The following is a 288358-nucleotide window of genomic DNA, read 5'->3' on the forward strand; positions in this document are numbered from 1 at the left end:
GTTTAACGATAAAACCTTTCAAACTATTTCAAACTCTTCAGGACAGGCTTTGTCAAGCCAACATAAAGTTTGTACTCAAACTTTATTATCTAGTTTTAACTACTATGGCGTTGGGCAAAAGGTTCGGACTAGCTATGAAACTGTACATTGTTTAATTTTCATCCTTTTTGTTTAAAATGGTTGAAATTAAGCTACAATAAATAAAACGATGCATTACTAGTTACAAACAAAAGATAAAGCCATGCCCAGCAATTCACACAACAGAAGATACATTTATCAGCTTTGATGTTTTGTCAATTCATTGGCTCACTTGTTGTAACATAAAATACGCAAATTTTGGCGATTATGTAGGTGCCTATGAGTATTTTTGATAAATGAATGCATTTACAGTAGCCTAGTACAATTCGTTCACGATCGTGAATTGTTTGTGTAGCTGTGTGTTTTGTGTAACTCACGTAGAGTTTGAGATATGAAGCTTGTCATCCAGTCCAGTTTAGATCCAGTCACTGTCTTCAAACGGACGTGCTACCATCATTTTTGTAAAACCCAGTGCTCTACACTCATTTACAAACAAAACAAAACTTGCTAATGTGTTCAACTTCACACGGGGCTGCGCAGACCGTTTTGCGTATGACACCGAGGTAACACGAGAGCAAGTGGAAAGCACCGTATTTAGTGCGTTCAAATCGCTCTTGCGGTACTTGGATGTAATGAGCCGATTGGTGTGCGCAATTCACCATGACGATTTGAATTTGAAGAAAAAACTCATGCCTCGGCTGGACAGGCTTTAATGCTATCACGAGAACAGAACCTGCTTCAAACCACGTGTTCCGTCCGGTGTCTGTTTTATTTACTTGCCAAATTGCACTCACAATTGACGCTTGTACGATTTAATTTTGAACCATTCACTCTGTCATTCATGCAAAAGAGTTTATATCTGCTTATAACTAGGTTACAAGGTAAAAAAAAAACACTGGTAATGTCCTTGGCGCCCTGTAATTTGTTGACACATGGACCAAATGGTACAAAGCAATTCAAGGTTAAAGCAACATTTATCAAAATACCCAAGCTAGATTCTGCCCAGTGTCTCCTTAAAAAGAACAAGGACATAATCATTAATGGAGATCTGAGAGAAATAATTAAGCCTGGTGCAAATGTCAAAATCACTTTTATTATCTGGTGATTGAATAGAATCAACTAATAAAAGTCCAGGAGGATGAAGATTATCGGAGATGCTCCCACAGTAAAGACAACATATTTTTCACCACTCTTGTCATTTTTAATAATGTCACTTTTTATTAACCCTTAATTTAGCACTAAAACCCCACCAAAACCAATTTGCTTGCGTTTATAATAACATAATCCATTATACTGATAATCAGATTATATCGGTCTGTATGTAAAACCAGGTTTGGTGTTTAATAATATGATGACTGTGGAACAATGCAATAGATCATGCTGTCCTATGTTTGCAAGTAATTGTTTGTGAGATCAGGATGAGATGCTGAATGGCCATGTTCCACTGCTGTCTGCCAAATGTTTTCAAATATGAAGAGATTTCTGTGCAGACAAACACGAGTGAGTTACTCTGGAGATGTTAATCACTTCACAATTCCGCATTTGCATGGTTTGAAGTGATTAGAGTGCAATTGACTGGAATTATAGTGGACAAATGTGATAATAAAAGCTAACTGGAGCTGTGAAAACCCAATACTAATTCAAGCAGATTGTTAGAAGAAATTGGTCCTCGGGCATTCAGCACACAAGTCAATAACTACAAGTTAACAGGCATTTTAAAAACCAAACACAAACATGTAAACAGCATATAATCTTTGGTGGATTAAACTTTATTACTTTTAACTAACTGGTTTGCCAACTCCAATCGGGAATGGGGTTATTTGGAGATGCACCAGAAGGCCTTCGAAGACTATTATAAAGTTAACCTTTCAGCTGTCTTTCTGAGATTAGAAAGATCTTAACAGGTTGATTCATTCAGTGTTTGGAGCATGTTTCCATTGGCTTTCCGTGTGGGGTTATTTTGAGGGGCTTGTGTTGTCAGCTGTTGTCCTGATTCCTGTTGGACCCTCCACGTTCCTCTCTTTCACTCTGCTACAACTCTGGACTGGTTGTCTCATTGTCCTCCTTTTCCATTTGAACTGAACAAACGCTTGTTGGGTAAGTCTTGAGCTTTAATATATTGTAACTGTATATGATTTTGAGCTGAAGGTCACTCGGGCGTGTATGAAATACATCAGCGTTTGCTGGTTTTATATTGTTTGTACATTTAGATTATTCTGATGTAGTACACTTACAAATAATTAAAGAAAATCCCAACTCCAATGCAGTTGTTGTGTCAAATGAACTTTAAAATAAGTTCCTAACCTTGTACCGAGACAAACAACGCATTTCCCAGTGTTTTAAGTTACAGTATATACGGTGTTTTGCATTACAACTTTATCTTTGCCTGATGTCTAGATGGTTATTGATGTTTTAGACCAGCCGCATCTTTGTTTTTTCCACTTTGCGTAAAACTGCCACCATTGACATCAGAGGCTACGTGGCAAGAATAAGAAATAGCTTGTCCATATTTAGAGGGTCCAAAAATAGCATGTTGCTTCAGAACAGGTGCCATGTTGCTCTGCTACTAAAGGAGGAGGGGTGGTGATAAAATAAGGAGGGGTTGATACAAGAGCACAGGCTATAATTTTAACCACATAAGCAACCGTGGCAATAGAGCTGGGACATAAACAACCTCTGGAATCTCTGCGTTCATTCCACATGAAATCAGCTGTGTGTGGAGCTGAAAGGCTTCAGGCCTGTCGGCTATCTGTGACACATCAGATTTAGAGGCTCAGTGAGACAGTGCCACTGTGATTTGTGCTATTTTCTCTGTGTTCCCTCCCCCAACCTTGTGTCACACGCCTCTCTTCAGATGTCCACCCAGGGTTTCTCCAGATCTTCTTCTTGCCTGGTGAATGCGAGATGCGTTCATAGTTTTACTTGAGATATTTTCATTTATTCATCCTCATGTAAATAAAACAACTGTATTTGACTTGTATGTGGAACACAAAAGAAGACATTTTGAGAAATGTCTCAGTGGTTTTATGTCCGTACAATGGAAGTCAATGAGGGCCAATGTTGTTTACCAACATTCTTCAAACTATCTTCTTCTGTGTTCTGCAGAAGAAAGAAAGTCATACAGATTTGGAATCACATGAGGGTAAATGAGACAATAATTTATTTTAATTCTAAAGTTATTATGAATTCATTTTAACTCTTTAAATTGATGGTTTACTTTAATGAGTTGAATATGGACAGACAGAGACGGATGGATGACACCACATGTCTTTCCAGTTAGAACTGATTCTCAGAATGTCTGGAAATATTTCTTTTTCAAGGTTATTTTTCCATAATTCATGTTTTCTGCCTGAGGCAAAGACAGTAATCAAAATGAAACACACTCCAATTTCCCACACATTTGAATTTACATTTCTTAAAAACAACATCCTGCATTTAAAACATAAAGTCTCTCTTTTTACGCAAACACACTGGCCACAAGCCATCCATCTTCAATTTAGTGGCTAATTTTAGGGAGTCATATCAAACCTCTCTTCAAGTAATGCATAATCATTTCTCATTAATTTCAACAGTCTCATTTCAGCATCAAGTTAAGATTGTAATCAAGGAATTGGCTGTTCTACCGCTGCCTATCAATCACATGGAGCACTTTTATGATTTTTTTCAGCAGATGATGGAGGGCACTGACCAGACCACCAATGAACAAGTCAATGGCACAGAGGAGATGCCAGCGGACCCCATGGAGGACTTCAGCAGGCAGCTAGAGGATATTATCAACACATATGGCTCGGCATCAAGCCTGATGCAAGAGCAGATCTCCATCCTGGAAAGTGAGGAAAGGAGAGAGGAAGCGAAGGCAGATGAAACAACCACCCCCAAAGAGCCAGGTGGAGCCGGTCCAGAGGAGCAAAAAGATGATTCAAAACTGATCAAGGGCCTTGGTGAGGATTCTGTCTCTCTTTGGTCATGCAAGTGAAGTTTAGTGTAGTTTAGTAAAATTAAAGGCCTGGTTTATGTATATCAGTACTGGTTTGTTGTTGGTCTGAACCAGTTTTGCTGAAAAAAAGAACCCTCTAGAAACACCAGCATTAGAATCCAAAACCCCACATACACTCCCGTTCAAAAGTTTTGAAATGGTTGACTGAAATGTTTAGGTTAATGTTTGAAATTACTTTTGTAGACAAAAACACAGCCGTGTAAAAAATTAAGAGACCATTTCAAAGAGACCATTTCCATTTTTTCTGAATTTACTGTTTATAGGTATATGTTTAGGTAAATTATTATTTTTGTTTTATTCTGTGAATACAAGTTCAAACAAAATTATTGTTTCTATTTACATTTATTTACAGAAAATGAAAACCGGAGAAATCGGTCAAAATAACAGAAAATATGCTCAGTATTTTTTTTCTCAAATAAACAAGTTCATATTCACTTTTTAGCAATACAAAAGGTCATATCTATAATATATATATATATATACAGTATATGTATTAAGTTAAAATTATTTTTAATGTGATAACTTCAATTTTATTTGAAATGAATGACTTGGACCAATTATTGAAGAAAAACCAAAAGCAGCCATTAAGAAAGAGCCCATAATTCCTTCACATTTTGTATGCTTTTAGTGACAAGATCATTTCTATACTGTAGATAAAATTGTGTTTTAGTTTTGAGGGGTTTACTGTTAGTCTAAAATGTGTAAAAATATATAAAGAATTGTTTTTCACAGCTTTTGAACGATAGAGTATTTAGCTTTTTATTTAAGAAATTGGTTTATAGAGATAAAATACATATAATAGACATGTTAGTATAACAATATTTTTAAAAAGTATAAAAAACAGTTTAGACACATACTAAGAAAATGTAAAGCTTAAATGCAAAGTAAGTAGCTTTGGATGAAAGCATCTGCCAAATGTATAAATGTAAGTAATTTGGTTTTTGTAGTAATAATAAGTAGTAATTTCCTGCTAATAGTAAAATCACCATTAAAATGTAGACAGCTATATGCTTGACACAAGAGACAGTTCTCTGTCACAAGAGCAGGACGAGTGTCACAAATGTGCAAGTTTATCCACACAAATATCTTTTTGCTCTCCCAACTGTTTCACCGTAGTAAGCGCTATCGCTCTGTGATTTTACAGCTCCTGCAGTTGATTTATTTTGAAGCTTGCATGTAAGAACACTCCCTTGTGGCCTCCTCATCTTCTTTATCTCTCCGTTCTCTGATGTGAATTGAAAACGCTTTTCTCGCAGGTAAAGAGGCCACGTCTTTATTGCAAAGCCTGAACAAGCTCAGCTCACCAGAAGAGAAAGTGGAAATGGTGTTGAAGAAATACACCGAGCTGGTGAGTATCCAGACCCACGAGAGATTGTTCTCTGAACGCTTGTTACCGGCGGCAACAACAATGCATGGAAGGCAGTTAGGAGGAAACAAATAGAACACAAAACGGATTGCCACGGGGGGGAAAATAAATAAAAGAACGCCTGGTGTGATGTTAGGAGTGGCTTCGCTTATGTTGTTCTGACCTAAATATTCAGTGCCCAAGGCTGAATAACTGAGTCTGAACATAAGGCCATATGCCACACATGAAAGCCACAACATTCTCTCTAATATCAGCGCACACAGATAATGACTCTAACATGCAGAGGAAAGTATTACAGAAGACTTACAAGCAATTTACCCCATTCCAACAAAAATAGATATTCATTATTGCAAAATAAACCCCTTCAGGATGATACAAGACCCCATTTGATTTTTGTAATGATGATCGGCCAAACGTACGTAGTTCTGTTGAGCCCCATCGTTCAATATCCTCCTCTAAACAGCTTTCCTGTGGCTCAGTGGTTAGAGCATGGCACTAGCAATGCCAAGGTCATGGGTTCGAACCCAGGGGATTGCACGTAGTCTGGTACAAATGTTTAGCACAATGCAATGTAAGTCGCTTTGGATAAAAGCATCTGCCAAATGCGTAAATATAAACAACATGACAGACATTATCTTAAGCAGCCAGCTGTGTTTTATGCGGTGTAACATACGAATGACATCTGTGTGTGTTTTGTGAATACGGGGCAGGTGGAGAAACACAGGAGAGAGAAGCAGCAGCTGGAGAAGAGACAGGGTCTTTTGGTCAAGCAGAGAGACCAGATCCAATTCGAGCACAGTCGTGCCATCCTGGCCCGAACCAAGCTGGAGATGCTCTGTAGAGAACTTCATAAACATAACAAAACAGTGAAGGTGAGTACTTTTTACTGACAAAGAGCATCGAGTTGTGAAAATGACATGAAATGTCATTCTCAACACCTTTAACTACAGACTTACAGAGTTTTTTTAATGTTTTAGGAAGCCACAAAAATGTTCTTTCTCTTACTGAATGGACTCTTTTTGTACTAATTACATTTACATGTTGACAGCATTGAAATTATTTATTATTTATTAAATATAAATAATTCATATATTTTAAATTAGTTATTATTTAAATGTATTGTTAAAATCATTTCTCTCTATTTAGGCCTACTGAATGGACTCTTTGTATGAATTATATTTACATGTTGACAGTGAAGATATAGTGTATATACTGTATATATACTGTATATATATATATATATATATATATATACATGCTTTTTTACTTTTTTGCATTTATATTTTTATATTTTTTTAAACATATATTTTCATTTGTTTTATGTTTTCTATCACTTAACATATTAGTTTAGAAAAACAGTTTTTTAGTTCAAATACTAGGAAGAGAGATAAATCTGCTTAAACGTGGATGGCAATGTCAGTAAACAAAGAAAATTTCTGTTATATTCCTGCCAAAATGGCTCAAAACAATTCAGAGTTCAAGCTTCATATCTGGCTGTTCTTTAATTGCTTTAAACATCGGTTGCTATTTTGCCACATCAGGTCTCTAAGGGTTAAGTGCTTAAATTGCATGGCAACCTCTTGTGTGACATGTTAGCGAGAGTCTGACTTGTTTTCCAGAAGTCTTGTTGCCCCTGTCAGCATTTAGATAGCTGAGATTGAGTCGACTCAACTTCCTCTCTTTGAGCCCAGTGGGACGTTACAGCGGTGGCTCTGTGTCTCTGCCTCAATGAGACACTGAATCTTCAGACTCAAAGCGCTCTTGACAGGTCACTATGACAAGAGAGATAGTGTTCCTCAGCCCCAGTGGCATTTGCTCTTCTTTTATAAATCAAAAGTCAAAGAGAATGTCTCACAGGCTCAAATCACTGCAGGGGTCACACTCTTCTGTTCTACCTTTCTATTGATGCTTCGCAGTGACTAAACATCTACTAGAAGGTGAACTGCCTCCAGGCCTGGAAGGGGCTGTACCCACACCCTAGCTATAAATTGCTTAAATTGTCTGACTGTAGTATGTTAAGTTGTACTATTAGAAACAGATGCAAATATGGTTTAGACAAAGTTGGATCAAAGCAAAGATGAATGCTTTAAAGGATTTTGAAAATGAAATAAATTGTTTTTTATTTATTTGACTCATTACCCATATATACTTCAAATTGATACCATGCTTTCCTTTACAAAAATAAGTAAACTTTTAAGGTATAAGTAAAGTTCAAGTATATTTCACCAAACACCAAAATATGGTTCATATAGCACTAAAAGTGGTTCCCCTACATGATTACTAGCCAAGAACCACTTTTAGTGCTATATAGCACCATTTTTTATAGTGTGTTAGTATGTGTTAGTAGTATTGTAGTTGTAAGTAATACACTTGTAAGTGTACTTCAAGTGTTTTGTTTCATTGGTACTTGAGACTAAATTGGGCCACTTTTTATTTATAAAAAGTATAATTATAATTGACTGCACTATAGCTAGTATCATTAAAGTAGGTATTACCCAGGTAAAAATGTGCACACTTTATTGAAGTAGCCTACACTTCCATAAGGCACTAAAAGCGCTCTATCATCACACATTAATGTTGTACTAAATATTGTACTTCTATTCGTAGTGTTTCAAAATAGCACAGTTAAGTACACTTAGATCTTAAGTTTATCTTAATATGTACTAAAAACACATTTATAGTGCACTTGTTTCACCTGGCTAGGTCTACTTGTAAGTTTTCTTTAATGTCATACTTATAGTTTATATAATATACAGTATATATATATAATATATATTTATATATTAATTTACGTATACTACTATGTTCCTATTTAGGCATTTAGATGTAAATGTTTTCAATATTTTTCATAAAAAGTACACTGAAAGTATACTTTCTTATTTTTAGAAGCATACTACTTGAATAAACTCCAATTTCACTTTACGTTTGACACTTCCATCAGCATCCAGACACACATCTATTAAGTGTTTGTTGTCTATGTGGTGAGCTTTCTAATTACTTGTGTGTAGACCTCTCCTCTGGGCGTAGGACGTATTAAGTTCTTGTTGTAATATCAACCCTGCATGTCCTTAAGAGTTGATGATATTGCTCCCAAGAGGCCGAATTTGGCCTTGCTCCCTGTCCAATCAATTTTATTCAAGTATTATAAAAGCCATTAATGAACAGGTCAGAGCAGAACATCTACACTCTGCGTGTAAGAGCATCTCAGCCATGAGGACAGTAAATTAGATTTAATCTTGTCTTTAGAGTGGGGTCACTTCTCTCGTGTGTATGTGTCTGCGATTCGCCTCCCCGTTGAAGTTGCCTAGCTGAGTTTAACAGCTCCGCTACTCCCAGGTGAGAGCTTGAGATTTACTCCATGTGTAAACACAGCCAAGCAAACAGATTTGCCTCTTGAGAGGACTGTTCCACGCTTGAATTCCCGATCATTAGCTGAGTCAGGGAGCTTGGGTCTCTGGAACGGGAGCTCGTGTTGAACGCACACATGGAACCTCAGGCCTGATTAACATTCGCCCGTCCATGAGAAGCTGAAGAAAGATGATATTGTTGTTTATCTCATGCCACTAATGGAGAGGACATCAAGCATGAGATTTCATTAATATCATCTGATTATTAGCTCACGAACCAGCTTTCATTTCTAACACAATCTCATGGCAATTCGTAACTAGGAGTTGTCTAATTTATTTAATCTCATTCCTTTTTCAAAAGGTTAATTGAATGTTTTTGTACATTACACTTTCTACGAATTCATACAAAATAGCTACAGTATATTCACATGAGATCATATATTATATGGCTGTGTATTTAAAGCCAAGCACATAATGCAAGACTGAGATTCTTACACTTTTGTCTGTGATTCATCTGAAATATAATCCCAACGCTTTAAAAATAAATTTATTTAATTGTGTTATAAGTTTGCATCTTTTAAACAAAAAAGTTCAGTCTGTCTTTATGTTCTTCTCAAAAATATGCTTAACATTTCACGTGACAGTGTACTTGTCTTAAACGGACAGAAAAAAATTGAATTCAATCTTTTGCTCGATATGTATTTAATGTACAACTTTGTATAATATACAGTATATATTGTTTATTATGTATACATAATAATGTATAAATAATAAACAATGAATAAGTTCACTTAAAGAAAACTTTCAAGTATACATGCAGCATGCAAACTACTAAACTGTTTACTGAGAGTTTACATAAACTAATAATGTTCTAGGATACCTATGAATTCACTTGTAGTATTGCAGTACAAACAAAAACTAGTTGTGTACTCAAAGTTTACTACTTTTACACTTAAAGTACTTTTATAAGCTAAACATTAGGACAATTTAGTCACTGAAATAGTGCACTTACTAGTATACTATACTTACTAGCATACAATGATATTACTAGACTTACTATATAAAATATACCTAAATATATATATTTGACATTTTCTTAAGTATATGAACTTAGGGAAGATCGTAGTATTTTGAGGCACACTTTGACTGGTTGTGAGTTACAATAAATTTCCAATTTCAAAAAGCTAAGGAAGTGAGTGCCCAAAAAGCAAATAGTGCGTATGTCACCCAACTGCTGCTTTTTCCATAGGTTCTTAATTTTTGTCTCCTGTTGCAAATCAGTCCAAGCCATTCCTCAGTTTTGTTTGATGACATGCTCGGTCCTGTAAGTGAACACTTGGTCTGAATGATTTCCTTCTTGACCTGCAGTTAACACAGCTGTTTTTGACATGCTTCTGTTCAAGCCTTGCCTACAACACATCCGGATGTAATTCCCTCTCCCCCTTAATAATTTCCTGTCACTCTCTGCTATCTGTAAAACAAAAAGGCAACTGTCCTGTCTCATACTTTGATGACCGCAGAGCCGAGCCAAACGCAGTCTCAAGACATACGCTCACTTCTAATCACAGCCGTCCATCTCACACACTGACTTTCTACCAGATCTTGATTGCTTTCATCACTTAAGGCAACATCTTTTTTCTCTGATTTCCCACCTCTCTCTCTCTCTCTCTCTCTCTCTCCGTTCAGGAGGAGAGTCTGCAAAGGCTGCGGGAGGATGAGATGAAGCGGAGGGAGATCACTGCTCATTTCCAGAGCACACTAGTGGACATTCAGGCTCAGATCGAGCAGCACAGCAGCCGTAACAACAAGCTGTGTCATGAGAACAGCGAGCTGGGCAGCAAACTCAAGACCCTTGTAGAACAGTATGAGAGAAGAGAAAAGGTACACACAGAAATGAAAACACTGCTAACTCCATGAAAACGAAATTGACGCTTTTGGCCTTTTAGTATGAATATGGATAAACTAGTGCTCTAAAACACTTGACAAAATTTACATTTAGAAGATTTAAAGCATTTAAAAACATAGCAGTTAAAACTCGCACCAATGCGGATCAACCATTTGTACACTGTTTAAAAATAAAGGTGCTTAAAAGGTTCTTCACAGCGATGCCATAGAAGAACCATTTTTGGTTCCACAAAGAACCATTTAGTCAAAGATCTTTAAAGAACCACCTCTTTCTTGCCTTTTTATGATCTGAAGAACCTTTTTTTTGCCACGAAGACCGTTCTTTATGTAACCATTTAGACATCGTGAAGAACCTTTATTTTTAAGAGTGTATATGACATCATTCTGCACTCATCAAATTGCAGTTTGCAAGGTAAATAAACACTAATGCTGCATTCCAGACAAATCGGATTTCGTATATTTCCCACCTCGAACCCGGAAATGAACGTCTGGAACATTGAACATCCGACCTCCGAACTCAGGACAAATACTCAATCCCGACCTCATGAAGACGCACTTCCAAGATGCTTGATTAGAAAAAAAAACCTTTCAAGTATTTTCACAAAACGAATTGTCTCTTCTGTAAGTTTTATTAATAAATTCTAATAATATCGTTTTGGCGCTGTTTAATGGGCCGTGACGTGTGATTGACTGTAGTCACGATGCACACGTTTGCAGTATAAAACAGTCTAATAAATGGACTCCTTTCAATGTCAGTATCCTATTTAACATCTGTCACGCTGATTCAGCCACACATCAAATTAAAGCTGTTCCCCAAAACACAGTCAAGACATTTAGGTAACAGTAGCTGTGGATTAAGTGACTGTAATAAGGTTGACAAATGTCTATTCTCTATTTTCTAAAAAACTGAATCCAAACGTATTTTAATTAGTCATTACTTTTGCTTGTAAGGTGCTTTTTGCAACTGAGTAAACGCCGCAATCACTCATAGCCTATATTCAACATTTGGTGCACATCTGAAGGGAGGCAGTTCGTGTCTGCTAGAGCTGTAATTTCACCACGCGCGTTAGAGACAAACTGCACGCTCACACATTCTAACCTGCTATAGACACCGCCAAAGATACTTGTGTCTTTTTATTTGACTCAGTGATTCACGCCCCGTTCAACAGGGAATCTTGCGCCTTATATAACTCTCTCGTGTATGCTGTATCTAATCACACGAGGATCGACCGGTGGAATGACAGGCCTGATGCGAGGGAAGTGAAGCTCAATCCGTCATGCTGATGGGTGCCACTGCTCGCACACAGCTGTGTGGTGGGCTAAAACAGACCGCATCTTTCAGCAAGAATTTAAATGACTTTATGTGTCAAAATGAAGCGCGGGTCTCTACTGCCCTCTGCTGTCAAATGCGGTATAACTGCGGAAGGAGGTCTGTTGCGTTACATGTGATTGAAGTCAATTAAGTCAATCGCAAAAACATGTTGAAATAAAGAAAAGTTAGGTGTGTTGACTGATGCACATAAAGCTTTATTTAGTTTGATAAATGAAACTTTTTATGAAGTGTTATTTACATGGTTTACTTGAACGACAGGCCCACAATATACTGTACGTACAATTCTTTATTACTTTTCTCATTTCAAGATAAAGATTTGGCTGACCTAAAAGACATTTGAAGAAGTTGCATGAGTTCAATGTACATACTGTAGGTTTTTAAAACACGATCCCAAGCGTCAATTTCGGAGCCAGATGTCAGAAAAATGCCCCCAAAAACATCATAAAAAATGCACCATGACTGTATTTGTTGCTAAATAAACCGTTATGAAAAATACCTCGTATAAATCAAAGTGTATGATACGATATTGCTCCGTTAAGTCTAAGTCTGTGTGTTTCATTTAGAGTTTAGAGAAGATCTTCAACCACAGAGATCTACAGCAGAAAGTGTCTGATGCCAAGCTGGAAGAAGCAAAAATGCTGCTTAAGGAAGCAGAAGAGAAGCACAAGAGAGAGAAGGAATATGTAAGACACACTATTATAAGATTCTGGCTCTTCAGATATGCCTCGTGTAAACTGAAGGGCTGACAAATGCATTTGCATGTCCTTATACTGAATACTCCTTTACAAACTTGAGTCCGAAATGAACGCGTCAAGAGCTAAATCCATGACAGGCTTTTGAGAATTACACTTCTTACTTGCCAGTGGAAGGTAACGTTAAAGCAATTTATAAAATTGATAGTCAGTCATGCCCTGGTGTAAGTGACTTGTGTGCATTCAAACTGAACAGTCTACTTAAGTAAACATATCGTGACTCGCTCCTCTCCACATCACCCTTTACTTAAGTGGAAAATTTGCCATTCAGAGTTGATCTAGTGTGCCCAAGCATCACAATATGATAAACTAAAGGACATAATGTCTATATTTTAGTGACAGGAGCACAATGACCTGCTTTATATGTAACAAAATATGCATGTGCAAACAGATAATATGATAATTAATCCAGCAGTCATAAAGACAAAAATATAGTATACATATAATATATATATACTGTATATATATTACATTCATAATATGTTCATTTTAAGGTAAAAAGTTAATTTTGGACTCTGTTTACTGCAGTGTTAACATCTCACCATTTATGTTGTTAGTTGCTTAAAGAGACAATTGAACAAACAAAGAAATGCTACACTATGAGGGAGCAGGAGTTACAGATGAAGAAACAGGTAAAGACGAGTTTCGGGACTCTCTCATCTGGTTGTGTGTGTGTCTTGTGTTTAACCAGTTACTCACTCAGGCTGCAGAATGGAAACTTCAGGCTAAAGAGCTGAAAGAACAGCACACTGTCATGCAGGCTCAGGTGAATATCTACTGCTGTGGCCCACAATCCCATTTGTTATGCTCTCCAGCTCTGGCATCTATCGCAATGTCCAGTTGAGCTCCTTACAAACCCCATAAATCTTAAAAAAATCTTAAAGCATAGATATATACATAGACAGATAGAGAGACAGACGGGAATAACTTTGAAATATGTTCAGATTCGATTTAGATCGAGAGAATAGAAAAAAGGCAGATGTGAATGCAGAAGAAAAATGAATGCAGGAGCATCTCACTGTGTCTGAATCTACACAAAGATGCTGATGCTCTTTACATTGGATTTGACAGTAAGGTAATTACAGTAACAGCTATATGAAGACTTCCTTCCCCTCAGCACATCACAGACAGAAAGATATTATGCTGTTAAATTATTATAGTGTCTAGTGCTGCTATTCTAAAACAATGGGTGACATAGAGTTATTGCAGAAAGGACTCATTTGTTGTAAAGCTTTGAGGTGCATTTGCCTTGACTAATTAATACAACACAAACTGAAGTTGAATCGTTGATTATTGCTTTACTCTAATTTTAAATGACACACAATAACCAGTCTACTTGAAACACAATATTAAAATCCAATTTGGACTCTTAGACAAACTGAGATTTGTTAAATTCTAGACTGGTTCATGACGTTATCTGGTGTGGTGTGGAATATAACAACAAGATAACCGAGTGAATGGAAGACAGAGGTGAAGGTATAAACATGACTGTGCATGTTATTTGTTTTTTGATGCATTTCTGATTGTTATTCTAACCTTTATTTTTGTAGATTGTGTTGTACTCCCAAAAGTTTGAGGAGTTTCAGGGGACACTGTCGAAGAGCAATGAGATTTACTGTACTTTCAAACAGGAAATGGAAAAGGTATGTTAAATATGCACTTTAATTTAAAAAAAATCATATACGCATACTGTATGTGTGTGTGTGTATACACAGCAAAAACGCCAGTGTTGACGTGTAACATATTTAACACTGGCGATTTTTGCTGTGTATAATTGTTTTATTTTTAGCTATTATTTGTGCCTCAATTTAAACTAAACAAAATTTAAAATGGTACCTCAGCAATAATTTTAATAAATAATAATGATTTCAAATAATATTTAAATTAACAGAAATGTTTTAATAGGTTTAGTATACTTAAACTACACTGAACAAAATTATAAACGCAACACTTTTGTTTTTGCCCCCATTTTTCTAAGAAATCTAAGACTTTTTCTATGTACACAAAAGGCCTATTTCTCTCAAATATTGTTCACAAATCTGTCTAAATCTGTGTTAGTGAGCATTTCTCCTTTGCCGAGATAATCCATCCACCTCACAGGTGTGACATATCAAGATGCTGATTAGACAGCATGATTATTGCACAGGTGTGCCTTAGGCTGGCCACAAAAAAGGCCACTCTAAAATGTGCAGTTTTATCACACAGCACAATGCCACAGATGTCGCAAGTTTTGAGGGAGCGTACAATTGGAATGCTGACTGCAGGAATGTCCACCAGAGCTGTTGCCTGTGAGTTGAATGTTCATTTCCCTACCAAGCCGTCTCCAAAGGCGTTTCAGAGAATTTGGCAGTACATCCAACCGGTATCATAATCGCAGACCACGTGTATCCACTCCATCCCAGGACCTCCACATCCAGCATCTTCACCTCCAAGATCGTCTGAGACCAGCCACCCGGACAGCTGCTGCAACAATCGGTTTGCATAACCAAAGAATTTCTGCACAAACTGTCAGAAACCGTCTCAGGGAAGCTCATCTGCATGCTCGTCGTCCTCATCGGGGTCTCGACCTGACTGCAGTTCGTCATCGTAACCGACTTGAGTGGGCAAATGCTCACATTCGATGGCGTCTGGCAGGTGTTCTCTTCACGGATGAATCCCAGTTTTTACTGTACAGGGCAGATGGCAGACAGCGTGTATGGCATCGTGTGGGTGAGCCATAACCATAACCCTAACCCAGCCATTGAAGAGGCTACGGTATTCCACAGGCTACAATCAACAACCTGATCAACTCTATGCGAAGGAGATGTGTTGCACTGCATGAGGCAAATAGTGGTCACACCAGATACTGACTGGTTTTCGGATCCCCGGACCCCCCCCAATACAGTAAAACTGCACATTTTAGAGTGGCCTTTTATTGTTGCCAGCCTAAGGCACACCTGTGCAATAATCAGTCTAATCAGCATCTTGATATGCCACATCTATGAGGTGGATGGATTATCTCAGCAAAGGAGAAGTGCTCACTAACACAGATTTAGACAGATTTGTGAACAATATTTGAGAGAAATAGGACTTTTGTGTACATAGAAAAAGTCTTAGATCTTTGAGTTCAGCTCATGAAAAATGGGGCCAAAAACAAAAGTGTTGCGTTTATAATTTTGTTCAGTGTATATACTACAATGTATATTAAACTAGTTTATAGTAAACAATATACTACTATATACAATATACAATAACCTTGATTGGCTGTACACGTAATTTATTTTTATTATATTAAACTGACTATTAGTCGAATCTCAAATAGACTAATAAAGACTAATAGACTAATAAAAAATCCTAAATTATTTAATGTAAAAACATGCTACCATGATTGACTTGCTATGACATTTGTTTTACAATGCAAGTCGTATAATCAACAAATGATACAATCGCAAAAAGTGCTCATGACTATTTTTATTGGAATAGATGACAAAGAAGATGAAGAAACTGGAGAAGGAGTCAAATATATGGAAGACACGGTTTGAAAGCTGCAACAAAGCTCTTGTTGAAATGATAGATGAGGTCATTTCTAACTTCTGCACACAAACTTATGTGCATTTGACTATTAGCACATGCTAACTGCTTTCTAACTGCTTACTCCAAACAGAGATCAGAAAAGGCTAAAGAGTTTGAATTCTTCACTGTGAAGATCGACCGCCTGGAGACTTTGTGCCGAGCCCTGCAGGATGAGAGAAAAATCCTGTACACTAAGATTAAAGAGATCCGTCTCCCAGACAAAGCAGCCTTATCACCGCTGGAGGACATGCCACAGGTGGATGAGCTCGCTCCACAGCTCACTCCTAGCCCTGTACTGACCGCAGAGATGGAGAAACTGCGAGAACAGCAGATCCGCCTTCAGGAGTTGGCCGCTTCTTTGGTGAAACCCATAAAAGATGATGTTGAGGAATCAGATAGTGAGGAAGAGGAGGCGTCCGAATTTGCACTAAAGATCCCAGCTATTCCTGAAGACACCCAACCTGAGCCCACCAAACAAGAAGAGAAACCAGAATCTGTTGTTGTCACTGAAGAAAAGCCATTACCCCCAAATCTTGAACCAAGCAAACCTGAAACAGAACCCAAACCTCCTCAAAAACCTCTTCAACCCGAAATAATAGAACAACAAACAGGAAAACAAGAGTCAACCAAACAGGAACCAAAACAAGAAGTGACAAAAGTAGAAGCGATTAAACAAGAAACTTGTGAGTCTGAACCAGCCAAAGCTGAAAAGGAAGCCAAAGCTCCTCAAGAACCTCTTCAACCAGAATTCACAGAACCACAGACAGAAAAACAAGAGTCAACCCAAGAGGAACCAAAACAAGAAGACGTCGCAAAAGTAGAAGTTGTTAAACAAGAACCATCAGAGTCTGAACCGGCCAAACCTCAAACAGAATCTAAACCTTCTCCTCGAGAACCTCTTCAAGCAGAATTCACAGAACCACAGACAGAAAAACAAGAGTCAACCCAAGAGGAACCAAAACAAGAAGACGTCGCAAAAGTAGAAGTTGTTAAACAAGAACCATCAGAGTCTGAACCGGCCAAACCTCAAACAGAATCTAAACCTTCTCCTCGAGAACCTCTTCAAGCAGAAATCACAGAACCACAGACAGAAAAACAAGAGTCAACCCAAGAGGAACCAAAACAAGAAGACGTCGCAAAAGTAGAAGTTGTTAAACAAGAACCATCAGAGTCTGAACCGGCCAAACCTCAAACAGAATCTAAACCTTCTCCTCGAGAACCTCTTCAAGCAGAAATCACAGAACCACAGCCAGAAAAACAAGAGTCAGCCAAAGAGGAAACAAAACAAGAAGACTTGACAAAAGTAGAAGCAACCAAACAAGATACATCCGAATTACAACCTACTGAGCTTGTTGTAAAAAAAGAGGGAATACGTGAGGAAAAAAATGCTGAAGATGTTAAATCTGAGTTCCCTGAAACAGAGGCAAATGAGGAGAATGTCCAGAAAGAACACGTTGCATCAGACGGAGCCAAGGCACAGGCAGCAAAACCTAAAGCCCCAAAATCCCAAGAAGCCAAATCAAAAACCAGCAAACCCCAGCCTAAAAAACAAGGTTCTTCCAAGAAGAAAGGTTCGGCTAAGGGTGGGAATAAAAGCTAAGCGAAACATACGTGCATTACCATATCACATTCTCTATAGTTTGTTTTTAGTGTCTTGCTGTTCATGAGTTACAGGCTACATAAAAACTAAGCCAAACATAAGTGCATATCACATTTTCTCTATATTTTTTTTAGATGAGTTTGTTTTTAGTGTCTTGCTGTTCATGAGTTACAGGTTACATATATGACCGATTGGTCATAAGCTACTTTTCTTTATGAAAGTTTACATTAAGGATGGTCTTATGGTCTAGCATTGGATAACTTTCAGAATGTAACACGCTTTGTTTTTCAACTCGTAATACTTTTCCTCACCCTTTAATAAACATCTGTTGACAATTCTAAGTGTTGTTCACAAACCTAGTCCTGGTGCTCCCTAATATTGCTTTTAATGTGAGGCATTTTGTGACAAAAAATGTAGTTACATACTTGATTTTTTATGGAGAAAATCATTGTCAGGCCATTTTCATAAGAAAGAAAAATCACAGATGGGACCTCTTAAATAGCCGAGTTATTTCTCCTACATACCAGTATGATTAAATGGAAATCAAATGGAAACTTGCTTAAGTCTCCTGCGTCTCAGATGTATTTCCTGAGAAAAAGAATAGATCATAAATCTCAAAAATGTCTATTAGAATTTCAGAAGGGATCTTAATGTCACAAACTGAACTCAGATTTGTCAAATCTGCTATCAAAAGTTAATGAAGTTATTGAAGATTTATATATTAACAAATTCAGATGATTTAATTTTTCAGATTATTTATACACCTCTTATGTATTTTAGCAATTTATTTTATTTTTATTTCTACTATAAGCAGGTTTAGGAGAAACATCAAGTACGTGCAACATTAATAGTGGTAAACATTTAGTTTCACCATCATAGATAACTGCCCATCATAACTCCTATTGCACATCATGATTTTTACCCAAGCAGTAGTTTCCATGGTAACAGCCTAAAAAGGCAAGCAGCTTTCATGCATGTGCTGTTCGGTACCATTCAATGTCTTTACCTGCAGGATGAAAATTTATTGACCTGTATTTATATATAAATGTATTTATATCCTGTTCTGCTTTCAAAATTGAGTCACAGAGCACGTAAGTTCACAGGCTTTGCACACAGTCTAACAATATTTTCGTTCAATCACATCACAAATCCTTGTAAGAAAAGATGACCTATCTTATCACACAAATTTGCATATGCATACACAAACACATTCTGTTAGAACACTTTGTTGAAAATGTGAGATTCAGATTATAGTCATATGAGATTCAGTTATACCTGCTGGCAGTCTCAGCTTTTAAAAACATATGAATTTATGTCAGAAGTTGCAGGTTGTGGTTATATGTACATGGGTGTATGAGTTAAGTCAGCAGGTGTGTACTTGGCTAAACCTTTAACCTTAAGCATAAATCAAAGAGCCATTAAAGAAGTAAACATTCATAAATTAGTCAAAAGAACATTAAAAATAAGTTCATTTAGGGGTGATTCACATTTCGTGTCTAAAACCGCGGGGAAAACGCGAGCCTCGCCGCTTTCTCTAGTCAAATGACCAGCGGTGCTGGACGTGAAATGTGAATCACCCCTTAATTGACTACGTTTACATGCGCATCAATAATGCAATTATTTCCAATAATCAGAGTAAGGACTTAATTCGCAGTAACATGTTTACATGACATGAGAACACCTCTTTGCTCCCGTTTACTTGGAAGTTTTATTAGTCTGATTATTTGCTATAATACAGAGCACAAAATGCTCTCGCAGATACAGTAGGTGTGTGTTCCTGGCTATCGTTTTAACATAATCGCGTGAATCGTGTCAACTGAAAAACACTGTTATGTGGACATATTTTATGATCACGTTCGTGCTGTTTCTGAATGAAGGTAAGGAGCAGAGACTGCGTACATCAAGTTGTGTTGACGGTTAAACTTCAGACTGTCATGTTTACCATGAATTTGCCCTTAAGGTGCATGACAGAAGCATGCGCACCTTTGATCAGAGCAGTATAAATGCGGTTAAGGTGTTTACATGCCTTCGTATTGCAATTAAAACCAGCGCATATGTTACTTCGATTATGCTTATTGTGATTATGAGCTTAATCCCATTATTTAGATCGAAGGATTGTGTTTACATGAGGGAAAGTGTAATCGCAGTATTGCCAAAATCCTATTATAATCACATTATGAGGGTGCTTGTAAATGTAGATTCTATATGGTTATTGCTTCTGTAGAAGCGTCAAGGGTTTGACAGATTTTCCTTCTTGAAGGTTATTACATTGTAGGTCTTTTTTATGACTTCATGTGGTCAAATGGCCGTAACGGTAAAAATACAGACCAGCAGATCTGACCTATTTATATTATATATTATAGGGACACCATTATTATACACTATTTTACATATTTGTTGTGGACACATGCAAGCGTGGATTAACGCACAGGCTTGCCTAGGCTGCAGCCTAGGGGCCCCACCTGTTTAGGGGCCTCTGATTGGATTCTTTATTTTGAATTTACTTCAGCGCGAATAAAAAAATAGTCCCTCATTGGCCCATAAGAAATATAACAAAAAATAAGCCGGTGATTGGATAGATGTTACATTTGGGTCACATCTGTCCAATCAGCTGCTGGTGAAATCATGTCAATCATTTTCATTTATGTCACTACTATTGCTAGACGGCATAGCGGCAAAATGTCTGAAAGTACAATAGTGGAGCACAAAAATGTAAAATACAAAGGTTAAAAGAACGTGACTAAGATAGCAGCAGGAGGACTGGCAGCTGGCATTAGCTAACATCGGCGCTGCGGTTGAAACAACTGCAGAGCAGTGGCGGATCTAGGATTTTTTAAAAGCAGGGGCCACATTGGGTCCACAATTTACAGAGATTGGCCAAGTATAGTGCGCAATTCTTTTTCATTTTTCAATTGCTGCTGGCACTACAAGATTTCCGAACAAAACACTGGAGAGGAGTTAGAGAATGATGCAGGTTTATTAATGATAAACAACAGAGATGAGTACAGGTCAGTAAGCCAACACAAACGTTTTATATACAGTACTTGTAAACATACTTTTGGTATGACCAAATACTATAAGGTTTTAAGTGTCAGACTATCCGTCCCTGAACTATTTTACTTCTCTGAACTGTTAACTAATATGTGAATCCTATATTTAATCTAACTGCTAAACAAATAAGGTAAATTTAGATTATAAACTAGTGTATTGTAGCTGCAGGGCTCAACGTTAAGGATTTTTCAACTGGCCCAGGCAGTGATTCAAATGTTTACTTGCTCTGCCAACATTTTCACTGGCCCTGCCACAAAAAATAAATAGTTGTTGTTATCGTTGTTTTTGACCCATTGTGTTATCTTGTATTCTAATTAGCAAACTTATATGACACCAAAATTCAGTGGTGTAACTTTGTTTTGAAAAGTGGTTGGGACAGAGATGACAAAAACAATACTTTAATAAATAGTTTCTGTAATAACTGGGAATATTTATCATAATAGTGGTCCATTAGCTACTCTGCTTTTCGACACCAGCTCTCAAAGTAGGCCTATGTAGTTCCCAAACTGTCATTTGGGGAAGGTCACTTGGCTGTTTCAGTTCATTACACTTAAAAACAGTTTATTCCTATGACTAAAAATGTCACTTGTTCATTGGTTTACGCGTTTTTGAGCTTGGACACTGGATGCACAAGCAAGCACCGCGAGTGCGGGTGATGCACACATTTTTATACTGGCTGCGTTTCTGGAGTCGTGGCTCTTTGTCTTCCGCAAATATAACTTACGAGTTAAAAACATTGCTTTGTTTAGATAAAGATAAAGTCAAATGCAATAATCAAAATGCAAAATAATATTTTCAGATAAACGAATGCATATTCTTCACTGTGTTGTTACATATAAAAATGAATTAACTTAACTGACTGTTTTCCAGGATACAAGTCGGGTATTTTGACACTTCTGTATGTAACGTTATTTGTCCCTTCAAGCACAAGAAGACACGTAAAGAAAGAAAGAGAGAGGTCTGATCGAGCAAGTCACAAATCCGTCAACTGTGTCGAGTGTCTTCCACACTGGCTATCGGGCAGTCGCGTGAGCCCTGAGCTGGCCGCCTTTCTAACGTTAGACAAGAGAAGTTAAGTGACAGCAACCATCATATGCTTTTTTACATTAAAGTGTTTAGGTATTTACCGTTAAGGGGACGACGACTGTGAAAACATAAGCACTAAGCAGCTGTATGCAGAAATTGTCATGGACGAAATAAGCGCATGCAATTTACATATAAACGCGACCGGAGATGACAGAAAAACATACTGAAGCAGCGGTTTTTATTTCTGCTTTGACAGCCGCGACGCGTCCGAACACAAGTGTGTGTTAATGGCAAGCTCACACTACGTGATTTTTGGCTGGATTTTGCTGTCGCGGACAGATTTCCAAGGTCTGCCACAAAACCTCCGGATTGCGATCAAATCGGTGCTCGTTTCGGTCGCCGAAGCTGGTTAAGTATAAGCAGGTGTGCAACATGATCTGGACCTGTCTCGAGCTATCCCAGACGCTACGATATTTTCAAACATGTTTTATATTATCGCCTAGTGATCTCGTTGTGTGCGCAATTGAACGACCACGTGAAACTAATCCAGCCAATCACAGTGCAGATGATATAAACGAAGGAAAGAAGATGAAATTAAACGTATTTTCGCTGATGGTCGGGACCGCCTCTTCACCGAATGTTTTGTGGTGTGTGCACATCGTCAGCGGTGTGTTGTGTAGTATGCGCGCAGCTATGACAAGACGACGACAGATGAGAAGGAACTTTGTTGTGTAGTGTAAGCGCCATAGCAATTCAAGTTTGTCTCACAGTCCCATAGTGTCAGCTCGGCTTAAGCGCCATAGCAATTCAAGTTGTCTCACAGTCCCGTAGTGTCAACTCGGCTTTACAGAGCTTTCTGCTGCTTGCAAACAGACTATTTATCAGGACTATTTTTAAATCTGGAAATATCGTATTACCATTCATTTGCCGCTCTGATTCCACTCGCAACGCGCAAAACAATGCAGGCTCACTCTTGCTCAAATCCAAGGAAAATTACCAACGCAATCATTTCTTACAAGTGTTTTAATGAAGTAAATACATTGTAATCGGCTAAAGCGCATGCGCAGGGTTCGGTACCCTGGTGCGCACCTGAGTTTGCGTGACAGCTTTTACATTAGCGGCTTTTCATGCAAACCGTGCTCCGTTCCGAACTAAACTGCAAGCGTGAAAGGCACCTGAAAGCCACCTAAGGGGGGCCTAACCAAAGAGCAGCCTAGGGGACCCTGACCACCTTAATCCGCCCCTGGACACATGGATCATGTTATGCTGATCAAGTCATTAGCCTTAATTCTCAATTCCTATAATTCACATTACTTTTTTTGTCTTCCAATGTGTTTTCCACATGTGAGCACTGCTTGATTGATCGAATGCACCGTTTCATCTTCAATAAAGGTGTTCATTGAGAACTGCTATTTGATATGTAAAACCGGAATTATGTAGACAGCCCCTGAGCAGAATAGGATTGAATAAAGGACGTTTTGGATCAAAAAGATGACAGTATGAAAAGGAATCCTTTTATATATTTTATTGTTTTCTTAGTTTTTGTACAAAAGAGCAAATTTGGCATACAGAGATACATTCACTTGTCACAGTATTGTTGTTGCTTTATTTGAAACGCAAGCTTAGACATTTCAAGGATGGCGTTAGAATAGTCACAAAGCACACCCTCTTTCTCTTTATAAAAGTTGACGTCATAACGTCACGTTTTCTTTGATTCTTTCTAATTCGTCCTAAACAGAACTAAACCCACACAAAGTTTCAACGAGAGCCCAAAATAAGTAATTCTATGAATAGAAAAAATAAACAGAGAAAAGTACTAGCATGCAATTGCAACTTTTGTCAATAAGCTTCGAGGACTTTAAAGGAGGAGAATGGCTTTACAAAGTGATAGTCCAGATTGCCACAGTGTGGACACTGCTGCACATTGCTGTACTCAGAGAAATACTGCATGCCTATGCGTACATCTATGACCGGTTTCCCACAATGCTTGCAGTTTAGCCGGGCCTGAGCAGACAGAGAGAGCAGTTGTCCATTTAAAACAGAGAAACTCGATTTTAAGTCTGTAACTTAAGTGTCTTATGTATATTGATGAAGTAAAAACTTTACAAAAATGCATATTGTATTTAAGAATATAAATACAGTATATAAACATGCAGTTTTATAAAAATGTGAACAACACACATTCACCAGTCTTTATATGCAAACACAAACAAATGCATTACCTGGCAGCACGGGGACGCGGCCAGTATGTCGTATGTGTACATCGTGCCCAGCTGGTGCCAGCTTCCATCCCACCTGGACTTGCACTTGATACACACAATTTTGTGCACTCCTTCAAGGCAGTCCACACAGATGGCATAAAGGTGCATCAGCCTCCCTTTTGAACATGAACAGAAAACACTTTAAAACGGCAATCAGACGCTAATGAATGAAAATATATTCTATTAGGGAATTAATGATATCTCATGATCAAAGCATTATTATCACTCACAGACGTCTAGCTGCTTCATTACATGAAGACGGGCAGTGAATTCAAAATCGGCTCAAAGCTATTTTTGTACTTTTCTTACCCCTTATGCCAGAACTAGAAATGGAAAAGATTTAGCTGTTCTTGCTATTTTATCTGCAATGTTCCAAAACATAAATTCCTTTCTAATCTTGACCAAAGAGCCAGACCTAGTGACAATAACAGTGTGAAGTGATACCAAAACAAAGCAGTAACTGACACTGTGATATTCATATTTAATGTTATTAAATGTAAATGTTAAGTAATATTATCACACATTTCTGGTGAAATACCAAATAAGCAGGATGATGTCACAATGTTATGGTTTCACTACATGATTATCGTGGCCAAAAAAACTCACAATAACATATTTATCCCAATATCTGTGGAAACGTTTTTTAAAATGAATAAATAAATTATTTCTTTATTTCATTTTTATTTGATGTTTAATACATATTTTTGTCTTTTTACTCAAAATACCACCGTGGCTCTTAAGGGAAAACAGGGTGCTGAATTATTTGTGACATTACCGTATGTGTATTGAACAAAACTGATCATTGAAATTATCAGTACAATACTGAAATATTGTGACACCCCTATATCAAGTATTTCAAAACTTTTTAGAACATTTCCAAAATGACAACATACAGCCGCGGGAAAAAAAAGTAGAGACCATTTCAAAATTATTTTCAGTTTTTTTGAAGTGCGTTTGGGTAAAATGTTCATTCTGTGAACTACTTACAATATTTCTCCCAAATTTCAAATAAATATGTTTGTTTTTATTTGCAGAAAATGAAAACAGGATAAACAGGTCAAAATTACAGAAAAGAGGCTCTTTATTTTTTCAGACCTCAAATACTGCGAGGGAAAATAAGTTCATATTCACTTTTATGCAATACAACAGTTCAAATTATTTTTATGTGATAACTTTGATTTCTATCATAGTTTTCATGCGTCTTGCCATGCTGTCAGTCAATCTTTCACATTGCTGTTGGATGACTTTATGTCACTCCTGAGGTTTGTTTTTGTTGAAATTCAACAGACACTGAAGTGGAATGGCCACAGTACATCTAGAATTGCTGATTAAATAAAAATTTGGAATGGTCTCTTAAGTTGTATTTTTATACTTTCATATTCTCCTTTTCCTATGAAACAGGCCCACTGGAGTGTGAATGATTGATTCCCTCACCTTGTAAATGGCATGGCACGTCATACTCAATCTCATCATGGCGTGACGGGCTCAGGAATAACGTTCCATCCACCAAAGGAAACTGCTCAAAGATGGGCAGAGTGTGATGGCAAAGGGCACAGTTCACAACATTCCTGTGACTCGCGCTGAGAGCAGACAGAATGAACTTCCTGAGATCCTCTCCCTGCCCGGCTTGGGCATCGTCCTCCATCCGCACGTGGTAGGTGTTAAGCTTATGGCGAGGAATGTGCGTGAGCAGCTCGGAGAGATCCAGCCTCCGCAGGAACTGCACAGGGTTGTCTCCTGGAGAGAGCCGAGGCAGGCACACGCCAGCAGCTCCTTGCTCCAGATGAGCCCCGCGTGCCACCACACCTCCGGGCAGCAGGTGCTTTCTGTGGCCCTCCATGTGAACGGCATTCTTCAGAAACTCTCCAAGATGTCTCGAGCTGCGCGGACCGCCGAGAGACTGGGGTGAAAAGGAGAATCCGGATGGAGGTGACTGAGCAGGGGATTCGCAAGGGGAGCGGAGACCGTGGGAAACCCCGCTACCCATGTTGGGAGGAAGCCCATGGCCTTTCTCCTGAGCTAGCTGCCAATCTGCCGATTGTCTGCGAGAAAGCTCCTGACTGGAGCCACGGTGAGCCAGTTTATGGTTTCCCGGTGATTTCCCTTTCTTGGGCTCATCGGGTGCTTCGGTCCCACCCACGGCCCCCCCACAAGCACCCCCAGTGGCACCGAGACTGAGCTTCCCGCTCCCTTTCTCCGGCATCTTTTTCTTGCGCTCGTCCTGCATGCGCTTCACCTGGTACCAGTCCGTGTCTTTTTTCAGGTGACCTTGGCCGCAGCGGCAGGAGCAGAAGCGGAATGCCAGATCGTAGCCTTTTTTGGTCCACATGTTCTGTCGGCATTGCTTCTCGTTCCAGCTGCGTGCCCGGCCGATGCAGTTAAACTGCACTAGGATGCTGCTCTCCCACTCGTAGAAACACTGCAGGTGCATCCAGTTGCCGTAGGGGCAGAGTTCACTATTGCACACGACCCGCTGGTAGTCGTCCTTCTCAAGGTCAATGGGACGACCCAGACTGCACAATAAAGGGGTGGCACATGGGGCCTCTGGCAAACACAATGAAGATTGAGCTTGTTACAGTGTTCAAGTCCAAATTTTGTAATACCTTACAATATGTAGTCAAGTTTGGTACTTATGTGATGTTCGAGACAAAAATATGATATATTATATATATTATAAAGAGAAAACAAACTTACCAAAATGTAACTTTTTTAGACAATGTGATTCTGACACCTTACTCTATTTAAAAGAATGTATGAATAATGAGTGAATTTATGATTGTAAAGAAGTAAACTGCAACCTAATAAAATAAAAAAAGCTATTTTTAGACAATGTAAGTTAGATACCTTTTATGCATAAAGGTCACTATACAGTAAACAGCTACGGTATCTCTTCAAACAAAAGTAAATGGGATGCTATTTTACATGTAATGTGTACAAAAGTTATTGTTTTACATTCCCTACGATCAATAAACAAACTAAAAAAATACATATGTATATATATATACATATATATGATCTTGACTGAGGTTGTCATACATTCATCAATGGGTAAAATGAATAAATGCATGAATGAAAAAACATTTTTTTGCAAATAAACTGCAACATAAATACAAATCGAATAAACCGAACCTTAGCAAAACGTAACTATTAATAGACGATGTGCTTCAGTTACCTTGCTGTAATTGACAAACTGTTCAATGTAAATGCATCACTGTGCTATTCATGACAACACTGTGGGTGAGATTCCCACTCAGCAAGGACAAAATATTATGCAACACTTAAATGAATGAAATGTGTTTGCATGGGAGTGTGACAGAAACACATCTGCATTAATGTGTGTGTGAATCATATATACATTATCATACATGTGCATTATTCATTGCCACTCAAATGCATTACTTGTAAAACCTTAAACACACACTAAATATTTAAGTGCACGTCATTATATCACTGTAAATATGGACAAAACGTACATTATTTGGTCAGGGTTGACAAGATATCAAATTCACAAGTCAAAGGCCTACACAGCCACCTTACAGTTCAGGGCGCTTAAGACGATGCATGAGTGAACTGAACTATCTCCAGACACTGTCGCAACAGCTTCCCTTCTCACTACAAGAATGATGGTTATGATGAGGATGATGGCACGCGCGCGAAACAAGTTGCAGCAAGTGGGCAACATAAGGAACTTCAGGTATAAAAGTCGCGTTAATGCAACTCGGGACGCAACGTTTAACGACACATTTACTGTTCCAATCTTACCGCTTCTGTTGTCGCTCGGCGGACCCGCCGTGGCCCCGGTCAACACCGCAGCAGTTCCACTCGTGACGACGACGGCGGCGACGGCGGCGGCGGCCGCGGCCGCGGCGGCTCCATTTTCTTGTTCATCTCCGCTACTGTTCGTGCGTTTATTTCTCTTCCCCTTGTTGCTCTTCTGGTTGGGCATAATGGAGCGCTCAGTGTGAATGCGGTCTGTCAACGACCACCGAGCGTTTCCGCAGATATCATATCGATGTTGTTTGACGAATGCAATGCGAACGGTAATGTACAGGTGATGCAGATGTTACGGTTCGACCGTCATCACCCTCCGGATCGTGCATGCAATCTTGACAGCATAGGTACACCATGAAGAAGGCGTGTCCCTCTCTTGTTTTGATTCCTGCTCTGGAGAGAGAATGGTCAGGCGCTGTATTCTTCTGACTCCGCCTCCTTCTCTGATCCGAAGCTCAGGGTTATTAATAGAACAGACTTAGAAGAGGGTGTCCCGAGCAATATTGAACCCACTGCTGTAATTATCGAAGACTTTTAAATGTTTTGCCAGAAATAGAAAACAGAAATAGCAAAGCTTTATGCGGCAAACATTTCATTGTATTCTACCAAGACGGCAAAGATTGATTTAATGTTGAATACTCGTTAAACTGGTTAAACTCAACATTGATTCATTAAATCCATTTTCTTTGCTATCCGGAAAAAGATCAAAGTTTTTTTCTCAGCATTTTGTCGTATGTACTCTTTTAAATAAAGTTTTCTTTAAAATAGAGTATAATCTGTTTGTTTCCATTTTGCATAAGTCTAAGGTAAATATAAATAAGCCTTGTGAAAATCACTGGTTTAAATGTAAAAAAAAGACTGAATTATAAATGATATATATAAATTACAATGTTAAAAAAGCCTACTTTTTTTTGTCTTGAAGTACTCGGTAGTGTTCATTGATTTTAAAGATAGCATCTTAAATCCGGTTCAGTTTTTGTGTGCCAGCGTTTATTGTGCTTTTAAATAAACTGTTTCCAGTCATTTTTTAAATGCACAATTACAAAACATAAATCAAAGCTCAGATTGAAACACAAAATGGAAAACAAACATGTAAACATTTGATGCTCTTCTCACAAAAAGAACATTAAAATGGTTTCATAGCTTTTTCTACAGTCAGCAATATGTGATTTTTATGACCCAGTATAAACGAACTCCCATATTTATTGCGTAATACTATATTTTGTTTAGGTTCTCCCTGAGCTTCGGTGAGTTTTGTGTGACATTTCTAACATCAGCTAGAAAGTCTGAAAAAGACAATTTTACACTGCAAAGACGGAATCATTTTATTTTTAAACACATCATTAGACGTTGCTCCCTGTTTAACCGTTTTTGTTTCATAAAAACCTTTATAATATTTATTTATAATATAATATTTAATATATGAGATTATAATTGGCACAAATAACTTGGCAAATTAAGAAAGGGTTTTGCAAACACACTACTTCATGATTACTGTTGAAAGGCACCAATTATGTCATGGAAACATGACAAACGTGACAACGTGAAAGGCATAATCTTTATAGCTATAATTAGACATCAATATATAATTTAATTGAGACTTTACAATCGGCATTTACTGGCTGCACATTTTCATTTCCATTAGATTGAAAACAATGTCCTAAATGAATTCATCCAAAGTCCCAGAAAGGTATAAACATGACCATGCACCTACAAATGTTGTAATGTAATGTTTTAATGATATAGCTATTCAGCTGTACGTGATTAAACAGGGAAGATTGCAACGTTCTTAAAACTGTCGTGCAAATCACTCCCCTGAGAGAAAAAAAAACTGGTGTATAAAAATATTCCAATGCAGTTTACAAAAATCTTACATTCTCATGTATATTTCCTTATCAAAATGTAGATTGCTTTCACTGAAGCAGTGACATCTGAAAAAGACTTTGAAAAAGACAGTCAAATTCAATCCTGCAGTAACATGACATCCACATTATCATGAACTCCTTGCAGTAAAAGCTCCCCTTCAAATGTGATGATCTTCTTTCGCTTAGCCGCTTTCAATGTTCCGACCAGAGCTTCAAAGAGGTTGGCACACTGGTCATCATTAAACAAGACTCCAAATTTGACGCTGATCTTCCCATCTGCATCTGTATGACAGAAAGAGTGGTCAGAGTCAGCAAAAAATTATAAAATGCATGAACAACCTTGAAACTCTCTGGTTAAGCAACTTAGATGTCACAGCAGCAATGCTAGCAAAAAAGTAAAAACCCAATTAAAAGAGACTGAAAAGGTCTAAAGATTTTATAAATGAACAGAACGGCTCCTATAACTCCACAAGTCCTTATTTAAAGACACGTAAGGAGATGTCAGTATTAGAAAATGATGCGTTTATTTAACCCTTTGGTATCACACGAGTATATCTTTAAATAGGTCTAAAAATGATGTAGATCAAGCTACCAACCTGTTCCTGTAACTCAGTTGGTAGAGCATTGCACAAATGTCATGGGTTTGAATCCCACGAAACACAGATACTGATAAATAACGTTGCACAATTTGGATGTTTCTGTAAAATGCAAAAATGTAAAGCAAAACTTACTTTTGTTGCCCAGTCGACGAATCTCATCAACAAGCAGACTAACTTCATGTTCCACATTCATTTTGTCACTAAAAGCATACATGCATTTCAAGGTTAATGTCATAAAGACCTTGTGTACGTTCTTGCATGTTGCCATAATTGGTCCATAACAGCACATTTGGGTTTATTCAAATTTATGGCAAATCGTGCAATTTTAGGGTTTTCATTGTGCTATTCACATTTTTACACTGTAACTGGAGGAAAAAATAATAGTTTATTTATAATATACTTCGCACTCTTGCATTACAACAATGAACAATGCACACTTAGGTGAAATAACTTAACACTGAGATTTAGACATTTTGAATATACACTTGTCTCATTATTTAGCGCCCTCTATGGAGGAGTAGAGAACTGTAACGCCGCACCCTACCGGCTTACTGCAGATGCTGACCATTTATGGGCTATAAATACTTATCGTGTTGAACTTTGCTTAAAAACTAATACGTGTGACCAACATTATTAATACAAGACAGGTCAGAAGATCGTGGTTGAATAATACTTCAGTACGGTTAATAAACAAGCACGGTTTTCACGGAGCACGAGGGTTTTCGTTAGCTCAAGCAACGCGGAAGTGCAAATCCTAACACCGAACGTGAAGTAAATGAGTGAAAATAGTTTTGAATCATATTGTGAATCATACGACCATGACATACACCATGTTATGTTAACAGAATACGTTCATATAAATTAATAGTCTAAACAAACGAACACTATTTTGTGCATAAAATCCATTTAAACCGGATTATACAAATTCTGGATTACTATTCCATAACTCAATTGATAATAAACATTCTCTAATATAAGGATAAATAATAAGGAGCATAAACCATTTAAATGCAGTTTAATTATCCAGAGCAAACATACCTCTGTGATGCTTTTGTGCCGCCGCTTGTAGACTGAAAAAGAAATACCAGATAGGTGGCTTTGTATGTGACGTCACAGTGAACGGCACCATGAAGATTATCCTTTTTACAAAGTTTGCCTATTCATATAATTATTGAAATAGTTTATCTTTGCGAAAAACATTTATATAAAATGAGCACAATTTTGACTAAAGCGGGATTCCAGAGAAAATGCTATGCTTCTGCTAAACTTTGCTAGCATTTCCTTGCCGCCAGGTGGCAGTAAATACCAATTTATTCTCACATATTACTATAGTGCTACACAAAAAAACGTTTGTGGCTTTCGAATAGTTAATCACTGGAGTTAAACAAACACGAAATGTGAACGTGGGATATTAACAGTAGTTCTGAGACCTGTCGAAACCTGACCATCATGCGCATGTGTAAAAAATGACTATCCAATCAGCTGTAGATCAGCAGTCCTAAGTGTGCCGTCAACGTCCCTATCGGTTGGGAAGTGTAGTTCTGCATGTCGACCGGCTTCTTTTGTAGTCAAAACGTGCTACGTAATGCAGGGACCAACCGTATCGTCACATTAAAGGTCGTTGTCCTTTTGAGCAATGTCAACGTTTAACAAAGCATGACTCCGGACTTGTGGTTCCTAGAGAAAACTGAACACACGCTGTTGTGTTACATCTTGCATTTATTATTTTAATATCTACATATCGGTTTGTGTGAAACAGAAGACACAATGGCTCCTTTACAGGAAAACTCGCATTGGCCCCGAGTATCAAAGTTCACTCTGTCTGCATGTGCTGCAACTGTTGCAGAATTAGGTAGCTACGCGTGTCTTTTCTAGTTATTCATGTTGTACGTTCGTTTTAAATATGCATACGCTATTTTAATTAACATAATATTAATTATCATAATATAATCATAATATTACTTTGCAAATAATGTCATACTGTTTTTTAATATCTGTGTGTGTTTTGTACCTTTGTTTTAGTAACGTATCCCCTGGACCTTACCAAAACCAGGCTTCAGATACAGGGTGAAGGTGGTACCCACCAGAATGGTGGCAGTATGCATACTCGAACCAAATACAGAGGCATGCTAAGCACAGCTGTGGGTATAGTGCGTGAAGAGGGGCCCTTCAAATTATGGCAGGGGGTCACACCAGCTATCTATAGGCATATAGGTAAAAAATCTTTATGAGCTTGACAACACAAACTAACCACAAATCAAAATGAACAATCCTGTAAGCTACTCGGCATCAAACTGACATGCATATAAATGCACTAGTTTTCACTCTTCTGACCTCTAATGTCAATTTAGTTTATTCTGGAGGGAGAATGTTGGCCTATGAACAACTGAGGGAGTCTGTTTTGGGAAGGTCTGAAGATGGAAGCTTTCCATTTTGGTGAGAGAAACGTCTGATATTTGAAACAGGAATCATTATACATTTATGCATTTGGCAGATGCTTTTATCCAAAGCGATAGCATTGTAGCATCCTCGTGATCCATTTAGCATCCGAAGCATTATAGATCGGATCAGCATGCGTTCTGTGATATCCATAGGAAAGCAGTGATTGGCAGTATGATATCAGGTGCCTTGGGCCAGTTCATTGCTAGTCCGACAGATCTAGTGAAGGTTCAGATGCAAATGGAGGGCATGCGTCGACTAGAAGGGAAGCCTCCAAGGTGAGTCACGGTCTTGTTTTAAAAGCTGTCACATTATGTGGCTACTTGCTTTGAATATATGGCTCATTTAACAAACAGAGTACGTGGGGTCTACCATGCTTTTACGAAGATTGTTACAGAAGGAGGAATAAGGGGCCTTTGGGCTGGATGGGTGCCCAATGTTCAGAGAGCTGCTCTGGTTAATTTAGGAGGTATGAATGAAAGTAGTTTAGAGATGGAAATCTGTTGACAGCTGCACTTTTGTAATGTGTCTAGAATGTTTTATTTCATATTCACAGACCTGATGACCTATGATACTGTAAAGCATTTTCTACTGAGCAACACATCCATACAGGACAACATGCTTTGTCATGGATTGTCAAGGTGAAATTCTATTCTCCATTACTCTATTATTGTAATCAAAACAACCATATTATAATTTACCTTTTTTTGTGGAATATTCTGTATAGCATATGCTCTGGATTGGTTGCAGCAACTATGGGAACACCAGCCGATGTTGTAAAAACTCGAGTAATGAATCAGCCACGGGATTTAAATGGAAGGTTAGTTATTTGTTGTGCATTGTATGTTTAAGCTGACATTATTTACATTAAATTATGCAGAATTATTTGTTACTGTAAAATAATTTTACAATCCTTTCATACAGGGGTCTTATTTACAAGTCTTCTATGGACTGTCTGGTTCAATCAGTGAGAGGAGAAGGTTTTTTATCGCTTTATAAAGGATTTCTACCGACCTGGTTTAGAATGGTAATATGATTTCACATATAATATGAGTTTAATATTTATGGTCTATTCTAACACTCTTTTTATTTTCAGGCTCCCTGGTCTTTAACCTTCTGGCTAACATTTGAGCAAATGAGACGAGCAATGGGCTTGAGCTCGTTTTAATGAATGTAACAGTTGAGTAAGAAAAACTAATGTTGGACCAAAACTCAGTATTGTTTTACTTAACCTCAGAACTAAATATTTCTGTCTACTTAGGACTGTGTGAATTCACAGGCACACATTCAAGGACACAAGTAAAAACAGGAACAAAAATGTTAATTGTCATTTTATATCAATACATATTGGAGAAAATAAAACAGCATGTGTACTATGCCAAGCCTTAATTAGGATTAAAGAAAATAAAAGCGGAACTGTTTGTCTTAGATGCTTCTCTTTTCATTTAATACTTTTTATTGAATGTTTATGTAGAATGCACTGATCTAGAGGTATGTTTTATGGATAGTAAACTATAACATTGTATCCATGTAGCTGCTTTTGTAGCTATAACATTTTTACAAATGCTGATTTTTTTTCTGAACTGCACAACTTTCTTTGAACCCTTTAAAAAGAATATTCAAAAAATGTGCACACACGTAGTCCAAACACTAGAGGTCGTCTTGTCCCCGTACCTCACAGGAGCGTAAACAAGATCCCATTGACAACGTCATTTCCTATCTAGGGACTTTCACGTGTAGTAAAATGGCAACGCCGAGTGGCAGCACCTCCAGGCGTTTAGTGCAATATGTTATCGTACGATCAGACCTGATCCACGCTTTATCGTGGCCTTTAGGGGCCGTTATAACTCAAGCTTGTCATGCAGCCACTGCAGCAATTCATTTAAACTACAACGACCCTGATACTCAGGATTATCTGGCAGAACTGGACACCATGCACAAAGTGGTGTTGCAGGTTAGTACCGCGAATCCGTAGATGTAACGTACTGTATATAGACGCCGCATTGGCCGCCGAATCGTATGTCAACGGCGCCGCCATATTGGAAAGGGCAATCGCCCGCGGGCTTTGGGTTTTCTGCATGAAGAGAAAAATAACGTCTATATTTCTGGACCGATTTCAATGGTTTGTGATGTACGTGTAGTAAAAAAAAGTTCTATGAATTTACTTAGAAATGGGTTGGACAAAAATGTAAACGCATATCTTTTCACCCAAAAACGCAGCTCTATTTTTCACTTGTTTATAAGGCGGTCTTACGCCAAATTCGAGACGCTGTAGATGGCAACTTCCCGGTTCAAATGTCGTACTTTCGATCTCCGAGTTGTCTCGAACGCAAAATTTCCTTCCCCAATATGGCGGCACCGTTGACATCGCAGAAAGGAGCCAAATGCGTATCGCCATATATCCTAGTAGTGTTTAATTATTACAAACACCTAAAGTCAATGATCCAATTACATTCTTTTAATTGGTTTAATTAGGGTGACCATATGATCCATTTCTCCCGGACGCGTCCTTGCCAGGATTCGGGTGCGTCTTCCGGGAGTCTCATTTGTCGACCGCATACGTCATCGAGGTTCTCCCATTTCAGTAAAAAAATCATAAAATTAACATTTAACATCGTTTAAGACGTATAATCATTGCAGTCATTCTTACCTTGAAATGTAACGGCTGCCTTTATAAAATAAAACCTGAAATAATAAACCTCGATGACGTATGCGGTCGACAAATGCGACTTTTAGTTTAATGCAGTGCTAAAACTGAGATACGTGTGCTCCTACATCAATGTTTAACGTTTACATTTTCTTTTTCAACAGGCACCAGACGAGGCGTCCCTCACCACCCTTTCAAATACTTTGTGCGAAAAATCCATAGCGCATAAACTATGGATGGAGCAGCCGGAGAATATTCCCACGTGCTTGGCTTTGAAGCCTTATCCTAAAGATACTGTTCAGCCCTTTCTGAAAAAGTTCAAACTTTTCAAATAATAAAACTTAAGTCCTGCGTGTATGACACAGCCCAGAAAGAGACTTGTCTGCATATTGTCACGTGGCAAGAAGAATGAACATTACATGGTGTATGAGTGGACATTTACATTTGTATCAAGTGCAATTTCAGCAGTGTGTATAAAGAGAATGTGGAAAGGCCATGCTTGATTTTTCTTTACATTTTGTCTCCATAAAACAAATTTGTTCTCTTTATGTGTAAGAATGATAATTAGTTAAGTAGTACATCAGAAGTGATTAAAATATTAATGTATTGATATCTGCATGGAGGCTAAATCTTGTGTCTGCAAGAACCCTTTATGGAACTACTGCTGATACGGTCTCACATTTTGCCATTTATGACTTAATAAATGAACGATTTTTACTAAGTGCTGCTGAAGCATGTGGACTGAATTTGTGAATCCAAGATAAAGGTCTATCACTATTTTCACTGTGGGCAAATGTAGATAAAGATGGCACTGGCAGTCCTTTTTAACATGGTGCTTTATTGCAATGTGTTGCATTCTCACATTCATGGATGTTATAGATTTGTTAGTCAAAGCATAATTTCCTTCAAGGTATATATCTTCACCTTGGAAAAGCAACAAATGGGGCCATATGCACGAGGTGTAAAGTGAATGTTCTCGTCTGTCTGAGTGTACGTGTGTAATATATGTGTGTAAACTTCAAATCTCAGTTTGAGCAGCCACATAATTCCATGAAATGGACAAGAAAAAATAAGACTGATTCAGTAGATGCTAAACACAGTTTTGCAGCCCGCAGGACAATCCCACAGGTGCTGGACCCAGCATGTGACTGATTGTCTACAACGTCCTAAGAAAGGTAGGATTCTCCAGATAAACCTGGATATAGAGAAAATGAAACAAAAAAGAAAAACATGATAAAACATGCACAAGTCTCCCAGATACATCTTCATTCATAATGTCCCACACAGCTCCAAAGATACCTCTTAAGAAAAAGATTCACAAGTATTATACAAAACTGGACAAAATGTATATATCTATATATATTTATTTATATTAATTTACAGGTAACAAGTGGAACCTTGCCTTGAAGGAACAAGTGCCGTTTTACATCACACATGACTGACTTCCCTTCACCAACACAACCAATATCGGTACATTAATAAGGCAGCGCTTACAATATGCGAAAATCTCAGGTAAACAGTAGCTACTATATAGGATAGCATGTAGAGATGAAATCTGAATGACGAGGAGAGTGTGTGGTGGTCACTACGCAGGATTTACTACTACGACTACAATGAGGAAATGCAGATTGTACGAGTTTGCATAAATGGTTGATAGCACTTGGCACCGTGTGCAGGGCCCGAAACCCAAGCCCTCGATACATTAAAACGCTGATGGTAGTGCGAGTTAAATGAGGAATGTATTGAAAAGATAGAGCCAGGAGGTCCGAACATTGACTAGAAGGACGGGGCAAGGGGAGGTGGAGCACCTGAAGAAGATAGGCATAGTTAGATCTACGGTTCTGCAGCAGAAAAAACAGCCATGTAGCAAAAGCTCAGCTACCCTGCTCCTTTAATGGGAACCAATGATGATACAGCCAAGTTCTTCCTGAAGAACCTGAGACGTTTTTTCTTTTCATTTTTCTAAGAAAGCGAAATGGCAAAATACATTCGGGGGGTATTCGTTTTGTTTTAGCTTCGATTTTAAGACGGTACTTTGTAATGGCATCTTTCCTTGCGATTCGTGTATAAAGTGCAAAACTAGATTGTATTCCTTGCAAGTTCCTGGTAGATTTGAGTAAAAAAGTCATGTAAAATACAGCAAAAGTCTTACAAAGGTCAGTATAAGAAAATCCTTGTAAACAAGAAAACGTTCATCGAACCATGAGGAGCATTCCTCTATGCAGAAAATATATACAAGAGGCACCTCAAATTTGGTATAAAGAATCCAGCTAAAGAAAGTCAAATATCCAAGTATAGTTGCATCAGTATGATTTTTTAGCCCGAGTAGCTCAAAACCACTTGTTTGAACTACAAATTTTGTATATCCTTGAGTAAAAAAAAACGAGAGATCATTGTAAGCATGCATCGCTTGTACACTGCGGTCAAACTCAAAGTAACAATCAGTTTAGAGTTGTGTCAGTTTGAAAACAAAAGCCAAATGCTTTTTATTTACCCTTAAGGTGCATAGCTAGCTGTTAGAGATTTCTCTTCCTGAAAACAGTGTCTAGAGTTCCTCCCGAGGAGGCATTTGCATGTTTGGTAATTTGGTAGAAACGGGGGGAAAGATAATTCACTACCGAACGGCTTTTCTAGAGAATCGGTCAAACTAGCTAGGGGAATCGTGTGAAAAATATATATAAAATGAAACCAAAACTCAAATGGTAGTGTTCTAAACGTGACAGGGTATGAGACGCCTATTCAGGCAAAACTAAATGCTACATTTGTTTTGTCCAATTGCATGAACCTTGCATATGATATGAATCTTTTAGTATCTTGAAGCTTTGGTCATCATTTCGTTCTTGTCTCAAGAGCGTTTACACATGGCGAAACTACAACAGGCAGTTGACGAAACCCCACCGGCGCTGTTCCCAAACCAAGGTTCCACTTTGTCAGAGCTGTTTAAACTTTGACAACAGAGAAATTAAATAATATGGCCTTTTTTAAATTAACCCGTACAAAAGCCAGTCCATGCTGCTTCTCCCTCAGCAAAGTCACATTCAGCAGTCGCTAAACCATTCTTACATATAGAGCAATCTCAACACCCAAAGGAAAAGTTGCAGGTATTCAATAAAAAGAAAGAAATCAAATCAAAATTTGTCTGTTTCCATTTTAAACACCAGATATACAGTATTAATCACACACATACACGCTTTCGGACAGCCATACACATCTCAAAAAACTGAACGAAAGAAAAACAAAAAATGGAAGCAAGTACTTATTACCACAAACTCGGAGCACTACATTTTGTTGATTCTGAACAGATACATATTCACATTTATCTGTTATATACACAATACTTTGATAAACCAGGTTTTGAGTAGTTCTATTGTACCTCCATGTCGTGTACTGACTGTGAGAGCCGTTATAACAGAGAAACAAAACGAAAACATTAATAGGCGTGGTTCGCTAGTTTGGTATATTTGGCATAAACACAGAAACTCCATGACAGGTAGGGTTCATTAAATGGATAAAAAATTAATCTGACCCACTGCGTAAAAAAAAAGGATTTCTAAAAGCCAACCATTTTATCTATACAGGAATGCCTGTTCCGTGAAGAGGAGGGCAGAAAGGCATGTTACAAATGTCCAAACACTGAAAATGACTGTTCTCGTATGTGTTACGCATTATTCAATTCATCTCGCTTTTTGTAACGTCTTTATACATTTATATATAGCAAACAGTGGCTCGATCTCATCAGTACACACTGCCGGCTGAAAAAATGGATGAATGAGAATCTGCTTTATGAAACGTTTTTTTCTTTCGTAAGGACAGTCTGGGCTGGTGTGGTATTGGAGAAGTAGAGCCATTCTTTGTATACAGAGAACACACACAAAGACACGGCACTTAAACTCCACAACGTGAGTAACGTACAGAAGAACACTGTCAAAAGCAGAATGAAAATACGTGAAGAGAGCTTTTCCAGTGGCTAGAGAAATTCGATTGGTATTTCAATTTTGTTGCACGATTCGTGAGATGCAATTTTCTTCAATGTTTTTTTAGAACGGGCTTGACAATTGTCAATAAATTAGCATAAATTAAAAACAAAAAAGAGGTTTTCCAATTATCGTTAATATATTTTACGTTAAGGAAAACTAGCTTTATTTCACCTCTTCATGTTATTGCATGTTATGAGGTTTGTGTTTTAAAAAATCTTATTTTTTCTTACAGAGGGGTCAACTACTACTCAAATGAGCGAAGAAAAATACTGATGAACAGTGTCTGACTGGGCAACAGTAGTCTCATGAGCAGTCAAAGAGCTGGAGAATGCAGCCGATGGTGCGAAAGTTGCACACCGCAGAATCGGGACCGAGCATCTGTGGTTTTCAGGAGCAACCTTGAAACACTCGACTGAATTGAAAATCAATGTACAATATACATTTTTGCGCCTGTGTACAATGCAAAATAACGTTTGTAACATTTACTTGGGCTGTTCAAAGCATTTTCGATAACTAACATCAATCGTAAAAATCATGATATATAAGCTTAAGAGCACGCAATACCCCCGGATAATATTGTGCCGTGTTCTGTGCACACGGCTTTTTGATTTGAAAGATTAAATCTTAAAATAAAAAAGGAAAAACAAAACTGATTCTCAAAGCTATTAAAAAAAGGAGAACTGGTTTTGAAACCCAATGCTTTCAAAACGTGAATTGCCTGTAATTTGATGAGGTTTTGTTTTAAAGGAAATAACAAAGTGTGGGTTTGTCTCAACTTTGTCCGTTTCTGCTGTACAATAATACCAACCTGAACACCACATAGCCGCAAAACAACACTGATAGGCTGAGTTGACCCCTAAGTGGCTCGTATTCACAGCTGCTGGGGGGAAATGTGTAGGACATTAAAAAATGTGTCTGCCGTTTCAAAACAGTCTTGCCCGGAAAGCCCGCGGCATACAAATGTGTACTACAGAGCAGTCTCCCATCCTGGCGATGCTTGTTCTGAAAACAACAACAGACAATAAAAAAAAAAACAAAGAGGTGGGAAATTTTTCCCATCATCAGGCACTGCTGAGAAGAGCCTACCAGTCACAGATCCAGCTGGAACTGAGCAATACCGTGAACATAGCAACACCATGGCAACAGCCCGCCCCAGTTTCCCAATCCGAGCTCAGCTGTTGCGCCGCTCTCCAAGAAGCACTGCAACGTTGGCCTGACTGACAGGACGTTTAGCCGGCTGAAGCAGCAGGTCCTTGTACAGACTTGGCAAATACTTGGAACGTGATATTTTCTCCTTTCAGGAAGCAGACTTTACAAAAGGTGCCCGGGAATGAGCGCTCCGTCGAACGGGTGTGAATCCTCATGAGCCTGGGCCTGGATGCCAACCCTGCAGATATACTGTATAGAAACCAAAGGTGAAGAATAAAAATCTCTACATGTGGAAACGGTCCTCTGGCAGGTGTTGGGTGGGTCACTCAGTCAGGAGCTGCTGGAGGAGGCTCTTCTGCTGAGACTGGGCCGTGGGGGTCCCGCTCGGGCCTTTCTGGGACCCCATGGGCCCCGTCTGGTTCAGGTAGGAGTCGCTGCCCACCAGGTTTACCGTGCACTGGACGTCGGCAAACACCTGAACCTGCTGTACCTGAGAAAAGGGGAATGTCAAGCATTAAGTTAGGTTCACAACCCTCATGTTGTTCTTCTGTGGAACACAAAAGGAGAAGCTAGCAGAATGCGAACACTTATTTTTCTTCAATACAATAAAGTAGACGAGTCTGAAAATAGCACCAAAAACTCATCTTGGGTTCAACAAAAGAAAGAATGCAGGGTTTAAAATGCTTTTCTTGGAGTACATAAGCCTTACTTAATCTCAATAAATAATACAGAGACCATCTTACCTGATCATTACACATTGCAGTGACGTTGCCAAGGTTGGTGTTGCCCATGCCTACAGATGGTCCAATAGGAGGTAGAGAGCTCACCGCTCCTGATCCTCCAGCCATTGAAACGGTGATACTCATGTTGTTATACACGCCTTGCTGCCCAAAGCTTTGAGAGGCAGGCTGACCCGCCTGGCTATACATACTGACACACAAAACAGACAGATCAAACGATGTTTGATACATTCACAACAGGAGATTGAAACAAACTGGTTTAAATGAAAATGAATGCACACACAAACAATTGCAAGAATCATATTTGGTGACATAACAGAATTTCCCCAAAACTCATTTGTGATTCGTTACACTTAATATCACCTCAAACCATTTTAAATATCAACTACCTGTTGTTGCCCATTGCCCCTTGTTGCCAGTTCTTCATGTCGGGTGACTGATAACCAGGTGGAGGCTGCGCTGGCTGGAGCAAAGGACTCAGGGAGGTGGAGTTCTGGGGTGAAAGTAGGGGGCTGGTTGGACTGAGCTCAGGAGCAAAGGATGGATCTCCTTGCTGGATCATGCCTGCGAGAGAAAAGATCATGAGTTAAGATCGAGCAAGTGAAGTTATGATTTTGTTAGTGGCCAGATAATCATGCGAGACATACCAGGACCCCCGAACTGCTGGAAAAGCCCCTGCTGAACAGAAGTGTTCAGAGGGCTTCCGAACTGCCCTTGAATGCCTCCCATAATGCCTTGGTTTCCCATGCCTCCTCTGGTGGACAGCTTGGGGTCCAGAGGTCCCCCTAAGGGGCTAAAGTGGCTCGGGGAGGTAGGGGTGTTTCCAGGCACGGCATTGTAGCCTGGAGGATAGCCGAACTGCTGCTGCGGTAGAGGTTGAGTCTGCTGCTGCAGGGGACCTTTGGGAACCCGCTGCGCTCCCAGAAGTCCAGCGTTCATGCCCTGCCTCATCAGCATGACTTTCTGCTGCAAAAGCTGCCGCTGGCGGTGCTGGAAACTGTACAGTTCTCGCTGCCGCTGGGCCATCATCTGAGCGTTAAGCGGAGGCTGACGGAGAGATGAGTAATAATTGATAAAAATTATAAAATTGTATCTAAAGTATTAGACATTTGTTTTCTACATAAATGTTTTTTGTGTGTGTAATCAACAGTAGTTTTCTTTTATAATATATGTTTTTTTAATAAACTGATGATGTTGTTGGTAGTTTTATTTCATTTCTTTCTTTATTTAATTAATTAATTTACTTATTTTTATTTAATTATTATCTATTATACAAAAAAATCAATCAAATCAGTCAAACGCACCCTAATAAAATGCATTTATGATCAGTCTCTGTGAATGAGACACTAACCTGAGAGGGCATCTGAGGCTCCTGCTGCTGCTGCTGCTGCATGCCCTGACGCATCCCCATGGCAACGTTCCCCCCCTGTGGGAACTGGCCCATGGCGGTGAGTCTGTTTTGGAGCTGATAGAGAAAAGAGATACGGGCAATAGATCACCACTAAACAAGTGCAACTAATCACTCATCTGCTCGGCAGCTGCAGCTGACAAAAGACTAAGTTAGTTCCGCAGCATGTTATTTCAAAGGGCAAATTAAAAGCGTTTACCCGATCGGTTACACAAAGCGACAAAATCCCAGAGGAGGATTTAGAGGTTGTGAGATCACATTTATTATTATGCAGTGAATTGTATGCTATCTACCTGCTGTGGACCTTGCAAACGTTGCTGGAGCTGTAGCCTCAGCTGGTTGGGAGGCAGTCGCAGCTGGTTGGGCACACCGGGAGTTCGGTTCATGCCGGGTCGTGCCGTCATGCCCGCGTTGCCTGGGAACGGCATTCTTGGGGCCCCGAAGCTCATGACTCCCTGTGCCGTGCCCATGTCTGCAGGAAACTGCGAGGGTGAGGAGAACTGGGAGGGGTAGCTGGGGAGCTTGGGATCCACGGGTACAGGGTTTGCGAGCTGAGGCAGAGTAAAGGCCTGGGTGACTGGTTCGAGGCATCCGCTCTGTAGATGAGGCAGTGAAGCAGTCAGCCTTTGGGTTTCTAGTTGGTTCGCTATGACACCCCTACTTGTGTTGCATGTGTTATGCTCAACTTCCAAGGCTGGAATTGCATTTGATCTGTTTGTCTGATTGTGCATGTAACACTTACTTGAACAAGCTTGTCGATGCCCAGCGCTCGATCCAACTCAGCCAACTCGCTCTCATCAGTGCGGCTCAAGAAAGAGACCAGCTGCTCCAGCAGTGCCTTCTCATCATTACGACCCTCAGGGGTGGTGGGAGGACACAGCATTTCATCCAGCGGACATGGAACACACTGTCTGCTCAGAGTAGACAAAAATGATTTGCATTAAAATGACCTTTAACAATGACAATTGACAGACAACATTCAGAAAAACACTCACTCTTGAGGAGATGACAGAGGGGCTTGCATCTGGTTGCCCATGCTGCTATCAAAGGCCATAGGGTCAACCAGGGACAAGGGCCGGAACTGCTGAGAATCAGGAAGCTCCAGCTTGGCCAAACCTAAATCTACAAACAAAGTGACGCATGTTAACTCCTGTTAGCTCTCTTGTTTATTGTTATCAAAGGCTGACATGGATTCACCTGTGTTGGTACTGAAAGAGTTGAGGCTGGTTGGATTGGAAAAGGGACTACTGCTCTCCTTGGATGGCTGAAATGGGTCTGTCTGCCCAAGATCCGTAACCTGGACCTGACTCTGTGCCTGGTTCGGCGTGGAGGGGTCACAGAACTCAAAAGATGACTGACTTGTGAGATTGGAGCCATCTGGAAAAGTTGCTATTGAGAATTTGAAGTTATTGATTTTACTGTTCGTTGGTATTTAAGAAATGTGTTCTCGCAGTAAGATGGACCTCACCTTGGTTCGATGTCCCCGCCGACTCTCTCTCCACGCTCAGCCCGATGGAAAGGTCATCTTCGTTGGGCTGGATAAGCGCTGGCTCCTCTGTGGATTTACCTCCTGCCGAGCTTCTCAGAGAGGGCAACAGCTGGTTCAAAGTATCCAAATCGGTACTGGGAAACTGCTACTCGTGTAAACACACAAAGTGGTGGAGTGGAAATGAGAGCAAAGGTCACAGAGATCAAAAGGCACACCAGAGCATGAGCAAGACAAAGTTCAAGCATGATTGTCTCAAATCAGCACAGGGGTTTAACAATTTAAGAACAAAGGAATAGAGTGAACACATGTGCTGGGTGTGAAAAGGGGATCCTAAGAATAGCCCCCCCAAATAATTGGCTAATATTAAGTCCAAAAAATACAGTGCAAACAATTAATAAATAAGGGCGGATGTAAATACCGGGCTTTGCCTGTCGCTGGATTTCGGCGAGCATGTTGTTGCAGGAGTCGCTGCGTTGGTTGCGCCAGCTGCACAGGGCACGTTATCTCTGCTCCCTTTCTTCTCCAACTTCACCTTGACCGTCTGAAGGCTGAGCGCAGATGGAGGTGGCAAGTCCTCCAGGTCCTTTTCATCTGTATCCAACAAGAAACGAAGCAGCTGGTGGTCCTGCGGCTCTTTCCCGGCTCCAACCCTCGCCACCAAGGCCGAGTTTGGACTTGTGGGTGGTTCCTTCTTGATCTCGGGCTCCTTGGCCACGTCTGTGGGGCTGCTGTCCTGGAGCAGGCGATGAAGGATCTTGTGTCGCTCAGTCAGGCTGCTGTGGGAGGCCGGGCACTGAGCCGCAGGACGGGGCTGGGAGTCGTGTTCGGCCGTGCTTGGGTTGGCGTCCAAGAGCTGGTTAAGTTTGGGGTTGCCCACCGCAGAACTCTTAGGCTCGTCGGCTTCTGGGGGTTTGGCAGGGGGCTGACGTGCCGGAGAGCTACTGGGGGTTGAAGTCTGTCTAGGGTGGAGAGGAGAGGGCAGAGAGAAACCGGATCCGTCGCCGCCGGACTGCTGCCTGGTCAGACTGCCAGCAGGCGAGTGGATGCCGGGTGCTGTGGGTGAAAAAGGGTGGCCGGACACACGGGGACTGCTGGCCAGGCCCGGACTTCCCCGTGGAGGTCGAGGTGACATGAATGAGGTAGGGGTGGCAGTAAGAGGGCTGCCTAGTGGAGACGGGCTGCTGACCTGCTGAGAGGGCTTGACACGGCTGGGCGTCAGGTAACCCGGCGGAGTGGGCGTGGGGGGTCCAGGAGTGGCACAGGTGCCGTTGATGTTGTTGAGATGGAGGCTGAGGTCACTGGAGGGCTGTAGGGCAGGTGAACGGGAGGGAGGAGCAGCAGGAGACGGAAGGCTGGGGGTAGTGTTTTCCTGAGAGCTAGCAGTGTTGTGTTCCCTAAAAAAACATAAACTGTCAGAAACCAAATCTCTGAGAATCAAAGCTGTCTGCTGATTTGAGGTTGATGGATATATATTTTTAACAAATCTAGTTGTGTTAACAGTAAGGAATGTATGCTTGGCTCATAAAAAAATTAAGAGGTTTCAAAGTTCAAATTCATAGTCTAAGATGATTCCAGTCTATTGACTGGACTGCAAATTTGTGGTGTGATACCTGTCTATAGTGTGAATGCCCATGATGAAGGGCTGTACATCTGGGTTTGAGGGGCAGCAGAATTTGCAGCGCGTCTGCGCACTGAGGGGCGTCCCATCACTGAGTGTGAAATGGTACAGAGGGCTGACGGCCATGCCGTGAGTCATCACTGTTGAGACAAAAAAAGTTCATATGAATTCTCTTCACATTTATAATTAAAATAAACTAAATCTAAGCAATGATAGCAACTAAAAAGGCAAGGTGCTCACCCTCATGAAGCAGCTTCTTGGCATGGGAGGGCTCATTGCCCTGAGGCTGGAAGAATCCGTAGATGCACTTCCTGACCAGGTCCTCCCAGCCTGGTCGCCCTGTGGCCCTCAGAGCACTTGTCTCAATAGAGATGATTTTCCCTGCACACACCCCCACGGGGAAAGACCATTAGGTTTTTATCAACAGCACTTACAGCTGAAGAGGAAGCTTTTCAAAGTCCAGATCTGACAACAATCGTTCAAGCGCTTCCATGTACAAGAATAGAAAAGGTTTCAGTTTCATTCGGCATGTTTGTTATTGTGCTCCAACTGTTCTTCTGTTCTTAGCTGATAAGAGGCGACACCCTGCGTGATCGGTGCGACACCAAAGCTGCATAATCTCTCAGTTCTACTAGTTAGTATTCAGTGAAACCTACATAAAAAACTTAGTGAAACCTGTAAATTCTGTCATCAGTTTCAGCAATGTTGGAATAGTTTTTGTAATAGTGTGTAATCCACTTTATGGACATATTTTATTTTAATACATTTGTGACCCTGGACCACAAAACCAGTCATAAGCAGCACAGGTATATTTGTAGCAATAGCCAACAATACTTTGGTATAGGTCAAAATTATCTAATTTTCTTTTATGTCAAAAATCATTAGGATTTTAATAAAGATTGTGCTCCATGAAGATATTTTGTAAATTTCCTAATGTAAATATATCAAAACTTTATTTTTGTGAGTGGATGCAGCAAAATCGCGAACAAAAATGGACAGAAACACGCCTACAAATTTCACTCGTTGCTGCCTGCTCTTTGGGAATTACCCACTCAAATTTGGTATCTCAATATCTAGTTGAGTTAGTGTCACCATATGTTCCTGCACGGACTCTCAGATCTAGCAATGATAACTTGCTTGTTGTGCCCAAGTATAAACTCTCTACGGTGGGTGGCAGAGCCTTCTGTATTATAGGCCCTAAGCTATGGAATAAGCTGCCCCATAATGTTCGTGCCGCCTCCTCTCTCCAGACCTTTAAGTCTCAACTTAAAACTTATCTATTTACTCTGTTCTCTAAATAACTCTTCTAACTCTATGCTTCCCCTTTCATCAACTTTCACCATATGATTGCGAGACCTTTTATTGTTAATTAACTGTAGTTTCTTGTTGTCAACACTTGTTTGCATGATTGTTCCCTCTGATTGTTTGGTGTATTATGTCTGCCAATTGCTTGTATTACTTTGTAAAGTGACCTTGGGTTCTTGAAAGGCGCTATAAAAAATAAACATATTATTGTTATTATTATTATCTATGTAAAGCTTTTTTTTTCCGAATTTCCGCTTTCGGGTTCATCTCCTCTTCACAATGTCATTACCAAGCCAATAGAGAGCATTCATTTATTTATTTATTTATTTATTTCCCTTCATTAGTAATATGTGCAATGGAAAGCTTATTTATTCAGCTTGATGACATTTTAGTTTCTGATTTAGTATGTGTAGTTAGTCAAGAAAAAACAGAACAAAGTTCAGATTTACAACTAAACAAGCATTAACAGAAAACCCTATTGTGGGAAACATTTAATTAGCTTAAAGTTTAAGGAAATCATAAAGGGCGAAAAAAGCTAGATTGGAACAAACACAAGGTGTCTCATGGGCATAAAACTGCTTGGCCCACTATAACATCTGTCCAGAGCAACAGGTCTTACCAGTTGAGACTGGAACATGTGTAAACTACCTGTAGGGTCCTGCTTGGTGATGAAGGTCTCTGGACTAACAGGGATCTGAGGTGGACGGGGCATTCGACATGCTATACAGATCAAGCAGCTCTGTAGGTCTGTGGACAACAAACACCATAATGTGGTTTAGAGTGTACCTATGAATAACACGCCTTAATAACTCTTGCGTCCAATCAGCATTTAAATTTTGTTCATTTAACATTTAAAAAAAGTTAAATATTTATGTGGTTATAAAGTGAGTGTGTGTGGTCTCACCCTCGCCCTCCTCCTGTACTATTTTGGGCTGTGAAACCGTGAAGCACTGCATGAGCTCGTATTGCTGTCGGGCCTCCTGGTTCTCCGCGTCCACCTCATCCGGAGGCCTTTTCAGCAACCTGCAGTTAAACGTGTGGCTGTTCCTCCGGCCTTGTTCCTGAGGCCACGGCACACCGTTTACTAAAAACACACACGTACGTACACAAGGTAAGACCACCGGGTGTGCAACAAACACAGAGCATTTCAAACCAGTCACTTAGGAAATTTGGAACAGCTTTTATCTGTCTGCTTTCCCAGTGACCTTCCTCACGGAAGGACTCACCAAGGCTCTTGGGCAGCAGGTTACGAACAAACTCGTTGTGATCTCCCACATGAAGGATGCTATAGACGCTGGAGGTCATCAGCTCTTCCTGGGTGTAGCCCAGATAACTGGTGACGTTCTCAGACACAAACACGACGCGACCCTCACGGTTCACCACGAAAAAGAAACCATCCAGGGCCTTGAGGAACGGACAGGAAACAGCGGCGTGGAAGACAAGACAAGAAGATAATACATGAAGCATACAGCAAAAAGGGGGTGATTTGAGCAAAAGCGCCTGAGGGCCGCAGTTCCTGTTTTCTGGAAGTGGGCCAGCCTCAGATATGAACAGAACAGAAATACAGTTCTAAAGAAACACTATGAAGTCATACCACATCTAGGGCTGTCACGATTATGAAATTTGACTGACGATTAATTGTCTAATAAATCATTGAAATTTTGACGATTAATTGTCTGTTCTAAAGAAACACTATGAAGTCATACCACATCTAGGGCTGTCACGATTATGAAATTTGACTGACGATTAATTGTCTAATAAATCATTGAAATTTTGACGATTAATTGTCTGTTTCAGGTGTTTGACGATTATGACGATTAATTGTCTGTTTTTGAGCTTTGACATTTAATTCTCATACATTTTTGATTTAGCGATTGAAACGACCATATTGTTCTGAATACAAGACTATGTTTTTTTCTTGAAAATACATCGGAAAAAATTGGGTCATCATATATTCAAGGTTTAGGCTTTTACCTGGCAATAATACAACCGCCAAATACTTGTAAATTAAGTAAATTGATCAGGTGTGAATTGAAGCCACCATTAAAATGCTATCAGTGATAGAAAAGCTTCTAGTCTGTTTTTTCTCACTTGCAAGACTACAATAAAACTTTACTTGTGTGTTAATGAAATTTTGGTAGACTGGTTTTCACACTGAGATTTGCTTAAATAATATTACATTGTACTGCAGGTAATTTGTATATGTTTTAGTTTTTTTAAGTGATTGTGTTGTGGTGGTACATTTTACAAGTATTACCATGCTTTAGTAACAATATGTGACCCTGGACAACAAAACCAGTTTTATGAGTCAATTTTTTGAAATTGAGATTTTTACATAATCTGAAATCTGAATAATTAAGCTTTCTAATGATGTATGGGTTGTCAGGATCGGACAATATCTGGCCGAGATACAATGGTTTAAAACTGGAATCTGAGGATGCAAAAAAAATCTAAATATTGAGAAAATTGCCTTTGAAGTTGCTAATCAGAGGCACTGTAACAGGCCATCCACTCATAAAAATAAAGTTTGTATATATTTAGGGTAGAAAATTTACAAAATATCTTCATGGAACATGATCTTTACTTAATATCCTAATGATTTTTGGCATAAAAGAAAAATCGATAATTTTGACCCATGCAATGTATTTTTGTCTTTTTCTAAAAATGTTCCCGTGCTACTTAAGACTGGTTTTGTGATCCAGGGTCACATATATACACTAAAATATGCAATATGCAGATAAACTACAGCTCCCCCTAGTGTCTTCTATAGAGATGTGCAATAACTGCGATGATCTGAACCCATCGCGATGAGGTCAAACAATCCCGATGAGATGATTATTTAATAATTGTGACAGCCCTAACCACATCAATACAGTGTTTTTCTCAAGATAAACACACCTCCAAAAGGAGGGGCCTGAGGGCCTCCTTCTCCACCATACCCTGACTGCTTGACGATATGTCACTCTTCTGCACCTCATCTTCTGGAGACATTAGAGCTGCTTTCTCTGTGAACACATTAAAGACATCACTTTGAAATCCCAATGGACTGTCACAATATCAACATTTCATAAATCGCTACAAGCGAAATTTTACAATATTTTATAGACGGATTTAGCGGCAACAACATAAACAAACGTTATGTTGCCCAAACAAAACTTCCGGTAGATCTCCTCAAAGAATCTATAACAGTTGAGTAGTTTTAATTCAACTTAATACAATTAATATACAATACAAATGCATAATATAAATTGTCAACAGTTATGCAGGGATAATGCGATGATGTACTGTATTGTGTGCTCATGTGGTATTAAAAGATGAGTGGTTTTCTTAACAATATTGTGATTCGATCAGTATCGACACCATAATACTCATTGGCAGAGACCATGAATCTGAGCCTGGATTACGTGTACTTGTTTGTAGCCATGTGAAACACACACATCATCTCGCTATTGTCCTTCTTCCTCTCCTGGACTGGGTGGATGAAAGCTACGCAGCGCAGGCATCTCCAAGACTAATGCGAGTAAAGTGGTACTTTTGGATGGAAGCCAAGTGCAATAAGTGCACCGAGTGCTCTCAAGAAGCACGAGTCGCAATTCGGTCACTCCCGTTGGCAGTTCGACTCAAAGACCTAACATAACGTATCAATGATTATTCTGCAGCCAAACTACTTAACCTTCCTTTTCCTCTTGAGATCAAAGCATCTGAAGGACCGCATGAGAACAACCGCTCAGTCCGACGGCTGGAAAGAAGAGAGGACGAGTCTGTTTGTTTTGGGTTGGATTCTAAGTGAAGATTTCTTGAAGCGAAGGCTAAATTTAGATCAGAGCTTGAGCACTATGCATGCACCCTATTTACATACAGTACATAATAGCAGCGTAGTGGAGAAACTTTTGCAGGACGGCATGAATCCGTTCAGTCGCATTCTGAACTTTGGAGCGCGAGTTTAAAAGGAGGTCAGTGTGAAGGGAGGGGACAGGAGCTGCTGGACGTTACGGAGAGTCAGTCCAGAAACACATTCTATGCTAGTGGACAAACACAGACGGGAATGCTTAGTCAATGTATTTCAAGCGAGCTGTCCTGTCCTGTTATGCTTAATTTGTCCTTGGGTTACTGTGGTGGAAGCAAACCTCAATGCTCAAGACAGCAAAAGGGTTACCTTTAAATGCACCCTGCTCATCTAGATTTGTTCAAACTGTTGAACTGTAGTTGACCTTAAGGGAAAACAGATTGAAGAGGAAAGCTAAAGACTTTCTTCTGTGGTGCATAAAAGATATTTTGATAAATGTCTCTGTGGTTTTATGTCCATACAATGGAAGTCAATGGGGACCAAAATATCTTCTTTTGTGCTCTGTCTTAGAAAGAAAGTCATACAGGTTTGGAATGAGTACATACTAAAACTATTTTCACTCTGGGATGAACACTCCCCTTAAAGTTCCAGTTTATGAAATTTAGCGGCATCTAATGGTGAGGTTGCGAATTGCAACCTCCGGCTCACTCGACCCCTACCCCCTCTCTTTTGAAGCACTACGGTGGCTCACACAGGACTAAGATGTCGTCGCTACTTTGCCGAAGGAGAAAACGTATTAATGAAACGCGCTCTGAAGAGCAGCTTGTCTGTTTAGGGCTACTGTAGAAACAACATGGCGAATTCCATGCAAGGGGACCTGCGGTGTACGTAGATAGAAATAAATTATTCTAAGGTAATAAAAACATAACGCTCCATTATGTAAGGTCTTTATACACCTCTGAAGACATAGTTATGTATATTATATTGCGTTTCCGTGAATAGATCCTCCAAAAAATTACACACAGCACCTTTAAGCTGTACAATATCCCGTACTCCATTACTTTTTCATGAGATGAGGTCAACAGGTTCTAGGATGTCATCAGAGATCACATGTTCCCACCCACAATCCTCATTTAAAACTCAATGGTGAGCTCTGATGGATAGCCCTTATGTCTCTTAGTCTGTCTCCCCGACAACCAATAACACTGTTATGAGGACTGTTCTGACACCACTCCCAGCTTAAACAAAGCCAGTTGCCATGACAGCAGCGTTACCCTGGCAGAGATGCAGGAGGTGATACCTGATACGATAACCTAAGGGCTTCAATCGGAGTGATATAAGTGCTTTATTCGTTTGGCGTGTGACACACTCATCCACAGACAGCTGGCCTACACACAGAGATTTGCCAGAACACTCTCCTACTCCTCTTCTCCTCCAGGGAAAATATAAGAGATGATAACATAATTTTCATGGTTTTAATGAAAAGAGCAAATGAACTAGAATTCATGTATTATTAGGGCATAGTTGTGCTGAGACAAGCACTATTAATATAAACCGATAAAATTAAAAATTGACATTGAAGGTGAGACCAGAGATCAAAATACTACAGAGACTTGCGGGCTCTTTCAGGCCAGCAAGTCACCACATAGCAAGCATCTGAAACACCTTAGCAACCACATCCCGCATAGCAACAGACTAACCAACAACACCCTATCTTCAGGCTTTGCAGCACCACTCAGATTCTTTATAAAATGTAAGTAATACAGAGTCTGCATCCATTCATTCTGTTCATTCTTTCCTCTTTTATAATTAGGGATGCACAGATTTTTGGCCAATAACGATAACTGATCATTCTTTAACATTGAAAGCCGATAACCTATGAATATATGAATATAAAATTCCCTAAGACTGAAACAAAAGGCAAAAAGTGGACAACTGCTTTTATTTAAAAACATTGACTGTAAAACAGGTAACCATTAGTTCTCTTTTTTTCCCCTGAAAATCATGTACCAAGCCTACTTTACACTGTTAACGATTCTTTAACCTTCAAACTTTTCTGGTATATTTTTTATTTAATAAACAATTTCTAGATGTTCTTCCAGAGCAACCCCCCAAAAAATGTCTTAATAGCCACATATCTAACAGGTCTCAAGACAAAAAGCAAATTCAAACAATGTGCTTTTGTTCCTATAATTTACACATTCATAAATACTGTTTCTACATACTGTACATCAACAATGTTTTGCTAATAGCAGTAAGTGAATGATCACGACAGAACGATAATCCTGTACTGTATTTTAACTGTGAGCAGTGTGCAGCCGATACCGATATGGCCGATAATTTATCGTGCATCCCTATATCCCTTTTATAATCATTAAAGTGAACAAATCATTATCAATTATACAAAGTCCTCAAGCTTAATACACCAAACAATTTCACTGAGGCATTCTGACCAAACAGAGCTAATGGCTGTCGGTTTTCCTGACCTTTGTCATCCGAGGTGCTCGGACTTCATTTCTCAGGTTTCAAACTGAATCGGATTTGATTTTTTCAAGTGCATTTGCGGAGGGACTGGAATGTTAATGAAGTGCACTGCTTTATGAGAGCATGGCTGAAATGTAAAAAATGTCTTTGATGTATCCTTCATTAAAGTGAAGGGGACATTTCCTCTTTGTGTCCTCATTCAATCAACTAACAGACACATAGATAGCGGTCACCCTTTACAATATCCACGCACTAACAGGACTGATTCTACAAAAGATGTATTTCCAAATGAAATGAATATTGAAAAGTGAAAAGAATACTGAATGAGAAAAATGGAGAACAGAGATTTTTTGCACAAATGAATAGTTCACCACAAAAAATGCGCTAACAAAGTAAAAAAGGTCCATTTTGATCTCACATTTATACGATTGACTGACACAATGTTATCTCAGAACACTTAAAGGAGAAGTTCACCCCGAAAAGAAAATTCTGTCATCATTTACTCGGTTTACGACGGTTTTCTGTTTCCAACATTCTTCAAAATATCTTCTTTTGTGTATTGCAAATGAAAGAAAGCCATGCAGGTTTGAAATGACGAGAGGATGAGTAAATGATGACAGAATTTTAATTTTGAGGTGAACTATCCCTTTAAGCGAAAACAACGCTTTGCACTGTATTAACTATAAACCCATGTATCGTTTAAATAAATTGTCTCTACTTAATATGTAAAGATAAAAGGAAGTATTTTAACATGTGCAATCTAATCTCAAATATTCCTGATGATTGTAATCCTTGGTAGAGTCATAAGTGACTCATCAGGTCACAGTCCAGGTAAACACATGATGCAGGTGCACATCTGTCATGTTCGACTCAACACTAGAGGACGGGTGGCGAGCTCCTTTTTTCTTTCGCGCAGGGAGAGAGGGGAAGCTGAGGCCTACGAGAGGCCCTCTCTTGCACAAGGTCAGGGGGCAGGACGGCCCAGCCATTGGCTGCTCTCTCGCACGCCCCTGCGGCCCCCCTTTCCCTTGGGCCGAGAGCTCGGAACGAAAACACGAGGGTCTGCGCTCTGGGTGACAAACCTTAGAACGAAAACAAGCGAAAGATTGAGATGACCCGAAATATTGACACAGGACAGAAACATTTGTTTGTCAAACTAACCCACAGCAGCTTTTAAACAATATTCTATATGTATGTATACAACTCTATTTGTAGTGCACCATATCAAAGGTTATGATAAAAAAAGCATTTCACAATTTCACAAGTACATTTAAGGCAGTATTATGCTTTAAAAGGTTTTGGTAAAAATATATTTGCGTAAAAAATCGTTTTAAAAATGTATTTAATGCATGTATTGTGGCAATTCCAGTCTAGTGTGTGTTGAATTTCAACAGAAATAAACCTCAGGAAAGACATAAAGTCACCCAGCAGCAATGTGAAAGACAGAAATGCAAAGACGCATGAACGTTGTGAAATAAATCAGGCTTATTTCATCATATATTAATTTTTGAACTGATCCTTAAATGTATGTAAAAACAGCATCATCCTGTGCTCACCTATACAATACAATTTAACCTATTTCCCAGAGACAAACTTTCTAATAATAATCACTTATTCCCTCCACAGCACATGCAGTTGTGCCAGATATAGCGCAGAGGTTCCAGCAACTATCTGTCAAGTGCCATTTTAAAGGATTATGGTGTATACATTACACATCAGAGACAGCTTTAAATGTGTGTGCAAGCCAGCGCTTGTCCACCTAATACACACAGCCCACAGCTATCTGCAACACACAAACGCGTTTTTAGATCTTCAGATAAACCTTCTCTAGTGGTTTGTATTTGCCTAAGTGATATTGACTCTTCCGGGGGCTCTTTAATTTACCATGCCAACGAAACTATTTTTCATGGCTGTAAATCATGAGCTGACATGTTTACCAGTGTCAAAATGACAAATGACCCAGGACATGTTCTGAATGACTTCCAAGGGTGAGATAACAGGAGATCTGAAGTTGGATGACATGCTTTGTTTCCTGTTCAATTAATTTGCAAGTTTCTCAAATTCGATTATTTGAAGAAGTGATTTTATTTCCATTGATTCAAAAAGAGCTTCTATGGGGAAATAAGTACATTCCTAAAGCAAATGTAAATATTGGCAAGGTTTGTGAACTGCTTACACAAATTAAATTAATACTACATTGGTGTTGCTTTAAGGTCAACAATAAATAACTTCCTAACAAATAAAACTATCAATGATAAGGAAAGGAGCCTGGCTCATAAGGACTTTACTCAACTTCTCACCGGTTGTTCTTTGAACCTTTAACCATCGAGCAGAATTGCCATTAAAAATAGACCAGAGAACTTCAGTCAGAGAACTAAACCTGTTCTGGTAAATTGGTTAAAAACAACAGGTTTACGTATGCATCTTAAGAACTTGGCATAAACATTATTTTTATATTGCTTGGAAAGTGAGGATGTATATTAATATGAAATCAATTCAACTAAATCAGAGATAAAAAAGGTAAAAATAACACGTGAATATTTTATATGACTGCATGATGTATGGTATTTACGCAGGTAGTGATTTTTACATTGTGACTCCGCCTGTGAAAACCCAACTAAAGTCATTTTTGTGATTTTATGTTTTTTACATACAATCATCCTACATAATGTAAAGAACATTCAGTGATATAACCTTGATATCTTAAATACTGACTGAGTAATGCCATGTCAAATATTAAAATCACAGTGAAATTAATTATTGAAATAAAACTTCGATGCTCGTGATCTCATAATAAGATTTTGCCATTTTAGCCTGCTTTTCACAGACATGGTCACTTCTTTTAAACACGAATCACCATATATTGCCAAAGTGCTTTAATAGGCTGCAAACTGCAAGTCGCCCTTTAAATATGACATTACATAATAAACTATAATTTATTCATCATATCATTTAGGCTCACAACACATGACTGCACAGTGCACACACATCCAAAATAACTGGCTTACATGAACGGCTCATCAAAAAAAGAACATCGCATCATCAGTTACGCACCATAGTGTGTTTCCATGTTCTTTACACACAATCGCTTTATTTTTATGACAAAAGGAATCAAACTATTACTTTATTATCTGCTTGCCACATTTGTATAAATTATAAAGCATCTTGTCGCAGCGTGCCTTCAACATAATGTGTTCTTATCATTTTATGGCTTTTCCCAAGAGCTCTGACCAGTTACTGATTAAAACCAACCAAAGAGGCGAGCAAATAATGACATCCTTTGGGCGCCCCAAAAATATCCCAGTAAAAGCTCTGCGCCACCAATTTAGAAGCTCTTAAAAAACGAGTGACAACAGAACCATCCAGTTCTCACCGCTGTGATTTACAACCACACTGAAACCTTTTATGTGTGTTTCACATTTCATTTTCACTCTTGTTACCCTGATTTATCCTGAATGAAAACAAGAGTTAAGCCAATGACCTCAGAGATGTGAACGAACCGACCAACTAAATCAGGGATGTCAACAAGCAAACCAAATGCTAAATACAGCGAAACTCTTGCGGACGCTTGAACTCCAGCGCATATGTAGTGTTGATTTCCTGATTGCTGTTAAACGAAAGAAAAAAATAGTGTGCATTTATTAGGGGGCTCACCTTGCTCACGCCGTTTGATTTGCTGGATCTGATCCACGGTGCTTTTTATGATGTGGCATTTGTCTGGCTTCACGTTCAGGCTGGCGATGTCGCTCATGTTGGCAGACAGAAGCTCGGCCAGTTCGTCGATGTAGCGGCATTCCAGCTCACGCCGTCGCTTCTCCACACTGCCACACAAGTATCTGGTTATTGCAAAGTACAGTGAAGGATAATCTGTTTGCATTAATCTTAAGCACTGTGCTTACGTACATGAAAAAACAAACATTTATTTATGTGGATTTATATAACAATCCACATAATTCATGATGCTCAGAGCGTGCTGTGATCACAAACAGCCCCTGTAACAAACAGAACCACGTCCTCAGTGTTTCGCCACCTGATAGAGGGAGTTGAAGGAATTCTGGGTGCCAGGAGTCTATAGATGCACACAAGGACATGATGTGGGTGGCCTGAAAGCAGCCATTTAAACATAGATGTATCATTGTATAGCTAATAAGGGCTGAGCCGGGCACGGTCCTTGCGTTGCTGTATACGCTAGCGGGCATTTCTCTAATGTTGCGCATGGGTTATCAAGCTGAGAGAAGGCGCGGAAAGAGAGAAAGGCTAAAAACAAGAGAGATTGGGGGGCTGTGGTAAAATAATGCTAGATATCAATGGAATGTGAAGGCCTCAGATCAGGGCTCATTTATCATTGGGTTGAAAACAAAAGATTTGAGACGTCGAGGTGAAAAAGTGCCGTAATCGAAGGCGGAGAGCGTGGAAAAACGTGAAAGAAAGCAATTCAAAAGATTTGAGAAAAATGCAAGGATTCTAAAGCGGCCCAGTAAGAGCGTTTCATCAGGCCATGTTTATCCTTGAGCATTCCCTGCGCTATTGGCTAACATATACAGAGCGCGGGGGTGTCGCAGGCGAGCATGCTGCGCACATGTTGCGCACATGTGACCAAACGCTGCTGCACACGCATGTGTTAGGACTGAGAAAAGCACTTATCGGTTTGAAATTGTGTCGCTCCCGGGTGAGCGAGTGCGTGTACAAGTGACTTGCAAGTGCGTGCACATGTTACCGTGTGTGCGTGGGGAGAAGAGAGAGGAAAAGTAGGTCAGTGCTTTGCCGAGGCTATGCGCATACGCGCTGTGTACACGGGTCAGGGCGCTGCGTGGGGTTGCTGTAGAAACAGGCGGTTACATTAGCCCCGCCAAGGCCCTATGGAAGAGTATCACTCATCCAGACAGACCAGTTCTGCTTTAGCCGACCCTTACACAGCCACAAGGAAACCTTCGAAAATACCTCGCTGGCCTGCACTGTTACACCGAGACCTCAAAACAGCACAATGGCTCGCCCAGAAGTCAATGCTAAGGTGTCAATCGCGAAGGCAATATGTCAATGCTAGCTGATGCAATGCTAGTTGATATTCATTGAGATGTTTTCTTTTAGTTGGCACTTTTACAAATACGTATACGTAAGCATATGAAAATATTCTGTCACCATTTAAAAATAAAACCTGATATTTCTTAGTGACATATTTACCACTTCAAACACGCATACCTGTTATAATTGAAAATTTCTCCTATTCATGGCTATTTGTTGAAAAAATAACTGGGCTCTTGGACAGTAACTTGAAACGTGAATTATTACGTCACCTTGGACCGGAGGTGTCACATGGAGAGCCCTTCCTCTTCCGTGGCTCTGGGGTGTGGGGGTCAAGGGCATTGTCCCCTGCAGCACTCATTTTGACCATACGCACACCTGCAAAACAGGGAAAGTCACGAGTCAGCCATTGGAGTCAAATGAGCCATTTCACTAAATCAAATAAAATCCATTCTTGCATGCCAATAAAGGTTAAGTCATTCAGCCAAGTGTAAATAATAGAACTGAGTCAGTAATCTTATGGAAACCGGCCAACGACAGACTTTACCGTTTCACATAAACTTGCTTTGATAATATCATCCAACAAAAAACCTCAGGTGCCGCTTCTGATTGCCAGGTTCAAGTTAAAAGAACTGATTTGGTACAACCAGAAAACCAGTTTTATAACAGGCAACATCTTGCTGTAAACGGCATGACATGCAACATACTGTATCTTCATGTGATGGAGTGTAACAGATAGATGAGTGCATATCGGGCATGGCCTGAGGTGACAGCTCATTCCCGCTAGCATGCACATAATCAGTGGCTCCTTGCGTGGGGATCGTAAATCTGCTGTAAAGGGGTTTGCTAATTGAAAGCCTGCTTTGATTTGTGATGACGTCCACCATGAGATCAGATCTAGCTCCTGCTGTGAACACCTAGAGGGGCAATATCTGAAATCGCCTTCTGTGACGATAATGTGCGGGTAACGGCTATTCTTGTGACACCGGGAATTCATATTTTTCAAACACGCACATTCTTGTAATGAAGAGATCTTAAACAGGGTTTCTGTTGTTCTGGATGCTTCTCAAGAACTTTATTGCCTCGAATGAAGTGTCTTAAAAAGAAACCAAAAATGCAAACACTTTTCTCCAATATTTATATTTTTTTGTTCTAGATTATTTACTACTATTACAATGCCAATATTGTTAATATTGCATTTCTGTCAATAGATCCTCCAAAAATGACAAATTGAACCTTAATGCAAAATTAATGCAAAAAAAAACCTTTATCTTTTGATTTCGTGGTTAGTTATGCCATTTCCAGACCATTTTAGTATGTTAAACCTCTGATGACATAAGCCAAACAAAAATAAGTGGCTTAAATTAATAACAGAGTACGGTAGAAAATGCTATAAAGCCATGAAAGCCAATTTTCAAGTCCTGTTTACTTGAGCAAACGCACAATGTTCCCTACTAGCATCAGGTGTCCTCAGTTGGAGTATGTTACCATAGAAACAGGACTCGATGAAGCTCTGCATAAGGGAATCCTAAAGCACACACAGCATTTGATACAGATGCACACATACCGCTGAACAAAACCACTGGGGGTATTCAGAAACATTACACCGTTCACTTACCCATGTACAAACCCTTCATGAAATAAAAAATAGTTCCTGTCAATGTAGGATAAAGTCTTCATTCTAGCTATGAAAGTGGTTTTACTGCAATGCACAGGGTGGAAATATAAACTTGTTGAACTCACAGAAATGGCACACCAACATTTTGTGCAAACCATGCCAGCTCGTGATGTTCAATCAAATGCTATGTTATAAAAAGCTTTAAGTTAATCTATCCTCAGCTGAAAAGAATTCAAAGATGCAACATTTGAATATTTACGGCCACTGGAGCAAACTGGGACAAAAGGCCTTGCTCAAAAACACAAAGGTTACAGGTCAAGAATCATGAACTGGAGATTCGAACCTGCATATTTCAGGTTCCCAGCACTCCATAACTTGGTTGCTTCAACATCACGCTTTGAACCACTAGAACTGAACATCTCAGACCAGCTCCAACTGAGAGAACATCTGCGACTAAATAGGCAAAACACTTCCTGTTAATTCCTTCAGGTGAAGAGGATCATACGCCATATCTCATGTTCTATTTCTCCACTCGGGAAGGCCGTCACACAGACCGCCGCTTGGTTCCTCGGGCGTAGTCTGCTTTGATCTGCAGGCCCTGAACAGACTGCTATTGTGGGTCTGCTGAAAACCTCCAGTGGCCCCTAATCCCTGGCAGCTCCATTTTCAGCAAAATTACCTCAAACAAGCCTATTTAAGTTGAAAAACTACAAAAATCAGGCTGGTTCTAACATTTAAAGCCATGAAACTGCTATTTTAGGTTAGCCAGCAAAGCATGACGAGATTTTCTTGTCCTACCAGCTTTGCTGATGACACATCACTGCTAAAACATCTAATGAAAGTTGTACCTATACTTAAAGGATTAACATAAATGTTCTCAATCTATAACACTCTCACCATTACGCCCTGGGGGAAATTATTATATTAATGTTGTGTGTGTCATCAAAACAGCTTTTCAAACTCTCTCATTACCAAACTGTTTTTGAAATTCTTGAAACAAGTTTAACTAAAGTACTATTGAGTTTGCTACCCTTTTTTCGAGGCCCCTGAGCCTTCACGTCAATCTTCAGGAGAATGTGAAACATGACCGTGCATGCGAACGTGCAAAATAGTTAAAAAATAAGGCTGGATCTTTCGAAAAATTCCACCGGGGCATAATGACTCCAATTTGCGTGTGACCCTTACTGTAATTATCAACAGCTTGCTTCAATATGCTCAGTCAAAAAACAGCCCACAGGTAACGAAGCTCCCTGCACTCAGACTTGACAATAACCAGCCACCCTGCTCGGGTTCCACGAGCCCTCAGCATCGGCTAAACCAACAGTAAAACTTATACACAAACGCTTTCAGAGCCTCAGTCAAAGCTCTTATGAACGGTGCAATCCACAGGTCACAGGTCGGAGATATTATGTATACCATCAACTTGAAATGTTTCCATGAATACCTCAATGGTCTTCCGTCTATAGGGTGCCCTATTTGTAGAAAATGTGCAATTCAGAAATGCAGTTTCTGTCTACTGTCATTGCAAAAATACGCCTTTTTAAATGAGCCAGCTATATGAAATGAGTGTTTCTAGATTGCTAAACTAATGGAAAGCCTCGTCAAATTATCATTGGCGGAATACCACATTAAAGAAATATCCGCTGCATGCAGGCAGATGTCCTAAATTTTCAAAGGACTGATTTCTATTAAAGAGTCTAAAGTATATACATTTTACTTTCGATGAAGAAGTCTCTTTTATTTTCTGCTGCCCGCTGCAGCTCAAATGTCTTGCTAGATAAGAAACATTTGGCCATGTCCAATCAGATTTTAGATGCTGTGTGTATAGCGTGCTTTAAAGGAATAGTTCACTTTCAAAACGAAAATTCTGTCATCATTTACATTTTGTCATTTTAAACGTGTGTGATTTTCTTTCTTCTGCAAAACAAAAAAAGAAGATATTTAGAAAAGTGTTGGTAACCAAAAACCGTTGAACCCCATTGACTTCTATTGTATGGACACAAAACCAATGCAAGTCAATAGGGATCAACGGTTTTCTGTTCCCAACATTTTTCAAAATATCTTGTTTCGTGTGCTGCAGAAGAAAGTCATACAGGTTTGAAATGACAGGAGGGCGTGTAAATAATGACAGATTTTGAAAGTGAACTATCCCTTTAATCACCAAGCTGTATAATAGACTGCCTATTGGACAGTTGGGTCTCGTTTTAGCTTTCAATCAGTTTTTAGTTACATTATACGTGAAAGCTGTCGCTCATAGCTAATATCTAATACAAAAGTATTTTTAATGAATCTTAAATGAAATCTATTTAAAAGCACAGGAAAAAAGAAGGCACGTAGCATACTTTTTTACTGCCAAGAGGCAAGAAAACCAACAAATCAGACATCATGTGACACTAATGTCTAAGCAATTTCTTTTCATTTACATTAATCTTTCATCTCTGCACTGATAGTCAATAGAAGAGTCAGATAACTTGACACAACTTGACACTTAGCAGAAATGATCAGACGTCAGTGCTCTTCACGATTTCTAAACATACATACAGTACATAGCAAAAAAATTATTTAGTCTTGAGGTCTGTACAAGCATTAAAACACCAACAAAATGAAAAAAAATGGATTGTATGCAGCTATCAGCAATGCACATATTAATAATCAATGTAAAATAAATGAATAACATCATTTTTGAAAACTTGCTATCTTATTCAGCAGGTGGAACATGTGTGTGCTTGTGTGTGTCTTGCTCTTTATATCAAGGGTGAGATTTTCCCCTGGCGCCGAACAGGTACCTGTGCGGGCTGGCTGCTCACCTGATTATGGGAAGTCCTGAGTGGGCATGAACGCTTGACGTGGATCATGTCATTGTGGTACTCCACCAACCATCATCATCATCAGGCCTTTCACGAAAACTCTCAGCTACTTTTGCTACTTTTGAATTCAGACCAAACTGTGTCTCTTTCTACTAACATACAAATGCAAAATATAAAAAAATTATAACAAAGCTCGCTTTGGCTAAACCTGGTGAACCCATTCCATATTAACATGTAACGTTCTCATCACATTTCCTAAAGCAGACAAACAAGCTATGGAAGCACTGAGAAGCCTGCGATCTCCTCACATGCTCGGCACACACACACTCCCACACACGTGCATGCACACACACTACCTAAAGGTAAACAACCTGCTTAAGGGAGAAAATAGGTGGGAGGGATATTCCTTCTCACGCACCCGAGGCAGAGCTCAGCTGTCACCTATGAAGTTGGCCAACTCAGCCTGTCCGGTGAAAGAACGGTCCACGACAGTTGCGCTAACCCCTCTGTCAGCACGGGCTGCGGCCGCGTGTCCCGCCATTTCCCAGGATACGGGGCTCCTTCTCGCCGAGAGCTACGCTAATCACCTCGCGCGCAGACGAAGCTGCAACGCATGTCGCTGGGGGAAAGGGACAGACCACCGAGAGCTAGGGTAGAGGGGTATTGTTTACACACTCGTATCAGCACTCAAACTAGGCAAACAAAACAAAATCGCTCTCATCAAATGAGCTAAGAGAGGATGGATGGACAACAAAGTGGAGAGGATCTCACACAAAAGGCCAGCGTGGATGGAGGAGCGTGCAAGTTTCAAAACAGATGAATTCCACGCCTGACTGCACACACTCGCCCCCCTGCGCCTCTCAATGGTTTGCTCCATGAGAAGCCTTGGAGTCACTGTTGCCGTCTACCTCCCCATAGCAATCCAGCACAGGAAAGAAAATACAGCCCTCGCTGAAAACGTGAAGTCAGTGTGATGCTGTAGCAGTCGTGACTCATTCTTTGACAGCGTGCCAGTGAATTGAATATTTCCAGAGAATCGTGATTTTTCTTACTGCGGCGAAATAAGACTAAATCCAAACAACAAATCTGACCAGACAAACCTTGTGACATGATAATATATTGACATCTGGACAATAGGGTTATGTAATAGCAATTGTTGTTTATAGCTTTTTCTGAATTTGGTGGAATACTAGGAATGGCGATCAATCTTGTTTCCAAAAATGTAACTAAACAGTCTCCGCATCGCACAATTATGTATATTTTCTCTTTAAATACTGTATATTCATACCATTGTCACAGCAACCAGGTACACTCAAGTTACCAAACTGATACTTCCCTCCCTAACCTCCACACCCAAGAGTTTCTTCACCATTCTTCCACAAGCCCTCCTTGTAAATCAGGCTCAGCTAACGTCCGATAAACCTGCCCTCTTTTGATAAACCGGTGGCGCGTCAGATGATACAACGTGGAGAGGTCAATTAAGGATAATCTGAGCGGTTTCGAATTTTCACACACCCTTGGATCTACATGCATTTTCTGCTATCCGCTGCCAAGGCAAATGTGAGTGTCTGTGTTACACCTGTGTTGATGACTAATCGGACAGAACTCCTGGCTTAGTATCATGGTAATGGACGAGACTGGTCATACCTACAGCCGGTTTCATGGGGTGGACATATTGCTTGATGTATTCATTGTTCATGCCCTGTTTTCAGGCCTTTAATTAAGCACAACATTTTTTTGTGTAACTCAGCAAGGCTCATGTAGCCCTTCGAACAGTACAGATAAGCTATAGTACACTGTAAAAAAAAACAATTTCACAGTTTTTTTTACAGATTTTCACTTAAAAAAAAAAACGGTCAAAAACCGTTAAATTACAGAAAGACAGCAAATTTACAAGAAAAAAATGAGAGGGAAAGTCATGTAATTTTTCATTTTTTACCGGTATTTTTACTTTAGAGAGGCAGATTCTCAAATGCTCAAAATACAGCAATAGCGTGGATACACGTCACAATAAGGAAAAAAAGCACCTTTTGTTTCACGACGACTATAACCTTTCAGTTACAAGCCTGGAACTCAAAACACTACTTATATAACCTATAAATATACAGTGAATGATAGAACCAGTAAAACACACCATTCAGTGTAACTTGACAGTAGCATTCACCTTTGCCGACCCCAGCATCTTAGTCTTACAAAGGAACTGACGCAACCACACAAAATTGTAAGGTAAATGAAACATCTTTCAAGTACTTCTTAAAAAAGTAAAATTTTTCATTCTGCATGTTCACAGTTAATTTGACTCTCATCTGCGCATAAATACACAAACGTTATTGCCCGACATTGTACTGTTGACATAAAAAAGATCACGGGTTCCATAACACGAAACACATGTCAAAGAAAAGCCCATAATTATGGAGAAAATTGGTGGGAGAGCTTAAGAATGCAGGAGCATTAAGACGAAACTTGACGTCCATGTTTCAGAATAAGGAAGAAAAGCAGGTGTCTGATCCCTGTACAATCATGCCTAAAATAAAACAGGCGTGCTCACGGAACTATCATATAAAGGAAATAACTGGCTTTCCTCCAAACTGAACTGAGAAGCCATTAGAGTCTTTGACTAATTCATGCAAGTCAGTGATTGCCCTCATAGTAAGGGGGAGGGAGGTCTGTCGATTCAACTGGTTTCCAAGCAACTCTGTGATTAACATGAGCATTTTTCCAGACATTAGGAAATGGAGCAAATTACATTTTACAGTACGTGGGGTTTTGCTTTCAATTACTGTTCGTGCGAATGGCCTGAACGATAACTGTGAGGTGAAATAAAATTTGACAGCGTTTACCTACAGTACAGTACTGTGCTAATGTCCTGTTATTCACAAAACTGGAAGAAAATGATGCATTTATGCATGTCTGATCAATGGGCACCACTGAATTAAGCATATCTGCCCGTTTGTAGACTTAAGTAATTTTTTTGTTTATCTCTATTAACAGCTGAATAGCTATTCAATGTGGCGTCCGTTTATTGGAGGGTTCAAATACTATAACTAATTTTTAACAAAAACCTGATGTCCAAAGGAAGAAAAACAGGCTTGAAAGTAAAAAAAATACATAATCCAAGATTATTTTACATTTACATTTAGTCATTTAGCAGACGCTTTTATCCAAAGTGACTTACAAATGAGGTAAACAATGGAAGCAATTGGAACAACATAAGGACAATAAAAAGCATAAGTGCAATAAAACTGGTCTCACAAAGCCTACCATTTCAAGTGAGAATGAGAGTTTCATAACAGATAAAAGAGATTATGTAACAAACACACAAAAATAAAATTACACTAATAATCAAACTATCCAAGTTTAAGTGTAAAAAATGTAACTGCACAATAAAACATTACATGCGGATGCAGTGTGGACAAAATCAGGCTTCCCGTTACCATGACAACAGTAAGGTCTGCTGAGCTACCACGACACATCTAGTCTAAGCAAAAGCAGAAAAAAGTACGATCCATTTCGATCCAGGGTAAAAATGAGTATGATTCTGAAAACACTCCTATATTTTAGGCATATTTTTATTTTACATTACATATTCTTAAAAATCTTTAGCAAAATTTAAGTAAACTGTCCATTATAAAGATTATAAAATATAGCCGCAGAAAACATGAAGAACCCATTTCAAAATTATTTTCTGTTTTTCTGAATTTACTATTTATAGGTGTATGTAGGTAAAATTTACATTTTTGCTCCATTCTGTGAACTACTAACACTATTTCCCCCAAATTGCAAATCAAAATATTGTGTCTGTTTGCACAAAATAAAAATAAAAAAGGTAGAAAATAACAAAAAAGATGCTCTGTATTTTTTTCAGATCTCAAATACTGCAAAGAAAACAGGTTAATATTTACTTTTTAGCAATACAACAGTAAGATTTGTACATGTATTTAGAAAAAGTTCAAATATCATTTTTATGCAATAACCTCGATTTCGATATTATCAGTTTTTATGTGTTTTGTCATGCTGTCAGTCTTTCAAATTGCTGTTGGATGACTTTGTCATTCCTGAGGTTTGATTTTGTTGAAATTCAACAGAGACTGGAATGGTCTAGAAACACCGATTAAATGAAAATGTGGATTTTCCTGCGGCTGTAGAACAATGAGTGTTCTTCACTTTCACATGAATAGTCTTTATTTCTCTTCCACTCGTCATGTGGTTGCTACACGCAAATTTAATAATACAAATATTATTTATATAAATAATATATATTTCTCAACCACCGCGGTCGATTTGTCTATTACCACCGCGGTGGTAAAAAACTGCCACCGTCACAGCCCTAGTTGTGATGCTACTAAATTAGCTACATTCTCAGTAGCTTTTCAGAAAACAGTGTAGCGTTTCCAGTGACAAGCTGTTTGTTCCCTTATTTAAATACTTGAAATTGTTAAATACTTGAAATTGAAATATGAAATCTGAAATAAATGAGGATGAAACATCCGTCAATGTTTAACGCGCAAATCCATCAGTGAAACGGCACCCTACAACATATAAAACATTTAAATAAACATCAGTAAATAATGAAAACTTGATGAATGATATAAGAAAGCTAAATACTAAATAAAAAAGCTCTTGTTGCAGTAACTTCAGTCAGTGGCGTATTAACCCTTACAGTCCTTAACAATTCCATTTGAAACAAACTGTTTAAACCTACATTGGCTTTCCTATTCAGATTGCCATAAAAACTTGACTTTTTCCGACTCGTTGACTTGAAACTTACTTGTTGACATTGTCCAGATTAAAATGTGTACAGCTGCACTAAATGCGCTTTCAGAAGATGTGCACAGGAGCGCAAATGAATAGATGTCTCTCCGCAACCGTGGCAAAACCTGCTCGCGCTCCGACACTAAGCAGCGGGTCATAGCCAGTTTTGATTTTACGTATCTGTTCATTTCACAAAAAGATCCATTGCAAAACCCGCAGAATAACCTGGGTTTTGCTGTGCAGGTCCACGCTCGAACGCACCAACGGAAACGGATGCCAATAATTTCTGTTAATTTAAAATCTTTTAAATAAAACCATCCACAACTGAAAGGCTACAACTAGCAATCGTTATCGTAACTCTCATATTTATTACACCTATATTTGTCAGAGTGACGTGCACTACCGCCGGTGGCAGTTCGCCACCGTCATGGCACTTTACCACCGCGGTGGTGCGGTTGTCATGGCCACCGTCACAGCCCTAATCACAACTTCTAGTTAATTACTCTCCAACACTGTAATATTTATGTAAACACTTCCTTCCATAAAACTCTAGTCAAACCATCTCTGTGTTGTTTATTACCTTTGTAATGCAGTTAGGACCTTTACTGTAACCAGTGATGGGAATAACGGCGTTATAAATAAACTGCGTTAGTTTTTTCAGTAACGAGTAATCAAAAGAATTACTGTTTCTCCCGTTACAACACCGTTACCGTTACAGACAGTAAAATGCACCGTTACTATAATTAAGCTTACTGAAGCAGTTTTCATCCGAGTAGGCTCTCCCAGCCGAAGGACCTGCAAAGTTTTTTTCTCTGGTGTGTGTGTGTGTGGGACACATAACTGATGATGATTGGCTTAGGTGGGGTAAATTTCCATCGTTTGCCAACCAGAGGCAGAGTAGAGCGGGTGTTCACACACAAGCACAGTCGCACACACCAACGGCAATACCTAGGAGTCAGAGAGCAATGGCAACAGCAACAAGTTCAAATGTAGCTTTAGCAAACTGGAAATATAAGCACTACTTTCCCTCGAAGAAAGATGCTCCATGTCGGTGGCAAGTAATTCTAATCTAATGAAGCACCTCACATTGTCACATGCCGCCACAAAATTACTAGCTGAGACCTTGTCCATACGTGTTCCTTTGAAAACAGAGTTTTCATTTTTAAAAAGCTCTTCGCTCTATTCACACTGAAACGTGCTGAAAATGTATACATCCATGTACTACGAATTAGATAAACGTATGAAACTTCAACCTGTGTCATTTCTTTCAGGCGTTTGTTTACTTTCTGCCTTATTATGTCACGGAAATGTGAAGCAAAGGCACAGAGACTTTTTTAAATGGATGGAATGAGGTGAAAATGCTGAGAAGAATGGATTAGATTAAATGCTGCTGCGGGTAAACACAAAACTATAGTTTCCAAAACGAAAGTGAAACTATCCTTCCGTTCTGCTGTCAAACAATTACTATGAGTAATTAAATATTCCGTCGCCTAAAACGCAATCTGAAGTATGCACAAACTAACATTATATCATTCTGCAACCGCTATCATTCTGGAAAGCAGTCAAAATATTGAGAGCACTTCTTTTTAAAATGTTTACTCTTGTTAGATAATACGAAAAATGAGTAGTACAGTATGTCTAGCTGTTGTGAAGATGTGTTCCAGTTTTACCATTTTAATTTGCACTACAAAGAGTTTTTGATATTTTTATTGTTATTTATTTTATAGTTCATGTCTTAAGGAACATTATTCAGTTTAAGACTTATTTGTTGACCAGTTGTGGTCTGTGCAATAAATATTAAAAGCTCTAAACCATCTATTGTGTTTTATTGTTCCAGTATTGCAATGATATTATTTACAATAATAATATATTAATATATAAAATATGTCTCTCACTTTGTCCCACAGCAACATTAAAATAATGTAGATTAGAGTAAAATGTTTTATAAAAATTATGTATTCTATTTAGTTTCCGTTTCATTCATTTTAAACATTTAATATTGGGGGCATCCAAGTTATTTGACATATTTGAACATTTTTTAAAAGGTAACGCAATAGTTACATTCCCTGGTAATTCGTTACTTTTATAAGGATGTAACTCAGTTACTATTTGTGAGGAATAACTAGTAACTGACTGTAACAGATTCTGCTGTTGGCAGACCTAATTATTTCAATTCAAGCTTCCGTGTTATGAGCAGTTTAACGGGGTGTACAGAGAGCCTGATCGGGCTGACTTACTTGATCTAGGGCTCCAGAGGGATGCTCATTGAGAGGAGCACAATGGCTGTGGTCCACTGGGTTTATGAGACGAGCGAGACCTCAAAGAGAGTGGGCTACGGCGCCACACCCTCTCTGTCATGGAGGCCCATCCCACCGGGGGAGGCAGCAGAAAGCGGACACCTGTTGTAACCTGTGAATGAATTAAAGTGTTGTGTTAGGATTTTCAGAAAAAATTCAGCAATAAAAAAAAAAGAGTAGAAAGAAAAATGTTTCTGGTTCTGTACGTCAACTTTATTTCCAGCTGTTAAGCTGGAAGTTTCATCTGTCATAAATGTCTACTTGGAATTTTGTGCAGAGGAACTGTTGTTTTACGCACTGTCATCCATAAAACACACACACAAAAGTCAACAACATACAAGTCAGTGTTTCCCCTATCATTACGTTAGGGGCACGCCCCGCCCCTCCAACGGCACCTCCCGTCCCCCTTGAAGGTCAAGTTAATTTTTTATGTAGCGTTAGATCACAAGAGAAGTCATTTAAGGTTACCTTTCCTATATAACATGTCATACCTTGCTCACGTACTAAACAAACTAAATAGCATTATGTTATTTATCTTATTTACATGGCGACATGTCATTTCTGTTTCTACGTGGAAACAGCTACATTGTGAATCATGTTTTAATTGGAAAGAATATTTAGACTCAGTTCTAGTATGAATGGCATGGAAAGGCTGTTAGTAACTTTGTAAGTACTCCTGCTCATGATATATTTATTTCAGTTGTTACATTTTGTTGTCAGTAGTTTTTTTAAATATTAAAATAGACCACTGGGACTTCGCTTCAGCACCAGAGCCTACAACACATTTTCTCAGTTACCAGACCTTCTATGTTTCCTACAGACTGTGGCTATCAGAATATAAAGTAAATGGCCTGATAAAACATTAGATTGATTGATTTAACATTATTTATTTGAAAAAGTATTGTCCGGACCTCCGCCACAAAAAGAAATATAGAGACCGCCGCCCCCCTCCAAAGCCGTAAATCTAGGGGAACACTGCAAGTGAATATGAAAATATGTAACACACTGAAGCGGTCTAGACATTGATGCTTATGCACGCAAAATCGTTTTCTGCATTGCCATAGCAACAAGGCACAACGCATTTAGTAATAAGCCACACAAAAAGAGCTTGCAGGGTTTGGTCAAATGTTTTTCAATTGCGCACCAATGCCATCCTTTGTGACTTTAACACAGGTTTTGATGGTTTACAAAGTGGGTAAATACAGTATTTCCTGCCCATGCAAAGGCAGAAGATGCTATGTCTGTCATTGTTAATGCAAGGCTACAGAAATGCAGGGAATGTCATAAGAAAGCCTCAAAACTAGCAGGGTAAGTACAAGTGAAATGGTGGATTTGACAGTTCTGATGACTGCAGGCAGATAATAATTTTAGTGCTTACCCACACTGACCACACTGACTGATATTTTCTATCTCAACAGAATTGGTCACATTTCTGTTCTGTTTTTAACAATTCTGTTGATTTGAATACACGAGGGAGCATTTACATTAAAGAACAGATGCTTATTGAAGGAAACTCTATGACTGTGGTCCACTGCTTTTATAGGATGGGAACTATGGCCAGTGGTACTTTGAGAAACAGGAGGAAACAGACACTTAATGCAATCTGTGGATGAAGCAAACCACTTCAAAAATTACACTAAACTGATGGGGTTGACAGCTATATCTCACAAATACATTTGTGCTCGGTTTTCTTCAACCATTGTGTGGGAAAACAGACAGTCCAGCCCCAAACTCACACCATTGGTTGTTAATGTTGTTCAAACAAACAGCTCAATGTTTTGATGATGCCACGGAGTCAAACATGTTGACACTTTTCAGCTGAATGAATAACTGTGAATGAATGAAGGTAACCTGCACTGTCCCAGGCCGAATGAGTTTTGAAACTGGCTTCAGGCAAACAGCTGAGTGGGATTTAGGAGTGATCGAATCTAATCATTTTCATACAAAGAGAAGATAAAAGCAAAGTTTTAGTGCTGCTTTAATGAAGAACCATTTCCTTCACCTCTACAGATGTGAGACTCGGGGGGAGACGGCATTGATGGTTTGATTGAATAGGTGCGTGAATGAATTCCAGATTATAGCGCTAGCACACAATTAAAATTTAACACTTGAGATGGGCCTTTGTTGTGATTCCAGACCACTACTCCCTCAGACAATACAGATTCTAATGGGGCTCTTAAAACATTCAAAGGCTAATGAATGCTTTGTCCATTACCTTGGACCACAACTGTTTTAGTTGTCAAGCCTGAAGTGTGATTAGATACACAAGCCATAAATAAGCAGAATGTTTACCCAACAGAAAAAAGTCTAGACTTAAAGCCTATATACTGTATACTGTACAGATGTTTGTGTATAAGAGGTAAATTTCCATCAGGTCAGTTCTGGTCCTTGATTTTGATTGGTTGAGCCGAGTTCTAAGCCGTTATAAAATACCCCGATTTATAACGGCTTTACACTATCACTTTATTTACATTATTTGATGAAACCTTGCTACGCATATGGAATAACCATTTTCTACAAGCAATAACCCACGAAGCAGTGGGTTACAGTGCATTTTATAACAGCTAAGGGGGTTTTAGGCACGACGCGCTGTTATAAAATGCACTGTAACCCACTGCTTCTTGGGGCTTATTGCTTTATTGCAACATGGCAAACTCCTAAAACCGTTCAATAGCACATAACAGGGACAGAGACAGGTGTTTGAAAATGACGAAGCAAATGCTATCTTTGGAAGAATCTCAAAAACAGAAAACATGTGGCTTTAAAAAACCTAAATATCTATGTCTAGAGCAAAGGAAGGAATGATACAGGAAAAGTATGTAAACACAGTCTGTTAATGCGGCCACAAAAATTCCAACAAAGCTTTCATTACTCAGTGAAGTACTATTATGATCAAGTTTGTGACTCCGTATTAGACAAAAAAAAGATCAACAGTAGATCCTTATTATTTAATTTAGTAAATATAAGTAAACAAGCTTTCAAGACAAAAGTAACCGTTTTTTCCACGCAACGGAAGTGAATAGGGACTGAGTTTGTCCATCACTATCATTCCGGCTAACATCTGTTTTTGTGTTACACTGCAGAAAGGAAGTTCTACGAGTTTGGAACAACATAAGGGTGTGTAAATAATGGGAAAAGATTCATATTTGGGTGAACTATTTCTTTAACATCTGTGTATAGACTGAAACTACTTTCAGGGAACACTCAAAAATTCAAAACACTAACCTCTGGAGAAAAATTCAAGAACAGAAGCAGATTTTACTAAATGTTTCCATGTGTACGCTCTGTTGATGAAAGAAGAGAGCTATTGAAATGGCCTACATGGACATAAACTTTGAGAATCCAGGGGTGTTGTGATGACTTCAGAAAAAAACAAAATTACAGTTTTTTTAAAAGACTGCTTTTATTATATTTGGTATGATCAATTCATATTATCCTTTTCAGCTACAGCAGTAGAAAACTTCTGTTCTTGTCAAATGTAGGGATGCACCAAATGTTCGGCAACCAAAAATTCGTGAATTTCACGAACAAGTGAAATGGCCGAATACATTTTACCGAACATGACGGGTGATATGATCAAGCAGCAAACAGCAGAGAGAGAGAGAGAGAGAGAGAGAGAGAGGTAGGGAGAGGGAGAGGGCTTTATCAATGCAACAAACGCGTCACCAGTGTGTGGAGCATTTTAAAGCACGGATCTTGCCGTGCTGGAGTAAATTTCTGAATAAAAACGTCTTTACCGGTTGGTAACTTGTGTACTCCAGTCTGGAGAGGGCGGTCTGACAGTAGCCCCGCTGCTCGTGACATCCTTTGACATCATACAGTGGCCACGTGTACTCAGTTCCCTGTACTAAACAACTTATCAAAGTATGTTCTGTACATCCCGGTCACGAGTGCACCTTCTGAGAGAACAATCAGCTTTTGTGGGCGGAGTTTGTAGGAGAGACGTGAACTGATATGATTGTCAGTCAAAATTGCTTGCATGGACGTTTTTTTTCTTTAAATCATTTTGCAGTGTAGCCTATAATAATCCAACAGTTTTATTTCATATTTTTAGTTTATAATGTTGAATGACACTTTTTAATGAAGTGTTCTGTTGTAGGGGTGCAGAGTACAGTACATTCTTTCAGCAGTCATGAAGGGAGATGGCTCATTTTTTTGTTTTAATTTAGCCTACTGGTTTTGCTTAATTTTATTTTAAATTGTATTGTATTATATTGAAAAGCAAGACAAAATATAAAAAGCACATTTTGACCATTCAGTTTGTCAAAAGTCACGATACTTCAGGTCCAAGTCGGTACCTAAAAATTAAAAAGTTGGCGGTACCTAATTTTCATAAAACCCAGTAGCACCGACGTACCGGGTCAATCGGGTACTGATGCTCTGTCTGACAGGTTGTCAGTCGGAAACTTTTTATAGACGCAGTAAGACTTGATGAGTGTCTCCGATCCACAAGAGATGCACACAGTTCAGATAAAAGTCATATTACGAATAAAGAGTTTTTTGGTGAAAGAAGGAAAGATCTGGATTTATTTGAACAAGTTCAAGCGATAAGTTTCATATTCTGTTAGCGTTTAGTATGTCATTTATCTCGCCGTCAATCTGTAATAAATCATCAATAAATGCATCTAATCTGAATGAGACACAGTCATTTGATGCATGGTTATCGACTTCATTGGCTAAATGCTGTATCTCTCTAGCTAATTGTGCACCCGCCGTAGTTACTTAACGTTATACACGAAGCAAACGATCAGTGAGTGACGTGACGTTAGTCCAAAACAAGTCGAGAGTAATCGATCAAACGCTTCAATCTACGCTGAACCAATAGTAGGCAAGACCAACCCATCTAATTATCATACAAGAATAAATTCAAGAATAAATAAATAAAAGTGGAAATAAATACATGCGATAATAAATAAATATAAAAATAAATAAATGTATAAATAAATAAATGTAAAAATAAAAGGAAATGATAAATAAAATAATCTAAAAATAAAAAAATGGACAAAAAATAAATCAATTTAAAAAATGAAAAGAAAAGTTAAAGCTAAGATCAGTAATAGCTAAAACGAATTATTTTGTTTTATCAAACCATTCATTCCTTTATTTATTTTCATATTACATTTATTCGTTTATATATTTATTTATTTATACATTTATTTATTTATAATTTTTGCAGGTTTAGTCCTCCATAAAGCTGAAGTTAGTTGTTTACCTTTGAAATTATTCTTTCTATTTTTATTCATGTTTCTTATTTATACATTTGTATTAGGCCTATATTGCATTTTGAATGGAATATGGCAATGGAATGTACTAAATGGGTTTAGTTTTCACAGATATTAATGTATGCAATTTCAGCAATAAATGTTAATTTTTCTAAAAAGGAAACAAATTAGTTGTTCGTTTTAAGAGACCTGTCTTATAAAAAGTACTTATTATTCGAATACCCGATTAATCGATGGAAAAATCTGTAGAATACTCGATTACTAAAATAATCGATAGCTGCAGCCCTAAATACAAAGCAGTAGCACTAGGAAGGCATTTTCACAACAGGTATCTGAAAACACAACATGCCAAGAGGCACATGGATTCCAGGCTTGAAGCAAAATTTTACTATTCTGAGTCAATTCAAGCCTAAACAATTTAACATAACCCGATTCAATTATTAATACTGTAAATACAGTACTTACGGACCCATATGATCAGGAGGATTGTTGATTAAAGATGTTTCTCTGCTGGTCGCTAATAATCTCTGGAGCTTTCTTACCAAACCAATGTTTATGCCTGACATGGCACACAAATTACAAATGTGCCACACCACTTTTTCACTTTTTGACTAATTTATATGTATTAGTGAAATGTATCCTTTTTTAACAAACAGGGCCTTGTCTTTTTCTGTGCATATTGTTGATTTAATTATGAATCACAACAATTGCATGACAGGTTAAAATTCTCCTAAAAACATTTGAAGTCATAAGAAAAAAAAATCATTAAATCACAGGATAATTTAATTTGATTCAGAAAGAATTATGCATCCAAAATTAAAATTGGACTATTATGACCTCTCAATTCAAATTCATTTTAGGACAAACCAGTGACCTTCTTACTCCCCAAACTGATACAGCTGCACAAATCTTTTTTTAAAAGCTGATAAATGACAGCTGATAAATTTCAATGTGAGAGAGCAGAAAGGGCTGTCCAAAATTGCAAGGTTAACAGGAGATGGTGTATCAGGCGTGGAGAAACTGATGTTTCACTCACACTAAGCTTGTTACAATATCCTGTACTTCTGAACTTTAGGGGTGAGACTGGCCCTCCCACCTTTGCTATCTGTAAATACAACCCCTGAGGCAAGGAAAGTAGTTAGCAGATCCTACACTCGCAGTAACTGTTGCCCAAACGTCTAGGCAAATTGGAAACTGACTTTGACCATCTCTGGCTCCGGCTCTCATTGAAAAATAACCCTCGGTTGTTGCTAAGGCCAAGCATGATCTGATAAGAAGTGGGACACTGAGCCCTGGGTTCCCTCTCTCTCTTCTGAGCAGAGAGGGTGTCTGTTAGCTGGCTTGAGCAGAATTTCTTTCCTGTCTCTCTCGCTTGTTCATTTGCTGCTAGCTCACTCTGGCGCGCTCTCCCTACCCCCACACATTCTCACAGGCTGCTGCACAAGCTTTTTTCTAGCGAGATGTAGGTCAGCTCTCTGAACGACTGGGAAGGCACAGCTGAGAGCTGCTCTGTGCGCTGCGGCAGAGAGACACTCGCGAGGACACAAACGGCGACAGCGCAATGCACTTTATCGTTTACTTTTAGTCACGCCGTATTTGAGATTTGCGTAAGGATCTTTAACACTTGTTAAGTTGAAATATAAACAAAATATTAAATGATTTTATTAACTTTATTTAAAAAAGTGGCATAGACGGGGAGCAGCGTCATAACTTCAATTTGATGCCTATGCATTTTTACATGTAACATTCAATTTGATGATTTTTTGGGGTAAAAAATAAAGCATCTATAAAATTCATTTTCTTGAATTTTTAGGGAAAAAGAAAGCATCTATAAATGTATTAGCTTAATTTTAATAAACCACCACCGCCAAACTCAGCGTTTCCCATACATTCACTTGGGCGGACTTTATGGCCGTCCTTTACTATATTTGGCGTCACATTTTTTTTATTCATCCGTGCTAATGACTGTATCTGTGATCGAACAACTAGTGGATAAACAGCGCTTATACGCGTCTTCTCTCCTTCCTGACTTGTTTGGTGTGAGTCAGAGCATGTGAGCGAAGCGTTAATATTTCTCGCGGATCGGAGAGCGCCAAATTCCGCTCCGCTCGCTCGCTCAATATACGTTCAGTCGCTCGCTCAGACCTCTTGGTGATTTACTTGTTTGCTGCTGGATTATTGTCCCATGTACACCGCATGAGCCTGAAGCCTGCAAATAAATAGCACAACGGCAACGGCATGCGCGTCAACTACAAACCAAACCAAATGCGCGTCCATTTGCGGAGGTGCGCGGGCGACAAGAAGTTTGATACAGGCTCATTTCAGTTAAAAAAAACATTATAACATTTATATTTATTTCTCTTAAGAAGACATTGTGTCACTTACTCAATGTGACTGTTGCTTTTCTGAAATAAAACCTGAATAAACTTCGATGTCATATGCTGCCGAGGCAGACAAATGTGATCTCCGGAGGACGCATGCAGCCTTCGAAGACGCAGCTACTTTGTCCAAGTTTCTTAAAGTACATTCTAAAATGCTGTAACGATTGAGGTTAGACGTTTTAAGACCGCATTTCCCCTTGTTTTGGTCTTTTTCTTTAGAGCCAGTTTCTTTTATTAACCTCAGTAATAATAAAAGGTGTTCTATAGTGCATTTCATCTTTTGTGCGTTTATTTTGAATGTTGCACTATGGCAGCTATATGTTCACGGAAATAAAGTAACGAAAATCAAATATACTTTAGCAGTTATTATACAGTTATTTTAGGCACTCTTTAAATAAAAAATGACAAAAAATATTGGCTGTAATGTCACAGAATGTCGGACTGAAACATAACTGCTCCTTTTCAGCCTACTACTTAAACTGAGACATTTATTCAAGAAGTTTATTATAAGCTGAAAACAATTAGATTTACTAGACACATTTTATGTGAGAGCGGAATCTGATTTGGTTTACCGGTGAGCGTAATATGAGCGGAGCGTTTGGTTGGTTCGTGAGCGACTGAGCGACTAAGCGAAGCGCACAGTCAAGGGCTCGGCATAGTCCAGGCGAATTGCGCTTTCGTTCTGCGTTTGGGGGTAAAACGAAGCTCGAAAACGTTGAGAGACGGTATAGCGTTTTCGAACAATCCAACAACCCTTTGTTCCTGGAGGCGGGGTTTGCATGACGTATGCAAATAGCCTCTGCGCACGTGACCACACAAACAACACACCCACCTATTACGTAATGGCCATGGACCAATGGTGGCTCGAGGGTGTTTACCGGCCAACACGAACTTTCCCGGAGATTCTGTATGGTTTGCTGCGGCGAACTAGTGAAACGAATTGTCGTTTGGACCAGATTTTGTTCGAAATCAGGTCACAGACGGTCGTTTTTCGATTTCGAATGTAGTATGCCGAGCCCTTCATTGAGCAAAATATTGAGCGGAGCGCTCACATGCTCTGGTGTGAGTGGAGCGTGCGCGTCCTCCTCTTCCGTGTTCGCGTGCGCGTCCTCCTCTTCCGTGTTCGCATGCACTCTCTTCCGATGAGCTCCATCTGTGTGCGCGAGCCCTCGGCCTCTCGTATTTAACTGTCACTTGCATTTAAAATCAAAGAAGCGTTCGTAATACAGCAACACATTGTGGAGAAAGGGCAAACAGCATATAGCCGCTCTTTAATGTAGATGTACTGTATTGTGATTTTGTCCTATGATGTTGCGTTTATAAATCAGGATTTTAGCAGCGGACAAAGTGACTGCTGGTGGCATCCCGTTGTAAAATACAGTATAATGTGACAGATTAGAGAGTAGAAGAAAAACAAGCGCTAACACGACGTGATGACGTCACAAACATGCTAATTAGTTCGTGACGTCACCAGCGCCACAAGTCTGTCAAAATCCTATGGGAAACACTGTAACTGAATATCAAGCAATGTATTCAACTGGTTATGACTAAGCAGCAATAACGACAAACAACTTCCACGGCAGATTATTGTGCACACCTATCAATTAATTTCAATCAATTAAACTTACACATCTTTTAACAACTTCATGAATTCGCACGCTTTGCATATTTACAAAATTATTAAAGCACTTTCCATACAAATGCAGGAAAAATATAAACGCATACGTGATCAAATGATCAGCTACATTCATTATTAAAATAAGAAATTCAACAACTTTTTGTGTTAGTGCTTTCAGCAAAAGTTTAAATCTAATTATTTTCAAACTCGTCAAATTATAAGCCATGCAACTAACACCGACTTTTTAAATCAATGCACTTCGATTGCAGATCTGCTTGCGTCAAGTCACATGAGTGACGCTGCCAAACCTGAGATCATTCATCATACTGAATCCCAATGAAATGATAAACCTTCTATTCCACTGATGCAGTAAAACAATGAATAACATAACCAAACATCCAACCAAAACGTCCTTTTAATAATGTGCGGAAAGATATTTCACCAAGAAAGCACTGCGTGCAAAGGTTAGTTATTGATTCAAAACAATAACTATGCGCACGGGGCACTTAATGCTGCACATGCCTTTTTCCTGACTGGATCATCCTCGCCAGATGATCTCCTCCTCACATGTAACACCAACAAATATGCATAAAACACACAACGTTATGCATTCGAGTTACCTGTTCAGTGCGTTCGTCTCCAACAGATGCTCGTTGAACTTTAGGATGGTGTTTGCTGGCTAATGCTGCCAGATGGAACGATTAGTTATGCATTCAGTCAGATGCAAATATGTCTACAAGCCCGGTGCCCACGACCGAGCTTGAATTGAGGCGTTAAAACGAAAATAGCGCAGTTCATCTTTGTATGACACAATAATTCCGTTAATGCGGTGTTGTGATGGCTGTTGAATCTTCCAGTTGAGTGCAGGCTAAGCTAACGAGGTTAGCGGGCTAATTTCGGAAGCTATTTTAAATCCAGGGCGCTATTATTTCTCCGTTAAACTCCGGGTGTTTGTCGCTGCAAATGCACTCAGTTAACGCTTGGGTGATTGTTTATTCCTTTGCGGTGCAGCTGTCATCCTAGTCAAATGGTCATTTGTGTGTTTAATTCTCGCGTTGATCTCTCCCCACCGCCATTTTCATCCTCGAGCTACACAAACAAACATGAGGATCGCTCACGTCACACAGAAGGTGCGCGACTGTGCTGATCTGTATGGCATGGCCGAGACCGCTGCGTAGCGACACATGATTTGAAGATCTGATTGGTTGCGCAGGTTTGTGTAAATTGACGGGTTTCGTAGTGCACGAACGTACAATAACGGGGTCCATTTAGACCGCGGCTACTCACGGGGGCCCGCAAGGGTATGCGAATGAACAGTCAGTAACATTCAACCTTTGGGCTTTACAAAATATTTTACTGCTGATATTATCCCTCTTTATTTTTCATAAGCATAATGCTTACATTTTATATACGTTTGTCCAGCACAGCATTATTAGGCAGTTTACATAGTGACAAATTGTTTTATTTAGGCTACCCACGTGAACGGGGAATGGGAGAAAAGTCGCTTCAGCCCCGGCACCAGATATGAGATGTGGGCCAAGTGATTTAACTAAATATATTTTTTTTGCCCCAAACTATTTACTATAAACGAATCATTTACAGAATAACTGTTTAGTTTTTTAATTATTCTTACGTCTAGTATTAATATTGTATATTTTATTTTTACATTCTTACGTATATATTTAGCTTACATGTTTTTTACATTTATTTTACAATTTAGTAACTTTAGATTTGATGAAAACATAAAAAAAGAGCTATCCATATCACTATAATATTCACAGCATTAACTTTCTGCTCATTTTAGAGAATTCTGTCACAAACTCATCCATGTCCATGTGTTATTGCTTTTTCATGAGCTAAAAGTACAAGTTTTTTTCATCATGAACGGGCGTAATAATTATTCAGGGTGTCATTTGGGGTGCGGGTCGGGAAATAATAGGCCTGAGTCACTTGCTGCGTCCAAACTCGCATACTATGACAGTACGTACTGGATTTGATTAAGTACCTACCAATCGGCCGTTAAACAGTACGTTCTATATAGTATGAGTGGGAGTAGTATGAATACATTTCGGACATACTGCATCCGCCATGTTTAATGGTCATGTGACCCATATGCTCTTTGAACTATTACGTACCCATATAGCACAGGTACATCTGTAAGATGTCTGCTAAAGATCTGGAGATCTGGAAAACATCTGCTGTGTAAAAACATCTGCTAAACATCTTAGAAAGAGCTGTTGTACATCCATTCTAAATCATACACATCTTACAGACATCTAGAGGTCTATATGACATCTGACAGCAGACGTTTCAGAGATGTAGGGCAGATAAGCACCCAGATGAAAATGCAGACATCAAAATGTCTGCCTGCCAGATATCAGGGTATAAACAACATCCTTTACATGGGCGCAGAAAAAAACAATTTAGTCACGAGAAATTCATTTATTAGCACTTACATACAGAGTTGCGGGACCACATCTACAGTGAAGATGTGGATCTTATTTTTTTCACCAAGATGGCGCCGAGTATGGCTGCTGCTTGTACAGAAATGTTTATTGTGTATAGGTGTACAGAAAAACGTATATTGTAAACTGTTGTACTTTTTTTGTAACTTGGAATCTACAATTCTGTCTCATATCTGTCATACTGCCATGTTGGTCGGAGCTGCACCCAAGTTTTTCAGTTGCACTTGTGTATGGTTGAGTGACAATAAAGGGGATTTGATTACATTAAAAATGGATGTCCGCCTTAAAGTTTTCCGCTATATTTATTTGATTTACTTTTGAAATTTGACCGTTGCTCATCTCCCGTGGCATCATGGGATAGAGAAGTGTCCATCCATCCACGGCTCTCACTAAATCCTTGGTGTTTCAAGTCTTACAAAACCTTTACCCTAAACCACACCCTAACCTTAACCTTACTCTAACCATCTAAACTACCTATGATTGTTAAAATGGCCGAAAAACACGGTTGCGTGATGACGTCAGACTCGAAACACTAAGGGTTTAGTGAGAGCCATCCATCCACACTCACGAATCTCGCGGAAGTACTGGACCATCCGGGTATTTCTCGCCTACTGTTTTTTTGCATTCTGAGGTTTCGGACATACTATTCATGACTCATACTCATTTTCACATACTATATAGTATGGAAGCAAGCGATTACGCAGCAACTGTTTATGAGAGGTTGGGTCCGACATGTGGAACAAGTTATAAATGAACATACATTTGACTTTGATAATCTACTTTATCTCACATAAAGATTTACCAGACACAACAAAAAACATCAAAGATTGTCTTTAATTTTATTATGCTGTACTACTGTGAATCCATATAAATTTCAGGAATCAGATTCAAGTTTTTAGTTAGCATTGAGTAGTTCTTGTCTTCATTCTGTATTTATCAAATAAAAAAGGCAAGACGCGACATGGGTTTGACAGCTGGTGTGTCATCTTCACTGACACCCTTGATATATAATTCATGAAATGTCAATGCAAAATGAAACAAGACCAGGAATCAGAAAATAGGCTACTGCATTCACCACTGCTGGAATGCAAAATAAATTTCTTAAAATTCTTGGTTTGAGCGGTCATCATTCTATAAGAATTCTTTAAGTCTAGGAAAAAGTGCAGTAGGCTACACAAATAACTACAAAAACACTAGGAAGCAGAGTAGACAAGCGAGATGAGTATAACTAAACGCTTAAGAAAAAATCCAAATACCATGCCTGACTTGGATATGCATAAAAATGAGTTTTCCTTCGAAAATCTTCATAATTATTATCATAATATTACTTAATTTTTGCAGTATGTGTGCACATTACATTGTCACATGGTGGTGAACGTGAGTCAAAAACCAGAATTGCGATAAACACTCCAAAGCGATAGGTGGCAGTATTACTTCAATAAAGACGAATGAAACGTGATATGTGTGCGACAGGACATCGTCACAGCAAACGCGATGGCTGAACCTGGGTACGTATTTGACTATTTAGACCAATCTAAAACCATCTACAGTGAATATCATAACATATTTAGCGTATTTTCTATTTATTTTAATCGGTGCAATGTTGGTAATTTATTAGTGCAATTATTTTAGAGATTGATGCCGTTTTAAAAAAAAAGTCGCGAGCTTGTTTCACATGGGGCGAATGTTTAGCTGAGTCCATGATCATAATCGTAATATAGTCCGTTTTGATACAAGACGGACTCAGTTTTCATTGTTAAATACAAGTTCAAATTGAAGATTTTGGTTCAGGTTAAAGGTGTCGCATTCACGCATATTGGTTGCTGTTGTAATGATGTAGCAGCAGCAGGTCTATTAGTCGAAACAGAATGTTATCTAGAACAGTTGACACTGGCTTATAAACCTCATGTTGAAGTTGTTGTAAGCATAAAGTGATGAAAAATGACGACCATTTAGCAAGATGTAAACCAGCACTACCCAGGAGCACTTTTTATTTCAATGTGTGTATAAGTTTTAAAGATGTTTGTTTAATATTTTAATTGCTTTTTTCTAACATTCGTATAGTGTTCTGTGCTTCTCGACCCGTGTTGTTTACATCTTGCAAAATGGTCTGTCTTGCCTTCATATCACTTTAAGAAATAAGCATTTACATTTTTTTAAAGGACTACTTTTAATCATTTGCATAAGTGGTACAAAGGTTGTGTGTTCTATTCCTAGGGATCATATGTACTGGTAATAAATATATTGATTGTAAGTCACTTTGGATAAAACTTTCTGCAAATTCATAAATGTACTGATTTCAAGGCAAAGCATCTTTAATTTTCAGTCTGTATTAGCTCAAGATGTTGCATTAAAATACCACAAAACCACTAGCACAGTGTTACATTTTGTTCACTTGTGTTCTTGCGTTATCCCAAATATTTCCAACGATGTATAAATCCAGATAAATTAACAATTGCTTCATTGCATCACCTATCAATGCTGTCATATCGCTGTTATCCTCATATTCTGCTTTACAGCTGGGCAATTCCAACATTATGGACGTGACATTTTGCGTTATGGACGTGACATAAAAATGCTCAGAGAATGAATTTGTTACGAATATATTGAACCATCTGTTTATATTTTACTGAACCCTTGTTGATAGAGTCTAAACATCAAAAAATATGAGTCTATGAAAAAAAAATTCTATTTAAAAAAAGGGAAATAAACATGCGTTATGGATGTGACAAAAAAAGGACGCGTTTTTTGGGAGACGATAAACTTTGTAGGATTTCTGTCAAAGAAAAAGCGCAATCCTGAAGCAATAATACCCAATGAATGGAGAAGGGATGCCCCTTTATAGAACATAAAATAGTTATTTTATATTAATCTTCATGTGTCCATTTATGAGGAATATGTAGCGTTATGGATGTGACAATCCTGAAAATGGCACTTACCTGACTATGAAAAACCATGCACTAAAAATAAAACAAATGCTTTACAAATTTGAAGAGAGATCTCACATGGGTATTTGAACCACCAAATGTTAAAATCTGTGCTGTTACCACAGTAAAAACTGCTGGTAAACACTTCATTTTTTGTGGTTAGGTTGACATTTTCACGGAATTGCCCAGCTGTAGAAACCACTCAAAACAGTGAGCTCGTTTCTTATTTGTGTGTCCTCATTTCCTTTCCTAATGTCCTTAGCTCCACACCCTTAGGATGCAGGTGAAGGGTACGCCTGTTTATCCTTGCTCATGACTCAGGAAGCCTCCTTTATTTGTGTGGTGCAATTAGACACATATGATGTTTTTCAAAGTGGCTCGATTGGTTTATTCGATTAAAATAAATGATCAAACATGAACATTATAAAGCTTTATTTCACAAAGTAATCCATGAGCATTTGTGAGTCATTTTCTTCTTCTGTGGAGATGAAGATAACTTCCTCATTCCACGCGCCTTCATAGTGTCATCAAGCATTATTGTTTTGAAAATGCAATCTCTGTGCCTCCGATCTTTTATCTTTATCAGTAATTTGTTAATGAAATGAATTCAAATGATATGACTATTTCTTACTGATTATCTTTGTCATCTGTTTAGAACTGGGAGAGTAATCAAGCTTGTTCCTGAGAACCTTCTCAAGAAACGCAAAGCCTATCAGGCCATCAAAGCAAATCAAGCTAAACTTGCATTACAGCAGAAAAGAAAAGTAAGAATTTATTCCATGAAATATGCTTCTGTTAATAGTAAAATTAATATAAAAAATGTTCCAATACAAGACTGACATTGTCTTAAATTTTAAAGGTACAAAAGGGAATTCCAGTAAAGTTTAAGCGCTTGGAAGAGTTTCTGAAAAACAGCAAAAAGTGCCAGCGAGATGAGACTCGACTCGCAAGGCTACAAAAACGACCTCCGCCTGCCATGCCACCAGCTAAGCATAAACTGGCATTTGCTGTCCGCATCAAAGAGTAAGGTCTACTTTTGCACTGTTCATATTGAAATGCAGCTTTGTTTTATATTATGTATAGTTGACTTATTTTAGGGCTGCAGCTATCGAATCTTTTACTAATAGAGTATTCTACTGATTTTCCATCGATTAATCGGTTATTCGGATAAGAAGTACTTTTTCTTTATTAAAAAGCAATACTAAATATACAAGAGAAAATAAGACGGGTCTCTTAAAATGAGTAAAACAACTAATTTGTTTCCTTTTTAGAACAATTAAAGTTTTTATTGCTGAAATTGCATACATTAATATCTGAAAACTAAACCCATTTAGTACATTCCATTGCCATATTAAATTCAAAATGCAATATAATACAAATATATAAATAAGAAACATGAATAAAAATAGAAAGAATAATTTCAAAGGTAAACAACTAACGCCAGCTTATGCATGATGCATTTAGTTTATATAAACTAGTTTGTTTCTTTTTTACTATTAAATAGTAATATATAGCCTATGACTTTTATTTTGGCAGGTTGTCGGAAAACGCTTATTTTTTAATAAGCCCCCTTCATTTTATTCACATTTTGTTATGCTGCTGCCTTATCTTAAACTACTTTAAATGATTATTTGTTTACATTAATCTACACTCCATGCACAATAATGACAAAACAAAAAACTGATTTTTGACAGCTTTGCAAATTTATTAAAAATAAAAAACAAAAATAAGTACATTGCATAAGTATTCATACCCTTTTCTGGGACACTTGAAATTTAGCTCAGAAGCATTAGTTTTGCTTGTTGATGTTTATACACTTCGAGTGGAGTTAACCTGTGCCAAATTCAATTGAATAAGTATGATTTGGAGCGGCACATACCTCTCTATAAAGGGTGCAACAGCTGAAAATGCATATCAAAGTAAAAACCAAGACATGAGGTCAAAAGAACTGCCAGTAGAGCTTTGAGACAGGATTGTATCAAGGCACAGATCTGGGGAAGACTTCTGAAAAAAATCTGCTGTATTGAAGGTTCACAGAAGCATGTAGCCTCCATTTATCCTCAATGAAAGAGGTTTGGAACCACCAGATCTCTTACTTGAGCTGACCTCCTGTCCAAACTGAGCCATCGATGGAGAAGGGTCTTGGTTAGAGCGGTGACCAAGAAGCTGATGATTACTCTGGTTGAGCTCCATGATCATATATGGAGATGGGAGAAACTTACAGAAGGACAAACATCACTGCAACACTCCACCAATCTGGGCTTTATGGCTTAGTGGCCAGACTCAAACCTTTGCTCAGTGAAGACACATGGAAACTTGAAATATGCAAAAACGTACTTCAACGAATCTTTCAAACTGTCAGAAACAAGATATTCTGGTCTGATGAATCTCAGATTCATGCATCATGTCTGGAGAAAAACAAGCACTGCTCAACACCTGTACAATACCGTCTTAACAGTAAAGTGTAGTGGAAACAGCATCATGATGTGGGGGTGTTTTTCAGCTTCAGGGACTGTACACAAAATACGGAGATAATGATCATGAAAACCTAGCCCAGAACATTCAGAACCTCGGACAGGGCAGAAGGTTCATTCTCCAACATGACAATGATCCTAAGCACACAACTAAAACAATGCAAGAGTGGCTTATGGACAACTCTGTCTATGTCCTTGAGTGGCCCAGCTAGTGCTTGAACCCAACTGAACATCTCTGTAGAAACCTGAAAATGTCTGTCTACTGATGATCTCCATCCAACCTGACAAGTGTTTGAGAGGATCTGAGGAGAAGAATGACAGAAAATTGCCAAATGCAGATGTGTAAAGCTTTTCACATCATACCCAAACAGATTTGAGTCTGTAAAGGCGCTATAACCATTTTCTGAGTTGAGGGTATGAATACTTAATGCAATGTACTTAATTTTGTTTTTTATTTTTAATAAATTTGCAAAGCTGTCAAAAATCAGTTTTTTGTTTTGTCATTATTGTGCATGGAGTGTAGATTAATGTAAAAAAATTAATCATTTAAAGTAGCTTAAGATAAGGCAGCAGCATAACAAAATGTGAATAAAATGAAGGGGGATGAATACTTTTGCAAGCCACTGTATGTCTGTTTCTTCACTCAAACAATGACATGTTTGTGAAATAAACTCTCAGAGCAACTCTGGAGGTGAAGTTCATGTCCTCATTCAGCGCAGACAAATTTATGAGCATCACACATGTAGCACGTTAAACTGTGCAGTTCATTCACGCAGACACGCAGAACAGACAGATGGCATGTGTAAATAACAGGATTCGGCATCCACAAGTCCGCATCTAGTTTGATGGACTCAATGCAGCCGGAAAACAATTATTAGACTAAAACTAAGTAAACTAGCAGTTCACCATTTCAATAAGCTATCACTTATTTATCACCATGAGACATACGCGTGAGCGTGTGAACGGACTAAAATGCGTGAGTTTAGCGGGTTGTGCGTCAGTAATAACGGTCCGTGGGGAAACGCAGTGCTCCATGTGTATTGTAGTTAAATGGATTAAACAAAGCTTCGAGGCAACAAAATTTGCCTCTAATTTTTTTGTATTTGAATTAGGAATCGTTTCAGCCCTAACTTATTTAAATTGGCATATAGTGTCACCCACTTGAAGGTTTTAGGAGGGTTTAATCTTTGCTTATGGTTCTTTTAGGATCAAAGGTATTAGCCCCAAAGTGAGGGAGGTCATTCAGATGCTGAGGTTGAGGAAAATCTTCAGTGGAACGTTTGTCAAAGTCAACAAGACGTCTATAAAAATGCTTAAGACTGTGGAGCCCTATGTTGCGTGGGGGTGAGAGATTTTCATCTGTTTGCATTGTATTTAATTACTATTCAGTCATTATTCATTTGTTCACTTCTACTTTCATTTTTAATCAACTAATAGGTTTCCCAACTTGAAATCTGTCCGGGAGCTCATACTGAAAAGGGGACAGGGAAAGATTAATAAGAAAAAAGTTCCTCTTACCGACAATACACTTATTGAGAAGCATCTGGGTAAGTATCATAAATGACCATGGTAAATGGGCTGTGTCTTGAAAACGCAGATCTTTAGTTTTTGGACATGGCATAAAGAAATTGTGATAAATTTCCATGTCAGTGAAGTTATATAGACTGAATGTTTTTTTTTCCTCAGGCCAGTATGGGATCATCTGTTTGGAGGACCTTATTCATGAACTTTACTGTGCTGAAAAGAACTTCAGGGTTGTAAATAACTTCTTGTGGCCATTTAATCTGTCAGTACCTCGACATGCTGCTAGAGACCAAGTTGGCTTAATGAAAGATGTTGGGAACCCTGGACCCAGAGCTGAAGACATAAACACAGTTATCAGAAAACTTAACTGATCTAATAAAACTCTTGGTTTGGACTCCTTTTCGATGCTTCTCTTTGGAAAATCCTTTCGGGTTTATGCTGGACTGTTGTGGTGTTTACTCTACCAGGATTAGGGCTGTGTTGTCAAAATACTTTAACCAAAAGGAGTCTTTCTCTGTGCTGTTTTAACTGAATGCTCAGTTGAAGCATAGGTTTCCTTCAAAAGAAATTACATGTTCAAATGTAATTAGTCAATATTTACTATGTTGTTCAATATTTTTATTAAAGAATGAAAATTCCAAATGTGTTTGTTTTTTATATACATGAATAAAAATTAATTATTTGTAATAAAATTGATAATGTACCATACATGTGTCTTAGTCCTATGGTGTGACAGCAAAATTTAGAACTGTTAACATTTTACGTTGTTTTTATAATATAAAGAGGCATAATAGAGATTTATCTTTGTTAATTTTCTCAACATTTTTGCGTGATGCTACAGGAGACATTTATGGTAGATTTGTATTATTTACAGTATAAAATAGTAAGATAAGAGAATTACCTTTCAAGTAATTTCAATATTCTAGATTTTTATACATATGTTTAAGAATCAATAAACGGCTGTAAAATTTAGTTTATACTTGCGCCTTCTACGTCGTTTTTTTGTGTATAAAATGTACTATATAAAAGCACAAGATTGCATAAACTTAGCAGATCAGTCAAATAGAAAAAACGATTAAGCAAAATTGAGCAGCGCTTGAGTTACGAAGAAGCGTGGTGACGTTTGAGCGTGACGTCAGAAGCACATGTGAACTGTGAATCGATTATCCATTAGGAAGACAACCTTTACTGACTTGTCAAGGAGAGAAGAGGAGGGGTGGTCTGAACTGTAGCGACAGGCTAAAGCTTTCATCATTTATTATTCATCGGATGAACTCAGACCAAGGTAAGGTAAGGTAAGGTAATGATGGCAGAAAATATGAATGACAAGGTCGCCTAAAACACATCGCGCGCTTGTAGCATACACTGCTTCGTTGAGTATTTCAACAACAACATTATTTAAATCGCATGCTAGACACATTCGTTGTAAGTATTATCCTGTACATTATACTGTATATGGCATCGCTTGGTTATAGACAGTGTAGACTTGCAGTTTCCAGCATAGCTTGTTGTTCGTGACGTGTTAATGTTACCCTTTTTACATCAGCAAAGACTGCAGCCTTTGCGCACGACAAATTTACGCCGTCACCCACGATGCCACCAGCGTGTACACGCACTCTGTTTGCTTTTAAACAAAAACTGTGTCCGTCATTAATGTAACTTAAGTATAGTTTTATGATACAGTGATTCAAGCATGTAGCTTATCACGAGGACAAAGCGCGTGGATTGTGACATTGACGGTAACGTACGTTAATGGTGTGTGTTTTTTCCTTTACAAAACGCACCGTTTTCGTTGCCTTCCGACGTGTCGTGCACGTCAAAGGCTGAATTCATTTAGAAAAACTGTAATGTTAAAGATTTGCAGTCATCGCATGAGGAAAATGTCACGGTGTCACGACAGAAATACAACACGTGGGACCTGCCAACATCGACTCTTTCCATGTGCCTTTTTTATTAAGTGTATTATTTGTCTAGACACTAGATAGAAATGTAAACCATAGTTGCATCTTGCTTAATGCGAAGTAAAGCAACTTTAATGTGTTTATCGATCATAGGTTGAACATTTGCAACAGTATTGATGTGTCTGACAGAACATCGTGATTGCTCTGCTCTCATTATTTCGCTATTGTAAACTGGTCATGTGGGAATATGCCAATGTATCTTTGTATTGTTTACATTTTTAACACGTTATTCCATAAATCAGTTTTAAATTGGCCTAAAAGATTTTTGAATGGTCAGTATTTCGTTGGATAGAGAAGTTTAGGAAGCAGATTTTGTTTACTCATCACAACTGTATACCAAGGCTTGGTCATTGACACATGAACTGTTGTCAAGAACTTCGGAGGAATATTATACTGTTGTTGTTTTTCTTTTGCAATGACTTTGTACACGTTTTAGATATGGTAGGTGTATTTAAACATCTTATTCATAGTAATTTCTTTCTCCCTCCTTGTCCTCTTTTAATTGTAATCAAATTATGAGCATTTGGCCTTAAATACATTAAAATAAATAGCTTTTTGCATGCAGCAATTAATTGCATGCTGTATTTGCCATACAGTAAGTTTGATATTTTAAGTAGCATAACAGCTTTCCATGAAGGTGATTCACCGTGATTCAAGATAAAACATGTTCTTTTTGATGTCTTGTTTTATTTCCTGTTTGTATTTCAACTATTGTCTATATTCTGAGATGGCAATTACAATAACGGCTTTCTATGAAGGTGATTCACTACCAGCACTACAATTCAAATTGAAACGTGTTTTTTTATGACATCTATAGTCTGAGATTATCAGAGTGTCCTGACATTCTGTTCTAACATGCAAAATCGTCTTTTGCCTTTGTATGGAAACCAAATGAAAAGCCCTTTATTTATTGCTTTAAAAAAGATGACTGACAGTTGTTTCTTATGACACTACAATTGTGTTTTTATAATGTTGTCATAAGTCTCATAATAATGAGACCGTTGGTCAATGTCTGGAGCTGATATTTACTATTTCAATTGCAAATATTAGTGTACAATATATTAAACCGTGTTCTGATAGTGGTGACGGTTAATGACCCAGAAGCTTTGTTTAATGTTTTTTTTGGTTTGATCATAGAGGCGAAGGAAAATCAAACAGACGTTTTGCGGTGCCTTAATCCCACCGTTTGATCATCAAAAGCCTTGTGATAGCGGATCTACGTATGTCCCTGTTTGGTGCCCTGGATCTGGCATGGATTTTGTATAGATGTATAGAAATTAGATGCCAAAGCTATTTTGCGGTTAAACGCTACTCCAGTACGATAGAAAATAATCTGGACAGTCGATCCTTTCTCACAGCAGCTAGCACATCGGGTGTCCTTGTGTTATTCTTCATTGTTCTGCAGATAAGAACCTGTCTGTCCTTCTCTCACATGCAAAATTAGAGAGATTAAATTGGTAAGAACACGGGAGCAATATAGATAGAAACATTCCCCTTACCCAAACATCTCATGTACGGTGTTGTTATCTGAGTTGGACCTTCTAGGCCACAGAGTCTTAAGCCGATGTTCTTTATCTTGCACACGTGGAGTGTACTCGAGAGCTTTTTATGTGCTTCTACAAATAATCAGTTTGCTTACACAAGATTTGTAAGTGGTAAAAACAATTGCAATTGCCTATCAAAGCCAGGTTCAGCTTTCAGTGAAAATGGTATACTACCTTACCTTAAATGTATTTTGGATAGAAGTGTCTGCCAGCGGCATAAATTGTTAATTGAAATGCAAATCTAAAAGCATAATATAAGGGTTGGTATTATTTTCATCATTGCCTTCGTATGAAAACATGGTTCAGATTCCAGGAGATTTAAGAAGTCTTGGTAGATTGTTTAAAGTACTTCCCACCTGCTGTTGGTGTTATGTAGAAGGTAGAAACTTGCTGTTCCACGGTGCTTAATAATATTTTGGAACTCGTCCATGTTCTCTCAAGGCTGAAGACCTTTGGAACATTTAGGCAGTAAAGTTGAAAAAGATATGAGAGAAGACTTATTAAAACTGTACAAACTAAAATCAAAAGCCATCAGTTTTCATTTTAACTACGCATTATAAATGGCATTTTAAGTGAAAAGTTCAAATAATTTTTTATATTATTTACAATGAAATCTTTTTTTTCTTCATATTTTTAATGTCACACTTGTGTTTACATTTGATAAGCACACAATCCTAAAGATTTCTTTGTCAAATTTGTTTGTTTTCATTTGTTTAAATCCTCATTTCCAGGTTAAAATAAATACATATGTTTTCAATGTGGTCTCAAACATTTCGACCTCAACTCTATGTGAAAGCAAATCCTTACACAAGTTCCACTGAAATGTGACAGACATGAGTGTGGGTTGTATACAGCATGTGTTGTTCCACAGGACAGGGCAGTATTGTAGTGTACTAATTGACATATATTGGATGTTGTAGTTAGTAAATGAGTCACATTTTTAGAAAGTCTAGTGTTAACGGCAGCCAAGTCAGCAACAAGAAAGTTGAGTATGATGTGTGACCTTTTACCCATTTCACAGCGTGGTTACTTGCTAAAAAAACCATGAAGATTAAATTAAAGGCTGAAAAAGTTCATGATGAAAATGTTTCTTTGATTGATCAGCTCTGAGCTCTTGACAAAAGCGTTTACATTTATAAATGGATAAAGCTTTTATTCAAAGTGACATGCAGTGCATTTGAGATTTTATGAGCATGAACGGTTTTCTGCGAATCAAACCCCTGTTCTACCTGTTGAGATGTGGGAACAACGTTCAAGCATGACATTAATTTGTGGACCAACACAGATGAGAATTTCTGAAGTGTTACTGTGTTTATTTAATTAGTGCTTAAATTTACTTGAAGATGTTTTCCTGTTTTATTCTAAATGACTAAATACTACATTCACCTATTTATATATACATTTATACAGTGTCAAAAAAATTCAGACAACTTCAACTCAAAATCTTCAAGTTAAATTAAAGTTCTGGAAATGTGAGGATTTTCACAAGCGATAATTGACCATTGTGCCAATTAAAATGAGTCACTAGAAAGTTGAGTGGAGGTCTATATGTATGTTTATATTATAACAATAAATTACATGCAGTCATACTTCAATAATGCATCAAAACATGACTTTAAGCTTACTATTTTATGGATGTCCTCCTTTTATCACGACTTATCACATAATTCTCATGAATCATCTCCACAATGATACAATGTTAGACCAGAAGCTGATGAACAATATTAAATTATGTCAGATTTCTCACAATCACATGAATGCTTGTGTGCACATGAATGTTAAATAAGAATAAAGTTATTTTTTATCACTTATAAGTGTGTTAGTGAATTATAATGTGTTCGTAAATACCGAATGGACTGTGCTAGATTTATGAAGCGGATGTGTTATAAAAAACTTGAGATGGTATGTACTGTCATAAATCAATACTATACTAAAAACATTTGTTCTTTCTTTACATTTTACATTCATACTTATACTGGCTTATAGTAAAAGCTCTTGCTCAATTTTACAGATGAATGCCAGAAACGGAACGGTGAGAACAAACTACATATAGCTTTAAAAACATATTTATCTATCATGGCTAGATAATGGCATGGCACAAAGGTGAATTGTGAGCTACAGTGTTATAGAAGATTTCCTGGGAATCTTGACTTGTACTTTCGTCTGTTTGTCACACAAAAGTTCTTTGAAGTATATTAGATTAACATTTCACTGCAAGTTGTATATGTCTTCAATGTTCATGTGACACATAAAAGTAAAATCTTGAAATCCTTTAGCAATGCATTTTTGTAAATGTTTCTGCATTTGCAAAACATTCATCACTCATTTAGAAAATGTGTAATCGGTAAACCTTTTAAAACGTTTGCGTTTTGCTCTTTTAAAAATGAATAATTTGCTGCTCTCTCCACCAGGTCCTCGTGATGACCCTACAGTGACCCTCAGCTGATCATCAAGGGGCCACACCTCTCGCCGTGCTCCCCGCACACATCTCAGCTGCATCATGGGGGACATAGTCCAGATGCACTTCGGCACGGTGGATTATGTGATTTTCGCTTCGCTGCTGGTGGCCTCCACAGGAATCGGGCTTTATTACGCCTTCTCAGGGGGTCGCCAGAGGACCACGCAAGAGTTCCTGCTAGCTGATCGCAGCATGAGCTGCCTGCCGGTGTCACTGTCGCTGCTGGCCACTTTTCAGTCTGCGGTGGCCATCCTGGGTGCCCCGTCTGAGATTTACACGCATGGCACGCAGTACTGGTTCCTGGGCTGCTCGTACTTCCTGGGTCTGCTTATCCCAGCACACATCTTCATACCAGTGTTCTATAGACTCCGCCTCAGTAGTGCCTATGAGGTACCACACTACATCTTAGCTCAGTTTTTTTTTTTGTAAATGTTTACTTTGTTGGGGAATTTACTAGTGGTGAGCAATATGGGTTACTCAGTAGCTGAAGCCAAAATAATATGCAATTTGAGCCAGGCTGTTTGTTGATATAGGATTTAAAAGGATAGTTCACCCCCCCCCAAAACATGTTTAATCCAAGATTTAATTCAAAATGTATGTGTATGACTCTTCTGTGAAACACAAAAGAAGCTATTCTGAGAAATGTCTCAGTGGTTTTGTGTTCATACAATGGAAGTATGGGGGTTTGGTTACCAACATTTTCAAAATACCTTCTTTTGTGTTCTGCAGAAGAAAGAAAGTCATACAGGTTTGAAATGACATGAAGGTTAGTAAATAATACAATATTTTTGGGTGCACTGTAAACAAACATTATCCATTACTTAAAACAACAGAGTCATACTGTAGAATAGAATAGGTCCTTTTCACAATGACGTTACTTCCACCTTTTCGCAAAGCAGTGTATCATAACATCTGTCTTGCAACAAACAAGAAGAAGAAGAAGAAGAACTTCCGTTTGCCATCGCGCTGGAATTTAACAACAGTGGAAAAAAAACTGACAGAACACGTATTCAAGTACTTATCCTAGCACCTTTGCTAACACAAAAAGAAAACAAAACACTTACCTTCATAATCAAACAGGTACTGTTCAACGAAGAATTTGTATCCTTTCTCTAGCTTTGATCTTGTCGTAGGTGAAAATTTGTCTGCAAGACGTTGTACATCATCTAGTCGTATTGGTGGCAGATGTGCAAGGGACTTGGTAAACTCCATTCTGAGGCGCTAGCGGAAGAAAACTTCTTGAGTTTTACTGGCGGTTGGCAAACCAGCTTATAGGTGCTTTACCGCCACCTTATGAACTGGAGTGCTAGCGGAAATAACAATAAACTGCTTCGCGGCAGAACGGAAGATGCGTGACGTCATGTGAAAAGGGCGTATTGGTTTAAAATATGATCAACTTTGGCCATATGTACTAAATGCATTCTTTTCCTCTTTTTGTTTGACAGTATCTGGAGCTTCGTTTTAGTAAAAGTGTTCGGATATGTGGCACCGTGACCTTCATCTTTCAGATGGTAACTTTGGGTTGGGTGCCATGGGTGGGAGAGACGATTAAATTCTTTTGTTATGTCAAATCAACAGCTCAAGTTCTGCATTTAATTAATTGGGGGTTTTTTGCTTCAAGGTTTAATGTTACACACTACCATCAGTTACTGGAGTGTTATTGAAAAGTTGGCTTGATTCAGATTAACAGTAAACTAGTAGACTTGCAGTTAGGTTTCCAACTGTTAAATGTTTGCATTTGATGTATTTTGCGCAGGTGATCTACATGGGAGTTGTTCTGTATGCTCCAGCGCTTGCACTCAATGCCGGTAAATAAATTTATGGTGTTCGTAAATGTATGTACATTTCATATACTAGCATGTCACTGTACATCTGAGTTATTTATTTGTCTATATATTGGCACTTGAATAGAGAAAAAATGGATGTATAGATTTCATAAAGTTTCTCTGTATTTCTGTGGTTGCAGTCACTGGTTTTGATCTTTGGGGGGCAGTGCTGGCGATGGGATTGGTGTGCACGCTTTATACAACACTAGTAAGCAAAATACATCAGTTTTTAAGCTCAATTTACTTAAAAGTATCCAGTCTTTAAAACTTATCTTTGTAATTTTACTCTATACCTGTTTCTCTGTTTCAGGGTGGTTTGAAAGCAGTCATCTGGACAGATGTGTTTCAGACGATCGTGATGTTTGCAGGGCAGCTGGCAGTGATCGTGGTGGGCACTCAACAGGCAGGTGGCATCGCTGAAGTGTGGAGAAAAGCACAAAATGGCAGTCGCATCTCAGGGCTGAAGTAAGTGATTGTTAAGATTTAGACTTTTGTGAATTAAAGAAACAGTTCACCCAAAAATATAAATTCTGTCATCATTTAATCACCCTCAGGTTGTCCGAATTCTGGATAAATTTCTTTGTTCTGATGAACACAGAGAAAGATATTTGGAAGAATGCTTGTAACCAAACAGTTCTTGGCCACCATTGACTACCATAGTAGGAAAAATGACAATGGTAGTGAAAAGTGTCGCAGAACTGTTTGCTTTCCCACATTCTTCAAAATATCTTCTTTTGTGTTCAACAGAACAAATACATTTATAAAGCAATTTTTCCTACTATGGTAGTCAATGGTGGCCAAGAACTGTTTGGTGGCCAAGAACTGTATTCTTCCAAATATCTTTGAGGGTGAAGGTGAAAACATGAAGTCAAAATCATTTTTCATTTTTAGGTGAACTGTTCCTTTAAGTGTAAAAGATGCTATAGACTACTAATGTATTGTTTATTGTTCATATTACAATGCTAAGATCATTATATCGATTGCATTTTTACATTAATTTGTCTTCGTTTCCCATGGCAGCCTCAATCCTGACCCTTTAGAGAGACACACATTCTGGACTCTAGGAGTAGGGGGCGTTTTCCTCATGCTGGCCCTGTATGGAGTGAATCAGGCCCAGGTCCAGAGATACCTCAGCTCCCGCACAGAGAAAGAGGCCATCATGTGAGAACCCCCGAGCACATTCAACACTTAATGCTTGAGTCAATAAAGTCTGAAACTTTACTCTGAAATGTAGTTGTTTCTGCTGTGTTGTATAATATGACTGCAACAATACTCCCCCCGGGGACATGTGTTTATTTATCATCTGTATTTTGATGATTAAGATGTTTTTCACAAGTGTTTCGGGGTTGATTGTTTTCCAGGTCCTGCTATGTTGTGTTTCCATGCCAACAGATCGTGCTCACGTTGGGCTGTTTAATGGGTCTGGTTATGTACGCGCGCTATGGGGAGGAGAGCCCTCTGGATCAAGGCTACGTCACAACTAATGACCAGGTCTGACTGAGAAATTTACATTTGGTGCTTATCTACATTTTTATTTTTAAAGGGATAGTTCACCCAAAAATGAAATTCTGTCATGAATTACTCAACCTCAAGTTGTATACATTTCTTTGTTCTGTTAAACACATAGAAAGATATTAAGAAAAATGTTAGCAACTAAGATTTTTTGGGGCACCATTGACCACAATAGTAGGGGAAATGACAATGGTAGTCAAAGGTGCCCCAGAACTGTTTGTTTTCCCAAATTCTTCAAAATATCTTTATTGTGTTCAACATAAAAAATGATACAATAACTATGGCAGTCAATGGTGACCCAAAAATCTCAGTTGCTAACATTCTTCCGAAGCTTTTTTAGGTTATGTTTCTTTTGATTCTAAATTTGTTTTGTGTTAAAAGTATTATATCTTCTGTCGTACCCTTTATGGCTTAGTAGTAAGTAGTAAGGTACGAGATGCTGTGCTGTATTGTGTATAAGTCAAATGTGAAGAGCGTGACAACACGGCTAGTAGACACAGCTATTGACAATCATAATCAAGGGTTTTATAAGTGTCAATTTCTTGAAGATTTGTCATGTTAAAAAATGTAAACCACTGATGAAATCTGTGTTTATTATTTTCTTATTGCAGATGGTGCTGTACTTTGTGATGGATGTGCTGAGAGATCTTCCTGGTTTGCCAGGACTGTTTGTCGCCTGCCTGTTCAGTGGAGCTCTCAGGTAACAACCACCAACAGTAAATGTGAAACGAACGTTTAGTCTTAAAAACGTCCCCGTTAAAATAGTTTATTTATTTTAATGGTGTCCGCTCTACCTTATAGCACAATCTCATCTGCCTTCAACTCACTGGCAACGGTTACCATGGAGGACCTGATCAAACCTCACGTTCCAGCCATGACTGAGGCCCGTGCCACCATGTTATCAAAAATTTTGGGTAACCTGTTTAAACAGTAACGCAAGAAAGAACACTTTTGTTCTGAATATTAGCACTTCTGTGATATAGTTTTTGTTGTCTTTTTCTTTTCCCACAGCTCTTGGCTATGGGCTTGTGTGTCTTGCTATGGCGTACATCGCTTCTTTAATGGGCTCTGTGCTGCAGGTGAGAAGAAAGGTCCACAATGGAGTATCAGATATATAATAATAAGCATAATGTCATGTTGTTCTAAATGTATCAAATGTCACATGTTCATTCTGTCTATCTGTACCTCCTCCAGGCAGCACTCAGTATATTTGGGATGGTGGGGGGACCTCTTCTCGGGGTTTTCTGTCTTGGGATGTTTTTTCCATGTGCCAATTCAACCGTAAGTGAAACAATATTCGAACAAAACATCACATTGATATGTTTATTTCTTATTAGTCAGTGTCTTTTAATGCAATAGAGTGAAGTAGAGGATTTCATGTGCTGTTTTCAGGGTGCTCTGGTTGGGCTGGCCACCGGGCTGGTCATGGCTTTCTGGATCGGCATTGGAAGCTTCCTTTCACGAATGTCCACATCTGTAGCGCCTGTGATAAATGGTACTGTCATTCCTGACATGGGAAACATTACAACTGCTGTTATGACGACACTCATCACAGCTAAACCTAGGTTTGTTTAGTAAAATGATCAAATTAAATTGGTAACAACTTACAATAGGGTTGTATTTGTTAACATTACTTAATGCTTTAGCTAAGATGAACTACTGATAAACAAAACTAAAAGCATTTATTCATCTTTGTTCTATTTTCAGCATTTAATACATTTTAAAATGTAATATTAACATTTGTTAATGGACCATGAACTAACATGAATAATTTTATTGACATTAACAAAGATTAATACAAGCTGAAAGCAATATTGCTTATTGTTAGTTCATGTTAGTGCATTTACTAATGCTAACAAATGAAGAGTTTATTTGCAAAAACAGATTTTTTTTTAATTGAGCATTCCAATTCATATCAATCGAACTGCAGTTGGGTTGTTTTGATTAAGTAATGATACCTAAAAAATAGAACTAACTAAAACACAATAAAATTATAAAATAATACAAATAATAATAAAAAAAGGAGTCATCTGTTTTTGCAAATAAACTCTTCAAATAAAACATTATTGTAGTGGTATAATTATAATAATATACAGTAATATTGTACATTTGGAAATATGAGTTACACTTAAATGTAAGTATTTTATGGCATTAGATATATAATATATGTATATTTTTGTCGGAACAAACATGCAAGTGCTTAGATTTTGTTAAACATGATATATAGGAAGGCAGTAAACACATTAAAAAAGCACATACAAGTCAGAAAGTGTATAAAATACATCATTTTTTATCATTTGAAAGTGTTTTGTTCATTTGCTGTGTTTTTGTCTGAACAGGCCCTCTGGTGTTCAAGCTCTGTACTCATTATCATACATGTGGTACAGTGCTCATAATTCTGCCACTGTTGTGGTGGTGGGACTATTGGTCAGCTTTCTCACAGGTAAAGTGTGTTTCTCGACACAAATGATCAAATCATATCTGTTTCTCAATGATATGCTCTGTTGTTGGGACTAAAATCTGAAGATTTATTTGCAGCAAGCTTTGACGTTGAGAACGCTGCTGTTGTGCATTTGTCTTGTGTCATGTGTCTGTGAATTGATCTAAAAGTCTAGATCAGGTCTCACTGTAAGGTCTCACATCAGGTCCCTGGAAGGAGAAACAGTTAAACCCAGGCACAATTTACCCTGTATTGGGCAATCTGCTGTTCTTTCTGCCCCAGCGCTACAAAGAGAAGCTCTGCTGTGTTACGCCACTGGAGAACAAGGTACGCTTACCTTTAAAATGAATAATAATACCATACAGTTCACTTATGCCTTACCGTGATTTTGACTGGATAATGAAACCCAAAACCTGTGATTATCGACATTGTATTAATTCTATACATATCGTAAACTATTGCTCTCTCTCTCTCTCTCTCTCTCTCTCTCTCTCTCTCTCTCTCTCTCTCTCTCTCTCTCTCTCTCTCTCTCTCTCTCTCTCTCTCTCTCCACCAAATGACAAAATAAACAAAACATGTTTAACAAGGTGAAATCATCCATTATGAGTTATTCAGTTTTCTTTTAAACAATTCGTTTTTATTATAAACTGTTGTCTATATCTTTGCTTTAGTCTAAAGGCCTGGACCAACAGCCTTACCAGATGGCACAGAAAGAGAACAATGGTGTTGCCCATACTAAAGACGAAGACAAGCTCAGGGAGGAGGAGGAGGACAAACAGGCTTCCATACAACCTACATGCAACATTGTCCATACAGTGCAGGAAACGGCCTTGTAACAACATCACATCAAAGTACAAAAGAGCCATTGGGGAAATAGAATTACGGTATGCGTTGTGAGGTCATTAAAAGGCCCCTCTGCAATATTGGTACACTGTGCCCCAAACTGCCAACAATAGCGGTGATTAGATGTTTTTATGGTACTTTATGGTGTCACTAGTCTGTGTCATAGGTTAAACTGATCTTTTGAAACTAGTTTACATGGCCTTAATTTAATCTCACGATAATGATAAACGCACATGCACAAATCAAAACAAGCACTCCGGAAGTGGTGTTTGGGATGGTAACTGCAAGACAGACCACGGTTTGCACAATTCCTCAAACTTTGACAGACGGCTGTCGCTTAATGTTAGTGCCATTTCGCCATGTTTGGGGTCTTTCTATCCCCAAAATTTGTTTTTTTTTTCCTATAGTTGGTAACCGCTAGCCATTAGATTGAAATAATGCACTGCGTTTTAAAAACTGGATAGCTGTCCACATCTCAGAAAGTGTTTTATTTAAGATCAAATATGAATTGAATTGAATTAGAAAACAGTCTTGTAAATGTAATTTATGGTGTAGAATGTTCAATGGAAGTTATAATATCGTTTTTATATTTGATACAGGCCTTAGATATACAGCAGATCTAAAGATGCTTGTTCTAGTATCAAGAATAGAATTGAGACTTCTTCAAAAGCTACTGAGCGTAACAATCTGTATGAAACGTTTTAGTTGTGTTTTTTTGCCTACGAATTGATTCGGTTGCACTGGTTTCTTGTCATTTTGTTTGATTTGTTCCGTTTCTTGATGTTAGAGAAATTATTTGCTCTCTAGTCAAAATTCAGACCTCAGTCTATGCCATACCATTTGTAGACGCTATAGACATTTGTGGGATTGTGCCTGCGAATGAAATGAAAGCTTTTTCTGATCATCTCAATCCCTTAGGCACAGATAGTATTTTAATTTGTTTGGCTTAACAATATGCCTTGTTTGTTGTCCTGCATTCTCTTCTTGTCAGTGCTTCATGTTCGTCCGGTGACATTTTAGTTTTGCATTTTTCTGCATTGAAATTCAGTGATGTGATATTAACAATACTGTTCATCATGTGGGGAATGGGAAGAGGCCGTTCACACAGCCAACGGGTTTACATACACCTCCTCAATTTTGGTCATTGTTACATGAGCTAGATAGGGGTGAAGCATGAGAGCAGCGAAATATAAATATTGATGACTCATGTTGCACTATACAGATTTTTGTCCAATCACAAGCATTCTAGAATAGAGATGTCCCTCCCCTTAATAACAGCTGCAACTGAATAGCAAATAGCACATATGGTGTGATGTCAGTCGAAGTCTATTGGCTATTCTTTTCCACACTATTTGACAAGGCTTTGCAATAATGATGAAAAATGCGATATATGATGGTTAGCTTAATAATGCGATACGATAAAACTTCTGACAATAAAAAGCCTGTAAATTCAATTTAACCTATATAAAAAAATTTAAGCGGAAAATAATACAACCAACATAAACGTTTCACATTATTTCTAATTATTGATCATCTTCCACACACCAGGCACAGTCACTCTGCTTCAACTTGAAACATTGTTAAACTTGTTCTTTTAATTTAGTTAATGCAAACTATTGCAATATGCACATTTGAGATCATTTCGATATGTTGTGCGGTCCTACTCTTTGGTATGGAAACGTCGCCTTTCAATAGGATACATTTCAACACAAGGCAGAGAACTAACACAACAACTGTTTTTGAAATCAAGAACATATCCGGTGTGAGCGGCCCCAGTCATTTGAAGCACACTCTACATTTCATGTGTTTTATGTCTTTCGATGTACAGTATATTGTCTGGGATGAAATTACTATGAGAGCAATTTTGAGACTATCAGCATTAGATGAAAACTGGACATTTGTTGGCCTAGTAGGTCTGAAAGACAAAAAAGCCTTTTTAACGTATATTAAATTCTCATTTACAGTCATTCTGTAGTTTCTTAAACAAGACGACACTAATTCCTAGTCATACCAATTTGGTTTATTGATGCAAGTCTTGCAATAGATTTCTTTAATGAAAATGCAAGAAATAACACTTTCAGCTTTGATTTTGGTTACTTGACCATTCCAGTCACCAAGGGTCCAACACAATGACTCTGTTATTGTCAAATGTGATCATTTCTCATTAGCTCTGTTCTCATGGATATGTAGTATTGTTTTACCATCATTACTGTCATGTGTCTTATGCAGATTGTATGTCATACCAGAAATGACTTGAATTATGCGTGCCAGTCATTCAAACACAGTAATGCGCAGTATTGCACATTTATATGTCACACCAAGAAATTATACAAAATGTGAGGTTCTACAGGTCTTTAAAACCAGGATTAAGAACCACTGCCATGATAGAGCACATAGGGTTACAGCCTAAATATTTAATCTGTGTAGTGTGTTTAATTTCTCTCTGGAGAGTTTTGTCCCCTGCGGGTGACGAAAGAAGGAACTCTATTGCCACATTGTAAACCTACGTAAAAACTGACAAAAGTGCTGTGGCACAAAAGACCTAAGCAGGGTGAAACCGTTATCAATGGGCTATATGCATGCGTGACTTCTGTGCTTCACAGGAAGAACCCTAGGCAGTTTCTGGTTGGGGAGACTTAAAGCAGAGAGAAATAGAAAAACGAGAAAATAGTTAATTTACTGGATGCTGTACATGCGGCACACAGCAGTGGTGTATAGAAGTGCTGTTCTACCATATTTGAAATGATACTTTCATAAGTTAACATTTTGTTGTAACATTAAAATACGGTAGAACGCCACTTCAATATACCACTGCCGTGTGCCGCAATGTACAGCATGTGCTAAATTGAACAATTTTCTAATTGCTCCATTTCTCTCTGCTTTAAGTCTCCCCAACCGGAAACTGCCTAGGGTTCTTCCTGTGAAAGGGTGGACGTCACGCATGCATAGAGCCCATTGTGCTGTCCTACAATCTTACCAAACTGTGTGAACCTGAGAGTTCTGTGAGCTTCACTGTGAAAATTGTTTTCTATGATATTTTTTTTTTAAATACTCATTTTATATGAAGAGAATACATAGCTCGTACAACCAAAATAAATATTTTGACACATAATATTTATCTTTATATAAATATTATGAGAATATTTATTTTTTTATCAAAGTTTTATTTGACCAAATATGCATTCCAAATATACCACAAGCAATGGAGTCTGACCAGCTTCATTGCTTTGGTCGTGCCTTCGCTGTGTCTCTTTATTTGATTGGTTTGCGAAAGTTCTCACCAAGAGCTTTCCACTGTGTGAAGAGAGGCAGTTGTATTGGCCTGCTGAGCGTCTATAGCGATGATGTGTATAAATGAATGCAGAATAGAGGAAGAGATGTTCCTAACCACACTACTGGGCATTACGTGTAATCCTGAACACACATTATTCCTCTCGATATATTGTTTGTAATAAGAAATAAAGATACAGTTGTCTTGATAGAAATAAAAATGTCTTCCCGACTGTCTTTTGTGCTTTTCTAATGCTATTCAATTCAATTTTATTTATATAGAGCTTTTCACAATGTGCATTGGTCCAAAGCAGCTTTAAGGAGAAAAACAGAAAAACACATAAAAGGTGTTTATAGAACAAGCAAGATCATTCTGGTAAATAATATCTAATAAATGCAGTCTCTCGGTGAGCAAGCCCACAATACCATGTGGCGAGGAACACAAACTCCAATGATAAACAAATGGAGAAAAAAAACCTCGGGAGAAACCAGTGTCAGCCGGGAGGGCCAGATCTCCTCTGACGTGTCACAGCTTCACTCAGTTACTTTGATGAAAATGAGTAAATGTTTATGAAGAATAGGGAGGGCTTATTAATGCTATAAATGTTGCGATTCACTAAGTAAACTAAAGATGGTGTACCAGTTTCTTTAGTAAAGGATAGACGAATTCTTATTGTTTTATAGTCATATTGTTTAATATTAGAAAAACGGAATATAATCTGCTGTGGTCCCGTACACTCAGATGTCAAAATATATCAAAAGTGTCCTAATCAAATTGACAGTAAAACAAAAAAAGTCACAATAGCAAACACAAAATTGTGTTGGTACATCTATTGAATTTGTAGCATTTTAATAGTACTATTACCCAAGAATGAAAATAAAATAATACAGTTGTTTATTAAAGTACGATTTTATATCATGGTCACTCTTTAAATGCAAGTATAAGTGTTTGACCAATGTGAATAAGTGCACATGTATAAAATCTGTACATCCTCATTCTCTTGTTCGTTTCTCCACAATCTTCACAAAGTTCTGAATATCCTCTGCCAGTAACTGCGGCTCCTCCATAGCACCAAAGTGTCCACCGCGTGCCATGGGAGTGTACGTCTTGAGGTTAGGATATTTCTTTGTGACCCATAATTTAGGGGTGTGCATGACCTCGTTGGGAAAAGAGGCCACGCCTGCCGGAACATAAACTGGAATTCTATTGTTTAAAATAAAGCCAAAACGTGTCTTAAAAACTAGACATGAATATAGTTTTTGTTATGATGGTACATTCTGAGTATTTTAGTTGTAATTTTAAATGTAATAAATCCATGGTTTTGAGACTAGCATAGAAAAAACTACAGTTTCAAATAATGTTTATTAAAGTCTGTAGTTCTCTTACTTTGCATGGGGCTGGTTAAGACCTTTAGCGAAATTCTCCTTGTAGAAACGCATAGAGGATATAATAGACCTTGAGGTCCAGTAGATCATCACATTGGTCAGTAAATCATCAAGAGAAAACTTCCTGTTGAATAATCAATTATTATTTTACCAAACTTATATTACGCAACAATACTGGTAAACTGTGATATTACTACCTCTCCAGTCCACCATCCTCAAGGTTCTTAAATTCAGGATCGGTCCAAGTTGAAAACTTCTCCAAAATGTAAGCAGCCAAACCAACAGGAGAGTCATTCAATCCACGTCCTGTGCAACACAGTCAGACTTTAAATTAAATATTGACCAACATTTCCATTTGACAGATTCGCATGTGGTATTTTTGAACATAATGGAGAGTGGATATTAACAATAACTCCATTTTTAAGTTTATTTGCAAAGAACACATTGTGTTTCTCACCCACAGTGTCTGGTTTAGTGGATTGTATGTGCATATATCCCGTTTCCTTCACGGCGTCCACCACGAGCTTCTGCATACAGGGGAAGAGGCGTTTCACATCGTGTTCAGTAAAGCCGAATAGTTTAGGAAACCGTCGACCGAGAAGTAAAGACAACACCATTGGAAGGCCTGGTTGATCAGGTGGTGCAAAGTTAACATGGAGGCCTTTTACTGTGCTGAGGAGAAAGAAGGTCAACAACAAAAGTTCTTATTAAATACATTTTATTTCTGATCAACACTTTGATTCTCATATTGCACACTGTGAATGTTGGGTTTGGGAACATAAAGATATGTTATATTTTTAATATATTTGACCATAATATTATTCAACAGTGGTTTTCTACCGTATTTTAAAGGGGTCAAATGACAAGGCTAAAACAATGTAATGCAATGTGTATACACGATTTAAGCTTCAAAAACGCTGTATTTTTTCCAAAACATCACGTTCCAAAGCAATTGTACTGGCAGGTACGTCCACCTTACTTGCGTATACATTTGGGCGGTCTTAGTCGACTCATACCACGAACTGACGTGGATTTGTGGGGGTGTGGTTACACGAGGTGTTTCAGGCAGGTCTGGGTGAGCATTCGCTTTTAGATAGAATGCATCTTTTGTTCCGACACTTTAATTTTTGCAATTTTACGTGTCTAATACATGCATGGGCAACTTATAACACACCAAAGACAACGAAAAAGCACGTTTTCGTGCCATATGACCATTTAATGCATAAGGGAAACTATTCATACTTGTGTTCAAGTTGTGCCATATTAGTAGTGATAAGCCAACCCCAGTCTCCTCCCTGAACATAGAACTCATTGAAACCAAGTCGCTTCATCAGTTTACTGAATATGTGTGCCGCACATACGGAGTCAAAACCTGTACAAAACACATCATGATCATCAAAACATTATAAATAACATAAATATTTCATAAAATCAAAATGCACTGTAACACAACAATATAAACTTGACCTTTCTTATGAGGGGCCTCAGAGAAACCATATCCAGGTATGGAGGGACATATGACTTCAAATGCTATGTCATCAGGACGGGGTGGCTCTGTGAGCAGGGGGATTATACCGTAAAATTCATAGAAGGAGCCTGGCCATCCATGTACCATCATCAGCGGCACGGCACAGGTTCCCTCTGGCAGGTTCTTGGGTTTCACGTGGACATAGTGAATATCAATTCCTTGTATCAAAAATGACAAAAAAAGTGAAAAATGTATGTTACGCAAATATACTTCTTACTACAGTTTTGTACTCACCATCCAATTTAGTTTTGAAATGAGGATATCGATTCAGTTTGTCCACTTGTTTCCTCCAATCGAAATCATTCCTCCAATAAGACACAACCTTCTCAAGATATCTGGAGTTGAAACCATAGTGGAACTGACTCTCTTCAAGAGAAGGAAAGGTGCGGGTCTGATCTAGTCTTCGATGCAGGTCCTAAAGGAATTGGGATTTTTTATTCTTATGAAGACATCGAGTTAAAGGAACATCTTTTCGAAGCGTCAAAGATACAGTCAGGATGATACATCACACAGCCATGTCTAAAATGATACGATTTACCTCGATCTCTACTGAAGTTGTCTCAATTTTAAAAGGCCGAATGCTGTCATCTTCAGGTCCTTGAGGACTAGATCCCTCACCCCACCAGTCATCCTGTGCTTTTAGGACACTATTTTTCTTATTCAGAAACAGCAGAGCAACCACTGCCCCAAGCACTAATGCCACCACCAATTCTATGTACATAGCGGAGGGTCCTGGAATAAAGCAAATAAACATTTATCCCTAAAAACAAACACTTGTTGTTAAGTGTCTTGCTTAGTTTATACTTTGCAGGGATTGAATCTACGCCCTTTTAGTTATCTGCCCAGGGTTTGAATGCATGTTTGGAATATGGAGCAAAGATCTAATGTTGCGCAACATTCCCAGCACTGGGATTAGTGTGGAACTGCACGACAAAGCTTTTCTCTGTCTAGCCCTTATTACACTGTAAACGCCATTGAATAAGAATCTCTTGTGCTGTCCTGTTATAATGAATGTACATAATGCTTTATATACGTAAAAAACATGAATGAATGACCCCATTTGAACATGGACTACTTAGTCAAAGAATATAAAAAAAACCTTATAAACATATGAATCTGAATTCAAAACAACTAACGTTAATGTTACGAAACACACCATTGCATTATGCATACAGAACGTTATTTCAATAGAAAAAAACTTTTGAGTAGCCTAAAAAGAAACACATGCAAAACATTTATTTCACGCTATGAATAGTCTTAATGATTTACTTTGTTAAAACTGTAAAACGACCAAAAAATTGTTGCATAATCTGTCATTTTATAATCAGAAAATATCGCATTAGAAAATGACAACACAACAGAATAACAAAGTTTTGGTGTAATCTGACGGTAATTAACAAACAAACTCGGGCAAAAGTGTAAAAACTACGTTAAAACATAAACACGAAACAAGATCGCTTACCTCGAGAAGCATGAGAGAAATGATGTTAACGCTTAGCGCTAATAAAACGCAGAAATATAGCAGTGCATCATGGGAGATGTAGTCACGCGCACGCGTCACGTTCACCATGGAAATCACAGTGAAAACTACACATTAATTATAAATCATAAAAAAGAGGTCCGTCTTAAACAGCTTTAATATTTATCAATACTATTTAAATGTATTTATATATACGAGAGATAAATCGAGTAGTTGTTAAAATATTTAATATTGCATTTATGGTGGATTAAATTAAAGTGGGGATATTATGTGAGTGGGTCATTACGTCAGAGTCATTTCAAAACACACTTATTCACTAGCCTTTTTAAACCAAGCAGAATCTTGACTTTTAAATACAGTCAACAAACATCAACACATCATCTCCATGTGTTAAACTGAAGATAAACTTTGTGTTTAGTTAAGTTAAAATGAAGAGTTTGGTTCCAAAAAGAGATAACTCAAAAATCATGTTTTTTTTATTGTGCATTCCAATTAATATCAATCAAATTGCGGTTGGTTTGTTTTGATTTAAGCCATAACACAAAAACACAGCTAACTAACACGATAAACCACAATAAAAACATAACATAATAAAAAATTATTTTTGATTAAAAAAAATTAAACAGTTATCTGATTTTGCACCAAACTCTTCAAACGCTTTTGTTGTTTTGATCTTAAATAACTGGGGAATTGTCTACCGGAGGACTGTTTTCCTTAAACAAGGTTAACTACATATATATTGTCATTATCAAGACATTAAAAATTCAGATAAAAAATAACATTTTAAAAGCATTCGTTAAAGGCTCCGAGAACTTTATGGAACAAAAAAACCATTTATTTAGAGTTACTGTACATCTTGCATTGACATACAAACTTTAGGTTGAGCTTTCATTATAATCTGCTTTGAAGAAATTAAAAGGTCTCTTTTCAAAATGCCATGATATCAATGCAAACAAAACTTTTTTTCTCCAAACATGAAATAATAGTCATTGCAAATAAAATAATACTAAAATAACTGTAGAGCAATTTCTATTTGATCCGACCTCATCATGAACACAAATATCAGAAGCATGTGGGAAGTCCCTGGAGCCTGCTCTTTCCAAAGTGTGTCATCTTGGGTCAACAGTCAATAAACTTCAACCAAACTTCTCCTTTTACTTGTTGATCTGCGAGTCTTAAAAATGTTAAGCCTTCAGATTGTGTCAAAAACAACTGTTCAACATTGAAATGTCCATGGATCGATTCAGTCTGTTTCCATAGCTCCACTGTGAGATTCTTTGGAGACCATTAATCTCATCAATTTCCCATGCAGTTTCTCAATCTTCTTCACATCTTGGGCCTGGTCGGTCTTGTACTGTAAAGACTGAAATAAAACACACACACGTATGCATAACATGATCTGTAAAATGAAAAAAGAGGAGGAACAAAAAGAGCTTAAACTTACCACAGCATCATCTGTCACTTTCATACAGAGATTTCCGTCGCAGTGCCGATATTTTAGTACCACTCTGACCTGGAAAAACATTGATATCATTACAGACACATCAGAAGCTAAATCATAAGCTTTGAAGATCTCAGGTCTAAATAAATACATGTTCAATTGCTTAGTACAAACGACTAACAGCTTTGTGCATTATGTTATTCCAGTACAGATGAAGCTTACACGGTTGTCTCTGTTTTTTATCTCTGCCTACGTTGCATTTAAATAAGTAACATCACCAACATTTTACAACCATTTTACACACTTACACAACGCCGTTTGTTCAACGCCGATCATTTCAACACAACTTTAATGACAGAAAGGTGCTATGATACTATAAAACCAGTTAACATGACGTGTGTTTGTAGCCTAAATTACCTTCATCGGGTCCGTCAAATATAATTTTTCAGCCGCCCGGGCAAACTCTTCCCATGTCCGAAAATAAGGCATATTTCAGTAAATGCTAAACAAAATAAATGGTTTAATAAATCGAAATAACTTTAGCGTAGTACCAACATACAGCTGTTTGAAGCTAAATCCAGGTGGCCTAAAGTGTCCACCATTAATCGAAAGAAAACCTACGCTGATTGGCCGCGATGTGCACGGACCAATGGGAAACGTGCATACTGCTGCGTAGACATTAGCCAGCGTTTATGATCCTTCCGCCCCCTGGTGTCAAAAATAGTGAACAGCCGCCACACTGACAGTCCAATGGAGTTAATACGTAACTGCAACCTTTATGGGGTGGTTTCCCAGACAGAGATTATCTTAAATCAGGACTAGGCCTTAGTTTAATCAGGACATTTAAGTCGTTTTAGCATACACGATTTACTAAAAACATCACTTGTGTGCATTTTGAGACAACACAAAAGCAACTATGTATTTTAAGATATGGCAGTGCAAGTTGTTTTCGGTTCGGACAGCTCTAGCATTTATTTTAGTCTAGGACTAAATCCCTGTCCGGGAAACCCGCCCCTATATGTTTGTTTATGTAGTACATGTGGAATTTATGGTGAACAATTCACTAAAGATAGTGGTGGATGAATGTTGTTATTGTCTTTTTGTTTTTAATCATAAATCATAATAAAGGATTGAAAAAAAAACGTGACTGCAACGGTTTAAAAAAATATAATCTCGACAACTATATATGAGTGATACAAGTGACAGTGTATTGCAATAAGCGCAGTAGCCTGTACAAATAAATGTATCTAAATTGTTTAAATGTTTCTAGCATTATAAAAAGTACTCTTAATATTCCAAACCCGCCTTTGAATGCTTCATGCGATATACATTAACTTCAATAAATGCAACAGGATGCCTAATCACTTTACTCGTTATGAATACATTCAATTATTCAAGATGGCGCCGCGGATGGCTGCCTCGGTTTGGAGTGCTCTAGTACTTATGTCTTTTTTGTTTGTTTTTCCTGTTTTAAGATTATATTGTATTGTATTGTCATTGTGTTGAATGTCTGTACTAGAAGCTTCCAACACCAAAGAAAATTCCTTGTGTGTGCAAGCACACTTGGCAATAAAGCTCTTCTGATTCTGATTCTGATTCTGATTCTGATATTTTGTTAAAATTGACATTGCGGTGGTATCAAATTGTACCAGAAGGTGGCAGTGTAGTGTATCTATCTATCTTGCGTGGGGGCGTGGTCAGTGAGTTTGTGCGTCTCTTACGTGTTGACGTATGCCAGTAAAGCTCTGCGTCTGTTCCGTGGCTGGCTGTAGAAGGGGATCCCAGCGGCACATTGCCGCTATTGGAGGCTTAGGCTCTGGAAGACCAAACAGAAAAATATCATTCTTACTTACATTTTTTTTTGCGGTAGTATCTGCACACAGCGGTGCAATGCGGTAGGCAATGTAGACCGAGTTATTTTTTATTTACTTTGATTTTTATTTTTTTACTTTGCGGGATAGAAACTCTGGTCCTGCGACGTTTCATTCATAGCTTTCGTGACTTTGGTCAAGCGCGAACTTCACAAACTCTCTGACATTTTATTACACCATAGAGGTGAATTCACCATGAGGTAAGAAACGTCAAGTTTAATCTCAATGCACTGACGTTCAAGACCGTGATGTATATGTGCTCTTTTGGTTGGAATATGTATGTTGTGCGTGCACTGTTTGCGCACTGCTTATAAATAATTCAATAAGGGAACAATTGATGTTGATGTAGATGCAACTAGGTATGTAAAGACAAAGCTTTGAAGTAATTCAGTTGCTTCTTCAATTACGTAATGAAAATTATAGATTAGGATAATGTGTTCTCTGCTGTCTGCATACTACCACTACATGGTAAATCACATAGAGGTGTGAGAAAAAAACGCACATATTTGTATGTATTATATGTGCTAAGTGTAAGTGGGCAGTTGTGCAATGCAGCATGGAAGCGAGCTCAGGAGACGCTGTTTATTTAGGTTGCATGCAATGAGCATAATTATGCCCACATGCTTGAGATAATATGAAGATGACATTGCCTGTTCCAATAAGTCGACTTTTGGCTCCTCTTTGTCCATTCCCTCACGAAAATTAACCATGGTTTAACTATACAAACATCTTCTTTTAGTAAAATAACTACAAATATACTATGTCCTCACCACAGTACCACAGTTAATGACGTGTAATAAACTATGGCAATACAAATGGTCTCCTGATAATGGTCTGCGACACCCCAACATGTAAATTATGTCATCATTTACTCACCCTCTTGTCATTTCAAACCTGTTTGACTTTCTTTCCTTGACAAACACACAAAAATATATATTTTGAAGAATGGTGTTAACTGGCACCCATTGACTTGCAATGGTTTTGTGTCCATACAATAGAAGTGAATGGGTGCCGCCGCTGTTCGGTTAACAACATTCTTCAAAATATCTCATTTTGTGTTGTGCAGAAGAAAGTCATACAGGTTTGAAATGAGTAAACGATGATGATGGTACTATCCCTTTCAGAAAAACCATGGTTAACTTCCCTAAGAGTTTTACTGTATATAAGGTCTGTATAAATCTGTGGAAATGTCTTCGTTTTGTTATTATTTTATGTTTTGTTTGTTATAATATATGAACCTACATACTATAATATACTATTCCGTAGTCTTATAGGCTATTCACAATAAACCGACTGATAAAGAATTTAAGTTTGTGATTAAATAATGTTTGCGTGTCTGGTGAGAGCATGTGTTAAACTCCCCATTCCTTGCTTTTATTATCAGAACAATTGAGTGTTTCCTCACACATGAAGACACATGGCGAGAGAGTCAGCTGTTGGCGGTCTTTAGTCTTTTAGAGTTTGGATTATGTGGCTACATAACTTTCCTCCGGGGAACAAATGCAGCTTGCATCCTGTCTTAGATTAATCTCTTCTGTATTGCTTGGCCCACATTACCATTACGTAGTAAAACACCTCAGATGTATGTGGGTTGCCTCCTGTGTCAAAAACAGGATTGTCTCACGCCTGGGAGGGCGATTGAGCGGAGGCTAGTGTTCATGTTTGTTAGTCGTAACAGGTGTGGTTTGTGGGATTTTTAGAAGCAGACTGCTGTCTTACTCATCAGGAGCATGTGTCGGGAAGTGTCAAGCTTTAAACTGTGTGGCGCGACCCGACGTCTTTATGAACAAAGGGCATTGTTTAACTTTTTTTATTTTCTGTACTTTTTATATTTAAAGGGGTCATATGGCGCGAATACGTGTTTTTCTGTGTCTTTGGTGTGTTATAAGTTGCCCATGCATGTATTAGACACGTAAAATTGCAAAAAATGTAAGTGTCGGAACAAAAGATGCATTCTATCTAAAAGCGAATGCTCACCCAGACCTGCCTGAAACGCCTCATGTATTCACACCCTCACAAATCTACGTCAGTTCGTGGTATGATTTGACTAAGACCGCACAAATGTATTCCCAAGTAAGGTACCTGTCAGTACAATTGCTTTGGAACCTGATGTTCCAAATATGGTAGGAGGCGTTACATTTCCATCACAAGCTTGCAGTATTCGACCAATCACTACGCACTGTTTCACTGGCCAATCATAGCACACCACGCTTTTCAGAGCGATGAGCTTTGTAAAAAATCTCACACACGCGGTTTCTGCCAATCTCATATTAATCTTGAGTACCTATAGAGTAGCATTGCATACTTCGTATCTTCGAAGAGTATTTAGTTTGATCACATTTATAAAAGATAGATACAGCTGTACGATTATTTCCGAAAGCATACGGCGTGTGCGGGGGGGAGGGGTGGGGAGGGGCTGAACTAAAGCACGTGCGCACACATTGCCAAACAAACATGGACATCAGTTTCTCACCGCATGCGGTTCATGTCCGGCATCTTTTAGCTCTGGGACGGCTCCATATATCAGTTTCAAACGATCTCCAAATCCAGCGTTATATCCACCGTTTATATAACATTCATCACCCAAATGCAGTGAACAAACAAACACCTGAACTTCGTGAACGTATGCTCTCTCTCTCTCTCCTGCACCCAAGTGAAAGTGACGTCTGCGCATGCTCCTTCTCCTGCTCTCCTTGCTGCCACGTGGGCGTGCTTTTCCAGGAGAATCGTCCAATGAGGGACTAAGAAAAATTGTTACGAAACAGTTTTATATGTTCGAAAAAAACTTTCCGAAACCTGTACGATCGCTGTGGGAGTGTATCGAGCACAGAAATACTACGTAATACACCCAACTCGTTTTATGACAAGTTGACCATGTTAAGCATGAGAAGACAGCACGTTTAACATTGTTAAGAAGTCAGAATGCATGACACACCGTTGCACCACCCCTTTAAAATATCTCCTTTTTTGTTCTGTAGAAGAAAGTCATACAAGAAGGGGAGTAAATGATGAGAGAATTTTCATTTTTGGGTGAACTATCCCTTCAAGAAAGGTCTCGAGTCCCTTTAGAATATTCTTGCCTAATTAGAACATCATAATATGTGAGCACAGTCTTATTGAAGAAGACATCTTTCTCCATTTTTCTTTCTATAATTACTTTCTTTTGGTAGCGATACTGAATATACCTCATCTGCCCCCCCCATCAATTTCTCTCTATTATACCCTGTCACCCATTATATTTTCTATTTCTTCTCATTTAAATGCAGAGCTCTATGGAAAAGTTCAGTGCCTTAGATTCATCCTGTTCATTGTGCTCCTCGCTGCAGACCTTGTGTCTTTTCTGGAAGAATTTAGATAATGTGAAGCAATCAAGAATTTAATGCATTTAATCATAGTGGATTACCACTGGTTTTGACTTTTTAAAGGGGTAGTTCACCCAAAAATCGAAAAATCTGCCATTGATTATGCAACCTCCTAGCAACCCTGGCTGACAAACTGATGAATGAGTTGTTTTGGACACATGAAACATTTTAACAGAAGCACAGTGGCTAAGCTGTAGTAAGTGTATTCACTTTCATTGTATGGAGAAAAAGCCGTTTGGATAATGTTGATGGTCATTTTTTGTTGGATGCAAAAAAGTCTTATTGGTCTAAAATGGCATAATAGTGAACCGATGTCGTTTTTGTTATATAAAAATTTCACATTACTTGCGTCATCAACACTACTTCACCCATTTATTTTTGCATGTCAGGTCGCAGTAATAGCACAATTACAGGCCAAAATAAACAGATGATTGATGGTAATTTCCTCCTAACACTACAGTGTCGCATAATGCTGCTCAGTAAGACATCAGGAATAGTCAATGCCTCATGCTTTTAGTTAGCAGTCACCTTGAAATTGAAATTGCTCTCAGGGTGCGCAGCAAATGAGGCTGTGAGGCACATCATCAAAGATTGTTGAACAGAAATTGCTCTTGCTTTGAGCCAGACAGATGAGCATTGGATCAGGTATTGTTAAAGTCATTGTATAGCTCAACTGACATTGATCTCACCTAACTTCTAAGTAGTTTCTGACTCTGCAAGGGAAAAGTTTGTTAGGTACAGAACCGTTTTTTCTCAGATTCATTCACTTCTAGTGTCCATTTCTTTTTTCTGTGGATGATCACACACATGCCATTGTGTCTTTGCTGCAGTGAGAAGTTTTGAAAGAACAGATGCAGAGTGATTTCTCCTCTCAAATGCTTTATGGGCACTTTAAGACCAATAAACCTTTAAACGGAGTGTTTAAAATAAGCTTGGCATGAGCAGAATAGGTTTGATAGTATCTTAGAAACTAAACTTGATCTGTTGTAGCCTACATTTTCATGGCTAATTCCCTGTTGTTTATGCTTTTTGCTGACTTTGCCCCATGTGGGTTTTTTTAAGTGTTGAGAGGTGGCAGAAACTATCTATCTGCCATATGGTTACATGGTTTTGTTTACTTACACTGGTTTTATAGCCTTTATGTTTTCATTACTCATGATGCAATGGTCACGGTGGGCACCTGTTAGTCGTCAATGTAAGCCACTGCGTTTACATCAAGGGGAATTTTTTTGTTTCTTATTTAGTCCATCGTTTTTGTCATTCTCTGCTATGTATATCCCGCACTTTGAATGTGAAATTTGAATGAATGGCATCAAATGATTTGGAAAACGTTTGGATTGAAATGAAGGTATCATGAGACCAGTTGGGAAGGGAGATGTCTTATGCTAGTTTTGTCGTACTTGTGTGTTTGAATATGGCATTACTTGATGTTTGATGTTGGGTATGTCAAGTCTGCTAGATCGTTTAACAGGAAAATTGTAGGAACGAGGCGTAAATAGTGAGTATGGTTGGTCGTATGTGGTCTTGCTCAGAAACGTAATGCAATATGCATGGACGCCTTAGGGCTCACACGCACTTCCAAGAGCTACTCAATGAAAAGAACAATACCGCAATTTTCCATCATGCATTAAGTCGTGTTGGTTAAATTGCAATCAATCTCCAGGCAGTATTAAACAGATCGAGCTGGAAAAATGATGTAGGGCACGTTGAGCTCTTTGACTTCAGGCAATGACACGATGTGTAAAAATGGACCTATCCAACACTTAATCATTCATTCGAAAAAGTTCTCACCTTTAAACAAAGGGTAGCCTAGGACATAATAGACTCTAGAGGTAAAGGAAATCGGCATTCAATAGAGCACCTTAGAGAACCATCCCTTCATTTTTCGACGTCTCCTTATATTGCTCTGATGGTTTCTGTCTGCATCCCTATCTACAACCACAAAAGCTGTTCTGCACCCGAGATGAATCTGCCTCTGCGCTTAGATTGTTCTTCAGATGAACATTTGTTCTCCTCTGAGTTCAACCAACCAGCATGATTCCCCAATATTTGCATTCCGTCCAGAAGCCGCAGTTTTCCGGCGGGCCGATGCTGAGGCTGTTTTGCTTTGAACAGATACGCATCTGAATTAAAGATGAGATGTTTCGTGTCTGTGGGCACGTTCAGTTCAGAAATCTGGCCAGCATTCCTCATCCCATTTTCAAAATGGCAGAACAACAGCAAGCGAGATGATTTGTTTTTGTCGTCCCACAGCATCATATCCACCATGCCGGTGTGTTTCTAAAGCAGACCCCTAATAGCCGAAACTGCAGTTTGACAGGCGATGTCTCTTTAGACTGCTGTCAGTACAAACAAATCCTTTCTGAGGTGAAGTTTGGTTTTGGAAGAAGCTTAAGGGGCAGCGCGTGACGCTTCCGTCTTGCGCGGAGGAGGACACGGATAATTACTCTAATGTGTGGCGTGCTGAAACAGCTGTGAGTGTTATCACAACACAGAATTCTGATGAGTTGGCACAGTTGTACAACTATGCCAAAGACGACGGTAATATGGTAATAGTTTTTATTAGCCTGAGAAGTCCTTAATACGGCAAACCCTTTAACCCTGAAATTAAAAATAAGTATCACCATCCACAACTTCCTAGTGTTGTGCTGTCAAGTTTTGTCATTAAAAATAAAATGTTAAAGCATATTGTACTCCTATAGTTGTGTATGGTGGCAATTGAGGTTTGATCTATTAATGCTAATGTACTAATATGAACATTTATCCCAAATTGCACATTGGATAAACGCACAAAAAGTTGAGCGGCCATCACTCTGCATTCCCAGCGGACGAGCCCCCAATGCCCTACATATTGTAGTGTCCAGCCATTGTGATTGAAACATCTCCCTTTTGTGTGTGCAACAATGGAGCTAGACCCTGAAACCAAATTGTTAGACACTAGCTGCAAAGCCTTCTCTTGCTTCCCCAGTTTACTCAGACTGAACTTCTGGATTCTCCGTTTTAATAAAAAAGTAAAAACGGCAAGAACTGGTATAAGCTCAGATCAAATTCATGTGGAGGGGTAGATTTAAAGTAAAGGTGCAAGAGAGTTGGATGAGACTATAATATCCCCTTCTGGCATTTTATAAAAAAGAAAATATGGATTAAGTTGAATTTCTCTCTCTTTATGTACAGAATGATTCTATATTTCCTTTTAAATCCATGCATAGATTTCGTTTTTTATATATTGTATTTGATTGTTTCAATAATGTGAGCTTGTTCCAGAAATAAGGGGATAGTTTGAGTCTTTCCCTCTTTGCCCTATTATCAATATCCGATTGAACGTCAAGACATATCAGTGTTCCTCATATGCCGTGGCAAAAAAGCTTCACATCCTCCTTCGGCCTGGATGCTGTGCGGCATCTCCGTGTTGTCTTGCGGTGTGAGCAGAGCCCTAATCCAGCTGCACGATTGAGCCCAGCAGCCCGCCTGCCTTCTGCCCACCTCAAGCTGTGCCATTGACATCAGACTAACCAAGAGAACATCTCTAATACAAAAACATCACGACATCCTAATCAGACTTGTGTGTTCACTGCGTCGCTAGGTACTGGTAGATCATCTGAGCAATGAGCGCGTTTACATGCACAGTCTTACGCCGATTATGCTTAATAAGCTGATATACAGGTGCTGGTCATATAATTAGAATATCATCAAAAAGTTGATTTATTTCACTAATTCCATTCAAAAATTGAAACTTGTATATTATATTCATTCATACACACACACTGATATATTTCAAATGTTTATTTCTTTTAATTTGATGATTATAACTGACAACTAATGAAAACCCCAAATTCAGTATCTCAGAAAATTAGACCAATACAAAGAAAGGATTTTTAGAAATCTTGGCCAACTGAAAAGTATGAAGATGAAAAGTATGAGCATGTACAGCACTCAATACTTAGTTGGGGCTCCTTTTGCCTGAATTACTGCAGCAATGCGGCGTGGCATGGAGTCGATCAGTCTGTGGCACTGCTCAGGTGTTATGAGAGCCCAGGTTGCTCTGATAGTGGCCTTCAGCTCTTCTGCATTGTTGGGTCTGGCATATCGCATCTTCCTCTTCACAATACCCCATAGATTTTCTATGGGGTTAAGGTCAGGCGAGTTTGCTGGCCAATTAAGAACAGGGATACCATGGTCCTTAAACCAGGTACTGGTAGCTTTGGCACTGTGTGCAGGTGCCAAGTCCTGTTGGAAAATGAAATCTGCATCTCCATAAAGTTGGTCAGCAGCAGGAAGCATATAGCGGAGGGCGGACGTGAAGCTGAGAAAAGGTTTGCACTAAAAGCTCTAAATCTCGTTTAGGTTGGCACTGTAGATGCGTCCGAGTTAATGTTTAGTTTCACTTTCGTTTTATTTAATTCGTTTGTTAAGTATTCGTTGATAGTCAATAATGCGTTACACCACACATTTAGTTTGGCTAAAAGTATTTATTTAAACATTCGTTAGATGTTATGGCGCGTGCGCAAATGTTTAGTATGATTTCTTGCTTGTTATAAGGCAGATGAACGGAGCGTCCCGTGCGCAGCTCGCGCCCACATGTGCTCTCATAGCGACACAGGCGCGCACAGCACTGCTGCCTGTTTACATACGGTAAACTTGCAGTTTGTATTACGTTATTTTAAATACGTTTATGAGCGTATAAAAGCATGGATTATTTAATTAGATTCTTTTACCCATTTTTCTGTTCTCTTTCTGTAGCGCGAGTCATAGACAGATTCAGTGTAGTTGCTGTGAGAAGAGAAGGTTCACACAGTTCAAGAGAGAGTGATTGACAGCGTGATGCGATGATATGTTTCCACCCAACAATAGAATATATACAGTTTTAGGTATGACATGATGTGTTTATTGAGCTTTAGTTCATTTAACTTTTCTTTACTACAACCTTTTGAAGTCGAATCTCACTATTACATTTTATATTTACAAAAACACTGTAGGTATATTTTAGGAGCTGTTTGATTTGGGGTAAGTTTTACTTTTTGATAATATTTGTTTTTCTGAGGGTCTAGACTACATGCAGCTACTATCACTTGACGCAAAAAACAGCGGTGGATGACATTATGGATATATCGTCATTTTTATCGTTATCGCAAGAAATACCAGGAATTATCGTGATAAAGTTTTAGGGCCATATCGCCCATCCCTAATGCACATTTCATTTTCCAACAGGACTTGGCACCTGCACACAGTGCCAAAGCTACCAGTACCTGGTTTAAGGACCATGGTATCCCTGTTCTTAATTGGCCAGCAAACAGCTTGGTCAGCTGTGTTTTGCCAAATTTGTGTGTGTGTTGGCTTCTCTTATGTAATATCTATATACGGATATCTATCAATGTAATGTAAAAGGCCATGTTTTATTCTCTATATTTATACATTTCATTTTCTATATATCTATTTTATAAATTTTTTGATGTTAAAAGGGGTTTGATTGGATTTTTACAGAATTGTTTTTTTTTTCCGTCTTTAAATTAGAGATGGGTATCGTTACGATTTTAACGGTATTACTAGGGATGGGCGATATGGCCCTAAAACTCTATCACGGTAATTCCTCGTATTTGTTGCGATAACGATAAAAATGACGATATATCCATAACGCCATCCACCGCTGGTTTTTTGCGTCAAGTGATGTGCATGTAGTCTAGACCCTCAGAAAAACAAATATTATAAAAAAGTAAAACTTACCCCAAATCAAACAGCTCCTAAAATATACCTACAGTATTTTTGTAAATATAACATATAATGTGAGATTCGACTTCAAAAGGTTGTAGTAAAGAAAAGTTAAATGAACTAAAGCTCAATAAACACATCATGTCATACCTAAAACTGTATATATTCTATTGTTGGGCGGAAACGATCGATCGCATCACGCTGTCAATCACTCTCTCTTGAACTGTGTGAACCTTCTCTTCTCACAGCAACATACACTGAATCTGTCTATGACTCGCGCTACAGAAAGAGAACAGAAAAATGCGGATAAAAGAAATCTAATTAAATAATCCATGCTTTTATACGCTCATAAACGTATTTAAAATAAAGTAATACAAACTCGCATTTGTACTGTATGTAAACAGGCAGCAGTGCTGTGCGCGCTGTGTCGCTATGGAAGCACATGTGGGCGCGAGCTGCGCACGGGACGCTCCGTTCATCCTGCAAGAAATCATATTAAACAATTTGCGCACGTGCGCATAACATCTAACGAATGTTTAAATAAATACTTTTAGCCAAACTAAATGTTGTGGTGTAACGTATTATGACCATCGACGAATACTTAACAAACGAATTAAATAAAACGAAAGTGAAACTAAACATTAACTCGGATGCATCTACAGTGCCAACCTAAACGAGATTTAGAGCTTTTAGTGCAAACTCTTTCTCAGCTTCACGTCCGCCCTCCGCTATACCCGTTTTCGCTTCACATATGAGCTGTGAATGGGTCTCACAAATAAATACGTTGTCAACTAGAATTTATCGTTTATATCGCGGGAAGACTAATTCCTATCGTGTGGGGAATTTCTACCGGTATATCGCAAACGATATAATATTGCCCATCCCTAGGTATTACTACTCTAAACTATTGTTGAGAACTATTTGCCCCGGGGCCCGTTTAATACCGGGTTTTGGTACCCATCCCTACTTTAAATATACATTTGACAACACATATTTGTTTCCAAACTACACAATTTCCCAGTTTTCTAGCCCTTGTTACCCATTTCAGGTTGTAATTCGTGATTTCTCTGCGGTGTATGTGCAGAACAGGTGGTCTCTGTGTTGACCCATCTGTCTGAGAGAGAGAGCAGCTGCCCTGTAGCCAGCGTGTTTTTCTTTCTGTTTTGCTTGTAGTCAGTGGGTTATGTTACCTTGCTGCTGGCACTAGGATTTCTGACCTCTTTCCTCTTTATTATTTCAGGGTGTGGGTGTGTGCTGGGATTAGTGGGACAAATTCTGCAATCTGCACCTGCCTTTTCTGCTAACAGAGGGGCCTTTTTTCTGTAAGCTCCGCCCCTTCAAGGTGCAGTTTGTGAGGAGCTGTGTTTGCAAATGTTTTTTGCATTGTGCTTTTTGTTAAGAATAACGCCTTCTAAATTGTTCTGCTGTAATGCAGCATATATTTTTATTGTAAATTAAAATAGAGGCATAATTTGTTTATCTTTTCTTTTTTGCTGAATTAAGTGTTTGCGTTGACTTGCATTGTGTCAGCATTGAAGGTTGTGAAACAGCTGACAAGGCTTCAGCTGTCTGTTTTTTGTCTGTCTTTGTGTCAATCCCAAACACACTTGTGCCAGTGGGTGTAACAGGTGAGAGTCCGTCAACAGCAAACAACAAACTTCCCTTTCATGAGACTGTTAATATCACAATGTTCTCACACCTGTCAGACCCTGAGAGAGGGCTAATACAGCTAACATGATTTTGAGGACAGACGTGTAGAACGGTATCTGAGAATTGAGCCTATAGCACCTTTGGGAAGCGCTGGCGAAAGCATGAGATGAAATTTCATAAATATCTTAATAAATGGATAGCTAGAAAGCGTCGGGTCTGCACAGCTCTCTATAATGCAAGTGTAGGATTCTATTAACACTCTCTGAAGATTTAGTTGAAACAGAAATGGTCATTTTGTTGCATTACAATTACTTCAGTTTTGGAAGAAGTGTAATACCCGCACTTTGAATAAAAGTATCGATTTCTTTCAAAAAACAACTTAGTTGCTTAGTTAGTGTTTCCAAACTTTACAGTAGTGCATTTGTCTGTGATGCTGGTCCTCAGGGAACTGCCTAGAGGACAATGCAGTACCTCTTGGCAGCACATTAAACATTCTGAAAAGTTTCATTGAGGCATCCAGCCTGACAGCGATTTGCTTTCAGAATATTAACCAGCCCTCCCTCTTCTTTCAGAAGTCCCCTTCTAGTCTCTCCCCCACCGGCCACGTGTTAAAAGGGTCTCCAGAGTGTTTTTGTGGCATGTGGAGTGAATTTGTGAAGAATTTCTTCTGCCTCTCTCTTTTTCTCTCATTTGATCAATGTTCTCCCCTCATCCGCCGGGGAATGTGGTGCTTGACGCGAAGCAGAGGAAGAGCAGCTCTGAATTAACACAATACAAAGTGGCCATTACTCTTGTTTATTAAACTGCTTATTTACCTGCATTAAATGTCCAGTGTCATTTTTTTGGAGGATCTATTGACAGAAATGCAATATAATATACATAACAATTTCTTCAGAGGTGTATAAAGACCTTACCATGTCGCTTCGAAAAAATCGGTCTGTGCTAAGAATAAATTTAATAGTGTTGCACACATGTGATACAGTTTGGCAGGTGCATTAGACAGAGCTTCGGGTTTGTGTAAAGTGCGTTTGTCCTTGTGCTTGTTTGTGTGTGAGGTTAACTAATGGCGCACCACTATTTATTTTCGTTTTTATTTATTTTTTGCTAACTTAAAACTTGTTTTCCGGCTGCATCGAGTCCATTGATCTAGATCCCTATGATCTGTGCGATGTGGGAAAACATGGAAGGAATCACGAAAGTGGAATTCTACTATTTAAACATGTCCTCTGCTTGTTCTGTGTGTGTATAAGTGAAGGAGTTGCATACACAACATGTTAATAAGCGTGACACTTGTGGATTTGTCTGTATCTTGCTATACGAGGACATGAACACATGAACTTCATCCACAGAGTAGTTCTACATTTTTTTTATGAGCATTTCACTGTTTCAGTGAAGCTACAAAACACACTGAAACTTAAGCGTCTTCACGACGACCCGCCAAAATAAAAGTATGCTTGCTTTGAAATGGATGATAAAAGAATTAACTTGTACTAAATTTATACACTAGTAAACACTGTAGTATACTTAAATATTTACGCTTCAAGCTTCAAATATACTATAGTACACACAATCATTTTTCTGCAGTTTAATGTAGTAAATATTATAGTGGACAATATTATGGACAAAATGCATTTACTACTGTATAGTAAAGCATTGAAAATATAGAACTCAGAAAAATTCAAAAGGAAAAAACGAATTTGGGGAAAACTAAAAATTATGTGGCCCTTATTTATCCATTTGTATAATGTCCTTGTTCAGTCACCTGTCTATTGATGTGATGACCTCCACTTGTGTTTTTTTTTATGATGATAACAGATGTATACTTGTGCTACAACTGTTTAGCCTGTGCTACAAAACTATAAACCTCTGTAGCACCGGTGTTATAAAAAAAGTTAACGTACAGCCCTACATAATGAAGCGTCGTGTTTTTTACCTTAGAATGAGCTATTTCTATCTACATACACCGCGGGTCGCCTTACAGAATTCACCATGTTGTTTCTACAGTAGCCCTAAATGGACAAACTGCTCTACAGCGCTTATTTCGTAAATACGTCATCTTCTTCGGCAAAGAAGCGAAAACGTGACGACATCTTAGTCCTGTGTTGGCCATCGTAGTGCTTCGAAAGGGAGCGGTGGAGTGAGCCGTTGGTTGCAATTCGCAACCTCACTGCTAGATGCCGCTAAATTGACAACGGAATTCTGCTGCTGTACAATAAATTAATGCAAATTCTGACTTCATATCTCATGTAGTGGATCAGTACATTTGTAATTTGGTCTGGAAAAAGTTGTGCACTACAAGCATTGAGGAAGTTAAGAAGTACATTAAATTAAGATGAGTGAGATCAGATTTCCATTTCCAGTAACATATAGAAGATTAAGACTCTTTAAGAAGCATGTGATGAAGTAAGATGTCTACATTTATTTCAAATTATTTCAACATCAGTTACACACTTCAGCGAACCAATAGCTTGTGTGTTCCACTAAGGATTTTCTTTTTGGACGGCTTGAAAATGCTCAAGCTGTAGTCCTGCTGAATATCCACCACCCAAAGCTGACTCTTTGGCCGGCCTGACTTTAAGAGCCGTGCCGTGCACAGCATGATTAACTACAGCTTGCCCATTAAAGCCTCAGTATTGTTGAATGGTTACTTTTCCCCTCTGCACTGCAAAGTGTACTCTATATAATAGCCCAACCATGATGGTGAAGTACATTTCATTGTAGTGTTTTTTGTTTTGATCAAATTCCTACACGTGGCTGAACATTCATTAGATGAGTCAATAGATTGCAGCATTAGCGGCCTGCTTTTTAAGCAGCTTTAGATCTGTAAGTATTTACAAAAATCATTAGTTGTGATTCATGGTTTAGAACAATAAATTACAAACTAAAGAATTTGGGTGTAAGACTGCGTGCTTGGTTCACTTATTTATATCCTTGTCATTGTTTACTCGCCCTATGTTGTTCCAAACCTGTATGACTTCCTTTTCTACTTTATAGCACAAAAGATCATTTAATGAATATCCCGATTCAGTGCAATGGTTTTATTTCTCACTTTAACAACCAACGGTGTCAGCAAGAAAGTATGTAGGCTACAGCTCGCTGATTTATGTACCTTAAACAGGTACAGCTTTCCTGTAGCTCAGTGGTTAGAGAATGGTGCTAACAATGCCAACGTCATGGGTTCGATCCCAGGGGATTGCACATATTCAGAGACAATGTATAGGGCAATGTGTATAGTATAATACAATGCAAGTCACTTTGGATAAAGCGTCTGCCAAATGCATAAATGGAAATGGAAACAGGTTTAGGTGGAAAATACAAAATAATATTTAAACATGTAATCCTCTATCGCTATCTATATCTAAATTACAACAAATTACACACGTTGAAGTTAAAAGAGCAATGTGGAGATTTTAGCGGCATCTAGTGGTGCGGTTGCGAATTGCAACCAATGGCTCACTCCGCCCCTCCCTTTCGAAGCTCTACGGTGGCTGACACAGAACTAAGATGTCGTCACGTTTTCACTTATTTGCCGAAGGAGATAACACGGTTACAAAACACGCTCTGTAGAGCAGTTTGTTCATTTAGGGATACTGCACCCGGGAGCTTAGGGCACAGTTTTCAAGACTTACAGTATATTTTATCTATTTACTGATTTTTGTTTGTTTTTACCAAAAACAGTTACATTTAACAACTTTAATCGATTTCACACTAATTTTATGCCAACTGCTAGGGCTGTCAAGATTATGAAATTTGGCTGACGATTAATTGTCTAATAAATCATTGCGATTATGACGATTAATTGTCTGTTTTGGGGGCTTTGGCGATTATGATGATTAATTGTCTGTTTAAAAGCTTTTACATTTAATTCTCATACATTTTTTATTCAGCTTTGAAACGACCATATTGTTCTCAATATAAGACAGTTTTTTTCTTGAAAATACATAGAAAAAATTGGGTCATCATAAATATAAGGTTTAGGCTTTTACCTGTCAATAATACAACCGCCAAATACTTGTAAATTAAGTAAATTGATCAGGAGTGAATTGAAGCCACCATTAAAAAGCTTCTAGTCAGTTTTTTTTCTCACTTGCAAGACTACAATAAAGTTTTACTTCTATGTTAATTAAATTTTGGTAGACTGGTTTTCACACTGATATTAGATTAAATAATATTAAATTGTACTGCAGGTTATTTTTATGGTATATGCTTTAGTTTTTTTAAAGTGATTGTGTTGTGGTGGTACATTTTACAAGTACTACCATGCTTTAGTTACAATATATACACTAAAATATGCAGATGCACTACAGCTCCCCCTAGTGTCTTCTATAGAGATGTGCAGTAATTGCGATGATCTGAAACCATCGCGATGAGGTCAAACAATCGCGATGAGATGATTATTTAATCATCGTGACAGCCCTACCAACTGCTATAATGTGAATCGAGTCATCTTGAGTCGACACCAAGTTGTTAACAACAGAGATGCTGATTTATGCACAGGGAGGCTATAATGCAGTTTGCATATATCCCTTGGGACTCCTGCATAAGGCCAGGCTAGGGTCACACAGCCGAACATGGCTTGTATTTGTAAGATACATAGTCAGCGGGGCTATAGAAAATACAACTGCTTTAGGATCAGTTAGTATTAAGGCTGAAGTATAGTTCCCTTTTTATGCGTAAACGAGGGACAGCGTACAGTGCGTGTGACACAAATTTCGTCGGAAAACTATGCGCGCAACCGTAATTTTGTTACCTCGCATACAAGGTGGTACGCACAGGTTGCGCATGTGCATTGCATTTCTTGCAGTAATTAGTTTAACCCCCAGGTGGAAACTGTGTCCTGGGAGCATCGATTCAAGGTAGTAGAAGAAAACCTGACCCCTGTAGGTTGCTCGCGTATACGTAAAAAAAAGAAGTATGCCACGGGCTTTACTGTCAAAGTGTGCCTTAGATGACAATCTATCTTAGTATGTTTTCTAAAGTCTGCCTCTAAAGGAAAAAATTGTTTCATGTAACTTTAATGTTAAACGCAGATATATTCAATTTCTTTTTCACACTTTGCTTAAGGGTCCAGTCAGTTAAATCTAGTGGCAAGGTTGCGAATTGCAACCAACCGCTGACTGCACCCCTCCCATTCGAAACACTACTGCGGCTGTCAGAACATGGTGAATTATATGCAAGGGGACCCGCGGTGTATGTAGATAAAAATAGCTCATTCTAAGGTAATAAAAACATAACGCTTCATTTTGTAAACTCTTTATACACCTCTGAAGACATAGTGATGTATATTATATTGCATTTTTGTCAATAGATCCTCCAAAAAATTACAAAATCACTAAGGAGAAATCGATGATATAACCATGTAACTCGAACAACTCCATCTTTCACGTCCTTGAGTTTGTTCTGAAACTTTAAAGAGTTTGAAAAAAATATATATTTTTCTCAGTTTTTTCTCTCAGTTGCTTCATTGTTTTCCGCATAGTTGAAGCGTGGCGCTCTGTGCTGCGTGTGTGCCGAGCATCAGACCTCGGGCCCCATGACTGATAGTCTGAGGAGATGGAAAGTATGCACTGCAGTTGTGTTTTTCTGAGGAGACATTTCAGCTCGTGCTGATGTGCTCCACAAGTCCGGCTGCTCGGAGTTCCAGCTGTAAGTGGAACGTCAGGTCACAGTCTCCCGAGTTATTTGTTATGAGTGAAAAATGGAGAGCAGGGGGTTAAAGCAGCTAAAGGAGGGCATGACTCATCACATACTGATTGCCATGTTTGGTGCAGGAGAGGCTTTCACTCACCTCCATGTGGACTTCATTACCTCAGAAAGAGAGAGAACTGAGGAAAATAACTCACTGGATTTAGATGGGTTTTATTGAGAGCATAATTTTAGGTTGCCCAAGCGATTATTTTTAGCCAGATGTATTTTTGTTCTAGTTGTAACTTCCACATATTTCTTGAGTGTTTTTGTCACTTGTTTATCATTTTTTGCTAGTCTAATGTTCACCATTGCAATGTGATTTATGCAACAGTAAAGCTAAAGTGCTCTCGTCCAATCAGATTTGAGGACCGGGACCCACTGTCCTACAATGTATTTTAAATTCTCTGGATTTAGTAAATTGTGATCTGAATCTTTTAGCCCATGATGCCATCCAAGCTTAAGTGTTCTGACTCCTTACTTAATTTGATGTGTTTTGTTCCTTGGGAATTGAACCCACAACCTTTGCGCTGGTAAAACAATGCTAAAAAATGCTGGGTTATTTTCAACCCACCATTAGGTCAACATGGTACCAAACCCAGCCTTTGGGTTAAATTAACCCAGAAAATGGTTTGTTTGACCCAATAATAGATTAAAACCCAGCAATTTGGGCTGAAACATTTAATATATGTCTGTGCACTGTGCATGTTAATTTTGTATTATAAACATACACATACCTGCATATATTGAAGAAAAAAAAAAATATATATATTATATTTAATTTCAATTGGTAAATATAAATAAATACATATAAATATTTCATAAATGTATGTATGTGTGTATGTTTTTGTGTTTGTAAATACGTCTTTGTCATTATATAAATAAATATGCACAGTACACAGACATATATTATGTAAACATAATGGATGTGATTAATCGCAATTAATCGTTTGACATCTCTAGATAAAATGACTGAAAATAACTTCAAATTGGTATGCATGAACAATAACAAAATATCAACATTGATGACTCTGTGTATTTAGTCTGTACTCTTCCATTGTGTGTAAAATGTAGAGTATTTGATGATATATGAACAATAAACAGATGATCACAGCCTTGTAGATATTCAGTGTACAATCCTATAGACCTTCTGGTTTCCTATTGGGAAACGTACGTAATCCTGCGGATGCTTTTATGTACAATGTTAAAGAATTGACTAACCTCAGAGATGTATCAGTTGTGTGGTCAAGAACAATCAATGTGCTCGTGTGTACTGAATCGATCGATATTGCAGCCCGAGTTAATTGGATGAGTAGCTCCTCTAAGGTCAATCTAATAGGCAGAAGCCATTATGACTTCAAATGGCTCTTCATGGTCCTTTTCAAGGGTCTTGGGGGTATTTATAAGACACCATCAGTTTGTTTAGTAACATAAGGGAGCACATTGGTTTTTCACAATCCCATTTAGCAATAAAATTCATGTTGCTTATTCTTAAAGCTGATGTTTCAATTAAAAAACATACAAGGTAGATAGATGCATTTAAATCCAAGAACAATTTTGACTGCAATGATAGATGCATAGTGCTACTGTGAAAAGTTATACTTAGATTTTTAGCTGTTGTTACTCAGCACTCTACAAGCCATCTGTCCTTGCCGATTATTAGTTTTGTCTTGATCAGATTTCAGGTTTTCCAATAACGATTGCCTCATCCTCCTCGTTTCCATAACCAACTCATCCCTCCATCCTTTCTGTTAGACCTCATTCTTGTTTCATGACTTTTGTCCGAACGTTTTCTACATGATATTAAAAGATTTAGGGATTATGGTCTCAGAGTCACTGAAGCGGTATATCCAGCTTTTGCCTGTTGAAATCTGCTGCTAAGCTGAGTGACAGCGCCAAGGCCGGCATTTTTTTGTTGACCGGGTCAGCAGGAGAAACTATACAACAGTTGAGAAATGAGGTGTGTTTCTCCATCAATAAGGTGCCAGTGCCTAAAGTTTCCAAAAATGTGGTAAAGATGTTTTCAAAACCACTGTGAAGTCACAATTTTTCATTTGAAGTATATTCACCTGATATGCTTTAGTAACAAACTGGATGACTGGAAGGCAAAAGTGCACATTAAACCATTGACTACTTGGCTTTTACAGAGATCAGAATGCTGATGGCCGGAGATCTTGGTCGTATATCCTGAGAAGCTGGGCATGTTTCTCACTAGTCAGCATTTTGTCAACAACTAACAGAAGTTTGGCAGCGAGAGCGATGCAGCTCGCTGTGTATTTTTTTCTCGGCACATCAGGATTACATTCTATTTGTTTTCTGTCAGGGACTGAATGGTTCATGTTCAGAAATAGTGCTCTGATAGATTTTTTTGCTTGAAACAATGGCACTAAATGTCACCTGCGGTCGGTTGATTGTCACATTCAGAGCGTTGGTTGAGACTTGTTTGGCAACATTTACAAGCACAAAGAAGAAAAACTGCATTTCATGGCATGATGTACCTTCACGTTGTTGTGACAACACCCCGTTGCTAGCAGAACACTTCCCGATCCCGCCGCAGAATTTTCATTTTGAGAATCCATACTGAACTGGGCGAGATTCACGATCGCTTTGATTTATTGTATCGCTTCGAAGTTCTTCAGTGACAACACACAGACTTTCTGTTTTCCAGCGTTTGGTGGCTACCGTGGCATTTCACCCAAGCTTCACTTATTCACAAAAACCCACCAGTGTTCCAGACCAGAATTGGAGAAACTGGTTTGGCTGTTCTTTAAAATATTTTCACCAAAGCCCAGATAGTGTGGGAACAGCAACTTTTTGTTTTCTAATCTCCCAAGTCCAACGGCCCCATCTCTTCAGGGAGACGTACGGGGCCAAGTCACCATAGAGACCAGTTCAACAAACGTCTAGGATGAAAGGTTAGCTGGAGGGATGCAGGATTGTCTGTATTTTAAGGGATCTTGTTAATAGCGGCCCTCTGTTTGCATCTCGCCTCGCAGTTTGGTTTCGGTGGCCTGTTCCTTCTCTTTCAAGGATAAGATTTCACCGCAGCGCCTCTCTCCATGGTAACTTTAGAAAAGCCTCCACAGAGCAAAGGACTGCTTGTCTGCCAGTTACATTACTGCAACTTGTATTGAAGTTGCTAACCAGAGTGGAAATAGACTTTAACTTTAAGTCTTTAACCTCTTGTTTATCTCCAATTGGAACATTGGGGAGCAGAGGCGACTGTAAGGTTGTTTCAGAGGTGAATACAGAACTCAGAAGGTCTAAACTTGACCTTTACAGGGATCTATTATTGATGATGGAAAAATGAGTCACTGGTTTAAATGTATAATTTGCATCTCCAAACTGTCAACTCATTTTTACCCTTATGTCATTTTAATGCTGTTGTTTTCCCCAAGGAACACAATCTTTGTTTATATATTCATAAGACAGAGAATCACAGAGATCTCTTTAATATCTCGATCAATCCTCTTAAACTTCAATGAGATTAAATGGAAACGGAAACGTTTATTTAAGTCTCGTGTGTCTCAGATATTTTTACTGACGAAAAAGATCCACAAATCTCACAAACGTCTCCATTAGAGTTTAGAATGGCCAAGTTTCTGATCAAAAGTCATTGTTATTGAATATTTCAAAATAAACTCAAGCATTTCTCCTCAGTTACCCAAATTTATATTATCGTTCATGTGTCTACTCTACATAAATCTAAATTAAATCCCAAGCAATTTTTGGAGAAACGTCTGAGACTAAACTGATACTTGGAGCAATGTGGAGATTTTAGTGGTGAGGTTGTGAATTAAAACCAACGGATCACTCCACCGCTCACCCCTCCCTTTCGAAGGACTACGGCACTACTATTACAGGACAAAGATGTCACGTTTTCGCTTCTTTACCGAAGCAGGTACATTTTTTTTACGAAACGCGCTCTGAAGAGCAGTTTGTCCGTTTAGGGCTACTGTAGAAACAACATGGCGAATTTCATGTAAAGGGACCCGCGGTGTATGTAAATAGAAATGGCTCATTCTAAGGTAATAAAAACATAACTCTTCATTATGTAAGGTCTTTATACACCTCTGAAGACATACAGTAGTTATGTATATTATATTGCATTTCTGTCAATAGATCCTCCAAAAAATTACACATTGGACCTTTAAATAAAACACAATGGAGCTCCATCAAATCTGTTGAGCTATGAAAGAGCAGCCTCTGAGCAATAAAAACTGCTCTCTGAAGTTATATATACAGGATAGTATTGTTTCTTTTGGAGCTTAATATTTACTTTTGAACATCTCAAACTATCATTGTGAATGATGGTGAATTGTTTTTATTAGCTTTTTTCTGAACAGTATTCCTTTGATAGCTTTCCTATGAAAACTGGCTGCCATGTTGTATATCAAAGCATTCTGTTAGCATCATTGCATTCCGCTCTAATAAAGCTTTCCCGTCAAAGCCTTTGAATCGTACCCCAATGTGCCATTCATAATTGCTTTTAAGCAGCAGCTTGCCTTTTATGCTTAGTATATCATCTATGTGACTTGGATTGAACAGACTGTAGATGAACTGTCACTGCTCCACTGCCCCAGTTGGGAAACGAGTGAAAGATGTGAGACCAGAAGAAGAACATTTGAAGAGAGCTGATGTCATGACGCCTTTCAGTCAGCAGGTTTATTTCGGGGGACATTCTTTAGGGGGCTGCCCAGCCGGCCTGATTTAGCTTTGAGGGAGGGGTCCTAGCAGACGAAACTCATCTCTCGGCCTTGTCTCTGGGTCTGGCTTACAGGACACTTTAGACTCCGAGGAGAGTCTGAAGAAGAACAGTACACGGGGTCCTCACGGGCAGAGAATTACAACACGCAGCGATGACACATGACGTGTGAGTATGAGGCGAGAAAGCGGCCGGTGAGCGCTAGGTGACTTATAGAGGATTTCTTGTAAATAAATGCTAGATATTTCTGTTTCACGAGCAGACGGAAGAGTAATTGAGCTTGATGGCTAATATTGGTGTTGCCTGAAGTCGGGGTAAAAATAGTAAACGGTTAACCGTATCCTCTGGCTTCTGTTGCGTGGGTTATAAACTTAAAAGGGGCATGAGGTAGTCAATATTCAAATGTTACTTGAACCACCTTGTGATAAAATTAGTTTGAAGTAGACGCCCCAAATAGGGAGTATTTATCACAGGGTGTTAAAGTTACAGTAGACCATACAGTATAGACAGTTTTGTGTTGTGTTGTAAAGGTACAGGTCTAATAAAGTGGGCTTAACTTGACCCATAATAGTTTCTCATCCGGTATCATGAGTAGCGTTTTTTTTCTCGCGGTTCAGTTCAGATCAGTCGATTGTTTTTGTGCTTTTTCCCACAACGCCTGGGTTTGATGTTTTTGCTGAATAACCATGTGGTTGTATTCCTAACAGATGGGGGGTGATGTGGCTTTTTTCTTTTTAGACTTTATATAAATGAGCTTCGTGGTGTAGTAAGAGACAGGATTTATGCAGTCTATACTGGAACCCTACTTAGAACCACAACCCATTGATAAATTATAATCCTGCTTTATATTTTTCTGCAATTCTTATTTTATAAAACAAAGAACGGTTTGCATTTTTTTGTAACTGCTTTAAATTGTATGTATTTGTGATGGATTGGGATAAGCATACGAATTAACTCATTTGACACGACTTGTTTTCGATGTCCAGTATTGACAGTCGCCTGTGTTAAAGTGGTTTCTGTAAGACAAGTCCTGCAGGTCTTACAGTTTACAAGTGCCATAACAATGAGGTAGTTCTGCTAAACCGTTTGCCCCATGTGTATTTTAGGAACACCGTCGTGAAAGTGTGTTGTTTATTCTGTCAGACATCTTTGGTTTCCAGGTTTCATTTTTCACATAGTTTATTCCTGGAAGAAATGTATGTATAGTCTTGCGTTGACTTCAGAGTTAGTAGTAGACACAAGAATCTGTTTTGCTTGTGCAGTTATGATAAATGTTAGTTTTATTCCACAATGAGAAAAGACACATTTTACATTGTCACTACATAAGAATTTGAATGTCTAGCTAAAGGTTCCAGATGGTTTTGATAAGTTTACAAAATGTTTTCTTTTAGGGATGCACTGATACCATTTTTAAAAAAACAAGTATTTTTTTCCTGGTACTCGCTGATACCGATGCCTGTACCTGTTTTTTTGTGAGGTGGCAATTTTCCAAGCACAATGCACTGAAACTAATAAATAGAATAGCTTCTTTATTACAAACAACTCCGCCTAAAAAACATTTATGAAAAAATATGTATGTGCTTGTCACAAACTTTCAAAGCACAAATCTCAGTCAGTTCTGTCAGGTATGTCACGTGAAGTATTGGTTTTTGGTATCGGTGTATCTTTTCGAGTACGAGTACATAAGCTTGGTATTGGGCCCGATACCGATACTGGTATCCTTGCATCCCTAGTAATAGTATTTTTGCTTGCTAATGTAATGATAAAAAATGTGGCAGGGCTGCACGATAATTTATCGCGATACCACTAAATCCTATTGAAATCAAGCTGGCTGCGATATGCAATGTGTCGATATTTTTTTAATGCATAGCTTGTCCGTGAAGCACGTCTCTGGGATCAGTAGGAAATGCTGCTCGATCTAAAAGCAGTGCGAGTTTGAGTCGCTTGTAATGTGCATTTGAAAAAGCAACACCCGTCAAACATGATCATTATAAATATACTTTATTATCATAAAAATACCGCATGAGGCTTGAGTAACAGTGATAAAAATTCTAGAACATGTTAAGGTCTTCTGCAGTGCCTATTTGGAGTTTCCGCACGAGAGCGCCCTCTGGCTTTCAGATGCAGCAGCATTTTCCCGTACTTCACTCAAAAGCTTTGCATAAATCACGTGATATTTATCGTCGGTTAATCGCGACAGCCCTAAAATGTGGTATTCTATGTTAATATGGAGATCTTCATTTACAATATATAAAACTTCACAAACTTTAGTTTAAAAATATTTAGAATTTTATGAATGGAGATATTAGTGATCTGTTGGCTACTCATTAGGGATGCACCGCTACCATTTTTTAAAGACAGAGTACGAGTACCGATATTTTTTTTCTGGTACTCGCCGATACCAATGCCTGTACCTTTTCACAACACAGTGAGAGTAATAGAAACAGAATAGCTTCATAATTACAAACAATTCCACTTTACACATATTATGAAAAAAATAATTATTTTTTGTGCTTGTCACAAACTTTCAAAGCAGATTTCACAACAAATTATAGTCAGTTCCGTCACATGAAGTGTCGGTCTTTGGTGTCGGTGCATCCCTATTCATCCATCAATCCTAGATAACTTTTTCAAATCAGCTGTTATACATAATATTTTAGTTTCATTTATTTGCAAACAGAAGGTCAATCACACTTTAAATAATTGAACATTTCTTGTAAAATTATTATTTGTGCTCACATGTTGTAATGTGTGCATGCTTTTTTTTGGGAAACTCCACTTTGGCTTTGTGATTATTATATAACATAATTCAGCTGCATTTAATTTAAAATTTTAACTTGAATCCACATGAAAAAGCTGTTTTTGAAAAAGCTGATTTGACGAGTCATTATAATTCGTTGAGCTGATTTAAGTGATTGCAGAATAACGTGACCTAGGCTGGTATGTTTGTGATGTTGTTGCTCCACAGGGATGTGTGTGTTTGTGTGTGTTGCAGTAGATCATCAGCATTGCTTTTCTGATCCTGGTTGCTTTAATCCAATCTCACTCTATCCCTCGGCATAGCTGACGTCCCAGCTCGTTCGCCTGAAATACTACCTCAGTTAACATCTCGACTCACGACCCGTCATACTATTATAAGGATGCTGATGCCGTAGCCTCGTACACATGATGAAACCTGCTGCGTTAGAGGACAAATTGGTGCAGTTGTTTGTTCCCTCTCTTACAGTTATGTCACGGATGTGATGTGGTACTGATCTAGGGATTTATCTGCTTGTCTGATTCTGAGTGTGAAGAGGACACAAGGGCCCTGTGGCCCTCGGATGTCTTTTTTGAACATTTGAAGGGCACATGCTTCGTTCTTTCGTCCTTTGAAGCGATAAAGAACCGGTTCTTGTTTAGAACCGCATCCTTTTTTAAAAATGTTTTTAAAGCCATAATGGTATGATTAGAATGACATTTGCTTTCATTTACTGTTCTAGAATGTTTGCATTCTTTCACTATTGCCTGTAAGAACTGGTAGCTTTAAAGTCATGAAAAAATGCTTTAGTCCGTAGTTAAATGGCGTTGAATCAACTGAATGTTACTTCACAGAAATGTAAAGTGGAATATGTTTTAATGGTGGCTGGTGTTTTAATGCCAATTCATTTTTGATGCGTAACATTGAGTAAAAAATGTTTTTCACGTGACATTGAGATGGTTAAAGTGTTGCATGATATCCTACTTGGAGCCAGACACTAGCAGTCAGTCAGTCTATCTCTCCTGTCACATGTTTTAGAATATAGCAGCATGCTGGGAGGTTGTTACTAGGGGCAAGAAAGAGTGCTTGCATGCATAAAGGTAAAGCTATTTTCATGCTTTTGGATTTTGAGCAGCTCGGGATAAGATCACAAATATAGGTTGATTGTGGCATAACTGTGGTGCATGATGCATTCAGTAAAGAATCCTAATTAAATGTCAGTTTATGTTGATATATTATTCACATTATTCATTACTCAGTACATTCTCAAATAAACATACGAAGCTGATTATGGGGCAATTTACTTTAAAGTGTTTATATTAAAACTTTACTACAATATGAATTCTCACAATTTACTCACACTTGTGCCATCTCAGATGTCTATGACTAAGTTGAACATAAACAAACAATGGTATTTTAAAATAACGTTTTGTTTTCTTCTTATTGGATTCAACATGGTAAAGCTTCAAGACACTGTCAAAAGAATGAAATTTTACACAATTCTCCTGTTATTTTTTTACACATTTTTCACGTCATTTTTATGAGATTTTGCTGTGTATTTAACAGATTTTTCACATATTTTTGATATACGGTAAAAAGCATCAAATTACAGAAAAAGACTGCAACTTTACAAGAAAACGGGAAAAATATGTAGTCTTATGGCAAAAAAAGTTATTTATGGTATATTTATGGCACCCCAACTGCCTGAATTATTTTTACAGTCTATTTTTGAAATGCAATAAAAGCCGGCAAATTACAGAAGACCGCACAGTTACAAGGAAAACAACGAAAACCATGTAATTTTACAGGAAAAAAGTTGCCTGAAAATTTCAGTTTTCTGTTATTCCATTTTTTTTTACAGCGAAGCAAATACATCCATCTTTAAAGTAATCCAAATGAATCTATTGGGTTAGTATGTCTTTTGAAACGAGAGCATTTGTGAGAGAAAACGTTTACTATTTTTAGCTTATGCTGTATTTATTTACATTTAGTCATTTAGCAGACGCTTTTATCCAAAGCGACTTCAGGGAGAAATAAAGCAATATGTCATACAGGAGCAATAGTACAACAGGTGCTTATACCAAGTTACTAGTTTCCACAAAAGCCAATGCGTATCGTTTATATTGTTAAATAACCATAGCAACATGGAGATAAGTTAAAATGGTGGCAAAATTATTATTTTTAATCATTTAATTTAATGTTGAATCTCATTGGTCCTCACACCTCACGACCAGTTGTCATATGCAAGTTCCAAAACATGAAATGCAAGAACCAATGTGATTTGAAATCGAAATGAATTAAATTATCAAAAGTACGATTGTATGTCTGTGTTTAACTAAAGAAAGGAAGTTATATACATTTGGTATGGCATGAAGATGAGTAAAATATAAAAGAATTTTCATAATTAAGTAATAATAATTTAGCGGCATCTAGTGGTGAGGTTGCGAATTGCCTTAACGCAATTCGTTCTGTGGAGCAGTTTGCGTTTAGGCTAAGGAACAACATGGCGAATTCCTTGTAAGAAGGCCCGCGGTGTATAAAAATAGCTGTCTAAGGTAATAAAAGCATAACACATCATTATGTAAGGTCTTTATACACTTCTGAACACATAGTTTAGGCATGATGACAAAATTTCCAAACACCCCTAAACTCAAAATAGATCACATGACTAGACAGAGCTGAAAATTCCCTTTACGACGACACCTGAATTGTGAAAATCAGTTGAGGATTGCGAAAGTTATGATATTTAAAATAACGGGGAATATATGAAAATAGTATACATTAACTACAATAGAAGTCATGTGACCGAAAATGCTTATTCACGCATTTTTGCTTGCAACTTCCTCATTTTATCAGATATTTGCATGAAATTTGAATAGAAGGTAGAATTTTGTTAGTTCTTTCAAATGAAATCATGAAAATTTACTGTTTTAGCTGGAATGGGCTAAATAGAACGAGTTAAATACAGACGATGTTTTTTTTTTTAGAACGACGCCTGCAGTACATTCGCTAATCTACCCGCCACAAATGTGACTACATAATTTCCGCGATTTAGTAAAATACCTTCTCCTCTATGGATTTCGATGGAATTTCGTCAGTACCAAGATAAAAGCTATGTATTTATGTCCACCTACCTTTCAGTAGTGTCCAAAGCTTAGATGAAGCTCGCGGACCGGTTGAAAGCCACGCAAATCTTCCGAAAGTCGCGGTGACCTGAAATCACCTTAGGGCTGAAATCCCGAAGTGTCCAACGCTGCAGGGGTTTGCACTCGATGTAGTTACCGTCGTATTCAGGAAAAACATACTCCCACCAGGCGGCCAGGAGTAGATATTGAATGACACACACATTTTAGTACTACGCAGTTTGGAACACATTGTTGAGACAGAATGTTCGCCGCGAGTGGTTGCTATGTCATCATACCTACATAGTTATGTATATTATATTGCATTTCTGTCAATAGATCCTCCCTTTTAATACAGCTCCCGCACATGAACCTTTAAACTTCATTTTCATCCCCCAGTGTAACTTTGTGTGAGAAGAACCATATGGTGATGTATGTTTTTATAAAAAAAATGTTTTTAAAGAAATGTCAAAAGACAAGCCCAGGCTGGCTCTGCAGCCGTTGTGCCACCACCTGCAAAGGCATGAATCTTGAAATGGCAGTGCCAGACCTCCTGGGGGACATGTGGTTTATAAACAGAGGTGTTGCTTGTATCCTCCCATACACCATGTGTTCTGCTGATGCCGGGCATGAGGTTTCACACTCTCAGCTTGACCCGACTGCACCACCCACTCACGGGAACCCGGTGCTCCCAGGTGGCTCTTCTCGTGCCCGAGATGTTGGAAACGCTGCACGCCAGCTCCAGTTTACGTGAGATTCGAAAGGTCCACGTTTGTTGTTGGTGGCGTAGTAGCGTAGAGATCTCAGATGCAGAGTAGCTAATTGATTCGTATTTGTTCTCTGAACGTGAGAGTCTGCTGTGACTGTGGTTGACTTGCACATTTCCTAAAGTGCGATAACACTCATCCACTGAAGAAATGAAATGGAAAAAAAGTTATGATTTTATATTCCAGCCCAATAGTTTGTGAAAATTTCGAGCCTGGTGCACAGACAGTGTGTCAGATCTTCGTATTCATACTGTAGGTGAAACTGGGGCAAGTTGTCACAGTTCTTACTTCTTTGTGTTTATTGTTAAAAAAGCTTTTCAATATTTTCACTATTTTAACCTAGAGAAAGAATTGTTAATTGAAGATGCAGATGTTGATCTTTTTGTAAATGGAAGGATTAATAGTGCGTTGTCATTCTAACTGGGGTAAATTGCCACAATACCAAACAGCTACTTGGTCTTTCCAACAGTTTAAACACTAAAATAATTATTATGTACTATTAATTCAAGAAACATCAAAAATAATATAAAAGATAAATAAAATGGAGAGACCATTGGGTAAGGATGCTATAGGACCTGTGCCAACTAGCCCAAGTCTGCCCTATATCATTTTGCAGCGCTAAAGCAAATAATCAGATTTGTATTGATTCCTCTTGCTGTCATCTCGCCCCCATAAATGAATGAGTTGGGTGGGTCCTTGACCAATGGTGCCCTTGTCAGCGCCCGAGTGATTAATTTCTGATTTTACAGGCCGCAAGCTTACAGCGTGACTGTGCATTATGATCGGCGTCTGCACAGTGAACCCCACCCTCAAAAAGACATGGCCCTTATCCTGCACCTGACCTGTCACTCACACCCATCTGTTCCTGTGAAAAGAGGCCAGACAATTGCAAACCACAAGATCTCCAGCCAAGCTCTTCTCTGCCATCCAGCAAACCACATGATCCCACGGTGCATCTGTCACATGTTTCCTCGGTTTCATTTTGCTGATTGAGAATCATGCTTTAAAAATCTGATTTAATTGCTTGATGGCTCTGTTTTATGATGAAGAGGATGGCGTACACCGCACGGCAATATTGTGTAGATTGATTGCTGATTTTAATGGCTCCAAGCAATTGGTAAGGAAGTAAAAAGTGGCACTGGGGAAAAATCCATTCGGCGATGCATTGCAATTCTGTCTTGATTGATTCTGGATCGATCCACAACAGGAATTTTTTGATTTATTATTATTCAGCGATCTTTATTTATCTCTATCTAATTCTGTTTATAGATAAAGCTTATGCTGGACAAATTATAACTGATAAATACAGCAAATGTGCACAAAAACATGTGCAAGACACCCTCGTGTCATTTCACTTAAGTTATTTTTAAAAATGTTGGATAACAAACGGTGGCGGTAGGTCTACCCATTGACTTCCAGTGCTCTTGTGTCTATACAATAGATGTGAATGGGTACCGCCATTGTTCGGTTACCAACATTCTTCAAAATATCTCCTTTTGTGTTACGCAGAAGAAAGTAAATCATACAGGTTTAAAGCGATTAAACCAGTTTTTGGGTGAACTACTATCCCTTTAATATCCAATGACCAGTAATATGTTCTTCATCATCTTAAAGGTCACCCAAACATGAACATTCTTGAATCATTAACTCACCCATGTGTTATTTTAAACCTGTATGATTACCTTTCTTTTGCAAAACACAAAAGTATATTATAATATATATATATACAGTATATATACCCATTCACTTCTATTGCATGGACACAAAACCAATGAAGACGAAGAAATTGAGAAATGTCTCTGTGGTTTTGTGTTCATTTAAAAAAAGGTAAGTGTTGTTTGGTTACCTACATTATTTAAAATATCTTCTTTTGTTTTCTGGAAAAGAAAGAACCAATTACCATTTGTATTATTAGCACAATTTGACTCCAAATATTATGATTTACATTATGACGCATGAGTATAATATCTAAACAAACGTATCAATTCGGTAATTCAGTCACGTCATAAAGGCATTGTTCATTCTGTATCAATTATTGCATTAAGTACTTTGCGTGTTATTCGTTTGAATGTTTACCACAGATGACTGCCCGCACATGCTGCTTCAAAACAAAGCTTAGCCAGTGAAAATAAATCACCATTGAAACAGAGCTGTACACAATAAAGAGAGAGAGAGAGAGAGAGAGAGAGAGAGAGAGAGGGTGTGGGTAGGAAAGATAGGGCGAGTGAGGGAGAAAGAGAGCGAGCCAGAGAGTCAGGGCGGGAAAAGCCTGTTTAGCTGAGCGGTATTAACACGGCGTAGCAATTTCATCTTCCCAACAACCGCGAGCGCTCAAATGCCTGTTGCCAGGTTACCGTCCAGCACTGTGAAGCGCGGCATCGCGTACGGCATGGCGAAGAGCCGCTGACTCGCGCCCGTCTCTGAGTAATGAATAACCGATGCATTCACAACCGGGGGAACGCGATGAATAGGCGAGTGTGATCGCGATCGAGTCCGCAGCGTTGTCGCTGGAGCCGGGGGAAGCCATGCAGCTTCAGTCTGCAGCGCAGTGCAAGGTGTCCGGCTTCATACTGAATGAAAGATGCGCCCTGTCTTCAAAAATGGAAGTGCACCGGTACGTAGGCACGCTCGGGATTTACGGATCTGTTTTTGATATGAGCAACTGTTGAATATTGTAATAAAAGCATCTATTTGAATGCGTCCTTAATGGACCTTATATTGCAAAACGCATTGTTAGAAGCGTGCACAGAAATTGCGTAAGGGCTGGAAAATGGCATCATTTTGATTCACATTGGTTTAATTTCTGCATCATTGCTGGTTGTCTGTGTTTGGGATGATGGCTTTAATAAAACCGTTATCGGTCGTGATTGTGCAGAATGTGAGCTTCTTTAGGAAGTGTGGTGGGAAATGTTTACAGTTTTATTTACTTTTATAGCTCCCTGTGGAATGGATGCAAGATACACAAATTGGCCTATAAAAGGTTTGGCAAGCCAGCAACATTTGTGTACAGCAAATTCAGCCATCAAACATTGATAGGTAGCTATCCCCCTTGTGCTAATCTTGTCATACAAACCAAATTTGACTGGGCTTCCCATCATTTTGTTTTCTTCAGCATCCTTGACAGTGTATTTTCTAATATAAATGTTTTCAAACGCATTAAAAGGTATTTGGGGACATTTTGTTTCTCCATGAATAGGGTGTTGTTTTTTAAACCATGCTGCCACTCGCAGCCATGACTAACTTATCTCTTGTGACGTTTTTAGTGGGAACCTCCGTGCATGCAAAAGGTGGCGGATGGTTGTGGTTGGTGCGAGAACGGCAGCGTGTCGGATGCTTCCATAAAGTGCTCGATGGAGAAAAAACAGGTCGCTTTCAGCACTCACCTGTCGCTTTCTTGACAGCCCAACACCTTGTAAAAACAGCAAATTGCATTGCTTGTGTAAACACGGTGTTACCATCACACCTGCTTTTTTGAATGCTTTAGGTCATAGGGTGTTGCTAGTGTAGAGAAGAGCTGGTGCTGTTTAATGGGTTTAGGGTATGTTGCTAGATTGTCTTAACGCTTCTTAGTTAACCTAAAGCTGATTTGTTTTGACAACACTCCATTTACACCAGCTTAAATGCACACTAAAGCATTTTTTTTAGTTTCAGTGTTTATTGTTCTTTCTTGTTTTTCTCATTTGAGTATTATGTGCTAGATTTAATGACTAGCCTGTATGTTTGTTTACATTTATAGGTCAACAGTTTTCCCATTGACCATAAATTTGAATAAACTACGAAAGTAGTTTTGTTAGCTAAAGTTGTTTATCGTTTTATTAGTGCCATTTATTGAGCCATTCTTAAGATTTAGAAGGGTTTAGGTTATGTTTACATCACAACAATGTACTACAGAATGCATGATGTTTTCACAAATTAGCATTTTTGTAGTTTACACTAGCATAGAGAAAAGCATAGCTAAGCTAACATAATTGTTATATTCAGTTTGCATTCTCAGCTCCCTAAAATGTAAAGGAACGGAAAAAATGTAAATTCCACCTTAGTTTGAGAGAGCTTGAGGTTTCCATGATGCTGTCAAACGTCACAGTGATTGTCAAATTTTTAATTTTGTTTGTTGTAAATTAAAGTCCCTATTCTCCTCACAGCTCATAATCATCTTTAATGTCCTGCATGTAAAGCTGTGTGGATTTCACACTCCCTTTTTTTAAAGATGGCATATGGCAGCTGTCAAGTGTATTTAGCGTTTCAATATTTTGGCTGTTATGTGTTTCAGTGATCAGTAAACATATAAAACTCCTGAAGGAAAAATCTTAAATTTGTGCAAAAATATATATAGTTATATAATTATATAGTATATAGTTTTAGCAGCAACAACATGAACATTATGTGGCCCTAACTTAACTTCCGGTAGACATCCGCAAAGAATCTGTAATTGTTGAGTAGTTTTAAATGTATGTATTACAATTATTATACAATAAAATATTAATATTAATTTAAATTAAATTGAAAATAAATTGCTGTATTATAACTAAGGGCCAGTGCGTGCATCCGATGAAACCGTCTATAGAATGGTATTTACAAAAGGCAATAAGAATGTATATTTTAAACTTCAAAGCATGTGTCTTGGCCTAAATGGAAAAGTTGCAATTACAAAGCTATGAGCACTCTGCTCATATTGGCCTCTGTCCTTTTTAAGCATGTTCTTGTCCTCTTGCCAGTGGCTTAAAAGCAGACTTGTCTCACAAATAGCTGCCCATGCAGAGGATGTGATCACCGGGGCTGTTTATGCAGCGATGATGTCTCCCATTGTCCTGCAAAGCGTGGCATGAATGAATCTGTACCGGCATCCACCAGAACGAACGTTCTGCGTGACTCATGGTTGTGAGTGTATTTTTAAGCCAGTTTTTGCAGTTTCTGTGGAGGTGGTGAGATGCTGGCAGCACAGGGGCTCTCCATATCAGCTGTGGAAGGAAACGGTTGCCGCTGATTGCTGCAATGACTGGCATCATGATAGTAAGGATGCCAAGGTTTAACGGTGAGCGGGTATTAATGCATTCAAGTCCGTTTAGTGTTTTGGTGTAGCATACACGTGTACAATCGACCCTCAAATTATTTAATCAAATCGGGGAATGGACTCATAGATTTCTTATCAGTTTGTATATGCGAGGCGATCGTGCGCTCAGAGCACAGTGTTGTACAGGAAGACAAAGGGCGAGCACAAGAGAAGCCTGGATGTCTTTTTTTTCGCCTTCATACAGAATCTTTTTTCCCAGTGTTGTGTAGGAGCTACGCATAAAACCCACCCACGTACAAGTGTTGCTAAGGTGATGGCTTTAATTCCTCAGCCTATAAAAAGACCAAAAGAGAGCAAAAAAACCTAACGAAGGATTGTGACTTTTGAGAATGTCTCTTATGAGTATCACTACGGAGTGTTAGGGCTTTACAATGCAAGCACATGTGAGAATGAGAGATTGCGCATGCTTATGTTGTAGCCGTTTGGTAGCGACATGTTAAGTTTGACAGAATACATGATGACAAATATACACCTTAACATGGAGGAAATGAAATGCACAGTTAAACAGATAAAGTATGAATGTTAAGGAAAGCAAGCAGAGTGCAAAAATAATTTTGTGCTTCAAATTACATGAATGAAAAATGGCATATAGCTACTTTATGTAGGGAACTGTAAATTTTATAGCAACCTAAATACACATTCAGAAATGTAAATGTTTTTTTATTTGCCTGATTCAGCAAATTTGCAGGTTGCAGGTTGGAAAAGCAATTAAACTATAGTTTATAAGGAAGACTTCTTGATATCTTTATCTTATTTTCTAGTTCAAGGATCTGAGGCTGAAGAAAGGAAAGTAATAAAATCTATGCTTGTATATGAAAGACGTTTGTAAGACGGGAAAAGTTCAGTTAAAGGTGCTGTGTGTCATTTTTTGAAGGATCTACTGACAAAAATGATATATAATATACATAACTATGTCTTCAGAGGTGTATAAAGACCTAACATAATGAAGCGTTATGTTTTTATTACCTTAGAATGAGCTATTTCTATCTACATACACGGCGGGTCCCCTTTTATGGAATTCGCCATGTTGTTTCTACAGTAGCCCTAAACGGACAAACTGCTCTACAGAGAGCGTTTCGTAAATACGTTATCTTCGACAAAGAAGCTAAAATGTGACGACTTCTTTGTCCTGTGTCAGCCTCCGTAGTGCTTCCAGAGGAGGGGTGGAATGAGCCATTGGTTGCAATTTGCAACCTCACCGCTAGATGCCACTAAATTTCATACACCTTTAAGTGGTAAAGTAAGATTTTATTCACCTATTAAAAAAAAAACATATCTTTTTTGTAAATTCTTGACAAGAACATGTTCAATGTGCTTCATTCTTTAACGTTTTCTATTTTCCTCAACAGGTATTGTCTAAAACTTTTGAAAACTTGTTATAGCACTTCTTGAGTCCCTGCGATGAATTGGTCTGTTTTCTTCACTGTTTTAGGTCGCTTTGTATAAAAACAGGCTAAATGTAATATAAATGTACTTTAAAATAGCCCCTTGGACAAAACATGTTTGTAGTTAATGCACGTTTAGAAAGTTCTCACCTCTGATGACTACTTCCTGTTTAATGCTCTAGCTCGTAAACATCTAAATTTTATAATAGATTCTAATCTTAGTCATAGTCTTATAGTTAACAGTTTTATAATTAAATCCCCCGGTTCATTCAGCGATTCTTGGTGCGATTCTTGGTTGGTTATTAGTCCCTGTATGCTGGTTTTACCTTGTGGCTGTGAGACGTTCTGCATCTCGCAGTGGGAGTCAGAGCCTATTTCCAGCTCGCTGTAACACCTCCGCCATGCCGTGGACCCTCGGGCTTCCTGCAAGCAGTCAGTTCTCAGCCTGAGCCATGGCTATTACATGAGCACGGGTTTAAAATAGCTTCTGTCTGCTTTCTCTCACGCACCTGTGGCTAGTTGAGTAGGTAAAAAGCAGCAGGAAGGTTATTTTAAGACGCTGTAGCCCTAAAAGGGGATTTTTAGGATCTTTTAAATTGAGATGTTTACACCTCAGGTGTAGTTGCTATGGTTTAGGTTGCCATTTGGTTTGTTTATTTATTTTGCCATTTAAAGGGATAGTGCACCCGAAACGGGAAATTCTGTCATCATTCACTCACCATTTTGTCATTTCAAACATGTATGGCTTTCTTCTGCAGAACAGGAAAGAAGATATTTTGAAGAATGTTGGCAACCGATTGTTGGTAAACTTATCACTTTAAGAATGAAATGTTTTTTAGATTCCATCTATGCAAGCTATTCCTAGACTGATTTCCTTAAAAAGTGTAAATGCTGCGGCTTTAGTGAATGAGGGCGGTGCTATCTGATAGTTTTGACCAATGGCAAACCGGGAATGTCTGGAGATTGGTTTTGAGGTTGAGGTTGTTTTTGCATGTCCCTTTGGTGATGCTAGTGCTGCAGAAAGTATACACTTATGTAGACAAGATTTGTCTTATTCATATAAAAACTGGTACGATATCAAACGATTTACAGTGTAATCTGTGTGCTTTGCCCTTGAAGATCTTTGATTTATCCGTTTGAGAAGTTGCAGTTCTACAAATGCAAAGATTGTACAGTCATGTGAAAAAACAAAGAACCCTGGCTGGGCTAGTCTAACTTTGTGTTAGTGTTTGTATTATGCTGCGTTTCTCTATTTTTTCCCTGACTTTCCTCAAGACCTTGACAATACATGAGGAATCCTTAGGTCTCTTTGCAGGATTGTTTTAGATCTTTTTGTGGTCCTGGGGCCAGTTATCTGCTTGACTTTCGAGGACGTCTGAATCCTCGTTGTTTGCTGGAGTCTCATTGGATTTGCGATACGACTTTGAGGTAGCAGCTTGTGAGAGTTAGTGTTGGACAATTTGAGCCGTGTAAACAAACAGTGTTAAAGAGCGAGAGTGCCTGTGTTACTCTTGTTGACATACATGATTCATGTCAGCCCTTCATAGCAAGGTACAAATGGTTTATAACTCACAAGCAGGGTTGGGCTTTTAATATTACACGTAAGAAGTAAAATATAGTTGAAAGAAATGTATTTAGATTTGCAGTTTTACTAAGCATTCACGTTCAACATATTGGCCATTATAATTTTGACCCTGACACATTGTCAACATGCAGAATCCACATCTGTGTTTATGGATGCAATGGCAATGTCATCTTACTTGTGTAGTTTATTTGTGAATGAGTCTGTTACACAGGCGAAGACAATGAAGCTGTCATCAAGGACGTTCGTTTGAGTCATGCAGAAGGTTGATGGTGATTTCTCCTGATGTTGCAGGCACTGGGTTACATAATCAGATCCTGTTTTACCATGCTCTTCCCCAGAGCGCTTTCTCTCGTGTCACTGCAGCCTCAGCACGAAGCGCTCTGATGCATTTTTTTGGCTATGGGATGTTAATACGACAAGGAATTGAGAACATTTCCTGATTGTGTTGTTGCAGTTTAATATCGGAGGGTTATTGATCAGACTGTGTCATTGTATTTGTTTAGACAGTTATTAGGGCTGGGACTATATTTTTATGCTCCGTTTTGCAATGAATTGTGATTAAATGCCGCCACATCCGAAAGCCAGATGGCGCTCTCACGCAGAAACTCTGAATATGGGACACAGAAGAAAAACAATTTACACACGTAGTTCCAGGAAATGCCAATGGTCATATTGTATTGCTGTTCTTCAAACCTTTTCATGTATTTTCATGATAATAAAGTATATTTATGATGATGCTGTTTGACGAGTATTGCTTTTTCAAATGCACATTATAAACGATTAAATCTTGTAGTGATTTTAGATCGAGCAGTACTTCCTACTGATCAAAGAGCAGTAGTTCACGGAAGAGCTGTGCATAGAGCACAGAATCGAAGCCGTTGCGATTCAGAAATGATTCTAGAAAGGTATAATTAGTGTGAATCGTGATACATTGTTCCCAGCCCTAGACTTTGTCCTCTAGCATTTAACCACACAAGGTTTTTAAGTGAAACTCTTAACATGCGACACACAATTGCTTACCAATTAACATTTTTATATTATTAGCCTAAATAATTACCATTGTTGGGTTGAGTTTAAAAGGCCCAGTGTATTAAATTTTGCTGCATCTAGTGGTGAGGTTGCGAATTGCATCCAACGCTCACTCCGCCCCTCCCTTTCAAAGGACTAAGGTGGCTGACGCAAGTCTTTAAGTTTTCGCTTCTTTGCTGAAGGAGATAACGTATTTATGAAATGCGCTCTGAAGAGCAGCTGGTCTGTTTAGGGCTACTGTAGAAACAACATGGCAAATGGCATGCAAGGGATCCTGTGGTGTATGTAGATAGAAATCGCTCATTCTAGGGTAATAAAAACATAGTGCTTCATTATGTAAGGTCTTTATACACCTCTGAAGACATAGTTCTGTATATTATATTGCATTTCTGTCAATAGATCCTTCAAAAAAGACAGGCAAAAGCTATACTGTTTGAATAGCAGGGCTATATTTCATATTTATCTTCATGTATCTCACTATTTTAGCTGCGTTCAAGCTCTTGTCCTCTTAATGTGGCTTATTTATAATAAACTGTTTTTTATTTGCATCCAATATCAGCGCACAAGCTTTTTATTTTAATCATTTCCCTAATTGCAATGTGCCCAGTGCTCAAGAACAAATGTAATAATGTGGATTTCTGCACATTCCAACAATACTGGCAGCATTATTTGTCTATTATACTAGCTGAATGTTTAATTGAGTAGTTGATTAATGAGAAAATGCATAATTTTGCTATGTTCAGTATTTCATCACACAGTTTTGCCTTTTACCATAAAGCCCCTCGAGTTCACCTCCATGCTGTTTGTTTGCATTCATGGAATGAAACTAAAGAGAGATTATTCATTTGAAGGGTGTGAAAGTGAAACTGAATAAACATGAATCAGGACCACGTATTCGCTCGAATTTGATTGCCACGAATTTGTCTTGGTTGACAACGAAGGTTACAATAATCGCACGGACCAATGCAAAACTTAAAGGAACAGTTCACCCAAAAATGAAAATTCTATACTAATACTCACAATATCTTTGTTCTGATGAACACAGAGAAAGATATTTGGAAGAATACTTGTAACCAAACAGTTCTTGGCCACCACTGACCACCATAGTAGGAATTATTTTTTAAATGTCTTTGTTCTGTTGAGCACAAAAAAGATATTGTGAAGAATGTAGGAAAGTAAACAGTTCTGGGCCACTTTTCACTACCATTGTAATTTTTCCTACTATGGTAGTCAATGGTGGCCAAGACCTGTTTGGTTACAAGCATTCTTCCAAATATCTTTCTATGTGTTCATCAGAACAAAGAAATGTATACAGATTTGGCACACCTCGAGGGTGAGTAAATGACAGAATTTTTATTTTTGGGTGAACTGTCCCTTATAATGAGTTCACATATATGAGAATAATGAGGTCAAGTTAGGCTTTTTTAGCTAGTTCTACCCTGTTAACCAGTATCTTTTCTGACTGTCTTCCATCAATTACACCATAATATAGTGTGGAGCTCCGGAGACTCGCTCGCTGTGCTCCGGCACGCTCGTTCCTTAATTAAAGTGCAGGGATTGGTCTCAGTGGACAATCCTGTTAGATTAGCCCATATCTGCTAGGCGGATGATCCCGGGATCTCATCTCAGTCATCAGTTAGATTTTGCAGAGAAGCAAAACAAAACACTCGACAATCTGTCAGTGTATATTCTGAAGTGCTTTGTCATTTATTTCACCCGATTGACTCTGCTGTCAGCCGGTGGCATCTGATTTGAAAGCTCTTCAGTCTCCCCAGTGATGTGTAGTATGTGAATATTAAGTGACTTGAACATTCTTCGTAAATGATGTCAGTGTAGGTCCGGTACACTTGTGTTAAGTTTTTCCAGTTGTTCCAAGCTTATCATGTCTTTGAAAACTTGAAAGACTATATTCAGTTTCTGTCACTCAACGGGTAGATAACGTGGTGAAAACAATGCTAAGCTCATGAGTTTGATTTCCAGTCACACACACAAAACGCAATGTAAATTGATTTTTTTAGTCCACGTTTGATGTTTAATATATATGACATTTACATTTAGTCATTTAGCAGACGCTTTTAACCAAAGCGACATACAAAGTAGGGGAAAACAATATAAGCAATTTGTGCAACAAAAGAACAACAATGTATAGGTGCAGTAAAACTGGTCTCAGTTAGCCTACCACAGTATACGAAGCTAAGCTTTTTTTTGTCTTTTTTTTGAGGGGGGGATAGGAAAGTAGAAAAGCAGTAGAAGACTACTAATGGGTCAGATGTTGACCGAAGAGATGTGTTTTTAAAGAGTACATTCCTCAATATTTTTAAGGGCTTATTTTGGTTTATGGAGTGTCCGACAACAAGTTTATGTACATACATGATGTAAAAATACTATTATTTCGTAATAATAAGCAGTTTTTATTACCTTACTTCTTGACTGACTCGCAAATGATTCGTTCCGCGATTCATCTGTGTAATCTCCGCCTTTCCGCCAGCGTAGTCTGATCTGATTGGTCAGATAGTGTAGTCTGCTGTGATTGGTCAGATGGTCTAGTCTGCTGTGATTGGTCAAATGGTCTGCTGTGATTGGTCAAATGCGTTCAGCATGTGTCGCAAATGGACCGCCTATCATTACTTCTGTATTACGGTTTGCAGGTGGTTGGATATTAACAGTGTATAGAGAGAGATGGCGTCGATTTTACCTTACCAGTTCGAGCCCGAGTCTGACGAATCATTCTTTAATCCTTATACAGATGCCAGTAAGAAAAAGGACTGTTTTAGACACTTCTCTTGTAACAGTTAGTTATCACGGCATACAGTGTACGGTGTTCGTATCTTCAGATGTTATTATAACTATAGTACACCACGCAGTTCTTGAAATAAAGACTTTGCGAGTTAATATGGTTGAACACTTACATTAGCGCAACGAGTTTATAGCTAACGTTAGGTAAACAAACAGTAACAACCCCAAAAATAACGGTAACGTTAGCTAAACACAGACATGAGATAACGTCACACAAATTTAATTTTAAGTAAAGACAAAAATAAAGAGTCACACTTACAGGTTGTGATTCGGTGGAGCTTACAGGTCCAAATAAAGTTGGTATTGCAACATCTTTTAAGGAAAGACGTTTAATGTATCCTGGAGTAAAGGTGCCAAGATTGATGAAGCAATCTTCGGTAAAATGACGCGCGCAAAGTAAAACGTTCGGTTTATACTCCTTTGGGGTCGTTTGAAAAATAAATAGTAACCATTTTTTCCTCAGAAGTCCTTCCTTTGGTAGTGAAAATAAGACTGACTTAGTTTCATTACATAGAACACAGCTTCTCTTAGACATGATGCACACGTCACGAACGAGCTAGTACAGTGTTTGGGGAGGAGAGAGTTAAGTTTTCGCAGTCAGTAGGCGGGGATTTTTCTAGTGACGTAGGTACATTGTGGTTAAAGATTCGGACAGGTCATGGCTTGTTCGCGTGATTCAGAGTCGATTACCTTTTTTATAAGCTAATAACTTTGTTATTCGTTCACCTTCGGATTTACAACTTGGCAGATTGCTTACATTCAAACACGGCAAAATTAAACACTTCATGAAATGTATTTTTTATGATCTCGAGGAATGTACTCTTTAACCGATTCTCAAAGATGAGAAGCAATATTTTTGTCCATTGATTCTCAAGTGTGGGGGTGGGGCTAACCGTCTTGAAAACGTAAATTGTAAGCGCTAGCTTTTAGCGCTTGTCACTTTGCCGTATCATATGTGGCAAAGAAGTGACATGTCTGTAAAATTTTCAAGGTTTCTAGATAAAGGGGAATGTGAGCTCAAGGTGAGAGCACTTTCTCACTTCTCGCTCTTTCCTTTTTCCACCTGCACTTGATGCACTTCTGCTCAAAGTGCAGACTACTTTTAGCGGCTCTTTTCTTATTCTATCAAAGCTGTAAATAATTTAGAGTTATATGCCAGGTGAGTTCTGGCCTAAAATGCAAAGTGAGCAGAGCGACATGGGAATTGATTTTCAGTGTTTACATTTAATGGGTGACTGCATAATGAACGATTGACCTATAAAGGTGAACTGCACTTGAATGCTAATGCAGAATCACACCGCGGATGGCAACTTATCTGTGGTTTAAAGCTTTTTGTGAGGGGAAAACGATTAACTACAACCATTGACTGTTAATTTCAGATGTTTGTTCTGTACATTGAATGCACAGATTTATTGGCTCCTCACATAAAGTGAGGTGTTGTCTTTTTTCTGTTTCGAACCATTGAAGCTTAATGGAGGCTAATTTAGTTTTCTGTTGTGTGATAATGCCTCTGCCTTTTTCTTTCTCTCTCCAGCGAGCAGAGTATCTGTCAGGCGCGGGCCGCTGTCATGGTATATGATGACGCCAATAAGAAATGGGTTCCGGCCGGCGGATCCACGGGCTTCAGTCGAGTCCACATCTATCACCACACGGGCAACAACGCCTTCAGAGTAGTGGGCCGTAAGATTCAGGACCACCAGGTAAGAGAGCTGAAACTATAATTGAGTTGGAGACTTTTGATTTGCGTGATGCATTGTCAAACCAATTCTGTGCTAAAGTTCTAATGCTTGTGTTCTCTTTGACAGGCAAATTAACCTAAATTGGCATGTTATTCATTATTATTCAACATTATTACATTATCTACTTTACTGTATTATTATTGCTTTTTAGCATTAGGGACTATAGGCAGAGACGGGTCTTGTTTCACTGGAGTACATGCAATGACATAGAACATGGCGGGGTTTTGTGACTCAAAGCATCACAGGGAAGTTTAAGGAGAATCTCATTGCAACACCTGTTGTGATTGCGAAAATATTATGCATGGCTACGTTTCAGGAAATACTGTTGATTCTTTTCAGGTCCAGTGTGGCACTTCAGAAAGGTCTATGTGGGCCAATCAAATAATTTTCAAGATTTGGAAAACCTGTTATGTATCGTCTTGAGAATAAACGCCAGAGTACACCAAGAGCGATAACTAATAAAACTTCTACCAACAATTTTTCCAAGCACCATTTGACCTATGTAGGGGATTCAATGTGGAACAGTATTATTTAAACACTATTCTTCACCAAATTTGTAAGAATTATCATGAGCACAATTATAAGTAATATATTCTCCAGCACCCTTTGTAAGGGAAACAAATATCAGCCCAAATTAGGATGAATTTAATTGATTATGATCAAATATACTTATCTGGATCAAATTCATGATTTGGGGAAATCACTTAGCATTACGAGCATGTAGCCAGAATCTGCATGTTTAGGGACTCCAGATTATGAGCATGAACTACAAACAACATCACGTGTGACATAAAACAGGACTTTATTACCTAGACTAGACACATACTAATCTTACATACACACACATACAGTTTAGCATTGGAAGAAGGTTGAAGTTGAAGCAGAGAGAAGAACAGAGCATGGATTTATGGCAGTATTTGATATTCAGAAGATCAACAGCCTGAACAAAACATCCGTTTTCTACTTGTAAAGTACCTTTGTTAAAAGGATTAATGATGCTCCATGCATCCATTAATAAGACTAAGTATGATACTTGCATGTCTTGCCCATCAAAAGAAAGAAAGTGTCCTGATGCAGTTTGTTGAGGCTCCACTTGATCTTGGCTGGAAGCGATCAGAGAGAACCAGTTTTATGCGGAGGATCTGTATCTGGAAAGACGAGGCCGCAGCCTGGCACAAACTTAGGGGTCAAAGTGAAGTCTTCTTCTAGTCCATCCTTTAGAGATAGTTCTACCCTTGTACCCTCTACCCCTGATGTATTTAGGATTGTATGTCTGTCCCCAAAGTGAGTAAAGAGAGTTCATCTCCCTACATTCCATTCGGTCGTAAAATACTCTTATCTTGATGGCTTGGTGTGGGTTGCTATGGTCACCAGAGATCTGGTCCTGCACCTAGGTGTTAGTTGCAGATTGGGGGTAGACCCCCTGGTGACTAGCTTGCTGGTTGGGTGAGGGGTGTTGTTGTTATATTTAAGAAATATAACTAGTTATTGCGTGTCTGATCGGTCTCAGGCACTACACCTAACTATAGGAGATGCTAAACAAAACTGCTTGGAGTTGGAGAACAGCTTACCAAACCATCTAAAAAAATACATCTATTTCTCAGCTAATACCTGAAGAAAAACACGTGCTTTCATGATCAAATGCCGAGATCAATTTAGCTGCCTTCTTATTCCCTGCTGCATCTGTCCAAAGCTCTGTTAATATTTCTGGATTAACTAATGAACCGTGTCTACTGCACTGAATGGAATAGGTTGCAAATTTCACACGTTTTCACATGTGATTTATGTCCATGCAAGGAACTCTATGTTTGGACAGGAAGCCGTTTGTCTTTGGTTTTAAGGTGGCAATTGCCGAGATTAATTTTCTCCACCTTGTCATTTGAACACCATTTACACATGTTAAATAGAAATGCCATGTTCAAGTTCAGGAAACACAATATGGCAATAAAATCTTCTGCTCTGAATACTTCAAGGGTAAGAACGTCTTGTTAAAAAATGGCTATTTTTTATTGGGAGTTTTAAAGTTGATGAGGTTGGTAAATCGTTTATTTCGGAGTTTATGAGAAATACACATGCATGTGTATCGTGTAAACAGTATATGCTGCTTCAGCACCCTTTTAACACTCAGTTGCAATTATGTATTTTTATAAACTCCCTGATGTGATGGGAGGGATTTCATTAACTGAATCTGCACTTTTAACCACCCTAAAAGTAGTGTTTGACTAAGGGACATCCTGTTAATGTTAGAGCTTATAGTGCATTTTTGTTGTCCTCTAGGATGCTGTGTAGGCCAGCGTTTCCTTTCGAAAAGTAATTAAATGTCTTAAATCTTTGTTCGCGCGAAGAATGCAGTCTGGTAGAAAAAATGGGTTGGATGAAGCTTCCAATATCCGAGCGCCGTGTAGTGAACTCTTTCATGACAAGCATAACAATGTGACTGTAGTCAGAGGTCTTCAATACTGACTTTTTGTCTGCAAAAAATTCTTGGAAGGCTTTACTTGCATGTTTTTTTTAATGAGTAATAAGAAAGGCTGATATTTCTTTGGCCCTGAAGACATCCATTTAATCGTGTGATTCACCATCTCTGCATTAGATTCTTTGCACAGTAGACGCACATTCCCTATGGAAAAACGAAACCTCATTGAATGACATGTCTTTGCATTAGTCCCATGACAAATAAATAAAAACATAAAGTATAGTAAACTATTACAAGGCACTATGGTATTTACAAGGATGGAGAAATTAAGATATACAGTTTTACCTGGAAAATGTACTTGTTTTTGCATTTGCTTTTTTCACTTTTGTTTAAATACATTTTTTGGTTTATAAAGAGTTTGCCCCATAAATATTTAACAGAGCTAAACTTTTAAGTGTTCTTTAAAGGGGTCATGTCAAAGCCTTATTTTTATTTATTTTTTCAAATTTATTTTGTTTTTTTTATTATTATTTTGGGATTTCTCAGTGATTTGTATTGATTCTCATTTTAATGCATAAGAAAAACAGCCTATTTATTTATTTAATTATTTATATTTATAATATTTTCTCTATCCTTTAGAATTGAAAGTGATGTCGATTATATCATATTTGATTTATTATATTTGATATAATTGGTTGCTTATGGTTTGCAGGGTGCTGTTGGGTATATTATAGTTGGCACCATCCCATCCTTCATTTAAGCCTTTTTGCAAAGCATCCGTTGCATTATTAGACATCTGCAAGGCTTCAAATGTGTCCTTTTAATATACAGACAATCAATCTCTATGAAGGTTATTCAGTGAAAGCTAGTTGGTGCGTTTTAGATGTAATGAAGTTGATATCTGAAGCACATTTAAAACAGCAGAGGTTGACCCAAGATACTGTACAACAAATAATATAACAAGAAAATACAAAGAAAATAAGTCTTGGAAATAATTGATACAGTACATTGACGTAAGAGGTCAGATTTGTAAAAGCTACAAAGTGGAAATTGTCCTTTAGGCTACATTTAAAATCAACAAGAGAGAAAGCCTGATGTGAATCAGCAGATAGTTTGGTTTTTAAAATGCTGTCTGTAATACTTCATTAATTCATTTTTGGTGAGTAATGCTGTAAAGTGGTGCTGGTGTAGTAGTGTGATAGGTCAGGAATTCACTCTGTGTTCTAAAGTTAGAACGCTTGTTAGCATCACATTGTTCACTTCAGACTGTATTGCGTATGCATTTTATTCGAGTCTGGCCTAGATCTTTCCCTGTCTGTTTATTACTTGCCAAAAGAAATATAACCAAGAAATAAACTCTTCTTTTGTCTGAATTGTGAGCTTTGTGAATGACATGTGAGCTGTTAGATCCCACTCAGCCAGGGTTTGACTCGGGAAGATAGCAGCTCTAATGTCATGACCGGCACTTTCATAATAAACATTATTTTCAGAATAAAAAGCTTGGAGAAAATACTGATTAAACCTATTGCACACTATAGTGAAGTGCAAGGTATTGTTCACTTGAAGGTGAACATCTTGTGGCACTGAGTGTGTTTCCTTCTACACAACTGACAGAAATGCTGAAGAGACAGCAACACTGGACGTGACTTATTGCTATTTTATGGTTATTAAGTGTCTCGCTGGTGTTTTATGGAAGTGTTTTTTGTGCCTCTGAAAGTCTCTAGGCTGGTTTAGTCATGGTTACATTAATAATTGATGAACGTCATAATTATGGTGATATCCGATGAAGGAGCGTATCGGATTGCTTCAGGAAACGTGCTGGCATTTGTTGACGAGCCATCCAGCATTGTTTCATTTCTGAAGGAAGTAGAGCATTGAAGCACAGACAAACCAAATGTCATCATGGATTCTACGTTTTACAACTTCTGTGATAGCCTTGTCATTTACAGTTACTTTAACTGACTGGTGTTGGTTATATATACCTCCGATTTTCAACCAATAGGGCCTAAGAGTGGAAAGGGATTGTTCACCCTAACATAAATATTTGATCATCATTTATTCACCCTCATGTGGTTCTAAACTTGTATATGACTCTTTCTTCTGTGGAACACAAAAAAATATATTTTGAAAAAATAATCATTTTAAAATGTCTCTAGTGTTCTTCAGAAGAAAGTCAAACAGGTTTTCAATGACATGAGGGTGAGCAAATGATGAAAGAAATCTCATTTTGGGTGAACTATCCCTTTAAGTAGTTTATTATGTTTTGCCAGTTCAGAATCTGTTATTAAAGAAATCACCTTAAAAACCTTAAACAGATGTCTAGTAAATTTTCGATATTTTGATAATTGTAGCCGTTGTATGTAATTACATGTTTTACTAAATATTAGGCCAGACATCAAAATTATAGCTAGTTGGGAACAAAACATTTGTTTACGTTATTAATAGGGCTGTCAACGTTAGCGCATGCGATTATTTTTTTCAGATTAAAGGACCCATTGGATGAAAGTCAAATTTTTAAAATCATTTTATGAGTCCTTTAACGCGTTAAAAATATTTAATGCCATTAATGCAACATCCGTTTTTTTTCTGTCATCATTGTCTGAATAAAAACACACAAGATTATGTCAGAAAGCACATTTTTTTCTTGTATTTTTGCAAACTTTAACGAGTTCAACGAGTTAAATAAAGTATTAGGAAGTGCTTTAGACCTGCTTCGAGCGGCAGCTCTTAAAGGGTCGCGTTCTTAAACGTGCTGCTTTGACTCCTGTCACTAATGTTAATCAAAGAACAAAAGAAAAGAAATAAACAATGTGATTTTGTAGCTTTAATGTGGATTCTTCTGTATTTCATGTATTTAGCAGTAAAGGCTGTAAAGTGTTTGAGAACTTTATTTATTTTCTGTATATTTCCTACCTGTTAGCCTACCTGTTAGTTAGTTAATGTTTTTAATCGAGTGACAGCACTAAAATGAACATGTATAACTAAATAAATAGTTTGTTTAATTTCACTATACGTGTGCGATTAATCGATTTTAATCTATTGACAGCCCTAGTTATTAATAAACCATGAGTTCATTTTTATTTTTAAGTTTTAAGTTTTACTTTGGAAAAAAATTCAACTTACAAACTTCTGTTCAAAAGCTGCCTTAAAGTTATAGGTTACCCAAAACTTCTGTCATTATTTACTCACCCTCAAGGGGGTCGCACACCGGATGCGGAAGCGCTGAGCCGTGCAGTGTCGCATCTGGTCAACTCGTTATTAACTTGGTAGAATCGAGAGGTTTTCTGTATTAATGTGCTGTTTTTCCGTTATTCCCAAACAGATAAATGCATCTAGCAGCTTATGGGGAAGTCAGTGTGTACATTAAAGATGATTTCAGTCAAATAACATCCAATTTAATGTTTTCCTGCGCTGCAGGACTCAGAACAGAGTCCTGAGTTGTAGTGGAGCGTCGCCGGTGTGTGTACACTCATAGAAAACAATATGTTAATTTTTAAAAACACTGGCGCTACGCTGCGCTGTGCGAGCCCCTTCAGATTGTTCCAAACCTGTATAAATTTCTTTGTTCTGATAAACACAAAAGAAGATATTTAGAAGAATGTCAGTAACGGAGCAGATCTCGTCCCCCATTTACTGCCATAGTTGGGAATATAAATACTATGGGAGTCAATGGGGGACGAGATCTGGTCGGTTACTTACATTCTTCCAAATATGTTCCTTTGTGTTTAGCAGAACAAAGAAATTTATTTTGGAACAATCTGAGGGTGAGTAAATGATTTAAGTTAAATCAAATTGGCTTTACAAGTTACTTGAACTTAAATTTGACTTCAACTTAAATATTAAACTGACTAAGGGGCAATTCACATTTCACGTCTTTTGCGTGCGCAAGTTCGTTATTCTAAATGTAGACACGCAGCAGGCGCATACCATGTCAAGCATGAGACCATGTTAAGTATGAGAAGACAGCACGTTTAACGTTGTAAAGAAGTCAGAATGCATGAAACACTGTTGCACATCCCCTTTAACCACTATGCCACACCACAAGGTGCAATTTATCAGGCTTTCTTACCCACTTAAAGGCTTTTATATTTTGATCCAACAGGATGAAACAACTGGATTTTTTGCTAAAGGCTTTGATTCCAACATCTAAGTTGCCTATACAAGAACATGACCCAGATTTGAGTTCTTACTACTCAATTATACCAATGTATTGAGAAAACTGGAAAGTTTTCTGCTTTCGTGAGTTGTGTCAGGATGCCTTCCATTTATGCCGCTCGCTAATTAGGTGCACTTCTCATGGTACAGTAATTACATTGATGTCAATTGTTGAGAAATGAAAATGACTGGGAAAACAGCCAGTTTCCACAGAAGCGCCATAAAGATTTGCCCCGTTGAAGATGTGCTGTGTGGAGAGTCTAGTGTTTGAATTTTATACATCTCTGCAATTACAACATTAACCTTGTAGTGTTGTTGTGTAATGCCTGTTTGGAGCCAAGCAGACTTTGGTGACCTTTGTGTAATGGCAAAGTGGCATATCGTGGCAAAACTTAAGAAATAATGCATTCCGGTTTTTTTATCTGCCAGAATGAATGTGCTGCTTTCAGCAGTTCTTTGACTGTAGTTTGTCCTTGTGAAACTTTTAAAGGGACTGTAGATAACAGCAGAAACTTTGTCTCTTTGCTTTGTTATCTGTCAGATTTAAAAAAATGAAACCTTGTCTACCTTTATATTTACGGAGAATGTTCAGAGATTTGTACTTGAACCAGAGAACTCTCCAAAATAGTAACACCTAACACTTTTACCAATAAACATATGAAGGCAAACATTTTTTATTACTTGGTATTAATTGTGGATATGTATTGGTTTTTATTAGGACATTAGGGCTTAGCTTAAGCCAGGACTAACCCTTAGTTAAATTATGATATTTAAGTAGCTTTTTTAAAAATGTTTATGTAAAAACATTACTGGTGTGCATCTAGAGACATATTTTAAGATATTTCAGGGCATGTTATTTTCAGTTCAAACAGCTCAAACATTCATTTTAGTCTGGGACTAGCCTTAAGCCTTGTCTGTGAAACCGGGCAATAGTGCTTAAGTAGATTTATGAACACTTAAGTTTAAATAGACTTTCAGGAATAAAATTGTAGTTAAAGGTCCAGTATATGACATTTAGTGGCATCTAGTGGTGAGGTTGCAACTTGCAAGCAACGGCTCACTCTACCCCTCCCCCCATCATTTCGAAGCACTGCGGTGTCTGACACAGAACGGTATTTTCACGTATTCGCTTCTTTTCCGAAGGAGATGGCGTATTTATGAAACGCGCTCTGTAGAGCAGTTTGTCCGTTTAGGGCTACTGTAGAAACAACATTGCGAATAGCATGTAAGGGGACCTGCAGTCTGTGTAGATAGAAATAGCTCATTCTAAGATAATAAAAACATAACACTTCATTATGTAAGGTCTTTATACACCTCTGAAGACATAGTTATGTATATTATATTGCATTTCTGTCAATAGATTCTCCAAAAAATTACACACTGGACCTTTAAAAATGTGTTCAAACCATAATCGTATTTTTGATAACCAGAATCCAATATACAGATAACTGTTGTTATACACTTCATTCATAGATGTAAAAAGAAGTGTCTGCTAAATGAATAAATCTAAATATACATTGTTTGCTTCTGTCAACAGGTGGTAATAAACTGTGCCATTCCCAAGGGGCTGAAATACAACCAGGCAACACAAACCTTTCACCAGTGGCGAGACGCACGGCAGGTCTACGGCCTTAACTTTGGCAGCAAAGAGGATGCCAATGTATTTGCCAGTGCCATGATGCATGCCCTGGAGGTGCTGAACTCTCAGGATGCAGGTGAGAATGTTGTTTTCACACCAGCGAGAGCCACGTTTAATGATGTGTGAATTGATCCCTGCAGCAGTATTACAGAGCATTGCAAAAATCTGATACCTGGAGTAATTTCAAAAATATATATTTTTAAACTGTTATCTGTAGTTAACGAGATAAACAAGTCTCACAACGTGTCTACACCGGACACGACAGGCACGACGCGACACGACCACCTGCTTGTTCTTAATGGGTTTGTTGCATCGCATTGCGCTGCATCTAGTGTGGACAAAATTTGTATTTATAATGGGTTCTAATACGTTTCTAATGTCTTTTGTCGTGTCGCGTCGCGTCCGGTGTAGACACGGTGTTAGTCTATTTGGTTTTTAGCTTATTTCTGAATTACGTTATAGCAGAAAAGTTGCTTGATAGCGATCCATTTTATAATCTGTTTGTTTATGTTGAGTTCTGTCTGCGATATTTTTTTTAAAGCGATGATGTACACATGCATGCTGAAGTCTTTAGCCGTTACATTGCGCTGTGCGGTTTCTCAGCGTCTCGCATCATAGAGCGGTATGTTTTTATGACAGCATGTTTAGTTAGTAATCATGCGTTTAAATTGTTCTGATCATAGAAAATTCCTTATTACGTAATTAACGTGCATTTTGCGTTTTTTCACATAATTTCTTTTTCCAGTTATTCCTCTTTACATGTTAAGTGGTCTAATCAGGCAGTTTACTTAATTTGCAGATTGTTGTTTACTGTTTATGTCGAGCTCTACATCAGTGAGGTCACATTTGGATCCAGACCCAGCCTATTGTACTCGTGTAATTGTCATTCTGCTAACAGAGGGGAATGGGTTTGCATGCACACTTGTTTTTAAGGGAGGCTGGGTCACCTCAGTATTTGTTGTTTTTGCCGATTGAGATTAGGGGAGGAGTTTTGGCTTGTGTATAACAGCCCCCATGAAATCCGTTCGTCCACAGCGGTTGCTTGCGCACGTGTTAGTTCAAGTTTACAAGTTCAAGTTTAGTTCTTGCCCCAGCTCTTTTCTCCACCGTCTGAGACCCTGGCGCGGTCACAGCGGGGGTCGTCCTGCATATCTAGCCAACTGTTCTGACTACGTCAGAGTAGCTGAGGCTGTTTTCCTTTTAGAACAGATGATGCTTTTGTTTGGGACTGAACTCTGCTTGTCTCTTTGAGATATGAGTGATCTGTCAATTCTTAACTGTTGTATATTGAGCTCTTCTGTGTTCTACAATGTATCACAATAGTAAGGTCATTCTGTCACCCCCAATTGTGTGTTTGAGGCAAGGATGTTTATGAAAGGATTGTTTGTGTGCATTGCTGGGTTCTATATAGTTCAGGCTTTTATTATATGATGTATAGAATCATTTTAAATGTCACAGTTTGATTTTGGCTTGTTGGTCGGTGTTTACGCAGAATTTGTGTATGAAATGTTTTGAGCATAAGAGGTGCTATTATTAGGCAAACAAAAATGACCATAGTATTACTATAGTATTTTGGACAGGTGCCATGGTAAGTATCTGGCAGGGCTCATTTAATATATGGCTATATAGATATAAATATGTTTCAAAGAATTATTTTTTTAGATTTAAAGTTGGCAACATCTTTGGTCCTGAGGCAACAATGATGTGATTTAATGTTAGCAATAAAGTGTCACGAATTTCGAGAGAGAACCCATATGCAGGACAACAAAAACCCACAAGGGGGCAAACAGTAAATAAATAAATAAAGAACTCAAAACAAATACTTCCCACGAGGGAGCAAAACAAATGAAATCAAAACAACAAGAATAAATAGTCCATTTCACAAGACGGGCCAGACAGGAACAGGGTATAACAGCACACAAACTTTGATGAACCGGCACAGGACAGTGAACACCAGGGCCTTAAATGGGGGAAACTAACGAGGGATAATTACAATGGGCAGGTGAGGGGAATCAAACGCTAATGGGAAGATTGATGGGGAAACAAGGGAGCGGTGCCAAGACACATGACAGGAGAGCACATGGCACAAAGCAACAACAAAGGCCATGTGCTTCCACACAGAAGACAGCAAGCACAAAAGACATGGTACTGTCACGACCCTGTCCACAGAACTAGAAATCTCCTGACAAAAGGACAGGATCATGACAAAAAGTTTGATACTTCATTTAAAGTACACTTGAAGAGTTCATTTGCAAAAACAGATATTTAAAAAATACTTTAAATGCTATAAAAAAATTGGAATATGTTTTTTATTGTGCATTCCAAGTAATACCAATCAAACTGCTCTTGGGTTGTTTTGTAGTTTTAAGTAATAATAACGCAAATAAATACAGCTAGCTAACACAATAAAACGCAATAACACAATAAAAACATTATATCCTGTACTTTTACTGTATAATGTCACTCTTTTTTTCCTCAAATCAGTTAATCGTTTGTATCTTAAGAGGCGAACAAGAATTTGTGAGACCATTTTCACTAACACAGCAGATGCAATGACTGCTTCTGTTTTTCGTGACCTTCAGTTTTCTGTCTCACTAATCTGTCTATGGAAAGTGATCTAGTCACTCTGCTGGGCTCCTGTTATCACCACGGGAAGTCTCAGACTCTATGGCCTTATTACTCTCTATTAATTACCTGATAGCACGCCAGTTAATTATGCAAAGCGATGTTAATTATGCATACTTTACTGATGTGCGGATAGCCTTGGACGAAGTTCCTTTCACAGCCGCAGGCTGAAAATTGTGAGCCAATGATGTAAATTGTTTGTCGTGCAGTGATGTAAAAAAGTAAGTTGATGGTACTCTTACTGTTGTGTTAAAAGGACAGTTCACCCAAAAATAAAAATTCTGTCATCATTCACCTTCGAGTTGTTCCAAATCTGTATACATTTCTTTGTTCTGATGAACACAGAGAAAGATATTTGGAAGAATGCTTGTAACCAAACAGTTGTTGGACCTTACTGACTACAATAGTAGGACAAATACTTCATTTATTTTTTGTTCTGTTAAACACAAAAGAAGATATTTTGAAGAATGTAGGAAAGCAAACCGTTCTGGGGCACTTTTGACTAACATTGTCATTGTTCATACTATGGTAGTCAGTGGTGCCACGGAAATCTCAGTTGCTGACATTCTTCCAAATAACTTTCTTTGTGTTAAACCAAACAAAGGAATTTATACAGGTTTGGAACAACTAGAGAGTGAGTAATTGACAGAATTCTCATTTCTGGGTAAACTATCCCTTTAAGATGTTTGAACTTAAGGGTCAGCAAAAACCTTAGTTGCGGTTACAATAGTTAAACTATACTTTTAGTTCAAAGAAAAAAGTTTCATTACAATATTCTTTTTAGTCCTCAGCATTGGTTTGTGCTTTGCTAGCTCTGCTGAATGTGGATAATGCCTGTGGATGTCTGGCAGTGAGACGGTGAGTTTGGAGAGTGTATTAAACTGAACTAACCAGACCGCACGATCCCATGCCATGGTGCCAGCACAGGAAAGCCTAATTGGCTCTCCCCTAATTCCCTCTATTGTGAGCATTAAGCTGTTTACAGCTGTGGTAGGGTGAAACGCCTGCGCTCCGTGCTGTTAGAGGACTGTAACTAACTGCAGTGAGATCTGTCCCTGAGTGAACTGCACCTTGAGTCAACTGTTTTCATATTAGGGATGTCAATTTAGACAAATTCCCATAATCGATTTTCATTTACATTAACGATCAATTAATCGATTACTCGTTAACATTAATACTGAAATATGCCTCTGCACGCAAAACGCCATCTTCCTCACCTGAATAAAAAGGGTTTAAAAAAAATGCCTAGTAGCATTGTTAAAATGATTGTGTGTAAAATGATCTGTGTGATTGATAATATAATAAAATGATGTATTTGATCATTAACATATGGACCAATATACAACGTGTCGCCGCCTCAGATGTGCACTCTGGTAATTGCATATAAGCAGACTCATATCATTGCACAAGTCTGCGTGAGAGAATAGGTTGATTTGTTATTATAAGCGTGTTATGTTCTTTCTAAATGTGCATAGGACACAGCGCATGGACACTATCGACAGTATTACAGAGAATCTGTAGAATTCGAAAAAAGGGCATTTTAACTCACAAATGTCCATAACGTGTTACAACCTTTAGCGGTCCTGACGTTGAGACTTGTGTCTCACACTGAGGCATAATTTGCAGGTGGGACGAGTGGGACATGTCGCCACCACTTTTTGCCAAGTCAATTGTGTCCCGAGCACTTATTTGAATAAAACTAAGCTTGTGGAACAAACACACTCTCAAATCTCATTTTAGGAAGAGCATTACTGGAAACAGTGAATCTCTGGCCACTGTCTGAGTCACAAATCTCATTTATACAAAACCAGATATCTGTTTATTTTTTCAGATCATGACACGCTTGCGCATTTATCGTCCAAGCACAAAAAATGTGTAAACCAATAAAGAAGTGCAATTTTTAATTATTTTAGTTATTATATAAATATTTTCGTTATTAAAGTATTGTTTCCCATTGATGAGGATTTAATAAACTTGTGACAACATACGTACCGATACCCCACATTATAAAAGAAAATATATTTGCATTTTGCATCTATAGCGCTTATTTTTTTCTTTGACTAAAACAAATGCTTAAAATGTTTCTTCATTATTATTCTTAACGAAAAACTCAACAATCATAAAATAGCCTAGTATCATTACAAACGCACTTATGGTAAACTTTTACTAACAAAGGCGGATGGTATAAGGAAAAACAGCATTTTCGTTTTCATTTCGTTATTCATTCATTATTTACTTTTAATTAAACAACAAAAAAATAGTACACCGACAAACTTGCTTATATGAAACAGAATGTTTATTAACAAAACGAATAAGACTGATAACATTGTACCTGTTTTGTAACGTAAATAAATTCAAAGATCTTTGGATTTTCCCCTTACACAGTTTGTGATTTATTATTATTTTAAATGAAAATGCAATAATAAAACAAGGACAACACTACTTATATTAAACGAAGAAATAAAACTTTTGTTAATAAAAGTGCTCCTCCGCCTTGACCTGTCAATCATCGCGCCTCACGACTGCAACGGCTGCAGCTCCCGTTGACAGACGTGCGCCTCGCAAACTCTTGCGTCCAATGAACTTTTTATTTCTATAACAGAAAAATGCAAAACTAAGGTGTGTCGGTAGCCAAGTAATGTAATAAGTGGATAGCCATTGCGTTTTTGTCTGCTGTATGTGTTATGCGCATAAGCCGCACGCACGTGCATGACTTTGAACTCGATCATCATTAAGTTATCAGTAAACTGTTATCGACAATTAATCGATCGTCGATTAATCATTAACATCCCTATTTCATATAGCCTTTTATTAGCTCACACACAAATGTTTTTTTTTTACACGAAGAGGAAAAAACTGAATGAATATTGTTAAGATGCATTGACCTTCAGTGGCATTTCATGCTTGTTTGAGGGCTTGGGATACCTGCACCAAAGTTTGTTGACACGTTCAAATTAGCCTGTGACCTTGAGGGTTTTAATGACTCACATTTATTTGCATAGCTAAGAATGAAGTAGCAGTTGATTCATTTCAATTTATCTTTTGGCTCTTTGCTGTTATTTATTAACTGATTTGGCAGCCTCGGGATGTAAAACAAAACCCTTGAATAGAAAATGTGCCCCCTGTTGATTGAATGAGGAATTGTAGTGTTGCTAGGCAGACTTGTTAGTAAATCATGTCAGGCTGTGTTTTCCTATCATCTACATCACATCAGGTAATACCTGTCAAATATTTCAGCGACACATGCCTCGGCAACAGAATGCAATCCTTCGTATTTGTCTATACACAGACTCGGGTGGAATAACAATGGTGTCATCTCTTTTTAAGTCGGTTAGTTGACATGCCTGTATTTTTGGAGCGTCACATCAAATAGTATGTTTATAGACCCTAATCGAGATATTTGCATGCCATGTTTGTGCCCGGTTGTCATACCCATGTGGTCGTACACTTTCAATTGGGTCTTGTGTTGCAAAACAATGCATTAGTAGATATTTCTTCTTCTTTTTTTACTTGTGTGTACCACATTTATCATCCACCCCTCTCAGGGGAGACCCTGAGACCCCCTCCGTCGGTGGATCTAGTAGAATATCAAAGGTCCTTTTTTTCAAACCCCCTGCTAATTTTAGTGGGGTGTAATGTGCAACACAAAGTCACATGATAGAATGATGTTACCCTGACACTGGAGATGCAGATCGTGTGAGATTTGGGGTTTTTATATAAATGCTGTTGCCGGCATGACGGAGGAGGACTGTCGCAGGGCAGACGGCCCGAGAGCTCTTGGCGACATGAACTATATATATACATGACGGAGTGATGGATGTGTTGGTTGAGATATCAGTGAAGTAAAGCTATATAAACATGTTTGTTGTTGAGTAATCACGCTAGACAATCCCACAGCGAAGAATATGTGAGAAAGATAAGATTGAGTCTTTCCCACGAGTGATTTAGATGTAATTATTGTGAACTCTAGTGTTTTATTGTCAACTTTTACATGCCTCTTTGCCGTGACTTCTTGGAACGTGTGAACAAAAGATTAAATGCTTACGGACAGAGACAGGCAGGTGTTTGTGGTTTAAGAGCGGGATGTGAAGTTTGGTGTAGTGTTGATAGGTGGGACAGCGGCCTGGTGAGTAGTTAATACCCCGGCTGAGATAAAGAAGTGTGATTTCTCACATCGTGGAAAAGAAGTAGTTCACCCAAAAATGGTATACATACAAATATACATTTCTTGTACTGATGAACACATAGAAAGATATTTGGAAGAATGCTTGTAACCAAACAGTTCTTGGACCCCACTGACCACCATAGTAGGAAAAATTGCTTCATAAATTTCTTTGTTCTGTTGAACACGAAGAAGATATTGTGAAGAATGTAGAAAGCAAACAGTTCTGGGGCACTTTTGACTAACTACTATGGTAGTCAATGGTGGCCAAGAACAGTTTTGTTACAAGCATTCGAGAATTCATTCAAATATCTTTCTCTGTGTTCAACTAAACAAATACATGTATACAGGTTTGGAACAACTAGAGAGTGAGTAATTAATGAAAGAATTTTTATTTTTGGGTGAACCTATCCCAAGTTTTCAGGCTGGAGCTTAAAGTTCACCTAAAAGTTGATTATTTATTCCTCCTTATGTCATTTCAAACCTGTATGGCTTTTTTTTCTTCTGCAGAACACAAAAGAAGATATTTTGAAGAATGTTGGTAACCAAACAACATTGGCCCTCATTGATTTCCAATGTATGAGACATTTCTCAAAATATCTTCTTTTGTGTTCTACGTTCCAAGAGTCATATATTGTTTTTGAACATAAATAAAACAGAATTTCTATTTTTGGGTGAACTATCGCTTTAACTCACAAATGCTCACAGATTGTGTTACCCATGATTTGCTTCATCTGTTTAACCAAAATTGGGAAAATCAGGTCTTTAGAAATCGAGATGCCTTTTGTTTTCATCATTTTTTTGAAGGGATAGTTAACTAAAAAAATCTGACATAATTTAATGAGGTTGTTTCAAACCATACAGTACATTTCTTTGTTCTGCCGAACACAAAAGAAGATATTTTGAGGAATGTGAAAAACCCAACAGCTCTGGGGCACTATTGACTACCATAGTGGTTACAAACATTCTTCAAATATCTTCTTTTGTGTTCAGCAGAACAACGAAATATGTAAAGTTTTGAAGCAATTTTAGGGTGAGTAAATGATGGCAGAATTTCCATTTTTGAGTAAACTATCCCTTTAAGACTTTCTCAGAAACCTTGCTTGCATCATATCGATCAAATACAATAAAATGCAAGGTATCTAATTTTAGTTATCAGTTGCTGTCTTCCATATAGTACCTGGATCAGTGGTCTTTTCACATGTGTGAGGGTCAGGAGTTAAGGTTTAAGTGACATCTTTCTGTGTATAAATACTGTCTTGTGATGGCCTGTTGACAGTGGGCAGATATGTGGGATCGCATGAGCTCATCCCTGTCCGAACAAAGCTGGCTTTTGACCCCATTCGACCATCGCCCCCCTGGAGCCCGCAGCGTCTGGGGTTCTAAATGAAGGTCGGCCTGCATTTCGAGACTTTACGGTTTGGCAAGACAAGTGTTTATCTTTTGAAGCATGGTACCTCTGGAAAAAAAAGACAGACAGAACATTCCTGAGCCTAAAAGAGTTGTTTTTTTTCCTGGTTGAATACGGCGTGAAAGGGGCGGGCTGGACCCCGCATGTGGTATGTGTTTGTTTTTCAAGCTGACACCAAATGACCACCCAATTGCAACAGCAGCCAATTTGAGATGAAGGTGGGAGAGATGACGTTGGCAACCCTGAACACTTTTTATTGAAGAGATCATTCTGTTGCCCCAGACTCTAATAGTTCTCGTTGTGGAACGGTTCTTCTCCTCTCCAGCTTTCTTAGTACTCGAGCCGAGTAGACACCAGGTTGGCTTTGTTGCTTTGGAACAACTTAGGTTTTCAATTTTAGTTACAGCTTTTTGAGTTTTTCTGTTGAATGAAAATCCGACTCGGGTGTACGACTCGATATTTCTACCTCGGCTCTCCCGGAGGGACTTGGTCTCGCATCAGAGCAGAAAGCAGGCCTGCAGGCTCCTGTCCATCATGCCGGCCCCCAGGCTCCTGTCCATCATGCCGGCCCCCAGAGTGAACCGTTTCCCGCAGAAGAAAATCAGCCGCACTGAGATTATCTTGAGAAGTGAGTTTAGTGGAGGGGGGGAAGGTTTAACCGCGGGAGACTCACAGCAGGGGCAGTTTCATACTGTGAACCCTGACAACTACTTTGGTATCTTTTTTACAAGTGTATAATAGAAAGCAATGCCATAGAATACATTGTTTAGATTTAAAGGTGCATGTGATTCTGAAACCATTTGTAATATATGATAATATATTTGCTTTTAATGGCGGCGTTGTTGTCAGATTCTTGAAAAGGAAGCCAGCATCATCAGTCTGTGTGAGCGTCATCGCTCTCCCAACCAATCAAAGTGAAGCATGTGAAATGATGATGTTTGTTTATCATGATGATATATTTTTAGCCGTTTGCTACTTACTGAACTGAAATATGTGGCAGTTTGCTGATTTTCCATAATGATCTAGAAATTATTTTCTATGATGTCAAAGCAAAATGCTTGTCAAGGTGCGTTTATTGTGACAGCTGAGAGAAGTTCTGACCTTCCTCGCTGGGTTTAACAGCATGTTAATGCCAAGTTTATCACAAGAAACTATTAAATGTCTCAAACAGATTGTCGGTTGCGATTCAAGGGCTGTTTCTGTGTCTCGGCGAACGTGTGCCAAATTTAGCTGCGAGTGCTGAGTCAGTCTTGAGTGCTCCTTACATTTTCAATCTTGCTTATTCTGGATGTTTTCTCCATTCAAATCGCCTTTTCTAGATTATCGTTTCTCCCGATGTCAGTACGAATGTTTCAAACTTCTCTCATGAATGTAAACCCTTTGCATGCTGTTGTCTACAGAGAAGGATAAAAACTGCATATGAAGAAGTACATTTATATAATCTCAGCAGGTACTATGTAGTATGTATTGGTCTAAAGTTTCAAGAACGACTTTCCATCTTATTTCAGAAGTACAAAATATGTTTGTTTTCATTCAGCACGTTGATCGTTTTTAAGCCGGACAACAAATGGCACTGTTTCCAAGCAGAGCTTCTTTTATTAGGGGGCATTGCATCAACACTCCCTCAAATTGTTTTGTGGTTCATTTACGCCATTGCAATGTTTTGCCCCCCCCGGAGGTGAGGTGACATCAGGTGATGTTATTTAGTGTCCGGGGTATTGCAGAGGATTGAAAACATCAGTGGTTAACATTGGGGTGAGTGTTGCGTAAACTAATTTAAGCAAGCTGTGTTAAAGGCGGGGTAACCGATTTCCTAATTAGGCTTTAGACAACTGAGTCGGGCCGAGTACCAAAACAACCTTGTAGCCAATCAGCAGTAAGGTGCACAGTGCACAGGACGGACATTAGCCGAGCCGAGCGCTGACGAAAGCGAAAGATGGGGGTAGGGGTGTGTTTGTTTTGGTGATTTGAACATCAAAAACGGCTAAGAGACCCCGCCTTTAACCTAGAAACTTTACTATTTTAAGGTGGGTCGACCCCAGTCCCTGTTCTTGCCAGACGCTGTGTCTCTAACTCGGAGACAGGAGTAACAAAACACATCAAAACTTAGAATGTGACCTTTAACTCTAACCGTCTACTTGTATGGCATTCAAGATATTTGTTACATTCTTGGATGTAGCGGGTTTATATTTGGATGTAGCAGGACTAGTTAATCTAGATTATTTATTATTTTTTTATGTTTGATTCTTGCGGTACATGTTGATATACCTCACCATCGAAAGCCTGTGCGACTTTCTTAAGCTGTCTTAAGTAACATCCCATTTAACTGGTTCGCTGACCTGCACGCAATCCAATCACAAGCTTCATAAGTCTGGATGACTGATCGTTTACTTCCTCATCCTAAAATTATGCAGCCCTTGGCGTTAATTTCCCTGTGTGCGAAGGCAGATTTCACAACTGCCTAATTAATTGGAAGGCGCACATGGGTGATCAGAGGATTTGTGTGTTGTACTTGCAAGGTGACAACACCGGAGTGTGTAAATGACAATGTTTGTTAGAAGCTGTTGGTAAAACAGAGGAAGTAAATTGTCTTGTCAAACCAACTATATGTTTACATTAGGGCTGTCAAACGATTAATCGCAATTAATCGCATCCAGAATAAAAGTTTGTGTTTACATAATATATGTATGTGCATTTTAATTTTGTATTTATAAACACATACATGCATATATTTAAGAAAAATGTAAAAATGAATAAACATTTACATACAATTTAAATTGTATAAAATTACAAATAAATACCTGTAAATATTTCCGAAACATATTTACATGTATGTGTATGTTTTATAAATACAAAGTTATTATGCACAGTACACAGACATATATTATGTAATCACAAACTTTTATTCTGGATGTGATTCTTTGCGATTAATCGTTTGACAACCCTATAGTTGGTTTGGCAGTATTTTAGGTAAATCATAGAGTCTTGAATATTAAAGACAAGAATTTTAATGATGAATTATTTAGGAACGTTGTACTTCAATCACCTTTATTTTTAGTTTTTAAAAGTACTAACTTTAACAAAAAGGACACATAATAGCAAACTTTCTATCACTATTTTCCTTTTTAAGAAACCTTTGTTATGTTGTCGTCTGATAATGGTCTGATGCATGCAATTTTACATAATGCGTTTATTTGCACATTAGCTGCTAGGGTGTCTCTGAATAATCCAGCTAACTTTCAGACACCTGAAGATTTTTGGTGGTGTGTGTTTGTACCCTGTAACCAACAGAAGCACACATAGGAGGAATCTCCTCCCAGACTTGGCGGTTTCGGATCTGTCCGGTCTATTTGTGGCTATTAGTTGTTAATGACATCATCCTCTAACTTGATTTAAAGCCCATTTCTTGATCTTGTGGCTTTTGAGAAGAGCTGTGTGTCTGCCTTCCCCTCAAGCGTCTGTGCTCTCAGTGCTTAGAGAGTCATCCTGAGATGCGTTTCATATCCACCTTGAGGAAAATATTCCTTTGGTTTTATTGAAAGAAAATATCTAGTAATACCACTTTTATCTGTCACATTGGATACATTGTGTTATAATCTAAGGGAACTGTTGTTTATAAAGGACAGTTTATTTATCTGTTTTTCCCACCTTGGTTCCTGGGATATTTACTTTTTTATTAAGATCCATTTGATGCTGCTTTAGACTTCCTAAAACGCTGCCCTTTGTATCCTGAGTAGTTTCTCGCCATCTTTGTCGTAATGAATGGGTTAATCCTACCAGTACATCCATGTTTTTCTCCACCCACCCGACGTGATGTGATCGTAACATTGACCGATTTACCCTTCGCCCATCCAGGCATGAATAATTGATCAGGGCCGGAAAGTGCAATAAGTGGACCGCATCCTGCTTGCTGAACACGGCCGGGTGTCTAACCGGTCCGGTCTTATTTTTATCACGGCAGTTTTTGCTTCAGAATAGCCAGAACAACATGCTTCTCTCTCTGCGATCTCATGGAGTCATCGATGGCAGTTTGGCCGATGGGAGTGACTCTGGTGCACTTGTTAGCGCACCCAAAAACCAGGATGGACTTCTACAATACATCTGCTGTCAGAAGAGACTCGGCGGCTCTCTCCTCTCATGTAGGTGCTAGAGATTCTGAAATTCCTTGTGCGGTCAGCTGACCTGAGGTTGTTTTGTTGAGCTTTTTTGTTGGTCTGATCCCTTGTAGATGCGAATGAGATTTAAGTGGATGTGACATTTATTATGTGTGATATATTAGAGATTTGTGATTTCTGGATTCAGTGTTTTATTCTTTTTTGCCAGATAGAGATGATTTATGTAACGTAAACATTTGAAGCTTGTATTTAATGTGGTTAGTTGCTTTAGTTTTTTGATTAGTTTCTTGTTTTTGTAAGAGCTGTTTACTCACCATGCATATAGAGGCGGTGAAGATCATTTTTTAATTATTATGAAATGGTTATTTTTGTTATACATTTTTTTTCCTTTTAATTATTATTTATCATTTTTATCATATCATTTATTATTATTGTTATTGTTTTTATAATTATTGTATATCTTGTTTTGGGTTTTAGATTTTTTCAGGTTCAGGTTTCTAGAATAAGAAGTGTGTGATGTCAGTACATCACTTGACTGGCCTGATGAGGCAATAGTCTATATTAAAGCTAAAGCTAAGTGCTTTTGGACTGGCACCAGCTATAAAGTGCTGTTCAGCCTGACCAAGAAACATATATGTGACCCTGGACAACAAATCCAGTCCGTATGGGTCAATTTTTCAAAATTGAGATTTTTACATCATCTGAAAGCTGAATAATTAAGCTTTCTATTGATGTATGAGTTGTTAAGTTGTACAATATATGGCGGAGATACAGACGTTTATAACTCTGGAATCTGAGGGTGCAAAAAATCAAAACATTGAGAAAATCACCTTTAAAGTTGTCCATCTGAGGCACTGAAGCAGGCCATCCACTCACAAAAATAACGTTTTTATATATTTAAGGTAGGAAATTTACAAAATATCTGCATGGAACATGATCTTTACTTAATATCCTAATTTTTTTTGGCATAAAAGAAAAATCGATAATTTTGACCCATACAATGTATTTTGGGCTTTTACTAAAAATGTTCCCGTGCTACTTAAGACTGGTTTTGTGATCCAGGGTCACATATTTGCCTTGTTTAAGTCTAAATTGCAGACATTGATCTTAGTTAGTTATTATGGCTGCTGTATAGAGTTTTGTCAAATTTGTGACATGACATCACGGCACTGCGCGAAGTGCAGATGGAGGGCACAAAGTAATTTTCTCCATAGGAATTCATTATCACAAACTCAAAATGCCGGCGTTTTGTGTTGATGTTCAAATCGATCAAACCATGAAACCACATGGTGTTTTTATTGTGTAGCAAATGTTGATGTTCATGAAGGGGGAACATGCGAGTATTGACGGAGAAACTGAGATAAAAGTCGATTGTAAACCTGAATCTGTGGTCAGGAGGAGCCGAGCCGGGTAACTTTTTTAAAACGCTTAACGTACCTAAACAATAACCAGGTGAGATCAAATTTCTGTCAAACCTTGAACCAAAAACTAGCTGCTGTTAAAAGAATGAGTCTTTATTAAACAGATCAAGTGATCAATCTCGCGTTAAGCGTTTCTTCCCCATAGAAATCCATTATAAGGAAACAGCTTAACATACTGAAACAACGACCACATAGTTGCAGATTCCTGTGATAGGTTTTATGTATTTTGTTTTTGTTACACGGCAACATAGACTCTGTGTGTGTTTGTTATATATACACTCACCTAAAGGATTATTAGGAACACCTGTTCAATTTCTCATTAATGCAATTATCTAATCAACCAATCACATGGCAGTTGCTTCAATGCATTTAGGGGTGTGGTCCTGGTCAAGACAATCTCCTGAACTCCAAACTGAATGTCAGAATGGGAAAGAAAGGTGATTTAAGCAATTTTGAGCGTGGCATGGTTGTTGGTGCCAGACGGGCTGGTCTGAGTATTTCACAATCTGCTCAGTTACTGGGATTTTCACGCACAACCATTTCTAGGGTTTACAAAGAATGGTGTGAAAAGGGAAAAACATCCAGTATGCGGCAGTCCTGTGGGCCTTGTTGATGCTAGAGGTCAGAGGAGAATGGGCCGACTGATTCAAGCTGATAGAAGAGCAACTTTGACTGAAATAACCACTCGTTACAACCGAGGTATGCAGCAAAGCATTTGTGAAGCCACAACACGCACAACCTTGAGGCAGATGGGCTACAACAGCAGAAGACCCCACCGGGTACCACTCATCTCCACTACAAATAGGAAAAAGAGGCTACAATTTGCACGAGCTCACCAAAATTGGACAGTTGAAGACTGGAAAAATGTTGCCTGGTCTGATGAGTCTCGATTTCTGTTGAGACATTCAAATGGTAGAGTCAGAATTTGGCGTAAACAGAATGAGAACATGGATCCATCATGCCTTGTTACCACTGTGCAGGCTGGTGGTGGTGGTGGTGTAATGGTGTGGGGGATGTTTTCTTGGCACACTTTAGGCCCCTTAGTGCCAATTGGGCATCGTTTAAATGCCACGGCCTACCTGAGCATTGTTTCTGACCATGTCCATCCCTTTATGACCACCATGTACCCATCCTCTAATGGCTACTTCCAGCAGGATAATGCACCATGTCACAAAGCTCGAATCATTTCAAATTGGTTTCTTGAACATGACAATGAGTTCACTGTACTAGAATGGCCCCCACAGTCACCAGATCTCAACCCGATAGAACATCTTTGGGATGTGGTGGAACGGGAGCTTCGTGCCCTGGATGTGCATCCCACAAATCTCCATCAACTGCAAGATGCTATCCTATCAATATGGGCCAACATTTCTAAAGAATGCTTTCAGCACCTTGTTGAATCAATGCCACGTAGAATTAAGGCAGTTCTGAAGGCGAAAGGGGGTCAAACACCGTATTAGTATGGTGTTCCTAATAATCCTTTAGGTGAGTGTATATTTTGTTCGAAATAAATAAATATGATGATGATGATGAAACAACGACCACGTAAAACGTAATTCTATTAAACCTTAATTGTAATAAACACTAGCTCCTGTTAAAAGAACAAGCATTTATTCCGGGGATAAGAATAGTCTCATGTTAAGCTTTGATCATTATAAAGAAACCACATAACGTGTCTCAAGGCAGCGACAAACTGAGAACATAAAACTTTTCTGTTGTCATGTTTATGTTTGATATCAGTGATAAACAAATGTATATAACTTGGTTTTCTGTGGTCGTTGTTTCGGTACGTTAAGCTGTTTCCTTTTAATGGACTTCTATGGGGAAGAAATGCTTAACGCGAGATTTTTCATTTTATCCGTTTAATAAGGACTCAGAAGCTATAGTGTTTATTACAAGTAAGGGTTAACAGAAATTTGGGCTTCCCTGGTCGTTGTTTAGGTTGTTAAACATAGGTCTTTTGAGTTTGTGATGGTCAATTCCTATGGAGAAAATCACTTGGTGCCCTCCATCGACACTTCGCATTATTAAAACCACGTGATTGCAAACAACCTATTACGCCGACTCATTAGATGTCATCATGATCATTTGCGATTACCTCATCCCATTTTAGGTGTAATACTTGTTTCTGTTTTGGGGAAGGAAGAGAAAGCGAGGGTGCCTGGTTGTCTTATATAACAGCCATTTACATACAGATTAAGCCTGGCGTAGGTGTGTATTTTATGTGTTAAAGAGACAAGGACCATTTGAGAATGGAGTGGGTTACAGAAACTGTCTTCCAAACATGCATCAGCTGAAAGTTTGGTTTACGAAACTGTACAGATTACAGAACGTTAAATTAAATTTGACACACGAGTTGATCACTGCTTGGCTTGTCCAGATGGCTAATGTAATATTTTCCTGTGCAGTTTTGTGCTGCGGGCGAAATTCAGGCTAGTTAAATTCAATTAATGTATTCTGCATGCCATCTGTATCTGTGTAAGGCTTTGCTGTTTTGATTTGTTATTTTGTGTGCATGGCATGGCATTATTAGGATCTGTCTGGTTTGCTGCAACATTCACGTAACAATATGAAAATGGTAGGATTTTATCCCAGGAAAATAACTTGCCTTAAGCTTCTACAAAAAAAAAAACATTTTTGTAATCTAAACAGGTGTACGCATGAAAAGGCTTTTTTTGCAACGCCTGCTGTGTGAAGCCAGTAAACAGGAAATGTCAGAGGGCATACGCAGCTCTGTAATGACCGACAGAGCGGGCATCACCTCTAAACTCTGTAAACAGACCTCTCTCACCTGCACAATGCTGCATTGATCCATTAGTCGAGCATGGCACGACGGAGATTTGTTCTGTGTTTGTGCGAAAAGATACCTTGGATGATAAAATATGTTTCTTATACATGGACTTCAGCAGACATACACGAATAACATAGTCTTATTATTCAATAGGTAACAATGTGGTAACACATTCCAGTTCTGATAGCGGTTTCGGTGGAAAAGGGGTACCATTTGTCCAAAATTCAACATTTTTCCAAAAATGTCATTTTATCTGTTATAATATTTCTAGAATATGTGTTTTCAGTTTTTTACTACAATAGTAATACAGTATATTCACATTCATGAAATTCACTATAGTAAACAGTATTAAAATTTCTTAATACTTACTATATAATACTACACAATGCTGTAATAAACTATAGTAATAATAATGTTATATTAAAGAGTACTACCGTTTACTATAGTAAGTACTGAAGTATACTACAGTCATGTGGGTGTGTCATAATTTGTTCAAGTTAACCAGACTTTTGCTTTGACGGGTCGTCTCAAGATCTTTGAGTTTCAATGTGTGTTCGACGATTTGTTTGTGTCGTAAACTTTCAGAACATCTTTGGAGATTAATGTATTTACGCCCTCATAAAGTGAGACACAGAAACTGAAAAATCAACAAGCGTCACCTGCAAAGAACACGAAACCACGCCGCTCATTCACTCGGAGACACATTGGGCCATACTTTGTGCCCAAACAGTGCTGTAAAATCAGACAATACAACGGTCAGTTTTCCATCCGCATTTCCAGTTTAGGGTGATTAGCTTTGCTGTATTGTACACTCAGTGACCTGAACCACTGCTGACGGTTTGTTTCAGAAATAATCATTTCCCTTTCCCCTGCTATATAATGTCCTCATTAACCGTCTGACACACCCAATCAATGCATCTTATAGCCAACGGTCAGTGCTACTGTCTCTCTATAACCCGCTCTTAATGTTTTTGGCTCGTCCAGTGCACTTTGCATTATTGATCCGATTTCACAGTCAATCTGATGTTTTTTTTCATACTTTTCCCTCGGCTCTCTCCACAGGCCCCCCGTTGCCAAGACAGACCCCTCAGGTGCAGAATGGCCCTTCACCAGAGGAGCTGGAGATGCAGAGAAGGTAAAACACACACTTTTGTTTGTTATAAGGTAAACCGGTTTGTCCTATCTTAGCCTGATAAGCAGAGATAAATATGAGGCATTTGTGGTTGATGTTCCAGTAAAATGTGTCAACACTTGCTCTAAGGTGATGTCCAGATGTTGCTGTTTGTTTGAATATACAGACACAGCAGCAACGGCTCGGTGGGACTGTTCATTCAGGGATGATCATGTAATGTCTTTGAAAGAACAAAGACTTGAATTCAAGATATTTCCTTAAAGAAAAAATGCCATCCACCACCTGGAATCACATATGTGCTCTTCACAGGTGTGATGGTGCGAGTATGAACCAGATGAACCGTCGTACTGCTGCATGAAGTACACATAGTGCTGTGTTGGTATGCTAATGTCTGTTGGATCAAGTTCAGTTAATTTGCCACTTTGAAGCTCTGAATTTGCCTTTTCATGAGCATGTTTTATCAAGATTTCTTTAGACTTCAAAGGATGAGAAGGGTTGTTACTCGGCCAGGGTTTGTTAATGAAAAGCTTTTCTGCAGTGAGTTCCCAGAGGTAGCAGCAGTCAAGGTTAATGCAGCTTGACTAGAATGTGCTCAAAATCACAATTTGTAGCTTTTTTGCAGATGAGAAAACATCTACTTTTGGGATTTAGAAACATTAGATTGATGCAGGGTTATTTAAGTTAAGCGTTCTGGCTGATAACACTTTCAGCAATAAGATACTAGAGGCGGTTATGAAAACTTTGTTAGATTTATGATTTAACAAATTAGCTCTTGTGTGAATGTCAAAAATGTAATGGAACGCAAAGACCCACTGTAATATTCATAAAAAGTGTCTTGTTTTTGCTCAGATTTTTTGTTTTTGAAATGTTGTCTTTTCTAGCACAACAAATAATTACAGGTCAAATGCTTGTAAGATTATTAAATTTGTTTTCAAACGGTTAGCAATGATATCATTAGGAAGTGACCATGTTTTGTGACTTTGGCATGCTGGGAGATCATTTTTGCCAAACTTGCTGTGAGTTTTTTTAAAGTGTGACCTGACCATGGTCTGTTTGAAAACTCGATTCTGATTGGCTGGAAGGTGTGCATTAAAACCGTTTAATGCACGGGTAGTTCCAGTCACTTTGAACAACATTTGAAATTAACTGTCATTTTCACGTGTCTGATCAAAAATTACACTGTAAACACCAATAACTGCCTTAACTTGGCAAATGACCATGGTATAAGCGGTATAATCCACAGCTAGCCTTGCATTATAGAATTTTAATGCACTGCCGCTTCGCATTGAGTGGTTCTTAGCCTCCACGTCGTGCATTAAAATCCTTTAATGCACGGCTAGCCGTGGATTATCTCTTACATATTTACCGAAAAGTAGGTATTGAATGGTCTAGTTGTCCTCTGAGACACACTGTAGTAACACTGCAACAGCTTAAAGCAATTCGCTAGTTGCACAAGATTGTGGCGGTGAGCTTTTGCGATGCCAGAGTCCGCAGACTAATATCCGGTTGTATTATACTATCAAGTTGTTTTGGCTTAACGCAGTGCTCAGCAATCTAAAGAAGATCTGTCATATAGCTGATATATTACTTTTTTCTTTTTTATCTAAAAAACACCCATATTTGCTGGCCACAAATCCTCCTTTTCCCATACAGTGTTATACGACCGGAAATTACTCTGCCGACTCTGGCGTCCCAAAAGCTCACCGGCGCCATGTTGTGCAACTAGCGAATTGCTTTAAGCTGTTGCAGTGTTACTACAGTGTGTCTCAGAAGATTAATAATATTACTTTAAAGGGATAGTTTATCAAAAAAGAAAAATTATTAAAATAATTCCCCCCTCATTTCGTTCCAAACCTGCATGACTTACTTTCTTCTGTGGAACCCAAAAGAATGTATTTAGTGAAATGTCTTAGTGGTTTTGTGTCCATACAATGGAAGTCAATGAGATCCAATGTTGTTTGTTACCAACATTCTTCAAAATGTCTTCTTTTGCATATTGTAGAGGAAGAAAGTCATATAAGTTAGGAATGACATGAGCGGGAATAAACGATGAACATAATTGTCATTTTGTAAACTATCACTTCAAGGTGCTTTTTGCCTTTATGGAGCATATGGGGAGATTTGCTTCTTGCATATGAACTTTTCTCCATCAATAATGCATCTCTTCATCTCAAGGTCTTCGTAGAACACTGAACGTGATCTCCATGTTTAAATGGTGACTCAGCAACAGTCATGTCCTACTTCTTTGCTTCAGAAGAGACGTCAAATCTTCACAGGCTGTATCTGCAGCGCCCCTGCAGCCTGTTAAACATTAAGTCTAGCCGTATTCTCTGCTTGCTGTAAGCCAAGCAAGGATGTCTCTGGACAGCGTTGTGCGCCCTGCATAACAAACATTGTTTGGCTGGTGTTGTGCACCAAAAAGAGACGTGCTCCACGGCATAGTAAACTCCTGAGAAGCAGACTTGGTTTTTAGAGAGCTTGTAAATACACATGAGGCTCAATTATGCTAATTCACGTTCACATGTTTAACAAGTGTAGTGACAGCAAGGATTGTGTTTTGGGGTTTCTTTGTGCCAAAGTGCCAAATCATGAAAAATTGCGGTGCTAGTTTATATCTTCCCTGTTCAATAAATGGACACCAGAGCTTTTAAACTATCAAAAGGACTTAAATTGTATTATTTTACTCACAGAGCTATTGCAATGAGGAATATAGAGTATGATTCGTATGGGTCTATTGAAGCCCACTGTTGTAATTGTATTAGAAAAATGTTACAAGTACATTCTTCAAAGTTTCTCCTGCCGTGTTGCAAGCAAGTCATAAGTTGCAAGAGCGTTTCATTTTTGGGTGAACTTTTCCTTTCAAATAATGTGGAAGAGATGGCAATTTCTTTGCAAAGTTAGATGTTTGGACAGCTCGGGCCTTCTGTCCAAAATATTGCTTTCAAACGTTTGGATACCAACGTATCCAAAAGCTTTTATTTCAAGTGAAGTGTTTTGTATTCTAGATGTAGTCAAGGCTGCAGATGCTCATGAATTTGTTGTGAAAAAATGGCCTCTGTCACAAATCGTTGTGTAATAGTATGCACTGTTTCACCACAAGCCACACAAAGGCCCCAATTTGGACACAATTTCAGGGTAAGCTGAGCTGGAAACATCAATTTGGAGCCCATTTTCAGTGTAACGGTGCTTACACACTAGACAGTTCTGAGAGAGAAGGGATGCATTGTGAGTGTGTGAGGGATAGGGGTGTGGGTATAAATCAACTAAGAATGAAGCGAATTGGAAACTGGATGTCTGAAATTGTCATTGGTCAACAATGGGTTATTTAGTGTGTGTTGCAACAAAATGTTAAAACGTTCTCAACTTGTAAGTTTGATGGAAAATGCTCTCTCTAGTTAACTAGTTTATTATAGAAATAAAATATTTTTTTGTAATATTTTTAGCGTTGCTTTATTTAGCCAAGTTAATTAGTGATGACAGCTTGCCATGTTTCAGCTGTTTGACTGTGTTTGCATATTCTCGGGTCTCAGTTCTCCTCTCATAAGGGCTTTTTTAGAGGGGTACTTCATCCCAAAATAAAAATTCTGTCATCATTTGCTCATCCTCATGTCATTCCAAACCTGTATGATTTTCTCTCTTCTGTAGAACACAAAAGATATTTTAGAAAACGTTGGTATCCAAACAACATTGGACCCCATTGACTTCCATTGTATGGACTTAAAATCAATGAAACATTTCTCAAAATAATATCTTTTGTGTTCCACAAAAAAAGAGTCATGTTCAAGTTTTGAATGACATGATGATGAATAAATAATGAGTTTTTAAAACAAGTAGTAAGATATTCTCCTCTTAAAGGGATAGTTCACCCAAAAATGAAATTTCTTTCATCATTTACTCACCCTCTTGTCATTTCAAACCTGTATGACCTTCTTTCTTCAGCAGAACACAAAAGAAGATATTTTGAAGAAAGTTAAAACCCTGAACCGCGCAAGCACCCATTCACTTCTATTGTATGGACACATGCAAGTCAATGGGTGCCACTTAACAACATTTTACAAAGCATCTTCTTTTGTGTTCTACGGAAGAAAGAAAGTCATACAGGTTTGAAATGACAAGAGGGTGAGTAAATGATGAAAGAAATTCATTTTTGGGTGAACTATCACTTTAAGCAAGTTGAAGGAGTCATTCGTACATTCTAAGAGTTTGTGATCATCAGCCAGGTGCTATAATACATATGGTGGAAATGTTCCTTATAAGGATATTTTCTCCTGTCTGTGAAAGATCAGACAGAAAGCGGAGGGATCACATTCTCTGAAAGTCTTTGAGTGCGTGTAATGGAGCTGGCCTCCTGCCGCCCACCCGGCCACAGCATGCCGGCCCACAGCCATATTTAGCTATTGCAGTCAATGGAACTGGGTACGTTCTTAGCATCTGATGTCATCCCGTGATGCAAACCTGATACAATGCTGACAATTTTTCTGAGATAGAGAAGAGCGGAAAGGAACGAGTGGCAGGTTGCTCGCGGTCATTTATAAACATCCGTCAGGCCGTCTGCTTGCTGTCGGAAGACGAATCGGTAGTTCTGTCAGACGGCCCCAAGGACCCTGATGGTGTTAATGACTTGTGTCACAGGCCCGCTGAAGATAACTGTAGAATAAAGGTCACGTACTTTAACATGCACAGGTCTCTTGTGCTGAGTGGAATTTTACACGCTTTTTAAGGACACTTACCTTGAAAAGTCATTTGCATGCTAGATTTTTTTTACACTATAAAACATTTAATTAAATTGAAAGCAGTTTTTTAAAGTCCTCATAATATCCAAATGAAAGTTTTTTTTTTGTATTGTAGTCAAAATTTTAGCCTTAAAGGTTGAGAGGCTCAGACAGAAAACTAAAATTTGACACGACACTCAGTCTTGTTTTACCCCTTGGTTTCACATCTGAATTCTTGTCAGTGGCCATTTTTGTGTGTTAGTTTAAAAAAGCATTATGTCTGAAATTCAAAGACCAAGAATGTGTTTATTCTCCCAAAGAGTTTTTGGGGTGTTTTTTTCTGAATTGTATTGTTTATGTCTTTTAATTTTGGTTTTCTAATGCACACATGCTTTGAATTAGTGGCTCGAGCCTTTCTGGAAACTTGAAACAATGAGATGACCAAACATTCTTGAAAGACCTCAAGTATTATTTTGTGGCATGTAATCGGCAGTGAGGAAATAAATATTTGGTGGGCTCTTCCATCGCCACGCCAACCAAGATTTTGTTTTACAGAGGATCACATGTATGAAGATATGGATTTTTAAAAATATTTTAAGACATAATTTAAAACTTATTATTATACCACTTCTGTGAAGTTTTAGCCCAATAATACACCAAAATCATTCAGCATCCAGATGTCTTTCTAGATTTTAGCTGTTTTCCTATAGATACAGAAGCAACACAGTCTGTGTCTCTGGGATTTCTGTGTCTTTGGGATGTATTACATTGCAATGTTATTTCCATTTCTGGTAATGTCTGTGTAAGAGGACATCAGTGAGTGGGTTCAAACTGAAACTTCTTAAAAGAATAGTACACCTAAAACATAAAATTGTCATAATATTTTTGAAACCCATATGCTGTTTTATAAAGCGACCGCTTAGAATGGCTGCTATTTATTGACATAACGTATGTGAATACTATTTCTTTAAAAAAAAGACATATGGCTTAGTATCAATGAACCAAATGTCTAGACTTTTCCCAGAGAGGGGAATACACTGACCCAAAGAACTTCAATATGCTATTCACTCTGCCTGCTCTCGCAATGGACCGTCAGCATAGTTTGATCGATGATGGCCTTTTCCACATAATGATTTTTTTTCAGGATTTTATGTATTTTGTGTTGTAGTAATTTCAGTCCCTCTATTTTTGTTGTGATATTTTAAAGAACTTTTTCCTATAATGATTTTCTTACATGCCACAAATTAGCATACAGACTAAATATCTGTCAGTGCCCAGGTTGAGAGTTTCATGCTTAAATAGACATTTTAGACGATGTATACTGTATTGCAATTTTGATCTCTCAGTTCGTTATAGTGCAGAATGAGTTAAAGGTGCTGTGTGTAATTTTTTGGAGGATCTATCCACATAAATGCAATATAATATATGTAACTATGTCTTTAAAGGTATATAAAGACTTTACATAATAAAGCATAATGTTTTTATACCTTAGAATGAGTCTTTTCTGTCTACGTACACCACGGGTCCCCTTGCATGGAATTCGCCATGTTGTTTCTACAGTAGCCTTAAACGGACAAACTGCTCTACAGAGCGCATTTTGTAAATGTTATCTCGTTTGGCAAAGAAGTGAAAACATGACAACATCTTAGATCTTAGATCTGTGTCAGCCACGTAGTGCTTTGAAAGGGAGGGTGGAGTGAGCCGTTGGTTGCAGTTCGCAACCTCACCGCTAGATGGCGCTAAATCTCATACACTGGACCTTTAAACAAAACAGTGCCAGTGAGTCCCTAACTCTTCTATGAGCAATAGTAATAATGATTATTAACAACAAATTATACTTTTCTACACAATTTAAAGCCAAATTTTAAACTTGTTTCCCTGTATTTTCCTGTACTTTTTCTGTTTTCATCCTTTTGAAATCCAGTAAGGTCCAATCTCCTTTAAAATGTGTTGTAGTAAGTTGTTGGAAGATGTCCTGAATCAGGCTGTGAGCCGCCTACATTCCCTTAGATACTGTTTCCCTGGTAACTGATGTCAGGAAAGAAGACGCCAATAAATGGATGTGCTGCATGTTTCTCATTTTTGAAGTCCTCATTCCATGCAGAAGAGTAAGGATGTTTGAGCCCCAAAAAACTAATTTGGCTATCCATTTGGCTGCTTTGGCTTTTTTATTTTTCAGGTGCTTTACAGTATAGTTGAATTGCCCAAAGACTTGCTCAGAATTCCAGTGTCTTGGTTTTGATCAGCTGCCTGCCATTTTATCATGAATCTTTAAAGGAACTCCCTTGAAGTGTGGGCCCTTAACTTGTCTTTGAAAAGAGGTACTTGATGGCTTCGGTCTTCTCCAAAATATGTGAACAATCCCAGTCATGCTACATTATGTCACTGCAGTGGAACATAAATCACCGTACCCTTAAGTGACCACGAGTTCTGTTATGTTACAAACACTCTGGTATGGTATGCTTCTATTGCATAGAAGCATACCAGTGTTGAAGAACTGGAGTGCGCGTTTCTTCTTACAGCTCAGAACTTGATGATTTAAAGGAGGCGATTTTAAAACTGCATTCAAGTCAAGAAAAAATGGAAAACTATGCTTTCGATTTAGCTGCTTGAACCCCTTGGCCTCATATTTTGGCCCCTTAGCGTCTCACCTCACAGCAGGGCCCGTTTCTAATTTTAAGTGTTTGTGCGGCTCAATATTTTGGAATGTTATGATCTCGTATGCCAGGGAATGCATATGTGTCCAATAGGATTACTCATAAATAAAGCACTGAACAAAAATGGTGTGAACTGCAATCCGGGTGTCACTCCTGTTTGAGCAACAAGGAGCACGCAGACTCGATCCCATAAATCCTGTTTTTTCCGTTGGTCAGACGCCAGTTTGGTTTAAAGCGATGTTTGTTCCGAGTTTATTTTTATAACATGTGACAGCTTGTGAAGCCAAGAAGCCTTTGATATTATGGTGACCTCTTCACCTCGGACGTTGGGATTGCATGGCTGTTGCATCATGAACCGTATCTGACCCGTATGTTTCATTATCCCCCTCATCCATGTCTTAAATAAACGTGGACCACTAATGTCAAATGTCCATTTTTACATCATGCCTTTTTAATGTTCTGTCAGCACCACTGTAGGGAGGCCGCTCTTGTACCCTACTCAGGGCTGACTTACAGCTGGCTCCGCTGTGGCTGCTGTGCTCTTTGGGGGCAGTGTAATAATGCGGCCGTGAACAAGGCTTCCTCTGCTCTTTAATTACATCTCGGAGCATGTTTCAGGCTCAGTGGGGATTTGAAGGAAGTGGGACACGCTCTTAGCAAACCTAGGCCTCGACTGTATTTCATAATGGAGTGGTTCAGAATACACCCGCTGGGAAATGAGGTTTAAGAACAACTGTGAAACAGGACAACTAAATTATGATATGGAGAATTCGGGCAGTAGACCAAGCACGTTTTGGAGATGGCCGTTGTGGATTCTCGTCAGCCGTGTGTAGTTTTGTTGACCTTTATTAAAAGAAAATGCCGCATCGAACCCGTTTTAAGATCATAAAGATCAAAATGGACCATTTGCTTGGCTCCTCCCCCTTTTGCTATTGTTCAGACCAACTGCACGGAATGTACTAGAAAATAATGAATACAATTTTTCAGTAATGTGCTTAAAAAAAGTGATAAAACTGCATATCTAATCAGTCGGAATGACGTGATTTTGCAAATGACACAACTGTTTCACTGAGTTAACATTCACTTGCCTCGAAGCAAGGTGATGTCATATGTTCATTTGAGATTGTCCCGTCCTAGAATTATTCTAGATAAAATTCAAATGTCTTGATGACACAGTAAGAGTCACTGTCTGTCGTGGCAGGTGTGGTGGTATCCGTTTGAGCCGTAAGCGTCATTCTTCTCGAGGGGTCTTTGAAATATTCAGGTGTGGCTTATGCGTTTGTCATCTCTTCCTCTGGAACATGTGGAGGCATGATGGCACCACACCTGATGTGATGTTTGTCATGGTCTTATCATCATAAAGGATGTAAGGTGTGCCTGGCAGGGTCCCAGGAAATGACATCATTCACGCCCATTTAGACAAAAAAAGCGTGGGAACATCAGTAATGAGAGTCTGATGTGTCTGATTGTTTTTTGGTCAACTACTTCTTTAAAAAAAAAGAAAACCTTAGTATTGGTATTAGGTTCTGTTCTGTCTTTGAGGCCCTCTGTCCTGCTTCAGCCCATGTGACACAACTGCCTCATTTTTCTTCATTTAAAGTCCCTGCTGTCCACGCTCTAAATGTGCCTTTTAGTTGAATTACACTGGCATTCTGGGCATGTGGATCTTTTATAAAGCCTTACACAGCAGAACATCTGCACACGAGCTGGTCTGGATGCTGAAGTTGGCACTTCTCACATCTTATGTCACTGATTTGTACATGCTGCTCTCTAGAGGAGGAGGAGATGTACTGCGCTGTCTGCATTACAGTGATCTGGCATCCTAATGTCTAAATGAGAGCCAGTTATTTTTGTATTTACATTTATGCATTTGGCAGATGATATTATTCACTGTGAAATACAATGTGTTCTACCTACATTGAGATTTTTATTTGGTGATCGAACACATGACTTGTTTTGCTAATGTAATTCTTTACCAGTTGAACTACAGGAAGTATAAACATTTGCATGTGATCTGCCTGTAGTTTTACTAACCCCAGCACAAAATGACTTTATATTTATGTGCTAAATGTATATTTTATATTAAGTGTTCTTATGTTACTGATGTATTTGAATTTTCTTGCTGCTAATGCTGACATTGCTACAATTTCTGAACTTATAGCTGCATGGCGTACAGCAAGTATAAAAACACAGACAAGATCAGTTTCTTTATTCTTCTTTATTATTATTTATTGTTAGATTAAACAGAAAGCAAATGAAAACAGTTGCTTAAGTCCTCTGTCTCACAGATATTTTCCTAAGAGACTTAGAAACTATTAACATTTTCTAAAATGTCTTAATGTCACTATTTCCCCCATACAGTCTACATTATTTTTTCAGTTGTTGTTGTTTAAAAACAAGTTTTATGTAAACTGGAAAAATCTCAAATATACCGAGAATATTCTTTTTTTTCTGTAAAATTATAGGATATTAGGATATATATGAAATTGTTTTCCCCTTTTTTCTTTTTTTTTTCAAATTTGTTGTCTTGTTCTGTAATTTTATAGTTTTTGACCGTACAAAAATAAACTGTAAAAAGAAGAAAGCTCGTTTAAAAAAATGAAATTTTCAAAAAACGCAACTGGCCATAGCAGAATTAAACTGTAAAATAAAGTTTTTTCCCTGTAAAATCACAACACACACCCCAAACCCCCCAACACACCATCACAGACCAACCCCCCCCATCCACACCAACCCCCCCCCCTGGTTTTCTTGTAAATTTGCGGTCTTTTTCTGTAATTTTACGGTCGAAAAATACATAATCTGTAAAAAAAACAAGTCTTTGAAAAACATCTAATGAAACACAAGTAAGAACTTGTGAAAGAGCAACTGAGCTATGAAAGAAAATTATAACATGATCTCTAAACCATCTGACAGTGACTGTTCTGTTCATTCGTATGATTAATCTGTATGGTGAATAGAAGCTTTTGAGTTTTAATCCTGTAAGCATCAATCCTTTTGTTTCCCCATGATGCAGTCAAGCGATACACCCTGTTATGTAACAACACCGCCTCACTTACCTAATTAAAACCCTCACCTGCCTCCAGGTTAGACGGTGTGTAAAGATAGACCGCGGTCCCATCTGGCCCGGCGTGCACTCATGCGTTCTCTCGTGTCCCCTTAGGCAGCTGCAGGAGCTCCAGCGTCAGAAAGAGCAGGAGCGCGAGCGGCTTGACCGGGAACGTCTTGAGCGTGAACGGCTGGAGCGCGAGATGCTGGAGAGGGAACGCCAGGAACGGGAGCGTCAGGAGAGAGAGCGGCTTGAGAGGGAACGTGCCGAGCAGGAACGTCTGGAGCGGGAACGTCAGGAGCAGCTGGAACGAGAACGCCAGGAAAGGGAGCGCGCCGAGCGGGAGATGATGGAGAGAGAGCGTGCCGAGAGAGAAAAGCAGGAGCACCAGGAGCAGCTGGACAGAGAGCAGATGGACTGGGAAAGAGGAAGACGCATCTCCAACGCCGGTGAGCATCTTTATGTTTTCAAGCATCTTTTCAGATCCGTAGTGGAGATGCAGACATGACGGGCTGGAGGCAACAGCTGATTGAGGTTATAAAACCGACTAACATGTTGCTTTTCCTCTGTTTTAGTCTAGGCGTAGCATGGAAATGCCTGTGATGTGTCAATTACAAATCATCTTGTAGTGCTGCAGTTTTTATGCACTTGAACATCTATAAAAAGCAGTTTTAATAGGTGTTTTGGCATTCAGATGGCAAAGAATCATGCAACAGTAAAATGATAAATCTATCAAATTTTGTCCATGCAAATTTAGTCGTTTGTGCTGTAAAAGACATTTCTAGGCTGCATAGTATGTGTAGAGCTGTTGTTTATGTGGGAGAAGGGAGCACTTACCTTTGTCTTAATTTACCTATAAGGACATCTTTTTCTCAATGTGTCCATCTGTTGGTATATTGGAAAGTATGAATCAGCGGGCTAACCACATTTCCCTCATGCTGTGCAGTGCGCAATCCACTAGGATTATGGGTAACCTGCCAGAACTCTGCTGTTAGGATTTTTATAGTATTCAAGGAATGATCTGGGTTCAATATTAGATAAGTACAGTCAACGGCATTTATAGCATAATGTAGATTATTGCAGAAAATATGTTTGCTCTGTTAGTGCCTTTTTTAAATGACATTAAAATTGTTTGTGTGATAAACAACATGGAACAAAATTGGAGCATAGCTGACACTGAACTTGAAACATTAAAGGGATAGTTCACCCAAAAATAAAAATTCTTACATTATTTACTCACCCCTGCAAAACACAAAAGTAGATATTTTGAAGAATGTCATTAACCAAACGACGGTGGTACCCATTCACTTCTATTGTATGAACACAAAACCAATGCATGGCAATGCATTGTCCCACCGTTGTTCTTTTACCAAAATTCTTTAAAATGTCTTTTGTGTTCTGCAGAAGTAAGTTGGTTTGAAATGATAGCAGTAAATTATGACAGAATTTAAATTTTTGGGTGAATTATCACTTTAAAACCTTTTAAGGATTCATAGTATGCCACTATAGGCCATGTAGCTCAGTTTAGTATTTGTTTTTATTTCACATAAATAAGTCTTCAAGATATTTGTTGAACATTTTGATTCAGTTCTAAACGCTTTGTTCGATGTGTTTTGTTCTAACGTTTGTGTAATGTTAGGGAACCAAGAGAGATGTTCTTCTCAAACATAAACTTGTGGACCTTGTTTTCATAATGTTTGCCTGAGTTTTCCTTTCAGAACCAAGTGTTGTTGCATAGCACTTATGTATTTAGCAGATGTCGTCCTGATTCTGGGATTTTTCTGAGTGATGTCTGTGAGGATTTGAATTATTATTAAATAAATGGTTAGGGCACAATTTGATTTAATAAACTTAGATTAGTTCCTCACAGTATGTCCACAAATGCTTTAGAAGTGGAAGAATATCATTAACTGGAACATAAACACGCTGCATTACATCACAGGTCATGTGATCTGCTTGTCGGAGCTAGCTATGTGGAAGAGCAGAGGGAAATGAGATGGAAGACATTAAATTAAAATGGATTATCCGTTTTAGACAAAGAATAAACAGAAGTTGTATTTAAGTTGTAAAAGGCAATTGAATCTCGAGTAACACAAATAAGCACGGCAGCGTTTGTAATGAGAAGGATATGACCTGAATGTAGGACATGATAATTTGTGTTTGCTTGTGTGTTGACGTGTATTTTGAAGCGTGCTCAGGGGGTGTGGTAGGCTTCACGCAGCGAGGGGGCAGCTGTGTCTGCAGGCTGCTTACAGAAATCACCGGAGCGGAAAGATTTGCTCAGAATATGGCACGCAGTGACTCGTACAGTACACTCCCGTCATTAACCAAAAACATGAACGTGCATAATTTTCATATATAAACTAAACATGCCTAAAGATATTACAATACGTGTGTCTTATGGTGTGACAGCTAAAGTTTAGAAAACAAACGGATTTATTTTACATTTACATTTAGTCATTTAGCAGACCCTTTTATCCAAAGCGACTTACAGATGAGGGAAACAATGGAAGCAATTGGAACAACATAAGGACAACAAAAAGCATGAGTGCAATAAAAAAAAAACTGGTCTCATATAGCCTACCACATTATACAGTGCAAAGTTTTTTTTTTTTTTTGAAAGAGTAGAAAAGAGATAGTCAGAAGTCAGAATTGATCAGTCAGGTGTTGACGGAAGAGATGTGTTTTCAGATGGTTCTTAAAGGTGGCTACAGAATCTGCTGATCTTGTAGCAGCGGGCAGATCTTTCCATAAATGTGGAACCGATCCCGAGAAGGTACGTGAGAGAGATTTTTTACCTTTTTGGGATGGCACCTCAAGACGTCGTTCGTTTGCAGAGCGTAGGGATCTGGCGGGTATATAAGTCTGCTAGGGCTGCAGCTATCGATTATTTTAGTAATCGAGTATTCTACTGATTTTCCATCGATTAATCGGGTATTCGAATAATAAGTACGTTTTCTTTATTAAAGAGCAATACTAAACATACAAGAGAAAAAAAGACGGGTCTCTTAAAATGAACAACTAATTTGTTTCCTTTTTAGAAAAATTAACATATTTATTGCTGAAATTGCATACATTCATATCTGTGAAAACTAAACCCATTTAGTACATTCCATTGCCATATTACATTCAAAATGCACTATAGGCCTAATACAAATGTATATATATGAAACATTAATAAAAATAGAAAGAATAATTTCAAAGGTAAACAACTAACTTCAGCTTATGCATGATGCATGTAGTTTATCTAAATTAGTTTTAGTTTCTTTTTTTAATATTAAATAGTAATATATTTGTCCACATAAAAATACCGAGTTAACCGGACTTTTATTTTGGCAGGTCGTCGGAAGACGCTTTTTTTTTTAGTGCGTTAGCTTCATTCAGTAAAATGTTCTGAAATAAACTCTCAGAGCAACTCTGGAGATGAAGTTCATGTCCTCATAAAGCGCAGACGCAGACAAATTCATGAGCATCACGCGTGTAGCGCGTTAAACTGTGCAGTTCATTCACAGACACGCAGAACAGACAGATGACATGTGTAAATAACAGGATTCGGCGTCCACAAGTCCGCATCTAGTTTAATGGAGTCAATGCAGCCGGAAAACAAGTTTCACTCGCAAAATAGACTAAAACCAAGTAAAATAGCAGTTCACCATTTCAGTAAGCTATCACTTATTTATCAGCATGAGATATGCGTGTGAACAGACTAAAATGCATGTCTGACGGTGAATGCGTGAGACTTGAGAGCCCTGTAACATGAATAGAGTTTAGCGGGCTGTGCGTCAGTAATAACGGTCCGTGGGGAAACGCAGTGCTCCGTGTGTACTGTAGTTAAATGGATTAAACGAGGCTTCGAGGCAACAAAAATTGCCTCGATGATTTTTTGTATTCGAATAACTCGAGTTACTCGAGGAATCGTTTCAGCCCTAAAGTCTGCATTAGCGAGTGAAGGTAAGGGGGTGCCAAATCAGTGGTGGTCTTGTAGGCCAGGAGCAGAGTCTTGAATTTGATTCGAGCGACTATAGGGAGCCAATGTAACTTAATGAAGAGAGACGTGAGAGGAGTGACGTGTGCTCTCTTCGGTTCATTGAAGACCACTCTTGCCGCTGCATTCTGGATCATCTGTAGAGGTTTGGTAGTGCAAGCTGGAAGTCCAGCCAGTAGCGCATTGCAGTAGTCCAGTCTGGACAGAACAAGAGCCTGGACTAGGACTTGCGTAGCATGCTCGGATAGGAAAGGTCTAATTTTCTATTATTGTAGAAGATGAATCTATAGGACCGGGTGGTGCTGGCAACCTGATCAGTGAAGTTAAGCTGATCGTCGATCACCACTCCCAGGTTTCTGGCCGTTCTGGAATATGTCATAATAGTTTGAAAAATAGTATGCAAAGGTGCTATGCCATTTCCAATGCTTTTTGCATTTTGTCAATTTCTGTGAATGCAATTTAGCTAGATGCTAACAGTTACATAAAAACACCAACAGTCTCTTTAAAGTGTCCGTCACTCAGACAGTTTCTGCATATCTCATGTTAATCTTGAGTACTAACAGAAGAGTATCGCACCCTTCAAATATCCGTAGAGACTTTAGTTTGATCACATTTATAAAAGACAGATACAGCTGTACGATTTTTTCCTGATAACATATGAGGTGTGCGGGGGGATGGGGGGCAGAACTAAAGCACGTGCACACCCATTGCCAACCAAACACAGACATATGACTCAGTTTCACTTATTGTTGAGGTTCATGTCCGGCATCTTTTAGCACTGGGACCGCACCATCTATCGGTTTCAAACGATCTCCAAATCCAGCATTATATCCACCATTTATATAACATTCCTCACCAAAATGCAGTGAACAAACAAACACAGCTGAACTTCGCGAACGGAGTGCTCTCTCACTCTCTCTCTCTCTTGCTCCAGCTGGTTGACGTGTTCGCATGCTCCTTCTCCCACTCTCTTTGGTTAACGCGTGGGGGTGCTCTTTCATCTGGCTCTCGCGGGTTGATGCGTGGGCGCACTCTTTCATCTGGCTCTCGCAGGTTGACGTGTCTTTTCCGGGAGAATTGTCCAATAATGGACTAAGAATAGTTGTTACGATACAGATTTTCATGTTCGAGAAAAACTTTCCGAAACCTATACGAACGCTGGGGGAGTGTATCGAGCACAGAAATACTACGTCATACATCCAAGTTGACCATGTCAAGCATGAGAAGACGGCACGTTTAACATTGTAAAGAAGTCAGAATGCATGACACACCGTTGCACATCCCTTTTAAGGGAAGTCATCCTAATAAATTGGCCATATTAGCATCTTATCATGTTGTATGGGAAAAGGCCAAACTCTTAAAAATCACTAGCTAATATCAGAATAAAACATTTCCTAACATTAAGTAAACAATACATTTAGTTTCTTAAGCTAATTTGCTCTAAAAAGGGCAAGTGCTTCACAACACTCAGTACAGAGCTCCTCCTCCAGAGAATCATTCATCTTTAACGATTGGCTCGTTTTATTGGAAGGTGGGACTTTAGACAGGTTGTGCATTGCATTTTTCCTCATTCGTAGTGATAGAACTGGAACGTCTTTTTAATATTTACAGTCTTTGAGAGTATGCAAAAAAAGAATGTAAAGACACTGTAAATGTATGAACTTTAATTAGTGATGGGAAAAGTTTGTGGTTAAGTTACAAATTGGGACACAGTCATTGGTTTAGCAATGTTATTGTAGTCATTGGAATTGCATGACTTGATTTATTTTTCACAGTTGTGGTTTTGGTGTAGCAGTATGTTACATACAGTCCACATACATACAGTATTTGTCATCTGGCGAGGTTATGTTTGTGGTTAATCCTGCTTTTTTGCTCAATGTTGCTAAACTTAAAAAGCATGAAGTGAGTAAATGTCTGCCCCTCAGCAAATGTGTGATGATGCAGAGATGCCAAACTTGTGTGAAATGTGCATCCAGGAGATACAGGAAGGTTTTGTCCATATGCTCAATGTCTCCTGAAAGCACTGAATGATGAACAAGATCTTTGTAACAAATGTTGGAGTTGATCCAGCCATTACAATTCATGATGTGGTCAAAAGCTTACTGATTGTACTAATTGTGTTCCCTTTTCATAGACAGAAATAGAAACATATGATGGACTTGTAGGTCTCTGCTGGTTTCCTTGCTTCATTTGCTCCCTCTCTTCTGTCTCTTTCCCCTTTCTCTCTCTTTGTCTTGTGTTCTTTCCCTTTGCACTTTTGCCGCTTCTCCCCTCCTGTCCTCTCATACCACCCATGCAGCGTTTGAAAGCACCCTATACACGCCCCTACCTCCCGAATACAATAAGACCACTTCCTCGTCACCTGCGTCTCCTTCCACACTCAGCTACCCAACACAATCCGCCTCCACGGCCACCCCTCCCACCCCTCCCCTGCGTCATTCGGCATCCAGATTCGCCACTTCGCTAGGCTCCGCCTTCCACCCTGTCCTGCCTCATTACGCCACCGTCCCTCGCAGGCAACCCGCCCCACCCACGCCACCACCCCCAGCCCCACCTCCACCAGTTCCCGCCTCCAAATCTGCAGTTTGGATGGCCAGTAATTTCATGCCCCTACCGCCCTCTCCTCCAGTCATGATTAGCAGTCCACCCGGCAAGGCCACGGGCCCTCGCCCAGTTATCGCCATTCCCGCCCCCAGTCCGCTTTCCCAGAAACCCCCCTCACCCATCATGGCGCCCAACGGGCCACCTTCCTCGCTTCACTTCCACACCTCATCTCCAGTCTCGGGTCAGCCTTTCTCATCGCCGCCAACGCCACCCCCTCCGCCCCCCCTGTACTCGCCCTCGCCCACCATGCCCCATGTGTCGTGTCCCTCACCCCAGCCTGCTGTTGTCCCTTCTCCTTCCACAGCCTTCCCTGCCTCTGCTGAGCACTCTGTAAACTCTGGGTTGGGAGACTCCTGCTCCTCTGCTCCAGAGCTGCCTGCTGATTTCCCCAGCCAGCCGGGTAAGGCCTCTTCTGTGTCGCTTCACCTCCACTAACCCACTAACTGGGGTTCGAGGAGGGGGCCTGCCGCGTTGAGCTGGGTGCCGTGCGAGGCTTGTGGCTGCAATTGGCTTTCGACTATTGTTTTGCTTGTTGGCTTAATGTAAAGGTCCACGAAGCATCTGGAAATGAGCCGTTCTATGTTGAATGTCTACATCAGTCTGATAGCACCGATGATCATTGGTTTGACGGATGCCTGTAATTGTGCGGCATGGCATGAAGAACATCCCCACTGTCACTCTTGTGGACTTTGATTTGAGTTGTTTTCATTGCTTTTAGTTTTCATCAGAGACAGTTTATTCCATTGTTAAAGATGTTTTAGATGTTAACATGTACAAGTACTGTTGTGGTACAGTAAACTTTACATGGGACATCCACGAACACTACACACTCCTTGGTTATTTTTCATGTTCACACTTTTGTTTTATGAAACATCCTCAGAAGAGGCAGTTTATAATGTTGAAATGAAAGATCAGAACAAAACGAAAAATAAATTGACCATGTGTTTTATTTTTGATGAGGTCATCAAAGACAGACCGTTGTGCTGAATAAAGAGAGCATCGTGGAAGGTCAGATAAACAGCACTGAAATAAGATCACCTCTCCTGAATTATTTATAGAAGAGGTTTAAGACTTCACATTTTATATGCATGATGCACTTTGACATTGAGCTAAATTCTACACACTAATATGATTAACTTTGCATTTGCAGACGTGCATGGCACAGATATGACAACTTCAGCTGTTTACTGTATGTCCAAAACTAGTCTAAATGTTTGCTTGAGAACATGTCAAGATGAGTTTAATTTAAAGCAAATGTAGGTTTATTTATTATGTTTTTGTAGTTTAATGGAAGCAAACTGTAGTCTCAATTATTAAATCTCTACATTTTTTAATTCACAGATTTGTACATGTTTACCCATATAAACCATCAGTTTTTTTCTACATTGTCAGACACTGTTTATGGATGATTGTTTTATGTTTATATGTCTTGATGTCACCTGTCTTACTACAGAATGAGATTTGGATGACGATTATTCATTTAAGGGTTGTACCAAACATTGTAGTTTAAATACTGATTAATTAAAGGGATAGTTCACCCCAAAATTAAAATACTTTCATCATTTGAGTACCCTCATGTCTTTCCAAACCTGTAAGACTCAAAAGAAGATATTTTGAAAAATGTTGGTGACCAAACATCATTGACTTCCATGGCAAGGACAAAAAATAACTGAGACATTTCTCAAAATATCTTCTTTTGTGTTCCACAGAAGAAAGGAAGACTTTGGATTTGAATAACATGAGGGTAAATAAACAATGACAGAATTTTTATTTTTGGTTGAACTATCCCTTGAATAGGCTCCAAATATGGACAGACACTGACATCCATTTAACTCATTATGACTCATTTCACTGTGTCTTCATGTTTTACTATTGTAAATCATAAAAATATAAACCTTCACCTATTCTTTGTATAGAAGTTAAAGAGATGTGTTCTAACTATATTTTAATTCTTATTAATCCCACAGATTTAGTACAGGGGACGCCCACCCCTCCACCTCCCCCGCCCCTTCCTCCCGGCTCCACTGTGACTCCCACCACTGCCGGACCACCGCCGCCCCCTGGCCCCCCTCCTCCTCCCCCGCCACCGCTCCCTCCTACACTTACCCCGACAGGGCCTCCCCCACCTCCCGGACCACCACCCCCACCCTCAGGCCAGGCTCCACCACCAGCACCACCTCCCGCCCCACCCTTACCCTCGGGTCTGTTCACCCCCTCACCCACCACAGAAGAGAACAAGGCCCTGTCTGGGCTCGCAGCCGCCCTCGCTGGAGCCAAGCTACGGAAAGTTTCAAGGGTAAGACTAAGAGTTTAGAACCATCTCAATGCATCACATGATCCTTAAACTCGGCACAGTTGCATTAAAGTTCACCCTGATGTGAGTTACTACAGAGGATTCTTGAATGCCTTTGTGGACCCCGACGCCAGTTTTCTATTATCAGGCAATGATCTCTCATTATGTGACTTAAATCTATGAAACACATTATATTGGATTTCGGTGGGCTTTCATTTCTTGGAGTTTTATTCATACTTTTTTGTAGGTCAGACTAGAATTTGTTTTAAACTTTACAAAGATGGAATTTAAGAAGCCCTATATAATGTTGGTTGATATGCCTTGCATTCATTTTCTTCCAGTATTTCACTTGCATGACATTAAATCACAAAGAAACAAATGAAATGCATAACAAATCAGAAATGCCTGAATCATTTTCGAAACGTTCCTGTTTGTTACTGTAGCCTGATGAGCCACCGACTCCACCTTTGGTCGGCGTTGCGAGTTCTGGTGGTGCCAAGCCCGAGGCAGCCCGTGGGAACGGCCTTTTACCTGGAGGAGGCGGTCTAATGGAGGAAATGAGCGCCCTGCTGGCCAGGAGGTGAACTACACTGCGTGTGTCTGAGTAGCGTTCTGTGTGATTTGAGTAATCAAATATTCTGAAAAATGTTTATGCCTGTATTTAGCACTGTTGCCATGTAATTGGATTACACAAGGTCACAGTGATAGGAGTAGGGAGTAGTTTAGTCATAGAATTTGCTTGTTGTCAATAGCAATGGCAAGAAATGTAAGACTTTACTATTGATGTGATGCAGGAGAAGAATTGCAGAGAAGGGATCATCACCAGAGCCTGAGCAGAAAGCTGTGAGTTTACATCAGCTTTGTATTGTGATTAATACTGTACATATATTTATAATTGAATGATGTAGTTGATTATATGGTTCATGTGATGGATTGTTAAATGGATCATGCTTTTATTTTTCCAAAAGGAGGAGTTTGAGGCAACCATAACTCCGAAAGTGTCAGCCTGTAGCACACCAGGTAAGATTCAGATGAGTGAAGAAACGTGCATGCAGGGACACATGAAGATAAAAATCTGACCGGCTTTAGTTTTGCATTAGTTTTAGTTTAAAAAGAACTTAAAAGTCAGATCAGACTCAGTTTGAGAGTTTTCAAAGATTTTAAAAACCCTTATATACTGATAGTTACTATAGATTGTATTACATTTTCATCTTCAGTTTTGGAGAATTATATTTGACCTTATTCAAGTAAATAGGAGCTGGAATTGTACAGTATGCTTATTTTGAAAACAGCGGATTACTAAATAGCTGTCAGTTGAACTGACTTGTCTTGAGTCTGAGGGACTTTGATTGGGTTTAATAATGCTTACTTTTTTTCACAGACATGCCCAGAAAGCCTTGGGAGAGGACAAACACAATGAATGGTAGCAAATCGCCAGTCATCGGAAGGTAATCATTTGCACATCATTGTTTTCGATGCTTCACAGATTTCATTATGACTTTCTGAAGAAAACTTTCAGCTTCCGGGAGTCATTTGCAGGTCCTGGTCCACGCTAGTTTGAATTATCATTTGCCTTCGCTGCATTGCATCATGTGCTTGCGAGCCGGAGCCCACAGAATGGCATGTCAGAATGCAGACGGCCGGGCCCGTGCTTGACATGACTAAAGCCAAGAGCTGTGTTGCTTCTTACCAGTGCTTTACAAGCATTTTTTAAGGATTTGATTTCTTTTTGTTGAGTATATTCCACCATTTCAGTCATGTGCAAAAATGATTTGCACTGAGTTTTGACTGAAGCACATTTCAGTAGGGCTACACTTACACTACAGAGATAACTAATAGAAATATTTCATCGGCGTTAGTCATTCAGTATTTAGCAATGAAAATATCATGGATCCAAGCTGCAGACCTCTGACCGGTTAGTCTCTTTACTCTCACAGACGGGACGTACCATGGAGAAATCAGATGAGTACTGAAAAGTACTATGATTCCTTAAACAGGTATCAGAGACTAGTTTGAGAACTCTTTCTAGATTTGTTTGCTGAGAGTGTTCTGTAAATAAGATGAGGGCTGGTGCGATGATTGTCTACAATTCTTATTCCTTCCCGTACACAAACATTTTGCTGTTGCCAACAATATAATCACTGTAAAATTGTACAAATTAAGTCTTGGTTTATGAGTCCGTCAAAAGATCACAAGTTACTGTTGGTGTTTTTGTATCTCAATAGTAGAACATGGGACAGACAACTCGAAGATCGTGGGTTTGATTCCAAAGAAAAGCATGGTTTTGAAGTCACTTTGGATAAATGTGTCTGCCAGATGAATGTCAATGTCATTTCTGCTTTAAATCAGCAGTAACCCATTGGATATTATGATGAGTTTCAAAAATGCATCTGTTTTCAAAGAGAAAGTGGATCAAGCTCTTGAGTATAACCTCGTAATTTAATACCGCTCTTATAAAGTGAACTGAGACGTCAGGGTCTTGTGCTATCAGAGAGTAGGAACATTTGTCTAAGGTCGCTCTTGCCAATTCTTCCACCTGGTTTCATAGATAACTCTTTCCCCTCCCCGTGCAAATGTGCATATGTTTTAGCATTTTTTTATTCTGGAGAGAAAAATTATCCTGACGCCTACGAAATGGAAGAAGACTCATAGCATGACTCTATTCCAGGGATAACAACTTTAGCTTCCTAATTTGTTTCATAATGTTGTTATACGCCTAGCTTCTGCTTCCCTTTTTGGAAAAGGCAACCCGCTGTTCACAGCGTTCATTACTTATATGATGGCACAGATAAAGCGTCATTTCCTTTGTTTCCCACGTTCCACCCTATAGTGATTATTGTGTTGGCAACAGCTTCCCGTCTCGGCTTATTCAGCTCCAGACGAGCATGAGAGCGATAAAGCAGATGGATTGTGTGGTGTTATGTGTGAATGCATTTGAAGTGGAAGAAAAGAAAGAATCTTTGGTATCTCTGTTTGCTGTGGTTTGCGAACTTTTGAAAATGTTTTCTGACATTTAGACCTAGACTTAACAAATGTTGGTTTTGCAAAGAAATACCCCTTGTGCTTCTTTTCACATCACCCAAATGTACAGTATATGAACATGTGATATGTGTAGCTGGATATGCGTGTATCTATTTCAGTACAATGAATGCAGCTAAATACAAATGATTTAAGGAATACATAAACATTAATCGTTGTATTTCTGCATTTTACAAATTGAAATTGTGACTTTTTATTTGTTTTTTGCATTTGAAGTTTGTCTATGTGCATTATTATACGGTATGTTAATGCTGCGTATAAACACTAATATCTGTAAGTGTGTGACCAAACATCTGCCTTGCATCTTGATCTGCATACTGTTTGTTTCTGTGACTTGCTTCGCCTCACCCAATCTCTTCTTTTTAGACCAAGGTCTACACCAACTCCTACCGGATCCATAAGTGCCAATGGGGTGCCAACAGAAACTTTAGACTATGACAGATTGAAACAGGTACTTCTCAAATCAAGAAGGAACTAACTCAAATCGAAAGACACCTTTCAGTCTTTTCACTCTCAAGTGTAACAGGGATTTACTCAATTGCTTCCTCAACTTGTTGGTCAAATATTACTAAAACATGTGTTTAAATTAGGATAAAAATGCCTATTTTAACAAACATATTACATGGCTTCTAATGAAACAGAGAAATACTGGTTTAAAGTGCACAGTGTTGTGGGTGTGTCCAATTATAGTTCTCTCCACAATACCTCCCTTCTCTTCTATGAATGAGCCTGTTAGATATGAAAGGCTCATGCCGGAGACTTACTTATCTGAGGACACAGTTACTCAAGTGGCTCACACACTGTCAGTGGAGCATCTGTCTGTGGCGGTGAAGGGTTACTTACAGTAGCTACTGTATAATTATAGTGACATAGTGATGATGGTCAATTTCTTGACACACTAACACATCTGGTCATCTTGACAGAAATTTCCTTCCAGCTACCAAAACTAAGGGATATAATACTCACATTAACTATTATATCAAGTATTAATACACTATATTATATTATATATTGTATTGTATTGTGTTGTATCGTACTTGATAGTAATAGCTTGTATTAAGAGCTCGGGTCTTAATGAGTTTTGACTTCTCAAAGTGACGAAAATAGATTTCTAGTGCATCATGGTTACAGTTTGGAAAAAACGTTTTTTTTTTCTCCCTTTGATGCTATAACGGTATTACAAATAATATTTGAATTGTTGACATGTATTTAATTGCTTTTTAGGACATTCTAGAGGAGATGAGGAAGGAACTGTCAAAGCTGAAAGAAGAACTAATAGATGGTAACATTTCATTACATTGTATGGCCACAATATAAGATGCCAACTGAGCTTTGTAATACATCACAAACTTTACAGTCACCATGAAACGGAAGTATTATTTGTCTTGTTTTCCATATCGGGACGTATATCCAAATGAAACCGCTTCTCAAATGAGAAAAAAATGTAGGGCGGGACTTGATTTCATCCAGCGAGAACTGATTGGATCGTTGGAAGTTGGGCGTTGCTAAAAAATGGAAGCACATTTGAATTTGCAGTGCCTGAACGAGTCTCCGATAACCCTTCCTTGCACCCTTCCTTGTGACAGGAAGTAAAGAGAGGTCTTTCGAGACAGGGAGGAGGTTCACTTTTTATTAAAGATTATGAGGCACATGAATAAAAAAAAGTCATTTATAAACACACTACAATATTCAAAAAAAAAATAAGTTTTTCATTTCAGCTTCATGGTCATGGTGACAACAGTGCTACTAAACACTACCAGTCAACTGTTTGGACACATTTAGTTGAATTTGTGTTTTTCATGACTTAATGCTTAAATGCCAACAAGAATGTGGCAACATTTTTTTGCAAAACTGTCCTAAAATATATGGAGTTGGGCCACTGGAAAAGCATTAAAAAAAAGTTACAGATGTGGAAAGCCTGAATACAAGTAGAACCTGTTAAACTTGGTTAGGAGTGCTCATAATATGCAGTTTTACAGAGAAACTCTACTAACCACAGGGTGTCTCCTCTTCTCAAGATGCAAAATGATAAGAGTTATGATGCTTTCATTTGATATTTCATAGTTTTGCTCACTTCGCTGGTTTTCTAAAATGTGGAAAACACTATTGAAAGAATAAGTAGGTGTGTCTAAACTGTAAACTGTCAGCATGATATAATTCACAATTTCTTTCTCGTTTCTGTCTTGTCTTGTGCAGCAATCAGGGAGGAGTTGGGCAAGTCAAACTCTGCATAGGATGATGAGACGCATCTGTATTTTTACCCACGAGATCAGCTTCGGTTTAAGACATTATCTCAAAAGCAATGAAAATGGACAATTACAGTTTTAACCAGTGGTGATCACAATAACCATGTTATTCGGGAAGATCTGTTGAGGAAGTTTTGAGCGTGAGGTCACGGGGGTGCAAGGGGATGCCCAGATGCCTCGAAAGCAATGGCGTACTCCCAAAGCCCTGTTTTTTGGGGGGGTCAGGACACTTAAGGAAGCGATTGTCCATATGCAAAGGATGACTTTTACTGCGGAAGGCAATTCGGATGATGGACACAAACTATTACTGAACTACATACTGTATTAACCATCGAAGAGTGAAATTGTAAATCGAGCTGATGACATTCATTCTATGGCACATTGTTTAGCAAAGGGCAGGCTTTGTATTTTATGAATTCTTTAAACGGTGGTGATGATGATGATGATGAAGAAATGTTAATTCAGTTGGTCTTTATATAGAGCTGAATCTTGATCTCTGGCCAACCAAATGTGTATGGTGGTCTATTGCTGCAGGACTCTAAAGCTTGTCTTCCTACTATTTTAATCACAATATGTACATTAAAATAAGAAGAAAATAAACATTATACCCTCATTCAGTCAACCTGTTCTGATGTTCGCCAAGACCATATCAGGTAGCTTGGGATGATGAGTCTTCTGGTCGATGAGCCGCTGTTACACGTATACCTTCTTTGTCTCGTGTGTTCGCCGGGAAGATTACGAGGGACAATGCCTTTCTACTGTACATCATTGTAGCTCTTACCAAAATCCTCTCAGCCAATCAAATCGAAGGTTGACGCCAACGTCGACCGGACCGTATCTGTAGATAGTGCTAACCAGAAATACTATGAAACTTTTTACTCACCGTAGGCTCTTTCGTATTTCTTTCAATTTCAGTGCATGTCTTCTTATGAGCTGTAAGGGAAAAACGGTTGCCACGAAAATAATTTTAGTTCGTAAGCAATAAGTGTAGCATCTTTACTCGTTTTCCCATGTGTTTTTTCTTTAAGCCTATCCACTCTGCCCTCAAACCGTGGATGATGTTCTCCATATGCATACTCGTAGTGCATTTCGCAAAAGGACAACTCTTAGCCATAATAAATTTGCAGGGGTACGACATCCTATAATTTAGGATTTAAGGATGCAAAAGATCATGCATGGGAACTTATTCTGCTTCTTCTGGGCCAAGCAGCACATCAGAGACGAATACAGGTTTGTGGCATTAAGAATGGTTTGGATTTTTGTTTCTTTTTTTGTCCAATCATGTGTTGTTTATTTTTGCATTGACCTTTTCTGCACACTGGAGGGCGTTCGGCTCTGTAGAGGGGCTCTATCTTCCAACATGCTTTTGTTAGGGAACTTTTATTGGGAATGTGCTTTATAAGATGGATATCTTTGTAAAAACATGAAGTGTGATTATAGGCTATGTGAATTTTACGAAAAATCATTGAATTTATTCTCTCGGATCAAATCTCTCCCCAACCCATGGCATGGTTGCATCTGCTCACCTTTCAATCCTACGTAATTTCTTTTGTACTTCTTGTGCAGTTCACAACAAATCCTTTTTGCCATCACTGAAAATAATCTCTCAAGGAATCAGAGCGTTTGTATGGAGTGTTTACAGCATTGATTGCACTTTAAAAACCCATAGAAATTCAAATTATTATAATGCTGACAGGACAGCCGTCACTTTGTGGCTGGCAATATCACCAAAGCTAAACAGTGAGTTCATCTCTAGAACGTCACACTCTCCTGATCCACCCTTTGTTTTAACAACAAACAACTATGGTTGGTTGATCATTAGGTTAAACAGGCGTAATGTTTTGATCAGGGTTGATTCATTCCTGGATAAACCTGTTTGTGATCCTCATGGTTTGTGCCTTGTTCGGAAGTTGTATTTGATATGTCAGAAATGTAAAAGCGTATATATAGAGAGTATTATTTTAGGGCCTGCCATAACTTTGATTGTTTTGCATTTTCAGCGAGTTGCAAAGGAAGCTTTTATGATCTTGCATTCTCATTCTTCTGCGTCATTTTCCTTTGCAATTACGGTGTGGTTTGTGTTAAGGTTAAAACCATGTATGCTGGTGAGATGTGAGAAACTGATCTTTGTTGTGGTGGAAATCAGTTGATGATGTTATCAATTTTGAACGTGTTGTCGGCACCTTGGGACAGGTCATATTTAACTGAACTTCCTTAAAATGCAACTTTCAGTTTCTTTATCTTTCTATTTTATCGTCATGTTGTACCATACTGTTTTCATGTTCATTAGAAGTTTCTTACATGCTAACATTGTTTTGTTTGAGCAAATGAAATAAAAATTGCAATACATTGCTGTTTACATGGTTTATTTCTGTATGCACTGTGTACTACAACAATCTGGGCTAGAAATCGCCTGTTGCCTTGGGATCTTACTAAATCACATATATAGAACTTGTGCAACATGACATCATCCTAGTTTCACACCTGGTCTGTAGCAAATGTTGCTGCTTTACTGGCTGTTCAGATGAGGCAAACAGGAAGAAGGCAGGACTTAACTAAAAATGAGACTTGCATGAACAGCTAACACTTCACGATCCAGTAACACACAGAGACATAACGCGTCTATAAATGTATTACATAATGTAGTGCTTCAAAAGAGAAATATGATGCCTGTACAAACTTTTATGCAAAGATTGCAGTCTCATTCACATATCAAATATATTAATCTCAAGTGAGCTGCAATTAAAAGATTGTTGGTGGCTTCTGGATTGAACAGTGGAGGCATTACTGCAGTTCATCTGAGGTCAAGTGCAGTCATGCAACCTGACAAAAGCAGAAACTGAATATGCACGTTTGCAGTACATTTATTTCCTTCCGACTTAAAACGTATGACTTTTATTTTTTATGTAGTTATTTTATACAAGCTTTACATAAATGTAATATTTAAGGATCAGGTATTAATGGTATTTCTAATATTTAAAAATGGACTGTGCACTTAGGACAGTACACAGAATTTTCGTAGCTCCTTGCATGGAATTTTAATTCAAAATCAATTTATTTACTTGCTATTTTGTTTTGTCACATTTAATGTAATAAATACATCACATGTCCTACTCACAAACTACTTTAAATCAATATTAATTGAATTAATATTGATTATTACATTAACAATTGCAACGCATGTTTTACAAAAAAAATTCTGCTCCATTTTGTTAAATCTTACGTTGACCTCGTGAAAAAAAGTCCCGATCCATTAACATCCAACTTTAATTAAACCTTCATAAGCCTTAAAACTTTTAAAAACGTTGCCTGTCCATCCCATATCTCACAGCTAAACTGTCCTGCCAGAGGACTCCATTTTGTTACATTTTGTCTATGCCCCAAGCTCAAAGACCTACCCACCAATCAGCGCTCAGTTAAAACTATCCGTCGTTCAATCAGAACATTGACAATTTTAAAAGCTAGTTCCTACAGCCAATCAGAGAGCTTCCCGCCCTCACGGACGCTGGTAGGTTAAGCGAAGACAGAGGGAGGAACAAACTCAGAGCGGGGGACTAGTGTTTTTAAAAATATAGTCTTTATCTTATGAAATTTGACTGCTAAACTGTGGTGATTATTAACCCTTTACCATCGATCGAAGGTAAGAATTTCTATATTATTTACTTTGCGTTTTAATGTTTTAGAATGTCTTTGTTGTGACTGCGTAGTTGACGGTGCAGAAGTAGATCGGCGGACTGCAGTTGTAACGTTAACGTACTTCATGAAGTGAATATCACGTTACCGTATGAGAACCTGGCCAGATGTATTTGTATCTAACGCGTGAGGTTTAGAAGATCTTACATTGCAGTTGTATTTAAATAATTGACACATATACCGATACCATGGTGTTTGAAGTGTAATAACAACCTTATTTACAACCGGTTCGTTATACAGGAAACTTAGGCACGGCGCGCTTTTATTGTCTTTTGACACAAGTCATTTGTTGTATCATCCAGATTAGATTGCGCATTCATTTTGAGACACTTTAACGGTTAACCTTTGTTAGTCGAATATTCAACCTTTTGATTTCATAGTTTGCTTTTAATAAGAAAGTGCAAGCAATTCGCAGCCCGACGTTGCGCAAAATGCAATACAGTGGTCGTATAATTCTGACGCTTTGACCGCAAATGTAAATAATTTCAACAGTTGTTAGAAACATTTGCCGCTTTCTGTATTTATTGGCGGTGTATTTGATGTAACCGTATAACTTATATGAACCTCTGCCGCACGCTGACACACAATGGTTTGAATACATGACGTTTTCCCTCCATTGCGGTGTCACTATTTTGCATTGTTAAAGGAGCAGCTTGTGATCCTAATTTTTAAGTATCCTCATCACATGAAAGAACACAGTAAATAAATAAAACAATATATATGTTTTAAACGAACTTTTTGTTTAATGTGCCAGAGTATATCTTCACTTTATCTTCAGCCAGGCAAAGTTAACGCATTCTGTTGCGTTGGGTCTTACATATTGTTAAAGTGTCATAAACGTTATAAGTGCGTGGAGTAAAGTTAATTTAAACACCATATATTTTTAGCTTGAGTGGCTGGCACTGGTAGTAAAGCGCGCGTGTCGTCGTGTTTCCTCTCATTTGCATAACAAGGGTTCATATGCCCCGCCCCTCACAATCTTTCAGTTTAAATCTTTTGCTCTTTGGTTTCTCATAACCCACTAGATGCACATGGGATTAAGCCGGTGCTGGATTTTAACTCGAGGTTGTTGGGTGTGTGTCAGTGAGCGTATTAGATCAAGAATGTGTGGAGTGTGTTTAACTGGACTTGAGTTTTTGAGTGTGTTTTATGGGCTTTTCTTTACATAATGGTTTCAATATGACTGTTTGGATGTTTCTTATGGTATAGCTTGAATGCTACGTTTTACTAGATTCTACATAACTTTTGTATTTACTGTGTTTGTTATAGTTACTATGTTCCTGCACTTGCCAAATAGCCAAAAAGCCTTTAACGTGTTTTACAACTATTTCTTCGCAAGCATTTTTACACATCTGTGATTAACATTATTTAGAGGTACTCGTTTGTGATTATGTTTTCAATAAATAGACAGTGAACGTCTACAATATTCAAAGTTTGTATTATCTGTGTGGTACTAGAATCCCCCTCTCGAAGGCTATTGAGGGTACAACAAAAGCTCTAGTGCAGAGAGTACAGTGTGAGGATGCATAGTGCAATTCAGACCATCAGCACTTTTTAGAGAAACGCTGCTGTCATCACGCTGATATATCTTCACATGAGCTTCCTTCACCTCTGAACCTACAAATTATGAATTGAAAATCTTTACCCGTACATTTTTTTTTCAAAAGTTTGTTGATGAGAACATTTCCAAATGTTATGTAGTCCTGGTTGCTAGTTATATAAAAGCAACCTTATTTTGCATTGTTGTACTAACTGATCTAAATCCAGTTTGATGTTGATGACGTGTGTGGAGCTTGTAGACCTTTTGACATGTTAAATTGTTTCGTAGGTAAATGAGGATGCCGGCTACAAGGTTTCAAACTGGAGAGACTGTAATGGGCCGCTGGCCTGGCAGTAACCTCTATTATGAGGTCAAGGTGCTAAATTATGACAGCAAGAGTCGACTCTACACCGTCATCTACAAAGATGGTACTGAGCTGGAGCTGAAGGAGTCTGACATTACGGTATTGAACCCCAGTCCTGTGTATGAACCTAAACACTGAATTGATTGATTTAGGCCTATTTAAGGATGCTGTTTTTGATCGTTATCAATAAAATCGTTACTTTGGAATTTTACGGTTCTATCTGCGTCCTGATTCCTGAAAAGTTTTTGCATCTGCACATGTAAATATGTAGATAAAACCTTTTTGTTTTCGAAAAAGTCCCAAAATGTACACAATGTAAAGAAAAAACCTCACATAATGTAATAAGTTGTCACAGAATAAAAATGTGTGAACAACTCAGTTTTGAAAATGTCATATAGAACCTTATAATTCCAAGGCATCAAGTTTTTCTTTTTAACCCTAAACCTTTTTGTTTTTGTCTAGGTATAAATGACATTTAATCACAAATTTGATTGAATGTGGTCTATGACATTTTGACCCCACTGACTGTACATCAATTTGGCACTTTTTTGTATTTCAGAGTATGACGATGTTTAAACAAGGCAGTACACGCTCTCGGTCCAGATCTCGTTCCCGGTCACCGGCACGCACTCGTCGCAGCTCTCGTTCTCCAGCCAGGACGTCCCGCCGATCTTCCTCTCGCACCGCAGAGTTGCAGAGAGAAAAACTCAAAGAAGTTCTGGAGGTCCGACTCACACCTGTGGTAGGGAATTGTCTGCTATGACAGGCAGCAAAAATCATACTTGTCATTTAAAATCTACAATCGTTGTAACCATAAAAATTTGAATTGAATTATTTTGAGTATTTTCCCTTTGTGAAGTTCACCCCACGTGTCTCATCATTTTTAGGCAATTCCACACGAAAACAATAGCAACAGTAAACATGAGAAGAAAGAGGAAAATGAGAAGAAAGAGGAAAATAATACAGCTACAAAAGTCATTGAGGTAAGAGAGTACATTACAGATTTCCGCATTAGTTATATTTTAATCACTGGCGACACAAGGACATTTTGGTCATAATCTTACAACCAATTTATTGTCTGTACTTAGATACACTGGAAACAGGTCTTGTAAAGGTTGGAATGTCATGATGTGTGCATGTTGTGCCTCCCATGTGCGACAGAAGCCTGTTAGTTTTGCACACAAAGCTAAAGGCTTTAATCAGATCCTCACGTTTTTCAGCATGTTTCACCTCATGGAACAACTGAATGGGCTTTACAATGCATGACCAGATTAATTCGGTCATGTAAAAATAATTATTTTGTGACTTTGAATGAAACTTGAATGAGTTTATAACATGGATGCACAAATACTCTTTAATACTATTGTTACTGTTTTAAGTTGGTTAGCACTAATAAAACTGCACTAATAAAATAAGTATTGAATATAAAGTTTAGTGACGAACAATAAATAAAATATATGTTCTATGCTCTGAACTCATTGTATTGTTCGCTATAGCTGCAGAAGACGGAGACTGAATCTGAGAACCAAACAGGTGGACGCTACAATCTGCGGCGCAGGAAGGACCAGGGCGACGGCAAACCTGTAGAAGAGGAGACGAAGGAGGAGACATTGGTGCAGGCTAAACCGCCAGCTGCCGTCAAAACAACTGATCTGGAGTTTGGAGGAAGAGTTGGTGAGTCTTATCAACAAATGGATGTAAAGAACATCAATAAATGCAATAAATCATAGAATGTAATATTACAAACATGAACTTTTGTGTTCAGGTGTGTTCTTCTTGATGTTACTTCTGCCTGTGGCTGTGTTAGCTCTGCTCATTCTCAGTGGGCAGAAGGATGCCAGTCTTCAGGACTTCCCTCTTCAAATCCCTCCACTTCAGTCTCTCTGGGACTGGCAGGTCTTTGGCATCGTCCTGCTCTGGCTTCTCTTCCAGGCCGTCCTCGCCCTGCTCCCTGTCGGAAAGGTACCGTCCACAATCACATGACACCCCGTGACCTGACTTAAGACACATGACCACTCCAGTTTCTGCTTTGCCTGTTATCTGGAATGAAGCAGGTTAAATTAGATTCATGACTAGAGATGGTTTACAGACTCTCTAGAAAACATCTTTTGTTTTTTTCATTACGGTGTATATTGTTTACTATAACAATATATGAAACACACTATATTTTAAATGTATTCATCCATTAGGAAGGACACTTGGGGGGTTACATGTAGTTTATGCTTATCTTTGTGTCCATCAGGTCGTTGAGGGAATGCCTCTCAAAAACGGGGAAACATTGAAATACAGGATTAATGGTCAGTCATTTATTTATTTTTGCAACTTTGCCTGTTGCCATGGAGATGTATGTGTGTTATGGAATTTTTATTGAGTGACCTGTGATGGGGTCTCGTCTCAGGTTTCTATGCACTGGTCCTCACGGCTGTGGTAGTGGGTGTTGCTGTTTACCAGGAAGTGGATCTCAGCTACATCCATGCTCACTTCCTGCAGTTCTACACCTCTGCCTTGGTCATCGTCACTCTTCTCAGCATTTACCTGTTCATCTGCTCGTGCTGGGCCTCCGAAAGTAACCTCGCTCCTGGAGGAAACTCTGGTAAGCAGAGAATTTTTACAGTCCAGCTGGGTGTTAACATGGGCAGGGCTTAGCGGCTTTGGCATCGTGCCATCATTTTGTATCATGGGTCTAAAGATTTTAGCTGTGTTTATTGAATGTCTATTATGAATGTTTTTATTATTTTTAGGTTATATCATCTATGACTTCTTCATGGGCAGAGAGCTGAATCCTCGTATCAAAAGCTTTGATATCAAATTCTTCTGTGAAATGCGCCCAGGTCTGATTGGTTGGGTGAGTATTGTTCATTTTGTTTTAAATTAGCCAGTCAATGTTCCAGCAGTCTTGATAGGTTAGACGGATGTTGTAATGGCTCCCTCTTGTGGTCATCTTTCAAACATAAAGAAAATGTGCTGAATGCTACATTACTGTTTGTTTTTACATATTGAAAAAGCACTGATATCGCTTGTTTTCATAGGTATTGATTAACTTTGCTATGTTGCTCGCTGAGATGAAGCACCAGAATCTAGAAAATCCATCTCCAGCTATGCTTCTGGTCAATGGTTTCCAGCTTCTTTGGGTTGTTGATGGTATTTGGCATGAGGTAATATTTCCCAAATCAAACATACACCATTTTATTGTTTTTACTATATAGAAACCATGAACTGACTGTGATTCAACTGTTCTTTGTTTTAGGAGAAGCTTCTGACTATGATGGATATAGTGTATGATGGCTTTGGATTTATGTTGACATTTGGAGATCTGGCTTTTGTTCCCTTCACATTCACCTGTCAGGCTTACTATCTAGTCAGTCATCCCAATGACCTTTCTGTGTTCTGGATCGCCACACTCATCGCCATGAATGGTCAGTCCTTGGCTTTTTTTCTCTCTCGCTTTGATATAAAACTTTCAACTTGAATTATTTACCTTGTATTAAAATCTAACAGGAGTTGGATACTACATCTTCCGGAAAGCCAACTCTCAGAAATTCGTCTTTAGAAAAAATCCGTCTCACCCAGCAGTGTTGCGTAAGTGTTCTGAAGTGGGTGCAAAAAAATTAATAAAACATGAATGATTATTTTAGTTTTAAAAGGATTTATACTGTGATGTATCTTTTCAGACTTGAAGGCTATTCCTACTGCAACTGGAAAGAGTCTTATAGTGTCTGGTCTTTGGGGATTTGTCCGTCATCCTAATTACCTTGGTGATATCATTATGGGTTTAGCCTGGTCTCTACCATGCGGTGAGTGTGGGCCTGTGACAAATACGTACATCTTTACACATATAACATGTACATAAAGTGTGGGGGAAGTATTATTAAAGTAGAATTTAATGCTCCAAATAGATCACATACACATGCACTTGTATGAATCTCTAATCTAATGTCTAATCTTTCCCATAGGTTTCAACCATGTGATTCCTTACTTTTATCTTATTTACTTGATCACTCTTCTGGTGCATCGTAATGCACGAGACGAGCGTCAGTGCAGGAAAAAGTACGGTTCTGCATGGGAAGAGTACTGCAAAGCTGTCCCGTACCGCATTTTTCCAGGGATTTACTAACCACTTATGGACTCAACCTGTTCTGGACACCCGGGGTAAAACAAATCCTCAGGAGGACACTGAACATTAGACAGAGTCGTTCACTGCTAGCAGCTTGCCATTTTGTTTTTGAAACAATTAATTTTTAAAGCAATTTTTAAATCTGAATTTTGCCTTGTCACAAAACGTTTACGGATTGTGGACACTGCCCCGGTTCCAGAGTTTGACCTCCATTTTAAGATGTATATTGTTGTACAGATGTGTTTTTCTACTCGACAGATTGTTTTGCCTTATTCATAACTTCAGAACATAACTTGCCATCTCATCTTATATACACATTTGAAGAATCTGATTGGCTGTTTACCGCTGGCAATTTGTGTAATGCTTTTTGAATTGTGTATGATGGGATTTTATTTTTCATTGTGTATGTATAGTAAGAAGAGGTGTTATGTTTTTTTCTCAGGACCTGAGATTTGTGAAGAAACTATATTTTCTTAATTTCTGTACGTATTTAAAACAAAATCTTAGGTTTGATTTGCATTTTAGGCATTATGCACTGTGCTAAATCCAAAGTTCACAAATTTGGCTTGGCTACCTCAGATTTCTCCAGCTCAAGACAATGTAAAAATGAAGCATTTGGGTCAGTTTTTGAAAGCGGTGGTTTCATTCACAAAGTGAAGTTTCTCTTAAAATCTATCTGAAAACAAGGATGTGCTGTGAACAAAAATCTAAAGCTAGACACCTCAAATTAAAAGGGTAGCATTTTTATTAAGGTTGTAATTTAAAATGACAATGCTTGACTGAATGTGTAATGTAAGGCTTTTCTTAACTAATATTACTATTAATTTTACTCCATAATTGTATGGACTTGGGCGGCATAATAGTTGCCTTTATAGAAGAATGTAGTAAGTGCTTATGGCTAAGAGGAGCTGTTACCTTATCACAGTACAAAGGCATTGTCAAATGTTATCTGGTTACATTTTAGAGTGTTCAGTTTGTTAAAATATTATTTGACAAGCAGTTTATGTAAAATGCCAATATTACACATTCAGAATTAAACCACTGTAGATGAAAGTCCTGGCACAAATTAAATTGTACAGACTGCAAATTATTTTATATAGGTTTTGATATTTTATAGACATGTTTAGCATGGATTCTTTCTGTAGTTGTTAGTCTATTTTGTTTTTATATTGCTCTTTTTAATTAATGTCAATAATTGCACCATTTCTCGTGGTCATGTTGCTTGTAACTAGTGAGTGTGTTATCAAAAAAAGAATTGAAACATTTTGTCAAAAAAAAGAAATGGTTTCATTTGCTTTACTTGGTCACATAGTCTTTATTTCCGCATAATTATACAAATATCTCTTAATTATCTTTGAATTTTATTTTGACATTTTCTCGGGGTATTATTTCCGTCTTCAAATGTACCTGCAAACAATGAAATATTTGCGGACAGAATGAAGAACAGGTCGAAGAAAAACTGATCAATGTCCCTTCAGAAGTATTAAATACCGTTGAGGCGTTTTCTGAATCATTTGGACAGCTCACGTCCACAGCAAATGATTTCGAGTAACGTTACACAAACTCGTTCCTTGTAGTGCCTTGTTCGCGAACGAATAACCATTTTGAGTCGAATATTCTTTTAAAGACTCATTGGCCGTTTCTCGAACGTAGGCTGAATCCTTCCTGAGCATTTATCTAGCATTACGCAAATCACAAGCCTATTACAACAATTTACGCCTAACTAAGAATAATGGTCGAATTTATAATCGTTATAATATTTGAAACAAGACCATCTTTATGACGTATGCAGCCAATGAATTTTTGTGATTCAGTCAGAATCGTTCGGAAAACTCACGACATCCACGCTTGCTAAGTTTGGAGCATACTTTGTCACCACGTAAAACGCCAAAGAAACACGTATTATTTATAATACAGAGAACGAAAAGCGCCCTGGAGGTGAATATTTACCTACAATCAGTGGGACTCAAAAAGGCAAATGTGCGGAGCCGTACAAATGCATCGGTTGTCAGCAAAAGAAACACGTGCAGCAGGTAAAACAAAGAGACAAACGCAAAGTACCAAGAAATGTATTCAAAAACACGTTATTGCTTTTAAAACCTCGGTACATGACTGTCAGTCCTTTTCTCTTCGCATCTAAACATACACGCAACGTTTGTGGCTATACATTTTAACGGTGTTTTTAAGATAATGAATGATATCACATAAGCCTTGAAGAAACAAGCGCGCGACATTGGATTTAGATCAAATGTTAAAAAGTTGGTTGTCATGAAATGTAATGTTATCGAGGACATTTGGTCCTCATGAAAAGTTAACCTGTAACTCTATTTATTCTAGAATTAGAATTTTAAAGTTTTACGTAAAATTAATATTGCATATAGGAATTTATAGTCGGTTCAATATTTGACCTGTGTTTCTCACTCCTTTATCTTAAATGTGTGCTTCACAGTGTGTGTGTCCCCCCACGGAGATAATAAACCAGACATGTGTGGGTGTGTGCGTGCGTGCGTGTCTGCGCGTCCGTGTGTGTGTGTGTGCGTGTCTGTGTGCATATTGTGTGTATGGAGTGTTTTGTGTGTGGGGTGTTTGAATCCGTGTGTGTGTGTTTTCTGTGCTTTCACTTTTTTTGTTTTTACTTTTATAACTTTAAATGTTTTGCTTATACTGTAGTCAATATGTTTCGTGTAAAGCTGCTTTGTAACAATGAAAATTGTAAAAAGCGCTATATAAATAAAATTGACTTGACTTGACTATATATGTAACTAAGCTTCAAGCTGTACAATAGGCATACTTTTCATAGAATACTATGTTACAAGGAATGTTTTGCTTTAAAGCTCTGGCACATTTTCATTGTAACTGCATAAAAATATATGACATCCCCCTTTTGCGTTTCAGAAAGAAACCCATATGGGTTTTAATCGACCGGGTGAGTAAATAACTTTTTTTGTGGGTGAGCCAGTCTAATGAATATAATAGCCTGCATTAGCAATATGCAAGCACTAGATGTCAGCAATATCATGTACCGTATTATCGCGACAGCAAGAATGTTTATTTGGGGCCGTACCTCTGCCTCATCAATGCAAATGACCAAGTGACAGATTTTATTTGCTGCCAAAGAGCAACATACGGAGATTCCATAATTCTGCCTATTGTGACGTGAATTAGTTCTGTTGTCATGCTAAATTGTTTCATTACAGACGGCATCTGTTAGGTTATATCAGTGTGTATTTTGCCTGTTAGATTTACCTGTATTCAGCAACATCAACTGTGAACAATTAATTGAGGGGAAAAAACATTTTGTAACCATGCAAAGAAACAGTTGAATATCCCGTCACACTGTGGGAAATGTGTCAGCGGAAAAACAATGTAATATTTAACTCTGTTGTTGTCCATAGATACACATGGCGAGACTACACGCTCTCTGGAGCCGAGTACATTTATCATAACTCTTCAGGGACTGATATAAAAGGTTACCATTGTTTTCTCTCATACAGAGCAAGATGGGCAATTTCAAAAGTGCCTGGAGCTATCACCCATGCATTGGGGGGACTTTATGAGGAGGGGGCGTTTAAAACCGAGACCGCATGTGACCTCTACAGCAATGGGATTGTGCCTTCAGCCGAAGTCTTTGTGCTTTTTATTTGCAGCGTGCTGAGGTTGATCGGCTCCAATTTGAGATGTATCACTGCATGGGAAATGATATATATTTGTCTATTAGAAGGCTATCAGAGTACACTGAAACTGGTGCGCAAGAAATAAAAACAGTTTGTTTTTGTTCTTACGGCATCAGAGCAGTGCTGCGCTGCGTTGAGAAATGCATTTGAGATGCAGGTTTATTTTGCAATGGTGCATGAGGCTGACAGGGGGAGGGGAAGTCACTGATGTTGAAAGACATCCACGGTGTACGTATGGCTGTTTCATAAACAGTGAGAGCAAGCGTGAAATGTGCTTTAATGGATTAGTTCACTCAAAAATAAAAATGCAGTATGTATCTGCTCACCCTGTACTCATGCTTCTGTCTGCCAATGAACACAAATGGTACATTTTTTAAGAATTACCAGTCTGTCTTTTTCTCGCTGAATGAGAAAACAGAAACACTATGAAACTGTTATAAAGGCAGTTACATCTCATGCTTCAATCTTACTGAAGTCATTTCATAGTTTTGTATGAGCAAATGATTGAAATATAACTAATTATATTAATAATGTTAAAAATCTCTTTTCATATGGGTTTGGAACTGATGAGGGTGAATGGAAGAGATTTTATTTTTGGTTGAACTACTCCTTTAAACTAATGATTCATATTAAAGGGAAAGTTTACCCCAAAAATATTTCATTAACCCATCATCGGGTTGTTCCAAACCTGTATAAATTTCTTGGTTCTGATGAACACAGAGAAAGATATTTGGAAGAATGCTTGTAATGTTGGACATTTAAGGCAGTCCTGTACGTTCAAAAATTTGTACAGAGACGTTCTCCAAAATCGATTAGAAGTTTATTATCAGATGTAAAAAGTAACAAAGCTTTGGGTTGTCAGACGATCTCCTCACTCCACCACAAGCTAACAACCCAAATTATTCAAAAACACCCATATTTATTCAGTATGTTATGTCGTTCGCATCTTCTGACTCCTCCTCTGCCTTTTAAGGAGTGCTGCTCCCTTTCCACCAATCACCGTGAACCAGGTTATCTGACTCTGTCCTTTTTCTTAGTTCCTGCAAAAAAACATCTTCTCAAAACATACATCCTGTGGTCAGTCGCTAGTTTTGAGGAATGTTCTCTAGGGACAGTTTCTTTTGGGGAGTGGTCTCCTAGAGACAGTTTCTTGTGGCCGGACAACATACCAACATTCTTAACATTCTTTTAGTAAAAAGAAAACACTCAATCATCTAATGCTTTTAATTATGTAGCGTTGTTTCTTAATCCTATGATTCATTAAAACACATCACAACTCATGATTATACTTAAAACATATGCAGTGGATTGATTCATAACATTTCTTTTCTGTGTGACTCTTTGTGTGTGTGTGTGTGTGTTGACTTAGTTAAATTTATGGTTCCAACCCCCACTTATCCTGTCTCACTCGTTTGCCACAGTAACTTTTCACTGAGTAAAATAGAAGCAATGAAAAAGCACACAGCTTAATGATTTAATGAAAGAAAACACTTATTGATTATATTGATAATTAAATCATACTTTAGATAATATTCACAGTATAAATTGGACCATTAAAATCCTCAGCAAGTGAAACATCGGACATACGTTTAGTCTTAGGGCCTCTGCTCTTCGCATTATACATGCTACCTCTAGGAGATATAATAAAGCGACACGGAGTTAGCTTTCACTGTTATGCTGATGATACTCAACTTTATATTTCCTCGAAGCCTCATGAAACACAGCAGTTCCATCGAATAATGGAATGCATAGTCGATATAAAAAACTGGATGAGTAACAACTTTTTATTACTGAACTCGGACAAAACGGAAGTGTTACTTATTGGACCGAAAACTGCTATAAGTAACAACCAAGAATACTGTTTAACTATTGACGGATGTTCCATAAAACCCTCGTCGTCAGCAAAGAATCTTGGCGTTCTATTCGATAGTAATCTGTCATTTGAGAGCCACGTCGCCAACACCTGTAAAATTGCGTTTTTCCATCTTAAGAATATATCTAAACTACGTCATATGCTGTCAATCTCAGATGCAGAGAAGTTAATTCATGCATTCATGACATCAAGACTAGATTACTGTAATGCACTGTTAGGTGGTTGCCCTGCAGGCTTATTACAAAAACTCCAATTGGTCCAAAACGCGGCAGCTCGAGTTCTTACACGTACAAAAAAGTATGAACATATTAGCCCGGTTCTGTCAACCTTGCACTGGTTACCTATAAAGCATCGCGTTAACTTTAAAATCTTGCTTATTACCTATAAAGCCTTACATGGTTTAGCTCCTCAGTACTTGAATGAACTCCTTTTGTATTACAGTCCTTCACGTGCATTACGCTCTCAGGCGTCCTGTCAGTTGGTAATACCTAGAATTTCAAAATCAAGTGCAGGTGGTAGATCCTTTTCCTATCTAGCGCCTAAACTTTGGAATAGTCTTCCCTGCACTGTCCGGGAGGCAGACACACTCTGTCAGTTTAAATCTAGACTAAAGACGCATCTTTTTAATCTTGCATACACTACTCTTCCATAATATAAATCTTCAGAGGGTTTAGGCTGCATTAGTTAGATCAACCGGAACCAAAAACACAACTGATGTACTTGTTGCATCAAAGAGTACAGAACAGTACTCTACTCTCAGCCAGTCTTGTCTCATTGTTCCAAGGTTACCACAGCGAGCAGGATGCAGTTCATGGCCTGACCTGATGGTAGAGCGGAGAATGGGAAGTGGGGACCTGACAAGAGCTGAGATGATAGAGCTGGATAAAGAAGGACGCGGTCTCTTGACATGTCTTCACCACAAAATTCAAATGCTATTAGATTATTAATGATAATCTTAAACTATAATTTATTTTATTATTAAGTTTATTTATTTTATTTAGCCTTGTTGTGCAAGTTCTCTGGAGCTTGTGCAGAGGCAGCAGCTTTTGCCAGAGGGGAACTGGAATCCCCTGGTTGGGCCTGGGTTCTCCTGAGGTTTTTTTTCTCGATTAGAGTTTTGGGTTCCTCGCCACCGTTTGCATACTGTTTTTGCACTATCTGCCTGACCGGGGGGGCTGCTTTAGAATCTTAAAGTTTTACTTAATTAATATTGCATATAGGAATTTATTATCTGTTATATTTGACCTGTGCTTCTCTCTCCTTTATCCTAAATGTGTGCTCTCACTGAGCGTGTGTGTGTGTGCGTACTTGTCTGTGTACGTACGTGTGTGTGTGTGTGTGTGTGTGTCTCTGTGTCTGTGTGTGTTGGTGCGTGTGCGTGTTGTGTGTGTGGAGTGTTTTGTGTGTGGGTGTGTCTGTCTTCTGTGTTTTCAACCTTTTCTTGTTTTTGCAGGTACAACTTTGATTGTTTTGCTTGTAGTCAATGTGTCTCATGTACAGCTGCTTTGTAACAATGAAAATTGTAAAAGCGCTATATAAATAAAGTTGAGTTGAGTTGAGTTGAGTTGAGTAGTCAAAGGTGCCCCAGAACTGTTTGCTTTCCTACATTCTTCAAAATATCTTCTTTTGTGTTCAACAGAACAAAGAAATTTACATAGAATGTCTTTCAATGGTAGTCAATGATGGCCAAGAACTGTTTGGTTACAAGCATTCTTCCAAATATCTTTCTCTGTGTTCATCAGAACAAAGACATTGATACAGATTTGGAACAACTTGAGGGTGAGTAAATGATGATAGAATTTATATTTTTGGGTGAACTGTCCCTTTAATACCGTTCCAGCCTGTGGGTCCTCCAATGACTGTTTACTTGATATTGAAATGAATAATTGTTAAAGAACATATGCAATCTTAACACCTTCCTATTAATCAGAATCACATGCTGTTTTGTCAGTTTACTGTTGTCATTTTGTCCGCTCTTCTCATTTTCTTCTCAAGCGGCTGTGTATCAGCTTTTCTCAGCTTGGAGCTAGAAAAATTATAATTATGCTTCTCCAGATGGCTTGCATATTGCGTTTCTGTTGGCGGGCCTTGAAAGAGCATTTGTCTTTATCACACAATAAAATCACAGCGAGCAGACCCGTCACACTCGGGCATTCTTAAAGAAACACTTACTGTATAATCACATTTCGGGAGGTCCATGCCTTTCCACAGCCCTCTTTCAAAGTCCCGGGGCCGCCTAAGTAAGACTGACGTTGATGATGCTAAACTGCCTCGTTTTTAAAATCCTGGCGGACAATGCCACAAAAAGCCCAAGGGAGAAAAGCCATATAAGGTTTATGTCCTTATCAGTCTTTCACGGGGCAGAATGGTTGTGGCATCGGCTTCTGTCCGCCAATCTGTTGTATTACCATGTGTGCTCTGTGATAGAACGGTAAGATCAATCTGTCGAGAACCACACCGTACCTGTGCCAAGTTAAACAATCAGCGTGCATAAGGTGCCCTGTGAATTCACACACACACGTGAACACATGCCCACATACGTCTCTCTTGAGACGCAGGAGTTCAATTTGGCAGTGAAACCTGCCATGATCCGTGCATGTCATTTTTCGCACAAACGTGCTGTGCTGGGAGTTTCTCAGGCCTGACGTTTTGCTAGAAGGGCAAATATTTTGGCGTATTTTCTGACTCCATCCTACTCGAGCACAGAGCAGCTATCGGCTTTCAGCATCGAATTGATACGGTGAGATCTCATTAAAAGCATCTATAAGGTAAGCCTGCATGCGTAATTTGTAGTTAACACACATTATGTTGAGAGCCTAACATTTTGAGGCAGTATGTGGGCTTCTCTTTAATACCCCTAATGCTCTTTTCAACGGGATTATAATGGTCCTTATGTTGCATAATTAAATCAGTGGTTGAATGCTGAGGGTCTGCACTTTTTCAGGGGTATGAAGCTGGTTGCGGGGTTGGCGGTATTATGGCTGTGGGTGGCAGAAGCGGTGGAAAACTGCCCCAGCGTTTGTAAATGCAGCCAAAAATTTAGTTCGGAGAAGACTGAAGTCAATTGTCAGAAGAGGGGACTTGAAAACATCCCACCCAAACTCCCTCTGGACTCATGGATCCTGAAAATGGGTGAGCAGAGGAATTCATTTCTTTGCATGAACAACTTGAATATGTAATCTGCCAAATTTTGCCATCTAACTTTGATACCACATACTGTATACACTTTCTTGACCATAGTAACTATACATGCGTATACTGCAACATATGTAGACCAGCAAACCAACCTAGGCTGGTTCAAAGTGTTTTTAACAGCAGGGACAGCTGGTAATTTTTGTCAGTGATTGATCTACAGTTTGAGAAGTGCACTTGCATTTGGCAGGAGCCTCTACCAGAAGGTCTCCATAATGATTAATAGAGTACTGTTTAGTCCATGAGCTATTATTTCTCTTGACCCTGTACCCCGATCCAAACCTCTCTTTCAGGTTTATACATTTATGAATTAAAGTGATAGTTCACCCAAAAATGTTGGCATAATTTACTCGCCCTCTTGTCATTTTAAACTTGTTTGGCGTTCTTTCTTCTTCAAAACCCAAAAGAAGATATTTTGAAGAATGTTGTAAACCGAACAACGGCGGTACCCGTTGTCAATGTTTGGTTACCAACGTTCCAAATATCTTCTTGATATGAGATGAAAGGAAGTCATGAATAACTAAAGAAAATATAAGTGACCCTTTTTTCTTAATATTCAAGGTGAGAATTTACTACAAGACGTCCCAGCCAACATTCTAACCTCCTCTCCAAAGATCGAGAGCGTAAACTTGGAACGAAACTCAATTAAGTCGATAGACCCTCAAGCGTTTGCCGGTGCCCAACGACTGAAGCTTCTGAATCTGCAAGGAAACCAGATTTCCAAACTCCCAGTGAAGGGCTTTAAAGACCTCCTAAATCTTCGTTTTCTCATGCTGGGCCACAACCAGATAGCTAGCCTAAAACCTAACATGTTTATCGGCATGAGGAATCTCTCAGATCTTGATCTTCCCCTGAACTCTCTCACTGCTCTCCCACCAAATGCATTCAAGCCTCTGATCGCCTTAAAGGTTCTGGACTTAGCGCTGAATCGTATCCAGAGGATCTCGCCAAAAGCCTTAGTTGGACTTGAAGAGCTGATTTTTCTCAATTTGGACAATAACAAATTGAAGAACATCCAGGCTGGGACCTTTGGGCCTCTGACTGGCCTTGAGATGCTGGTGCTGGACAACAATCTGCTTTCCACGCTTGCTACATCTACACTGGAAGGTCTTTCCAACCTGCGGGAGCTCTATGTAAGAAAGAATGAGATCGAGAGTCTGCCAGCTGACGTCTTTCGTCACACGCCTAAACTTACTCATGTGGGATTGAGTGGGAATCGGCTTCATAGTATTGATGGCAACATGCTAGCTAACATGCAAGGTAAGAAACTCAATCCAAGCTGCTTAAAATCCCTATTTATAATCGGAAAAGCTTTTCTTTTTTGGGTTTGGATTGTGCTAGCTGGTTTGTTGCTGGCGTAAGAAAACCTGGTACTGTAAATCACAGACGTAGAATATCTTTAGGAATATCTCTTTAGTTTGTACTTGATTATAGATCAAATCCAATATAACAAATGAAGTGTTTCCATCTGTTGTTTATGTGTTTTTTATCTTTTGTGATTCAGGATTGAAGGAGGTGTATCTGTTCGATAACCCATGGAAATGTGACTGCAGTATCAACTCGCTGGTCCATTACATAGCCCAGATGAAGGCTAACCATTCTCCTCTGCAAAGACTTCTGTGTGTTAGTCCAGAAGAGGTTCGCAACAGGCCAATCCATCAGCTAAAATCTGACGAACTACACTGCAAGGCCTAGAAATTCCTCACGTCTGATATGCCATCACGAACGACCTCTAAACGTTTGGAGCGCTGTATAATAACAGTGTGATATTTGCTGGAACTGAAAGGTGATACTTCACATAACTTCAGACACAATGACTTTGACAGGTTAATGATAGCCGTGCCGTTCTGTAGATAATCATCATTTTCAACCGCTACGCTATTTTTAGACCACCTGGAGAGCCTCTCAACTAAACTAAACCTGGGTGCATATTTTATGAATTTGGCCACGATTTAGCTTATGATCACTTAGTGTGACGAGTTAACTGAATGTTTTTCATTTTAATCTGACAATAGTTCTGCTGTCATAAGAAATAGTCTGTCATAATAATAATCTTGCATAACTTTGTGCATTGGTTACATACTTTATTTGATATATATTATTATGTACTTAATGTATACAAAGTGTGTCTTTTTAATCGTTGCTTGCATAGAAGACTAAATGTAAGCTAAATGTAAGCATGTTTATGTATGTGACAAATAACCAGATGTCCATTTGAACTGCTGTATGATGTTAGATTTAGTTGCTGTCCTTTCGAAACATCGGATGTCCAAATTCTCTGTTTTTCAGGAAATGGAAAAAACACAGTCCTTTTTAAACTATTAAACACTGTGTTGTCAAAGTTGACCAGCATGTTTTAATAATTTTAATTGGTTAGATATTTGCAAAACCCAGTGACGCACATAAAGGGTGGCTTATAATAATGATTAATGACATAAAATAAAAACCACGAAATATGGAGATACGATGTTTCAGAAGGACAGCAGCGGTTTTGTTTAAAGGGATAGTTCACTTAACAATAAAAAACCTGTTATCATTTATTCATCCTCATGGGGTTCATGACCTGTGTGTGACTCTTTCTTCTGTGGAACACAAAAGAAGATATTTTGAGAAATGTTTGAGTGATTTTGTGTTCATACAGTGGAAGCAGTGGGGTTCAATGTTGTTTGGTTATCAACATTCTTCGTAATATCTTCTTTTGTGTTCTGGAGAAGAGGGAAAGTCATACAGGTTTGAAATGACATGAGGGTGAGTAAATGATGACAGAATTTTCATATTTAAGTGAACTTTCCACTTTAATGGCATGTCAAATGAATATTTATCCGTATAATGCACATATACGGGATATATCAAATAAATTTGTCTGCTCATCGTCAAACTGCCCTTGTGCAAATCATTTTTGTTAGAGGCAGTGAAGCTTTGAAATAGCGGTTAGAAAGTAGCGTCTGCTCAGAGAGCGACTACATACTTTCACCACCACCTGAGACTGAATTCCTCATCGGATTGTTACAGCTGAATAAGCGTCCTTTCAAATCATCATTCTGTCTCGAAATTCCACCCAGGGCACTGAGCACCTCCATCTCAAAAGCTGGAAAAGTGTTACAAACTATGCGTTACATTTCATACTTAATTCTAAATGACAGTATTTTCTTGAATTATGTATCAGATGTTTTAGGATAAAGGTGAGTCCTATACGAAGACGGCGAGGGCAGGACTATTGCATATTTCTATAAACATTTATTTCATAACATACTATTAAAAAAACATTCAAACTTTTTTACTTTCATTGTGTAGATGATATTGGTTAGCTACTGTCTAACTTTCAAAATAAAACATAATTGCTGGTGCATTGTGGTTTTGTGCATAACAAGATACTCTAACGCCTCATTTCCCCCACCGTTGCCATGGCGACCGCTGCTTACTGTAGGCAGCTCCTGCGGATGCCGCACCCCTCGCTGCATCACCACCTCAACCAGCTGTTACGCACTCAGCGTCCCCCAGCCGGCTTGCTTACACGAATAGATTTAAAATGACAAATAGGCAGGATCCTGACATCAAATAAACAGCCGCTAAATAGCTTTAAAGCAGCTAACTGTGATACATTCATCACAGCTCGTGAAAGTGCCCTTTTAACCATATTTCACTGAATGTATCTGCATTAGTTAGAAAGAAAGAAAGAAAGAAAGAAAGAAAGAAAGAAAGAAAGAAAGAAAGAAAGAAAGAAAGAAAGAAAGAAAGAAAGAAAGAAAGAAAGAAAGAAAGAAAGAAAGAAAGAAAGGGGCTCGCATGACTTTGAGGGTGGAATTTGATTAGATGAATAATGCTGTTATGTTACATGTTAAGTTAGATACAGTATAGGTCAACTCAACATTTTCAGTCGCCCACAACGCTGCTTGTTCAAGCTTAACTAAACCCTGGTGACACGCAGTGTGCTTCCTTTAGAGTGTGACCTTTTTAATATTTGAATATAGTTAAGAAACTCATTTCTGTCTTTTAATTAATCGTATCCTGTTGTACATGTACTGTACTGCCCTATTAGTTGTTCATCTTTATTCAAGTCCTGAAGATGTGAAATATTCGCGAAAGTAATGTTTGAACTATTATCTGATTTTGCAGATTTTTGATCTTATCAACAAATATTAACATTGGTTGGAGTAAAACGACGAACATTGACAAAGTAAAAAATGTTTTTCGAATGCTGGTAACAGAACAATGCCAGTTACCATTGACTTGCATTGGTTTTGTGTTCATAGTGAATGGGTGCCGCCATTGTTCGGTTACCAACACTCTGTAAAATATCTTCTTTTGTGTTCTGCAGAAGAACGAAAGTCATACAGGTTTGAAATGACATGAGAGTGAGTAAATGATGACATCATTTTCATTTTTGGGTGAACTATCCCTTTAAGAATGGAACGCTATTCTTGCTGTTTGCTCCATATGGGCTCAGGAGGTTGTTATCATGAACGTGTCTGCTGTAACCTTGAGGCGATGCGCTTATTATTATTCACTTATGTGGAGTATCCCCACAACCTATAAGCTGATATCATGTTTCACCATAGGTATGATATTAACCAGGTGTTACACCATTTTAGTCATGCTGCTAGGCATTTCATCAGACCAGGGAATCTGCGCTCAAGATCATGGCCCTTACATGCTGTTTTCCAAACTCTAATGGGCTCTTATATTCCTTTTATAAGGGAGTCACTTCAGCTTCGTACTTTAACACAATGACTTTGAAACCCATGCAGAGATGATTTTCTTTCCAGCAGCTTCTTATCAGTCTGTGGAGAGCTGATGCTCTTCTAAAGTGTTTAGGTCACCTCGTCTAAATCTAAAGCTTCTTGTGGAAATCATGCCCTTTGTCATTTCCAAAAATGTTTTTTAACCTTATATCATCCACACTTGATACCTTATCTTGACGTGAGAGAAGTCTGCATTTCCACTAGGAGATATATTTTAGACAGTGTACAAAAGAAAAAGGCTAAGACTGCTTTTCAGAGAAAAGTGGAGCAGAACAGTGTAAAGGCTTGGGTTTGTTTACTCTCCAAGCATCCTGTCAACAATATCTGCATGTGTCAGCATTTTCACTTGTAAAACTTTCTGTGTTTTGCACACTGGTGATTTTTTTACTAGTAGACAGATCAAAGTAAACTAAAACTAATACAATAAATGAGAAGGAATAATAAACCTAATAGTTGTTTCAAGTTCTAGATTCTGATTGGCTGAGAGCCATGCAATATTCCACAAGTATCATTAATTATGGAAGCAGCTTCACCGTTTGTACCACTAAACTAAGTCGGACTACTGAAACTAAAGTAAAACACACATTCGGCAGTGTCTCTTAGAGCAAGTAAAAAAAAGTAAGGAATTAGGCGTCAATTGTTTCTCTCCAGAGAACCTTCACTCTTAAAAATAAAGGTGCTTACACACTGCACAGAGAACCATTCATGGTTTTTTGAAGAGCCATCTCTTTCTTACTTTTTTATAATCTGAAGAAGTTTTTTTCGCCACAAAGAACCTTTTGTGAAACAGAAAGGTTCTTCAGATGTTGAAGGTTCTTTATGGAACCAAAAGGTTCTTGAGTGTTGTTTGTGTGGCATGGAGGCCCTGTAAAGGTTAGGATGTTACTTCAGAATTAGAGACGCAGCGTTTGTATTATAACAGCCCCCAAAATCTTGTTTGTTGACTGTAATGATTAAATCAATTATGGGGAACATCTGTCATGAAGGCTGTTTTACTGAAATTAAAAACTAGTGATGTTTTACAAGTGCGGCAAAGTCTTTCATGATGATCGGTAACACGTGACTGCAGTGTTTATCGCTTGTGAAAAAAAAGAAACTAATGATGTGCCTTGTGTCAAAAACCACTGTCTTCCACCGACAGAAAGAACAAATGACAGTGTCAGACATCTTCAACTAGTGGAATACAGTGAACAGAGCTTTAAGGGCTATTCAGAACGAAAACTGTAATAATAACTATAAAGATCTTTTTTTAATTGTTCTAAATTAAAGAGAATAGCTGAGTCCATACCACAATTTATAACAATAAAGATACAAATTAGGAATATAGTATAGGATCATTATAGTTAGGATCATATCCATTTGCACAAGTGTACATACAATCTGTTAATATGTTTATTCTACTATATACTACCCTGTACAATGTCTCTTATATGTTATTATCCCCCATTTTCTGTAAAATAGTCTTTATTTTATATATGCATATTTTAGAATCTTTTAGACTGTAAATCGTATTATATTGTATTGTCATTGTGTTGAATGTCTGTACTAGAAGCTTCCAACACCAAAGAAAATTCCTTGTGTGTGCAAGCACACTTGGCAATAAAGCTCTTCTGATTCTGATTTTCTATTTTTTTTCCAACAGATGAAGGATAATATACTGACAGCCAATTAAAATGAATTTAAATTTAAAAGGCTCTTTTAAAATATTTAACTGCAGCACTAAAACTTAGAATAAACAAACATATTATTGTGACAAAATTACTAACAAAAATATTCATAACAATATTATAATATTGTTCTGAAGTTTTTAGAGGAATGTCATACAGAGCAATATTTCTCAAATCTGATGGCTAATATCTCTTTAAGAGAGTGATTCATGGGTGGGATATATTAATTTTGTATATATTTATTAAGGCGAGTTGAGTTGCTCTATGACTCATTGACTTAAACCTACATTGTTATGTAAATCACTGGCTCACTAACAGACTGACAGCTTTATAGCACAACTTCTGCTGAGATGGTCTTGTCTATTGTCCTCTACTTGGCTTGGCAAATAGCATTAGCTTTACATTGGCATTTTAACGGTCCATTAGTTTATGCACTCTTTGATGAAGTCAGTGATATTTGAATGACGCGTAAAGATGTGTAAGGCTGTGCAGAGAAACAATTTCTGATTTTCTTTATATAGGTTAGTTTACTATCAGGCGAGCAATGAAGGCTTGCCTGCCATGTGTTTCCCCGGCTCAGATCAATTTATGTTTGGCACCTTTTATGTGCTGGAGGAGAGGATACCCATCTGTGTTTCTCTGGAGGTTTCTCTGAGGGGGCTTCCTGCTCTGTTTCATGTGACTGCCTATGAGCCTTTATCAGCTGTTACAAAAGAGCATATCTTTTTGTCTTGTTTTCTAGTAATCTAAACCTCCGAAAAAAGTGTATAAAACATAAACTTAATTAAATATGTGAATTAAATATATTAGGTTCGTTTTAAAGACCACAATACAGAAAATATAATTTTGTGCTCCCTTTAAGATGTGCATACACAGTGAGCAGCAGTCTTGTGTGTAATAAACAACTGCTTACACAGTGATACTGTTACACATTATATTGCTGTTTCAGTATATATAGGCTAGCAGGTGTGTTTACATTTCGGCTTTAAGAAGCTTAGTGTAAACCCTCCAACTCTTCAAACCCTTTCCCTTTCAGGTGCTGTCAGAGCCGTCACTCACAGCCAATGAAAGCGTGCACATCAACAGAAATTTAATTTCACACAGAGGCATAAACTGATTGGAAAATGTCTCCAAGAATTAATTGTTACGCCATCCTTCGTGCATCATTCACCTCTCCTTGTCTTGGGCGTCCGTCCCTCCGCTATGGGAAATGTGCGGTGGGATGCAGGTTTAACTCTTTTTGAATTGTATATGATGATTACAGAGCACCATTCTCAAACAGTTTCTATCAGATTAGACAACATTAATAAACTCAATCTTGCACGTTAGCCAACGACACTCATATTTAGGACACATGGATGTAGAAGGTGAAGGTGCCCATAGCAAATTAGGCTTGTGCACAATATACATTTTTCAAGTGAAAAATTGTCTATGAATGAATAAAACAACAGTTCAGGTAAATTTAAGCATGACTGTATAATGAATCAAATTATACAATATTAATAACACAATTATATATTGAATTTATATATTATATTTCATATTTTAAAATATTTATATATTTTTTAAGTATTATTTAATCCAAAATCTCTCTCCAACTTTTTTTTTATTTTATTAAAATTTTAAATGTTGCATTTATGCATTACATTTGATGCATAAAATCTGCATTACATTACGAATGATGCATTACAAATGTTATTTGCTTGCTATTATTTGCTGGCTATAAGTTGCTGACTATAACCAACCCATGTGGTTCCAGTAATACGGATACTTGTGCAAACCGTCTCTCCTCTAGCGACACTCGTCAGCATCCTTTTTGACAGCTGTGCTGGTTATTCTGCCGCATTGGGCGCTGTGGGATTTGCAGTCACCACCAGCCTGATGTGATTAATTGAGGAATCATTGTTTTTTTGGACAGAATGCGCTCTGGTACTCTCTCGCCCTGCAGCATTCCAACATCATTTTCAATATCCGTCAAAATCATGTCATAACTATTTGTATTTAGTTCGACACCAATCACTTCATCAACAATTACATCAAACGAATTATATTTCTCAGTCACGAATTTGAAAACGCATGGTGTACTTTTAAAGTTAGTTAACTTTGAAGCTCAACGTGACTTCTAAAAGTTTGACTGCATTAAAGAATCTGATTTACACATTCTCACGGCGCCCGTGTTCTCACACTGCCTACTGCTGTGTGTCCAGATTGCGAGCTTCAGATGTCATTTGCATGGAAATGCAAACCCTAATCCCATAAGTATGTCAATAAAACAGATTGTGCACACACTCTTTATCAAACTCACAATGAGGAAGACTAAAAGCTGGTCACACACCAAGCTGAAGCCACATTTGGTTTGGTGGAGGAAGCGTACAGTCAACTTGGGGGAAGTGTTTTGGGTACACACAATTTCAAGGCATTAATACGTCACTGTGGACAGGGGGAGATTGCATCAGAGCCAAACTATATTCCTTGACCAGCTGGGGCACATACCATTACTCTCCTACCGGGCCGCAGCGTCTTTTTCTCGCTTTCTCACCAAAGCCTAATTAATCCTTCAACACCATTTCTCTTACTCACCTTCTCTAGCAGAGTTAAGACCTAGAAAATTCCCTTATCATTCTGCCCTTGAATTAGTGTGAGAAGTGTCTTTTCAGGCTGTTTCTCTGTAAGATAATTGATGTGAATCATAAAACTGAAGATGCTGTGTTTAGATGTACTGTATATTCAGGGAGTACATGATGTCCCGAGGCAGAATATGTATGGTGTGTTGTGATAAAATGTAGATGTAATCTTTATGGATGCTCCCTCCATTTATCACATTTACAACATAGTGATTTAACTAGTTTTTACTAGCTGAGTAAAGGTATTGGATTGCTTATGGAACGTAATGAGTGTTATTGGCTCTCTCCTCATATGCTGTTAAAGAGCATGTTTATCTTGATAAGGCCACATATAGATGGAGCATAAACTGCTAAAAAAAGCACAATATTGAAAGCATCCCACTCTAAAAATGCTGTTATTTTCAACACATTTGGGTCAAAATGGCCTATCTTCATAAAGGCCGAAATAGAAAGAAAATAACTCTATAATAACTAAACTGCATTCAGAACTATACTGTAATGTCAGGATATAAAAAACAATGATCAAACTGAATGCATGCACATTAAAAAAAGCGGTAATGACAAACCTGTGATGATACGATTTCACAACTAACCGTGTTATCTACATGCAACTTCAGTGCAAAACCACCAGTTAGCATCACAAAGACACTTCGCTCTGTACATTCATTATCAAAAAGATGTTTGACCTTTCAGTCAACCGAGAAAGGTCATCAAGTGTTTGAAGTGGATCTCTGTGAAATCCCATTTGATCTTCTGGTTAAATACAGCTGCCGTTGGAACGAGATGTGTTGCATTACTGCTACTCACTGAGGTCTATGAAAAGCTTCATTATGTTGCTTAATTATGCACCTTTTATCATAATGCACTGAAAACTCATTAGTGAGGAGGTAGAGCCACATTGGGACCATGTAGGGGAAAATGAAATACTTTAGATTTTTGTCACGCTGAGGATGATCAGGTTTATCTAAATAGTCAACGTTCTGCAGTCAACGTTCCCACATCAGCATTTCCCTTCCATTTTGATTCCAGGTGTGTGTGGTAACATGCAAGCCATGCACTCAGTTTATTTGCTTTGGATTTAATTCTTCCTGAAGGGATTGAGCCTCAAAATTCTTTTATCATCAAAAGGCAGGACATTGGAGGGATTATCTTCCTATAGTCACTCTGTCAGTGGTTTTGCATCCCCCGTTGATTTGAGAAACGTCCTCATTATTTTGTTCTTCCTGAGAGGGTTTCATTTTGACCCCAGTAACATGTGACAAACGGAATGTCCAAAATAAGGATTGGCTAATTCTTGTACTGTTTTCGATATGGAGGTACTATTCAACCTTAAAGTATGTTCTGTAGGTATGAAGGTTAAATAAATGTATCTACATTAAACAAGGCGATGATTTATCCCCAGACATATATATTTTATGACCGCTGTGACAAACCACTGAGGTATGTAGTGTTGTGGTTTCATCAACATAATATACTGTGACAGACGCAAGGGGATTTGTTTTAATGTAGTCAGACTAGCAAAGACGTACATGGACAGACCGATGATGATTTTATAGTAAACATGATCTGAAAATATTGAAGGTGTGGTTCTGTACACACATGAAACGATCATTTAAATGTGAATACTTTGCAGTGTGTGTTTGAAATCTTTGGTATTTTGAACAAATGAGAGAATAGTTTAAAACACATGAAATTTAGTTTTTGGAAGAAAATTGCTGTCAAGTAAAAACAACTGAAATGATTAAAGTTTGAAATGTTCATTCATATAAATAGAAAAAGTTCATGATCCATCACCTCATACTGTTACAATAGCTGCGTCTGAATTCGCTCACTTGTTCACTCATCAGTGTTGGGTAAGTTACTCTCAAAAAGTAATTAGTTACTAGTTACTAATTACATATTCAATAGTGTAATTAGATTACTGTACAAATTACTCTCTCCAAAAAGTATTTAGTTACTTATTACTATTTACTTTCTATATCCTATATCAACCTTGATTAGTTAAGTGATTCAAGGATAGGCATGAAAGGGCTCTTTTAATTCATTCAAATAAATAATATTAAACTACATAAAGTAGTATTATAAGTATTACAAATGTGAGAATTATACATTAAAGCACAGATTTTAAAGTTAGATTTTGAATTTTGATGTCAATTCCACTATTACACACACATTTATTACATAAAGTATTTAGTTTAATTACATCAAAAGTAACTGTAATTAAATTACAGAAAGAATAAGAGTAATCCCTTACTTTACTTTTTCAAGGGGAAAGTAATTAAATTACAGTAACTAATTACTTAGTAACTAGTTACACCCAACACTGTCACTCATTCACTCTTCCCTATATAGCGGATGCTAAATAATCCACTATATGGGGAAGAAGTGAATGAAAATGAGTAAACAATTTCAGACACTGACATAATATATCCTGCGTCTGACAGTACTGTGGCGGACATTCGTCATAACGCTTATTTTACACCTGTGTGCCTTTATGGGTTGTTTTGTAAAATGGTAAAGATCATTTTTACATTATTTTGTTTTAAAAAAGAGAACAAAACAATGTTTGCCACGTTTATCTCCTATTACATTTATTATGTTTAATAAAATTACTTCATATATTTAAAATAAAACACACATTGTGTGACAGGCACTGTTGTAAAAGACTTTTACTCTGATTTTAAAAGCAAAAGAAGAACAGAACAACAGCTGCGAGCAAATGAATTACTCTGGAGTAAAAATATTCTATACAGTTGCCATGGCAATAACACAATTCATTAGTTCAAAAATAAAAGATTTCACTTTTCACTAGCTAGAGCCTAGATCTGTTAGTCTTTCTGAAGTTTGACTCATTTGTGTACTTTATTGGGGAGAAGGGGGCTAGTTGTCACGTGTTATGACACATACTATTTCGACACCTCTAGTCTAAATCAAATGTCTGATGCTTGTGTTCTCTAGTTTGTGTCTAATATTAGTCTAACATTCATTTATGCACTTACTTACTTGTTTACTTAGAAACAAATTTTCTAATAATGTCATACACTAAAACCAGACCGAGATGCTTTAAGGTAAACTATTAAGGGGAATCTTAAAAATACCTGAAAACATTCAATGGAGTAAAATGCATGATGACCAGGCCTGGTTTTCACTATATCAACATACCAATTTAAAATAAGTGACAGAAGTTTGGGATGATGTTAAAACAAAACCAATCAATTTCTAAAATCAGTTGCTCTATAATAGAGGCTTATTTAGGAAAAATGACATTGACCTGTATTTGAATCCTCAAACAATCATCTGTATTTCAAAGCATTACATCATCCATTGAATTAATTCTGGCTGTCGCGAAGCAGTTTGTGCTACAGTTTATTATGGAGAGCTTCCTGGGATTGAGGGAGAGGTTTGTTACAGGGCATAAAAAAGCAAAGACCTATTGGCAAAAAAGCCAGCACAGGTACAACTGAAGCTGCCCACTACCTCTTTCTGACTTTGAAAATAAGGTTAACAAATATATACTGTACTGTATGTGTGCATATACGTATTTGTATACAGTATGTATATGTGCATGTGAAGTAGGAAGATGGTAAGTGTGTGTAGCCATAAAGAGGACAAGTGTTTCAGTACCTGGCCTGAAGCAAAGATATGTAGCTTGTTTATTAACCTTTGCTGTCATGATGGCAGATACTGTCCTGCTGTTGACCAGAAGTCAGGAATGCCTACAGGACATGTGCATGACTACAGCCTCAAGACTAAAATAACACATAGAGAGCACATACTGAACTACAGCTGCACCAAAACATTACAATCTCACTTTGTTGTAATCTAAGACTTATTAATGAGGGTTGGAAATTAAAACTATGGAGTACACATAGACAGTAGATTATCTGATTATCTGATTTTCTGTTTTTTTCGAGATCTAGATCGATTGAGATAAACAGCAATTGTTTAAAGGTATAATGAGAGGCTGGTGGAAAGCTATAGATTATAAAAGTTTGCACAGATATACAGTGTCACAGAAAGCCAGAAAAATATGTCTGTTTGTGAATGTGAGGTATGAATTTGTGAAACAATGTTAGAGTTTTAATTATGAAACTTATAAATTAAGTGCTTTTTTTAAGATATCTATACTGTATATTGCCATTTTTCTAACATTTTCATATAAGCATGCATATTAATGTGATGTAAGACTAGGTGACATATTTACATTGCATAGTTATGTTGCAGTGGTTTTTGGAAAGGTACAGTAAGATAAAATGTATGATATTATCAAAATGATCATAAAAAAGGAACATTTAGCCTAGCTTTACTTTAAGGTCCAGAGTTTGAAATTTAACGCATCTAGCCGTGAGGTTAGGATTTGCAACCAATGGCTCACTCAACCCCTCCCTTTCAAAGCACTATGGAGGCTGACACAGGACTAAGATGTCTTCACGTTTTCACTTCTTTGCCGAAGGAGATAAAACGCTCTCTGTACAGTTTGTCCATTTAGGGCTACTGTAGAAACAACATGGCGCGTTCCAAGCAAGAGGACTTGCGGTGTATGTAGATAGAAATAGCTCATTCTAAGGTAATAAAAACACAACGCTTCATTATGTAAGGTTTTTATATACTTCTGAAGACATAGTTATGTATGTTATATTGCATTTATTGCACCTTTAATCTGTGCATGCATTCTGTTGCAAAACAAGAACCCACCTGTCCATGTGCTGTAATTCATGCCCCTTTCTTTAATATATAAAGAGTGGCATTTCATTAAATCCTGATATTTGTGCAAGATTATTTAAATCCCCATACAAGTTTCATAAAGTGAACAATATAGCCGACAAACAATAGCAAATCTTTTAACTACAAAACAATGCAACACACTTAAGCCTAAATGCTTTGCGACTCCATTAAAAGCTGATTAGCACCACGGAAATGATGCCTGCAGCATATGTTTGTCCTTTGTACTCGACCAAACTCCTCACTGCTCCTATTCCACACGTAGTTAATCAGTCTACTAATGTGCTATGACTCCACACTGAGATGGAGAGTCACGGGGGGAGATAATGACAGTCTGCTCCTGCTCTCCATTACTGCCGCTCCGCCTCTAGGGACTTGTGGAGGAAATCGTATGCAGATCGCCTCGCTGTTTGACTTTAAAGCCACCGTAGCCGGCCTTATGCCACTCTCGATCCCACGGATAATGACATGATGGCTGTGATCAAACTTTTCATTTAACTGGAGTCTCTTTTGGAGAACTTTTCAAAAAGACGTTTGAGTCTGAGCGTTGTTGAGTGCAATGTAAAATACTTGAGTAGATGCTTTTTTTCAACGCACCATTGTTCGACATACATTTTATACATAGATTTTAAGCATTTTCCAAGCATTGCTAGCATCTTTATCTATACCAGATGAGCTAGGACGGAGCTTGTGGAGCCCTGAATTAGAGACGGAGAGGTTTTAGATATCTGATCCATGGAACTAAATGGCAGTGATGGAGTGTTGCGATGTCATGAGCACAGGTCAGATAAAGGTAATGTACATGGCAAATCATAAATCAAATCTTAAATACTTTACCACAATAAAGATCACGTCACTGTAAAAGCATGTCATATTAAATCCTTCATTTGTGCTCCAGTAGCTCAATAGAAATGTTGTTATCGCAACGAGCACAGAGAGACATGCCGCAGTCACGTAAGCCTCTGTTCCTATGAGATCACTATTAAACAACAGCAGACCTCCTACAATCGATGTCAGCTGAGTCGAGAAGAAGCTCACTTGAACATTTTGCCGGAGATCAATGTGATCTGAGAACATAGGGATAGATCCATATGATGGTTTCTGATTCAATAGCTGCTGTCATTTCAACTATTTCTGCCCAACAACACATTCATTGATGCAATCAGGTCGAATCTGAAAACAATGACCTGGCTGTTTACTTTGACATGGTACTGAAATTGCTAAACAGTTTGCAATAGGAATTCTGTACAGGAATGTCTGAAGAGTTTGGTTCCAAAATGAGATAACTCCGTTTTTAAAATGTATCAAAAATAATGTTTTTTATTATGTTATCATGTTTTTATTGTGTTTTATTATGTTAGTTAGCTGTATTTTCGACTTATTATGGCTCAAATCAAAACAAACCAAGTGCAGTTTGATTGATATTAATTTGAATGCACAAAAAAAACGATTTTTGATTTTTTTTAAAACGGAGTAATCTCATTTTGGAACCAAACTCTTCATATATACACTGACTGATTTAGCGGTGTGGTCAATATTAACATAAGCATCCATATTCAATTTTTGGGGGGAGTTTTCTGTGCATTTAACAATTGGCTGTAATGACGGTAAAAACAATATAAAAAGTTACATGTCAAAACTATTTTATATTGTTCTCGAGATACTTCTAAAGAGGAATGTGGACGAAGTACATCATTACAGTTCATAACAGTTGTATTGTGTGTGTGTGTGCGCGTGTGCGTGTCTGTGTGTGTCTCTGTGTGCTCCTTGTGTATGTGTCTATGTGTGTGAGTTCCTTGTGTGTCCATGTGTGTCTTGTGTGTGTGTGTGTGTGTGTGTGTGTGCGTGTGTGTGTGTGTGTGTGTGTGTGTGTGTGTGTGTTAAATAATTAAATGTGTTCCATGTGCCTGTGTGTGTCTCATGTTTTGTGTGTGTGTACCATGCGTGTATGTGACGTGTGTCTGTGTTTATGTGTGTTGCTTGAGTGTGTGTTTCTTGTATAGTGTGTGTGTGTGTTCCTTGTTTAGCTATATTTGTGAGGGCCCAATTGTCCTCGGTAACACTGTGACCCCCCTTGTGAGGATATGTTATTGGTCCTCACTAAATAAAAAGGTTCATAAATCGGTCAAATCATGCTTTTCTTTAACTCTAATGTCATGCACATGCTTGTGTGATGGTTAAGGGAAAGGATACATCATTAGCCTGATGTAAAATCAAGTCTATGTTATGTCCTGACCAGTATACTGTATTAGAACAAATGTGTGTGCGTGCGTGAGTATTTGTGCTTATTGGGCTGCTAGACATAGATGATAAACAAATGAAAATCATTTCCGCATACCGATGGTAATTCCCTAGAGGGAGAATAATTAATGTTGTAATAATAAAAGCTCATGTTTTCAATGGCAAAACTGGATTAGAGATTGCTCATTCACGTCCTGCAATGAGAAGACCATCTAAGCTATTTATACTGTTCCCTCAATAAGTTGGCTTTGGATATGAAGCAAAACCTGCACACAAACAGTAATTTGTTCCCAAGACTACAATGGAAAATCTAGAAAGGCCCTGGTATAAAGCAAAACCATCCAGTTACTATTGAAACTAAGTGAAAACTACTTCTATTCTATTGGAGAAGATACTTGCTATATCTGCAAGTATTGTGACTATTTTACAATGGAACTAAGTGTGAAATAAACATCTTTAAGTTATTTCCCTGTGATGACAGTAATGACAGAGCAGACTCTAATGCAGTCGCATGGCTCGGAGCAGAAGCAGTACGTGAGTCTCAGATGCATCTTCATGCGCAGCCTGAGGAGATCCGTATGAGACCGCAGATGCCACATCTAGTACTAATTAAAACATTGTTGCTTTGCTGAAAGCATCTTGGACACAGTGAGGAGTCCGTATGTGGATGTTGCTTTCAGAGCTACTTGTTGTCACGTACATTGTATTTTACTTTGTTTCACCATATTGAATAAATTATCACAAGCGCATCCGTGTTTATGTTGTACTCTTGAAATGAAGCTCTGGGCGAATGCTCATGGCGGTTTAACAATAAATCGAGTTCTTAAAGGGACAGTGCACACAAAAAGAAATTCTTTCATCATTTAGGCCTACTCATTCTTATTTCATTGTAAACACTGTAAAAATGATTTGTTGTTTTAACTTAAAAAAAATTGTCGTTACCGCGGCTGCCTTAAATTTTTTAGTTAACATAACACTTTTGCAACGAATTCATGTAATAACTACAATTTTTGCGTTGAATTAACTCAAACTTTTAAAGCAGCCGGGTAACTTAATTTTTTAAGTTGAAAGAACAAGTCATATATTACAGTGAACCTGCATAACTTTCTATCTTCTGCAGAACACAAAATGTGCTATTAAGAAAATTTCTTACACATAATAACAACACAATGCAGCTGAATAGGTCTGAATATAAAGCTCTGCATGATGACAAAATATTAATTTGAGATCCACAGAAGTCTAATTCTCACCCTGACCAGAGGATTGTCAGTCTGCGAGCGCATTCATTCTTTTCCCAAGGCAATATTAGAAACTCGCTTATTAGACATCCAGCTCCGAATGCATTTTTATTTATGCAGTGCAGACACCAAAGTGAGACTTTGTGTCTCAGTTGTACAGTTTCGTCCATGGCCCTTTCAGAACGCCGGCATACATCAACGTGTCATGTTACGAACCGTTGCCCTATTCCCTGGAGAGTACATGAATATTTAAAAGCAGCCCGGGTTAAGGCTTTAAGGCGGTAATAAGGTCATTTCCTCTGCATGATACCACCCCCTTGTGTGTGTGTGTGTGTGTGCGTGTGTGCGTGCGTGTGCGTGTGTGTGTTTATCTGTTAATGAGGTTGAATACCGTCTCTGACACGGTGTGTGAGTTTTCAGAAGCTGCCTTATAAACCTATACAGTAGCAGGGATCCGCGGCACGTCTTTGCAACGTTCAGCACAATGATGGTGTTTGGTGTGTGGCGTTAGGAACATCGCAATAGGGGATCATCATTAGTGCATCTGAAAAGCTTCAAAACGAGATTGAGCAGCAGATGCTGGTTTGGTGCTTGAATGAAATAGAGCGTGAATGATTAGGTCTTTTGGTTTCATAGACAAATTAATTGGAATTTGGCTGAAATTGAGGATGAAACACATAGTTTTGGGCTGAAACGGCACATAGCATTTGGTTAGGAATTTGATTTAAAGCGGAGGTAAAAGGTGATGGATCCTAACAAATGTTAAGCAGGTAAACTGGGTGGTGGTTTGGATATAAAGGCATCACCTCTCTAATTCTGTGTCAATGCTTCTTTTATCTTGCAACTGGATATTTTTGCAGATTAATCTAGTGTAAGGTGGTGAAAAAATGTAAGAGAAGAAGAACCACCAATATTGTAATATTATTCTAACTAAGTGTACAGGCATGATTATATAAAGCTACCGTCAGAGGAAGTAAGATTGGTCTATGTATCTCTATGGAGTGGTCATGACCTCTGGTTGGAAATAATCATTACTTTAATTAAGTTGTCATAGTCTAAGGGGACTAGATCAAATAATGTTTCAGGAGGAGCTGGTTGGAGACGGCCATCTGAGCATTACTAGTCATAGAACCTCTGGCAGTGACCAAGACTGACGAGTTTGTGATCGTGAGATCCGCATATAACGGCCGGCGCGAGATTCTAAGCGACGCTGAGAATCCGATGAACGAGCGTAATTTCGAATAAGGCAGAAGAATTAAACATCGACCCAAATTGCATATTTATTATCACGCATAATAACCAAATACAAATAATATCATTTAACGAGGTTTCTCTTTTTATCTTTTGGAGTCAGATAACATTACGCAATGTTAAACAATAATGTTAACAATAACAACCCAGAGCGCCTGAAAAACAGAACGCGTGCATGCCTTCGACATGCCACTTGGACTCCGCCATTGGGCCAGTGGGTGGTTGGTGGTTCTTCTTCTCTTACAGTTTTCACCACCTTACACTAGCGAAGACCCGCCCACCATCAGATTGACATATAAAGCGACCAATCACAGTTTATTTATTTGTGTTTATTTTTATTTGTCATTTAGTGGCTGGGTTAAGTACATATTCCAATTCCATATAATCCATGTATGGATAAAATATGGATAACATAATACCACACATGTTTTTATATTATTCATATAATCAATGATATAAAAATGAAGGTAATAGCACTAAAAAATACAGAAAACCAAGCGACCAGTTTTTACTTTACAGTTTTCATGTGTCGTTTAGTGGCAGGATTATATATGTTATTCCATAATATGATACGGTAAACGTATAGTGAAAATCTGATATTGTGAGAGTCCTAAAACACACATTTTTTGACTGCCCATTTACCAGTTGTGTAGTAAAATGCGTAATCTTTATGTTCAGTCTTGAATCTTTATGTATTGACCAGACCCTTTAAAAATACTTGCCGTAATTGGCGTTGTTAAAATGCTTTACAAATGTCTATTAAATTCAGCAGTATTACTGGGCAGTAATTGTATGGCTCAGTGTGCTGTGTGGCTGTCATTAATCCCCGGAGGACTCCCATAGATCAATACCCTACCATCACTACAGAGATATAGATCTCCATTTCACTGGCTGCAAGTTGCAAATTAAGAGAGGCAATTTGACGCCTCCCACTGTGCATTCCTGAATCCCCCTACGGAAGACTGAAAAACTGCCATCGTAACAATCATCGCTTATTAGAAACGGTCTGTTCCGTGAACCACACTTCAGCCGAGCTGTGTTTCATCGAGTCATTAGCAGTTTGCAGTATGGCAGAGTAATTTATTAAAAGCACTTCAAAGGACTTCTTTTTTCTCCCTTTGGAAAGTCGAAAAGTCGTGCGACACAAAAGGGAATTGAAACGCAGCCGTGCCGAGAAGTCGTTTTAAAGAAACTCCCCCATGCGATCGCGCACACTGCCAACCCTTTGAAGCTAGATGAGAACATCACTGAGGCGGCTACCCGCATTTCAATTATTCAGGTTTCTTTTCTTGATTTAATCACTCGCTCGCCCTGATTGACAACTGCTAAGCCCAAAATATCTGTCTGAACTTGTGTCTGTTGCTTTTCTTTGCATTTCCGTTTTGAGGATATAGTGAGAAGTGGGAGACATTTCAGATGAATAGAACAGACTGACTGTAGCACACAGCGGGCTAGGATTGTGTGAGAGAGTAGCTGTGGCTTTTGGGGAACACAAAATATAAAAGTATTGACCTAAAAACACACAGTATTGATCTAAAAGACTCTTGTGAATGACAGTCATTGTATCACCTTTGTGTGAAGATGTGTGTTTATTTGCAGGTACAGCCATTGTGCGAAAAGTCATTTAGAGATTTTAAAGCTTAAAAAGATGCCAAGAAACTAAAGAATTAGTTTACTTTATTTAGGTAAAGTCAGTCCATTGTTCGATCTCATATTCTTTATGAAACCACTTAAATTACTGGAAAATGTCAAGCTATTTTTTGAAACTTGGATGCTTTCCAACCAACTGAAATGGCAAAATACAAGTTAATTCATAATGTGACATCAGGCAGGATTTTACAGTAGTGAGATTTGGAATCTCATATCTCTCATATCTGATCAATAATAAATGAAACATTTCTGCATTCAAGTCAACTCTAAATTGGTTTTGTAGTATGCCAATACACAGCTTAGTTGCAATAGTGCCAATAACACATCACTGAAAAAAGACCCATTTTTTTCGCCCCAAACTGCCTTGTTGAGCCAGCGAGAAATTCACACTCTTGCTTTTCATCCCTCTGTGTTTCTAAATTAATCGCTCTCCACATTTAACTAATCCGGTGCCACCAAATGTATTCTGCATTACTCAAGACATTCATTCAGTCCAATGAAAGCGAAGATTCTCCCTTTGAATGCTGCATTTCCTTCAAAGCGACTGATGAATAATGAGTGAATGTGCAAATGTGATGGTCTGGTGTGGCTTTTAATTCAGCTGTATGAGAGACCGAATCCAGTGACTCATCATCATTAACTATACAGACAAGCTCTCGTCGTTATGTGTGTATTGAAAATGAGTTGAGATAAATTCATGAGGATATGAGAAATAATAGGTATACTGTAAGATATGCAAGTAAGTTCTAAGTAAGCCTTAGAAAAACTTAGAAATACCAGAAGTTTCAGATAAACATCTCTTAAAGTACAAAGCAGAATGGGATAAAAATACTGCAAGATTTGTTGGTTTAATGAGACTGGCTTTTCAGCATTGTCGTAACTAGCATGACAACAGTATGTTGAAAGAAATATTTAATGTGCAATGTTGAGAGAGCTCTATAGATGATTGTTTGGGACAGGGCACACTCATCTTTCTCTGAAGGTTGAGTTGTTTGTTCAAGTTCATCTGTGCTGGGGTTTGTTGTGGACATGAGGGAACTGCAGATCCCTTGTAGCTCCTAACACCTATTTCAGGACCTCCTCCGGGCAGCAGGCAATTTGTTGTTAAATTTGTTTATGAGGACAGCATCCCTGCGGCAGACTGACTATGTGGTTATGAGGGCACAGATTTAACTCATGTTAACTGTGAGGGGGAAATACAGGTAGCAAATCAGATAAGAGGAATCAGCGCTATGATTGGTGAGTCATTATGACAATACTTGACTTGCAAATTGGAACGAGCCAAATGGCAGACACTTACCCAAAATGCATTTAGGTTATACATTTAAGTTATACTTTTTTAATATAAGACTGTTTAAGAATGCATGGACGTGATGAGACTGGATTTAACAAACAGTATGACATTATAAAGAACAACGCAAACATAAGACAGAGGTAAATGCTCTTGAATAGTAAATAGATGCTGGTAGAGAAGGGCAAGCACAATTTAAATGTGCATCAGTGCATGTTGAGGTGATATTTGCTTGCCAGCTTCTTGTCTGTTACCCTCTGCTGGCCGCCTTCAGCCATTGGTTCTGGGCAAGCTGACAGAGATTTACTAGGGCCGGGGGATTTCAATATTTGGGCCTGGATATATCACCTCATGAATATTGTAAACCAGAAAAACTGCCATATTCACATCTAAAGTTTGAATTGTGAATTGGTTACTGAAAAGGGTGTAAAAATATATTGAAGTATCGCATATCGCAATAGAAAAACATTATGGTATGTATTGTAGAGCTATTAAGATATGTATCGTAACGCTATGGCAATATATTTTTGTTAAAATTCTGTTTTGTTTTTCATTGACAGATCTATTCAGTTTTTATTAGTTTACATAAAAATGGTTGATTTAAATCTTGAGGGTTTTCAATTCTTCAACAAAATAACAAATGTTACAAAAATTGCTCATGTTTTGGGGGTAAATCTGTCATTTGAATGTCAATTTCATATTTGTACATCTTTCACAAATATCGTGATGCAATCGTAAACCCAGTATCGTGCATTGTCTTGAATTGTGAGCTGAGCGTGTTGTTACACCCCTATTTACTGGTGGAAATACGTTTTTCTAATGAAATGCATTTTTGTATTATGAACTGTATTATCAACATAACAATTTTGAATTGACAAAATGAAAGGAAATGTCAGAATGTATTTTGCATTAATGACAACATGCACCTGAGAAGCACAATGAAAGCATTGAAATCTGAATTGTAAATGAGAGTCAATGTCACAAATTTGTAGTGACATACTAAAGAAATAATGCAGAAATGTAAAGATTTTACATCATTGTGGTAATGCGGTATGAATGGTTTTCAGTGTGATCTATACCCAACTGTATTTGCACTTTATACTGTAAAGTCCTCTCAGACACGAATCAAAAACTTCCAAGAGGAAGAAATCCTCAGCTTTGAACGATCTGAATGATAACATAATGTGACTCACACTGCACTACAGTTTATTGTATCTTCATCATGCTATCCTTATCCAAAAGTGTTGAAAGGGACGATAACAAGAACTGTGGAAAACTGCAGTATTTTCAATGGAGAGCTGTAAATACACCAGCCTGTTTCTCAGCTATATTTTGATTTCACATGCTTGTTTATAGCATGACAGAAGGCACAAAGAGCATTTATAATCCGTGGACAGGTGTGAGCGGGTGCATTCCAAGAGCACGACAGCCAAGATATCAGACTGGCAGACACACAGGCACAAACCAAACACACAGTCACTGAGACAACTAACAGTCCATCAAAACAAAGCTGTGACAGTAAATCCAATCAGTCTTCAGTTAAATTAAAACCAGATTTAAATTAAACCACCTCATTTTCAGTTTGTGCTTCACTGAGATTGCGGAGTAAGTCATATTTGTACAGTCTTCTTAAAAAAAACAGTTCACCCAAAAATGACAATTCTGTCATTTATTCGCCCGTATGTTACTCCAAATTGATATGCTGGTAATTTGCTCTATTCAAATATATTATTAAAGATGTATTAAAAATAGGGAAGTAACAATATTATCAATATCGTGTTATCGCAACAGCAAAATTGTCTCGATATTATCGTGGTCAGGTGACTGCATGAAACGCAACCCGGTCACATGAATTGCGTATAAATAACACGCTGTTGCATTACCGTGAAATACGTACGCCAAAGTTCGATTTTGCGTGCATAAATACGCCAATGTATGCGTGCACCTCGCTGGAGAGCAGCCATTTTGAAACGTACATAAAGAGGAAACACTGAAATAATTAAAATAATACTGTTAGGTTTAGGGTTTGGGTTAGGGTAGAGGTTATAATATGCATGCACGCTAACATTAGGTTTAGGGTTTGAGTTAGGGGACATGTTAATAAGACAAATTGCCGGTTAATATGCACGCGTGCTAAATTGGCGTATCATATGCACGCACAAATAGGCGTATTTATGCACGCAAAATCGAACTTTGGCGTACGTATTTCACGATAATGCAACGCGCGTGTTATTTATACGCAATTCACGATAGGTATTCCGTATAGGTATGCCAAACATAATGTTAGAAAAAAATAATAGATGTTACCTTTGGCAAGGTCCATCTGGTGCAATTATTATATTTTATAAAAGGGATTTTTAGGCTATTTGACCCATCTCATAACTCAGTCATGATTAGAGGATAGAGTAAAGATAGAGTGCTTATGGCACGTTTCCAAGTCATAATTTGTCATTTGAAATATTGCACTAAATATTATACCGGGGACTTTATACCGAGGTATTATCGTACAGTGAGATTTTGATATTGACATCCCTAATTAAAAATGTTGTATGCATGTTGTATAGTTGTGCTTGGCATGCTCAGCTTTTAGAAGAATGTCAAGAAAATGTCAAGAAGTCAACTTGGCAAAAAATAACTCAAAACATGCACAAATTTAATGAGACAAGGCCAAATTTATAGACACAAAGAATAACTAAGCAATGACTTAAAGCTATTATAAAGCTTAAAAATCTTAACAGTGAAACAGACTATTAAATTGTTGGTTTTTTATGTATGACAATCTGCACAATTATTCTGCAAAAAGTTCAACTTTCTTGACAGCATACATGGGTTTGGATAGACAGGGTGAGTAAAAGACGACGTGCAGCGTTTCTTTAATCGGTGCCTTCTCCCTCAATCTCCCACACGCTGTGCGGATAACCGCGCTACATCTGAGGCTAAAAGGACGAGGCTGAAGGTTAAGACAAAGTAAAGCAGCACAAATCGACCATAATTAACAGACTCATGGAGATCCTTGAATCTGTGCCTGCCGTCCTCTGGTAGATTCACTGAGGCATAACCACACAGAGCCATGAGCTGGAGATGAATGCAAACAGCCACTCTCATTAGAGGCCAATACGTCTGTTAACATCGCTAATTGTTATTAACAGATGAGGAAAGCGTTGAGCTGGTATCGAAAGGGCACATGAGAACATTTTATCATTTTTGCTTCTGGTGCCAAATGAGTTTTCTGAACTGCTCGATTAATTGGAATCATATGTCATTAGTGGAGAATAAAGAGTTGTGCCATGTTGTACTTCTTTCCAATAAGAAATGAGCTGTATGCAAAGAAAATATATTTTACTATATAATAATTGTTAATATTATTAAAACCATATAATATATATTTGAAATATAGAAAAATAAATTGTTAATATATTACAATGTATGGAATAATACATAAGAAACTTTTGATACACTTTTCATATATTGAAAGCATAAGCAATTAGTTCCAATTTATATAACTGTATTTTTATATATTGCATTATATTTACTTATATATTTGATAAATCTCTTGACAGATCCCCTTCTCTGTCTTTCCGTTGCAAAAGAAGGTCAAACAGGTCTATAAGTGTAATATAAATAAAACTTCTACTGTACAAACTGTAGCTTATCCTCTACATGAATGTATTGAGAACTTGAATGAGAATTAAGTACTTGGCTACAAAAATCATTAGCTGACCCTAATTAGCCAAAAGCAGTAATTGGTTAATTATTTTAAAAAGTACAGACTGCACGATTAAGATAATTCTGTCAGGTTGGTTGAATGTAATGTTGAAAGTTCCATTGTACCGAGTTAAAAGGGTTGATTTGTTAAGCTGTCAGGTTTGGCACTTTTTTCTGTGGCTGGTGGGAGGACAAAAATGTTCAGCGCAAACAATAGCGAGACTAACAATGTGCTTTCCACCTGATGGTGTTGTTATCGCCTTTATTCGTTCCTGCTGTGGCGTTTTGAAACTGATTTCAGAAACAGACACCAGAAGCACCAAGAGCAGAGGGAACATCGTATGATGTCTTCTCAGAACGCTCAGCATCCTTTTTTTACTTCACCCAGTGGACCAATTTATGCATCATGTACAGGCATCTGTGTTGTTATCTAACTAGAAAGAATCAGAGTTTGCTGTGTTTTGCTGGGATCAGCTTTTTTTCTTGCATTCCTCTCGAAGGTGGCTGAGATGTCTTTTATAACCTCAAGCTACTGTATATAGTGCAATGAAGGCTGCAGATGGATGTTGAAACTTGATATGAAAACCTAAATTTAAGTTATGAGAAGCCCCTAGTTTAAGTATTTAAGTAAAGAAATCAGAACGCTTATAGTCTGATGCTGCAACAGTAGAGAATTTTATTCTTTAAAAACATCTGTATAAATATGCTTTATTGGATTCTCACACAATTATACACCACTTGAAAGTCTAGACTCATAATCTCTTGTCATGACTTTTAAGAAAAATGTAGTACCTCATAGGACGTATTATTCTGTAATCAGTTGCCAACAAGCTCATCAACGACTGGAGTTCTTTTAGGGAAGCACTAGCTCTTATGCTTTGCCAGAAAAATTTATTTTGTTTGTTGTTTTGAAAAATAACACAAGCCTAGACCACACCAGTGTGTTTGTTTGTTTGACCAGGAAGCAAGGTGAAAAAGCCATTCAAGAGTAGAAAGGCAAGACAGGTCAAATCCATACTTTGCTGGCCTCCTGGGTAATCTATGCTGACAGGTTGGGCATTTGAGAAACCCAGCAAGCTGACAGGCTGCCCATCCAGCATTATGGGGGGAGACAACCACACTTGTCAAACCTCATAATGTGTAAAGCTCTTTGTTTGAGCGCACAAATTTTTCAGAGGAACACATACTTTAATGAGAAAAAATGTTACTTCATAAGAACATTTATTTTTGCGAACAAAACACTTTTTGCACTGTACGACATTGATTTATAGTGAGCACTAAATTTAATAACTGGGATTTCTTGACATACTCTGAACTCAAATACTTAATGCAGATACTTAAAATTCATAAAATGAATTCAGTAAACACAAATGTCAACATAACCCAGCTGAATCTTTTGCAGGTAACTATTGAGCAACGGCATTACAAATGTAAAATTGCTTTATCTTAATAGAGAATGTGAAGCTACGTCAAACCGCGTTGAATGTTGCGCCATCTTGGGAGGATGGCTGCTAGTGCGTTTCATTTTTCATGTTTGATTAGGAAATATAACTATGGTAGGTCGGACTTGCTGTGTTAAAAACTGCAATAGCATTACGCAGAGTCCTTCAGGAAAAGCCCCTGGTTCTTTAACTTTCAATTTCTCCATATATCAAACAAAACAAGTAACGGTACATATCAAAACAATAATAGCAGTGGAGTATGATCCTCCCAAGATGGCGGTGCCACTGCAAAATGCAACATAGGGCGTGACGTCAGCTTCACCTTCTCTATATGGAATGAAGTTACAATAGGCTACATCACAAACGCGTTTTTCCATCTCTTCTATGACGTGTTTGACCGCTGCGCTCGTGTCTTTTGCAGCATCTCGTGCGTGACCACCGCTTGTAAAGTAAAAAATAATAACTTTCACACGCAGCGTGCCGCATCAATGTTAGTTACAAAACAATCAAAAGGACCTGGAGGCAAGGCAAGCGTTACGAGCTTTCTTTACAGTTGCGGCGATTTCTGTTAATTCCGTTATTGCATCACATCGCAAAAGCGCGTCTCGAGATCCCCGCGTTGTGCATCTCGTGAACGCGGTGTCTCGCGTTTTTAGACGCAAAGATGCGTTTTGTGGGAACCAAACATAATTTCAATAGTATTTCATGCAAATCAAGATCATTTTATGTGTATATACATTTCGCGTTTTCATATGTCCCATAATTACTGCTCATATAAGATCAACCCCTTTGAGGCAGACGGCAGAATGACATCAGTTCTCTGGTGCCGCTGCGGGCTGACCTCGGTCAAAGGCGGGCGCTAAAAGGGTGACAGAAAGCTTTCGGAGTGCCAGGACCCGCAGACATCTGACGTTCATTTCACGACTATAAGTGGCAAAGTGTTAAGATCATTGGCAAAGAAATGCATCCTTTACAAACTGTAATTACAAAGCATGTGGCAGTGATTTGGAGGGTTAGCATGTGGAGCAGAAGGACAGCCTGTCACCGATCTGTCAGCCAGTCACCGCCACACAGAGCCTGGCAACAGAAAACGCAGCCAATAACCGTCTTTTAAACAGGAGTCAATTAGAATACGCGAGAAATACGAGGCGTGCAATGATCGACGTCCTAGGTGGATGTTTAGAGATTTCCGGGAGATGTGAGAAATGCTTTGTGGGTAATTGAGTCAAATAACCACATGATGACTGACGGAGGTTAATATGATTCCGTTTACGTTTAATAAATGCACAAGAAAGCACAGAAAACAGTTTTAAAATAGTTGTTTTATTTCATATACAAATTTCTTAACTCACAATTGGATGGGTGAACACGTACTCAATGGGGATATAAAATGTTTGGTCATCCTTTAACTACATAAGGCATACAAAAGACAGCAGGCTACATGAGAATTTCTGCTGGGGATTGGTATTATGATCCCCTACAACTGTGAAGAAATTGATGTAGTATTGTCTACTGATGTCTTAAGTATTATACATTATGAATGGTGCTTAACAGAAGCATTGCACACAGTAATTGTGAAGTTTGTTTAGATGCATGACTGGCTTGTTTGATCCAACAACATCATTATTAGCGTTCAAAAGATAGTGTAGTGAGAATATGTGGAAAACAGAGAAATGCTTCATTATATATTTTTAATAAGGTACGTTCCTTGATTTCTTAAATATCTTGTATTTTTCTGGTTAATATTGCTGTCCTTTTTTATAAACATTTGTGAAAATCTGTGAGAGTTTGATACACTATATTATATTGGAAGACTCATACTGCGTGTATAAATGTGTGTTTTTTTCACCACAACCAAAAACTATCTATTGTGCAAACTCATAACAACGTTTGTGCAAAATTGTGGAAAAGTGGCTCTTGTTTTCTACAATAAAGCCTCCATATCATCATTTGTAATTATAAACTTCAAAAACATCTCAACCAACTGACACCAGCACAGAAAAGCATTACACAAATTTCTCTATGTACACAAGTAATGCAAGATATACGTATTTCATATTAAAAATGCTTACATTTGAAGTGCACAAATACACGTAAAATATATATCACAAAAGCTTTTTACAAACATGTATTCAAACTCATTGTCCTAGCGTGTGACTGGTATAAATGTAACATTCGCTGTTCAAGTTAGCCGACTTTTTTTAATCGTGTTACCCAACATGAATTTTAAGCTACGTTTAGTGAGTGTAAAGGTTGGCAGGTTTGTGGTAAAGGACGTGTTGTGCTGTGCCTGAGACAATCTGTGCAAATGTTACTGTGAGGTTGTGAAAACCGTATCACACAAGGTCCATGAGATATCTACGGCATTGAGTCAGAACTGTAAACAACACCGGGCTCTTATACTTTTGGAAGATGGGGTTCAAGTCTGATCTGTAGGTCCAAACACTGTCGTTATGCTCTTCCAGATTGAACTCGTGTCTCCTCTTCTTTCAACCATACGGCATCTTATGATAAGGGGACTTTTGAGCATCGAGATCTCTGTTACGAGGTCACCAATGTGTAGATCATACTAGAAGACAAGACAAACGAGCATTATTGACATTGTGTGCAGATAAACAAAGTTAACCCTTTAAGGTCCAGTGTATGAAATTTAGGGGCATCTAGCGCTGAGGTCACGAATCACAACCAACGGTTCTTTCCACCCCACCTCCTCCATTTTGAAGTGCTACAGTGGCTGCAACAGGACTAAGATGTCGTCACGTTTTGGTTTCTTTGCCGAAGGAGATAACGTATTTATGAAACGCTCTGTAGTGCAGTTTGTCCGTTTAGGGCTACTGTTGAAACAACATGGAGAATTCCATGTAAGGGGACCCGCGGTGTATGTAGATAGAAATAGCTCATTCTAAGATAATAAAAACATAACGCTTCATTATGTACGCCTCTGAAGACATAGTTGTATTATATTGCATTTCTGACAATAGATCCTCAAAAAAATGACACAAAGCACCTTAAAATAAAAAACTAAAGAGTGGAAGGCGAGAACATTTAAATTCGCTTTATATGTTGCCGATTTTGTTGCCTGATGATGATTGATAGCAGACATCACTACCAACTTGCACGAGCGCTTGGGAGTCGGCCATTTGCAAAGTTATATTGATCTCTTCATTCGAAGGTGTTAAAAGAGCTATTTAAAAATGCCCATTAAACAAACATCAGAGGGATTTTAGTTTCTAAAGCCTCCAGCAAGCTATGAAATAATCAAATCAATTGAACAAACTGGTTCATCTAGATTCAAGAAGACTAAAACTTTTTCAATTAAATTTACATAGAGATTTGCAAACAGTACATCTTAAATTATGATGAAAATGAAGACAAAAACAATTTCTTTCCTGTATAAATGTTGCTGGTACAATGCTAGTTCTAGTTTTCTTATATGCATTTGGCAGGGTGTTTCGATTTCGGTTTTAAAGGGATAGTTTGCCAAAAATACGAAAATTCTGTCATCATTTACTCACCCTTATGTCATTGCAAACATGAATGACTTTCTTCTGCAGAACACAAAAGAAGATATTTTGAAGTATGTTGGTAACCAAACAATGATCCCCTATTGACTTCCACTGAGCGATTTCTCAAAATATCTTCTTTTGTGTTCGATAAAAGAAAGTCTTACACCGTGTCTACATCGGACGCGGCGTGGCGCGATGCTACGCGACAAAAGACAACACAACGAATTAGAATCTATTATAATTTAAAATTTTGTCCACACTGAATGCGGCACAATGCGACTATCACATTAGAACAAGCCTTGTGTCATGTCGCACCGGTCGAGTCCAGTGTAGACATGGTGTTACAAGGTTTGAATAACACAAGGGTAGGGATGTAACGATTCACCGTGAGCCGGTTGAAAATCGGTTATAATGTGTGACGATTCAAATTGGTTGAGGTTTGAACTGAATCGCAATACATTTTTTGAACAGCAGGGGCCGCTATTTTGACTGCAAACCTAAACGTGGACATGCTGATATTTCTTAAATGCAAAAAAATCCAAGAAAAGCACAGACAGTATTAGGTTGTTTATATTAAATACTTTTACTTATACTTTTTCTATTATTAATTTGTTTTAAAATTGCAGTTTAGTTTTGTTATTTGAAATAAAAACAATTATTATACAAAGAAACGTGAAGCATTTAAGAAATAATGCAAGGGAAGTTGTTCATTTCTAATTTGTTCCAACTCATTTTGTAAAACTAAATCGTGAGTAAATCGTGAATAAATCGCATCGTGAGATCAGAATCGTGAATCGCATCGCATCGTGAGCTGAGTGAATCGTTACATCCCTACATAAGGGTGATTAAATAATGACAGAATTTTTATTTTTGGATGAACTACCACTTTGGATGAATCCTACAACTTTCATGAACTAACCCAGATCTTTATCTACTGCAACACATCACCCAATATTACACACTGTAGTTTGCATAACGCCCCACGTAAATATCTGTATGTGGTACCATTACTGCCTTCTAGATACCTTCTACACTAATCTAATGAACTTCATTACAAACATACTTCCAATTTCCATCTGGTGAGTTTTGTTCAAATGATCTTTTTTTGCCTCATGCACATTTCTATGAGTCTATTCTGTGAAATGAGCTCATCCCATGGGTTCAATCATACTGTCAGGGAACGGCTTAATTAGTTCATTTCTTCCAAGCTAACAACAAACACAACAGCCGTCTTGTCACCAAATTATCCGGCTGAAACCACAGCATACACTCTCAGCTGGTGGAGGCATGGAGATGTAAGCTGCTGGCAGTATGGAAAATGACAGCTTCACCATCTTGATAATCACTCCGGGCAGGTCCTGCATGATATGGACTATTTATTTATAATGCAACGCCATATGTTACTGATGTATGTTGATTTCACACTTGGGGCTATGAATGTTAGACCAGAATGTTCTTCATGGGCATTAATAGATAACAAGGGGTTGCCATGATAAAACTTGTATAAGCAGTTCTTGCCGTGACTTCTATCTTCAGCCTGTGGGGGTGAGAACAGAAGCAGCGTGAATCCCTTTATATTCCTACTCTTTTCAAAACGTCATCTCTGGAAAGTAGATTTATATATGCTCTTTGAAATTATATCAGCGCATCAATACAATGCATATGAAGCATGCATATTTAACCTCAGAATATTATTTAGATGAAATCGCAAATGTGAAATATCGAGTGTTAAGGCAGGTATAGAAATAAGTATGTTTAAAATTGAGATGGTGTTGTTTTATTAAGGACTAGGCTTATTTTAAAACATGCTTTAGTGAGGAAGATCAATGAATATTGTATTTGATCTTTGATTATAGACATGATCCTGATAGTTCTGCAAAGATCTGAATAGTATAAGGCGAGCTGTGCTCCAAAAATGTGCCTTTGCCATTCGTATGAAGTTTAAACATATGAGAAGAACTAGTGTGAAATTTCCTCAAATCTCTCCGTTTCACTTTTATCAAAGCGGCACGCTTCTTTCTTGACTCATTAGGTTTGAATGGTGTTTCGAAAAAAGGAAACTGCAGAGCAGCTATTGTAATTGGATGGGGATGGCCCGGTGCGCTGATATTGAATTTGCAATTGATCTGTAAAAGGGTTAGAAAGTACATTAGAAAATGTTAAGATCTGAAGACAATTGGACAACATGCATTAAATCAGAGGCTACAAAGGAATTATTTGAAATGTTTATACAAACTGTATAACATTGTGTCCACAAAATAAAAAGTTTCTAATATAGAATCCATTGTAGCTCATTGTGTATCATCATAATGGCTGGTGTAAACAAAACTCTAAATCAGGGATTCCCAAAGTAGGGGTCGGGACCCCCGGGGCCGCGAGGGTGGGGTCGCAAGATGATTTCCAGAAATCTTTTTTTATTAGGAATAGCGTATTTAATCAATAAGTGTAACAAAATATTAGTTAAGTTAAAAATAAAACCATGCAAATAAAAAGCCATCAGTCTTTGGAATCTCCTCCCCCTCGATCGTGACCCCTGAGGTGATTACATCACATTAGCAACCGCATTAGGTTAGGTGCAGCAAGTCAATTTACAGCACCACGTTAAACATTACGATATGTGCACGCAAATGATTTTTCACGCTTTAAGTTTAGTATATTTTTATTTGTCGAAATGAAACGTTAGTTAATATCGACCAAAGACAACGCAGGGAGGCCAGCGGAGGAGGGCAGAGAAGCGCTACAGTCAGAAAGGCCAGAAGAGGCTGGCGTTTGCATAAAGAGGACATCCATCAGCACTCGAATCAGTTTGATGAAATTTGACCATCTGTAGTAATAGTTCATGGTTTATGTATAAAAACTAGTAAAATAATAAGTTATATATAATGTTAGACTGTGTTATTTTGTGTTGTCAAAACACTCGTGCAGTGTGAGATTGACAGGTTATGGTGTCCAGAAAAACGAGTTTCACATCTTTAAAGTGATGGATTCCAATAGATGTGGAAATCCCATTCCAGGAGCAAATAGTGTTAAATAATGTAGAATACAAAATTGTCCCGACACACATCAATTGCCTTTAATCGTGCAAAAGGTCTCAGACTTGTTTGCATGAACGGTGAACCTAGAATATGTGCATTTTTTATATCTGTGCATTAACATTTAATGTGACATGATATAATGTGAAGAAAAAAGATTTCTGGAATTCGACCTAAAGGCATGTTCCCATCGCCATCCAAGTCCTTGCCAATTCAAATATACTGTATGTTTACATATACATCTCTGCTGTGCTAGGCTCAAGATTGCTTTCACTATAGCAGACAGACTATAAGGCACTCACCAGTAGAGATAGTAGAAGAATGAGAGGACAAAGAAGGACATTTTGCACCAGGCTTCTTTTTGGCAGAATTTCAGAGTGTCTCCATTCATGACAGATGCCGGATCGTAGAGAAGCTCCTTGGTGTCGGTGGGGCTGTGGAAGTACCTGCCGAAGACGGGAAAAACAAGAGGCGGGTAGAACAAAGTCTGTTCCGTCCGCTTTCTTTGGGCTTCTGGAAATATAGCATGAGAGTGTGATTTAAACATGATCTGTTTTTGTTGTTGGTGATCATCATTGGTGAAATCTGAGCTAATTATTCTTTATTTTCCCTATACATTTCACTTATTGACAGTTTAGTAGATTTTTGATAACAACTTAAGAAAATCTTCAGTGTTTTATTCTTCACTATTAGTCTACAGAAGACCGAGTGGGAAGATCTCATCTTATGAGAGTGATGGCAGTTATTCAGCACAGCTCTGAACGTTTTGTAATAAACCCTAAAGGAAGATTTTACGTTCTACTGCAAAATGACTGAAGCTCATTTGATCCAGTTGTGATTTCTCAAGTTGTTTCACTGTGCCATGAAACATTGAGTCTGCTATTATTCATCTGGAAGAAATGAGAAAGACTAATGTACATAGACAAAATTAACTGGAAAATTCACTAAACGGTTGTGCTGCTTCAGCACACAACATTTCTATTTAAAATGCAATAGTATTTCAGCGAAAAACAGTGCATCTTATTGAGTAAACACACCTTAAAGAAACATTTAAACCAAAAATGAAAATTCTGTCATTATTTACTCATCCTAGAGTTGTCCCAAATCTGTACAAATTTATTTGTTCTGATGAACACAGAGAAAGATATTCGGAAGAATGCTTGTAACAAAACAGTTCTCCGCCACCATTGACTAACATAGTAGGAAAAATTACAATGATAGTCAAAAGTAGGGATGCACCGAAATGAAAATTCTTGGCCGAAGCCGAAGAAAAATGAAACACTTGGCCAAAGGCCGAATACCGTACACTGAACATGTTTTTTTTGCATTTCTTCTATTTATTTAGCTTTTATTTTTTTAACTATTGCATAAACTGAATGGTCAAAATGTGCTTTTCATTATTTGTCTTGCTTTTCAATAAAATACAATATATCTTAAAATAAAATTGAGCGAAACAAAGTCAATTAACTCCCTTCATGAATAGCCTATATTAGGCCTATAACTGACTGCTAAAAGAATGTAATGTAAGTTACTCTGTACCCCTACAACAAAACACTTCATTAAAAAGTGTCATTCAACATTAGGCCTATATGCTAAAAATACGAATAAAAGAAAACTGTTGGATTATTATAGGCTACATTTCAAAATGATTTAAAGAAAATAAACATCCAATGCAAGCAATTCTGACTGATGCTGACTGACAACCATTTCAGTTCACGCCTCTCCTCCAAACTCTGCCCACAAAAGCCAGCTGTTCTCTCAGAAGGTGCACTCGTGGTCGGGATGCACAGGACATACTTTGACAAGTTGTTTAGTACAGGGAACTGAGTGCACGCGACCACTGTATGATGTCAAAGGATGTCGCGAGCGGCGAGGCTAACGTACTGTCAGACCGCCCGCTTCCTTCTGAAGTAAAGTTACCGACCAGTAAAAGACGAAATTTACTCCCGTGCGGCAAGTCCCGTGTTGTGGATATATATATATATACACACACACACACACACACACACACACACACACGCACGCACGCACGCACACACACACACACACACACACACACACACACACAGTTTTCTGTTGGTAACAGAAAACCGTCCCCATTGACTTGCATTGGTTTTGTCAATGGGGACCAATGTTTTTTGGTTACCAACATTCTTCAAAATATCTTCTTTTGTGTTTTGCAGAAGAAAGAAAGTCATACAGGTTTGAAATGACAAGAGGGTGAGTAAATGATAGCAGAATTTTCATTTTTGGCTGAACTATCCCTTTAAAGAACAGGATGGCCCAGACAATTGTGATTTCTCAGGATATCTATTTCTGTTGTATCTGTCTGGTATGACACTTTAATAAGAGTTAAAGACTGGTTCAGATGCTCACCTCCATGTGTTGTAGAAGAGCAGAGGGATGTTCAGGCCTACAGTAAGCCACTCCTGAGCGCACAGGAACATGATACAGAAGAGTACATGGATGGAGTATTCTGGAAGCACCAACTGTACAAAGAATAGAGAAGTAAATCAGATATTTCTTTCACATTGGGAATAATAGGATTAACCATGTGACTCAAATTTAGGTTTGATTTGTTGGAGTAGATTTTTGTTATCTTTACTGCACTTGGTTCATTCTCAAGAAAGAACATTGATGTGTTATATGACTGCTGTCCTTCGAAACCCCTTAGCTCCATATTTCATGATTTTTATTTTTTGTCATGTTATTAGTCAACCTTTATGTTTGTCACTTATATTGGCAAATATCTAACCAATATAAACTATTATAACTAAAATATAAAGTTCCTGTCAACTTTGACAACACATTATGTAATCATTTAAAATGTAGGTCAACAGTGTTTTTTCCATTTCATGAAAAACAGCGAATTTGGACATACAAGGTTTCAGAAGGACAGCGATCAGTAAAATATTACATTGCATTGCTTCTATGTCATTTACATGTGTGCTGATTTTTTAAAGGGAAAGTGCTCCGTTTATTGGTAACCAATTATTGGTCAAAATATTTAATAAAGAACTTGAGGTGCACATATATATTGGGCAATAATCTGTAAAAAAGCAATTTTTCACACTTTTGGTCGATAGTTTAAAAACAGACGATGATCGGGCCGATATATCCTGTCAATCGAAAGAGGACAGAAAAAAGGGAAGAATTAGTGCTCTGTATATAGAAAATGTTAGGAAACATCACCAGTTTGATATTCAATATTATTAGTTATTACATGAATTAATAACATTCAGAAAAAAAAAGAAAAAAAACTTCAATCTTCAGAATCGGCATCGGCAGATATCACTCTGTATAATCGGCTATCGGTGGAGAAATTTAGTATCGGTGCATCTCTATAAGAACAAATAAGAGTTAAAGGGATGTCTTGAAAAGTTAAATAAGATGGCCGTTTTAATATTGTGGAATTCTGCCGGCACAGATTTTGTGTGGACCTATGCATAAAATCAAGAGTTTCAATGAAATGTTCTTCTTGACACAGACTACTTGATTAAAAGCAGTAAATGTTTGGAGAACAAGTCTGATGACTACAGTTAACATTGAGGACACGTGTTTTTAGGTCGTATTAGTTCACCTTCAGCTGAGGAAGAACAGGACAATTTTTGGCATCACTGCTGTGCCAGTTTGCTGCAAATGGACAAGAAAGGGGAAACTTAGGGCAGATACTCAAGTTGCTGTACTTGATTTTACTGTGACTGACAGTTTTTTTCTAATGCCTGTTCCCTGTGGTATTTGCTTGGCAGGACAGTCCAACAAAGTTACAATGTATCTTGAAGCATTGAATGCATTGAAGTGGTGGAAGATACAAGCACAAGCATTATTAGTAAGAGTTATTATAAGAGTTATTTAATAAAAATAGGTAGACACTGTTGTGTAAAGGCCTTGATTTGTCAAGATAAGGTAAAATGGGTTTTCGAAGGCACTATCTAATACAGTATATAACCATTAAATCCAGTTTATTCATGATACAAACTGAGGGCTTACTTCTATGAAAAGGCTAATAGAAGACATTTATCATTGAAGTCACTATCCTAAGGCACAAACCTTTCCTGTGGAGGCCTTTCAACAGACGAAACCAAATGTGGCTCAGGTCAGCCTTGTAAAAGAGCTCATTAATGTGTGACCTGTCCTGACTATTCACCCTTTTTGATTCCAAAAAAAGTCTAAAAATACCCCACCCCCTTTACAAAAATACCTGGTATATAAAAATGTTCTGGACTAATTCCTCTTTTTGTGTCACATCCTCCTCTTCATAACAAGGGAGATATTAAACAAATTCAAAAATGTACAGTAATGAAAGACTTCAACATATTTTAGCCTGAAGTTATAGAAGCTATAAAAAGTTACAAAGAAGCTTCTCTAAGTTTATCTCTTGGCTTATGGCAAATGCTGATGGGTATTTTTTCAAAATTTAAGTTGAATTGTGAAGTGCTATTGGCATACTTAAAGTTTCTCTTCTCAAACTTTAAGTAAGTAAATCCTAATTTTTCTTTTAAGAACAAGTTATCTTCTTGCCATGGTAAATTTAAGCCACTGGCTCTGTTCTGCTTCGCTACTCTAACCGTAAAACCCTGAAAGTGAATGATGAGACTCTGCAAGGCATGCAAATAGTTCCAATTAACTCGAAAATACATGAACAATAGCAAACATAAACATTGAGTAAAATACATTTTTATTAGACAACGGTAATTGATTTATAAGTAATGAGTTCATTTAAGAAAAATTCTCACTTCGATCAATGTTCTATTGAGCTCACCGCAATGCATTCTGGGATTGCACTCATGTAGAATTTAGCTAACATGAGCTATCTGAGGTGTACAGTACTTTTACTCTCAAGTAAAATATATATATATATATTTTTAGCGTTTTTGCTTTTATTTGTATAGTTCAGTGAGAGAGAGGACAGGAAGCGAAGCTGGAGAGAGAAGGGGTGGAATCGGGAAAGGACCACGAGACGGGAATCGAACCCAGGTCGCCCAAAGCCCACAAGGCTATCGGCTCCTTCAAGTACATTTTAAGATACCTACTTTACCAAAATGTTTTTACTTTGGAAAAAAAATCTTGACTACAACATTATAAAGCTTAATATCATACTTTTTATTCCACTACAATTCATAAATACATGTTGATATTTTACCTTTAATACTCAAGCCTAAACTATAAATATAGTCATTTCTATAAGTATTTTTGTTCATATATTTTACTGCTCAGAAAGTACTAGATTTAATATACTTAAATATTAAAGGTAAAAACATGTAAAATGTATTTAAAGGAAAAGTTGAACACAAAAGATGTTTTAAAGAATGAAGGAAAGCAAACAGTTCTGGGGCACTTTTGACTACTATTGCAATTTTCCAGTTCAATGGTGGCCGAGAACTGTTTGGTTACAAGCATTCTTCCAAATATCTTTCTCTGTTTTCATCAAAACAAAGAAACTTATACAGATAAGAAACAACTAGAGTAGGGCTGTCAAACGATTAATCGCATCCAGAGTAAAAGTTTGTGTTTACATATATGTCTACGTACTGTGCATATTAATTTTGTATTTATAAACACAAAAATATATACTTACATGTGTATATATAGTGGAAATATTTGTATGTATTTATTTATATTTACAATTTTTTAATTATATTTCAAATAAAATTATATATACATGTATATTTTATATTTGTCTTAAATATATGCATGTATGGTATGTGTTTATAAACACAAAATTAATATGCACAGTTCACAGACATATATTATGTAAACAAAAAGTACTTCCTTAAAATACTAACTCCATAAACAGATCAGATTTGGGAAATGCAGAATAATCTTTAAGTGCACACTGGCGGCTGGAACAGGAGGGACCCATCTGAAATCAGTCAATCTGTTAGACTTCAGGGCTTCTAAACATCTAAATAACTTCAGGCATAATAATCTGTCCTTCATTTCGCAAGCACTTATTAACAAACAAAACAAGAAATTGCAGGAGAGTTTTAAACTACATGTTTATAGAAAAATTTCGATATAATATATAATTTCATGATATGGGACCCTCTCTGTAAAATTCAGGATGAAGTCTCAACCTAATTATAAAGTAATGAGCATCAAAGTTCGATTTCAATCATTAACATTGCTTTAGTCAGTATTAAAGATATCAAAGTTATATTTACAGAATGTTCTTTACATGATTTTATGTATAAAACAGTAAATCAGAAAAGAAGACTTTAGCTGGGTTTTCATAGCAGTGTCACATACTGTGTATAAAACCATACTGTACAACAACACTCTTGCTCATTTGATTTTGCTTTAATGCATATTAATGCCATTAAAGATGGTCTTCAGTATTTCTCTAAGCTGGAACAACACATTTCCCTTAAAATGTGAGCAAAATATTTCTTTCAGATCTGACATCTTTATGTATGAGTTTAAAATCCTTTTTATGTCAGTCATACACTTGAAGCCACTTTGTCCCATGCCATTGTTATATCTATACATTAATTATGGGGGTTGTGGCCAAGGACTGCTCAGAGCTTTGAGAGATTTTAAAGTGTAACTGTTAAAGAACAAGAGCTAGAAACAGCCTCTTCAGAGTTATGTCACCTAATGAGGTCTACTGCGGCTGAGTGGTTTGGTGGAGTGTCCTTAACATCCCCATTCTCTCTCTCTCTCTCTCTCTCTCACCCTCTGTTCCTATCACATTCTCGCCAGTCTGCCACCGCAGGTTTCTTCAATTAACACTACTTAGGACTAATGACAGGACGGGGCCCATTATGTTCATGCCCCACCATTAGCGCAGAGCGGACCAGAGCAGGAATCAAGTCTGTAATGAGGGAAAGTGTCATCACTATGTATATAATAAGAACAGAGATGTAAAGGGAATAGCATAACGCACAGTGGGCTGGAGGTGTCAATACCGTTAGATGTATTAACATTTATTGTGTTAGAAAGTGACCACAAGAAGAATTAAATATGAAAATAATTAAAAAAGTGCTATAAAATGAAATTGTAAATAATTTAAGTTCATTATTATTGGTATGTTATGTACTTGGTAGTATAATGTGTCACCGGTGAACATGACATGAGGTAATTGACAAGAGGAGACGTGGCTTTGGAGAGAGGGTTGGACAATAATAATTCTGTACTTTTTGTTTGCTATATTTTTAAGCAACCATCTGTCCAGGGGCTATCTACGCTGGTTTAGCACAGCGCTGCGTATATTCAAATGAGTCATTCTTATTCTTTTTTGCACAAAAACGGCTCTTCAATTATTCACAAAAGTCCTTAAAATCGTTAATGGTTTACATAATTCATTTTGTAAATCAGGTGCTCGATTTATTCAAATGACGTGATTAAGAAATGAAAACTCAAATATACTCAAATATACTAAGACCCAAATAAACTACATGTAGTTTAAAACCCACTAAAAGTTTGAAACACACACATGAACCATAAATTAATGAAAACCCTCAAAAATCTTTTTATCCGTATTACAATGACAAATCTGTCTGCAGCTCTCAGATTAGCAGCAGCAAAAATGTTCTCGGCCTCTGCAGATCAAAAGAACCGCTGGTCTCCAATTACTGTCTTTCTCTTTCAATAGCAGCTAATAATTAACTGCAGCAAAGAATTATACATATTTTCTCTTTAAAGAACACCTATCCCCATGAGACAGCATAGCATATGCACTGGCTCCCCATTACGCTATTCAAGATTTACATTCACACATGTGAGGTAGGATGCCGTGGCTGAAATGAACATTAGAAACGAATTTACTTTTAAAGGCTGAAAAGGTCAAGATATTTAGCATATTCAAAATGAAGCAGGGTCCCATGCTGACATCACAACAATTCCTAGCAGTAATACTATAATATATGATATGCTAAGAAAAAGGTCATTTATTTCTGTACGAGTTCCCAGAATGGATAAAAAATATATACAGTTCAGTTTGGAAACACTTACTTTTATATTTTTATTTTTTCCACCTTTTAGAATATAAGTAAACTCTTCAAAACTATAGAATAGCAAAATTCAAACTGTGGAAATTAATCAAAACTATGCATGTTAAATTTCAGCATATTCAACGTGGCAACCATTTAACTAAAATTTGCAAAATCGTTCTCTTGGCATTTTATCATTCAGCTAATTGATGTCTCACTCTGGGTGTCCGTTTTTTGAGTTCCCATCTATTCAGAGCTGTTATTGGCTGCTTTTTCATCATTATTTGGTCCAAGTCATCCATTAAAAATATTTTATTTTGTTCTAAAGCAAGAAATTGATATGTTGGCACATGTTTTTGTCTACAAACGTAATTACAAACATTGAAGTGTAAACCTTGAGATAAAAAGACTGTTAAGCGTTTCTAAACTTTTAACCGCTACTGTCATTGTGTTTTTTTGTGGTAGTACAGTTACAATGCATTCAAGGCCTTTTCACACCAAGAATGATAACTATAAAGATAACTATAGTTGTAAAAATTATTTTACATTTAAAACTACAGCACAAGAATAATGATAAGAATACAGGGGAACAATATCATTGGGATCACTTTCAGAAAGTTTTTTTACTGAGCTGATGACCCATGACACTGAAACAAAAATAACATTTTCATTTAAAGGTGCAGTTTGTAACAATTTTGCAGTAAAATATCCAAAAACCACTAGGCTAATGTTATATATTTTGTTCAGCTGAGTACTTACAATATCTCAAATGTTTCCAACTACTTGTAAATCGTGAAAAAAATCGCCATTCTAAACAGTGACACGGGGCTGTGCAGTCGCCGGTCAATGGCGTCATATCCGTGTTACCCTTTGTTACCGCCTTTACTGACGTAGAAACCGCATGACAACAGTGTCGTGGACAAATGCGGAAGTAGTGCCTAGCGTCACTTATTTATAGACCACAATTATTCGCGACATTTATAAAACTTAACCTCATCCGCTAACATGATTTCTCTTTCCCGTCTGATTGATGGCCATCAGCGGTGGAGTTGAAGACAACAGATCCCATCATTCCACGCTCCTTCACAGCGTCATCAAGCTACGGCATTATTGTAGTTTTGATCGTGCGCCCTCTAGCGGCGGTTTTTTACAAACGGTAGCTTTAAAGTGCTTGCACATTTAAAATGTGCAGCAGGGGCATTATAAAATAAAAAATAAAACATAATCATCTGTTGGTAATTTAGTTATTGTTCTAGTTATCTTTATACAGTAGTTATCGTTTTGGTGTGAAAGGGCCTTTAAACTTTCTTGAAACCATTTATAGAATATACAATACAAGCGTACAATACAATAATATGGGATTGTACTGTACAATTGATGAATAATAACTATCCTTAAAATTAAAAAAATCTAACACTGACTAAAAGTAAAAGTTTTATGACAAACATGCAAATGAAATCAGGCGTTGGTTAAGAGACAATGGCACCAGGCTGGAAGGGTTACACTAACTGAAAGTTACAGTAGAACACAGATTTTTTAAGGCCAGAGTTAATTATACCATAGAGCGGCAGTACCGCCACACCTCTGATGAGTGCACATTGTCCCACAGTGCCGTGACAGTCTAATAGCCTGCTGCCCTCTGCACACCCATGTCTCACACCTAACAAGATGCACACAGAGACAAGATACTGTCTGATTACCACTCAGATGTTGCTATTTTTAAAAGCCACAAAGGAGAATGCTCTTTTCATTCCCTGCAGAGAGAAAGATGACTAAATAGCCTTTGAACATAAGGCTTTCCTTTCAGAGAAATGCGCTGTGAAAATTTCACAGCTCTGTTAGCGGAACCAATGGCGTAACTTTGTGGGTGGGACTATCTGTTTGGCAGACTAATGGCAGATGGAGTGTTCAGTAAACTTGATATATTTATATACAATATTTTAGAAGTTCTCTTTGTTGTGACACTACTGCCACAGATCGATGATTTTATTATAGTAAAAAAAGTGTAATTAAACTTTTTGTTGGTGGATTCATTACCATTTGTATAACCATAAAATCATACAAAAACCATAGGTAAAAACAATGGCTACTATAGTGAGACCATGATATCTTTGTGGATTCTATGATTTAACAACAAATGAAGTAAAAAAACTGTTGGTTACTATAGTTAAACCATGGTTAAAGGGATACTTCAGGCTTGAATCCAAATTTCCCCATGTTTTACTTAGTGAATGTGACTTTCTTCTTGAAGAATAATGCAGTCAGAGTTATAATCAATAAAAGAATGGCTCGACAAGGCTCCGTGGTCTTAACAAAGGTCTTCTGAAGCGAATCGATGTGTTTGTTTAAGGGAAATATCCATATTGACAACGTTATTAACGATAATGTCCAACATGCGCTCCAGGCGAACGAGAGGCTTGTTTTTCCGCTAAATGATGGTGACGAAAGCGCCCGCCCAGAGGTGGCGGTGTTTCTATTGGTTGAAAATGAAAAATGCTGTGTTCGTCACAGGAACTTACGACACGCCTGCGTCATTTGCCGGAAAAACAAGCCTCTCGTTCGCCTGCAGCGGATGTTTGACATTATCGTTAATAGCGTTGTCAATATGGATATTTCTCTTAAACAAACGCATCGATTCGCTTCAGAAGACCTTTGTTAAGACCACGGAGCCGTGTCGAGCCGTTCTTTGATCGATGGATGCACTTTTTGGAGCTTCAAAAAATTGCCCCCCATTCACTCCCATTCTACCGCTTGGAAGTAAAAGTATACGTGGTATTATAACTCCGACTGCATCATTCTTCAAGAAGAAAGTCACATTCATTTAGGATGCCTTGAGGGTAAGTAAAACATGGGGAAATTTTGATTCAAGCCTGAAGCATCCCTTTAATTTTCATAAAGGTCGACTATCGTTATCATCATCATTATGGGATTCAAATAAAAAGAGAGAGGCTGCTGCACTGCATACAGGTCTTTTATTACCAACTCTCCGCCTTTCAGCTGAAATATGTCATGCTCAGTTATTGCATGTTCTGCGCAAATGCCTTTGGTGATGAATGCGAGTGTGAAGTGCGGGACAGAAACGTTTGTACTGCAACATCAAAAAGCAGCTTCTCATTTGAACAACAAACGCACATCGTTGGCAACCATGGGGGATTACGCCACACTCCCCAGCGGAGGCCTCTGATTGGCTGCTCGATTATTGACCTTGTCCTTCAAATTTAGGGGAAAAAAGCTTAGACTAAGAGAAAGACATGGTCACAACAATGAAACTGCTGGGGCGGAACTTGAAAAGATGTTTATTGTGATTCATAGATTGTCGAAATTGTATTCAGGAGACAGTATTTGACAGAAAAGTAACAGTCAAACTTATGATCTCATCAGTTCTTTAACTAAGATTGACAAATAATTATCCTTTCATATGTTGTTTGTTCAAATTAAGCACATTAATATCAACCACCTAAACTCTAGAATATAAACACTGGTTTGCATTTCCATTGAATTCCCTGACAGCTTTAGCCAATGATGTGCAGATAAATTAAATTAAATTTAGTTATTAGCAACTATTGTATGAATACAATGTATGAATGCACCATAACAAATGCTACTGTACAACAGAACAAGATACAAACAAACTGGCACGAGGACCTAAATTACAGATCATGGAAGATACAGTAGTGTAAGTGTTAGCAGATGTCTAAAAATATGCCGGTGGTTTGCAAAGAAGCTCTGGGTGACTCAGCATAAGTATATTATATTTTTTGACTACCAGTCACCCCAGCGAAGCTCCATTTCCTCCTCGATTGTCTAGAAGATTCATGCTCAATGTGTTTTGGTGAAGGCCTCATCCTCACACGACACAAAATGACACTACTGCCACAGACTGACATTTATACTAGCCGAACAATGTAAGAAAAAATGTGTTGTGGGTTGTGAAAAATACTAAACCTACAATATAAAAGAAAAACTTACTGAATATTACGTCACACTAGTCCTGAATACCTTATTTAAAGGGACAGTTTACCCCAAAATAAAAATTCTGTCATCATTTACTCACCCTCGAGTTGTTCCAAATCTGTATTAATTTCTTTGTTCTGATGAACACAGAGAAAGATATCTGGAAGAATGCTTGTAACCAAACAGTTCTTGGCCACCATTGACTACCATAGTAGAAAAAATTACAATGGTAGCTTTCCTGTAGCTCAGTGGTTAGAGCATGGTGCTAGCAACGCCAAGGTGATGGGTTCGATCCCAGGGATTGCACATATTCAGAAACAAAAATGTATAGTATCATGCAATGTATTGTAAGTCGCTTTGGATAAAAGCGTCTGCCAAATCCGTAAATGTCAAAAGTGCCCCAGGACTGTTTGCTTTCCTACATTCTTCCAAATATCTTCTTTTGTGTTCAACAGAACAATGACATTTATAAAGTATTTTTTCCTACTATGGTTGTCAATGGTGGCGAAGAACTGTTCTGTTAAAAGCACTCCTCCGAATATCTTTCTCTGTGTTCATCAGAACAAAGATATACAACTTTGAAACAACTTGAGGGTGAGTAAATGAAGACAGAATTTTCATATTTGGGTGAACTGTTCCTTTAAGAGTGATTTACTCATCAAAAGATATACAGAAAAATGTAATCAATAATCTTGTTTGGCGGAAACTTCTTATTAAAGTATTTTATAAAAGCATTATCAGCATAGCTCTTGCTTGAGTGATATTTGTTAAATACTCTCTGGCTGGATTTACAAAGATCCTTGCCAAATTATCAGTAAGCCCATGTCAGTCAGGCAAAGGCTCACCCCAGTGGGATGTGATACAAGCCTTAAACCAAGTGTTTACAACCAAGATAATTAGAAATGATAATAAATGACAAAACCACAGGCACAAGAGAATCTAAAAAACTGCTTAGATGTCACTCGCTCACCAGCTTTAAAGCAAAGAACCAAACATACAGAAAATGCTTTATGTTCCTATGAATAAATGCTACTGTTCCTGTAGCTCCTGAACAGAATAGCACAAGCAATGCCAAGGTCATGGGTTTGACACCAAGGTAACACACAGTAATGTATATCTTAAATGAGCTGTAAGCCACTTTGGCTAAAATAATCTATAAAATGCATAAATGTATTTTGACAGTTTTGCGGTTACAGGTGTGCATGCAGAATATTGGCTATAAAATAACTGCGACTATCCCTTTTATATATAATAAATATACAAAAATCATTAGGCCTTTCTCTGTGTGAATGTAAAATATTTTTGAAAGGTTTAAAAAACAACAAGCAAATAAGAAAACGATTCAGTCCAAGCACACTATTAATACATAATACAAGTCCTCATTTGGCCAACATTACATTTCACAATGTTACCGTGTAAGGATTTTTTTAGGAAGTGCATTCCTCTTTCTTTCTACTTGCAGTCAGGTGAAACTGTGACAGCAGAATCCTTTTCTGGTGTGTGCACATGCACATGAACAGCTGGGACTCAAGACAAGCCTTATGTGATGAGACATATTGCTCATGAAGGCGGCTGTAAGGTGTTCTGCTGATGTTGGCACAATCCATTGAAAATAACAGCTTCTGGCCCCCGATAACAGCGCTTGAGATGTGCTTAGAGCTGGATTTCAAACCATATTAAAGTGTGGGAAATTTGATAATACACCTTTCATTAAAATGTCATCAATGGCAAACAATATAAAATGCTTTATTCATCATTTTCGCAGAGGACATCTCTTCTCTTTATGATGTATGTCTTTGGACGCAAGGATGGGGCTATGTAGAGTATCTGGCCAGACGTCCAACTTACAACACTCAGTTCCCAAACATTGTAATCAATTCCTGCCCTACATTTTTCCCTCATTCCATTCACATTTCTCATTCGGATACACATCACAATAAAAATTAAAACACCATTGAACTTCAATTTTATGCTAAGTTCAACAGACCACTATGTCTTGTGTGTTCATATAAATATATAGATATATTAATATTTTAAAAATGTATGTTTACAGACATTTCTAACCACAGTGAGGAGATAAAGTCAAGTATCATTTACAAACGATTTGACAGGTGAACTACTCCTTTAAGGATACGATATTATGGTTCAGTCAAACACCATTTAAATCATTTTAAGAGGTGCAGCTAACAAAGCTGTTCAAATGTAATGTTGGCAGAGATAACATTACAGTACCTTTCGCAGAAGGCAGCAGATCCTCTCAATGTTCCGAAGTCTTTCACGCTGTAGAAAGAAAAAAGATGCATTTGATCTCCCATAACATCTACATGGTTTATACAAGAAACAATGGTTTATAGTCTTTGAAGCAGACACAAATGCAAGCGCAGGAGAAATCTGAAGCAAAAATAATATTACTAACATGAAAACAACATTAGGTCTCCCGCGGACAGCTGTAAAAACAATGCTAAATGCAGATAATAAACTTAAACTAAATGTGCATGGGATAGCAAAATAAAGCACATTTACTTCTAAGCGTTTTTTAAAAGGAGGAAGAAAAGCTGTAGCATGCATTTGTTAGACGCACAGGAATCGAACCTGACTTGGTGCGTTTAGCGTCCTGCTATACCAACTAAGATAAAGGAACAACTGTTTACATTGACGCCACTGTTTTGAGCTTGCTGGGGTATTTTAAAAACCCTCTATTGCCAAAATAAAACAGCATTAGTAATGGTTCTGTCTGTTGAAGTGCCCTTCATTTCCCTCAGCTAAGTGATTCAGTCGGGGTTCATGTTTAAATGCCAGAGCAAAATTATTTTCTTTGGAACTCCGAGTTAATTGAGAAAGACTGGAGAGTAACCGATACCAAATGAACCTAAAGGGACCATCCGTGTCCAATTCAAAGTGAGCCCTGAGGAGGGTCATGTGACCTCTGCATAGCCGGGGTGCATAATATAGTTTCCATAGTCTTTAAAATAGTGCTTCACCAAAAGCATAAAGCTGTATAAAACGTATCTCTGCTCGAATCCCACAGCGAACACACACATGGTATGTTAAAATGTATACCTGGCTTGAATCGACAGTAAGTTGCCAAAATAAACACATAAGCCTGATGTAAGTGTGCCAATGGTTGTGCTTAAATGGTCATATTGTATGCATGCTGGCAAACATACTGTGTGTATCTGGAGAACATGAAACCCCCGCTTTCACGCAAGCAACATGCCCGTAATGAGAACTCTGATTTAATTAAGTTTTACACTGAAATCAATCACATGCCTGCAATTGTGTGTCTGAAACAATGTTAAAAGCTTATGCACATCAGACATCAAAATTCCATCTAATGAACTCAGACTGTATTGTTGACATGAGACATGCCTCATTTCAGCACATAAAGAAAATTTATCAGGGATTATTACGGTATTTTATGAAGAATAAAATCACAAGTGGTTCATTGCTGGAATATTATGTGCTTTCACAGAATGACCAAACAGTTCTTGGCCACCATTGACTACCAAAGTAGGAAAAATGACAATGGTAGTCAAAAGTGCCTCGGAACGGTTTGCTTTCCTACATTCTTCAAAATATCTTCTTTTGTGTTCATCAGAACAAAGTAATTTTTCCTACTAGGGTAGTCAGTGGTGGCCAAGAACTGTTTGGTTACAAGCATTCTTGTAAATATCTTTCTCCGTGTTCATCAGAACAAAGAAATGTATACAGTTTTGGAACTTGAGGGTGAGTAAATAAATACAGAATTTTCATTTTTGGGTAAACTGTTCCCTTAAGATGTAAACCTAATTGTCATCCATAAAAACAGCTAAAAAAGTTCTAGATTCCAGTGAAACTACGGTACCTGAAATGTCACATTTTGGAATCATAACTTTAAAATGTACTGTATGTTGCTGAAGATTTTTCGTATTATAAAAGGGATAGTTTTCCCCAGATTAAAAGTCCTGTCATCATTTATTTACGCACATGTTGTTCAAAACCCGTATACGACACAAAAGAAGATATTTGGAGAAATGTCTCAGTGGTTCTGTGTCCATACATTGGAAGTCAATGGGGGCCAATGTTGTTCTGTCTGTGTTCTGCAGAAGAAAGTCATACAGGTTTGGAAGGACACGATGGTGAGTAAATGATGAAAGAATTTTCATTTTTAAACTCAAACAAGTACATGGTGCCCCTTGCAGGCTGAAAATCCCACCATACTTTTAACACAAATAACAAAAAGTAACCAAATGATTTTTGCGATTTCAGACATGTTGCACATGCACACACATTTCCTTATGCTTAAAGGTCATTTGTGACCCTGGACAACAAAACCAGTCTTATGGGTCAATTTTTCAAAATTGAGATTTATACATCACCTGAAAGCTGAATAAATAAACTTTCCATTGATGTATGGTTTCTTAGGATATGACAATATTTGGCCAAGATACAACTACTGTATTTAAAACACTGGAATCTAAGGCTGCTAAAAAAATCGAAATATTGAGAAATTACTGCTGTAATGACGTTGTGAAGAGATAAACCCGAAAGCTGAAATTCTAAGCTTCACATAGATACCAAACTTGAGTGGGTAATTCCCAAAGAACGGGCAGCAGCGAGCGATGTTTGCAAGCGTGTTTCTGGTCATTTTTGTGAGCGATTTTGCGGCATCCACTCACAAAAATAAAGTTTTGATATATTTACGGTAGGAAACATACAAAATATCTTTATGGAACATGATCTGTACTTACTATCCTAATGATTTTTGGCATAAAAGAAAAATCGATAATTTTGACCCATACAATGTTTTGTTGGCTTTTGCCACAAATACTCCTGTGCTACTTAAGGTTTTGTGGTCCAGGGTCACATTTAATATTTGCTATCCATTCCTTCTGGTCACGGCAGAGGCAGTAATCATAGCGACTCCAGCAATAAGTCATCATGGGATACCCCACTGAGTTTCACAGGATGCGGTCCTGACTTCCTCTGAGCCGTTGACTGACAGAAGCCACCAATTAACCAGGCAGGGTGTTAGATTGACTCGACTGGGTGGCGAGATCAGCTCGGAGAACATCAATCTTTCAACACCCCCTGCCTTTCCAACCTTCTATAGTTCTGCGCAGTCTGACAAAGGGATGGGTGACATATAGCCACTGAAACTTTCACTTTGACGCTGTCGGAAACACAGCAATAAATTACGACTACAGAACTTTTGTGCTTGTGAGTGGATCTGTGACTCACATACTTTGTCTCCATGTCACCATGCCACCTTCTGAGTGAGATTTTCTATATGAAGCCATAGATCCAGTCAAAAACATGTTCCGAACCCAAAATATATGTCGCTAGCTCAGCTTCTGTCAAAACATAATTTGGCGGGGTATCAAGCGTATACACGTGTAAATTATTCTGCAATGCTGATGGCTAGAATGACAATGTATAATTCTAGTTTTGGGAAAAGGTGTTTGGGAAAGGTTGGAAAAGTTTCCTCTGTTTGAACGAATTAGCCAGATTAAAGCTGCCAGGGCCTTCAGCAGAGGAAACACAACACATAGACAGCTGCTCTATGGATTATTCATGCAATGCTGCGGATGACAGGAAATGTTTTGGAGTTTGGTGTGAACAGCACACCTGGTCCCTGCAACAGATCAAAGGGCTTTGCCTAACCTGCTCAGTCCCAAGATGGAAAAATTGGCGAACAAACTACAGTTATTAAAAGAATTACAATCCAAACGTCCAGTACACAAAGCATACCATTTCCATATATCTGTCTTTTTCATAAGACAAATGTAAGTTTTTTTTTACCAGGTAAAAATGACATTATAAAAAAATGCTCAAAAGGATCAAAGATTTGAAAATCTAAAATACATTTCAGTATCTACGTTTGAAACAAGGATTATAAATATCACATGCACACATGAAACGGCAGTGAAGGGTGATGAATGTCAAATGATCACGTTCATCTTATTTAAATGACTTACCGCGTGAAGTGGATTGCCCTGATCGATCGGCACCTTGAAGTCTGTCTGAAGCTCATCAAAGGCTGTTATCTAAAAAACCAAAGAAAAAGGAGAACACGATCTTTATCATTAGGCTGGACACATCCATTGGATCTGTAGTCTGTGTTCAATCTTTAAGCATACCAGGCTTTACGTTTTTTTGTTTGATTTCACCAAAGAGAAAGCAGAGCTGAACGATTTAGCTGAGAAATATCTTTTTTTTATATTTTCATGACATTTGATATAAAACTTAAAAAAATGAATAAAGGCACATTTTTTCTCCACTAAACTAATACTAGAATGATGGTTAGTTTAGTTGTTTCATTTATATGCACCAGGCAAATTAAATTGATATGAAGTTCAAATCAGAGACACTGTTAAAACATCTGCCCTCATACTCCCGGTCCTTAGAAAACCTTATGGCCAAATAAAACGTTTATTAGAATCATCACACAGTTTACAATGTTGGCTCATTTTATTTCCCCCATAAACAACATATTGTGAATATTCAATAAATCACCCAGACCTAAACAGAAATAGTGCTTTTTATAGAGTGCTTTGTGTAAAAAAATATCTATAATCCCACGGGATATAAAAAGATTTATTTTAGCAACTGCATTCTGGCAAAAAGGTTCCTGTGGTGCCTCATTTCTGTTGCACCTGCACAAGGCAAGTGATGCCTATAAATTAAAGTTGGATCAAATTAGACAAGCTTATTTCCCCCCGCTACAGACCAAACTGACCTCACTTTCTGCACTGCCTCGCTCTGGTAGTATATCAATGTTCTTTCAATTCTGTAGGCGACAAGCCAACGTATCTGGCAACTGAAGTTGGGCGATGGGGTCTGGCTCCCATTTGCAGTTGATCTAAAATGTGTTTATTTGGGTTCAGGTTTGGGCTTTGTGTAGGCCAGTCGACTTCCTCGACACCAGACTAATTCAATGATTTTTTTAAAGGAAGTTTGTGAACAATAGCAATTTAAAGACTAAATATAAGGGAGAAGGAAATGTCTATTAAGACACTTCCCAATGCATCTATTAAAATTCTCTGTAGCTGTTAAATCTTGCATCCGTCTGCTAGACCATCAGATACATTGATGTGTAACAGATCAATAGAAAAAAATCCAAATGCATTAATTCTGGCTCTAATTTCATTTTAATATGCAGAACGTCAAGAAGCTATTAAGCAATCAGATACTACGGAAGTTATAAATAATTGGAAATTTTTCTAAATAAAAAAAGCTTGAGACCAGTTCATTTACAGTAAAACAAGCCTTCACTGCCAATCATAGGACAAATATCTTCACATACTGTACGTTGCGTGTTTTCTACATTGTGTGCATACACTTAATCACAAAGCAAACCCAAGCATTACGCAACAAAAATGTTAAACGTAAATCAGCAAAGTAGCATGTGCACAAAGCAGCCACGTGGAAAGGAAACATTGCTGTTATATTCCCTCAGTGGCATTAGAAAACCCATTTGGGGTTTACATTTTAAAAGTGTACAGAAGAACTGTATACTCTATACATATACGTTTCTACACTATGTACTGTAGAATGCACTCAACAGTGTAATTGGTGTTCAGTAAGTAGCTTCAATGTTCAAGGAAGACCTGTGAAAATATAAGCAATTAGTTCATATTTCGGCATCTCTGCACAAATAATAATGAACAGGAAATCAGTTTAGGGTGTTCTGTAATAAAAAAGGACAATTATTAGAAATCAGGTGTTGACGATTAGTTCAAGCACAATAACTTGGGTTTGAAGGAACAGTACAGTACAGAAGTGTCTCATTCTTCTATATTGGCACATTATTTCCAGTATAGTATTAACCTATCATAACCTCTTACACCTGGGATGCTCAGTTTGTGCATATGGTATATGGTATAATAATAATGCATTTTATTCACCTAAGTATACTGTAAAAAACACCAAAACTTCTCTCTTAATCTCACATAACTTACTACATGTATATGACACAAACGAATAATTTTATATTAAAAATGTTGTTTTCTTGTACAAGATCCAAAATGGTCAAGCTCTTAAAAACATATACATCGTATATATGTAGATCACTCCAATGAGTTAATATGTCTTCAGAAGTGAAAGAATATATTTTGAGCTTATTTTACAGAGTTAGTAAAGCAAGCAAATCTACATGCTAAATTCAATTTTCATTTTTCAGAAATTCCAACCTGATCTCACGGGTAGGGCTGTCACGATTATGACATTTGGCTGACGATTAATTGTCTAATAAATCATTGCGATTATGACGATTGTCTGTTTTAGAGCTTTGACTTTTAATTCTCATACATTTTTTATTCAGCTTTGAAACGACCATATTGTTCTGAATATAAAGACTATGTTCTTCTTCTTGGAAATACATAGGAAAAGATTGGGTCATCATACTTAAGGTGTAGGCTTTTACCGGTCAACAATACAACCGCCAAATACTTGTAAATTAAGTAAATTGATCAGGTGTGAATTGAAGCCACCATTAAAATGCTATCAGTCATAGAAAAGCTTCTAGTCTGATTTTTTCTCACTTGCAAGACTACAATAAAAGTTTACTTCTATGTTAATGAGATTTTGGTAGACTGGTTTTCACACTGAAATAATATTAAATTGTACTGCAGGTTATTTTGATGGTATATGCTTCAGTTTTTTTAAGTGATTGTGTTGTGGTGGTACATTTTACAAGTATTACCATGCTTTAGTTACAATATATACAATAAAATATGCAATATGCAGATGCACTACAGCTGCCACTAGTGTCTTCTATAGAGATGTGCAATAATTGCGATGATCTCTAACCATCGCGATGAGGTCCAACAATCGCGATTAGACGATTATTTTAATAATCGTGACAGCCCTACTCACGGGAATTTGTAACAATTTTATGAGGTGCCTAATTCGAATGAATTCGTATATTGTGAATCGTACAAAAACACACGATTACTATAGAAAAAAAGTAATACTGAAGCCCCACCCCTAACTCCGCCCCTAAAAAGTTGTACTAAAATGTATGAATGAGATTGTACAAATTCGAATTAGCCAAAATTAGCCACATCCTAAAAACGTTACTTTTTTGCCATGAGATTGTGTTGGAAATACCAAATTCTCATTTTGGGGTTAACTGTTCCTTTAAGGAAACACCACGAGTTTATCACAGTAATAGAATACACTGAACATGGTTCTCTATTGTCTGAACACAGTAATTTCAATCAAAAATGAAAATAATAATACTAATGGAAATCAAATCAGAATTCTTCATAAATCATCTACGCAGTGACCTGTGTGCAAATGACACAAAACATGGCACTCAGTTCACCTTGTAGCATAATCAAGATGTGCTTATTAAACAAGGGCTCTTTGGAGTGCTTTAGAGGGAATACTGGAATTAACATTTAGAACAACCTCTGTACATCTCGATGACATAGTCAACATTTAACAGATGAATGCACCACTGCATTCACAGATCATCTAAATCCTGTTCTAAACTTTGCAGTCTGGCGGGAGCCTTGCAGGCACTAATGTGTTTGGTTTCTGTGAAAGTGTGCCTGAACATCTGACAAGCTATGCAACTGAATGTAAGATCAAAACCTCAAAGGTGAAGGCAATCAAGCATTTAACTGATGTGAAAGGGGATCAACACGTCAGGAGTTTCTCATTGCGAGCGTATCAAATTAAGTCTATTAAATATTCAAAAGCTAAATCCGCTGAGGTGAGCATTCCTGCCTTCCCCACACAATAACGGACAAATGAATGCAACTTTTTATAGAATACCTGCAGGACACATTATCGTTTCTGGATCTAGAAAACAGGGTGAGTAAACTGTCCTACTAAAAACTCAGGGTCAAATGTGATTTGCTGACAATTACCCCTTATATAGCACTTGGGGCTATAATGTCTGTTGCTATGCAAAAAGCAAGCTCGGGGCGAAACACTGTGCTGACCCAAATCTGTAGCAGTCTTGTGTTGTGAATGTGAGCAAGTGGTATGCTTTAATGCAGTTATCCTCAGGGGAAAAACAGCGGTACACCTTCCATAAAGTACACATACGAAAAGGACAGAGCATCAAAACAGGTCAGCCCCAGCCAGTGCTCTTACTTTAAGAGAATACAGACTGTTCACGCAGCAGGATTCATAACACACAGGGGTTTTACACAGGTATGCGTCTTCTGAATTGTAATTCAATGTGCTTTAACAACCCTCAAGCTGTTTCATCACAAAAGCATTGGGAATACCCACAGAGAAAATATGCAAAATACTTTTTCTTATCTGACAGAGGAAGACAGACACAAGCTGGTCTCACGGGCAAGATATGCGCAGATGCTGTCAACCAAGTCTCGCAGAGAACCTCGCAGCTTTTTTTACACCCAAATGATTTGCAGTGACATTGTTTAAATTGGGATACAAAATAAGCCAGACACATTTATAACGTCAGGGCACGTTTGATCAGGCGAGTGACGGGTTGACGGTCCGATGCGGCAAAAACCGTGACCCTCTGACTCAAAAGATGTCAAACGCATGCATGCACAATACTGTGTTTTCACAAACGCCAATTTACGAGCACGTCAAATATGCACAGACTTACATGCCAGATGGCGAAGAAGATCAGAGAAGCACAGAGGACAAGGGATAGCATGTAGCAAAACGCAGCGAAAGTGAACATAATTGAGCAAAGGGGAATGAATATCTCCAGACGGGAACGCGGTGCTCAGCGCCAAAGTGGATTCAATGAATGGAGGCAGTTACGGGGCACGCGGCACAGACAGCATCATCTTCTTCATCAAAATATTTGCAACAATGTGTTGCAAACCTCTGCTCCGGTTTACCGCGATCGGTTTGTCATATTCTCAAATGAATAAAAGTGCAGCGGCGTATCGTTGTGTTGCTCGACTTGCAGCGGTGTTGCAAAGTCCTTCTGAAATCAAGGCATATTAATCGCGCATTAATGTCCCGTTTAGTCTCGTCGGCAGTGATGGTCCATTAAAGATAAGGATTGTGTGCAGCGGCTGAGGACTTGTGAGATGCAGCTCTCTCAACTCTGGGTTAATACATGATGCGCCGTACTGGCAACCAGTTCACCTTCCCTGATCTACAGTATGGAGGCGCAGAAAATATGCTGGCTAACAGGTGGATTTAAAGAGCGCTCTCTCTCTCTCTCTCTCTCTCTCTCTCTCTCTCTCTCTCTCTCTCTCTCTCTCTCTCTCTCTCTCTATGAATTTAAGTGAATCAGATTTCAAACATAACAAAGTGAATCTTTAGTCACATCAGCTACCAAAATGAAGACCCCTCACAGAAAAGTTAATGGATTTAAAGGTTACAGTGGGAATTTGGCTGGTTTTAATGGAAATGTTCCTACTGATGAGACGTTATCTATCTGGCGGATGGAAGCCAGTAGAACACCATTAAATCCTACTGGAATAAGGCTAAAACACAGCACAATTTTTATGTTAAACAGGTGATGGTTCGTAATAGCATTTTTAATAGAAACTCTTAGAATATGTATATGTATGTTTCTTTTTCAACAGGATTCGCTTTAAAAATAAAATAATTTTGAAAGATTAATTTTCCAATCTTGGTTAAACGATAAATAAATAGGTAGGATACAATGTAGTACGCTTTAAAATAAAATAATAAAAGCCCTTGTTGGATCCCTTGTGTCGTGCGCCACCTTGCGTTTTGACAGCGTAGTTTCGACAGAGTCGGTCAAATTTAGGATGGTTTTATTTTTGGTAGGCCTGATAGGCCTGTGATAAACAAATCGAGTAGCACAAGTTTTATATAGGTAAATAATGCATTGGTTTAGTAAACAAACAAATGCCCTAAGGATTTAGACACCGGTAAACGGGTAGGCTACTGCCAGTTGTTTATTGTTTCCCTGGGCGACGGATTGTTACGCAAATGTTGAATCTACTTCAGGACACTTCAACTTTGCAGACTATCACGCCATATAAAGTCATCCTTTATACAAAATGGACAGGAGGTAAGATCTACCGATAAGAAAATTGTGCGAATAAATATTAGGCCAACCTTTGTCTTCAAACGTACTACCTTTTTATACACAGCCAAATGTTTGGGTTAAGATAGACGGAAATGCCCAAACAACTTTAAATGGTTTTAACATAGAGATTTGTTTAAAGTCACATGAAATAATGCTTACTCACTATAAATTCAAATAAACAAGCATACACTTCAAACATGTTAGCAAACGGAAATACCACTTCCGTTTACAATATTATCTCATTCTGATTGCTGACTTCTAAAAAGAAAATGTGGCAATTTATAAATTATGCATTTCTTTTTTTAATCTAAATTTTATTGATGTAGGCCTACTGCTTGCCATTGTGTAGGCTAAATAAGGAAATCACAATAAACCTGCCTAAATGCTTACATGTAAAACAACAGATTAATTTTTGAATCACAGCACACTTACAATGTACATACATGTATTAGATTATAGAGTTTAATAGGTACTAACAAAAGCTATTACCCATTTGTGATTTGTTATCCTTTGATATTTAATTTGATATTATAATTTTATAGTGAAATGTCTTGCATGAGCATGAATGTGAGGAAACACACTGCCTCTCAACACTCACTCTGGAGTTCTGGAAAAGAGCAAGAGTTCAAGCCTCACATTAGACACGTTGAGCCTGTTCTGACTGAGTAAGTACTTTACAAATTATTTTCTGTCCTGTAACGTGATTGATGAAATACTAAATGGATGAAACAGCAGTTGAAGATATCTGTGTGTGACTTTTTCCCCACTATCTGTCATTGCCAATGTCAATTTTTCAAATGCCTCTCACAAATATATGAAACACTAAACTAAATATATATTTTTCTGATGGATAAACATGTTTTGTATATTTATACTTGTGTATATTACTACTACTGTATTTACTGTAGTTTAACCTGATAAAGCATTGTGATGTCCATCTTTATGGTTTTAGATGTGACCTGGACTGGAAATCCCGTCTGCGCAGGATAGCTGAACCTCGATACGGTGATGCCCCACTTCCGCACATCAAAGACATAAAGTTTCCCATCGAAAGAAAACTGATGAGGTCATTTCCACGTGAGTAAGACTTTGATCAACAAGTGTTAAATTATTAAATGAACAGATGCTCCTTCTTTGGAGTTTGTCTTAAGATTTAGATTTGATTTGTCTCGATCCTTTATATTTATTGACATGTCTGTTTAGAGTCTAATATGACGTCCTGGACTGAGTGGAGCTTTTATCCAAACTTTGGACAGCCCAAGACCTATCACACTGGAAAGAGATGTTTTATAGACAATATGAATCAACCAAGAAGCACAAGATGTATTTCTGAGAATTCCCTGGAATCATCCATTGGGAGGAAAAAGAAGGGTAAGAACTACTTTTTTACATCAGTGCGCCTACTATTGAGTATTTATGTTTACAGTATGTAGGAGATTAGGCCATTCATATTTTTGATATTTGCTGTTTGAAAGACTTAAATGCTTTTTTTATGTGTTTTGTTAGCCACAGATAAATTCAACTCGTCAACAAGAGCCAGACCTTTTCTAGTTCCTGAGTATAGCCCTGGCTTTCACAAGTTTAAATCAACTCCACACACAACTACTTTTGGGTAAGCTAAGCAACTTTATTTGTTTTTAATTAAAGCAACATAGCTGCCAAAAAGAAAGGAAAAACCCTCAAATGACTAGATGCAATAATATGGTTACCATACAGATGGCGCTGTTGTCATTAAATGCAGCTGCTGTAGAAGAAGTAAAACAACAGATAAAATTGAAATCGTTGATATCAGAAATGCTGTTTGTAACACAAGACTCAAGCACGAGGGCAAGTTCCCCATGTGTGTTTAATAATAAAGCAATAAGGCAGCATACAGATGTCCATGCTAAACTGTCAATAATAGAGGCATTGTTGCTGAACTAAATGTGCAATTTTTTCTTATGTACCATTGTTTTTTCCAGGTCTTTAGCCACTTATGAATCATTTATTCGCCTACAGGCCCCTCCAAAAGAGTTCAGGTACATCTGCTGTTATTCTTTAGTTGCAGATTTTTTATACTGTAATTTGCTATGTTTTAATTGCATACTTGAAGGCATTCCATTCAAATCTGTAGTCATATCAGACAATATTTGTGTGTCTGTATTTGACAAATAAATCGTACATGTGCTGTGACATAGCAAAATTTAGAAATCAAACTGTTCATATTACATTGTTTTATATTATTAATATTTATATTTATCATATAAAATAGCATAAGATATTTTGTTTTTTTTCTACGCTTTTTGCCGTCACACCATAGGACAAATGTACATATTAGTCTGACAACAACCCATTTACCATTTTACAAACAATGAAGAGCAAACTTTTTCAAATCAACAAACAAATATTGTAGAAATTGTCATTGTGTTAACATGTATATGTCATACGATATGAGTATATCATATGTTTGCAGAAAATCTTATGCAGAGAAAAACAAAATTCGAGAGAAAGAAAATGACATTCTTGAAGTCGAGAGGCTAAACAACTGGAAACCAGCGCCAGATATCTATCCCAGGGCAGTTTCGCAGGACATCTAATTTGCAAGCGGTTGAACTATACTTTCTACTTAGAATACTATATTTCTTACATAAATTAGTTATGGCTTTGCTGTATAACTATACACTAAGAAGGTTTCAAAGCAGGCCAACGTTTTCTCAAATGCTGCAGACTTTGGAAAGTCCACGACCTGACCTTTCTTTGCCGTATTATTTTTTAGTGGGGTACATTCTTTAGGTGTTTTCTAATTCCTTGACAATTCTCTGTTTTCATTATAGTCATGTAATGAACTTCTGGTGTTTAATCTAGATGACATATATAAAGTCAGCTGGCTTTGCAGAAGTCTAAAGATGCATATTTTACAGCAGTTTGTTGCTTGTGTAACATTCTGTGTTGCGGGCCATCTGGTGTGTTGTTATCTAGCCATCAAAAGGTTAGGCTTTGCCGCATAATTATTGTCCATACGGTTCATCCGAAGGGCAGATGAATAATGCCCAAAAGTTTATCGACACGCTACAGCTCGTACAGTTTAATTGTCATGCACCTACACTTTCTGTAACCTCACACAGCACACCCATGCATGTGTTTCTGTGAGCATGATTAGCATTGCTAATGTATATACTGTCCTTAACTTGTACTGCAAGCATGCTGTAGAGAGAAATTATATTGTTTCACTCTGTAGCGTTATTAAGTTTTTCAGTCTCCCATGCTCTAGCTATGTTTAGCAGAATTACTTTTTTTTAAAGGTCTTTCATTTTTCTTGACAAGTTCTTGTGATATGTAAATTTCATGTGATATGGATGGATTTCCAGAATAACACTCTAACAATCTTTAAAGCCTCTGACATACTCCCTTGAGATCGTCTAAGTGGTACAGATCACCTTTTGAGTGCATTTATGTCAAAAAGAGATGACACATCCCTGGCATAAAAGTGAAGATATGTGTCACACAGCATATTAATTTGACACCCTCTTTTGGCGTGAATGCATTGGAAAAAAGAAAATATGTCTTCATCTAAAGTTTCTTTTTTAAATGCAATAAGAGCCATCTCGTTTCTAATTGGTGTAATTGGCATCATTACGTTCTATTATATACCATTCATGCTTTTAAGCATCGCAACTACAGATTATATAAATCTTTTTTAGAAGCGTTTCAAACCACAGGCACTTTCTTTGGACTACTGCTGGGCTCCGGAGCATATTGATTTACCCATAATCACTCATTGATCATTTGCCATAAAAAAAACACAAGACACAGCACTCTTTAAAAATGTGTTTCTGACTGGCTACAGTTAGTAAAGTCTCTCCAGATTAGCTACTGGTTAAAGGGATAGTTCACCCAAAAATGAAAATTCTGTCATCATTTACTCACCCTCTTGTCATTTCAAACCTGTGTGACTTTCTTCCGCAGAACACGAAAGAGGATATTTTAAAGAATGTTGGTAACCGAATAATGGTGGTACCCATTCACATCTATTGTATGGACATAAAACTAATGCAAGTCAATGGGTACCGCTTGTGGTTCGGTTACCAACATCCTTCAAATTATCTTTTAGTGTTCTGCAGAAGAAAGAACAATGGTACATTTTAAAGAAAGATCACGTTTCTATGAAAGATGTCCTTATTTAAGCAACCACTAGAGAGCACTGTTTGTCTTCCATTTGAAATCTTGTTTCAATGAACAAACTTGTTCTTCTGAAATTCAAAACTATATATATATATATATATATTTTTTTTTAATAGTTTTAGTTTAGAAAAACCAACATTTATTATTATTTAAGTTCATGGTTTAGGGCTATACCCTAACATTATTGATGCCTGTATCAAGTACTTTTGTCTAATCAATGGACTACTTGCACGTAGTCTTCTGCTTTCTCCTCGATGTGGCTCAGTCATTTCTGGTAACGGTGTTCAGCATATCTATATGCGGAAATCATGGTAGATTATTTCTATTTTCAGGGCGGTCACTGTTTACTGAAGTACTGTTTGTGAAGTTAACATGCTTTAATGTTGGTTTTTAATGACAGATTTAAATTAGCAGAAGTTCCCCTCCTAATATATTTTTATAAACGTATACTCATCTTGTGAATAATAAAGCCGTTGTATGCACCCTGCAGCAGTCCATCGCTTTCCTAAACAGTGTTATTAATAAATTATATTTCATGCATTTTAACGACAATAAAATGACACCATATAATGATTGTTAAAGGTTCTTTGTGGATTTTAAATTAATTAGACGGTCATTCACATTGCAAAGTATTTTAAAATGGCAATGTGTAGATAGAGCAGATTTAATGCCAAGTCAAAACATTAAAGGTCTTTGCACATTCAGCACATACAGTATTTGGTGCTCGTTTGTACGGTGTCTCTGAATTGTCAAAACACCTCTCAAAATGCTTGCCATGGATGCGAAAAATGCAGAAAATCGAACCCAGTCCGAATTTTTTTACGACGGACGAAAATATCGGAGGCAAGGTGTAAACGTGATTGACACAACGTGAGGTCGTATTTATTTTTTAACGTGCGGATATTTCGGATGCACATTTTAGACTCAATGGCCTTTCCCGCGCCAAAACTTTGTGGCATTTATCCTTAAACGTTATACGCCTATAGTTATTGACAGAAATTGCATTTACTTGCATTGACATTACATTTGTCAATAAAAAATGGCACAACATGCTCCAAATATTTAATGTGTTCGTCAGGTCTTTCACGCATTAAACACTGCAGTATTTGAAGTCTGTAGTTGTTTAATTCAAACAGTGCTATGATTCCCTGTTAGTCTCCTTCAGCCTTCTGTGATTTGCGTTCGGTGGTTAAATGTCTGCAACGGAGCTGTGTGTGAGGAGAAAAGTGAAACGCTATCGTTTACCAGCCATTGTTTTTCAGATCTTTTGAAGATTATGTACCTAGTGATGTTTAGAATATTTCTTCTTATGGCGCTCATAATGTATGTGTGTAAAAATCTTATTTTGTAAATACATATAATCGTAATCTAGTGAGGGCACGATTTCAAGTCGGAAGTACGTCACAAGGCTACGTGCAGGTAGTCCATTGATTAGTACATCTAAGAAAATATGTTTAAAATAATGTCTGCTCACATGAGACCAACCTGTAGTCTATATTAAAAGCTTTATTATTTAACAGACTTGGGCTTCCTCATTAAGGGGCTGTCACGCAGAGTTCACAAGATCAGCAGAATTCTGTTGGCTTTACCAACACCCTCTTATCATACATGTTCACTCACAGAAATGAATCATGGCTGACTGCTAATAGCGCACTTCTACAATGCCATTAGTAACTGAAAACGTTTGGATGATGATTTAAATACAATATGTCTTGCATATCAGATAGCGGATGTGCTACTGTAAGCAATAAAATGACAGAGCACCTTTAAATTCAGAATCAAGAAGTGCATACTGCAAGACATTTACTTTTTTAATACCTAACATTGCATCATCTTAAATTCTTTTGATTTTAAAAGAGACATTTTGTACATCAGAACACTCTTTATTTCACTTTAAATCGAAATGCACCACAGGTCGAACCCATCTGGAGCTGTACCGTGTGCCTGGCCACCTCTTGAATTTTTCTATTGTATGAGCCAATCTGTGTAGGACACTGTCTGCCGGATCAGCACTTTTTCTTCAGCCCACAATACTCAGCTCAGCCTCCTCTTCCCTGTTGCTTTACTGCTCGTGTCTTACTGCCTTGTATTCACTCAAATGACTGGTGATTTTTAATTTAACTTTAGTGGTTGGTGAAGTCCGTGGTCACATAAATCAGCTCGTTGAATATACAGCCCCTCTTGACCATTTGTTAGTTAAAGTAGCGTCCTTGTAGAGCATGCTGCAAGTTCACCCTAATGGAAATGCACTGATAATCAATACTATACAAGAGCAATACAATCAAGTGATTGCTTGAGAAACACGACTTTGGATTGAGTATATTAAACATGGGGAGAGTATTTAGACCCCCACCCCCAAAATGAACAGGGTACGGCTTTGCAAGTAATTTAATGAAGACAAATCCAGGTCCAATGTGTAATTTTTGTGGGTCTGTTGATAGAAATCCAATATAATATACATAACTATGTGTTCAGAGGTGTATAAAGACGTTTCATGATGAAGTGTTATTTTTTTATTACTTTAGAATGAGCTATTTCTAACTACGTGTACCGCGGGTCCCCTGACATGGATATCACCATATTGTTTCTACAGTAGTCCTAAACGGACAAACTGCTCTACAGAGCGCGTTTGTAAATACATTATCTCCTTCAGCAAAGAGGTGAAAACGTGATGGCATCTTAGTTCTGTGTCAGCCTCCGTAGTGCTTCGAAAGGGAGGGGTGGAGTGAGCCGTTGGTTGGCAATTCGCAACCTCACTGCTAGATGCCGCTAAAATCTCCACATTGCTCCCTCAAAACGTGTAGGTATCACCAACCTAGCTTATTTTGCTATCTTTCTAGTCTATGGGGAAAAAATTGGCTTTTGGTCGTGGGAACCAGTGCGGTGCTAACTTCCGGGTTGGCCTACAAAAATATGTCATCCCTGCGGCAGTGTATAATGTAGGTGCATGTGTAACCATCTTCTAGTGTGATGGTTGGTTTAAGATTGAACTTCTCTTCAGGTCCCTGTCAAGCTATTACAGCACATTTAGAACCACCACTCTGCATCACTGCTGCTATCTTGGGAGGCACACTGCCATCAGTGTACACTGGCTGATTACACCTGGTCATTTCTACTTTTGCCTTCATTTTACTCACAGCACTTTCGAAACCCCCCAAAGGGATCCCATTAACTGCTGCCACAAACCCAACTGGATGTGTGAGGTGAGTGACGGTACAGAAAATACAACACTGTCCCCTTAAAGCTAAAAGGGACTCACTTGTATCTGAGCTAGCTTTAGGAAGGATGCCTAATGATAATGCCCTGAAGCTCCTTCCCAAGCCTCAGTTTATCTCTGTGGACCGGAAGACCTTTGACCCTAGCATTTAATGCTCTGTGCTTTAATGTAAATAGATCTTTTTGGACCAATAATTGTTGGCTTATGTATTCTACAGGAAGTGTGCATTTTGTTCACTTGTGCACGTACTAAATGTTTTCAACAATGTTTGAATCCAGAAAACTGGGCAATTTTAACCAGTGTAATGTCATGTGTCTAATACAGTGGTTCTCAAACTTTTTTGTTGTAAGGCCCCCTTTGTGTAGAGTGCATTGCTTTGCGGCCCCCCAAATAAAGACTTACATCTTAAACTTAAAATTTTAATTAAACCAAGAAAATATTCAGTTAAACAATGCTAAAACATTAATTCTTTTGGTTGGTGGCATGTTTTTCTGATGTTTGATTGCACAAAATGTATGATAAATATCTATATTTCTAAAATGCCACAAAATATGTGGCCCCCCTGGAACCATTTTGGGGCCCCAGTTTGAGAACCACTGGTCTAATATCCATAGTTTCCACTTTTGTGAGACTTAACCATGCAGTACATAATATAATATAATTATAAATAACCTACACCATACTAAAAATATTTTAAAATATTTTAAATTATAATATTCGTATTATTATTTTGATATATTGTATTCAGATTAACCTGGCACAAAATGGCACATGGTTGCTTTGTTTTAGGTTTGTTAAAGGGATAGGTCCCCCACAAAAATAAAAATTCTGTCATGAATTACTCACTCTCTAGTTGTTCCAAACCTGTATAAATTTCTTTGTTTGGTTGAACTCAGAGAAAGATGTTTGGACAAATGCTTTTAACCAAACTGTTCTTGGCCACCATTGACTACCATAGTAGGAAAAATTACAATAGTAGTCAAAAGTGCCCCAGAACTGTTTGCTGTCCTACAGTCTTCAAAATATCTTCTTTTGTGTTCAACAGAACAAGAAAATATGATTTTCCTATGTTAGTCAATGAGGTCAAATAACTGTTTGGTTATAAGCATTCTTCCAAATATCTTCCTCTGTCTTCATCAGAACAAAGAAATTTATACAGATTTGTAATAGCTCGAAGGTGAGTAAATGATGACAGAATTTTTATTTTTTGGTGAACTATACCTTTAAAATGTATGAAAGCAAACGCACACCATATGAGGTGCCAGTCAAGTAAGGGAAATATCTAGATAAATAAAAAAGGAAGTCCGACCACACACTCACTTGTGCAAACTTTTATTAGACATAGACTTTGTCTAAATAAAGGTTTGAACTATCCTTTTAACACAAGCTGAGTTGTTTATATTTATATTTGCTTCTTAACTGCAAATGTTTTACCGTCAAGAGTTGTCAAAAGTGGTTTCTACTTATAAATGCAGTTCAAAGTGAAGTGGTTTTCAGGCTTCAATTTCATCTAGAATTTACATCAAATGTGCCTGTTTTACCCC

The 288358-nt window shown here is 38.1% G+C and overlaps 14 protein-coding genes across 32 annotated transcripts; 8 read left to right on the top strand and 6 right to left on the bottom strand.

The window, feature by feature from the left end:
- The first annotated feature begins 2048 nt into the window (after positions 1–2048).
- txlnba (taxilin beta a) lies at positions 2049–18290 on the top strand. Of its 3 annotated transcripts, none has more exons than XM_057353913.1 (10): positions 2049–2175; positions 3746–4019; positions 5332–5423; positions 6152–6313; positions 10475–10669; positions 12590–12709; positions 13336–13410; positions 14329–14421; positions 16241–16336; positions 16422–18290. In XM_057353913.1, the coding sequence occupies exons 2-10, from the start codon at positions 3749–3751 to the stop codon at positions 17928–17930; spliced, it is 2613 nt and encodes an 870-aa protein (XP_057209896.1). In that variant the 5' UTR covers positions 2049–2175; positions 3746–3748; the 3' UTR covers positions 17931–18290. The 3 variants fall into 3 exon arrangements, with proteins under 3 accessions (XP_057209896.1, XP_057209895.1, XP_057209897.1); XM_057353912.1 differs by lacking the exon at positions 13336–13410 and adding an exon at positions 13470–13544; XM_057353914.1 differs by lacking the exon at positions 13336–13410 and adding an exon at positions 13470–13544 and having other exon boundaries at positions 2051–2175; positions 3749–4019.
- Positions 18291–23492: 5202 nt separating this feature from the next.
- heca (hdc homolog, cell cycle regulator) lies at positions 23493–28461 on the bottom strand. The gene is made up of 4 exons (XM_057353713.1): positions 28031–28461; positions 25703–26812; positions 24230–24384; positions 23493–24011 (listed from the first exon to the last, which is right to left on the bottom strand). Exons 1-4 carry the CDS (start codon positions 28212–28214, stop codon positions 23847–23849), a joined length of 1614 nt encoding a protein of 537 aa, XP_057209696.1. The 5' UTR covers positions 28215–28461; the 3' UTR covers positions 23493–23846.
- Positions 28462–29754: 1293 nt separating this feature from the next.
- On the bottom strand, positions 29755–31604 carry abracl (ABRA C-terminal like). The gene is made up of 3 exons (XM_057353716.1): positions 31542–31604; positions 30636–30703; positions 29755–30186 (listed from the first exon to the last, which is right to left on the bottom strand). Exons 2-3 carry the CDS (start codon positions 30694–30696, stop codon positions 30002–30004), a joined length of 246 nt encoding a protein of 81 aa, XP_057209699.1. The 5' UTR covers positions 30697–30703; positions 31542–31604; the 3' UTR covers positions 29755–30001.
- A 503-nt stretch (positions 31605–32107) lies between these two features.
- On the top strand, positions 32108–34349 carry slc25a27 (solute carrier family 25 member 27). The gene is made up of 9 exons (XM_057353714.1): positions 32108–32355; positions 32526–32717; positions 32855–32939; positions 33098–33220; positions 33299–33411; positions 33499–33583; positions 33670–33762; positions 33867–33969; positions 34039–34349. The coding sequence occupies exons 1-9, from the start codon at positions 32271–32273 to the stop codon at positions 34108–34110; spliced, it is 951 nt and encodes a 316-aa protein (XP_057209697.1). The 5' UTR covers positions 32108–32270; the 3' UTR covers positions 34111–34349.
- A 1586-nt stretch (positions 34350–35935) lies between these two features.
- On the bottom strand, positions 35936–80354 carry ncoa1 (nuclear receptor coactivator 1). Of its 5 annotated transcripts, none has more exons than XR_008964403.1 (21): positions 63435–63571; positions 58841–58946; positions 57201–57367; positions 50174–50280; positions 48502–48679; positions 48180–48359; positions 47924–48022; positions 46211–46351; positions 45963–46110; positions 44771–45746; positions 44332–44497; positions 44061–44252; positions 43859–43985; positions 43606–43774; positions 43157–43459; positions 42807–42920; positions 42103–42502; positions 41845–42019; positions 41459–41645; positions 40653–41205; positions 35936–40568 (listed from the first exon to the last, which is right to left on the bottom strand). XR_008964403.1 is itself a non-coding variant. In XM_057352658.1 (21 exons), the coding sequence occupies exons 3-21, from the start codon at positions 58936–58938 to the stop codon at positions 41038–41040; spliced, it is 4095 nt and encodes a 1364-aa protein (XP_057208641.1). In that variant the 5' UTR covers positions 58939–58946; positions 69983–70154; positions 79884–80354; the 3' UTR covers positions 35936–41037. The 5 variants fall into 5 exon arrangements, 4 of the variants coding, with proteins under 4 accessions (XP_057208641.1, XP_057208639.1, XP_057208642.1 ...); XM_057352658.1 differs by lacking the exon at positions 63435–63571 and adding exons at positions 69983–70154; positions 79884–80354 and having other exon boundaries at positions 35936–41205; XM_057352656.1 differs by having other exon boundaries at positions 35936–41205.
- A 2798-nt stretch (positions 80355–83152) lies between these two features.
- Positions 83153–89361, top strand: rpl7l1 (ribosomal protein L7-like 1). Its single transcript, XM_057353900.1, has 6 exons — positions 83153–83236; positions 85311–85419; positions 85515–85678; positions 88336–88473; positions 88567–88676; positions 88816–89361. Exons 1-6 carry the CDS (start codon positions 83223–83225, stop codon positions 89022–89024), a joined length of 744 nt encoding a protein of 247 aa, XP_057209883.1. The 5' UTR covers positions 83153–83222; the 3' UTR covers positions 89025–89361.
- Positions 89362–89800: 439 nt separating this feature from the next.
- slc5a6a (solute carrier family 5 member 6a) lies at positions 89801–103860 on the top strand. Of its 3 annotated transcripts, none has more exons than XM_057352951.1 (16): positions 89801–89948; positions 94570–95006; positions 96062–96127; positions 96373–96424; positions 96583–96650; positions 96753–96907; positions 97463–97603; positions 97804–97933; positions 98566–98654; positions 98756–98868; positions 98966–99033; positions 99149–99235; positions 99347–99519; positions 100294–100397; positions 100600–100721; positions 101066–103860. In XM_057352951.1, the coding sequence occupies exons 2-16, from the start codon at positions 94659–94661 to the stop codon at positions 101228–101230; spliced, it is 1881 nt and encodes a 626-aa protein (XP_057208934.1). In that variant the 5' UTR covers positions 89801–89948; positions 94570–94658; the 3' UTR covers positions 101231–103860. The 3 variants fall into 3 exon arrangements, with proteins under 3 accessions (XP_057208934.1, XP_057208933.1, XP_057208932.1); XM_057352950.1 differs by having other exon boundaries at positions 89801–89943; XM_057352949.1 differs by having other exon boundaries at positions 89801–89938.
- A 1319-nt stretch (positions 103861–105179) lies between these two features.
- On the bottom strand, positions 105180–108961 carry ephx1 (epoxide hydrolase 1, microsomal (xenobiotic)). The gene is made up of 9 exons (XM_057352952.1): positions 108884–108961; positions 107960–108153; positions 107656–107836; positions 107361–107579; positions 107136–107265; positions 106351–106565; positions 106091–106199; positions 105895–106017; positions 105180–105711 (listed from the first exon to the last, which is right to left on the bottom strand). The coding sequence occupies exons 2-9, from the start codon at positions 108140–108142 to the stop codon at positions 105501–105503; spliced, it is 1371 nt and encodes a 456-aa protein (XP_057208935.1). The 5' UTR covers positions 108143–108153; positions 108884–108961; the 3' UTR covers positions 105180–105500.
- A 238-nt stretch (positions 108962–109199) lies between these two features.
- On the bottom strand, positions 109200–110963 carry srp9 (signal recognition particle 9). Its single transcript, XM_057353202.1, has 3 exons — positions 110760–110963; positions 110346–110414; positions 109200–110264 (listed from the first exon to the last, which is right to left on the bottom strand). Exons 1-3 carry the CDS (start codon positions 110829–110831, stop codon positions 110145–110147), a joined length of 261 nt encoding a protein of 86 aa, XP_057209185.1. The 5' UTR covers positions 110832–110963; the 3' UTR covers positions 109200–110144.
- A 1146-nt stretch (positions 110964–112109) lies between these two features.
- On the top strand, positions 112110–206354 carry enah (ENAH actin regulator). 9 transcript variants are annotated; one of them, XM_057352419.1, is made up of 16 exons: positions 142161–142561; positions 142883–142983; positions 143211–143312; positions 153348–153513; positions 161661–161838; positions 179350–179422; positions 189952–190286; positions 196122–196826; positions 198394–198722; positions 199163–199299; positions 199514–199562; positions 199688–199739; positions 200101–200167; positions 202125–202209; positions 202983–203040; positions 203955–206354. In XM_057352419.1, the coding sequence occupies exons 4-16, from the start codon at positions 153382–153384 to the stop codon at positions 203990–203992; spliced, it is 2238 nt and encodes a 745-aa protein (XP_057208402.1). In that variant the 5' UTR covers positions 142161–142561; positions 142883–142983; positions 143211–143312; positions 153348–153381; the 3' UTR covers positions 203993–206354. The 9 variants fall into 9 exon arrangements, with proteins under 9 accessions (XP_057208400.1, XP_057208399.1, XP_057208397.1 ...); XM_057352414.1 differs by lacking the exons at positions 142883–142983; positions 143211–143312 and having other exon boundaries at positions 142160–142561; positions 189952–189984; positions 190030–190286; XM_057352420.1 differs by lacking the exon at positions 142883–142983.
- Positions 206355–207521: 1167 nt separating this feature from the next.
- On the top strand, positions 207522–215010 carry lbr (lamin B receptor). Its single transcript, XM_057352858.1, has 14 exons — positions 207522–207644; positions 209526–209700; positions 210161–210343; positions 210489–210584; positions 211098–211275; positions 211367–211563; positions 211844–211898; positions 212000–212194; positions 212343–212446; positions 212631–212756; positions 212849–213017; positions 213100–213180; positions 213273–213395; positions 213555–215010. The coding sequence occupies exons 2-14, from the start codon at positions 209530–209532 to the stop codon at positions 213713–213715; spliced, it is 1839 nt and encodes a 612-aa protein (XP_057208841.1). The 5' UTR covers positions 207522–207644; positions 209526–209529; the 3' UTR covers positions 213716–215010.
- A 6737-nt stretch (positions 215011–221747) lies between these two features.
- On the top strand, positions 221748–225694 carry si:dkey-1j5.4 (leucine-rich repeat-containing protein 15). Its single transcript, XM_057353378.1, has 4 exons — positions 221748–222030; positions 222207–222394; positions 223016–223714; positions 223959–225694. Exons 2-4 carry the CDS (start codon positions 222211–222213, stop codon positions 224147–224149), a joined length of 1074 nt encoding a protein of 357 aa, XP_057209361.1. The 5' UTR covers positions 221748–222030; positions 222207–222210; the 3' UTR covers positions 224150–225694.
- Positions 225695–250342: 24648 nt separating this feature from the next.
- Positions 250343–278615, bottom strand: cnih3 (cornichon family AMPA receptor auxiliary protein 3). Of its 2 annotated transcripts, none has more exons than XM_057353675.1 (6): positions 278024–278615; positions 273408–273476; positions 269683–269730; positions 257942–258054; positions 255868–256011; positions 250343–251596 (listed from the first exon to the last, which is right to left on the bottom strand). In XM_057353675.1, exons 1-6 carry the CDS (start codon positions 278099–278101, stop codon positions 251569–251571), a joined length of 480 nt encoding a protein of 159 aa, XP_057209658.1. In that variant the 5' UTR covers positions 278102–278615; the 3' UTR covers positions 250343–251568. The 2 variants fall into 2 exon arrangements, with proteins under 2 accessions (XP_057209658.1, XP_057209657.1); XM_057353674.1 differs by having other exon boundaries at positions 255868–256014; positions 278024–278614.
- Positions 277175–283053, top strand: LOC130566281 (spermatogenesis-associated serine-rich protein 1). Of its 2 annotated transcripts, none has more exons than XM_057353672.1 (7): positions 277175–277251; positions 279979–280101; positions 280389–280513; positions 280640–280807; positions 280943–281048; positions 281398–281454; positions 281889–283053. In XM_057353672.1, the coding sequence occupies exons 2-7, from the start codon at positions 279983–279985 to the stop codon at positions 282010–282012; spliced, it is 699 nt and encodes a 232-aa protein (XP_057209655.1). In that variant the 5' UTR covers positions 277175–277251; positions 279979–279982; the 3' UTR covers positions 282013–283053. The 2 variants fall into 2 exon arrangements, with proteins under 2 accessions (XP_057209655.1, XP_057209654.1); XM_057353671.1 differs by lacking the exon at positions 277175–277251 and adding an exon at positions 279162–279418.
- The last annotated feature ends 5305 nt before the right edge of the window (positions 283054–288358 follow it).

The sequence above is a fragment of the Triplophysa rosa genome, linkage group LG15 (assembly GCF_024868665.1).
Source record: "Triplophysa rosa linkage group LG15, Trosa_1v2, whole genome shotgun sequence".
In the NCBI taxonomy this organism is placed as follows: Eukaryota; Metazoa; Chordata; class Actinopteri; order Cypriniformes; family Nemacheilidae; genus Triplophysa; species Triplophysa rosa.

Coding starts and splice junctions, on each gene's coding strand:
- txlnba (XM_057353913.1), top strand. CDS start 3,749: ATGATGGAGGGCACTGACCAGACCACCAATGAACAAGTCAATGGCACA. Junction 13,411..14,328: donor AGTTACAGATGAAGAAACAG/GTAAAGACGAGT, acceptor TTATTTTTGTAG/ATTGTGTTGTACTCCCAAAA. Junction 16,337..16,421: donor TTGTTGAAATGATAGATGAG/GTCATTTCTAAC, acceptor TACTCCAAACAG/AGATCAGAAAAGGCTAAAGA.
- heca (XM_057353713.1), bottom strand. CDS start 28,214: ATGCCCAACCAGAAGAGCAACAAGGGGAAGAGAAATAAACGCACGAAC. Junction 26,813..28,030: donor GCCGAGCGACAACAGAAGCG/GTAAGATTGGAA, acceptor TGTGTTTGCCAG/AGGCCCCATGTGCCACCCCT. Junction 24,385..25,702: donor CGTGCCATGCCATTTACAAG/GTGAGGGAATCA, acceptor CATGTTCAAAAG/GGAGGCTGATGCACCTTTAT.
- abracl (XM_057353716.1), bottom strand. CDS start 30,696: ATGAATGTGGAACATGAAGTTAGTCTGCTTGTTGATGAGATTCGTCGA. Junction 30,187..30,635: donor TCGTCGACTGGGCAACAAAA/GTAAGTTTTGCT, acceptor TCTGTCATACAG/ATGCAGATGGGAAGATCAGC.
- slc25a27 (XM_057353714.1), top strand. CDS start 32,271: ATGGCTCCTTTACAGGAAAACTCGCATTGGCCCCGAGTATCAAAGTTC. Junction 32,718..32,854: donor AGCTATCTATAGGCATATAG/GTAAAAAATCTT, acceptor ATGTCAATTTAG/TTTATTCTGGAGGGAGAATG. Junction 33,221..33,298: donor CTAGAAGGGAAGCCTCCAAG/GTGAGTCACGGT, acceptor TTTAACAAACAG/AGTACGTGGGGTCTACCATG.
- ncoa1 (XM_057352656.1), bottom strand. CDS start 63,534: ATGGCGGGACACGCGGCCGCAGCCCGTGCTGACAGAGGGGTTAGCGCA. Junction 44,498..44,770: donor CCAGCGACAGGCAAAGCCCG/GTATTTACATCC, acceptor TTACACGAGTAG/CAGTTTCCCAGTACCGATTT. Junction 42,020..42,102: donor CCAGCAGTTCGGGGGTCCTG/GTATGTCTCGCA, acceptor TTTCTCTCGCAG/GCATGATCCAGCAAGGAGAT.
- rpl7l1 (XM_057353900.1), top strand. Junction 85,679..88,335: donor TTTGCTGTCCGCATCAAAGA/GTAAGGTCTACT, acceptor TGGTTCTTTTAG/GATCAAAGGTATTAGCCCCA. Junction 88,474..88,566: donor GAGCCCTATGTTGCGTGGGG/GTGAGAGATTTT, acceptor ATCAACTAATAG/GTTTCCCAACTTGAAATCTG.
- slc5a6a (XM_057352951.1), top strand. CDS start 94,659: ATGGGGGACATAGTCCAGATGCACTTCGGCACGGTGGATTATGTGATT. Junction 95,007..96,061: donor GCCTCAGTAGTGCCTATGAG/GTACCACACTAC, acceptor TTTGTTTGACAG/TATCTGGAGCTTCGTTTTAG. Junction 96,425..96,582: donor AGCGCTTGCACTCAATGCCG/GTAAATAAATTT, acceptor CTGTGGTTGCAG/TCACTGGTTTTGATCTTTGG.
- ephx1 (XM_057352952.1), bottom strand. CDS start 108,142: ATGTACATAGAATTGGTGGTGGCATTAGTGCTTGGGGCAGTGGTTGCT. Junction 107,266..107,360: donor TGAGGCCCCTCATAAGAAAG/GTCAAGTTTATA, acceptor TGTTTTGTACAG/GTTTTGACTCCGTATGTGCG. Junction 105,712..105,894: donor CTTAACCAGCCCCATGCAAA/GTAAGAGAACTA, acceptor TTTAAACAATAG/AATTCCAGTTTATGTTCCGG.
- srp9 (XM_057353202.1), bottom strand. CDS start 110,831: ATGCCTTATTTTCGGACATGGGAAGAGTTTGCCCGGGCGGCTGAAAAA. Junction 110,415..110,759: donor ATTTGACGGACCCGATGAAG/GTAATTTAGGCT, acceptor ATGTTTTTCCAG/GTCAGAGTGGTACTAAAATA. Junction 110,265..110,345: donor AAGTGACAGATGATGCTGTG/GTAAGTTTAAGC, acceptor GTTTTATTTCAG/TCTTTACAGTACAAGACCGA.
- enah (XM_057352413.1), top strand. CDS start 142,473: ATGCAGCTTCAGTCTGCAGCGCAGTGCAAGGTGTCCGGCTTCATACTG. Junction 196,827..198,393: donor TGATTTCCCCAGCCAGCCGG/GTAAGGCCTCTT, acceptor TTAATCCCACAG/ATTTAGTACAGGGGACGCCC. Junction 200,168..202,124: donor AAATCGCCAGTCATCGGAAG/GTAATCATTTGC, acceptor TCTTCTTTTTAG/ACCAAGGTCTACACCAACTC.
- lbr (XM_057352858.1), top strand. CDS start 209,530: ATGAGGATGCCGGCTACAAGGTTTCAAACTGGAGAGACTGTAATGGGC. Junction 211,899..211,999: donor ATTGAAATACAGGATTAATG/GTCAGTCATTTA, acceptor GTCTCGTCTCAG/GTTTCTATGCACTGGTCCTC. Junction 213,396..213,554: donor AGCCTGGTCTCTACCATGCG/GTGAGTGTGGGC, acceptor TCTTTCCCATAG/GTTTCAACCATGTGATTCCT.
- si:dkey-1j5.4 (XM_057353378.1), top strand. CDS start 222,211: ATGAAGCTGGTTGCGGGGTTGGCGGTATTATGGCTGTGGGTGGCAGAA. Junction 222,395..223,015: donor CTCATGGATCCTGAAAATGG/GTGAGCAGAGGA, acceptor TTAATATTCAAG/GTGAGAATTTACTACAAGAC. Junction 223,715..223,958: donor CATGCTAGCTAACATGCAAG/GTAAGAAACTCA, acceptor TTTGTGATTCAG/GATTGAAGGAGGTGTATCTG.
- cnih3 (XM_057353674.1), bottom strand. CDS start 278,101: ATGTTCACTTTCGCTGCGTTTTGCTACATGCTATCCCTTGTCCTCTGT. Junction 258,055..269,682: donor TCTGCTGCCTTCTGCGAAAG/GTACTGTAATGT, acceptor TTCTTTGTACAG/TTGGTGCTTCCAGAATACTC. Junction 251,597..255,867: donor TTCTTCTACTATCTCTACTG/GTGAGTGCCTTA, acceptor CTTGTCTTCTAG/TATGATCTACACATTGGTGA.
- LOC130566281 (XM_057353671.1), top strand. Junction 280,514..280,639: donor ACTGATGAGGTCATTTCCAC/GTGAGTAAGACT, acceptor ATGTCTGTTTAG/AGTCTAATATGACGTCCTGG. Junction 281,455..281,888: donor GCCCCTCCAAAAGAGTTCAG/GTACATCTGCTG, acceptor ATATGTTTGCAG/AAAATCTTATGCAGAGAAAA.